This window comes from Diospyros lotus, chromosome 12, assembly GCF_014633365.1.
Source record: "Diospyros lotus cultivar Yz01 chromosome 12, ASM1463336v1, whole genome shotgun sequence".
NCBI lineage: Eukaryota > Viridiplantae > Streptophyta > Magnoliopsida > Ericales > Ebenaceae > Diospyros > Diospyros lotus.
In genome coordinates, this window is record NC_068349.1 from 516,236 (window position 1) to 801,162 (window position 284,927).

The 284,927-nt window shown below is 35.9% G+C and overlaps 25 protein-coding genes, 3 long non-coding RNA genes and 1 other non-coding gene across 53 annotated transcripts in view; 14 read left to right on the plus strand and 15 right to left on the minus strand.

Moving 5' to 3' along the window:
* The first annotated feature begins 5,767 nt into the window (after positions 1-5,767).
* On the plus strand, positions 5,768-9,340 carry LOC127787357 (uncharacterized). Of its 2 annotated transcripts, none has more exons than XM_052315355.1 (3): positions 5,768-6,127; positions 6,236-6,810; positions 8,574-9,340. In XM_052315355.1, the coding sequence occupies exons 2-3, from the start codon at positions 6,525-6,527 to the stop codon at positions 8,942-8,944; spliced, it is 657 nt and encodes a 218-aa protein (XP_052171315.1). In that variant the 5' UTR covers positions 5,768-6,127; positions 6,236-6,524; the 3' UTR covers positions 8,945-9,340. The 2 variants fall into 2 exon arrangements, with proteins under 2 accessions (XP_052171315.1, XP_052171316.1); XM_052315356.1 differs by having other exon boundaries at positions 5,768-5,938.
* A 30-nt stretch (positions 9,341-9,370) lies between these two features.
* LOC127787356 (putative pentatricopeptide repeat-containing protein At3g25060, mitochondrial) lies at positions 9,371-12,186 on the minus strand. Its single transcript, XM_052315354.1, has one exon. The coding sequence runs from the start codon at positions 12,020-12,022 to the stop codon at positions 10,181-10,183; it is 1,842 nt and encodes a 613-aa protein (XP_052171314.1). The 5' UTR covers positions 12,023-12,186; the 3' UTR covers positions 9,371-10,180.
* A 1,167-nt stretch (positions 12,187-13,353) lies between these two features.
* LOC127814008 (probable methionine--tRNA ligase) lies at positions 13,354-19,832 on the plus strand. The gene is made up of 14 exons (XM_052355215.1): positions 13,354-13,600; positions 13,940-14,084; positions 14,560-14,713; positions 14,863-15,018; positions 15,149-15,379; positions 15,512-15,655; positions 15,738-15,828; positions 15,952-16,058; positions 16,141-16,255; positions 17,759-17,877; positions 18,004-18,069; positions 18,600-18,728; positions 18,852-18,995; positions 19,572-19,832. Exons 1-14 carry the CDS (start codon positions 13,465-13,467, stop codon positions 19,644-19,646), a joined length of 1,812 nt encoding a protein of 603 aa, XP_052211175.1. The 5' UTR covers positions 13,354-13,464; the 3' UTR covers positions 19,647-19,832.
* A 754-nt stretch (positions 19,833-20,586) lies between these two features.
* On the plus strand, positions 20,587-20,659 carry TRNAK-UUU (transfer RNA lysine (anticodon UUU)). The gene has a single exon. It is a non-coding gene; the product is annotated as a tRNA-Lys (tRNA).
* Positions 20,660-21,808: 1,149 nt separating this feature from the next.
* On the minus strand, positions 21,809-28,598 carry LOC127787425 (uncharacterized). The gene is made up of 6 exons (XM_052315469.1): positions 28,253-28,598; positions 27,442-27,503; positions 27,002-27,285; positions 24,387-24,458; positions 24,213-24,275; positions 21,809-22,242 (listed from the first exon to the last, which is right to left on the minus strand). The coding sequence occupies exons 1-6, from the start codon at positions 28,357-28,359 to the stop codon at positions 22,198-22,200; spliced, it is 633 nt and encodes a 210-aa protein (XP_052171429.1). The 5' UTR covers positions 28,360-28,598; the 3' UTR covers positions 21,809-22,197.
* Positions 28,599-29,753: 1,155 nt separating this feature from the next.
* On the plus strand, positions 29,754-31,140 carry LOC127786748 (acyltransferase GLAUCE-like). Its single transcript, XM_052314391.1, has 2 exons — positions 29,754-30,182; positions 30,253-31,140. Exons 1-2 carry the CDS (start codon positions 29,754-29,756, stop codon positions 31,138-31,140), a joined length of 1,317 nt encoding a protein of 438 aa, XP_052170351.1.
* LOC127813874 (uncharacterized) lies at positions 31,068-59,382 on the minus strand. Of its 3 annotated transcripts, XM_052354972.1 has the most exons (12): positions 59,049-59,382; positions 58,167-58,262; positions 56,633-56,709; positions 46,284-46,367; positions 42,945-43,024; positions 42,681-42,741; positions 41,848-41,915; positions 34,410-34,491; positions 33,962-34,045; positions 33,769-33,864; positions 33,204-33,323; positions 31,068-32,233 (listed from the first exon to the last, which is right to left on the minus strand). In XM_052354972.1, exons 1-12 carry the CDS (start codon positions 59,218-59,220, stop codon positions 32,051-32,053), a joined length of 1,203 nt encoding a protein of 400 aa, XP_052210932.1. In that variant the 5' UTR covers positions 59,221-59,382; the 3' UTR covers positions 31,068-32,050. The 3 variants fall into 3 exon arrangements, with proteins under 3 accessions (XP_052210932.1, XP_052210933.1, XP_052210934.1); XM_052354973.1 differs by lacking the exon at positions 46,284-46,367; XM_052354974.1 differs by lacking the exons at positions 34,410-34,491; positions 41,848-41,915.
* Positions 59,383-62,058: 2,676 nt separating this feature from the next.
* LOC127786721 (uncharacterized) lies at positions 62,059-71,425 on the plus strand. The gene is made up of 3 exons (XM_052314339.1): positions 62,059-62,491; positions 70,769-70,885; positions 71,046-71,425. Exons 1-3 carry the CDS (start codon positions 62,191-62,193, stop codon positions 71,180-71,182), a joined length of 555 nt encoding a protein of 184 aa, XP_052170299.1. The 5' UTR covers positions 62,059-62,190; the 3' UTR covers positions 71,183-71,425.
* Positions 71,426-71,571: 146 nt separating this feature from the next.
* LOC127786720 (GPI transamidase component GPI16) lies at positions 71,572-77,036 on the minus strand. Of its 3 annotated transcripts, none has more exons than XM_052314337.1 (6): positions 76,693-76,841; positions 76,144-76,274; positions 74,232-75,491; positions 72,907-73,056; positions 72,641-72,821; positions 71,572-71,877 (listed from the first exon to the last, which is right to left on the minus strand). In XM_052314337.1, exons 3-6 carry the CDS (start codon positions 75,465-75,467, stop codon positions 71,699-71,701), a joined length of 1,746 nt encoding a protein of 581 aa, XP_052170297.1. In that variant the 5' UTR covers positions 75,468-75,491; positions 76,144-76,274; positions 76,693-76,841; the 3' UTR covers positions 71,572-71,698. The 3 variants fall into 3 exon arrangements, with proteins under 3 accessions (XP_052170297.1, XP_052170298.1, XP_052170296.1); XM_052314338.1 differs by having other exon boundaries at positions 76,144-76,284; positions 76,693-76,822; XM_052314336.1 differs by lacking the exon at positions 76,144-76,274 and having other exon boundaries at positions 76,693-77,036.
* An 864-nt stretch (positions 77,037-77,900) lies between these two features.
* Positions 77,901-79,639, minus strand: LOC127787227 (xyloglucan endotransglucosylase/hydrolase protein 2-like). Its single transcript, XM_052315166.1, has 4 exons — positions 79,379-79,639; positions 78,930-79,030; positions 78,510-78,703; positions 77,901-78,397 (listed from the first exon to the last, which is right to left on the minus strand). Exons 1-4 carry the CDS (start codon positions 79,587-79,589, stop codon positions 78,019-78,021), a joined length of 885 nt encoding a protein of 294 aa, XP_052171126.1. The 5' UTR covers positions 79,590-79,639; the 3' UTR covers positions 77,901-78,018.
* Positions 79,640-91,964: 12,325 nt separating this feature from the next.
* Positions 91,965-93,961, plus strand: LOC127813863 (small ubiquitin-related modifier 1-like). Its single transcript, XM_052354959.1, has 3 exons — positions 91,965-92,135; positions 93,068-93,217; positions 93,661-93,961. The coding sequence occupies exons 1-3, from the start codon at positions 92,037-92,039 to the stop codon at positions 93,724-93,726; spliced, it is 315 nt and encodes a 104-aa protein (XP_052210919.1). The 5' UTR covers positions 91,965-92,036; the 3' UTR covers positions 93,727-93,961.
* Positions 93,962-101,514: 7,553 nt separating this feature from the next.
* Positions 101,515-104,583, plus strand: LOC127813885 (protein XRI1). Of its 2 annotated transcripts, XM_052354992.1 has the most exons (10): positions 101,515-101,709; positions 101,854-101,888; positions 102,263-102,318; positions 102,411-102,527; positions 102,613-102,752; positions 103,223-103,286; positions 103,367-103,469; positions 103,554-103,594; positions 103,706-103,792; positions 104,049-104,583. In XM_052354992.1, the coding sequence occupies exons 2-10, from the start codon at positions 101,869-101,871 to the stop codon at positions 104,324-104,326; spliced, it is 906 nt and encodes a 301-aa protein (XP_052210952.1). In that variant the 5' UTR covers positions 101,515-101,709; positions 101,854-101,868; the 3' UTR covers positions 104,327-104,583. The 2 variants fall into 2 exon arrangements, with proteins under 2 accessions (XP_052210952.1, XP_052210953.1); XM_052354993.1 differs by lacking the exon at positions 101,854-101,888.
* Positions 104,584-108,199: 3,616 nt separating this feature from the next.
* Positions 108,200-111,328, plus strand: LOC127813858 (uncharacterized). The gene is made up of 3 exons (XR_008026236.1): positions 108,200-108,378; positions 109,768-109,951; positions 111,099-111,328. It is a non-coding gene; the product is annotated as an uncharacterized LOC127813858 (long non-coding RNA).
* Positions 111,329-112,895: 1,567 nt separating this feature from the next.
* On the minus strand, positions 112,896-114,702 carry LOC127787332 (uncharacterized). Its single transcript, XM_052315311.1, has 2 exons — positions 114,406-114,702; positions 112,896-114,083 (listed from the first exon to the last, which is right to left on the minus strand). Exon 2 carries the CDS (start codon positions 114,068-114,070, stop codon positions 113,207-113,209), a length of 864 nt encoding a protein of 287 aa, XP_052171271.1. The 5' UTR covers positions 114,071-114,083; positions 114,406-114,702; the 3' UTR covers positions 112,896-113,206.
* A 5,202-nt stretch (positions 114,703-119,904) lies between these two features.
* Positions 119,905-120,760, plus strand: LOC127787334 (uncharacterized). The gene is made up of 3 exons (XR_008020143.1): positions 119,905-120,061; positions 120,511-120,621; positions 120,723-120,760. It is a non-coding gene; the product is annotated as an uncharacterized LOC127787334 (long non-coding RNA).
* Positions 120,761-120,830: 70 nt separating this feature from the next.
* LOC127787333 (pentatricopeptide repeat-containing protein At5g48730, chloroplastic) lies at positions 120,831-126,086 on the plus strand. The gene is made up of 3 exons (XM_052315312.1): positions 120,831-122,300; positions 123,763-124,169; positions 125,046-126,086. Exons 1-3 carry the CDS (start codon positions 121,920-121,922, stop codon positions 125,797-125,799), a joined length of 1,542 nt encoding a protein of 513 aa, XP_052171272.1. The 5' UTR covers positions 120,831-121,919; the 3' UTR covers positions 125,800-126,086.
* A 2,004-nt stretch (positions 126,087-128,090) lies between these two features.
* On the plus strand, positions 128,091-147,725 carry LOC127787335 (chromatin modification-related protein EAF1 B-like). 4 transcript variants are annotated; one of them, XM_052315313.1, is made up of 23 exons: positions 128,091-128,391; positions 131,440-131,641; positions 131,780-131,834; positions 131,939-132,036; positions 132,135-133,677; positions 133,796-133,915; positions 134,071-134,226; positions 135,419-135,601; positions 135,802-135,882; positions 138,364-138,421; positions 138,550-139,058; positions 139,176-139,232; positions 141,132-141,189; positions 141,283-141,476; positions 141,587-141,640; positions 141,737-141,817; positions 142,011-142,148; positions 142,304-142,420; positions 143,446-143,546; positions 143,724-143,939; positions 144,028-144,409; positions 145,449-147,113; positions 147,552-147,725. In XM_052315313.1, the coding sequence occupies exons 2-22, from the start codon at positions 131,553-131,555 to the stop codon at positions 147,018-147,020; spliced, it is 5,862 nt and encodes a 1,953-aa protein (XP_052171273.1). In that variant the 5' UTR covers positions 128,091-128,391; positions 131,440-131,552; the 3' UTR covers positions 147,021-147,113; positions 147,552-147,725. The 4 variants fall into 4 exon arrangements, with proteins under 4 accessions (XP_052171273.1, XP_052171275.1, XP_052171277.1 ...); XM_052315315.1 differs by having other exon boundaries at positions 144,037-144,409; XM_052315317.1 differs by having other exon boundaries at positions 141,364-141,476.
* Positions 147,726-156,177: 8,452 nt separating this feature from the next.
* Positions 156,178-163,478, minus strand: LOC127786694 (uncharacterized). Of its 3 annotated transcripts, none has more exons than XR_008020042.1 (3): positions 163,327-163,478; positions 162,815-162,938; positions 156,178-156,531 (listed from the first exon to the last, which is right to left on the minus strand). It is a non-coding gene; the product is annotated as an uncharacterized LOC127786694 (long non-coding RNA). The 3 variants fall into 3 exon arrangements; XR_008020043.1 differs by lacking the exon at positions 156,178-156,531 and adding an exon at positions 160,377-160,996; XR_008020044.1 differs by lacking the exon at positions 156,178-156,531 and adding an exon at positions 161,877-162,698.
* Positions 163,479-176,335: 12,857 nt separating this feature from the next.
* On the plus strand, positions 176,336-176,978 carry LOC127814073 (uncharacterized). Its single transcript, XM_052355306.1, has 2 exons — positions 176,336-176,560; positions 176,646-176,978. The coding sequence occupies exons 1-2, from the start codon at positions 176,452-176,454 to the stop codon at positions 176,876-176,878; spliced, it is 342 nt and encodes a 113-aa protein (XP_052211266.1). The 5' UTR covers positions 176,336-176,451; the 3' UTR covers positions 176,879-176,978.
* Positions 176,979-183,735: 6,757 nt separating this feature from the next.
* Positions 183,736-193,969, minus strand: LOC127786914 (trihelix transcription factor ENAP1). 5 transcript variants are annotated; one of them, XR_008020077.1, is made up of 6 exons: positions 192,245-193,969; positions 185,144-185,220; positions 184,861-185,037; positions 184,630-184,748; positions 184,248-184,546; positions 183,736-184,081 (listed from the first exon to the last, which is right to left on the minus strand). XR_008020077.1 is itself a non-coding variant. In XM_052314678.1 (2 exons), the coding sequence occupies exon 1, from the start codon at positions 193,216-193,218 to the stop codon at positions 192,247-192,249; it is 972 nt and encodes a 323-aa protein (XP_052170638.1). In that variant the 5' UTR covers positions 193,219-193,969; the 3' UTR covers positions 190,346-190,688; positions 192,245-192,246. The 5 variants fall into 5 exon arrangements, 2 of the variants coding, with proteins under 2 accessions (XP_052170638.1, XP_052170640.1); XR_008020078.1 differs by lacking the exon at positions 192,245-193,969 and adding an exon at positions 185,321-187,966; XR_008020076.1 differs by lacking the exons at positions 183,736-184,081; positions 192,245-193,969 and adding an exon at positions 185,321-187,966 and having other exon boundaries at positions 184,092-184,546.
* Positions 193,970-194,209: 240 nt separating this feature from the next.
* On the minus strand, positions 194,210-203,411 carry LOC127786913 (phosphatidylinositol/phosphatidylcholine transfer protein SFH9). Of its 6 annotated transcripts, none has more exons than XM_052314676.1 (16): positions 202,991-203,411; positions 202,648-202,780; positions 202,254-202,554; positions 201,288-201,387; positions 199,209-199,475; positions 199,037-199,114; positions 198,739-198,840; positions 198,605-198,654; positions 198,405-198,504; positions 198,187-198,273; positions 198,006-198,098; positions 196,930-197,011; positions 195,486-195,847; positions 195,308-195,382; positions 194,488-194,660; positions 194,210-194,386 (listed from the first exon to the last, which is right to left on the minus strand). In XM_052314676.1, the coding sequence occupies exons 2-15, from the start codon at positions 202,652-202,654 to the stop codon at positions 194,607-194,609; spliced, it is 1,758 nt and encodes a 585-aa protein (XP_052170636.1). In that variant the 5' UTR covers positions 202,655-202,780; positions 202,991-203,411; the 3' UTR covers positions 194,210-194,386; positions 194,488-194,606. The 6 variants fall into 6 exon arrangements, with proteins under 6 accessions (XP_052170636.1, XP_052170634.1, XP_052170632.1 ...); XM_052314674.1 differs by having other exon boundaries at positions 195,486-195,850; positions 202,648-202,769; positions 202,991-203,407; XM_052314672.1 differs by having other exon boundaries at positions 195,486-195,850; positions 202,991-203,407.
* A 3,554-nt stretch (positions 203,412-206,965) lies between these two features.
* Positions 206,966-221,234, minus strand: LOC127813879 (probable LRR receptor-like serine/threonine-protein kinase At5g48740). The gene is made up of 16 exons (XM_052354979.1): positions 220,710-221,234; positions 219,804-220,344; positions 219,272-219,723; positions 219,071-219,188; positions 218,912-218,980; positions 218,745-218,813; positions 218,590-218,658; positions 218,361-218,432; positions 218,137-218,205; positions 217,799-218,040; positions 217,510-217,718; positions 216,811-216,937; positions 216,609-216,677; positions 215,829-216,018; positions 215,609-215,741; positions 206,966-207,366 (listed from the first exon to the last, which is right to left on the minus strand). Exons 1-16 carry the CDS (start codon positions 220,786-220,788, stop codon positions 207,148-207,150), a joined length of 2,727 nt encoding a protein of 908 aa, XP_052210939.1. The 5' UTR covers positions 220,789-221,234; the 3' UTR covers positions 206,966-207,147.
* A 1,664-nt stretch (positions 221,235-222,898) lies between these two features.
* On the minus strand, positions 222,899-227,160 carry LOC127786779 (60S ribosomal protein L13a-4). Its single transcript, XM_052314431.1, has 4 exons — positions 226,809-227,160; positions 226,595-226,711; positions 226,269-226,356; positions 222,899-223,295 (listed from the first exon to the last, which is right to left on the minus strand). Exons 1-4 carry the CDS (start codon positions 227,078-227,080, stop codon positions 223,152-223,154), a joined length of 621 nt encoding a protein of 206 aa, XP_052170391.1. The 5' UTR covers positions 227,081-227,160; the 3' UTR covers positions 222,899-223,151.
* A 1,085-nt stretch (positions 227,161-228,245) lies between these two features.
* LOC127786781 (cytochrome b5) lies at positions 228,246-230,753 on the plus strand. Of its 2 annotated transcripts, XM_052314435.1 has the most exons (4): positions 228,246-228,526; positions 228,804-229,358; positions 229,934-230,000; positions 230,215-230,753. In XM_052314435.1, the coding sequence occupies exons 2-4, from the start codon at positions 229,341-229,343 to the stop codon at positions 230,463-230,465; spliced, it is 336 nt and encodes a 111-aa protein (XP_052170395.1). In that variant the 5' UTR covers positions 228,246-228,526; positions 228,804-229,340; the 3' UTR covers positions 230,466-230,753. The 2 variants fall into 2 exon arrangements, with proteins under 2 accessions (XP_052170395.1, XP_052170394.1); XM_052314434.1 differs by lacking the exon at positions 228,804-229,358.
* A 495-nt stretch (positions 230,754-231,248) lies between these two features.
* On the minus strand, positions 231,249-234,409 carry LOC127786780 (BTB/POZ domain-containing protein At5g48800). The gene is made up of 4 exons (XM_052314432.1): positions 234,006-234,409; positions 233,495-233,561; positions 232,221-233,396; positions 231,249-232,129 (listed from the first exon to the last, which is right to left on the minus strand). The coding sequence occupies exons 1-4, from the start codon at positions 234,182-234,184 to the stop codon at positions 231,611-231,613; spliced, it is 1,941 nt and encodes a 646-aa protein (XP_052170392.1). The 5' UTR covers positions 234,185-234,409; the 3' UTR covers positions 231,249-231,610.
* A 9,310-nt stretch (positions 234,410-243,719) lies between these two features.
* Positions 243,720-246,736, plus strand: LOC127787267 (uncharacterized). Of its 2 annotated transcripts, none has more exons than XM_052315230.1 (5): positions 243,720-244,141; positions 244,220-244,332; positions 245,341-245,438; positions 246,228-246,402; positions 246,498-246,736. In XM_052315230.1, the coding sequence occupies exons 1-4, from the start codon at positions 243,949-243,951 to the stop codon at positions 246,373-246,375; spliced, it is 552 nt and encodes a 183-aa protein (XP_052171190.1). In that variant the 5' UTR covers positions 243,720-243,948; the 3' UTR covers positions 246,376-246,402; positions 246,498-246,736. The 2 variants fall into 2 exon arrangements, with proteins under 2 accessions (XP_052171190.1, XP_052171189.1); XM_052315229.1 differs by having other exon boundaries at positions 246,228-246,378.
* A 3,835-nt stretch (positions 246,737-250,571) lies between these two features.
* On the minus strand, positions 250,572-252,881 carry LOC127787266 (cyclin-dependent kinase inhibitor 5-like). Its single transcript, XM_052315228.1, has 3 exons — positions 252,323-252,881; positions 251,078-251,284; positions 250,572-250,943 (listed from the first exon to the last, which is right to left on the minus strand). The coding sequence occupies exons 1-3, from the start codon at positions 252,733-252,735 to the stop codon at positions 250,874-250,876; spliced, it is 690 nt and encodes a 229-aa protein (XP_052171188.1). The 5' UTR covers positions 252,736-252,881; the 3' UTR covers positions 250,572-250,873.
* Positions 252,882-255,814: 2,933 nt separating this feature from the next.
* On the minus strand, positions 255,815-267,876 carry LOC127786725 (E3 ubiquitin-protein ligase PRT1). Its single transcript, XM_052314344.1, has 7 exons — positions 267,656-267,876; positions 266,641-266,669; positions 266,376-266,555; positions 265,909-266,268; positions 265,602-265,802; positions 264,399-264,493; positions 255,815-256,597 (listed from the first exon to the last, which is right to left on the minus strand). Exons 1-7 carry the CDS (start codon positions 267,718-267,720, stop codon positions 256,217-256,219), a joined length of 1,311 nt encoding a protein of 436 aa, XP_052170304.1. The 5' UTR covers positions 267,721-267,876; the 3' UTR covers positions 255,815-256,216.
* Positions 267,877-280,459: 12,583 nt separating this feature from the next.
* LOC127787058 (transcriptional corepressor LEUNIG_HOMOLOG-like) overlaps positions 280,460-284,927 on the minus strand; it is an 8,999-nt gene continuing 4,531 nt past the window's right edge. For all 3 annotated transcript variants that reach the window (XM_052314906.1, XM_052314908.1, XM_052314909.1), the window contains exons 11-19: positions 284,041-284,112; positions 283,656-283,877; positions 283,369-283,510; positions 283,178-283,284; positions 282,853-283,002; positions 282,531-282,686; positions 282,327-282,446; positions 282,033-282,230; positions 280,460-281,615 (exon numbers count right to left, since the gene is read on the minus strand). In XM_052314906.1, the coding sequence (XP_052170866.1) occupies positions 281,472-281,615; positions 282,033-282,230; positions 282,327-282,446; positions 282,531-282,686; positions 282,853-283,002; positions 283,178-283,284; positions 283,369-283,510; positions 283,656-283,877; positions 284,041-284,112 (1,311 nt within the window). In that variant the 3' untranslated portion in view covers positions 280,460-281,471. The remainder of the gene's footprint in view (positions 281,616-282,032; positions 282,231-282,326; positions 282,447-282,530; positions 282,687-282,852; positions 283,003-283,177; positions 283,285-283,368; positions 283,511-283,655; positions 283,878-284,040; positions 284,113-284,927) is intronic.

A 284,927-nucleotide genomic window follows, 5' to 3' on the forward strand; every position in this document is an offset into this window, starting at 1 on the left:
ATTATTTATATTTATCAACTTTATCTTTTATATATAAACAATATAACTTGTATTGAAGAGGGAGTGAAAGCCGCCTTTTGTTGGTTTGGTAGCTTTGAATTGTTGGTTTCTCGCGTCGACAGCTAATGACTTGTCTCCCTTAGTTTCCTTTTAATTATATTTCTAATACTTTAGTAACAAAAATAAAAATAAGGTTTGAAATACTTTTAGTGTTTAAAAATAAAATAAAAAATATTATGTCCGCACGTTACCAGCACCATGAAATGTACCTTATTTTTAATGTTAATCATTATTATAATTACTTAAATATAATAATAAATTTATTGAATTAAATGGTTGTTATTAAGCCACTTAGGCCCAGTTTGATAGCCACTTTTTTCTTGAAAAAACACATTTTTTTCACTCAATTTTTCATTTGTGTAGTGTTTGACTGCCAAGTTTTTTTAGGAAACTCATTTTCTCATTTCTTGTCACGTGATGACTTTTTTCTTCAAATCATGGAAACCAAATTCATGGGGGGCAGTTCTGATTTTTCAGACAATTGAAGCAGCAATCCATTGTGTTGCTCCCGTCTTCATTCTTTTCAACTTCCTTGGAAGCAAATCTAGAAAGAGAGATGGACAAAAAATGAACGAAAAGGTGAGCGAGAGAGAGAGAAGGCAAGTGGGTGAGAGACAACGGGTGGGTGAACGGGGAGGTAGCGAGAAAGAGTGCGTATATATATATGTGTGTGTGTATCTGTGTGCAAATAAAAAGAAAAACAAACTAACGAGAAAGAGAGAGGTAGCGAGAGAAAGGGCGAGCGGGGAGGCAGCTTTTCGTTTTCATATATGTATGTATGTGTGTATATATATGTGTATGTGTGTATATATATACGTATATATGATGTGTATATGAGTATATATGTGTATGAATATATGTGTCTCTGTGTATGTCTCATTCAGTGTTCTTTAATACATTTTCACTATTAAATTTCATGGAAAATATGTCATTTTCTAAAGAAAATAATGCTTATCAAACGCAAAATATCAGAAAAATGATCAAATTCTATAAAAAAAATATTACCAATCAAACACCAAAAGATGAAAAATAATATCATTTTTCAGATATAAATTATACCAATTAAACAGTTTAAACTTTTAATTTTCAAAAATTAATTTTTTCTGAAATGCAATTCCCTAAAATTCATTTTCTTTCCACCCAAATTTCACCCTTAGAATATGCAATAAAGAAAATAATCAGAATGTCTAGAAAAATTTATAGGCAAATACTCTGATACTTAATTTAAACACTAAAAATAATGAAAACTTAGAATGTCATATTAAAACTAATATTAGAGATGTACATTTTTTGAAATAAATGATTGCTTATTTATAGAGAAAATCCCTTATAATTATAATTTTTATAGATAATATCTATCTTGATATTTTGAAATCCTCAATTCTTATGAATAACATTTATTCTAATATTCTAATACCTTATTAGAATTAGAAATATTTATGAATAATATTTATAATTTTTGTATGACTATAGGAGGGATTTTTAGATATCAAAATTATTCAATTTGTCCATTGTATGAGACCCTCTCGATTAGAGAAAATAATTTAAAGTCACATATTGTAAATATAAATCACAGCTTTTTATTTATTGAAAATTAATATTAATTAATTATAGTATTCTAAATAAATTTTTAGATATAAATATTTTATCTCTAATATATTATAGATATTGTGACTAGTAGGCGTGAATAATATTTTAATTAAAATAAAATAATCAAACTGAATTGATTAAAATTGTTGGTTTGGTTTGATTCAAATTATAAGTTAATTTGGTTTGATTTTTAAATTTGATAATTTCGATTCACTTCAGTATTTATATTAAAAAAATTAAAATAATCAAACTGATCAAAATATAAAAAATAATATCATTTTTTACCAATAGTTTGACAAAACATAAGAAGGAAAAAAGTTGTTCAAGTTCAACCATCTAAGTTTTTTTTTTTTCAATTGATTTGGTTTTTTTGATTTTTTTAAATTTATTCTATTTAATCAATTTAATTCAATTTTTAACACAATTTTAATTTAAATAATTTAATTAATTCAACACTCGAACCAATTGAAGGATCACCTTATCCTTTGAGAACAAAAACAAAGGGCAATTGTGCAAGCTGGGCCGAAGCTTTGGAGCCTAGGTCGGTCGGCTTAGGCTGGTTCCTTAAACTTCTATTAAAGTTTATAAATAGAGATTTTTAATTATTTTATAATTTTTGTTTTATTAATATTTTTATATTGTTTTTAATTAAAGTAAAAATATAAACCAACGAGGAAACTAAAATTTAAAACACTCTTAAATAAATAAATATATGTTACCAAAAAAATTAAAATACATTTATTAATACCTTTTGAAAACTTATGTTTGAAAATGATGAGAGAAATAAAAGTAGCCGCAAGTGTGAAATAAAAGGACAATGACTGATTGGTGGGTAGCCTATTTCCAGCGCCACGTCGGATTGAGAGAACCACAAAAAACCCGAGATCCGAATGTGTGCGGGTCAGCGGGTGAGAAAATATTTATCATTTCCACGCACCGTCTATATCTATATTATCTATTATCAGGTGTAGTGTCGGTCGAGTAAGATTAAATTATATTAAAATAAAATTAAAAAATATTTTAAATTTTTTATCAGATTATTTGTTAAATTTTTTAGAATGCATGAAGGGATACATGAGTCATTTTTTTTTTATTTGTAAGATCTAAGTCAAGGTTTAATAGCCAACTTTTTCTAAGAAAAAGTAATTTTTTACCAAATTTTCAACTTGTCTATTGTTTGATAACTAATTTTTTTTTCTTAAGGAACTCATTTTCCCATTAATGGTCAAGGGACTTTCCTTCAAATCATGGAAACCAAATTTCTTGGGGGAGAGGGGAGGAGATGGAATTTTATTGAGAATTGAAAGGAGTAACTTATCGAGCGAGAGAGCTAGCAAGCAAGAGAATGATGGGAGAGCCGACGGTTGGTGAGGGCGAGCGACAATCAAGGGTGAAGGGCCAAGGGGGCGATTGGCAAGGCAGCGAGAACGAGGCCTAGGTTGAGTTGGCGTCGACGAGCGACAAAGCCAGGCAAAGGCAAAAGCGATTGAACGAGAGGCAAACGACGAATCAAGGTCTGAATGAGGTCAGAAAAGGAGAAGGGCATGGGGGTGGGCGAGTGGCAGCGAGTGAAGCAAGAGAGGGAGAAGGGTAGAGAGTGGGCGGCGGTTAGGGGATGAAAGAGAAGGGCAGGTGAGTGAGGGAGGGTTTGCAAACTATTTATATTTTGTATTTTTAATAATTAATAAATATAAATGTATAAAAAGGAAAAATTAAAAATTACGTATAAATTATTTCTTTGGAAAACAAAAAAAAATTAATTTTGTAGTTTTATTTCTTTGAGAAAATAATTTAATTAATTTAAAATACGTTATTATTTTAATTTTTCTGTACAAGATTTAATATTTTTCAATACATTTTCACCATTGAATTTCATGAAAATTGTGTTATTTTCCATGAAAAAAATGTCTATCAAACACGAAATGCTAGGAAAATAACCAAATTTTATGAAAAATATTACCAATCAAACACCAAAAGATGAAAAATAACATTATTTTTCAGATAAAAAATTATACTAATTAAACAGTTTAAAATTTCAATTTCCAGGAATTCATTTTTCTTGCAATTCAATTCTCTAGAATTTATTTTATTTTCACTCAAATTCTACCCTTGCAATTAAATGCACCCTAAGTTAAATTTGTTTAGAGGAAAAGAGATAAATTTATGTGAACAATTACAGATAAAAAATCACATGATTTTTTTTCCAAATAAATGTAATAAATACAATGAAAAACATATTTATTTAAAATGCTTTACATATTCCACTTTTTCTAACACATATATTGGTTAACAAATATTACCTTATTATATAAATAAAAAATATAAAAAAATATGTAATTTTCTATAATTTAAAAATATATCTAAAAATTATGTAAATTATAAAAAATAATAAAATTTTAAATTTGCTATAATTTTAGAATAAATTTTTATTTTTTTTACAATTAACTAATTGAATTTATAAGTTTTTTTATAATTATAAAATACCATTAAACTTTATGAACTTTTTTTTATTGTTAAGTATTGTTATCTAAATATAACAATGAACTTTTAAGTACGGATGACTATTTTGTTGAAATGGTAAGTGATCCATTTTCACGAGTCACCTAATAATAAGTGGCTTCCTAGCGAAAGACTTGGGGTAAATCACACAAAATGTCACAAAATTTTGGCGTTCTTTTCAATTTGGTCACTAAATTTTAACTCTTTGCAAAATAATAACAAAACTTTAAAATATTTTGTAATATGGTCACTAAAATAATATTTAGATAATTTTCTCACCAAAATTGCTAATGTAGCAATGGCCACATCATCGTCACGTCAGCAATTTTGGCTAGGAACCATCAAAAAATCACTTTAGTGACCACATTGCAAAATATTTTAAAGTTTTGTTATCATTTTACAAAAAATTGAAATTTAGTGATCAAATTGAAAAGAACGCCAAAATTTTGTGATCTTTAGTGTGATTTACCCGAAAGACTTGTAAGTGAAAAGAATAGTTAGGGGCATGGGTGGCCCGCAGATTGAAGTCTCTCGTGTGTGAGGCCACTCACGAGTCTTGTGTGTAGGTCTCTTGTTGAATTGTGGGTTTTTTTCTTTGGGATTAGGCTTATCCTTATATATGAGTCCACTTTTTTTAATACAATATTAAGAAACAAAATCAAACATGACACAATAATAACATAGCTTGCCTTTTAACTTCTGTTTGTTTTTTCTTACATTATGTTTGTGTTTTTCAAAGATAAAAATTAAAATTTTCTAATGATCCTTTTATAATTATAACAAACATATAAGTCGAGTAAAAATTTTGGTAAAATTAAGTTTTTCTTTCGATTGTGTTTGTGTTTTATAAGGTAAAAATTAATTTTTTATAACTAGATTATTGGACCGTACCGGCCTAATTTGGCCCTTGGCTCACAGCCCACTCTTAGCCCCTAGCTCATGGCCAAATCTCGGCCCACAACCCAACATGCGACTCGATCCTAGCCTTGCAACAACATCATTACAACCGCACGTTGCATATTTCCATGCCCACTCAAAATCATATCCCGATTAATAGTAAATCTCATCCATATTAATGTCAATTTTATCGGCACCATGTCGCTGTTAGGGAGCTCTAGCACCAGATGTCCAGTCTCATCATCTTGTAAACACATGACGCATGCATGTAGAAAGGCCTTCCATCATTCTATATAAACCAACTCTCCTAAGAACCAATACATGTTCTTCTTTAGTTTACTAATACTCTGCCCATTTATTCTCTTATTTATTGGAGTATCAGAGTGTTTGCAGATGTCAGTCACCCCCAACGACTTGACCAATGTAATCCTCTTCTTGTCGTTGCGAGCCTACGTCGGACCATTCCTTTGGGTCTGAAGGAATAGTTATGTAATTGTAATTAATTTATAAATTTGTTAAGAGAATTATAAAATTATAATAAATTTAAAGATTAAATCAATAAATTATAAAAATAAAAAATTTATTCTAATTATAAATTTACCCTTCAAAATTCATATAATTTGTAATTATCCATCGTACAACACCGCAACGTAAATTTAGTTTAACCACCGAATGTCTTCCCGGCGAATAGCATTAACGTACTTCCTTTTAACACTGTTAAAGACAGGCAACGAAACAGAGCCTCCTCTCCTCTCTCTCTCCGCATAAAACTCAATCATGTAATTTAACCCAGGCTGGATCCAAACCCATTTCCGATTTGCAACAAGATTTACTAGTCCCCCGTTGCTTAATCCCGAGGGGAAAATCAGTCTCTGTTGCTTAATCCTGAGGGGTACGCCTTCTACCTTCTTTTCTTTCCGCTGTTTTTGCTTTTAGTTGCCAGTAGCTGTAATACAGTGGCGAGCATTTCTTTCCTTTTTCTCGCCGAAAAGCGACAAAGCTCACCTCCAAATCCATCCATTAGTCCCCAAAACCCTCACGCTTAATGGCAACAGCTAATTTTGTAGATCTGTGGGCTCAGGTTAAAAAAAACCTAGGTTCAAGTAGCGAGCTTTTTCGAAGTTTCTCTTCCTCTTTTAACTAGTTCAGATCCATTGTTGCCAAATTTTCAAGATCTTAGTTCTTGCAGGAGGTGGGTTCTTCAAGATTTCAGTGTTGGTTTTAGCAACGGTGAACTACTTGTTGGAAGAAAAATCCAGGTTTCTTGAGGTGCGCCTTGATTTTCGGCCAGGAATATTGGTACCCTTGTACACTGGAATAGGATAAATGGGTTTCTGCATAAAAGCTTCAATCTTTCACTAAATCTTAAGTTTCTGAGACGAATCGGGTCTGGGTGTGGGTTTTCTCTTTCTGGGATGAGTTTAAATTTCTATTTAGATTAAGATTAGGGATTCGTGGGACTTTGGTGATCGAAGAAGATGATTCCATTGTTGTTCTTGGTTCTGTTCGCCGAGGGTGTGGTGGCACTGCTTCTAATGGTGAAGATTGGGCCACTAAGGGAGCTGGTGATGAAGGGTTTGGATCAGGTCAAGGCGGGGAAGGGTCCAGCCACTGTTAAAACAATTGCTGGTACTATGTCTGTGATCCTCTTATCAAACTTCTTTAGTATTGTCAAGATTCAGAACAAGGGTGCTAAACTTGGTACCATGACACCCATGGATCAAGTTCTGTGGAGGACCCATTTGCTGGAGGCTTCTCTCATGGGTATAGACTCTAGTCCTTTTGGTTTCCAGCATATTCTTCTGATTGCTTGTTCTTTCTTGATGTTTATGAGTGTTTACACTCGTGTTTTGTGTTCTCCCGTTGGTGATGCTGCAACTGTTTTCCTAAGTAAATCAATTCATAGCCGCCGCGTAATGGGGTTTCAAACTTTCTGTAGGAGACAACTTTTTTGTTTCACTATTAGTAATTTTGTATGCTTTCTTAATTGCTTAATCAGTGGAAAGAGGCCATCATAAGAATCGACGAAACCGATGCATTTTGTTTGTGGATGATTTTTCTTGCTCTAAAAAACTCAAATAAATATGGTTCACTCGAGCCCGATGTGTATTTTGAACTTAGAAGGTTTATGCCTGTACGAAATTAGACTTTCTAGTTTCAGGAGTCTCAGTTGTGGTCTTTGTAATTATAATTTGTTTAAATTCTATATTCTCTTTGCAAGTTTTGTATTTACACCTTAAAATGTACTGGATTATTGGCGTAATATTTTTGAAGTTCCCTTTCACCTTCCTAGCCCATCCAGGGTTAAACGGTTGCTTCTTAGGAGGGATGGGGATATCAAAAGGGTTGCCTAAAGTCTGACTGCCATGACTTTTGAGGCTACCAAGTTAACTTTTGAGCCAGCAAGTTCCAGTTGCCATTTGTAACCCCTAGATGGCCTTTTTTTTTCATTTGTCTCCAGTCTGGCTGTAGTGGCTCCCCTTGAGGCATGTGATGACTTATATGTAAGTGCATATATATACATATATATTGTATAAGCATTGAACACTTAAATATGCAAGCTATAGTTTGCACATTGGTGAACACATTTGTACAGTTTAGAGATAAGAGTGTTGTTGGTGAGCACGTTGGACTCTATTTAATGTGGCCGCTTAGGTTGGAAAAGAGCTGCATTTGTGGCTGCCTTATCACCCCCCCTCCCCCGGGCTGCCACCTTTCTGCGTATCCATCTCCTTGTCCTTTTCCAGATGACCTTGGTTCCCACCCAATACTCAAAACATTTCTTACCTTCAAACTTGCCTATATACATTACACTTTCAAGGTATGCTCTCTTTGTACAAAAATGAGTTGGGTGGATGGATTTCTATTTTGGCATGTGAGTTTGATCCTTGACTCAAATATGTTTTTCAATCTCCAAGGGAACACTTGGTAATGAGTGAATTATTTTCAACTTCGATCTAATTTTATTGAATTAGGAGCTGATGAGGAAATCACTTTGAACTGCTGTCTGGACCGACTTCAATGACTGCAAAGTTTTAGAATTTATTTTATGTTCCTTAGTTTTTGGACATTGGAGAAGAAACTAATAGATGCACCTGTGAGGTGGGTGGATAGAATAACAAAGTTTGTAGTAAAAGAGGTAGAGAAAAAAAGTGTCCTGATGTACGGGGCTCTCCGTTTTGTAAGGGTCGGGGGTGGGCTGTATTTGTATGTAGCCCTCCTAATAAACCTGGGAAGTTAATAACTTCTCCATTTGTGAAGTTAATAATTGTGAGAAGTTGGCACCCTGTTTTCTGTTGATGCAATTGGGGCTGCATTTGAATTGCATCTTGTGATCCATAGTTTATTGACCTCACCAACCCATGAATAGCTCAACTGTTTGCTGATGACAATCCTTAGGTTTAAACAAAACGTAAGTCATGCTCTCAGTAACTTAGAGGCAGATTGGGGATGAAATGAATAATGTTCTTATTTTTGTCCCCTTAGCTCAGTCCTGTTTTCCTGATGGCCTGAACTTGATCTTGCAGGGTTCTGTCTATTTCTTGGGTTCTTAATTGATCGTATGCACCATTATCTTCAGAGATATACAGGCTTAAAAAGTAAGATTGGCTCTTCAAAAGAGGAATTTGAAAGGCTCGAGAAAGAAAAGCTGCAGCTTAAGGAAAAGGAAGAGAGAGCTACGAAGGAAATAAAGCTCCTGCAGGAAGAAATCTCAAATTTAAAAGAGAAACTGAACAAACATAAGCTGGAGTCTGAAGGGAAGGACAAACAGATCGAAACAGCTGAAGCTCATGTTGCTGCTCTCCAGAAGCAATCAGCTGATCTGCTTCTTGAATATGACCGACTCTTAGAGGACAATCAAAATCTTCAGAGCCAAGCTGCAGGGTATCGCACTTAAAAAAAATCCTTTTGCAGAATCCAAGAATTCAAGTTTTGTTGAATCAGTTCAAAGAACTCAAATTTTGCAGAGCTGGTTCTGGTTGAGGTTGCACTGATCTTACCCTTCCATAGTTGCAACACCTCATGGTTCGACTCTGCTAACAGAAGGAAGAAATCTGAAATTGGGGAGGACTGGCCACAGTTGAAAATTTTGTAATCTTGTCAAATCTTTGATGTTTTGCTTGTAGTTCAGCTTTAGATTGATTGTCTTCTGGACCTGATTTTCAATTTTCATTTTGGTTTCTCACCTTACATAATTTGATTGAGTTTGAGGATGAAATTCGGACATTTTTTTTTCTTTTTATTTGGTAGAAGCCCTGATCAGAGCCAATTATGTTTTGAACTTTTTCAAAGAGCCGAATTTGGCCTCTTTTTTTTTTTTTTTTCCCCTTTTTTGTTGCAGAATCAAATTAGCAGATGCCACTACGGTAACTCTATGATATAATAGGATATTGCTTTAGCATCCAAACAAATCTGTAGCAGCAGCAGCAGTAACGGTAAATCAGAGGACTCATATATGGCATTGTATGTAGTATGCTATGGATAGGTTCTAGAATTTATGAAACTGATCAGGCCTAATGAAATATTAGAGAGTTTAATCTTGACCAGAAAGGCAGATATGCAAACCCATTTAAACTTGTAATACAAGGAGAATAACTTCCACAACAATTTTCATTCAAAAAATTGATACTTCGTGTGAAAAGTTATAATTTTATATCAGTACTCACACCAATTAATATACTGCTAAGAATTCATGGAAATTATTACGGTTTAGTGAGCTCAAAACAAGAAACTTTTGAAGAATGAATAAAGAAACTAACTAGAGAATTAAAGCCTCTGTACAGCAACAAAGTGAAAAAGCTCACCTCTCCTTGGTTCTGATAAGCTGGAGAAAGTCCCCGGCGTATAAAACGAACCAAAACATCTCATTCTCAATGTTGGTTGAAATGCTTCAAGGTAACATGCCAAACTACCCTAAGCTCGTTTCCAAGGCCTGAAAAATCATTCATGTTTAACTGCTTCATTTGCTTCATCATGCAATACTTGTTGCTTTTGATTACACTCGCATGCTTGCCTCAAAACAATACATCCACTATTCCAGAAATGAATTAAGTTGCTTCATTGCAATCCTCACATATGATAAAAACTCTTTCTGATCAATAATATGGTTGGTGTTCTAGAGCCCAAACCCCAGTCAGCCCCTCATTGCGTTTGCAAACATTCTCACTTTCTCTTCCTTTTCAATATCCTGCAGCATAGATTCAGTATTTGGGACATAACCTACGTCCCTCATCTCTTGTTCCAGCTTCTCCATAATTCCCACAATCTGTTCGTATTGATGATGGCTCTTATCTTCCTTTACAAAAGCATGGAACTTTCCATTCACTTCCACAGCGCTATAACCGGGAACTTTCTTCATCCCTGTTTGTTTCATGACTTTCCTCACACCGGCTACTCCATCCCACCTACTTGCTGCTGCGAAGAAATTTGAAACTAAAGCAAAAATTCCTGGTTCATCTGGGTTTAACCCAAGAACCTTCTTTGCTGCTGTTTCACCAATTGCCAACTTACGATGATTTAGGCAACCGGATAGGAGAGCAACCCAAACTGCAATCCCTGGTTCATTTACCATGGAACCTGTCAGATCATGGGCTTCTTCCACCCGTCCTGCACGGGCCAAAAGATCAACCATACAAGCAAAATGCTTCTCACTTGGTTGGACCTGAAATTCTCTAATCATGAGATCAAACCAGTACTGACCTTCTTCCACAAGGCCTGAATGACTTAAAGCTGAGAGGAGAGAAGCAAAAGTTGCATGGTCTGGTTTTAAGTTTGTCTCCATCATCTGAAGGAGGAGTGAGAGAGCTTCTCTGCCATGTCCATGAATTCCATAGCTAGCGATCATTGTGTTCCAAGAGATCAAGTCCCTATAACTCATCTTATCAAATAAGGCTCGTGCACAAGAAAGGGATCCACATTTTGAGTACATGTCAATCACTGCAGTGCCTGAAATCTGGTCAAAATCTAGTCTTCTCACAATATATCCATGTATTGACCTGCCCAATTTTAAATATCCAACTTGAGAGCATGCAAGAAGTGCACCTACTAATGAAGCCGAATCTGGTTTGAATCCAACACTCTGCATCTCTATCAACAATTCAAGTGCATTTCCAGCAAAACCATTTTGAGCACAGCCAGAAATCATAGCACTCCAAGAAATGACATTTCTGAGATCCATTTTCTTAAATACACGAGAAGCGAGGCACAAATCTCCAGTCTTAGCATACATATCCACGAGGCTGGTTTGAACTACCACATCCATGGGGAGGTCTCTTCTAATCAGATGCCCGTGAACAGAAAGACCCAGGTTTCTGTCCCTGAGATTTGCACAAGCCTGAATCAATCCTAGCATTACAATCCCATCGCCTTCCATTCCTTCCTTCTGCATGCTCCTGTAAATAGAGATTGCTTCACACGCATGACCACTCTGAGCAAACCCTTTTATCATTGTTGTCCACGAAACAAGATCCCTTCTTGGCATCTTGTTGAAGACACCCATTGCTTCATCCATCTTCCCACACTTGGCATACAAATTCAAAAGAGAAGACTGAACAAATACATCATACTCATATCCACATTCAACTGCCCATCTTCGAATTTCTTCCCCCCTTTCCAAATCCAACAAGCTTGCACATGCCTTGAGCACGACTGTAAAAGTCGAGCTGTCAGGCCTAACTCCTTCCAAATTCATCTGATGGTAAAGATCTATGACTTCAAACGGATAATCATTCCGTGAATACGCAATGATCATAGCATTCCAAGCATCGACGCCTTTCTGGGGCAATTTATCGAATACTTTACGGGCAAATTCTATGCCACCGGTACGAGCATACCCTGCTACTAACTGAGCATTAAGAGACTTGGGACTGAATATCCCAGATACTATTAGCAAAGCATGTAATCTATCCACTGATGCTCTGTCTTTGCATGCCAATAGGATGGTTTTGAGGCCCCTTGGCCATACGAATAGCTGCATCTATCTATCTCTCGCTATAAATATACAGCTGAACCCTCAATGTCTGTTATCCCGTTCTTGACCGTTACCATTTGCAGTTACAAACTTGGAGGGAAACATCTGAGGTGTCGAAATTGCAGCCAGCCGCCAATGGAAGCACGCCACGGCACAGGAGTTCTTCTCATCATGTCAGATTGGGGCACCCAAAAATAAAATTAGAATTTTTATAGAGGATGATACGATTACTAAAATTTATGTCATTTATTAAAAATAATTTATTTTTAAAAATTAATTATTTAAATAATAATAAAATGTATTTTGTTGTTAGATAAAGTACATTTAATATATCTTATTTCTAATAATTTTACTGATTGATAATAAATATATCGTATTTTTAATATATCGATGATAATTTTATTGATAAAGTATATTTATTATATTGTATTTTATATCATATATTATTATATATATTGTATTTTAATTTTTTTAATTAAGAATATATAAATTAAAAAAAAAAAGACTGTACATAGGCAATATTGAGGCATACCCCAAATACAATACAAGGAAACACAGAAAAACTAATTCACAACGAGACACATAAACAAAGCTTCTATAAAATAGAGGCTAACATTCTAATACCTAAATAACTTTATCGAAGACATTTTAAAGGGAGATATCAAATATGAACTAAACCCAACCCTTAAAGAGACGAAGGAAATTGGAGAGTAAAGAAACGACTCTAAACTACATTCTGAATTAAATGCTTAGATTTCGTATATTCCTGTCTATAAAGACGTTTATTATTACATTTAAATCATAAGAAATAAATTAATGTTGAGAGCACTAGGCGATAAGCTACTTGTCAGAGACCCTTGCCTTTCCGCCTTCCCCAAACCCACAATGCCCCATGATTTCAAGCTATAGGTTGAGTCGATTTGTTTTTCAAATTCGAATATTTCAGTTATTTTAATTTGGTTCGATTTTTATATTAAAAAAATTGAAATAATCTAAATATAAAAGATGATGTCGTTTTTTTGATTGATTCAATTTTTTTAATTTTTAATTTATTCAATTTAAATAATTTATTTAATCGATTCAATTTAATTTTTAAAATAAATTCAAATTATTCGATTTTGAAAATTTTTATCGGTTAGAATATAGAGTACATTCAAAAGCTATTCCGAGTCCATCAAATAGGGAAGGTGAATAGGCACTGTTAGTGCCTTTCTTTCTTCCCGCTGGTGGGAGCACATTAGGTACCTTTTTCCACTTGCTGCTGCTTTTGCTTAGTAGCCAAGCAGGAAGATGCCCGCCCCATCATCACACAATGCTACTTATATGCTATATATTATTCTATGTTTGGTCGAATAGGTACCGTTACTGCAACATTTGCCTTCAACGTACGCGCGATCTAACTCTGCAATTCTCTCTCTCTCTCTGTGCTTGCCGGAAAATTAACCTATATGGCCGACGAAGAGGCTGGAGTAGACGGCAGTCGGCGAGTTCCCAACCTACCGGTTCCGGGGAAGAGAAACGTACTCATCACCAGCGCTTTACCTTACGTGAACAACGTCCCTCATCTCGGAAACATCATTGGCTGTAAACTATAAACCCTCGCTCTCTCCATGCCCTCTCTCTATTCGCATATTCACGGTTTTTCTTTTGGCTCCTATGTCCTTGACTGTTTTCCTGCCAAGAAGCAAACGAAAAGAATTCCAAAGGCTAAGTAAAAGTTTAATGAAAGAAAATTCGAACACTTACATGATGCGTCACTTCTGCGATCTGACATCTTGTTTCTATTTACATTTTGTTTCTCTACCTATTCAATTTCTTTTCCTTTCATGTCAAATTGTTTACTTTTCCCCTTATAATTCTTTCCTATGTTTTGTATGCTTGTCACAGTTTCTTTTGTTTCTTTTACTTCGAGGTGGTTTTCAGGTGTTCTAAGTGCTGATGCATTCACTCGCTATTGTCGTCTGCGTGGCTACAATGTTTTGTACATATGTGGGACTGATGAGTATGGGACAGCAACAGAGACAAAGGCCAGGGAGGAGAACTGCACTCCTCAGGAGATATGTGACAAGCAAGTTCTTCATCTACGCTTAATATACATATTTTTATCCAAGACAATTTTTGTTGTTTGTTGAGCATGGTAATGATTACAAGGACCTTTTGGCAAATGACAATTTAGAGATAATGAAGAAGAATGTTCAGATGGTAACACCTACTGTTGTGATGAGGAGAAAGCCTGACTTCATAAGTTTAGGAATGTCATCCAGTTGTCTAATTGAATGTTATTAGTTCAGGTGTAATTTGTTGCTAATTGTCACCAACTTATTAGTTGTGCTACCTGCTGCTTATCAGAGCACTAGATGATGATTGGAGGAAAATGTATTTTGTGTTGCTTAGCCAATATTTCTTCTTGTTTGTCTTTTATAGCCACCTTTGTGAACCAAGCATCCTCATTCCTCATGTAACTTATGCTCACGATTGAGAACTTGACTAATATTGTGTAAACGTATTTATGCTCCATCTGAGTACCTGATATGCTTCTGTAGATACCATGAAATACATAAAGGCGTCTATAAATGGTTCAACATCTGTTTTGATGAATTTGGACGAACATCAACACCCCAGCAAACTGAGATTTGCCAAGCAATTTTCAAGAAGTTGCTAGACAATAACTGGCTTTCTGAAAACACAGTGCAACAGGTAAATATTCATATTGCGCTTAGACGTTTCGTGCGTATTATGGTGGTAAAATATCCCTCAACCATTTTTTCGTCTTTTAAGTATTTTCAGTGCAAATTGCCTTCTAATTTCTAACTGTTCATTGAACTTGAACATTGTGAACAACACAGCTTTACTGCAATGTTTGCGAGCGTTTCTTAGCTGATCGGCTTGTGGAGGGAACCTGCCCATCACTAGGCTGTAATTATGACTATGCACGCGGAGACCAGTGTGAAAAATGCGGGAAGTTGTTGAATCCAACAGAATTAAAAGATCCTAGATGCAAGGTCCATCTCTTCCTTGAAGAAAGTTGATTCATTAAAATTTATAGCTAATTTTTCCCTGCTGCAAATAGAAATATAAAGAATTCAGTTTCTTCTGTGCATCGGTTAAGTTTATACTTGCATTTTTGTTCAGGTATGTCAGTCAATTCCACAAGTTCGTGACACAGGGCACTTGTTCCTAGAGCTCCCATTGCTGAAAGATAAATTGGAAGAATACATCAATAAAATGTCTGCTGAAGGATCTTGGAGCCAGAATGCCATTCAAACAACATATGCTTGGCTTAAAGAAGGATTGAAGCCCCGTTGTATTACCAGAGATCTTAAATGGGGGGTTCCTGTTCCACATGAAAAATTTAAGGATAAGGTAAAATTTATGCCTTATAGTTTATACTGTTCATGCTTTTTGCTTGCTAATATCAAATTGTTTACAGTTATTAACTGTTCTATAAGTTCTTATATGCATACAGGTTGATCGTTTTCTTTCCAATATGTTCAGGTTTTCTATGTTTGGTTTGATGCGCCCATTGGATATATATCTATTACTTCATGCTACACACCTGAGTGGGAGAAGTGGTGGAAGAACCCTGAAAATGTGGATCTATATCAGTTCATGGGGAAGGATAACATTCCATTCCATACTGTAATATTTCTTTATCTCCTGCGCAATTTATGCCCATTAGGAATGTGACGTCTTATCTCCTATGCTGTGTCTTTATCGCCAGGTAATGTTTCCTTCTACACTTCTTGGCACGGGAGAAAATTGGACACTGATGAAGAGCATTAGTGTGACAGAGTATTTGAATTATGAAAAAGGTACTTATTCAGAATTTGATGTAGATTAGTATCACCATCCATTCTGGAAGCCTGTCAAAAGGAAAATGCTCAGGACTCCATTTTCGCGGTAATGTTGTTTTGGTTCTGAAACTGTCAATACAGGAAAGTTCTCCAAGAGTAAAGGAGTGGGAGTTTTTGGCAATGATGCAAAAGATACAAACATTCCAGCTGATGTGTGGAGATATTACTTGCTAACCAACAGGCCTGAGGTGAACCTGTAACCAGTATTCTTAGATGGTCAGCACACCCACTCTCTGTACTTGCCAGTTCTGATGAATTTACCTATATCAGGTATCAGACACATTGTTTACTTGGGTAGACTTGCAAGCAAAACTGAATACTGAGTTGCTGAATAATTTGGGCAATTTTATTAATCGGGTCCTCAGTTTCATTGCCAAACCTCCAGGTCAGTTGGCCTGCCTGTAGCTAGGTTCCTGATGACAGAAGTAGATGGCAAGTTTTAATTTTTTTCTCTGGGATTGGGTTAACGTGCCTGGGGATTTCCTATGGCAGAGAAAATGATTTTTTTTTCCTGTGATATTTCAGTTTTAAAACTCTATCAATGTCACTGCTAGATTTCTGAAATTGTGGTGTATTTTATCTTATTATATTATGTGTGTACAAGCTGTATATGGTATATTGCTGTATCAAATCTCTGGATTCCTTGACAAAAAATATTAACTGCAATAACATTCTGGTTTAAGCATATAAAACCTGTTGTGCTGACTAATAGTTTGAGTTCCAAAATGAAAATGTGTGCTTCTTTGATGTGCATCGTGCCGCCACGGGCGGATGCAGAGGGGGCATGGGACTGGATTGTGTCTGGACTTTTATATATTTATATATATATATATTACTGTTTAGTATATATATATATATATTTTACTGTTTAGTTGGGGTTGGCACTGGCTGTCCCCCCTACATCCGCCCCTGCGTGCCGCTGCATATAATGATTTAAATGCTCTATTCTACCTGGTTAGTTCTGCGTGGAATATTTGAGCATCTGACTTGTGGATTATGAAACTGTTATAGATGGCTTGAACATGCGTCTCTGTTATAAAAGAAAGTATATCCACCCATGAAGGGTTGTGTTCAGAGTATAAATAACAGTGTAAATGATGAAACTAAGTTTTTAAACGAATCAGCAGTCATCAGTCGAATGCTGACAGTTTACGTTAAGAAATTGGTATGAATTGTTCTGTTTGGGGGGGGGTGTTGGGAAGAAAGGAGAAGAAAGGGAGGCCACCCTGCCAAGAACCTTAAAAGGGAGTGGGAAATACCATTTTTTACCCCTAGCCCCAGTGCACCTGGCCAGCCTCGTACCCTGCTATAGAACCTTGTTGGCAGCGTCATTGGTCCTCCCCCTTAGACCTGTGGGCCATATGGCATGGGTCCCCAAGTATCAAATGCACTTGTTTTATGTGAACTCCTGGAAAACTCTGCTAGAGCTGTGGAACTTTCAACTCTATCAGAATGAAAACGTACCTTGCCTAGCTCCCTGAGGCGCTTTCAAAACTTTATGAACCTTGTGTGTCTTTCCAACCATTTCATTTATTACCCTTCCCATTCTCAAAAGTTTAACCGTTCCCCTCTGAATTATTCTCTCCTCGCACAAATCCTTCAATCCGAAAAGGGTATTAGAGATCTCTACAAGTTGCTACTTATGGTGACCATGAACTTTAGGCAAAATCAAACTGTTGATTCATGCAAAAATTTTATAGTTTCCCATGTCTGCTTCAATACCAAGTTGTCACTTTTTCCAGCGCTTATCCTTTAAGCATGATTGGTGGTGTTGTATCTCTACTTTTGGTTTCTGTAATCATGTCAATAAATGTTGATAAATACCTTACAACCTACCACTACTGATTAAGTTACATTCTTCAACCTTCTATCGAATTCCTTTCTGCAGGACTAGGTTATGGATCTATCATTCCTGACACCCCAGGTTCAGAATCACATTTGCTGACAAATATATTGGCTGCTAAAATCAGTGAATTTGTGCAGCAATATGTAGATGCCATGGAGAAGGTTCTACTTAACCCCAGCTAACATATTTCTTTTAGTGACAGTTATATCCTGACAATCTAATATATTAAGTTCCTCGTATATATTAGTTATAAAAGAGACGCGATATTTGCTTCTGATACAACACAGGTTAAACTGAAGCAAGGACTGAAAATTGCAATGAGCATTTCTAGCGAGGGGAATGCATATTTACAGGTAAGGCTGCAAGAGTTTCTCCACTCCACGAGTTTTTAGATGCACGCTTAGAGTGCGTCGTTTTGGCATTTCCGAAATATTTATTGTATTGTTGAGAAATACAAAAAAAAAGAAAATATTTCAGAACTGTCTAGTAATATTAAGAAAATATCAAAAATGCATTTCTGACTTAAAAACGTGTTTTCATCCAAAAAAAATTAGAGACAGAAAAAATTCTCCTATATTATATAATATAAAAATATAAGGAAATTTTTTATTTCATATATTATAATATATAATATATAATTTTTATATATTGTATATTAATTTTTGTATTAAAATTATATTTACGAAATGTCTATTTTTTTTACTTACACCTTTCCTCATGTGTCCGTTTTCTATTTTTCTAAACAATGTCGTTTTCTTGTCGCCATTTTATTTCATATTCGTTTTTTATTTTTATTTTCATACAACTTAAATTGTTACAATCTCTTAAGACTGTCAAAGCTGTTCTGGCAATTTTATGTTATTTAAATCTTACTTATGAGCAGGAGAGCAAATTCTGGGTACTCTACAAGCAAGATAGAGCTTCATGCTCTGTCGTGATAAGAACTTCAGCCGGGCTGGTTTACCTACTCGCATGCTTGTTGGAGCCTTTCATGCCATCATTGTATCTTGAGGTATGCATGCATCAGGCTTGCACTCTCTCTCTCTCTCCCTCCCTTTAGGTGAAGAAACACTTAAAATTCAAGGTTTGGTGTTAATAGTTTTAACACAGTGATGCTTCTTGTGAGTGAATTAAGGTACTAAAGCAGCTTAATCTCCCCCCTGAAACTCAACCTTTGCTGTTTGATGAAAAGGGAGACTGTGAGAAGGCAACAAAGCCTTGGGAGTTCTTACCTGCCGGTCACAGAATCGGCACTCCTTCCCCATTATTTAAAGAACTGGTATGTCTAATTGGGCAGTCATTTTCTCTCTTGTTTATGAACTGATGATTCATCTTCTAAACCTCTCGTATTCATTCCCTTGTTGATATTTGTTTGACTAATCTCGTATTTTTGACTCCTATAGTTTCACCCTTTTTTTTTTTTTTTTTTTCATGTGATCACTCAAATTTTTTATTCTTTCAATTATGTCACTAAACTTGATTTTTGAGATCATTTAATCTCTATAATTTGATCCTTTTTTTTGTGTGTGTCAATTTATATTTTTTGTTATTTTGATTACACGTTTCAATTTGTATTTTCAAATCAATTTAACTCTTATATTTTTATATAAAAAATAAAATAATAAAATATACATTACACTCTATTTACATCAAAGTAAAAGAGTTAAATTAAATCGAAAATAAATATCTACAAATATAATTAAAATAACGAAAATTTTAAATTATCACAAAAAAATATAAAAGTATAAAAATGATCGTACGAAAAAAATGTGAAAGTATTAAAATAATAAAAATTCAAGTAATTATATTAAAAAAATATAAACAAAAATATAAATTTGGCTAATTTATTATGCAGAGAGACGAGGATGTCAACTTCTTGAGAGAAAAGTTCTCTGGTAGTCAAGCTGATAGGGAGGCATCATCAGGATGACTCATGAGGTTGCAGCAGGAGATTCCAGAATTAGGTTTTTCCTGTATATCTATCTCCTATGAGTGTATTGTCGAGACACTGTAAGATGACAAACATACAAACTGATGGATCTGTTCTACTTTGTAACTATTAGATTACTATTTGAGAGAATAAATGAATGTAGTGTAAGTGGTCATTTAATTTTAATTTTAGTTTGTAATTAAAATATTATTAAACTTTAATTTAGTATATAATTTTATAATTACTATTAATTTTCTTTAAAAAAGGTTAAGAGATTTTTTTATACTTTAGTATAAAATTTAGTCATTTTTTTATACTTTAATTTAGTATATAATTTCTTTTATTTGATCATTTACGTTATTAGTCACGTTAATATCTCGTTAGTCTCTTTTAATTATAATTGATGGTAATTATAGAATTATATACTAAATTAAAATTTAGTGATATTTTTATTATAAATTAAAATTCAGTAATTTTTATTTTGCCTTAGTATAAAATTTAATAACTCTTTATACTTTAAGGAGTATATATCAATGAATGGCTGAAGGCTAGATATGTATAGTTTTCAAGCTATAAGGTTGAATATATATAGTAGATACTTCTAATTAACTATGTCTTCAATGTTATAATTTTTTTAATTCAAACTTGAGAGAGAAAATATTTTATTGACACGATTTCATAATATTATAACATGATATTTATTTATATAATAATATAGATAAATAGAATAAAATAAATTCACAAAAATAAAAAACAATTTCTATCTACCATTTATTGAGTGTTACACGCTATAGTTAAAATAAATAAATTAAATGAAGTATAAAGATTCACATTTTCATATTCCTATTTGGGTGGCGACACTTAGGCATGGCTGGAAACGGAGGTACAAAGCTGGAAAAAGAAGAGACTTTATTTCGATCGAGCAAATGCACTTTCGTGAGCCGTCTTAGCTCAGCTGGTAGAGCGCATGGCTTTTAACCATGTGGTCGTGGGTTCGATTCCCACAGACGGCGATTTTGTGATGCTTTTTGTTTTGATGCCAATGCTTTAAATTACTTTGTATTCTAATCTTTGTAGGATGGACGGAAATTCCTTGTCAATGTCGTTTCAGCATTTCCTATACTGAAATGTCGATAAAGACAAAAAAAAAAATTAGGTCATTTTTGTAATTTTAGAAAGATTTTGGGATTATTTTATAATATTAAAAAAATATGATAAATGATTTTTCATCCATAAAGAGGTTTGAGGTAAAAGTTTTTAAGTCATTTTTATAATTTTAAAAATAATTTAGGATCATTTTGTAATATTAAAAAATATATTTTTATTCACAAAGAGATTAGAAATAAAAAAATTTCGTTTTTAATTAAGTCATGTTTGATTTTTTTTTAAATTTATTTTTTATTTTTAATTAGTAAATTATAATTTATGAATGATAAAATTTATATTCATGTTTGTTTGAATGTGTTATGAAATTTATATTTATTTTAAAATAAAAAAATTTATAATTTTTTATATTAAAATTTATATTTATAAAAAAACTCCTATATTTTTTTTATTTATGTGTTTTCCTAATATTTTTGTTTCTTACTTTTTTTAAAAATATCGTTTTCCATTATCGTTTCGTATCATATTTGTTTTCGTTTCCATACAACTTAAGTAATATTAGGAATATCAAAAAAATTGATTAAAATTCTTCTAAAAAACTTAAAAATTGCTTTTTGAAATTAAAAAATTTATTAAGTTTCCTAAGCTGCGGCAAAGGGGCTACAACTACAAGGGCCTTTTGTGGCCTTGAGCTTGGGCCCTTTTGTGTGGGCTTTGTTCTTTAGCCTTTGCAGGCAGCCCACAATGCCGGTTGCACTTAACATCTCATCGCCACATCAGGACAGCTTTAAACAAAAAAGAATTTAATACCATCTCTTCATCACCATATCAGAGAGACTTACAGTGGGGTCGGCGTTTTCTCAGATTATCCATTAATAAGTTGTACTCACATGTTTTATCTTTTTCGATTAAAATTCAATTCAGCTGTTTTTATCTTTTGTCGTGTACCATAATTTTAATTTAGTGTTATAAAATGGGACAAAACAAATATAAGATAGCGCACACGTTTGAAATACTGCAAAGTCATGAATGAATTCAATTATATCTTTTTGGAGAACTATACAATCACTTATGTCTATTCAAGTCTCATGTCTATTAAAGTGACGAATTTATTTATATTTAAGCTGAATCCAAACGGATCGTAAATTTTAGAAAAAATGGAATAGTTCAGGCCGAAGATCATCTATGTACTAACGACCTCTCGAGTTTCTCATATTATAAAATACATATATATATATATATAATATCAAAAGCATCAGTAAAGTTTCTGATTCTCTCCCAAATCGGAGCCTCTTTTCTAATTAGGAACTAATGAGCCAATTGAAGCCACATTCCCCAGTACAAGATCTGAGAATTAATCCGGTAAAACAGTTTACATAGAGGAGTTCTAGTTCTACCAGTTAGACAAGATCTTCCTTCGGGGCACAGGGAGTCCCTCTCCCAGATGCTAGACTTTGGATTCCAAGGCCAAACGTATCTTCTTTCTTGGACCCTGGAAGAACCCAAATTAACAGTTACTAAGATGTGAGTGCGTTCAACATAGACAATACATTTCCAACACAATCCTATTATCAGACTTCAGTTATTGAACAAGAGACAGATCCAATTCCAATAGTTGTTGATTGGTAAGCTATATTAATTATGAGAGACAAAAAAGCAGGATTGTATAGTATCTAAACATTTTCAGGATCTGCATTAAGCCTTCTTTTTTTTGGGACCTAGTAATGGATGAATCCACTAAACATATCCAGACGCGCCTTGGCATATGTTATTTGCAGATAACATTGTTTTGATAGACGAGGCGAATAAGGCACAAATGCTAAGCAAAAGATATGGAAGAATACTATAAAATCTAGAGGATTTAAGCTAACCAAAGTAAAAAATGAATAAGATTTCCATTAAAGTTAAAAGGAAAATTTTATAAGAAAGGTATAAAACTAGCTCTATTGCAAAATATTGAGCATAATTTAGATGGAGGTGTTAAGATGCCAGGCCATAAAAGAAAAGATAGAACTGAAAAACGAGAATATTTGCCAAGGAAAAAAGAAAAGAAACAAGACAAGATCATTTATAATAAGGTTAGAGTAACTCTTATTGAAGATAAGAAACTCAAGAAACGATTAAGATGATTTTGGTAATCTTAAAAGAGCCAATAGAGGCTCCTGTGAATTCTTAAATGTAATATATAAAGACATATTTAATTAATAGATTATAAAAAATGTAATTTGCAATGTTTAATTTTTTTTCCTTGTACTAGAGTTGTACATAAATATAAATCTAAAGAAAGGCAATAAGGAAAAGTCATGGTAACTTTTATGGTCTTCAAACTCAAATATAAATCTAAATCTATTTTGTGTTAATTGAGTATAATTTTGTTGTTTCTGCATTTCTGCTGAATATCCAGGAAACCACTTCAGAAAGGAAGCACAAAGCTGTACTAGGGTTTCTGAGTGTCAAAGTAGAATTGCCTTTATCATAGCCTACTTGAAATAAACCAATTGGCTACCACTTCACGATATAATTCACTTCAATTGTTCAAGAAATTTGGGAGGTATATTGTGTCCTGTGCAAAATACCACGTGTCGTAGAGGTAGGAAAAATCAACCCTATCCCCACATGCAGCAACTCCCAGTCTACTTACTACCAGTATAAATGTACAAAAACATAATGGAATGAAGCAAATTGAGCAATAACAAATAAGAGAGTTACTATCAGGATGATGTGATTGTTGAAACAACTAAGGCTTCTGCTAGCAGAGGTCGTATTCTCTAGGGGATAAAATTTCTTGTATAAGGCATACATCTGTAAGGGGTTCAAAAAAGCACTAACCCAATCCCCACTAAACATTATACCTGACGTAGGACACAAAAGTAGATATTAGGAATTAATATTTGGTTATTTTATTTCTTTTGTTTCCTAATTCCTTTTGATACCTTTAGTTCGTAGGTTTTATTAGAATCCTACTTTGATTGGGATTGGGGAATCCTGGGTAGAGTAGAAATATAGTTACTATTTGCCTACTTATTTAGTTCTTTAGGATGTAATTGAAGCAGAGCCTTGATTATTGAGATTGATTTGAGCTTACTGATTGAGTTTCGTATTCTTTTTCGTGGTTCTGCATCACTTCCCTTTTGGCTTTAAAGGGATTCTACAATCGCATATAATATTGGACAAACTTCCCTTTTTTCCAAATATTTTTTACCTTATGAATAATGATAAAAACTCAAAATCAGAAGTCTGCATTTATAAGCCATCACATTTTTCTACTCTTTTTTTTGACAATTTCTCTCACATTTTTTAATGCAAAAAATCTTAATTATTTTTGCAATCACAATCGAACTGATAAAAGTGTATGAGAAAAGAAGGAAAGTTCAACACTAATCACCAAAAGCAATAAAACTGACAAAGATATGACAATAGAAATTAAATCTTTGCATAGTACGGTGAGTTGGTGAAGTTTACCATGGGTATTCCTAAACCCTTCAGATCCTCGTCAGTCATGTGCATGAGTGCTGTCATATCAACCTGCACCAACAGCATGGCATGCCAAGTGATAAAAGGAAAGCTGATGATAATACTAGAAACAAGAACCAGTAAATAGAGCTAAATTAAACAGGACATATGATGTAAGCTTACTTCCTCCACTTGGAGTGTAATAGAGTACTTTTCCAACCCCAAGGACTTCAGGAAACCATCAACAGATTCAGCCTGAGCCAGAGATGTATCGATTAGAAGGTCGGCCAACACTTGTTGAAGTCCAAAATTGAATTAACTTCACTTTGTTGAAATAACACCCCAAATTAAAGTTATCAATTTGTAAAGTACAAAGGCTCAACTTCATTAGGAATATGTCCCAACTCAACCCCCAAGTGCCAAGACAAAGGGATTCTTCAGTGCAGGAGTCTCCCTGCTGGGGAAAGGGCTTTTCCGGTCATATTTATACGAAGTCTTCTCTTTGCTTTTCCGCAAAGAAGCTATTTTCCAGCTCAAACCTCTAATAATTCACTTATGAACGAGAAACCTAACAAGAGCTATAGTGACTTACTCTCATCCTTACCTAATTCCATGACAAAAACACCCCAAAAAGGAAAAAAAGCACTTCAATGCCAACAACAGTTTCATGACAAGAAAGGTTCACCCCAACAGCAAACCACCACCCCCCCCCCCCCCCCCAAAAAAAAAAAAAAGAGTACATGGCACCAGTACGAAAATTGATAATGAATTAGCTAACTCAAACATGAAATAAGCTTCAATTGAAAAAAAACAAAATGACCCAAAATATATGATCAAAATACCATGGACAATCGCATATCATAGATAGACTTCTGAGTATTTTTGTTTACAGAGCCTGAAGATGGATATCTTTCATCCTTTTACACCAGATAATGACTATTGAAATACCTCTTCAAATATATTGGGGTAAGATGAGTCAATTTTTATCTCAATTGCTCCCGAGGTGAACTAATGACATAACAACTTCAACGCATACATAGATTCTTGAGGTTCTACCAAAAAGAAAGGGCCATCTCTGTTGAGCCAAATTGTTCCAATCAACCTATTGTGTATTTTGATATTTAGCAAAACATAATTTTAGTAAAACTATTTTTGGTATATTTAAAACCCCTAGTGGATTTTTGATATGTCTTAAGTTTTATAGTATTTTGTGTATCAAAATGAACCGAAAAATGCTATTTGTTCTAAGTGGAATATTAGCGCATTATAAGGGAACATATAAGAAAATGTTTTCTTTTTAGAAAACTATTTCCCAGTATTTTAATAGCTAATACTCATTATTGTGAAAATGATTTTTAATGAACTTTTCAAAAAATAGAAGGTATGTATTTTGATGGTGGTAAAATCGCCAAATCCCGAGTTTGTTCTAAAACTAAAAATCTACTTTCTTATTGATTTTGATTTTTTAGATATTTTTATTGAATCCAAATGGGGGTACTTTCTTATTTACATTTATGAATTAAAGTAAATGAATATATTTTACCTTCCATTTACTTAAACTAAAGAAATATAAATATCTTATAATGAATTCATGCTATGTATTGTATCATCAAAGCTAAATCTTATTTTTCTGAAATCTAGACTGAAAAGTCGACTCTCAGTGAGGGACAATCGACTGTAAGTCAAATGGTAGTCAACATAGCCGAGCATGTTTTATGCAGAGTTGAGGTAGCCGAGAGTGGGTTTTGGTCAGTTGACTGTAGGCCAATGAGAGTCAACTGTCTGTGAGAAGTCGACTGTGGGTTGAGCGAGGGTTGACTGTTGGTAGCAAAAGTCGACTATGGGTGTTGTGTAGTCGACTGCTAGACTCCAACGGTCAAATTTTTGAAGCCGTTGCAGGTCGTTTGGAATCTCTCCTATATATATCTTGAAGAGATTTTTGGAGAAGACTAAAGCTCTACCATTTCCTATCTTCCTAAAGCACACCCAATCTCTCAAGCAACTCAAGAATAGCAATCCAAGGCTCAAGCTTAAAGTTTAATCCATTGGAGCCCAAGGCAAAGGAGAAGACATTCTCTCCATTTGTGGTAGCTTGCATTATTTCTATTTTGCCTTGTATATCATTGTGTTTATTTCCATATTAGTCCAAGGTTGTTTGGACATAGGATTTATTTGTATTGGATTGTGGTGTGGCATCCTAGAGCCTATTGTAATCTAGGTGTTGTTGTTGTTGTATAGTTGTATTAGTTTCCGGGGTGAGCTAAGGGGAAAACCTCGGGGTGTACAAGTTTACTAGATGATTTTGTGTGGAAACCTAGTGTTGTGATTTTAGTGGAACCTCAAATGTCAGGTTGACCTTGAGAGAGTGGAGTAAGTGTTAGAGACACCAAATCACTATATTTCTTGTGTTGATTATTGTGGTTGTTTGTGTATTTGTATTGTTATCACTCTCAAACAACTTATATAGTTATAACAAGTGTATTTTGTATAAGAAAATCTTGAGAGTTTTTAAAAGGAAAGAATTTGGTTTAATAAGTTTTAATCACTCAATTCACCCCTCTTGAGTGGCCATTGTGTGTCAAGGAACCAACAATCCCCCTGCAAACAAATTTTATGTCTATATTGACTAGTTTTAGTGATGACAACAATATTCTTTACAACATAACTTGTCTTTTTGTGCAGATTTTAAATCCAGACTTATCAAAATTACATATATGAAAATAAATTGAACGTTAAGCTTCAAAAAAGTTATAAAAAGTAAGGGGAAATAAGAATAAAGTTAAGGATGGAATTCGTACCTTTTGAGAAGTCTTTTTCTTAGGGACTGAGTTAGCAACTTTTTTGATCTCTTGCTCAGGGGCTTCAACAAGAACAGTTTTCCTAACAGGCTTACTGCCCTCAAGTATTGGCTTCAGTTTTGGCTTTGGTGGATCAGTATTTTCTGGCTGCAAGTACATCATACCTGAGAGCTTTTCACGCAGATCCCTTACACCTGAAACAGATTCATTTCTACCTTGAAATACTTGCTGGGCACTCTTCTTCTGGAGCTTCAACCGAAGATCTTTAACCCCAATTCTCCGATCTTTGAGAGCAGTTAACATACAAACAAAACCACATAAGAGTGACATTTCAAAGTAACACATTGTATATAAACACCCACACCCACACATTTTAAATTCTTCATGCAACTAAAGGAGCATTGCCTAGTTGGATTCAATCCTATTGTAGAAAATCATACCTGAGACATGAGGTTCATCATCCCTGTAAAGATCATGTTCCCACTTATCATCTTGTCGCTGTCTGCAATATCAATTGCATCAATCAAATCAAAGGTTTTATTCCAATTGGAAAAGTACAAAGTTGAACACCTCAATAAATAAGAATATGCTCCACCTTATGAACTGCTTGAAGAAATTATATTGCCAAAATAAGGAAGCATCTAAGGTATTTATCAGTGCTTAATAGACCAAACTATCAAATAGGAAAAATTAATCCCACTAGGTGGGGTCTAGTGAGATCGACTACATAAATTTTAGTTTTTTTAATAATTTCTATCCATCCATGGTCATTTTTCACAAGGCATTACATCTAAATTGCAAATATATATATACACACATGTTTTCTTTCTTGGCTTGCATCGTTCATATAGAACTAAAATAATTGTTTTGATGTTCACAAATTTAAATAGCCATGAAGTGTACCACTACAATTGGTAAAGAAATTCAGGTATTGTTGAGTTATGGAAAGCATTGAAACTGATTTGCCAATATTATGAGAATTCGTTCATCAATTGTGAACTGGTCAACACAGCTTATGAGCTCGTGAGTTTTCCAAAGCTTCAATCTCGCTCACTATTGCTACAGAAACATGACCCAGCCAGCACTTCCAAACAAAATCTAAAAGTTTCATAGAGTTAAAAAAAAAAAAAAAACAAGGTGAAATGAAACAAGAATGATATAAAGTAAGCAACTGCACTGAATAGCACTAAGTTCACATAAACACGCGCAGTGAAGAAAGCAAGAGAGAGAAACCGTAGACAGAAACCGAACCTCTTGCCGGTAACCTGCCTATGGCGAACGGGACCTTTTTCGGTGTCGCCATAGAGGCGCTCCCTTATGGAAACCCGGGACGCAGCCTCGACGCGATCGGCGTACATTGTATGGTTGATTCCACAACGGAATTGGAACGGAATCCCTAACCCTAATAACAACAATACTACACAGAAGCAAATTATCAATAGAAAGAAAGGCAATAACTATCGTGAGTCTTGAAGATTTTCCGGTGACGGATCGAAGGAAGGGCAAGAGACCGTCCGCAACATACCAAATTCATTCGCGATCGGATCACTAAAAGAAAACCCGAATCCCAAACCCACCCAACTTTTAAGTCCCCTGGAGAAGATGCATGCCCACGAGCCTTATTAGTAAAGTACCCAGATGGAAACCCCGATATATTACCCGACCCGTTGTAGTCATTTGGGTCCCCCCACTTGTTCCTTGGTTAATTAGCTCATTTCTTTCTCACCTAAAAAGCATTTTTGCTGATCAAGCCAAAAATAGAGGATTTTATTGGGTTTTTTAAATTGAATAAATTACAATTTTTGGTATTTAAAAATTTCATTAAAAATAATTAAATATCTTAATAGAAACACTATTGTTATTTTTGTTCTTGTACGAAAATATTTTTCTTATTTCTCAATTTTTTTTAATCTTTTTATGATTAAAAGGTTATAAATTTGAAACGTAAAAATAATTTTTTTATGAATAAAAATAAGCGAAAAGTTACCTACAAATTTAAAGTGATATATATTTATTGGGTAATGCTAACAAATAATTTTTAATATTCAAATATTTTTATTAATTAAATTATTTAAAATACGATATATTTATCATTAATTAATAAAATAAAATACATTTAATATATATTTATTAATACAATATGTTGCGCAAAAACAATTCTGAAGAACCATTTTCGAAACGTTTCTAGTTCTCTTTTCGGACCCTATTTATGTATATTTTTTAAAAAAAATATTCGTTTTCACGTTTCCATATCGTATCAGAAACGTTTCCTATTTCCGTTTTCATGCAACATAGAATACAATAATTAATATTTTTCATATATATTACTTAGCTCACTTACAAATAAATGGCTTGTAAATGCTTTGTTTTTCAACGTATAAATGAATTTTTTCATTAAAACTCTTAGAAAATTTTAGTCAGTTTTTTCTTTATTATCTTTCAAACATACTATTTCAACACTCAATTTTGACATTTGAAATGGCATTTTGTATTAATGTATTATATATTTACGTTAACATAACACACAATATAATATATCAATTGATCAGTGTGAATCCAAATGTCATAAATAACATTAGTTTCATTTATAACTTAGAAACTGAACTCTCATTTAACAAACTGAAAAGAAGAGCATAATAATACAAAAGAGCATCAAGAGAGTCGCCCATTAACCATACCAACACGTTGGAGACATTACTTCCCATCGAGGTTGAGGGTCAATTCAATCTTCGCCCAGCAGCCAGCTGAAACAATGGAGAAGACAAAGTTAGTCGAGAAAATTGTCATTTTCCCAGAAAAATCCACAAACAGCAGGCGCATTTTCTTGTCAAACATAGACCTTGGCCTGGTGGCGTACCAAGAATCAGTTTCTTTCTTCGATCCTCCACGAATGACCTTCTCAGAAGCCTGTAAAAAGCTGTACAGAGCACTTGAAATGCTGTTTGTGCATTATGATTTCTTTGCGGGGCGTCTGGTGCCATCGTTGGAAGACAGTCGGCGTCTGGAAATAGACTGCAATGGTGCCGGTGTTGTGGTTGTTGCAGCAAAGACAGAGACCAAGTTGAGCCAGCTGGGAGAGCTTGTGAAACCAAAGCCAGAGTTAAAGCAGTTCATTGCATTCTTGCATGAAGAGAATGAAGAAGAAATGGAGATAAAAGACCTACCTCTGTTGTTCATCCAGGTGCTTTTCTCTGTTCTTTTTTTCAACCTTTCCCAAGCAAAGAAACTAATGGCTTTGTGGGTGATGGCAGCTGACTCAGCTGGGATGTGGGAGCTTGGCATTCGCTTCGCGATACAATCATTGTGTCCTAGATGGAGTAGCAGTACGCGAATTCCAGGCTAACATGGCTGCTCTAACTAGGAATGAAGGAATGATAGTCATGCCAAATCCAGATCGGACGATTTTTAAAGCAAGAAACCCTCCTATAATCAGTCATCCTCACCACGAGTACTCGAAACCAACACAGACAGATCACTTGTATGCTGTGCGCATCAGGGCCAATCCAACATTTGAGCAATCTTCACTTCATGGTCAGACTCACATCATCCATTTATCTCCACGTTGCATCGTAAACATGAAAAAGGCTGCACTGGGGGATGGGAAACTGAGGGACTGCACTACATTCCAAGTCGTGGCAGCAAGGATATGGAAGGCAAGGAGCATTGCGGCAGAGATGCAGGATGACAAAGTTTCAACAATGCTGTTTCCAGTGGATGCAAGGAGAAAGATAGTGCCACAAGCACCGATTGGATTTTCTGGAAATGCACTAATTCCTGGGTTTGCAAGAGCAACTGCAAGAGAGCTAAAGCAGGTGGAGGACCATGTTCTTGTAAAGAAAGTGCAGGAAGGGGTGGACAGATTAGATGATAAGTATATAAGATCGAGTATAGATTGGTTGGAGGTGAATAAAGGGGTACCTTGTAAGGAAGACAGCTTCTCACTCGTGGCATGGTGGAGATTAGGCTTGGATGAAGATGAATTTGTTTGGGGCAAATTCAAGTGCACTACGCCTGTTGTCATCAAGCCTGGTTTGGTATATATCTTGCCGGGGCCAAAGGATGAGGGTGGCCTTAACATCTGTCTGGAACTTCCTCACGATCAAATTAAGACATGTCAAAGAATAATGATGGAAAATTAAAACAAGCTTCAATGCAATTTTTCACATAGGCTTTGCTTTTTCCCAGCATGGAGTGTAGTAGGTAATAAAGCAGATATAAAATGTCTTGCAGCAACTCAAGATATTTGAGCACCTATCAGATCCTCTTCAAAACAACTCCAGGTGTAAGCGGTACCTGATGTATGCCATTCTGTTGAATTGAATATCAATGATGGCACAAATCCAAGCATAGTTGTAGTAGATTCAACTCCATTTACAGCAACCCAGGTGACACCACAATTTGACAAATACATCTGGAAACATCAAAACAAAATGTATTATGATTTGAGAATTTCACCACCAAGGCATCTTGAAAGTGAATCGTATCCCATGAACATGATATTTATTTAGTGTGATGTATGGAATAGATGACAAAGGTGGGGGTATTTCCTTTTCCTGTAAATTCCAGGGATGTTGCCTCAGCGTTAAGAAGAGCTTTAAACTGACCCACAAGTCTACCCTCCCCCCCCAACCCAAAAAAAGAAATAATAATAATAATAATACATTTACCTGGATAAAGAAACATTACATAATCAAGAGGACACAGTGTCTAGTTCATTGCAACAAGCTGTATAAAAGATCGAAGATAGATAAGTGGTCACACATCCTGCCATTTCCTAAAGGTGAAATTCAACAGTAAGCATTGACACGTAGATGACACAAAAAAGTATTTTAATAAATTGAAACAAGGTTAAAACAACCAAGTGGAAAAGAAAAAAATAGATGAGATATTCTAGATTGCCAGGCCCTTTGCATGTATAAACTTTAAACATAGCAAAGATTCCCATCAACACATAAAAGAACAATAAATTTTTCAGTAGGTACAGCTTCCCAATTTGTACATTTCATATGTCATTAACCCAGGACATATCACATATGTTTTACATTCTCTTCACCTAGAAAGAAGTCCAAAGAATGGATTAGTTATTGCAGAGTTCAACAAGGTCCCAGCTATCTTCAACGCTTCCATGTCAACCTTGTCTTTGGGAAGAAACAAAAACTTGCCTCCTTCAGCTATCTCAAAGCCACAAAGTTCAAGAAATTGGATGCCTTCCTTCATGTTCCCCACTCTGTCCTGCCATTTAGAGAGCACCACCATTGTTATAAAAACTACAAAAGAGTTAATGACATCTACATGTCTAGCAGCAACTTGTCAATCAAATTAATGCTGATATTTAAAGTTTCTTGCAAAAAAAAAAAAAAAAAAACTAGTACAAAGGTTCTCCAGAACTGGAGGCAAGGATGATCATTAAGTGGTTCAGAGAGGTTCCAACCAAGGACAGATAACAAGATTCAAGCCACAGCACTTTTCATACGAGGCCATGATGTGGCCAGTCACAAGCACAATGTTCCATCACAGAAGCCATGCAAAATCCAGAACATAACTAAACTCAATCAGAGAAAACTCGAGAGTCGAGACTAGAGAGTTGCATTATCTTATTGATCCTCAGTACCCAGATGGCAGATTCATTATCTTTTTTTTCCCCCTCGAATATACCAGTTAGCAGATACTTTAACTCATTAAATTTTGGTCTGAATTTGGTAAGTTGCGAATGCATGACATGGATATTCTAGCTGTCATAATTAGCTAAGGGACATGTTGAGGCATGTCACAGAAACTGCAAAATCTGCTTGTTCAGTACAAAAAATATTTTCCACCTTTTCATCTCCAATTTTCCACATCAACTCCAACTTTCCTTTTCTAAAGGAAATTTGAAAAACATGTTTAATTAAATATAAAGAACTATTTTTTTTTTATATTGAACTAAATAAGGTACAAAAACAACATATTAAGATTTAATCTCAGTATGCGGGGAAAACTACATGAATTCTAGTTCGCTAGAGCCATTTCTACTGACTGGTAATGATCCAATTCCTGGCCATTCTTGTCTCCTGGACAGTTGACTGTTTGAATGGGTAAGAATGATCTCAACAAGCTTCTTGCCTCCATTTTTTCCCATCAGCATTCTTTCTTTCTTGGGGTCTATGTAGCATTTCTACTTTCCTGTATGCTTATCAACCTGATGATTGAAGTTGGATATTACCTGGAAAGCTGGATTGCTGAAGGGTATCTTCCTGAACTTTTCTTCATCAGGATTCTTTGCAACATTTCTGACGTAAATTAGAAGAGTTTGGAAAGCTCTCCTCACTTTGATTTCATCAGCCTAGATGCACAAAAATTTAACATGAGGTCCAGCTGGTTTTCTAATGTGAGTAAAGATCAAATGTCTCTGTTCTCTAGTACTGGATTTTGCTATTTGACAAAAGCAATGTAAAAGAAATCTTTCATAAAGGAAATACATTCATGAGCAGGACAGACAATAAAAAATAATGAGGTATTAATGACAACAAAAAAATCAAAAAGCTATAAAGTTTGACAAAAGCAACTCTGCCCTCAGGTACAATCATTACATATATGTATATATAAAAAACAATTGTAACAGCAAGAGTCTCCAACTATTTCTCTTATTTTGTACTTTTTTATACAAAAAGTTGAATAGAAGGCACCATTAATCATTCAAGTAGTGTATAGGAAGTTTCACATGAAAAAGCGAGATAGTTTGAAAGTAATGTCGCCCTACTATGTCATCAAAGCACAGCATCATTTACCATGTTGTTGCGCTTCAGAAATTTTAAACAGTCTCTCATGAGGTCAGCCTTTGTCGCAGATACAGGCAATATAGCAGACTTAGAAGGCTGTGATCCCTACAATAAGCAAGGAGGAAAAGATTTAAAACTAATCACAGCCTAATAGAATGCTGCAATATCTGAATCCAAATATATAGTTCCCAAGGATCCAGACATTTTTTTCATGCATCAAGACTGATGCTTCTTCAATAGGTGGAAGAACTTCTGCAGGCACTCCAAGCCCCTGCCTTCTTTCTGCCTGTGAAAATTAGCAAGTTTTCGAGTGTCATCTAAGGTTACCAAGAAAAAATTACACTGGACAAACAAATACCAAGTCAATCAAAAACTAACAGAACTGTACTGAATTGATGTGGATGACAACGATAGTACTACTTTTAAAAAATCAAAAAAGTTGAGTTAAATGCTTCCCAGTCCTTTAGTGATCTTGGATGGAATAAACAATTTCAGGCGAGAGCTGTGACTGACTTTTAACTTGAGGATGCAGAAGAAATCTGTACTTTAAAATCTCACATGGTATTTTCAGTTTTGTAACCTACAATATTTGCAACAATGCTAGTCTGGATATCAAGATTGAATATAAAGGTGAAAAGAGTTGGCGAAACCTTATCTTGCCATAGCTTCTGCCGAATTATATCCCTTTCTCTTTTCTTTTGCTCTCTCTCTTCTTTCCACAAGGCTAAAAAGCTAGATTAAAAAAAGCATGTGAAATATTCAGGATCGAACATATCACAACATGGCATGATATATATGATCAGACATTAGAACTAAAATGATATCTTCACACACAATAACTTAATCAACCTACAACATCTTATATACAAAATAACCCACTAATCCTCCCATTATTCAAACTAAAAGATAGAAAAAACAAACCCAAAAATTATGGACACGTGATCCCACAATTTGTGGGATCCCATAAATTGTGGATCATTTGTCCCCATTACCTACACTCCCCCTCAAGTTGGAGAATAGATGTTAGTCATTCCCAGTTTGAAAATATAGATATCGAAACTTGATTTCTGAAGTACTTTGGTTAGAACATCAGCTTCCTAAGACTTGGTAGAAATATAAGACAAGGCGATAGTCTCATTCTTAATCTCTTTCTTGATGAAGTCTCTATTAATCCTCATATATTTCATCTAATCATGTTGAACTGGAATATGAACTGCACTGATAGCTGATTTGCTATCACTAAACAACTTCATAGGACCTGTTACTGGCATGTTTAAGTCAGGCATCAACCTCTGTATCCAAATGAGTTCACATGTTCTTGAGTTATGACTCTATACTCTACTTCGGCACTGCTTCGAGCAACCACAGACTGTTTTTTGCTTCTCCATATCATTAGATTACCCCAAACTTTTGTGCAATACTCTGTTGTTGACTTGCTATCATTAACAACTCTTGCCCAGTCTGCATCTGAAAAACCAACAATATCCCTGACTCCAGCCTTTTAAACAATAATCATTTGCCAGGACTTCCCTTTAAATACCTCAGGATCTGGTTTGCTACCTCCATGTGCCTTTTTGTGGGAGCATGCATAAACTGGCTTACCACGCTCACACTAAAGGCAATATCTAGTCTTGTGAGTGATAGGTAGATGAGTTTTCCTACCAAATGCTAATAGCTCTCTTTATTCACTGGAGGATCACTATCTGACACCTTATGCTTCCAGTTACGTTCCAAGGGTGTACTAAAAGGTTTACACCCCAATTTTCTTGTCTCTTTAAGTAAGTCAAGTGTGTACTTTCTTTGTGAAATGAAGATCCCTTTGTGACTTCTTACAACCTCCATTCAAGAAAGTATCTAAGTTCCCCAAGATCTTTTACCATGAATTCAATTTGAAGTCTCTTTTTGAGATTTTCAATCTCCATTTCATCATCACCCGTGATCACCATATCATCTACATACACAATGAGTATTGCTTGTTGTCCTAATTTATTCTTCTTCACAAACAAGGTGTGATCAGCTTGCCCTTGGTTGTATCTAAGATCCTTCATAACAGTGTCGAACCGTGTAAACCAAGTCCGAGGTGATTCTCTCATATATACCTCCTCCTTTAATGTGCCATTGAGAAAAGCATTCTCGATGTCTAGCTGGTGTAATTTCCAATCTAAATTAGTAGCAATAGACAATAGAACTCTGATTGAGTTAAGCTTGGCGACTGGTGCAAAGGTTTCTTCATAATCAATTCCATAAGTTTGAGTAGAACCTTATGCTACTAGTCTTGCCTTATATCGTTCTATAGTTCCATCTGGTTTATACTTCACTAAGAAGATCCATTTACTGCCAACTGTTTTCTTCCCTTCTAGTAACTTCATCATCTCCCAAGTCTCATTATCTTCAACGTCTACAAGCTCTTGTAGCACAACTTTCTTCCAATTTGCAACAAAGGTTTTGAAATTTCTTGATAACTTAGGATATGCAACATAATCCAATATAGGATACTTGGAATTTCTCATACAAGACCTCACCCCCTTCCTTATGGCAATCGGAAGATCAATGTTATTGGTAGGTTCTTCTTCCTCACAACATGGCTTATTTTTCTCATCCTCTTCTTAATTATCCATCGTGATGGGATCTGCCATCGGTTCATACTCTTTGAGTTTACATTGGAGTTTGTGGCCTCCTAAAGTAAACCAGAATTGCTTTTGGGTCAATAGTGTTAGATTCTCCCCCTTGACCTATATCATCACTGTTTTTTGACACATAATCTGATTGGGAATGAAAGGATGAGGAGATCGAAGGAAAGGACTTGAAGAAATTGGGTTCCCAATGTTTGTCTCCTTGAGAATTAACCTCCCCCCTGGAGAGAAACTTGGGGGTAGAAGGTTTGATCTTCGACAAAGGCAACATCACATGAGATCATGAACCGTTTCGTAAAATAATGATAGCACTTATAGCCCTTTTGTGTGGTGGAGTAACCAAAAAAAACACATTTGAGAGCTTTAGGATCAAACTTGCCCCGGTTGGGTTGAACATTATGGACAAATACCACACACCCAAACACACGAGATTCAAGAGAATTATGAACCCGAGAGGAAGGAAAGACAGATAATAATGTATTGAGGGGCGTTCGGTATTGAAGGACTTTGGAGGAAACACGATTGATAAGAAATATTGATGTAAGAATGGCTTCACCCCAAAAGGAGTGCGGAACATGACTAGCAAACATGATGGATCGAGCAATTTCTAGTAGGTGACGATTTTTCCTCTCAGCAACCCCATTTGTTGAGGAGTAAATGCACATGAACTTTGATCCCATATTCTTAGAGATATTCATACAATTCATGGGATAAATACTCTCTACCATTATCCGTTCAAAGAATATGGATAGATGACTAGAAAACATTTGTGACAAGCTTGTGGAATTGTTTAAAAAAAGTAGTCACTTTGGATTTTTCTCTCATCAAATAAACCCAACATACCTGGGTGTGGTCATCAATAAAGGTAATAAACCATCATTCTTCGATTAAATTTAACACTCGTAATGGTCCCCACACATCACTATGAATTAAATGGAATGGAGTAGAAGGTTTGTATGTGTGAGATGGATAAAATGCACAGGTTTGTTTAGCAAGAGTACAATGATCACACTGGACTAATTAAGGATCTTTATTAACGAACAAATGAAGGTACGAACGCTTTAGATAAGAGAAGCTGGGGTGACCTAATCTATGATGCCATAACAAAACATTGGAATTAGAGAACCAACACCTGACAAGTAATAGAGACCATTTCGCTCCTCAACATTCCCAATCGCCCTTTCCTATGACAAATCCTAAAATTTTCAGCAATAAGGGAAAAACATTACTGAACAGTTCAAATCTTTGGTTAATTTACTCACTGAAAGTAAATTGCACTGCAAATTTGAAACATGAAGAACTGAATTCAATTTCAACCGATTGAGTTCCATATCTCATCTCCCTGTTGCTGTGCACATTGACCCATCTACTACAATAATACCAACATTTTCCTTACATGGTTGATAGTTACTAAATCCTGTAGTGAAGCTTGTTATATAGTCAAAAGCACATATGTCCACTATCCAAATATCATGTGAGTCTTTACATGACAATAAGGAAATAATACATTTATGTGATGTAAGTGTTGCAGAGCTAGTAGAAGTTAATGGGACAGTTTTGGAGGCTTTTGTAACTAATGAGAAAGTCATTAGTTTTCAAAGAATTTTCATTTGCTCTGCTGTGAATGGTTGAGAGGCAGCACCAGTTGTTATCTCAACCACATAAGCATTTTTTCTCCTCTAGCTTCGTGACTTCCAATCTGGGGGCTTGCCACGAATATCCCAACACATGTCTATGGTATGGTTAGGCTTCTTATAATGCTCACACCACGTCTACTTGTCCTTTCCAAGAGTTCCTTTTGGATTGTATCTTTCATTTCGTTTTGCTGTTAAAACAGATCCCTGGGCTGTTATTTCAGTGGATAAGCTCTGTACTAGAGAGGACATTATTTTTCTCCTTGTTTCTTCTTGCCGAACTTCAGCAAACACCTCTTTTGGGTTAGGTAAAGGCTTTGTGCCAAGTATATTTCCTCGAACGTCATCAAATTCTTGATTCAGCCCTTGTAAAAAATCAAATATTCGATATTTTTCTACTATCTTATTGTATAGGACTCCATCATCAATACACTTCTATTCAATATTGTGAAACAGATCGATTTGCTACCACAGTTCTGAGAGCGTATTAAAATACTTGGTGATAGATAATATACCTTGTTGAGTGTTTCGAATCTTAGAGCAAACCTAAAAAATTTGTGATATATCCTTAAAGTCTGAGTACATTTCTTGTACTGTATCCCACACTTCTTTTGTTGTTTGGTAGAACAAGTACATACGCCCAATCCTTTGCTCCATCGAGTTTATCAACCATGCCATCACAATTGAGTTTTTTGCTTCCTATACACAATAGGTGATAGAATCTGATGGAGGTGATGTCGTTGCTCCTATTAAATATCCCATCTTTCCTCTTCCCTTTATCACAAGTAATACTGATTGATATTACGAGAAAATAATTATGAGAGAAAAACCTAAGAGATTAGCCTCTCTTAGCTTGTTATTTATAATAGGCATAACGGGCCTTAAACACATATGGGCTTATCCTAATTACAAAATAAAACACAAACATATAATAATTATAATTATACTAATAATTCTAACACTCCCCTGTCAAGACCCAAGTAGTAATTAAAGGACAATATAGTAATAGTATTATAATAATAGTTAGGAGATACTTTAGAAGGACATGGGGTGCATGTGCTAGGCGCTATTGAGCTTGTAATGCCTATATAAGGCTACTGCTATTGGTTTGTTGGGGTATGCTGAAAAATTATGGAATTGAAATTCTAATTTCTTCTCTCTAACATTCTTCCTCTCTCGTTTTTCTTCCTCTCTCTTCTATTCTTCTATCTCTCCCTCATTTCTCTCTACATCCTTCCCCATTTCTGTCCAAATATCCCTCTAAACTTTTTGTCCCTAATCCTAAGCCTCTTGGATCCCTCCGAATGCCAATTTTAGCACGTCATGAACCCTAGGTTCATGACATCCCCCTCAAGTTGGAGCATAGATATCATATGCAACAAACTTGTTACAAATATATTCCACTCGAGGACCCTTTAGAAACTTGGTGAAGACATTTTCAAGTTGATCATTGGAGTTAACAAATTCTGTAACAATAACACCTTCAACCAACTTTTCTCTAATAAAGTGACAGTCGATTTCAATATGCTTAGTTCGCTCATGGAACACTGGATTGGAAGCAATGTGTAAGGCAGCCTGATTATCACAAATAAGCTTCATAAGGGACACTCCACAAAACTTGAGTTCCTATAAGAGTTGTTTAAGCCAGATGAGCTCACAAGTTGCATTAGCCATAGCCCGATACACTACCTCTGCACTAGATCTAGCTACTACATTATGTTTCTTACTTTTCCAAGAAACCAGATTTCCTCCCACAAGAACACAATATCTAAAGGTTGACCGACAATCAAAAGGAGATCCTGTCCAATCTGCATCTGCATAACAACAAATATCTGTGTGTTCCTTATCCTCATAGAGTAACCCTTTACCCGGCGCTTTTTGATATATCTCAGAATCCGAATAACAACATCCTAGTGAGAATCACATGGAGAACTAAGGAACTAACTAACTACACTCACAACAAAAGCAATGTTGGGACGAGTGACTGTGAGATAGTTCAACTTGCCTACCAGGGTCTGAATAAAGCTCCCCCTGTCCCGGCACGAGTCAAACATTCGGATCCATTAGGGTACCACCTCCTGACTGAGCAACTTCAATACCCAAGAAATACCGAAGCCGGCCTAGGTCTTTGGTCTAAAAGTGCTGATGTAGATGTTCCTTCAGCTTATGTATTCCAACCTGATCAACTAAGAAAGAAGAATGGCAATAGAAAACCAAATGATTAGCTTCACTTCAAGTGAGACCAAAGACTTGAACCACAGTGCTGAACTAGCTAAACCACCCCCGTGGAGATTGTTTCAGACCATAGAGAGACTTCTTGAGTTTGTAGACTACATTAGACTCTCCCAGAGCAACAAAACCAGGTGGTTGCTCCATATAGACCTCTTCCTGCAAATCACCATGAAGAAAGACATTTTTAAAATCGAGCTGATAAAGTGGCAGAACAATGGGTTTCTAGTATTGGGTAGTGACGGTGACGGCTAGAGTTTGACGGTCGCTAGAAAAAGATACACAGCGACAACTAGGGTTTTTCTCACCAGTGGCTCTAATACTATGTGAGAAAATAATTATAAGAGAAAAACCTAAGAAATTAGCCTCTTTTAGCTTGTTATTTATAATAGGCATAACAAACCTTAAACACCTATAGGCTTATCCTAATTACAAAATAAAACACAAACATATAATAATTCAATTATACTAATAATTCTAACAGATACTACTCTCTAAAATTGCTCTCATTCAATTTATGAGAGGTGATTTGTATTGAGGGATTTTCAGAATGACCAAAGACTAAGGATAATTGAGGATTGGAGACAGTTGGGATATTGGTCGATTCCGCTATGGATGAAGTGGAAGTGGTCATTTTATCAATAATGGTGGTTATTGGAATTCACATCGGCGACGATGGTCAGCTGGTCTAAAATCAGTGGGTTATTGCAAACCAGATATGAGACTATTGAGGTTTAGATCTGAGGTCTACGGTCTGATAAACTACCACAAACAAATGAAGAAGAGGATTGAGATGGAAGGAGTAGTGAGCAGTGGCAGAAGCTCGCTAGAGCAACAACAACGATTGTTGGTGACAAGCGACGGGCGGCAACCGGCGGTGGTGGTGGCGGCCGACAGTGACAAAACCTTTGGGATCTAGATGGGCTGAGAGAGACGAGTCCAATGGTAGTGACAATGTCGCGATTGGAGAACCAAAGAGGGAGATCAGAGCAAAAACAGTCTTAGCGAACAGATCTGAAGGGCAGCGTGTGGCAGCTGCAACGGTGGTTGGGCTCTAGGGGATGGCCAATCAAAGGTCGGTGACGATGATGGACAGAGTAGCCGTGGAAGCCCAATCGATGGTGGTGATGTCCAATGGTCACAAAAGTTGCAGACAAAGGCGGCGAGGTCAACGATGGTGACATTGGGCCAGGCGATGATAGCGACGGAGGGCAAAGTTGACAAACGTCGGGATGACGACGACGGATGCCAAAACTTCTCTGTTCTTGGCGTTTTGATAGCAGCGGCCGACTTGTCTACTAGAAGAATGGTAGATCGGCGGCGACTGCGGATGGCTCTAATACCATATGATCAGACAATAGAACTACTATGATATCTTCACAGACAATAACTTAATAAACCTCAACCTACAACATCTTACATACAAAATAATCCACTAATCCTCCCATTATTCAAACTAAAAGATAGAAAAAAAAAAAAAACCCTAGAAATTATGGACACATGATCCCTCAATTTGTGGGATCCCATAAATTGTGGATCCTTTGTCCCCATTACCTACAATATAGACTATGAACCGCAGGTCAAAGACATACCGCTTTCTTTCATTTTCTTCCTGAACTCTCCTTGCCTCAAGCAGTTCTTTACCTGCTCTTCTCCTCTCCTGTAAATGCAAAACTACTAAATCACAGATCTAAATGCCCATATGTTTATAGTTCTTAGTGCAAAATACCCATGCAGACGACAGAGAAGGGAAGCAGCAGCAGGAAAGAAGAAGATGAAGGAGAAAAATGAGGAGAATTTGGTTCCCAATCTGAGAGATATAGGATGCAAAAATTTCTGTAATTTATGCCAAAAATGGAAAAAACTAAAGCCAAACTGTAAAATATGGCCAATTGCAGAATTGAAATAGAGTCAATAGACAATTGGTAGAAAAAATTGGTGAAATCTTAAAATAATTCTAGATTGAAAACCATAGGGTAAAATCAAAGTTCCCAAAACATTTTAACACTTTGTCCATCATGATCCCACCACCTAATGTATGAAATTAACAGAAGACCAAGAGATTGTTATAGAATAGATTTATTGAACATATTCAAGTAATAGGATGAGAAAAATAATACATAAGATGGTACACTACTATGACTCAAAGAAATTGAAATATGTCACCATTTCATATCAGCATTATTCATCAAAGAAAATATATTTTTTTCCAAGAATAACAGTCAAAGTGGGAACTTGTATTATGTGTCTACTATAACTGTGTATTTAACATTCAGGATCTGGAAAATAAACCTTGAACTGTAGCTAAAATATTCCTCAAAAGATTCAATTAGCAAGGAAAAATTCAAAATCTGAACCAGAAAATAAAAATAAATTGAAGAGTTCATATTGACAAAAAAGAAAAAAATAAGACTACTTCAAGTACCTTCTCTCTCTCTCTTTCCAGTTTCTTCTCTTCCTTTTCTTTCTTATTGTGCCTTTGGTCCCTGCAACAAAGCAGAAGCCAAAATAGTAACAATGACAGGGAACCAACTAAAAGCAGTATTATGAACCAGAGAAAGGAATTTAACAAACCTTACCTGAGTATTGGTTTTTAAAGGGGAAAATCAAACAGAAACTCAAACTTGTTCAAGGCAATTGTTATAAAGCAGAGGCAAAAAAGACTTCAATACGAAGGAAAGAAATATACCTTAATTCCTCTGCTTTTAACTTCACTTCTTCTGTTATTTGAGACGGATCAGAGGTCTGAATATCAATGTCCACAGGAACCTGGATACGTTTGCCCAAAAACAAAAGCACAAAGAAAAATAAACACAAAGAAGGAAAAGCAGAACACAGTACCCAAATTCATACAAGTTGTTGGAAGAGACTCCTTGTTCAAGAAGGAGAAGACCCAAGATAATGCAGATTTTATTCAAGATAATATTTTTATTTAATTTAAATTTGTGTTGTAGTAAATTAGGAGAATATCTAGGAGATTTTGGAGGAATTTTCAGTATATAATTTTAACACTAGCCAATGGAAGATTAAAGGAGAAAAGTTGAGTTCTCCTACAGTATTTGTTCATAGTGTCAGAGTCACGGTTTGTGGATTTTTTTTTTCATTCGTGTCTTCAACTCCTTGAAGGAGTCTTGAGTCGGAAGAATGGCAAGAAAGGTCTCGTCTAGTGAGACCTCTTCTGCAACCTCTCCGATCAACCATCATGGATCCATTATTCCAGTAGCAATGGATAGCCAATCCCTCCAGATCACACAACACAAGTTAAATGGGGCTAACTATAGGGAATGGTCACAATCTGTGCTCTTAATTGTTAGAAGGAAAGGTAAAGAAGGCTACCTAACCGGTATCACGCCTAAACCGAATTCAGATGCAGCAACATATGGCATATGGGAAGCTGAGAATGTCGCAGTTATGGCTTGGTTAGTGAACTTAATGGCGCCAAAGATAGGAAGGACCCGTCTTCTACAAGACGGCTTGTGAGATTTGGCAAGCAGTCCAAGAAGTCTACTCTGATTTGGAGAATACAGCTCAATCATTCCAACTTAAATCACTCATACGAACAACCAAGCAAGGTATAAACTTAGTCACTGAGTATTTTAATACCTTAACCGAGTTATGGCAAGAAAGTTATTTATTTCATGAGATTAAATGGGAGTGTGCTGCTGATAGTACAAAATATGAGAAGATGGTAGAGAAGGGGAGAGTGTTTGACTTCCTACATGGTCTAAACTCGGATCTAGATGAGGTTAGAGGCAGATTGTTGGGAACAAAACCTTTCCCAACAATGAGAGAAGCATTTGCAGAGGTTAGAAGGGAAGAGAGCCAAAAGAAGGTGATGTTCTCGAGCTTAGGGCAGTCTAACAATGAGGTATATTCTTTAGTCTCAGCCCTAAGTAGTTTCCGAGGAAAGCCATATGCTGCAACTAAAGGAGAGAACCCCACAGAAAAACAATGGTGTGAATACTGCAATCGGCCATACCATACTAAGGATACATGTTGGAAAATCCATGGAAAGCCGGCTGGATGGAAACCAAGAAGTCAAAGAAAAGAAGCACAATTAGCCTATACGATGAAAGCTGAAAAAGGGAGTGCAGCAAATTTCAGTCTAACTGCTGCTCAGATGGAGGCTCTACAAAGCTTGCTAAACCAAACCAAGGTGACTCAAATTGAAATCCCGGAGAATCCTAATCCAACAGTGTCTTTGACAGGAAAAGGTACTAAAATATACTCTCTATTGTCTAAAAAATGCCCTACAAAATGCCCTACAAAATGCTGGATCATAGATACAGGTGCTTCTGATCATATGACAGGTGATCTAAAATTGTTTTCTGAGTATGAAACCTGTGATAAACTGATTAATGTTATTATGGATGATGGTACCATATCCTGTGTAAAGGGAAAAGGAACAGTAAATCTTGGAGAATTATCCCTTAAATCAGTACTTTATGTGCCAAATCTCCAATGCAACTTACTGTCAGTTAGTAAGTTAACTCAAGATAAAGATTGTATGGTGGCGTTTTTCAAAAATTGTTATATTTTTCAGGACCTAACCTCGAGGAGGAAGATTGGCAGTGCTGAGATGAGAGAGGGACTTTATCAAACATCAAGAGCAAATTATTCTTCTGTTTTTAGGTCATTTATTTCATCTTCCTTGTCTATTGTTTCTAATTCAGACTTATTGTTATGGCATCAATGTTTGGGACATCCAAGTTTGGATTATCTTAGATGTTTGTATCATTCGTTTTCTGGCAATAAGATTCAAGATTTCATTTGTGAACATTGCATTCTTGCAAAACAAACCAGAACCTCTCATCCTAATCATGCTTACAATCCTTCAAAACCTTTTCATCTTGTTCATAGTGATATTTGGGGACCATCTAGAACCTCAAATTTCACTATCACTCGATGGTTTATCACTTTTATCGATAATCATCCACGGATATGTTGGTTTTCTTAATGAAAGACAAATCAGAAACTTGTCTTGTATTCCAAAATTTTCATCTCATGATAAAAAATGTCTTTCAAACTCAAATTCATATATTGAGAACAGACAATGGAAGAGAATATTTCTCTAATGATTTCAACAAATACCTAAGCGAGCATGGTATCATTCACCAAATCTCATGCCCATATACCCCTCAACAAAATGGGATAGCCGAGAGAAAGAATCGTCATCTTCTTGAGACAGCAAGAGCCCTTATGTTTACCCGTTCGGTTCCAAATTCCTATTGGGGAGAAGCAATATTAACAGCTGCATATCTCATTAATAGGCTTCCCTCAAAGACTCCAAAGTTTAGGACTCCCTTAGATGTACTTCTTGAAACTTTTCCTCATCATAATAGAATCCTAAACTCCTTTACTCCTCAAGTGTTTGGTTGCATTGTTCTTGTTCACAACAATGTGCCAACACTGTCCAAGTTGGATCCTAAGTCTACCAAGTGTGTATTTGTGGGGTACTCACCTAATCAAAAAGGATATATGTAACTCCCCGTTTTCCGAACACGCTATAACTTAGAACAATTCTGGGATAATAATTTTTTTTTTTTTTCAATACTACTAAAACTAAACCATATCATTGCTCTTATCCATTCCAAAATTTCCATACATTTATCTCGAAAGAGAATCAACACAAACATTAAATGCGAAAGCTAAAATCAAACCTAACATCTTAACATTAATCATAAATCAATTCTTACATTCTCATTAACCACAAATAAGGTTATACATCATCACTAACTATAAATGAGACTATACATCATCATTCCTCAAAACATTCAGAATTCAAAGTAGCAGAACTTAAATACATGGGCTATATAACATACATTCAACTCATCATGCACTTTGTTAAGTGTCATTTCATGTCTCATTCATCCTCGTTTCTGCTACAATCTCCATCTAGAACGTTTGAATATTCCAGGGACAAAGCCCAAATTAAATGATGAATCATCTAAGGAAACAAAACATTTAATGCTCATGTATGTATGCAATGCATATAACATCATAACTCTCATGTTTGAATTGATTGCACCTTAAGATTACCCGCCATTTTTACAGTCTCCCTACCAGACCGGGGTGTATGAGTGCATCCTTGGCAAAGCAACGGCGGCAGTACCTAATCCCAAACCCATGCAACGTATGACCGTAAATCTCATCATGCTCATGTGCATATTTCATAAATCAAAACATGTAAATGCAATCTACATGACATACTCACATCAAGGCATGACAACATGGCAAAATCATTTACATAAAATCGGATTTTGGGTCAAACCACTTACAAACCAATCATTTTCATAAAACTAAATCCAATTAGAAAGTACCACTTACCTTGCAAAAAGACAATTTTGCCCCTAGCGTAATTTTGCCTCAAAATTCGCGTTGGACTTCTAATCGTACTCAATTATGAACCTTGACATACCCTGGGCATCATAATTACTTAAAAAAATCAGATTTCTAATTTTCCTAATTTCTCCCATTTCCTCCTATTATTTCCTCAAGATTATGAAATAAATACTTTCTCATAAAATTTTCTCAATTTCTCTTCATAATAATTCCTAAAACAATATTCCTAAGCCCCAGAACTTTCCTCATAATTTTCAAAATCCATGTTCTATTTATTTCTCATTTTCTCTTTGATTTTCAAGCATCTATTACCTCAAAAATCCATAATAAATACCAATCATGCATTTCTCTTCCAATTTCATCATCAACAATTCTAAAATATCATTCTTATATTTCTAGAATTTTTGAAGAAATTTTCGAAGATAACTCACCTTCCCACGGAGCAATTCAGTATTCTTCTATACTGCGACGAAGCCTCGATTTGTGTATCCAACGACATCTTCTGCCACAAATTTTCACACGAATTACTAAACCCAACCTATAGGATTTTTCTAGGAATTTTTGGTATTTTTCTCTATATTTTTTTTTTCCTATTTTCTTTCTTTCTCTTTTTCAAATCTCTCTCTCACTCTCAAATCTTTTTTCTTACAACCTTTCTCTTTCTAATTTAAGTCCTCAAACCTTTCAAATTCCCTCTATTTATAGAAGGTTGAATTAAGCTTAGCATAATTGTAGTGACCCACTATCTTTAATTATTTTGTCACCTTTCTTAGTTATTTTCCACTAAATCTCTCCCATAATCTTTAATTATTTGTCCACACCCTTCTTTGTCTCCCACATTTCTCTATTATTTCACCTATTATCTTTGATTATTTGTCCACACCCTACTTTGTCTCCCACATTTCTCTATTATTTCAACTCTTATCTTTAATTATTTTTTCACATTTCTTAATTATTTTCCACTAAATCTCTCCCATAATCTTTAATTACTTGTCCACACCCTACTTTGTCTCCCACATTTCTCAATTATTTCACCAATTATCTTTGATTATTTGTCCACACCCTACTTTGTCTCCCACATTTCTCAATTATTTCACCCATTATCTTTAATTATTTTGTCACCTTTCTTAATTATTTTCCACTAAATCTTACCCATAATCTTTAATTATTTGTCCACACCCTACATTGTCTCCCAAATTTCTCAATTATTTCACCCACTGTCTTTAATTATTTTGTCACCTTAATTATTTTCCACTAAATCTTCTTTTGAATAGATTATTCTTTCATTTAGTTCGTTAATTTTAAGTCCACTTTCTTAGCCTACTAATTCTAAGCCCATTTACTTAGTCTTTCCTTTTTTTCAACTTAGCCCACTAATTCTAAGCCCATTTACTTAGCCTTTCCTTTTTCAACTTAACCCACTAACTCTAAGCCCATTAGTTTTCTCAATTATAATCTCTAATGGATGTCAAAAAATATTTTAAATACCAAAAAATTAATTATTATTATTCTCAAAATACTAGGATATTACAATATAAATGCTACAACCCTAGTACCCGAAAATTTATTGTTTATTGTGATGTTTCATTCCTTGATAATAAGTCATTCTTCCATGACAATTCCCAGCAGAATTTCACTGAAACAACACTTCATTGGGACCCATTGATACCTATTCCAGATTTGTCTCCTACTGTCCTTACACCTATTCGTGACAAAGAATCCTCTCAAACCATATCTGAACCTTGTCCAGCCCCTATTCCTTCACCTCAAACCTGTCAAGGGGGAGAAAATAAAGAAACCAAAAATCAGGAGAATGATCAGCCCTAAAGTAAACCACCTCTAAAGGTTTACTCAACAAAGAATTCTTGATTCTCAGCCTACTAACCTATCTGAACCTTGGAAAAGTCCTGAAATTACCGAGAGGAATACTAAAGGTATTAACAGTGAGCAAGAGACAAACAGGGAGCAGAAATCAGATCTTGGTATTCCTAATGCTTTGAGGAAAGGACCAGATCTTGTACTGAGCATCCTATCACCAATTTCCTAGGTACTCCAAATTGTCCCCACAATTCAGGGCCTTTACTATCAGCATTGATAATGTGAGTATTCCTAAGGATATTTATCATGCTTTACAAGAGGAAAAATGGAGGAAAGCTGTAATAGAGGAAATGCATGCTCTAGAAAAGAATGGCACATGGGAGATAGTGAAATTACCCAATGGAAAGAACATCGTTGGGAGCAAATGGGTCTTTATTGTTAAAATATAAATCAGATAGAAAAATTGAAAGATACAAGGCTAGGCTTGTAGCTCAAGGCTTTACTCAAACTCAAGGACTTGACTATGAGGAAACTTTTGCACTGGTGGCCAAACCTAATTCCATTCGGGTGATACTATCATTGGCAGTCAACTTGGATTGAAAACTTCACCAATTAGACATTAAAAATGCCTTCTTGAATGGTGAGTTAGAAGAAGAAATTTATATGAGGATTCCCTCAGGTTTTGAAAGAGAAGATACAAGAGGGAAAGTTTGCAAGCTAAAGAAATCACTATATGGCCTCAAGCAATCACCAAGGGCATGGTTCAAGAGATTCAATGAAACTTTACAGCAATTTGGATATAGACAAGGACAAGCTGACCACACATTATTTATAAAGACAAATTATGAGGGAAAAAATGTCATTCTTATAGTCTATGTGGATAATATAATTATCACAGGAGACAACCATCAAGAGATTGAACTATTGAAGCATCAACTAAGAGAGGCATTTGAAGTTAAGGACTTGGGAGACTTAAAATATTTATTGGGATTGGAAGTAGCAAGAAGCAGTGAGGGTATTTTCATCTCACAAAGAAAATGCACTCTTGATCTTTTGAGGGAAACTGGTAAACTCGGGTGCAAGCCGGCTAGCACTCCTTTAAAACCAAATTGGAAGAATAAAGATGGAAAGAATGAAGAGGAGCAAGTTGGTATGGGCAGATTTCAACGTCTAGTGGGAAAATTGATCTACTTATCTCATACAATGCCAGATATTGTCTATGCGGTATGTATAATCAACCAATTCATGCATTTGTTATGGACCCCGCCTATATAATAATTGTAACAGAATAACTAACTCTCATGCCACACATGTTGGCAAGTGGCGCGGAGGCAAGTTGCGCTTAGTGGGAGACTTCAACTTGCCGTGGGAATCAGTACAAATAGAAACTGATCCTACCAAAGAGCTCATGAATGAATTGAATCTCGATTTTTCCTCTTAATTTTCCCTCTCTTTCTCTCGTTCTATACTTCTCTCTCTCCCTACGGTCGAACTTCTATCATAACTCCAAAATTCCTTGCGAAATTCTTGAGAAAACTCTTGCCAGATCCGTTAGATCTGACAATTTGGTATCAGAGCCCATCCGGGCCAGTTCCGATTAAGGTGAATTTGGAAAGATGGCAGAGGGTACCAGGATGAAGAACATGGAGATGCAGCTGCAGCAGTTTGGCTCCACGGTGTCGAACCTAACGGCGAGGGTGGATCAGCTGGAGCTTGGATCCAATCACAACCATGAAGCGATCATATCCATTGACCGCAAACTAGATGGAGCAGTCAATCAAATCCGTGAAGAGTGGGAGCGCAGATCAGGGAGCAATTACAGGGGTTTATGGTGATGTTCACCCGACAGCACCAGGTAAGTCTCTCGCATGATTTTCCTCCTCGAGACAGAGAAGAACCGATTCTTCCCAACCATGGGACGAATCGAAAGAGGCCGGGAACATCCGAGATGGAGGAGGATCAACTAGAAATAGGAGAAACTATAGTCGGACGAAGACAAGGAGTAGTTAGGGTCCAAGGTCATCCGGGAATACCCATGCCTAAATTGGATATTCCCATGTTTGACGGAAACACCCCTAGATGGTGGGTGAGGAGGTGTGAAAGAGCCTTTGAATGGTACGACGTGCCGGAGCCGCAGCAGGTGACTTTAGCTGTAGCCTATCTCAACGATGCAGGGGATATTGGTATCAAGGATGGGCCAAGGTGAAGAAGGAGTGCCATTGGGCAGAGTTCGCGAAGGAATTATGTGAGAGGTTTGGAGAAAGGGGAATGACTGATGTAGTAGAAGAGTTCAATAAGATTCGACAAGGAGGATCGGTGGCGGAGTATCAAAGGAGGTTTGAAGAGTTAAAAGCACTGATGCTCAACCACAATCCGTATCTCAAAGAAAGATATTTTGTCTCAAGCTTTATAAGTGGATTGAGCGAGGAATTGAGACCTATGGTGAAGGTCTTGCAACCAAAGACCCTTAAACATGCCACCGATAGTGCCAGGTTGCATGAGTTGACAGTGGAAGCGATTATGAGAAAACAAAGGTTGCTGAATAGGAGAGGAACTCACAATGTGTTGACTCCCGTGGGAAGGAATCAGGGAAGAGATAATTTCAGGGGCATGCAAGAGATGAAGGGCTTGCCATCGATGGGTCCTAAAGTACAAGGGGATAGACTAATGGAACAAAGCAGACAGGCTAACCTCTGCTTCAAATGTGGAGATAGGTATTTTCCGGGGCATCAGTGCAAGAAACAGTTGTTGTTGCTAGAAGGCGAAGAGGATAGTCTTGAAGAAGAGGATGTAACGGAAACACAGGAAGAAGGAGAGGAAGATAATGGAGAAATTTCATTGCATGCATTGCGGGGATTGGCTAACAACAAAATCATTAAGGTGGAAGGAAGAGTGGGGGAATACAAGTTGATGATTCTCATAGATAGTGGGAGCACCCACAGTTTCCTAAATGAGGAAACTGCAAAAAAATTGAAATGCCCTCTCATTAGTACACAACCTCTCACAGTGACGGTAGCAAATGGAAGTAAGGTGGTGAGTAAATCTGCATGTGCTGGATTTTGTTGGGCCATGCAAGGAGAAAGTTTTGAAACTGATCTTAGATTACTCAAATTGGGGGGCTGTGATGTGGTCCTAGGAGTAGATTGGATGAAGCATGTGAGCCCCATATGCTTTGATTTTAATAGGATGGAGGTGACATTCGAGAAGGAGGGAAAAAGAATGACTATAGTGGGGAGCAAGGAAGTGGGAATGTGTAAAATGATTACAGGAAAACGGCTGCAGAGGATACTGAAGCAAAAAATGAGCAGTGTGACCCAACTCTTTTCCATTCAAGCACTTGAAGAGGAAGAGGAGGAACCAGTAAACGTAGGAGAACTCAGGCTGGTGGTCAGCAGTCCAACCCAACAGGCATGGGAGGTAAACCAACTTGACTTACTTGATTTACTTTTGGTTGAATATGAGGATCTTTTTAAAGAGCCTAAGACCTTACCTCCACCTCGAACCCACGACCACTCCATCATCCTGAAACCTCAAACAGAACCCTGCAACACCCGAGCCTATTGTTATCCCCCACCACATAAAACAAAAATAGAGAAAATAGTTAAAGAAATGTTGCACCATTCTCTCATTCAACCCAGCCATAGCCTGTTTGCATCCCCGGTTCTATTAGTTAAAAAAAAGGATGGAACGTGACGTTTTTGTGTAGATTACCGACAATTGAATGCCTTAACTGTCAAAGATAAATTTCCCATTCCCCTCATTGAAGATCTCCTAGATGAATTAAAGAGTGCCACCATTTTTTCTAAATTAGATTTGAGGGCAGGCTACCACCAGATTAGAATGAACCCTCAAGACATTCATAAGACAGCTTTTCGAACCCACCAAGGCCATTACGAATTCTTGGTAATGCTTTTTGGTCTCTCAAAAATGCTCCAGCCACTTTCCAATCCTTAATGAACCAGATCTTCGAACCGCACCTAAGAAATTTTATTCTCGTATTCTTTGACGACATACTCGTGTATAGCCATTCTTTTGACCAACACCTTACACACCTCAAGGCTACTTTTGAGATCCTTCGATTCAACCAATTGTATCTTAAGAAGTCAAAGTGTTCATTTGCACAAGGACAAGTTGAATACCTGGGCTATATCATATCAGGAAAAGGGGTTAGCACTAATCCGCAAAAAGTGGCAGCTATGCAGGCATGGCCCAGACCAACCACTCTCAAAGCATTAAGAGGCTTCCTAGGCCTGACTGGGTATTACAAGCGGTTTGTGAAGGGATATGGAATGATAAGTCGACCCCTAACGCAGTTGCTTAAAAAGGAAGGGTTTAGATGGGGGCCTGAAGCGAAAGCAGCTTTCAAACAGTTAAAACAAGCCATGAGCGAGGCACCAGTATTGGGATTACCAGATTTCAGCAAGACCTTTGTGGTCGAGACCGATGCATGTGATAACGGTATAGGTGCGGTACTGATACAGGAAGGCAAACCCATAGCATTTCTCAGCCAAGCACTAGCTCAAAGACACGTGAGCTTGAGTATTTACAAGAAGGAATTTGTGCCAGTCTTAATGGCAGTGGAGAAGTGGAGGCATTATCTAGAGGGTAGTCAATTTGTGATCAAGACTGACCACCAGAGTTTAAAGTACCTGCTGCAACAGAAACTCCACACACAGCTACAAAAGAAGGGTATGGCAAAAATGATGGGACTTGATTACATTATACAATATAAGAAGGGCAAAAATAATGTGGTGGCAGATGCTCTTTCAAGATGTTAGGAGCGAGGAGAGGTACCAGCCATCACAACGATAGTATCAGGAGGTGGCCAACAATTATGATGCAGACGACCGCATCAAAAGGATCCTCGAGCAATTGATCTTGGATCCTAACAGTAGAACAGGATACAAGCAACATAATGGAGTGCTCCGATATAAGGGGAGGATAGTAGTGGGAGACTGTCGCCAAGTGAAGGACAAGATCCTTCAAGCTTTACATGGGTCTCCTTTGGGAGGACATTCAAGAATTCAGAATACTTACCACAAGGTAAAACAACTATTCTTTTGGCCTAAATTGAAAGACACCGTAACTCAGTTTGTAATGACTTGTGACACTTGCAAACGGTGCAAGTATGAAACCGTGGCCACACCAGGGTTACTGCAACCTTTAAGCATTTCGGAGCAAGCTTGGGAGAGTGTTTCTATGGATTTTATTGAAGGTCTTCCCAGATCAGAGAGTAAAGATTGTATATTGGTGGTGGTTGATCGACTTACAAAATTCACACACTTTATTGGTATATCGCACCCTTACACCACTCAGGAAGTTGCACGAGTGTTCCTTGAGCAAGTCATCAAGCTACATAGGGTTCCTCGCACCATAATATCTGATCGGGACAAAGTCTTTACCAGTCTCTTTTGGCAAAAGTTGATGAAATCAATGGGAATCCAATTGAACATGTCATCTGCCTATCATCCTCAAACGGATGGGCAAACCGAGAGGGTCAATCAGTGTCTGGAAAATTACCTACGATGTTTGTGTTTTCAACAACCTAAGAGATGGTATAAGTGGTTAGCTCTAGCCCAGTGATGGTACAACTCAAGTCACCACAGTTCCATCAAAATGTCACCATTTGAAGCTCTCTTTGGGTACAAACCTCCCCTACTTCCAACCCCACCTGAGCTAACTAATGTTGCAGCAGTGGATGACTACTTTCAGCAAAGACAAGAGTTACTGCAACAACTACGGCGTGACCTAGCTATGGCACAAAATAGAATGAAAAAGCAAGCTGACAAAGACAGAAGCGAAAGGGAATTTTCAATAAATGACAAGGTGTATTTGAAGCTCAGAAGCCCTCATATAAAGGCCATCACCAACGAACCCGTAACCAAGTTCAGCCCAAGGTACTACGACCCTTTTCCCATTTTAGCAAAGGTCGGCAAGGTAGCCTATAAACTACAACTACCAGACAGTTCCCATATCCACCCAGTATTTCACGTGTCCTTACTCAAGAAATACATGGGGGGCCAACCAGTGAGCCTTGAGCTGCCAACGAGAACCAAGAACCTACAACTGAGCCAGAAGCTATCCTCGACAGGAGAGTCATCTACCGGCAAGGGGCACCCTTAATTCAAGTACTGGTCAAGTGGCATCATCTGCCCATGGCTGACAACACGTGGGAGTACCTTCCAGACTTACTCCAGCAATTTCCTAGGGTAGCAAGTTTACTTTGTATTTCTTGAGGACAAGAAATTCCTCAAGGGGTGGGTATTGTCATGGACCTTGCCTATATAATAATTGTAACAGAATAACTAACTCTCATGCCACGCATGTTGGCAAGTGGCGCGGAGGCAAGTTGCGCTTGGCGGGAGACTTCAACTTGCCGTGGGAATCAGTACAAATAGAAACTGATCCCACCAAAGAGCTCATGAATGAATTGAATCTCGATTTTCCCTCTTAATTTTCCCTCTCTTTCTCTCGTTCTATACTTCTCTCTCTCCCTACGATCGAACTTCTATCATAACTCCAGAATTCCTTGCGGAATTCTTGAGAAAACTCTTGCCAGATCCGTTAGATCTGACAACATTCTCCAACCAAAAGACACCTAGAAGTTGCTTATCATATTCTAAGATATCTTAAAGGCACATCTGGGAAAGGATTGTTGTTTAAGAAAAGTAGTGAAAGAGGAATAAAGAGCTATTCAGATGCAAATTAGGCAGGATATGTTGAAGACAGCAAGTCCATATCAGGGTATTGCACAAAATTATAGGGAAACCTAGTCACATGGAGAAGCAAAAAGCCACATGTTGTTTTGCATAGCAATGCCGAGGCCGAGTATCGAGCCATTGCACAGTGCATTTGTAAGATAATTTGGTTAGAAAGATTGATGAAGGATATGGACATGTCGATCACAGCACCAAAAATACTTTATAGCGATAGTAAATCAACTATAAGTATAGTGAATAATCCAGTACAGCATGACCGGATGAAACATGTGAGAATTGACAGGCATTTTGTCAAGGAATAAATAGAAGCAGGAGATATAAGACTAACTTATGTTCCTACCAAAGATCAAGAGGCAGATATCTTAACCGAGGCAATGCAGAAACGAGGATTTGAAGTAATAAGAGACAAGCTGGGAATGATAGACATCTATTCACCAACTTGAGGGGGAGTGTTGGAAGAGACTCCTTCTTCAAGAAGGAGAAGACCCGAGATAATGCAGATTTTATTCAAGATAATATTCTTATTTAATTTAAGTTTGTGTTGTACATTAGATAAAGATTATCATTGCTGTAAATTAGGAGAATATCTAGGAGATTTTGTAGGAATTTTCTGTATATAATTTTAACACTAGCTAATGGAAGATTAAGGGAGAAAAGTTTAGTTCTCCTACGGTATTTGTTCACAAGTTTTATCTATAGAAGCCTATGACTCCAGCTACTTGTGTATTAAAACAGAGCCTGTAAAAAGAAGGTTGCAACAAAAAACAAATATCAACAGCCTAATACATTTTTTTCTCCAATAGATAAACCTGCTGATACAGAAATTAAGAACCATGTGTGCTAATCCCTATAATGGAAGAGGTTCAGCATTCTCCTCTATGGATGAGATCAGAAACAAGGACTTAAGAAGCTAAGTCATATCTACTGTCCATGTGTTGAGGAAGTTGATAACAATCACACTATGGAAATTTGTCCGAAAGAAATAGAGGTATAGTTCCTAAAAGGACAACACCCTGAATAACATGTGTAACAATCAGCCTTCTAAATGATCATTCTGCCTCTAACATGTCTTACATAAAGGAGATCTCAACTTTTGAAATTCTAGAATTCAGCAAGCTGGTGAGCATTCAACTTTGATCACGTAAATCCTATTTCTAAGTCAGTATTATATCATTCAATAAACTCCAGATTCTAGTAAGTTAAACCCAAGATCACATTCCACGGCAAGTAGTCTTACTTTATAGTGCCTCTTCTAATATAGTTGCCAGGTTACAAGGGGTAGGCCAAAACCATGTGTCACCATTTCTAAATGCAAATAATAAAGCCATCTTCCTGTCAGTAGATCTATTTCAAGCTTCAAACAATGTGGCACCAAATTTGAAGCCAAGATTTTCTAGGAGAAAATTAGAACCACAGCCAAAACAAGGATACAATTAAGTACACCTGAAATTATGCATGAACAGAAAGAAGGAACCCCATTGAGATGAAGTCATCTTACCAAGGGCATCTGATTTATGTCCGGATCATTCTCATGGTCAACAAGCCAATTTATAGCATCGATAATGCTGGAATTGCCTGGAAAAGGAAGGGAAATTTTATGTTAACCCCATGAAATGGACATGAGTTTGCACAAGTTTGAACGTTAATCCTTTATAAGAATTGACAAATTTAAAAGCATGTCTCAGAAACTGCAATGTGCAAAACTTATGTCCCAGAATATAAAAATTGTGCATGAAATGTGCATCCAAAAAGACAGTCTGAGCATTATGATTCATGCATTCTCTCATAAGGCAATAATACTTAAGCTATCATCTTAAAGATAGTAAATGGAAGTATATTTCTTCATTTATATAAGAAGCAAAAGAAAAGCATTTGTAAGAATGAGTATAACACATGAAAATTATCCAAAACCTAATGAAGAAGTTTTTTCAATAAGCGTTTCAGTGGTTTGGAGCTTCAGCAATCAGTTTGTGTGCCATAACACTACTTTTTAAATTTAAAAATACAATTAATCATATTCAAATTCATTAGCTAGTTTTATATGCCAAGTTTAGAAGCATGTAGACAGTTACAACAAGCAGGCATATGGGGACACATACAAAATAATAGAAGCAGTCTTTTCCTTTGGTTTGGGCCTAGGGGTAAAGGGATACATCGGCCTCTGCTGTCACCAAGTATTGAACCTCCTTCAAGGAGAGCCCACTCACAAAATCTCCAGGTGTTTAGCTTTGTCACAAAATCTCCAGGTGCTTAGCTTTGCCTGGTGATAAAGGGATACATTAGCCTCCTTTATCACTAGGTTTTGAATCTCCTAGGAAGCGAGCCCGCACATAGAGTTTCTAAGTATTTACTAATACACATACTTTGTAGATTATTACATATGCCCAATGAATTTACTCAGTGTACATCAAATAATAGTGGCTATGTATTTACACCATCTTAACCAAGAAAAAAATCTCTTCAAGTTTCAAATGACAAAAACTACCAAACATACACATTTATAAGAACAAGTATAAACTAGGGTTCCTCAATTTGTAGAAATTTAAAGACAACCTTCAGGTCCTCAATATCTACCTCTAAACAAACTTAGAAATCTACCCTACCCATCTCTCAACAATGACTACCTAACTCTCTCCCATTTTAGTCCCCAAAAAGATTTAACAAATTTTTAACATATAATTTTACAACACAACATATGTTGAGCCAGTAACTATAATACACAAAAGACGAGCAACTTATGAGCAGGTCTCCCTGTTAAATAAACTTCTATTTTCATTAGATTGATGTGTTACCTCATACTTCACCTGACCAGTTTCATTGAGAGTGAAAAGGATCTAATTTTACTACAATAATCTCCAGGTTATGTATCCTATACAGTTTTCTGGTAGGTAACTTGATGAGAATCAAAATTTAGTGTCTTCATACCAAGGATGAAACTTATGCCATTGGGATGTCCCCTAAGGAGCATTCTGAACCCTACTCGATATGAGCATGTATCCACACAATTATTGTTTATTTGTTAATCGACAGACCGGAAAAATGAAGTGCCCTTGTTGCTTGAGCCAGCGGAAATCCCATTTCTTGAAGTTCACCAAGCAATCTCATGTTTACTTCTGGAACAGCCATTTCTGACATTAAAGATATCACTGATTAATTTAAAAGATCTTAAAAATTGAAGGAAGGACATAAAACATATCACAAACAAACAAAAGGAAAGAAATAAATAAAGAATAAGTTAAGGAAACAAAGTGACGGTATTCAATATCAAGCTCACGTAATATACCTGAGTTGCGACAAGGTAAAAGAACCTACAAGTTTTGTTTCCATCGAGTATAAAACTTACACACAAAAGATATTGGTCATCTCAACCAAGAGTTTGCAAATATTTACACACAAAAATACCACAATCATACCATTATACTGTTCTATATATAAATGCTCTGAGGATACCAATTTCACCAGGAAAAACCCTTTTCTAAATATACATGTATATATGTGCATATCTTTTTCACTAAAAGATAGAAGAAAGTTGATTAGGCAATCTTAATTTTGAACATAATAGAGGCTGTATGGCCCTGGTAGATAAAATGAAGGACGTATCATTCATGAGAACTCGCTCAATTATTCTTTGGACAAGGCATAATTAGCTAAGACAAACATCATCTTCGACATAATCTTATGTATCAGGAAAAGCGAGCATGCGACAAGATTGAGTAGCTGACTTGCAAACCCAAATGTGTATAGCAAATCCACGTGTATGCGACAAGTTTGAGCATCAATTCAGTTGCAAACAATCGAGAGTTTGTGAAATATTAAAAAGAAAAACTTCGATTACACAATTGTATTCCCAAACAATGATAAATTGAGGAGCGAAAACATCTAAACAAATATGGAAGAACTATAAAAAAACATACCTCCTCGGATGCGAGACGCTTGCGAAAAGAATTGAAGATTATTAGGGAAACTGCGCAGAGAAGTAAGGATTAAATACTTTTGAGGAAGTTCTTCCACAGCCTTCTGACAGGGCCTGGTGGAAACTACAAACTTCGACTTCAAGTACGCCATTGAAGATTCTTGGATGCTCATTCTTTGCAGAATCCAAAAGAAACCCTGGGTGGCACCTTCTCACGCTTCAGGACTCTCTCTCTCTCTCTCTCTCTCTCTCGTGGGAACGGGCGTGTTCTGTTACTTATTGTGACCTGGGGAGGAAGCATGGAATTTTCGGGCGGGAATCGTACTTGCTAGAGGGACCGATCGCGCGATTGTGGGACGGGTCGTGAGCCCGATAGTACTGTATAAATGGAGCGGAGCGGGTAGTGACCCGTGATGCAATCCGACCCACGTATCCAGGGTTGAGTTTTATTTTTCGCCATCCTTTCATTTACTTTACTAGCAGCAACCATCTCTCGTTAGAAACACTTTATAGGTACTGTTTTCTCGTTTTTGAAATATTTTAAAAAAGTTATTTATTCCCATTTTAGATTCTATTTATATCTATTTTTTTAAAAAAATGTTCGTTTCCACGTTTTCGTTTCTTATCGGAAACGTTTCCCGTTTCCGTTTTCGTGTAATATAGATCTCTCGTTGGTGAGCATCGATCATCTCAGCAGTTCAAATTGAATAGATTAAAATATTATCAAATATCAAACCAAATCAACCTAATAAATGCCTAAATTGAATAAATTAAAAAACTAAAATAATACCAAAAATTTCGAATCAATCCAAAAAATAAGGCTTAAACGAAATTACCCAAAAAGCAGGCCAAACAAGCAAACGTTAGTAACCTAAATCAAAGCAAAAAAACATAAAAATGAAGGGCCGGCTTTGATCGCCAGCAAATAGAAAGAGGAAGGGATGAGAATTCAGGATCAATTAAATACATAAAATTATGATTGTAGAGAAATAGTTGAATGAAAATACGAAAGAGTCAAAAACTTAAGATTGGTCGAAGATGAAAGACTCAAATTATAAAGAAAGACCAAAATTGTAAGGCCAGTTCTCTTTGGCATTTTCGGGTCATTTTTTATTTTTAATTTTTTAAAACACTGAAAATGTGTTCTTTTTGTTATTTTTAAAAACGAGTTTTAAAAAATAACTAAAATTTTTACAAAGGAAACCCAAAATAACAAATTTGTTGTTTTGGGTGTTTACAGTGAAAACTCACTTAAAACATAAAACAATCCCAAAACACGGAACCTTCCCCCCCCACCCCCCAAACCCATTATCGCACTCGCAAGGCAACTCTCTCTCTCTTTCTCTCTCTCTCTCTCATTCATCTTCCACAATTGTCGCCGACTGCTCCTCGCCCGCCACCACTGTTGCCGACTCCTCCTCGCGCCGCCACCACTATCGTCGACTCCTCCTTGCCCGCCATCACTATTGTTGACTCCTTCTCGCCTGCCACCATTATTGTCGACTCCTCCTCACCCGCCACTGACTGCCATGGCCGACTGGTTGAGGATGAAAATGGGGTAATCAACGATGATGAGAAAGTCGGCCACCACGATGATGGGTGAGAAAGGAGATGATGCGATCGACGATGATGATGAGGAGAAACAGGGGCAGCCGGCGGTAAAAGGAAGAGGCGGCGGCGGAAGATGGGCTACACATAACCCTAGATGAAAGAAGAAAGAAGATGGGTTGTACTTCTTTGGTTCTTTTTTCTATTATTTATTTTTTTAATTTTATTTTATTTAAATATTAAATTGAATATGTGATATGTTTTGTTTGTATTCATTTTTTTAATGATATTTTTAAGATTGTTAATTTTTTTATTTAATTTTTATTTTATAATTTAAAATATTTGAATTAAATTTATAATTTATTAATAAATATTTATAATTTATTTTAAATTAAATTCATTAAATAAAATATCATAATAATAAAAAAGAAACCGTTTTTAAAATTTAAAAGTAAACGCGTTTTCTAGTTTTTTGTTTTGAAAAATAATTTTTCAAAATGATAAAAAGAACGCATTTTTAAAAATCTCAAAATAGACACTAAAAACATAAAACTCAAAATGAATTCAAAACTCAAAATACAAAACTAAAATACAAAGAGAACACCACCTAAGGTATAATGGTCAATAACTCAAGACCAGTTGGAGATAAAAAAAAAAAAAAAACTTAAATTACAAAAGAAAAGCCAAATATGAAGGCAAAATAATAAGAAACTTGAAATCAGTTTGACATGAGATTGAAATTGTAGATGAACGGCCAAATATGGGAATGCAAAAGGGCAAAAGCTCAAGGAAAAAACAAATTTTTTTTTTATTTTTCAGTTCTTATGTTCTGCTGAATTATTAATTAAAAATGACGTCATTTGACATTTCAATCGATTGAGTTATTTCAATTATTTTCAATACAAATACTTAATAGAAAGTAAAATAACTAAAATTGTTCAAATTGAAAAAATCGAATCAATATTCAAGTTGAACCTAACCAAAGTGACAATTTCAATAAACTCGATTTGGTTATTTCAATTAAACTAAAATACTACATATTCTTATGAATGCACATATTATAAAAATAAAATTAGTAGTCAATCCCTAAGGGTGCTTCCAAAGTCCCCAAATCTTGGAGTTTGGGAACGTTTAAACACAATCAAACCCTGAAAGCATATGTCAAAAACGTCAATGAGAGAAAGAGAGAGAGGAGGAAAGTAAATACAATGATGGGTGAGAGGTGGAAACTCATGATAGCTGCATTCGTTGTGGTTGTTGGAAGGAGCTTAAACCGTTGGTGATGATGAGTGATAATGGTTGGATGCGATAATGGTTGACAATGATCGGCGATGCAAGTAAATAAGAGTATTTTTAAAAAATAATTATAAAGAGCAAAGATCGGTGCAAATGGGATTTCCTTCACATCTATGTTCGCTTGATTTTGCCCGGCTGCCCGGTTTACCCGCAAAACCCGCCCAACTTTGGAGAACAGTAGGGGAAAGTGGAAAGTTCCAGAGAGCCGTTGGAAGCTTGAAGATAAAAACAGAACGGAGTCAACAGACCGTCGCTGGTCGAAGCGACAAACAGATCGGTAGAGAGAGAGAGAGAGAGAGATGTCAGGAGAGAGGAAGAGAATCGTGAAGCTGTTTTGCCCGTCTCTGTCGAAGGTGGCGGCGTTCGTGGCTTTGGACGATCAGATGCTGGACCTCGGTTCCATGGCGCGGGCGTTTGGATTGGAGCCCTCGACCTTGAAGCTCAACGGCCACTTCATTAGCAGAGGAGTCGATTTCATTGCCTCCTCCGTCACCTGGAAGTCGCTCCTCTCCTTCTTCTCCTCTCGTGGCCTGTCCACCGGCGCCTCCGACGCCGACGCCCTCGTCGTCGACGGCAAGCTCTGTAAACTCGGCACCAAGCGTGAGCGCCTTTTTCCTCACCTTCACGAATTTATTTTCTTCTCATGCTTTGGTTATTGAAAAAATGTGCCAAGAAGAAAGTGTGACTGGAGATGAATTGCTTTTACTATCTCCATTTTATCAGTAGTTGTTTAGTTCAAATCAGATTCTAGGATTTAAGATAGTTATGTGGTGATAACTTGAAGCTCTCAAACCTCAGAGATTAAAACGATGAACCGTGTGAGTGATGCTTTCTTTCTTTTAACTTGTTTGACATCTCAGCAACTGTTGGGAAGAAACAGCATAACACCACAAATACAAAATCCTTAAAAAATTTGCCTATGTTCACGGAGAGATACCAAATTTTCACCGTGCAATAACAAAATACAATAGAAAAAATTTTAGTCTCTCTTGAGTTAATCCCAACTCAAGAACCCACAATTTCTTGTATAATCCACTCACATAAACTGGAAGATCATTCTCTCACACTTTTAAAATCCTTAGAAACAAGAAATATCTTAAGCCCATGAGGTGTTTCTTAAAGCCCTTGTATGTTTTACCAACCAAAATACCAGACAGTCAAATTTTTCCCGCACTTTTGAAAACCTCCAAAAGACTATTTATAGACCTCCAACACTTGCTACCACTCCACCTGACTTGGCCACCACTTAATTAAAGTCAATCCAACGAATCTCACCTTAACTTGAATTGTCAAAATAGTATTGGGTAGTTCCCCAGCTACACAAACTCAAATTCATGGTCTTACTCTTAATTCCAAACACAGCCAATGCAACATGTGTTAATTCAAATGGAGTCAATAGCAGTATTGGACACTGGAGATATTTTTCCATCTCATTTCTGGAAGGATTTATCCTTTCACATCTGTCTGCACACTGGAAATTACTTGCATTGCCCTTCATTGGCTCCATAGCAAACAAGTTGGCTAGCAGCTTTATCAACCAGTTGCCTCCACATCTGCACACTGTGATGTAACTTCCACTTCAGATGTAACTTGTTGGTCAAACTTTTAGTCAAGTTATTTTTCCAACTAATCTCAAATTTATGAGGTAGAATCTTCATTAATAAGGTTATCCATAATTTTATCTGAAATGCAAAGAAATGTCATGCTTATGCACCTTTCCTTCTGCTCATTCCAATCTTCCTCGCTCATTTTTCTGGTTTCCTCTTCCATCCCTTTAATGCTTTGGGCAAACCTTGGTGGATAACGCCTTTCACCCTTCTTTGTCGAAGTGAAACTACTCTTTCTGTCAAACTTCTCAATTGTGAAGTGTGAACTGCCTGACATGCTTGTTGAATTTTAATCTAATCTCATTCTGATGTCAGTTGTCGGGAAAGAAAACAACACAAATACAAAATCCAGAAAAAATAAGTGCACACAAGATTTATGTGGTTCTGCACTTGCCTGTGTCCATAGAGAGATACCAATTTTCACCATGCAAGAACAAAATACAGTATAACAAATTGTAATTTTCTTGACTTAATCCCGACCCACAAAATCATGATTTCTTGTATATACCCTGTGATAAGTGTCTTTTATACACTTATATTGGCCTATAAACTGGAAGACTATTCTCTCACCCCTCTAGAATCCCTAGAGAACAAGAAATACCAGAATCCCACAAATTGTTTCCCAAAGCTTTTGAATGTTTTTCACACCTATAATACCCAACACTCAAATTTTTTCCTCAATTCTTGTGAACCTCTAGAAGACTATATTTATAAACCTTTTAAGACTTTGTCACTGCTCCAAGTTACTTGGTCACTACTCAATTCAAGTCAATCCAACACAAACTGATCCTTTTGTGCTATATCATCTTCAATTAATGAGATATAAGATGTGGTGATGGATTTTCCCATCCTTCAGTTTCTGATCATTACTCTATAGAGATATATAAGACAATATAGGATAACAAGGTCGCTTATGCAACACATGCATTTGAATCACTACTAGAAAGCAGCTCCTGAAATCTGGCTCCCTAGTTCAACTTGATTGGTTCCCTTCATCTTGGCCTTTTTCTTCTAACAGTTTAAGTCTGCTGCCATCATGTTTGAACCATTCTGTTGAGAATAGACAACAAGACCTTAGGGTATTCACCGAATATGATTCAATCGCAGATTAAAGATAGCATCAACAGAAGGCTCGATATCAAAACATACACAAACTGAAATGAAGAATAGAAATGAAAAACAGTAAAGGGAGACGAGGATTTTTATCGTGATTCACCTAAAAAAAAGGCTACGTCCACGTTGAGCTCTGGTGAGAAGAGCTCACTGCACTAAGTAAAGAATCAGATATTACACCCTCATAATCCCTCTGTACAAACAATGGTTTGAGAAACAAAAATGCCCAATAATCACAAAATACAGATTAAAGGCAAACCTATCGAACCATATAATCAAAAGAATCTATACAGGGCATTTACATAGAATGAAGAAAAAAACCCACCAGAAACCCTAGCCCGAAGCTAGCGAGAAAACCGTTTTAGATGTTACCCTCTTCTTTCCTCTTTTCTTTATTTTGATTTCGTCTCATTCGTCTGACCGTTCACATCCCGAGGCGCGAGATTAAAAGCGATGATGGATGGATGGGATCACGCCTCATAAAGCATGGATGAAGGGCTGAGATCAAATCGTGCAAGCACGATGATTATTCCAACAGAAATGGCAGATGGGCAGGGCATCCAAACGGGCGAGAAGGCAATCGGGTGAAGAACAATCAGGCGCTATCAAGGAGCTGCGGATGGTTGCCACGTGTTTCCATCCAGCAGCTGCCAAATGGCAACTTGCGGTTGCAGCACGTGGCCTTCCAATTTGCTAATTCTAACGACACTTTTTGGTGCTTCACAACCAACAATCTTCACCTTGAAGCAACAAACCATAGGTGAATTTAGATTCTCTCAAGTGCAGCATGTTACAATTCTCACCTTCATAGCTCTGACTGAGTTGATCAATCAATACCCACATGCAACAGGTCCAAGCAATGCTTGAACTTTGTTGCAGTTAGCACCTTTGTGCCCATGTCTACTGGGTTGTTTTCTGTAGGCACTTTTAGTATAATAACAGTGCCATTAGCCACCAAATCTCTAACATAATGATACCTGACATCCACGTGCTTTGTGCATTCATGGTAGACTGGATTTTTCGTCAAATGAATAGCACTTTGACTGTCTGAATATACCACCACCTTGCTCTGAAGCAGGTGGATTTCCTGAAGAATACCTTGAAGCCAAACAGCCTTTTTGATAGCATCAGTCACTGCTACATACTCAACCTCAATGGAAGACAGCGCAACCAGAGACTGTAGCTGTGATTTCCAACTAATGCAATTTCCACCCAAGGTGAAAAATAGAGCAGTAGTGGACTTCTGAGTGTCTCTTTCACCTGCAAAGTCAGAATCTACATACCCAACAAGATCAAGAGTATCATATCTTTTCTTGTAGCTTAGACCAACATTTATAGAGCCATTTATATATCTTAATAAATATTTCAGAGCATCCCAATGTGGTTTACCAGGATTTGATATAAATCTACTAAGGGAAGAAATAACATAAGCTAGATCAGGCTTGGTACTAATCAGGACATACATAATAGTTCCAATTGCATTAGCATATGGAACATTTTCCATTTTAATAATTTCTGAGTTGGACATTGGGCTTTGAGATTTGGTTAAGACAAAATGTCTAGCTAATGGAACACTCACTGGCTTGCAGTTATGCATGCCAAACCTTTTTACAGCTTTCATTAAATAGTCATTTTGATGAACTTTTAAGTTGAAAATTTGTATTGAGCATTTGTTTTAATTCATTTATCTTAGACTTAGACTTGCTAATTAACAAGATATCATCCACATATAATAATAGGTAAACAGGGACATTAGAGAGAATAAAGTAGAAACAGTTATCATATTGACTCCTACTAAACCCAATCCCTAGGACAAACTTATCAAACTTTTTATACCATTGTCTTGGGGATTGTTTTAAACCATACATAGATTTTTTCAGTAAACAAACATGTTCAGGCTTATCTGAATCAATATATCTAGAAGGTTGAACCATGTAATTTTTTTCTTCTAAATCTCCATGCAATAATGTTGTTTTGACATCTAACTGTTCTAATTCAAGATCTAATTGAACAACAACAGCTAGCATCATGCGAATGGTTTTGAATTTAACTATAGGGGAGAAAATTTCAGTATAGTCTATGCCCTCCCTCTGAGTAAACCCCTTTGCCACTAATCTTGCTTTATACCTAATTGGGTCAGTGGGAGACATTCCTTCTTTTAATTTGTACAACTATTTACATTGGATCAGTTTCTGTTTTTGTGGTTTAGGGACCAATTTCCAAGTACCATTAACTTTAAGAGAGGACATTTCCTCATCCATGGCCTGTTGCCACTTTACACACTCCTTGGAGCTGACAGCCTCCTCATAAGTGGATGGTTCACTACTCCTTAATTCTAACCTTGCTACTAGTGCACAATACACTAGGTCTGAATAGACATACCTTGCAGGGGATCTAGAAACCCTCTTGCTCCTATCACGAGCTAGCTGATAGTCACTCAGATCTTGGGGTGAGCTATGATGCTCCACCTCAATCTCAAGTTAATCTTCTTGTTCCTCTTGATCATCATCATGATCAGAGATTTGATTTTCATTAGAGACTGGAACACCTTCTAGGTCAGGCTCTATTGGAGCAGCTGGAAGATTGTTATTGCCTGCAGCTTGCTCCACCTCAATTTGAGACCCTCCTAGGATAACAAAATCATCTGGTCTTCTAGGAATGTTGGTTTCTTCTGTGTTTATAATTTTACAAGGGAAAATGACTTCATTAAATATGACATCTCTACTGAAAATGATTTTTATCCCACCAGGTTGTCTTTCCCATAGTCTAAAGCCTTTGGTCCCTTCTTGATAACCAACAAACGCACACTTAATGGACCTAGGTTATAATTTACCCTTTGACTCGTGAGCATAAGCTTCACAACTAAACACTATGGTAACTAAGATTTAATTTCCTATCGGTCCATTTTTTTTCAGGGCATTTAATGTTTAGGGCAGTTGAAGGACTTCTGTTTACTAAGTAGGCAACAATTGACAAAGCCTCTCCCCAAAAGGACTTAGGCATATTATAGGTGAATAGGAGGCACTTTACCTTTTCAAGAAAGGTTCGATTCATTCTTTTTCCAGGCCATTGTCAGTTCTTAAGACTTTAATCTTCCTATCTATTTGGTTTTCAACTATGTTCTTCCAAACTTTAAACTTCTCTAGAGTTTGATATTTAGATTTTAATAGAAAAACCCAAACCTTCCTAATGAAGTCATCTACTATAGATAGAAAGTACATGTTACCACTGTGGGTAGGGACCTGAGAAGGCCCCCACAAGTCTGCATGAACATATTCTAGGCATACCTTTACCAGGTGAGTTCCTTTATGGAAACTCAGCCTGTGTTGCTTGCCTAAAACACATGGCTCACAAAAATCGAGGGACCCAATAGGCACTGATCCAAGATAACTTTGGTTAGACAATGCCTTAAGACCTTTCAGTCTCATATGGCCAAGTCTCAAGTGCTATAATTCTATCTTATCAGTTTTGGCTATGCATGCAGAATGTATATTAACAGAGGGAAAATAACAACCATCCAAAACATATAATCCATTTTTCTTAGCACCAGTTAGGATTAGATCATCTCCTTTAAACACATGCATAGATCAATTTTCTGCTTTATAAGAAATCCCTAGCTCATCTAAAGTGCCAAGAGATATCAGATTTCTTTTCAAACCAGGAACATATCTTACATCAGTTAAAGTTCTAGTTTTATTGTCATGCAATATAAGAGATATGTTACCTATGCCCTTAACACTACAGGATTGGTTGTTACCCATGTACACAGTTCCAGATTCTTTGTTGTTAAAATTTTGAAACCAATCAATGTTAGAACACATATGGAAAGAACAACCTGAATCCATAATTCATTCATTATCAACAGAGAAATTTGAAACAGAAAGTACTTCAGCTAAGCAGTTTGAGTTATTAGCATTAGCATTTATATTTCCCCTTTGCTTTTGTTTTCTGATAAAGTCATAGCAATATTTTTTAATGTGCCCCTCTTTCCCACAGTGATAGCATTTCCATTTTTGCTTACTCTTTTTGTTTTTCTTTTTACCCTTTTGCCCTGACCCACCAGATTGATCAGTGTTACTGTAAAGTGTTTTTTCTCATTCTTACTCTTTATAAACAAATTATTTCCAGATTTCTTAGATGTACCTAATTCTAGTTCCCTAGCCTTAATGCCCGAAATTACAAGATCCAGACTAGGTACAATGTCAGTATATCTCAATGCATGTTTAACAATATCATAGTCATCAGGTAATGAATTTAACAGAATCATAGCTTCACTAGTGTCACCCAATGCTTGATCAGTACCTCTAAGTAATAATGCAAGCCTAGTAAATTCGTCTATGTTCTCATCCATTGACTTAGATGTATTCATTTTAAAATTAAACAGCATGCCTTTCAAGTAAACTAAATTAGGTGCAGTCATAAAAGAAAACAAAGATTCTAATTTATTCCAAAGGTCTAGAGGAGTGGACCATCTACCTTCCAGATTACACTGTCACCCAAATGGAGAAAGATCAGGTTGAAGGCTTCCTCTCTGATCTCCTCGGTTCTCGCAAGTTGGTTTGCGGACCATTTGCGATCATCTTCCTCAAGTGCTATCAGCACTTTATGATGAGAGAGTAACACTCTCATCTTCTTTTTTCAGCTTTCGAAATCTCCTTTGCCATCAAATATACCGATTTCAAATCAGGTATAAGTCATCTTCGCCTTGCACGAAGGTAACATAGGGGGCTCTAGACACTGATGAGCACCAACATAGCAAACACCAGTTGACAAGGACTCAGAAAAACCCTAGACCACCCACAAATAGATGATAACCCCAGATATGAAAAAGAACCGATTGAACTTACAAAACCCTAAGAGCCGATATGAACACGGCTCTAATATCACTGTTGAGAATAGACAACAAGACCTTAGGGTATTCACCGAATATGATTCAATCGTAGATTAAAGATAGCATCAACAGAAGGCTCGATATCAAAACATACACAAACTGAAACGAAGAATAGAAACGAAAAACAGTAAAGGGAGATGAGGATTTTTACTGTGGTTCACCTAAAAAAAAAAGCTACGTCCACATTGAGCTATGGTGAGAAGAGCTCACTGCACTAAGTAAAGAATCAGAGATTATACCCTCACAACCCCTCTATACAAACAATGGTTCGAGAAATAAAAATGCCCAATAATCACAAAATACAGATTAAAGGCAAACCTATCGAACCATATAATCAAGACAATCTATACAGGGCATTTACAGAGAATGAAGAAAAAGACCCACTAGAAACCCTAGCCCGAAGCCAGCAAGAAAATCCTTCTGGATGCTACCCTCTTCTTTCCTCTTTTCTTTCTTTTGATTTTGTCTCATTCGTCTGACCGTTCACATCTCGAGGCGCGAGATTAAAAGCGATGATAGATGGCTGGGATCACGCCTCATAAAGCATGGATGAAGGGCTGAGATCAAATCATGCAAGCACGATGATTATTCCAACAGAAATGGCAGACGGGCTGGGCATCCAAACGGGCGAGAAGGCAATCGGGTGAAGAACAATCAGGCGCTATCAAGGAGCTGCGGATGGTTGCCACATGTTGCCATCCAGCAGCTGCCAAATGGCAGCCTGCGGTTGCAGCACGTGGCCTTCCAATTTGCTAATTCCAACGACACCTTTTGGTGCTTCACAACCAACACATTCTTTATCAGAAATAGGTTCAATTATCAACGTCATCACTCCCAGCACTGGTATATCACTTATTTGAACACAATGATTTTGATATTCCTGCATGACCTTTTTGTTCTCTACTTTCTGCTCCTCTATTCTGCTTATTTCCAGGATTTATTGCAACATTACTATGTTGCGCAACACATTTGGGTTTCCAATGGTCTAGAAGTGTGCTATTCACCATACAAGCAACAACAACAATAACAATCACAAGCCTAAATTTATCATACAAAATTCAGTTACATCCGTTAACGTATAGATACATATGTTTACATCACCATAATTGTTCTGTAGCCCTGTGAAATTTACTTTATAAGTTATGGAACATAATGACACTGATGTTTTTTTAACAACTGCAAGCTCTGCTTTCCCAGGATCTACTGACAGGATAACAAGCTTACAAATGCGAATGCTACAACTGATTTTATGGTTTTCTTTTTTAGGGTTTATTGATTATAATAGGAATATCATCAAATGCGATGATATTGGTCTGAAGAGAAAGCAATGCATGGATGATGGCAGTCCCCTAAAGAGGATGAGAATCAATGGAATTAACTCAGGTTCCCAGCGCGTGCATTTTGGATTTTTTATAGTTTAAAGGCCCATCTTTCCCTGTGCTGATATCCCATGGTTATGTTGTTTTGATGTTCAGAAAATACTTTTATATCTCTTAATATCAATATTTAATCTTAACTGATGCATTTTCTTGTTCTTCTCCAGGATCAAAAGCAGCAGAGAATGGTCTTTCCAGTACCGTTTCAAAAATCCAATTGCGTTGCAGTTCTTTTGGTGAGAGTTCAAAACGAATGAGAGAAGATGAGATAGTTACTGCTGCTCCTAGCAAAAGGATAAGGTGATGAGGAAGATGATACTGATTTCCTTGTCTTTTTCACTGTGGATTTACAAACAAAATCAGCCCTGTAGATTGCCTGAGGGATGACCACGGAGCTCTTGTAAGATGGGAACGTAAGAATAGTGTACAGATGTTTTCCTGTTCTTGTAATGATATATCAGTTTCCTGTAAACGATCAAATGGGCTTATTTGTTGAAGAATATAGTTATCTCCATATGAAGCTACCAAATCAGACCTTGATTTAGTATATTTCCATACTTTTGACGACATTTGTTCATATTTAGCTATGCCCAAATCAGACCCTGTGGCTATTAATGCATACTGCACAAGAACTGTAACCTGAGCGGAATCTTAAAGTAAAATTTTCTCAAGCAAGAACATGATACATGATAGTTAAGAAGATAATAGAATCTTTTGACTATCTTATACCATATTTGTAACTCAGAAATGATACAAGAAATAACTGGGCACAAGCCGGAACATATTGTACAAGAGGGTTCATTCCTGGCTTGCTCGTGAACTATCCAAAATAAAACTGCCAAATAGCAGCTAAGCAAGCCACCAAAATTACTTTAATTAACAGCTTGGAGTTAATTACAGACGATGAAGATGACGATTGTGGCTGTTCCAATGGTCTTCCTCTCAATTTGGCATATAACTTGGAGAGCAGCAAGGGAGACCGACCCTTTGTATTGGCAGCTGCAAGCAAAACAATTGAGAGCAAACATGAATGGTTGAATATAAGATGAATCCATTAATGTTGCAACAAAGTACAGAAACACTTGGAAGTAAGCTAGAGTAGGCCATAAATGTTGATGCTTTCATTGGGGTAACAAGAATCCATTGCCAACACCAAGGTACTGAACTGAAGCAGCATGGTAACCAAATCCAGAAAGAGGCTAGCATTATTAATCTAGTCGTCCATACAAGAACAGTAGGGCTGACATTGAAGTTTTCAGATTAATCAATGTAAGTCAAAAGCCAGGGGCTAGCCATTCCCATTTGCACAATCCGCAAAAGGGAGTGTATTTGTTCAGGTGAAGAAGAGCCAAAGACAGTTTATTCCTATGCTCCATAAACCCTTCTCGCGGGATAGTAGTGGACTGACAAATAACAACTATGAAACTGCCAACTGAATGTGGATGACCTGAAGACAATGATGTTTTCGGTTTTAGGGATTACTCAACCCAAACTAAGCTGGTGGAACTGAACATATGGCTATAATTTTTTTTCTTTTTTTTCTTTTTAAGAGTTAAAAAGAAGAGAATTGAACTGTTAACAGTTAAGTCCTAGCAAACATGGTGTGGGTGTTATTTACAGCAGTAGAATCAGATTGGCTTTTCATCATGTTATAGATGATGTCTGCTATTCAGAATGTTACCATTAGCCAAAAGCATGTTTGCATATGCTTTAACAACTGTAAAAACTTTTAACGGGCCAGTACGAATCATATTTAAATTACCTTTGCTTTTCAAAACTCTCTCTTCCTCACTCAAGCGTCTCCGTATTACATTCAGCAGCGATCCAAAATATAAAGCAAATACGGTGCATGTAATGGTGATGACATTGTAAGGCATACTAAAATCAGGAGTTGTCAAGGGCACGAGCAATACTTCTGTGTAAGACAAGACAGGACTTCTCTCCTGCAAATAAATCCAGATGGTGATTTTAAGCATAGCAATGTAACAGAATACAACCTTAAAATCAATACATCAAAGCAATTAATACCTTCAATTTAGACAACATAGGTGATTTGCCTAAAGAGGCATCTTCAAGAAAATTCATACTTGCTTGGAAGTCAGGAAAGCTTACAACAGCAGACGGGATGTCAAATCCCTGGTTAGCATCTGGAGGATATTCATCTATGTGCAAAAAACCCTGTGCAGACATATAAAGTGGCAAATAAATATCGCAAGCAAATTTATTAAGACCAGACATGTTTTTAGACTACCATAGCAGGCTAGTTTTAATGGTATGTCCCAGCCAAGTGCCAAGAATTCATGCATAATATTCAGGTATATCCAATTAACAAATTAGAAGAAAATAAGCTACATTACAATTATCATAAAACAGAGAAAGTTAAAGCATGTTGGATCAATTGTTCAAAGAGAAGGGGGAAGTATGGAGGATGTTATTCATAGAGTCAAGGTAGGATGGATAAAATGGAGTAGTGTCAGCATTTTATGTAATTGTGAAATTCTTTTAAAGATGAAAGAAAATTTTATTGAACCACTATAAGACCATCTTTGTAGCATACCTTAGAATATTGGCAATTGTGCTAACATACTGAAAAATATGAGCATAGCTGAGAAGAATGTTACGGTGAATGTGCAGCAGTCATACAAGAAAAGACAAAATAAGAAATCATATATATTAAGGTTGGCGTAGCACCTATTAAAGATAAGATGAAAGAGTAGCGATTAAGATGAATTCAACATGCAGGAGGAAAACCAAGAGAAGCACATCTAAGGCAAGCTGGTAAAATGGAGGAAATTTGTAGCAAAAAAGGAGAGGAAGACTAAAGAGACCTCGGGGCAAAGTCCTTAGACATGGCATAGCTTATAATGACCTTACAAAGATATGACCATAGATAAAAATGGTAGGAGATCTAAAATTCAAGTTGCCAATCCCACCTAGTGGGTTTAGGCATGTGGTGGTGGTTGTTTTCTTTCACTCTTTAACATTCAGATATAATAATATAGCTCCCAGGCACATAATATATGGTCTGTACTGTCCTTGTTTATTTTTGTACATCAAATAAAGGAATTGAAGTTGATCGGCAATTCTAATGTGTATGTCATTCATGTCTATCCAAGTACAAAGTCATCTCAAGCATTAGTCATAAACTATCACAACATTCACAAAAAACGGGGGGGGGGGGGGGGGGGGGGGGGGGGAAGGACCCAGTGCATGAGGCTCCCGCATTTCAGGTTCTGTGAAATGCAGGCTGTACAAAATAACACTAATCAAGAAGATTGACATGATTTACCACTTTAAAATTTCCAACATAAGTAGAAAAAAACTACTACAAATCATTTAAATTTAGAGCGTACCTTATCAAAATCCAGGGTTAATGCAGCTGACTTTGTACCACATGGTAATTTGAGGACCATTTCCATTACTCCAGGTGACACCTTGTCTTCAGAAGGTGAAACCCGCATCTTCTCTATTACATCAGCTACAGATTGAGGTTTCTCATCAAAATACACTCGTAATGTATGATAATATACCTTAACATACCAAGGCACAATTTGGAAAACATTAACCTGCAAGTTACAACTGCCACCATTCATGCCAGAAGACTGGAAACCCTCAATCCATTTGGTAGGCTTTAACAAGATAGCAATAGCACCTCTTTCATTCCCACTTCCCATTAAGAACCTACTAGCGTGTAATGGCGCCTGAGGACATGACCAAACTACTGGTAACTTCCACCTAAAGCCCAAATCAAATGGCATAGAATTATTGTAGTTCTCCATTGAAAACTGGTATAGAATAGATGGGCCCTCTCTATGCAAGCTATTCAACTCTTTAATCACCCTGTCTGGAGAAACAGATAATTCAAAGCCTGGATTATTCCATGAACCTTCAAAGCCATGCTTATCAGCATCATATCTCTCATTGTCGTTTTGTAGATTTTTCAGCTTAGAGAGCAAAGCCCCTTCAAGCTGAAGGTGCACATTACTAGACTTGGCCAGCACACATTTTCCACTGACTTTCATTCCAAAAAGTGAGCTAAAATACCAACTTGGTTGTAACATTGAGCTACTAGAATATGTAATGCTATTTCCTGGACTGCTAGGTTGAAGAACAATTGAAAGTGTTTGTCGAAGCACTATCCCCATGTTCGAACCTGTTGAATCAAATTCAGAAGAGGTCAAATGCAGACGCTGAGAATGATAAAATCCTCTATATATTGATGGCCTATCCATTAATGTTGACAGCCCAGCTTTGTCACGACAAGGAAGCAACTTCAACCAGGGAGTCAGGTTCTCAGTGCAAACAGCCTCACGGGGCAAAGTGCCATACCTCAACTTGCCTGAAAATGGGCGAAACCCCCAATCAGGAGCAGAATACGCAGTAGAAGACTCTAGGAAGTTGATTGATGCACAAAAGAGGCCAGAGAGGGTGTGGGAAAGATTTTTCCATGAAGCATCAACCTGGTTTTGGGGAACATCAAAGACAGCCCACAACTCAACTCCAGGTGGCTTAGCATTGTTGCTTGATATGGGGTCGTAGCCACCCCAGCGTTCATAATTCCAGCGGCCTTGTGTAAAAGACAATTCCATTTCACGAATTTGAAATTTTTGTACCTGTTTAAGAAGCACCGAACCATTAGTTATCCAATGGAACTCTGGTGACCGGAAAACAAGAAACCTACCTGAAGTTAGAGCAGGGTAAAACATAAATAGAGAAACAAAAGGGAAACTGCTCAAAAGCAAAGTAAAATAAGATTAAATCCATATTGTAAGCCCAGTGTTTATGTAAAGATATCTGAACCAATTAGCATGCTTCAATTATTAAAATATTTATGCAGTCAAAGAAAATTACTACCATAGATCCAACTTCAAGAATTTTACCAACATGAATTTATATCATGGTCAATAAAATCATAAATACAATAAAAGGCTAGAAAAGCTGATTACACGCAACAAGAAAGGTACAACAGATAGGTAATTAGCATGATAATCTGTGAGTGCATAAATAAGAAAAGTACTACTTGACATAATGGACAATGGACATGCACATGGACTTGTGAAACTGGTTTCTATTGCACGCAAAGACGGGAAGTTATCGGAATCAACAGAGTAATTAATGCTGAAACTTTGAACTTTTGGATCCTACTCATAATTCAAAGTCCAAGTTCATCAAAGTGAAAAGGAGAAAATGCAAAATATATGGTGGACTATGAACAGAAGATGCCCACGTTAAAGATGACCACAAGGCACAAGGGAATACACTCACTCCATAACACTTCTGCAATCCGAGAAGCTGAAAACCGTCATATCAATTATATCAGTTCCCAGGCCAGAGAAGTAGATAATAGTTGAGAAAAGTTCACCAAACTTGAGATGCTGAAAGAATTCTTTTTTCCCCTGTGAGATGCTGGAAATAGTTTAGTAAAACAAAGCTAGATCTGTACACAACTGCGAGAAAACTCTGGCATTTGCCTGTTCATCAATTTCCTTAATACATTTTTCTTCTCCAAGATTCCAAAATTTCCAAGCTTAACTATCCTAAAACTACCCTAAAATTATACCACTCTTGCTTCAGCAAAAAGATGCCACAACACATGTTTTAATACACAACAATCGACTCCACCCAGTTGAAAACCACCGAAATCAAGGGCACCCAGATCGCCTAATTCCCAAACCCATATCAGAAAAACTTAAATTTAAACAAATAAGAAAGCTGAAAAGCAATTCAAACACATTCAAATAGCGATTACATCTACTGGCTTTTTTCATTATGTGCGCAAGCATCGACTGTGCCGCAAAGGCTATTATACATTACCAGCTGATAAATGGCTTTTGGGAAGAGATGGTGGTGTCGGCCATAGCTTTCAGTGGGGGGAACTCTGGTTTGGAAATGGAAGTGAGCCAGAACCTTGCGATCGGGCAATGGTTTCAACAACAATTCCTCCGAGAACTCTTCGTCTTCAGATTGATCTGGTTCTGGTTCTTCGTCTTCTTCTTCTTCTTTTTTAACCGATTCGGAAGCAAAGCAGAGTAGGAGCAGGAACAAGAGAAAGATTAGCCACCGTAGAAGAGCCATAGATTGGGACCCTTTTCACTTCGAAGCTCTCAAAAACCTCAGTGGCTGCAGCGTAGAAGAGTTCTTCCTGGTAGAGCAACGGAGACGAGCCACCATCGTTGAAGGCCCAGGGCTGGCCCATTGCGGCCCGTCAGTATCGCACCGTGCCCACGACCCGACCCAGTTTCTGTACTATCCATTAACCCGATTCCTTCTTTTCTTTTTACATTCATATTTATGGGCTCAAATTTGGGTGTTTGGTATAGATTCAATTCTTGACGGGTAGCTTTGATATTAACGATTTACTTTTTAATCTTTTAGATAAAATTCTAAACAAAATAATTATTGGCGTACTGATTAAGGTATTTTAAAAAATTATTATTATTTATTTATCATGAATTCAAATGTATAAGATTGAAAAATCGAATCTAACTCCATATGACTATCGATAATCTTCATATATTTATGGGATTTTGAGTACAAGTCACCTGACAATCCGTCTGATTTGCGGTGTGAGAGTTGTAATGGGACAATCCTGATCAAAGATTGCGTGTTGAACGGGGATCTCTTTTGTTTTCTACGTTTAAAAAAAAATTCAAATCTTGTTAATGTATTTAATAAAAAAAATTCCTAAATAATATTTTAACTTAGATATTTGAAATGAAATGTTTTGGGAGCAATTTTAAATTTTATTTGTTTTGTGATTTTTAGTATTTATCTTTAAATTTGATTAAGTATGTATTTATTCTTGAACTTAAGTAACTGTTTTTTATATTTCTCAAATCGTCCAAACTGTTATATTATAATTTAATAATTTAAAACATATAATAATTAATTATGATTTAAATAATAACAAAACTATCGTTAAGAATTTAATTTAAAAAACACTTCTCAAACCATACAAATGAACAATTACACCACCCTAATTATATATAGCAAGAGACATGAAAATGAGAATTAATCCCATGGACATGCATGGCGACATCCGTTGATGATGAGACCACTTTTATTATTCCAATAATATTATCATATATATCCATCACATTAATGTATGTATGTATGTATGTGATTAATTAAGCTAATTAATTAGGCGACGAGGCACTCAGGAGGAGGATTAGGATACCTACGAGTATCCTTACAATAGTCATAGTTCATGTATTTCCTTTTGACGACGTCGTATGCTTTCTGTTGGGACTCGTCCAGTTGCCAGTACTTGACGTCGTTCCACCAGAAGCTAGAAGAGTGGCAATTAGCGGCCGCGCCGACGCAGCCATGGACGTCGAAACCTCGGTAATGTGCTTTGAATGGCGCAAAAGACCAATTTGTCTTCGTCTGGCCGCCGTCCGTTGCCCAGCTGTCGCCGTTCCACAAGCTCGCCTCTATCTGCATCGGCTGTGATGGGTACTTCACTCCTATTTCTGTATTGTTCTTGAACACTCTAATCGGTGTGTCGTCCACGTAGAATCTGAAACCCCAATTTCTCATCAACAAAGTTAATGATTTTGCGATCGATATAACGACTAAATAGCATAAACGGTCAATAAACTTTTACACTAGCTAGAGAGATTCATGCATACACGATGTGGTGTTGGTTCCAGAGGAGCTTGTAAGAATGGAAATCGGCGGTGGGATCAAACCAGAGAAGGATCCTCTGCTCTCGGTTGCCTTGGCCATTGGAGAACACGTTTGTCTGCAACGCGATGGGCTTTCCTTCTCTGTTGCCCAAGAACTCCAGGTCCACCTCATCGTGCTTTCCTTCGTGCGACGTCAGCTGCATGCATGCAAAGTCAATATCCATATTCATCAGTCGTCCATGCATGTTTAAACTTAATCTCAAACCATACACATATATATCGAGCACTTAGCAAAGATACAAGTATCATAAGAATATAAGATTTAGGGTTTACGACGTATTCTTATATCGCAAAGATATAAGATTTACGTGATTCGATCATCGTGTATAATTTATATTTATGAAGAAAAATATCGAGTTTTACGTAAAAAGTTGTAACAACTCCGGCTGAATCATTTCCCAGTAACTTTATTCTCATCTCGAAGAACCCAGATCCATATCTCTGTTTCGATCCAAATCCAGACCCTGCATTTATATATGTATTTATCAGTTCAATCATTCATATCACGACCCATGCATATATATATATATAATTCATGCATGTTATTGTGTATTAATGTGTTATATATATGTAAGAGAAAATATAATACACTTAATATCATAAATAAATGTTTAAATAATATTTTTGCTTTTTAAATGCAGAATCAAAGTATAATTGAAATAATAAAAAATTCATCATAATAAAAAAAAATGAAAGTAGAACGGCCAAAAATATGGGTTTGCATCTATAGCTTAATATGTGGCATTCCAACGACGGTATATATTATATGATGAAGATAAGAACAAATTAAGAAGATATATAATTGTACGAACCGGAGGATTTGTCCATGGAGAGCTGAATTTCTCTGCCCTGGTTCAGAGACAAGACGTGATCGTTCCCCCATTCAACATAGTAGTTCTCGTCGAAGCCAGCTGTATCGGTGCTAGGAACGGCTCTTCCGGCCGCCGCCACGAGGAAGAGAAATACGGCTGCAAAGAAACTGATGCATTGACGACGCATTCCCATATGCTTATACACCATCATCGTCTTGCTTATATATAGTACTGTTGTGTCGATGACCCGCCCGGTGCTCTGATCACTTGCGAAGAGCAGAAGGCCCTTGACAATATATATATATATATATATATAGATGGCTGCGTCTGTCATTAATTTCCCCACACGCCTTGAATTCTCTGGTCTCCATAACGAACCCAATCATGTGGCTTCTTCCCATCAACTTTCCTCCCTTGGTAATAATATATTTGTTAAAATAAGTAAGATTAAAGGATAAGATTTGAATTATTTTTAGTTAAGATAAGTAAGTTTAAAGGATAAGATTTGAATTATTTTTAGTTAAAATAAGTAAGATAAAAAGATAAGATTTGAATTATTTTTGGACAAAAAAATTAAAATAAGGTTAAGAAGTATTTAAAGATTTTTATCAAATTACTTATTAAATTATTTTTAAATATACTGTAAAATACAAATGTTATTATTTTTTTTTTACTTGTAAGGATCAAAATATGTTTATTTTGAAAGGAGAGATGAACATATTTGGAAAAGTTAATATAAGAAGTCACGTGATTTCTTTTTTAACGATCAACAAATAAGTTTAATAAACATATTAAAAATAATAAAAATTTAAAATATTTTTTTATATTTTATATTTTTTAATATATATTTTAGTTAACAAAGAGTGCCTTAATTAACAAGCAAAAGTTTCTCATCACCACTAAATGCAATCATGAGTATATGGCAGTATATTTACATTAATTAGATACACAATATAATATTTTAATATAAAAAGTGTCACGCCAAGTGTTACTTTTAAATGGGAAATTAATATCTTTATTCATAAAATATTTTAATTTTATCTTGATAAAATTTTATCTTATTCATTTTAAGAAACACTATCTAAACAAATACTTAAAGATGACTAATAAACCCATGTTCTCTTATCTATTTTCGGGCAATTTTTAGTTTTCAAAATAGAGAAAATATGTTTACTTTCTATTTTTCAAACATAGAAAAAAATTCAAAATAATAAAATGTCATTTTAACAATTTTTATTATAAACATGTTTAGAATTTCTAAAACGTAAAAAACGTTACAAACAAAAAGAATACATTTTCAGTAATATCAAAATAGATACTCAAAATATAAAACTGAAAATGAGTTCAAAACTGAAAACTGAAATACGAAAAAAAAATCCCTTAAAATCTTGTGACTTAAAAATATTACTGAAAATTTGGTTTGTTTTTCACAAAACCCCACTGTTAAGTCAACATCCTATTCAGACTCTCATTCACTTTTAATTATTTTCAAATATTTTTTATAAGTAGATATTTTAATGGATAAATAAATAGGTACTATTTACCCATTTAAGGTTAAAATAATTATGAAAAATTCTTATTTTGAATTATAGAGACATAACTAAAATAAATCCTAATTTTTAATTCAAAATTGAAATAAATATGAAAAATCCGTACTTGAATGATAATAGACATAAGAATATTTAGTTAATGAATAGGTAAATGGGTAAATAGATAAAGCATTGCTATCTTATCTATGGCTTTAACATTGACTACTAACAAAATAGCACATGGGACGAGAAAAAATCACAGAAATGTTAGTGCTATTTTTAAATCACAAAAGAGTCTGAATGTAATTTATTATTTAAAAAAAAATGGAGGACTAAACATTAAAAAATTTGAAAATTTATTTATTTTTTTAATTTCTTTATTTTTTTAGAACGTAAGAAGCTCGAGGGATTCTCAGATAACCTTTGGTCTGGACCGTCCCATGATTTATCTTAACCCGATCTAGGTATATAAACATATTAGCCGTGAGTTAAAACCTTGAACATGTCCTCTATGATAAATATATATGTGATTGAATAATCTCGCACAGAGGTACAATCTAATCCTACTATCTCACGGTATCCTAAGCTTCCAAATGTGTGTAGTGGATTGTCTGTACTATCTCTAGGGATTTGTATGTTATTACTTTAAAAGAAAAAATGCATGATTATTTATTTTTTTCAAAACTTTGAGCAAATTAAAATTGACTCACAAAATAAAATAAGGAAAGAATCTCTTTTCTTTTTTACAATTTCTTATTCACCAAATAGTCGATTAGAAATAAAACAAAAAAAGAATAAGGAAGGCTGAAATGTCTATGAAGATCTAAATTCGTCCAACGAGATATTTGGGGAACCTCAAACACAAAAGTCACCAAAAATGAATGAAAGTTATTAGATAATAAGTTAAAGGGTTAATAGCCTAATTTGTCCTTAACTTTGCGTTATTTTTTAATTTTATCTCATTTTAAAAATTATTTTAATTTGATATTTGTAATTTAAGATTGATATCAATTTTATTCTCGATCAATTTCGCGTGTAGCTCAGCTAACATGACAGCTGAAGTGGTGTGCTAATGCGTCCAATAATTGACACATTAGTAAAAAAACGTCGTTTTGCTTTGTTATTGCTGCAAATCATAAGGCAAAATAAAATACAAATTGAAACAATTTTTAAAATTAGATAAAATTAAAAAATGAGCTAGAATTAATGATAAATCATATTATTATCCATTAATTTAATTGTTGATGTGTCAATTATTGGACAAATTAACACGTCACCTCAGGTATGCTATATGTTAGTTCAATTTAAGATAAAATTGATATCAATCTTGAACTAAATTGAAATAATTTTTAAAATAAAATAAAATATAGAAATGACATAAAGACGATGATAAATCGGACTATTACCTCTATGTTAAATTTTTATATTTTAAAATGAAAGTGAAAAACCAAAACAACGAAAATGGAAATTTTGGAAAACGCCCAGTTATTGCCACGTAGTTGCGGTACGGGCCTGCGCTTGTTTTCAACACTTGCCCATAAACATCGTATGCAACGACGTCAAGTAGTGGTCCGGCCCGTTATGGGATAGACGTCATTCATTTTGGGCTTGGGCTGTCCAATACGTCTTCTGAACAAAAAAAACAACTTGTCTGGGCCCATCGGATACCTGTAACGGTGGGACCCTTTGGGGGTAATATTTAGGCTACGTTTGGCACGGCGAGACGGAGGGGAGGGAAAGGGAACGAGTAGACGAAATGGAATAGAATAAAATGGCCGCTTTATTCTATTATTATCGTGTATTCGTGTTTGGTAGAGACAGAAAGGAAAATGACGATTTTATTCCATCATTATTATTTCGGTATATTTTTATTTTAATATATATTGTAATGGTACAAATTGACCATTTGAAAGGAGTGCTTTTTATGTTGTAAAAATTAAAAAGTATGAAAATCGTCTTTTACTTTCAAATGATTACGTAATCATTCACAACATGTAAAAAGATTTATTATTAGTATTTTTTTGGTTAAAAATACCCAATAAAAAGTTATTTAATTACAATTTGCGGAGAGTGATGTCTAGGGGTGTGCACGGTACGGTTTAGGTGGTTCAGGAGGAATTTAATACGCCAAACTACATGTGCGATTTGGCATTAAACCAGACTGCGCGATCCAGTTTGGTGTGCACAAATCGCACTAGACCGCACCGCATTTGCGGTACAGTCTGGTGCAATTTTCGCGGTTTGGTACCTCTTTATTATTTCATTTGGTGCTTCCTTTACTAATTTATAAATTTTTAATTAAAACATAAAAATCAATGCATAAAATCATAGTTTTAAAATTTTTATAGTATCTTTGAGTTTAAAACTAAAATATGTTACAATCTAATAAAAAATGCAAATTTAAAAGTTTAAAATCTACAACATAACCACATGTTCATAATATAAAAATAATACAAAAATTCATAATATATTCATGGTCAAGAAAACATATATTTTTAATTTATTTTAAAAAATTTAAATTATTAGATATTTTTAATTTTTTTTATTAATATACTACTTGGCCGGTTTGGTTTTAATCGAACCAAAAAAACCACAAATCACAAATCGTATAGTTTGAGAATTTCTCAAATTGTGCCAAACCGTACCCCCAAAAAATTACGCAGTTTGGTGCGGACAATTTCCACAGTTTGATGATTTTTTTACACACCCCTAATGGTGTCAGTGTAGTAAAAGAGAAAGAGAAGAGGGTGGATCATGGTGAATGAGGAGTAGGTTTGGGCGGATTTCAGCGGTATCTAGGTTAGAAGATAAAAGAGAAGCTATGGGACGGCTTCAACATGGTGGGTTCAACCACATATATGAGAAAAAGATAGAAAATTGTAAAAAATATATTTTCTAGTGAGTTTCCGCTAACGAATATAAGAGGGTAGGTTGTAGTGGTGCCAATGAAGAACATGATGTAGATTTGGGCAAAGTTTGGTCAAATTTAGTTTGGATGACACAAATAATCACAATGGTCAACAATAGAGTAGGGGTGATTTGTAACGCTTCGTTTTCCCACAACGTGCATTATCTCGAGATTTTGGGAATATATATTTTTTTTTCTTCAACATCACAACATAAACCTCTCGACATACATACCCTCATCATAGACATTTCCCGACAATCCCGATCATACCTTCTCAGCATATCAAATTTAAAAATTAATAGACTAAGATAGGTATTATCAATCACATCAGCGGAAGCAAGATCGAAACCTCAATGATATATATATCCGACAAATTTCTCTTACAATAACCAAATCGATGTTTCACATGAAAATATCAAAATGTTACATTATCCTTGAACATCGTAATCATAGACAAAAACCTACGAAAATTGAACATAACAGCTACATCTCGACGACATTCTTTCCCTTGGCGCCACTGCTTTTACCTGGAACGTTTGAATATTCCAGAGACATAGTCCAAATTAGATGCTGAATCATCTAAGTGAGAGTTCAAAAACATTTTCATACAGGAATGCAAAATCATATGCATAAAACCGATAAATCCTGACATGCACCAGCCTAAGAGAATCCCACACAGCATTTAACCCTAACGGGGAAAATGCAATCTCTCTAAAGGCGACACGACCACACCGACCCATTGGCAAACCAATCCTGCTTAAGATGGACGACCTCGACATATGAACCCGGGAATCACCCCATTGTCATCGTTAGGCTTTACGCTCCAACTCAAAAGCACTCCAAAACCCAACGCAACCCTAGCCCCAAGAGTGTCACACCAGCACTATCCTCGGAATCGACGTCCCTCGGCATTAATGCTATTGCTCAAAGGAACCTGGGGTGGTGTCCACTCGCAGCCCCGCCACTTGAGCCAACAACCGGGGTGGGGTCCACTCTCAGCCCCGTCACTTGGGTCCCGTAGGGTGAAGTCTGTCTCAGCTCCGTCCCAAGTGGGTCACCTAGCATTAATCCTAAGTACGCATCCCGAGTGCTGTCACTCTGGCTACGTCACAAGTTACCAACCCACGTCCCATATGGACGACACAAAACAAGCCAATGTCGAAAATCATAACATGCATCACTTAAAATCATAACATGCGTCGCTTAAAATCAACATTTAATGCACGTGTCAATAATCATTTGGACAATCCATCACAAAAACCCAAGCCATAGGCATGAACACTTACAGTAAACCATTCACATGTTACTTGAAATCTTTTCGGGTAGAACCACTCACAATTCAAAATAAAGTTGGGGGCGAACACTCACTTTGTAATTCAACTTTCTTGAAGTGCGTGGGTTGCCTCGATCTGCGTGCCTGCCTTGGTTTGCGTGCCTTCTTCGAACTTCGCACGAGTCACTTCGTCTCAACCCTCAAGGCACCCTAATCATCACATTTATCCAACAACTATAATTTTCCTTAATTTTCTCATATTTTCCCTATTTTTCTCCCATTTTCTTCTCTAATAATCCAAAATAAATATCTAAACGACTATTTTCTCAAATATTTTTACATAATAATTTATAATTTAATTTTCTTAAAATAAATAAAAAAAATTCGAAATTACTTGAAGTCTCACGCGCCCTCACGCGCGGGCGCGTGGCTGACTGGTTTGAACTGGCGCGTGGCAGTCACGCGCGGGTCGTCTTCTATCTTGAGCCGGTCGCCGGCGGTTGCTCCGATCGCCTCGAAACCGGTACCCCCGGAAGCCCTTGAGAAGTCGATCCTATCCCCACCAAAATCAGGCCGAAAGGCCACCGGAAAGTGGCCCAAATGGCCGGTTGCAGGTCCGGCTGGGCGGACCGCCTCAAACCCTCGGCCGAACTCGAAACCCCCTCAAACCTATTCCAAAACGCCTCAAATCGATCCCAAAATGATCATTGTCTCCCAAAGACCAAAAGCCCTCTATCAAAGCTCCAAAAATCGTTCGAAAACGAGCTCGATTTGGTGCCTCATTCTCGGCCGAAACCCTTGGCTATTTATAGCCAAAATCCGCCCCCACGTGGCCGATCTCCGGCCAAGGCTTCTTCCCCACGCTTCCTAGACCACCATAGGCCACTCCCTGACGACCCTAGGCTTCCCAAATCGCTGGAAAATCAGGCCAAAATCTCGGCCAAATCTGCCATGTACGTGCGAAATTTCTAAAAATTACAGTTAAGCCCCTATGAAATTTTGTTTTGCATTTTGGTCCTTATCCTCAAGCCCCTGATCTTTCTAACACTCTCACTAAGACCCTCAATATTATTACTTCTCATTTCTCCATTGAAACTTTCAAAAATTTACCATTTTGATCTCCTTCGGGCATTTTTAGAAAATTACACTTAGGCCCGATTGATTTATTTGACCTCAAATCCACTCGATTCAGCCTGAAATCACTTAAGGGTTGTTCTATACATCGAATACTAGTTCTTGATACCCTCCGTTGACTTTTTGGATATCGTTTATAACAATTCGGTAATACGACCTAATTGGCAGCTGTATTTTTGCTGTACCGAAAACTGTTCTCGATCTCATTTCTTTTATCACTAAAAATCATAATTTTAATTGTTCGTCAATACTATACCATTTTCCTTGGCTATCTAGGGTCCGAGGTACTCCCTCTGATTGATTCGGTCGTCCAAAGCTGTGTTAGTGTGTCCTATAACTTTATTTTTTTCCAAAATTTCAATTATGCCCTTTATCAAATATCATTTTTATCCTCAAAATTATTCTCGGGTGTTACATGATTAATGGTAATTCTCAACCAAATTTAGTTCAAATGAGGCAAAAACTCGGTTTGATTGGTGGTTAAAGATAAGGAAATGGTGGTTCATGAGTGGAAGATAGTGAAACATGTTGAAAAATTAGATCAATGATGATACTAGCAATAAGCAATAACACACAATAGTGACAAGGGCGACGATGAATGAGAAATATTTTCACACAAATTAACTTGATGAAAAGTGAAAAATGATTGAATCTTGATTTATACACGTGACATTTTGTAATTAAAAGAAAAATATTAGAGAATGATTGTCATTATACTATTCATTTCATGGAATGGTAGAGCTTTTAATCTTTTTTATTTAAAACTTTTACATCATTTTGAGAAAATGAGTCATATCATTATTTCGTGCTAATCAAACGAATAAATGAGTGATTTTATCTCACTTTCTCTCTATTTCACCATACCAAACGTAGTATTGAGGTTTAGAATTTAGGGTACATCTATATATTCATATTAATTAATATTTTTATAAAGGATAATTATAAAAAAATACTAAATCTTGTATGTTTGTTATAATTTGATTTTAATAATTTACTTATTAAACTTATCAACCAATTATAATCATAGTGCGGTTAACAATTATCAAGTCTTTGTGTAAAATGATGACTTGACACTAAAAATAATTCAAAACCAAATTCACCCATTTAAGGTAATGAAAATGTTATTTAGCAATTCAATCGTAATGTTTGTTTGTTACACTCATATATCAATAAATCATATTTGAGTTTTGCTAACAAGTTTACTCGTTAAGGTGTATTTAATGTAATTTGTTTTTAACATTGGGCAAATAGCAACAAAATTTTTATTTTTTTTTGCAAATTTATGATTTTATCCAATCATTTTCATTTTAACAATTATATTCTAATTAGCTCAATTAGGTACAATTTTATTGAAACCTAAAATTGATTTAAAAGTTATATATTAATATTGATGTTAGACGTCATTTAATAATAATATTTATGAGACTTGCATGTTTACATAAATTAAAAAAAAGATTGTGAGCGATGTAGTTGAGTATGGTGATGCAATCACGAAGTTTTTTTTTATTATTTATTTATGTATGTATGTAAATCTCATAAATATTATTATTAAATAACATTTAATATGTCATGTCAGTATTGATATATACATTCTAAATCAATTTCTTGTAATAGATAAAATTGTATTAAATCAAATTAATTGTGATATAATTGTTAAAATTAAAACAATGAAATAAAATTACAAATTCACTAAAATGTTTGGATCTTTTTTGCTATTTGCCCTTTAACATTCACATACTTCTAATCGCAGATAAAATATTTAAAATACGATATATTTATTATCAATCGTTCGATAGCACATGCTCTTACATAGTTTGTTAAGGTGTTTAATAATTTAAATTTTTTAGAGCATAAGGGGTTGTTCTTTTCATACTTCAATTTTAATTTTAGTTTTCAATTCATTTTTAGTTTTGCATTTTGAGATTATTGAAATGCATTCTTTTTATTTGTAGCATTTTTCGTATTTTAAAAATTTTGAGCGTGTTTGTGATGAAAATAATTAAAATGACTCATTGTTATTTTAATTTTTTTTACACTTATCTTTAAAAAATATAAAAGTAAATACATTTTTATTATCTTAAAAAATTAAAAATAGTGTAAAAACAACAAAGAGAATAAAGCTGCGTTCTCTTTACTTTTTAATTTTCAGTTTTAAGTTTTGAATTCATTTTCAGTTTTTTGTTTTAGTAGTTTGTTTTTAAAAAATTGAAAACGCGTTCTCTTTGTCATTTTGAAAAATTATTCCTCAAAATAGAAAATTAAAAAACGTGTTCTCTTTAAAATTTTTAAAATAAGTTTTTAATTATATTTTATTCAATAAATTTGATTATTCAATAAATTAAAAATATTTAATGTTAATATATTATTAAAAAAATATATACATTTTAAAGTTAATAAATTTTATAATATTTGTTTCTATTACAATAATAAAATATAAATAAATAAATAAATAAATGTGTTTTGATTTTTAAATTTATTTTGATTAAAAACACTCAAAATTACTTTTTGTTGTTTTGAGTTTTTTTATATATATTTTTTTATTCTTAAAAATATATTTTTAAAAATCGCGTTTACATTATTTTAAAAAATAAAAAATTAAAAATAACTTAAAAATAGTAAAAAAAAAAACGCAACCTAATATTTCAAATCGTCTTATTAAAAACTGAAAACAGTGTAAGACGTTTTTATACATTAATATCATTTAAAATAATATTTTCAAATATATCATTTAAACACCAGTTTATTAATCACACTTTCAACGGCACTCATTTAACGTGAGGATAAGGAAGAATCTCATTCCCCCCTTCCCTTAGTGGACTCCATCTCACGATCTAATCAAAATCTGGATTCAATTGAAAATCCAAAACCGCTGAGAAGGCGACTCTACGGCCTGCGCCCACCGTACGTACCCATTTGTAGCCATTCGATTCCCTCCCGGCCACTTCCAGCCGTCCATCTGTTTCCCCCACCACTGAACTCCCTTCGCAAAAAGTCAAAATCAACGATTCTCCTTTTCTTTTTTCCTTTATTTCACCGGAATCCAAATTCTCATCAAATATAGTTTTTTTCCTTTTCGGATACAGAAATCACGTTTATCAACCCACCATCACACGAACGTATCACACTCGCGTCGTGCCGACAGAATATAGACTCGCTGTAGTCGACAGCCACGTCATTGGTTTGTCAATACAAAACGATAAATTGCACATAAAGTCCTCTTATTTGGCTCATTTACAATCAATTTTCCTAAAATGGTCAGCGACAATGTTAACTAAACTTGTTATGTCATAGAGAAAAATTTATTAAAAGACTAAAAAAATTTCAAAGCAAAGTGTAAATCTCTCTATACGCAAGTGATCTCACATAAAATGCAAATTAAATAATTTTAATAGTTATTTTTTTATAAAATAAATATCATCCACAAGAAATATACATTATTCAAAATAATTTTAATTCTGATAAAATTAAGAAAAATCAATATAGACGTGATCTGAAATAATCATAATTAGCAAGATTATAGCAAATTAAGATAAATTTTATTTATAAAAATGTTAATTTTGAAATACATCGGATAACTCCATGTCCTTTTGTAAGAAGATGTTTGGCTTATCGATTTGTTAGGTTATAAGCTATTTCAATAGCTTATAAGTTACGTAACTTATTCTTTTGATATATCTCGCAATATTTAACAATTTAAATGCTGTTTAACTTTTAAACTAATTTAATAGCATTAACTTTTAAACTAATTTAATAGCGTTTGAAAAAAAGTTTCCATAGCTTTTTCTAAATAAGTTCATATGAACTTATTAATGCTTAGTTTGGCTAAGCTTTTTTTTTTTTTTTTTTTATAAGTTTTTAAGCTAGATAGTGTTTAAGCTGTTTATAGCATTTAAGTTGAGTAACGTTTAACATGATAATATGTTTGGATAAATATGCCTTTAAGCTATAAGTTAATAGTTATGTATTTAATTTGAAATAGTTAATAAACTATTACAACTTGATAAAAAAGACAAAAATATACATGTTATTGAATAATATAAAATTTTATCATTAAATATTGATAAATTATATATATGATATAACAACAATATATATTATTATATATATATTTATTACTGTTATATATACATATAATACTTATATATATGTATAACAAGTCGACCATGGCAACAAAGAGGGGAAGTAGGGACTGAATAAATGAAGGCAATGGACGGTCGACGACGTGATGGAGGCGATAGACAGCCAGCAACGCAATGGGAGCAGCGGCCAGCGATGTAATGGGAGCAGCTACCAGCAATGTGATGAAAGTAACGACCGATGTTGTTGATACATGTGGGGACGACGATAGGGAAGAGATTGTCGGATAGTAGAGGTGACGATGATAGCCAATGATGAGGGCAATGACGATGGCTGATAGTGGTGGCTAGAAAGGCTGGGGCTGTAGGAGGTAGAGAAATAGGGATTGAAGAAGACAAAGAATGACGACATGGCTGAAAATTAGCAAAATATATGAGGGTAATATAGTAAAACACTTGGTCAACACAACTTATTTTGTAGTAGAGTTTTGTAAAAACTACTTCCTACCAGCTTTTGCAAAACATTGATGTAAGAGCGTTTAAGCTATAAGTTAAGTAGCTTAAAAGTTATCTGCCAACTTATAAGCAGTCAAACTGCCCAGCCAAATTGGCCTTGAGTGGACCAAGCAAATGACGAATTTACCCTCAAATATTTAAAATATTTACACTCTATCCCTTATCATATCTCTGCATTATTTATCTTCAAACTTATTCCCAACTTCTCCATTATTGTCGGCATCTCTATCTCCTCCATGGTTGCCACTGACAGACATTTCTATCCCCATCCCCTCATCGCCCTATCACCTTTAAACCCATCTCATGTCGTCGTCGTCTTCATCACTGCCTTCTCTATGTCCATCATCATTGTTCGTCTTTTCTATTAGCTTATTCGTAGTTTGCAACTCGTGTCTCCATTATCGGTGTCCCCATCCCCCATCGTTGTGTGTGTTATCTTTAACGACCACTTTTATATATAACATATATATTGTATTAATATATATATTTTTTATAATTTATCAACATCTAATGGTAAAATTGTATCAGTTGGACATTAATTTATATTTATTTTTTAAAAATAGTATTTTAATGCATTTTACTTGTATTATTTAGTAATATCTATATTTTAGTCATTTTTCCAAATTTTGATAAATTATAAACTCTTCAAACCAAGCACATAATTATATAGTTGATAACTTAAAGCACGTTTATCCAAATACATTATCAATTTAAATATTAATTAGATTTTCATCTTTACACAACTTAAAAGTTAAACATATTAAAAGTTGATAAAAAAAAAAAAGTAAGCCAAACACCCGTAAATAAATAAATAGTCATTTAAAAAAAATCGATAACGTTTTTAATCAAATAAATTTATTATTATATTTTGACAATAATAAAATTAAATTACATAAAAATTAAAAATAATTTTAAATTAAATTAATATAATTAAAATCATTTTTTATGAGGTGTCATTTTAGATTAAATTTATATGCAGTCAATTTATCCGTTATTTTTTTTTTTGTTTGAGGACTTTTTAAATTGACAAAAAATTACAAAAGTTTTAAAAATAATTTTAAATTATAAAAAATCCGTGAACAAATGAAATCGCGAGTACGAAAGACGGAGCGTGCGAGGAGCGTCTATCTATATAAGGAGGGGTTTTGTTGAATTGCTGTAGTACGAATCTGTTCTGTGCGTTTCTTGATTGCCGGGGGTAAAAGCCCTAGAAGCCTTGGAAATGTCTGCGACAGGCGGCGGCGGCAGCGGCGGCGGCCAGGAGGAGGACAAGAAGCCGAACGAGCAATCGGCGCACATTAACCTGAAGGTGAAAGGCCAGGTATTATCTTTGATATCACAGATTCTTTGTTATACGAATATATGTATTTGATGATGATGATGCGTGATTGTACGCCGTTGGTTTGATCGTCTGTGTTTGTTGTTGAGGCGAGTGAGTGGAACCCTAGGTCGAGCTTCGATCATCTATTTGATTTCTAAGAAAGAGTAAATGAAAATTTCACCGATTTGTTGCGATTGTTATGTGAAGCAATCGGTAGCGGAGGCATTTTAGCTTTCCCTATACTCATCATCCCTAAATGGAACCGATCCTTTTCTGTTCCTAATTTTGGTTGTGGTTTCGCTGCGACCAACTTGTGCCCAATGATTTGTTTTGTTAAAAATTCTTACAATCGTCTATATTCTTTAGACTGGGTATTATATGATAACTATTGGAACCGGTAATTAGCTAAGGATCTTTGATTTGACCATTGTTTATCCGAACGAAATGATTTAATCCTAATTGAGGTTCAAGCTTCGGAATGTATTAAATGATTTGAATAGAACTTCAAATCAAAACACCACCAATTTAATTGATTTTACATCTATCTAATTAAGCTGCCAATGCATTTGCCGAAGCCTGGTGCCTGAGAAATTTTGTATAAACTAGAAGCAGATGTGGGCTATTTGGGTGTTGCATTTTATCCACATAGTGGGATTTGTTCTCTGCTCTTTTCTGGGTTCTGTGGAATATATTTAGCTGTTGCATTGGGCTGTATAATGTAATCCCTTCCCTGCAGTTTTATGGGTTATTTGCTATAAACTGAATTTATTGTGCCATGGCTTTAATTTTGAAGTCTAAGCTTTAGTCAGATTATTCAGCTAGCACTTTTTGTCTGTATCCAAAGAAATTTTGCGACTGCAGATGCATCTATAAGCTCATTTTATTGCTCCTGGGGCTCCATTTGATTAATTAGTGACTGTTCCATTTTTTAGGATGGGAATGAAGTGTTCTTTAGGATCAAGCGGAGCACCCAGCTGCGGAAGCTTATGACTGCTTACTGTGACAGACAATCTGTGGATTTCAACTCCATTGCCTTCTTGTTCGATGGGCGTCGTCTCCGAGGAGAGCAAACACCTGACGAGGTATGAATGTGATTTAATCTGGTTAAATGAAAAAAAGTGGTCATGATATATTTTGGCTCTGTGCGCAGCCCTTTGTGTCCCTTTGCTTCCTGGCTGATTCTTGGGTGCTAAGGTCTGACAAGCAGGGACAATCAGTTCATGTTTCATCTAATTGAACTCTAAAACGAGGACAAAGATATTTAGTTCTCCCAACTAGTCTTAAAGAGTGAAACTTTCCTTCAATCTCTCCTTTCTTACGAAGGGAATTTCAACCCGCAAGTGGGATTATTTAAGAGGATTAAAAATCATAGTCCTTGCAATATTGAGCTTGAGTGTAGCTGTTTGAATGTATATTCTGCTGTGTCATTCAAGCAGCCTTTTGATTTCCTATTTTTGGTCAGCCAAACTTGTATCTGACTAGCTTTTATGGTTGTGTGGTGCCTTTCTTATCTTGGTTGGAATAGCTGGAGATGGAAGATGGGGATGAAATTGACGCAATGCTGCATCAGACTGGAGGTGGGCGTTTCTAGATGCTAAATGGTCTATGCATTTGTGCAAGGGACAAGGAGGGCAGGAGCGCGCTTTCTGTTTTTTGAAACTTTCTAGTCTTTGGATATACCATGTAAAGAAAAATGGATCTGAATTAAACTGAAAAATGAACCTGTACCCCCCCCCCCCCCCCCCCCCCCCGGGTTAGTTTTTGTCTTTGCTATGGTGTCTGAGGTGGTGATGCTTAATTAATGCTATTTGAATGTTTGGAATCTATATGAAGTCCCTTTTGCCAAGTTTATGATGGTCTGCGTTAGTGTTGGAAAAGGCGCTGGGCGGAGCCTAGAAAAATTGTTATTTTCAGCACATAAATTTATATTATTTTGTAATATTTATTATTTCCTTATATTATTTTGTGCTTTTATCTATAGTAAATCTCATAAATTAAATTATTATTAATATAATAATAATTTAATCCATAAAATATCTTTCTTTGACTTTTTTTTCCCACAAATTTCTTTCAAATTTCTAGTTGTTGTTCATCCAAAATATGCTTTTTGACCACTGTTTTGGTGTTTGGTCTCTCCCCCCACCCCCTTCTTAAATTTCTCCCATTTCTCAGACGAGTTTCATATTACTACTCTTTCTTTCCTGCTTCCCTATCCTAGACGATGAGTTCCAGCCTACTACTCTCCTTTTGCTTCCCTCTCCTAGATGAGTTCCATCCTCGTCTTCCCTAAATTTTTTCAATAGATCTATTCTTTTCTGTTATTTCTGTTCAATGACTACTACTACAAACAAGAGGCAAAGAGCCCGCCTCCTCCTCTTCCGCTTCTCGGATCAACGACAATTATGGCGTGTTCTTGAGCTTTAGAGGCGAGAACACTTTGTCTATCGTGCGTGACCCAGGTAGATAGGCGACTCCATGTCGCGCTTGACCCAGGCGACTAAGCGTTGCCTGGGTTGCCTAGGCGCCGATTGAGCCTAATTAATCGACCTGAGGCCTGGGGTGTGTCGGTTAGGACTTAATTGCAGTGGTTGTCTTGGCCGCATTTTAAAATATTGGTCTCCATTATGTTGATTGACTCTTTCCCTTTTTTTTTTGGGGGGGGGGGGGGGGGGGGGGGAATAAGTGACAATAGGTCTTTGCTAAGATTGACCCAATTGATTTATATTCTTGACAAGTTTGGGCATATAGGTGAGATATAATTGTGGTTATAAAGGTGAATTGGGTGTTCAATATTCCTTCAGTTATGGGAAATTATTTCCCTCAGTTATAAAGGTGAATTGGGTGACCTTGACGCAATGTCTTGTAGGCTATTTGTTGATTGCATTTTAGCACTTGATTTTTTGGGGTAATTATTTCAATTTTTATATGTTTGATTCGAGTCATTCCCTATCCTTATGGGTAATGAGATTAAAATGCAAGCAGTGAAAATTTACCCCTTGACTTTTGGGCTACTCAGTTGGAAATTGTCCTAAGCTTTTGAAAAATTAAATATTTTGCAGAAAATAAATAATCAAGAAATTTAACAAATTAGATTTTCTAAAATTAAATTGAACTTAAAACACTCTTAAAATGTGTTTTTTAATTTTTTTTTCTTACTAGTTTAGAACATGTGATTTTTGGCTTCACAACTAAACAACTCCCAAGAAATGTAAATGGTTATATGTATTCTTCATTGCTTCTACTGGATCATTGAGTGGAATGATCCATCAATCGTTGGAACAGCGGTTAGGATGAAGAGATGATAACCTGAGCTAATCACGCAGCCTCACACAAACACATTTTCCCCCTAAATTAAATCAAATTTTCACCAATCGGTTAGCCTGGTCGGTCATGCCACACCCATATGCACTGTTTGTTCCTACCGCCATTCTTGGGGCGCTCTGTAAGCCCACAAGTACATGTTTTTGGGCCACGTATGAGAGCAATGCATGGAATTTCAATTCCTAGCTGCTGCCAAGTCCCACACCAAGTCAGGGACGGAAGTGGAGCTTCTCCTTGTTTCTTCAGCTGCAACGTAACAGTATTTGTTAATTAAGATATAAATTTTAAAAAAATAATATTTAAAAAGTATTATAAATAAAAATATTTTTTATTATATTTATTTAATTTATCTGTTAACTCATTGAAAAAAAAAATCATATGACTTTTTATTTAAAATTTTATAAATAAATTTATTTAGAGAGGAAGAGATAAATTTATCTAGAATTTTACAGATAATAAAAAATGACTTATATGTCTCCCTTTTCATAAGGATGCAATTTTCAGTGCATCTCTGATAGAGATAGAGGTGTTCAAAAAAATCGGTACACCGTGAAAATTAGCCAGATCGAACCAAACTGGTCAATTTTTTATTTTTGCAATCGAAAACGGTTTGGATGCTCTACAAATTGTGCGGTTCGCGGTTTGTACAGTTAGCGGTTTGATTTTAAACTGAATCGCCCAATAAAATATATAAAATAAATTATAAATAAATTATTATTATTATTATTATAAAAGCCACCTCCAAACAAGTTAATTTGATTGCATAATTTATAATTTATTGCTAAACAGGTTAATTGCATAATTAATTGCTAAACAAGTTATTTTTTGCTTTCAATGTTGAAATGTTGTATATTGAATTACACTATTTTGTCTTTATTTTTTGCTCCTATTTATTTACCTTTGATTGTCTTTATTTACTATTTTTAAGTAGCATTTTTAGTAGTTTTAAGGCTCACTTGTATCAAATTTTTAAATTGCGATAAATCGCACCAAACCAGACTACAAATGCGGTGCGGTCTGGTTTGGTCAGAAAATCGCACCAACGGTTTGACCTGTTGAAAATGGTTCAGACCGACCAAACCGTACCGTGTACACCCCTAGATAGAGATTTCAGAATGCTTTTTATCATTATCTTCATTATTTTATATTTTTGCTCGAAAAATATTTTAATTTTATTTTAATATAATTTTACTCATTTTAACAAATATTATTTTAAAAGAAACAGAGTATAGTGGGAACAGTAAACACAACTAACGATCATGCATGAAATTTTAATTGATAAGATTAAAAAAAAATGTAAAGGACCATGTGTGAGACAAGCCCTGATATCCAAGCTGCAGGAGCCACACAATAAAACAAGGTCCCTAAATACTGTGGGGTTGGGAGAGAATAACATGGATCTGAAGAGGAAGAGAATAAATAACATGGTTTGGTTTAGCAACCTAAAGGAAAGCTCCAATAATTAGTGTAGGGAAAAATAAATGATCAATGGTATACGAAAATCATAAAACAAATACAATAGAAATATACTTGTTTCTTGCGACAGAAATGAAACAATTTTTTGAGTTAAATCATTAGTAGGGATGGATTTAAACGTGAGCTGTCTAGGACAATTCACAATAAAAATTAAAATTTTAAAGTAAAAATTCAGCCCAAATCTATTTCAATCCACCTCCAACTTAGCTCAACCCACTCTAAAATGCTGGATCCGTCCCTGATCATTAGTTCGAAAACAAAGTATAGAAATTGAAGTTATTTTTAATCCACGACCTACAAATCTCACTTAGCATATAATAATTTTTAGAGTTTGCTTTCTTTTTACACATTCCTCTTTTTTCACTTGTATATCTTTAATATATATATTAGTATACTTGGAGTACCCGTATTGATCCATTTGCCACTTCCTCCACAATTGGAGGTGGCGGCTTCAATTGTACCTAGGAGTTATCTTTGTTCAACTGCAGGGTAGTAGATCTGGGTTGGATCTGCAGCCGTTTATGATAGATCGTCCAGGGTCCATGACCCGATTTAATTTAATTTGATATTGCCCTTATTTAGTTTAAACTGTTTACCATTTTTAATTTGAACTAGTGGATCACCCATGCGATGTATGGATATCGTAAAAAAAAAAAAAATATTAAAGTGAAAGTTATATAATTTAGTAGTTATAATAAATGAAAATTACAGTAAAAAAGTAAAAAATAAATAAAATAATCGTGTTACAATCATGAAAATATAACAAAAAGATTATAAATTTTAAAAGATTTTTTTATATGCATTCAAGAGTAGATGAACAATTAAAAACACATAACTCTATCCCGAAACCATATAAAAAATAAACCTAAATTAAGATGTAATAAATAAGCAATGTGTAAAAAATACAAAAATTACACAATAACAGGAAAAAAAAATAAACGATAACCAACATCTTTATTCTGAAATATGCATTTAAGGGTAGACATTTTTTTTTTTAGATTTTTACGTGTATTTTTCTCATATGTGCATATCACACGAACTCTCAGGGCTTAATTTTTCTTAGTTGCATTTACATCACTCACTTGACAGAATAGTGGTGCTATGTTACACAAAAAAACCAAACTGGGTAAAAAATACAGTTGAAATTTACTAAATAAAAGTAAAAAAGAAAAGAAAATTTGAGAAGAATAATCGAGAAAGGAGAAGAAAGGAAATGGAATGGTTGAACGAGAATGGAGAGGAAGAAATGAGAGAGATATTTACTTTTTTTTTATTAATTTATCTTCCTTCAAATTCTTCTATTTCTCTCAATTTATCAAATCACATGCCATCATTAAAGGTATGTTTGATTTCATTACCTAAAATTTAATTCTAGGTAATATTGTCTATAAAATAAAAACCACATCACACCTTTAGAAAATGAATTCAATGGAAATAAGCTTTAAATGCTCGTACCATGCATATTTTTCCATAGAAAAATTAAGAGTGTTTAATTATTTTCTATAGAAAATATGTAATAATTACATATTTTTCATGATAAATATGTGCAATCAAACACACTAAGTTTCTCTTTTTTCCCTTGCTTTGCTACATAATTTGAATCTTACTCAACATAACTTTCAAAAACACAAATTTAATTTGCATTTAATTTTTCCAAGTCCAACATATAACACATCTTTAGAGTAAACTAATGGGAAAAATAAGAATTAAATAAATGACAATAATCAATTAAGTTGAAAAATAAAATTATGATATTTAAAATTATAAAAAATAAATTTAAATTAATTAAATTGTATGTAAAATAAATATAATTTAAATAATCAATTAATTATATAAATAATAATAATCAAATTTTCAAAATTGATTATCCATACGTGATTTTACATATTTCTCCTAACAATTAATTACCACATTTAAGACATGTTAAATTTTTAAGGAAGTAAAAAAATAAAAAGTTAAAAAATAAAATTATAACATTTAAGTTATATATAAAATTATAATATTTAAAATTATAAGAAAATTAATTTAAATTAATTAAACTATATATAAAATAAAGACAATTTAAATAATCAATTAATTATATAAATGATAATAATCAAAATTTTAAAATTGATTATCCATGATTTTACATATTTTTCCTGACAATCAATTACCACATTTAAGACATGTCAAATTTTTAAGAAAGTAACAAAAAAAAAAAGGTTAAAAAATAAATTTATAATATTTAAATTATATATAAAATTATAACATTTAAAAATATAAAAAAAATACATTAATTAAATTATATATAAAATAAGAATAATTTAAATAATTATATAAATAATAATAATCAAATTTTCAAAATTAATTATCCATACATGACTTTACATATTTCTTTTGACAATCAATTACTATATTTAAGATAGATTAAATTTTTAAGAAAGCAAAAAAAAAAAAAAAGTTAAAAAATAAAATTATAACATTTAAGTTATATATAAAATTATAACATTTAAAAATATAAAAAAATAAATTTAAATTAATTAAACTATATAAAATAAAGATAATTTAAATAATTAATTAATTATATAAATGATAATAATCAAATTTTCAAAATTAATTATACATACATGACTTTACATATTTCTTCTGACAATCAATTACCACATTTAAGACATGTCACATTTTTAAGAAAGCAACAAACAAAAATAAAGTTAAAAAATAAAATTATAATATTTAAGTTATATATAAAATTATAATATTTAAAATTATAAGAAAATTAATTTAAATTAATTAAACTATATATAAAATAAAGATAATTTAAATAATCAATTAATTATATAAATAATAATAATCAAATTTTCAAAAATAATCAATTAATTACATATTTCTCCTGACAATCAATTACCATATTTAAGACATGTCATATTTTTTAGAAAGCAACAAACGAAAATAAAGTTAAAAAATAAAATTATAACATTTAAATTATATATAAAATTATAAAATTTAAATTATAAAAAAATAAATTTAAAATAATTAAACTATATATAAAATAAAAATAATTTAAATAATTAATTAATTATATAAATAAGAATAATCAAAATTTTAAAATTGATTATCCATACATGATTTTACATATTCCTCTTAAGAATCAATTATCACATTTAAGGCAAGTTACATTTTTAAAAAAACAACAAAAAAAATAAAGTTAAAAAATAAAATTATAACATTTAAGTTATATATAAAATTATAACATTTAAAATTATAAAAAGATAAATTTAAATTAATTAAACTATATATAAATAAAAAAATAAAAAATTTACTTCACAGTCGGTATTCGATAATATTATCTAATATCTCAATATTTCTCTCGATTTAAAAAAGTATTCTTTTTTTGTAATTTATTTTAATTAAAATTTTATGCTAATATTTAAAAATTAATAATATGGATAAATTAATAATATTTATCTTGACTCTTCATATACCTTACACATTCTCCAAACATTATTTAACTATGAAAAAAATCATTTACATGTTCCAACAACTACATATTTTTCACAAATATAGACTTAATTAATGACTTATAAAAATTCTATTTCGGGGAAGTAAAAAATATTAAAAAAAATAATAAAATATCAAAATAGTAACTGCAAATGGACAGGAAAAAATTTGACGACTGTTTTGTTGTAATAAATATATAGATTCCATTGGACCCGGCCAATGAAATACTTCAATTCTGAACGCGGACATGGGTCAGTGGCGACCTCGGGCGGCCCATTAGCCGAAAAATCAAAGCCCAATAAGTAACCGTTCAGAGTCACGTGAGCGGCACGTTCTGAGTTTCAGGCCAGCAAAGCTGGTAAAGGCTCGCGAAACAGGGGGAAGTGCGCCCCCACCCGTCAAAGCGTGATGGTCGTGTCAGGAAGACAGTACTGTTATTATATTAATAAATTAAAATAAATAAATTAGTAATTAATAAGAAAAAGAACCAGGAAATTAAGGTTAAATTTATATATTTTTTATGTATTTATATATATATTTTTTGTATTTATTCAAATTTTGTATTATTTCGATTATATCAATAAATTTAATTTTTTAGTTAATTTATTTTGTTTACTTTAAACTTTTTTTTGTGATAATTCAAATTTTTTGTTATTTCAATTATATTATTAAATCTGTATTTTTGAATTAATTTAATTATTATATTTTTATATATAAAAAAATAAAATAAAATGATAAAAAATATGTCACACCTTATTTAAGTCAAAATATAGAGATTAAATATATTAAAAAATACAAGTTTAGAACGCGAAACAAATAAAAAATACTATTAGTATATTATGACTTACATCTTAAATTATACATTATAATTAAAATATTTCTTACGTAAAGAGATGAGGTGTATTATTAAAATATTTCTCATTTAAGGCTAGAGTGGTGAGATAATGAGATATGAAAAATATTTTTATTATTTATAATGTATTATATAGTTTAAGGTGCGGCGGAAGAATGCGTCCGAGACAAATATAGGTTTGCAGAAAGAATAAGGAAAAAGGTAAAAAATAATAATCCCATCCCACGAGTAACGGAAGGACCAGTCAGCGAGGCCTGCAATGGTTGTTGCGATATTTCTCTATCCATACGAAGGGAGTAATAAATAAGCCCAATGGGAGAAGAGAAGAGAAGAGAAAAGAAAAGAAAATAAAACAAAAAGGGTAGAGAAGAAGAAGAAGGAGGAGAAGAGTGAGAGTCGGCGCTTTCCTCTCCATTTTGGACACATCTGAAGCACCGCTCTGGAACTGTATCACTTGCTTACTTTCTTTCTTTCTTTCTTTCTTTTGTGTATATATTTATTTCTCATTCGATCGTTCTATTGTAACGGTTACTTTTGTTCGGCGGCGATACTGTCTCTTCCGCCGCGTCTTTCTTCGTGTTTGGGTCACAGACGGATAATACCCAAATGAATTTCGACAATGACAAGTATGTGATGGCTTCATCGCTCTTGTTTCTCGCGGTTTGATTTATGGGAATTAGTTCTGAGAATGTAGACGTTCTGTTGTTCTGGCTGATTATCTTTTTGTGCAATTGTGAATTTATTCCAATTAAAATGCTGGATTTCTGGGTTATCTTATTTGAAGGGGAAATTAAGTCTGAGGGCTGTAGATTGTGGGTTTGTTTCCGAGCCCTCGTCTATTTTATTCAAAGTCCTTTTGTAGGGCAGGGTTTTTCTACATTTCTTTGAATTATTGCTTTTGAATGTCTATTCAGATGTTTCATATGTGTTGCACTTGTCTAGCCTGAAATTTCAGATATCATTGTTATCTAATGTTTTACCATGTATAAATTGGGAACAGTGAAATGTGGGACTGGCATGGAGAGGATTATTCTCTCCAAAAGGATACCAATCTTGGTGAGGCTGGATTTGCTTTGTGATTCACCAGTAAGTCATTATTATATCTGTAAATTGTTGAAATGATTAACATTTTTTAATGGCATGAATAGGCGCATCCGAGTGCCTCTGGGATGGAGTAAACAACAATGAAGAGCTGCCTCACATGTTGGATGAAGCAACACCAGTTAGGGCCTGTGGCGATTTAGCTTACCATGTTGCTGCTGATGGTATTTTTCATTTTACTCAATATTGTCTCTAGCTTTTAATGCCTGCGCACTACACGGTTTCTGATTTGAGAAAATAAATTTGCAGAGAATATGAAGAAGGGTTTACAAGATTGCAGGGAGACGAATTCACAAGTAAAGAGACGAAGAATGCTGCAGTTTGATAATGAGGTTTTAGATGCCCCATTTTGCAATGAGGAGATGCCATCTGTGTTCTTAAAATCGAAGGTTGGTGCAGGTTGCTGCTAGCTACACATCTGATGTTGTTAGTGTTATTTGGTGGGCAAATGCTACATGGCGGGTGCCCTCTGGTTGTGCAAAGAAGTTAATGGTCAAATTACATGCTCTATTGTATGTTGACACACACAAATTTATCTGGAAAACAATTATATTATCCCCATATCAAGTATGCATATTTGCAACTCATATGTGGTTGATAAAGCCTGCTATCAAAATTTCATTAAGGTTACTACTCTATCAATCAGCATGCAACTCAAGAACTAGTGGGCTTGACTACATTAATTTGTTTAATCTCCTTCTATATTATTTGTTCTAGCATGTTTCATGAAGGCAGTTTCAAATACATGCATTTGTGATCTGCATTTTTCAGTTTTAATTTGTGTGATTGAATCAAGTTGTAGAAAACCATTTTGAAGCACAGCATGAATAAGAGCTTCTCCATTTGTTTCTATGATCAGGAGAAGGAGGATTCACTTGAAGAGGCCTTATCTAATATGTCGCAGTGGGTCTCTGGGTTTGCAGGTGTGTTCTGTAGCAGTCTTTTTGCATGAACAGGTTCTTAATTTTCATACATTTGTTTTATGGTATAATTTGCATGCCAGAGGATACTTCTGGACCTGGTTATGAGGGCCTGGATCAGTCATCTGAGGAGTGGCTAGCTGATTGCTTTAATGATGTCGAGATGCAATGCTGTACTGATGATATGTACATCTATTTCCCCTCACCTTTTCAATTCAATCTTCATGTTTGGTTTCTTATAATTTGATTAGTTTATTGTTTGGAAGACAGGAATGTTTCTGGGGCATCTGATGTTCAAATTGATATTTCAGGTACATGCACATGTAATTTCCATGAAATACATATGAAATGATTATCATTATTTTTCCTTGCTTCTTTTTATTCAGGTTTATAGTTCCTTACTTGTTAATTTTATTGTTTAGAGTTCTACACCACCACCCCACCTGAATATGAAGTCACCGCAGCTCAAAAGCGATCTGCTCAGCCTTGTCAAAATGTTGTTTTTAGAGGTTTGTATCTCTTCTGTCTTTTTTGTTTTTTATGTTTTATGTTTTTTCCTTTTCTTATCACATGTTTGTGTTGCTTAAGTTCAAGTAAAAAATTGCCACAACATGGGGCCTTACCTCGTAAATGTGGCAATTTCTTATTTTAGGATTCTGATGCGCCAAAAATACACATTTTATTTTCCTAGTGCCAAGAAAAATGCCCCATGAAAACAGTATTTTAGCTGTATTCTTTGCAATAATCTTTCTCTCTGATATTTAGGTAGAAAGTCATACATGCAAACTCCAAGAAAGCTGGCTTCATCCGTTGCCTATCCATTTGCCTTCATTAAACCTTGTGGTGCTCATGGGGATGTAACCCTGAAGGACATAAACCAGCGGATAAGAACGCCACCTTCATCAAAACTGAAGCAAAGTACTGAAGATCCTTCTGCTCCTTATCCAACGTCAGCTTTTTCTGGGAAGCCCGTTGTTGGCAAAACTAAAATTCGCACTGAGGGTGGGAAGGGAAGCATCACAATCATGAGAACCAGAGGCTGAATAGACGAGTGTTCCTCAATTTTCCCTTTTTGTGGCTCATCCATTATGGTCCAAGATCAAATTTGTTATGTGTATTTCTCAGCAGCACCTAACATAGAAGTTGATACTTCAATTTTATGGCTCTTGATCATAAATCAGGTGAAGTGTTAATTGTTTTCAAGTGGTTTTGTAGGTTTCAGATGGCTTTTGTGTTATAGCTGGTTGTACTGATACAAGAGTCAAATGAGGATTTTGACCCTCACAGGTCATACCTTTTCCTTGTTTTCTTTTTCTTCTTTTATTCCCCCTCTCTGGAAACTCTTGGTTATTGCTATCGCCTAGTTCATTTTAACATGCAGAGCCTGTGTCTGCTTGAGAGATTGCTGTTGTTGCCATTATGCATGCACATACTTATTTTCATTGATTTTATTTTTGTGACAACATCAATTTGGTGCTAAATTTTCTGAACATATGACTTGATTCATAGCTTACCAATCCACAGCATTTTGTTCTTTGATCTTTAACAATTAATAGACGTAATGATATGGCAGGTACACATTTATTGTGGTGCCATGAACCTTCAAGTCAAATGGCTATTAATGGGTTAAATTCTCTGCCATATTGAAACCTGGTATCTATGTGATTGTTATATAAATTAAAACTCAAAATGTAATTGCTCCCATTCTTGTATTTCGTGCTGATCATACTCATAAAACTCTCATCTCTATTTCTTTCTTGGCCTTTTATAAACCTCCCTAACTGATAATTGTGGACCTGTAGAACCAAAACTATGGTTCCTGTCATATTATTTCTTTCAAATGAGCTAGGCACAAATAGATTTTAATCTTGTTAATGGGCAACTAAATCTCACTTGTTCTTGTCATATTATTTCAATCATTTATGACATGACTGCTTCTTTAATGTGAGACCACCAGAGGGCTAATGCACATGTATCTCTTTTGTTATCTAGTTGGTTTAAACCATTTCCCCTAATTTGTTTTGAATTTGGTGTGCAATTATGTACTAATATTAGTTCATCTGTTCGAGTGTTTTCAACTATGGTGATTATTATCGGGATGATACGCACTTCTTTACTGATTTTTTTTTTTCCACTCAATGATTGAGACAGCATATTCATATGAGGCACTGGAGTGGGATTGTCTATGTAGTAACTCATTTATCATCTAACTTATTGATTGTCTATGTGATATAATCTAGTTTGAATTCAGGTCCCTTTTCCCGGATCTGCCATTCTTATCAATTGTTTGGCACCTTGCGTTTGTTTAGGACCATTTCAGATATGAAAACTGGAGTGTGAAAGGGTTGAGAGGCTGGACTTTTGGTGACATGAACTGTGTTTTCTTTGATAATTGTTTGGTTCCTTTATTTATATGTAGAATGAGCATGCTGGTGTTTTTAGATGAGGCATTTGTTGTATATGTATATATACATATATGCTTCTGTGTTTATGCTGTTCCAATCATACCCACAATAATTTGAAGTGTTGTTAGTTACTTCCTGTTGGATGATTTGTTAATATGTTATCCTCTTTTAGATTGCTATGCTGTTCATCTTTTACAGGTTCTTTGCTAGGGAAGGGTCATGTACAACAGGAAGGATGATGTATGTCCTTGGTGTTGTATTAAACATGGCCAAATTCATATTTTTGTCCCTGTATTTTTACAATTTTTTTGTGTAGTCACTTAAACTTTTTGTTGTTTTTATTACCCCATTGAATTTGCATGTTCAAGTGAATTTAATTTCTATACTTTTGACTTTTTTTTCTTATGCCAACCTGAATTTTTTTTTATTATTTCGATTATATCCCTATACTTGTATTTTTAAGATAATTTAATTATTGTAATTTGACGTGAGATGAGTCAATTTAATCTTTGTCTTTTTACATCTCAAAATAAATAATTTAAATTGAATCGAAAAAAATAATAAAAAATTTAAATTGTCACACGAAAAAATATTAAAGTATATGGATTAAATTGATTTTAAAATATAAATATAGGAGTATAATTGATTTGAATAGTTATACTAAAAAGAAAATGCAAGAATAAAAATATTGATTTGGCTTATAAAACATCCTTCACGATGTACAAGATACTTGCTATCCTAAGATGCCACAACATTTCCCTGCTGTTCATCGTTTACAGTTCTTTTTTCTTCCTAGGGAATGGAATCAAGCCCGAGCGGAGGCAGGCTTGCTTGTCCAAAGCAGCTTTGATAGAAAGAAAAAGTAAAAGATTGTCCGGTGCAAACAAAAGCCTTTGCTAAGCTCCCATCCCATGCTTCCACCTTTTGTGCCTGGATTTTGGGTTCAGAACCTAAGGCTGTTGGCTGGTGAATGGAGGAGCATTGGAAGTAACAAACATTAGGAGGCACTGGGACACAACATAGGGGCTGTGATAATGATTCCATTCCAATTCTGGAAGATGCCAACCGTCTGTTTTGAGAAAAAGTGAGGGTAGAGGGGGGCACTTACCCATAGGGGCTGTGTTTCTTGGTTGCTTTCAAGGTTTGGGACTTGAAAGAACAAGAATCCAATGGGTGATCAATCACATGCTTAATAGCAAGGAAAATGATATGATGCATTACTAATGTTAAAGAGAGTTGGGACTAACTTAGTCCGTTTGTGGTTCAAAAAGATATATTTTACTAATGTTAAAGAGAATCGAATTGGATTGGATTTGTTAATTTTCTCTCTAAGTAAGCATTCATTGAAAAAAAATTATAAAGGGTCTTATTGCTTTTGTTAGGGTATATTCGGAGTATCACAAAAAAAAACTAAATAAAAATACAAAAAATTATCACTAAACTATTTGATATATTCCTCCAAATATTGAGAAAATATGAAATGTATTAGAAGAAGCCTACAAATGATTGCTCTTTAGGCATTATAAGATTTTTGACGTGAATGTCAGCATTTTTATGATGCTAACATCCGATTATTCACTTAAATGATATTTAAATAAGGCAACAATCACTGTCGACGTATCATCTAATAATCTATTTTATTTGTAATTATTTGATTTTTAGTAGTATTAAAATTTTAAGACTATTATAGTATTGTTTTATGAATTTTCTTATTTTTTATCATTAATGTCTAATTATTATGAATTTACTTGCATAATAAAAATAAATTTCGTTCAACTCAGTTGTTTGATTATTGACTCCTAATCTTCTCATACTTTTAGCTAGAATCAAAGATTGATATTTACATAATATTTTGTATCAGAATGCTATATCCTATGATGCATAGAAATGCATTCGGGGTGTTGTTTCGGCGTTTTAAAAATGTTTTATGTAGCAAAATGTTGAGAAATACTAAAAAAATACTTTTTTAGCCATTTATGTAATTTTAAAAACTTTTTGAAACCGTTTCATAATATTAAAACAATATTAAAAATACTTTCCGTTTGCTAAAATGTTAAAAGATAAAAAAAATTTGTTTCTAACCCAAATACATTATGAAATTTATGTTTATTTTTAAATTAAATAATTATTTTTTTTATAATTTTTTATATTAAAGATCTTATTTACAAAAATATCTTATATTTTTTTATTTTTACTTTTTCTCCAGGTGTTCATTTTTTATTTTTTTAAAAAATATTGTTTCCTCGTTCTCATCTCGTATTGTATTTGTTTTTCGTTTTTATTTTCGTTCAACTTATATATCCACATATAAATTTGATAAATAATCTTTACAATTTAATAAAATTCATAATAGTTTTACTCAAAATTAATAATAATTTTATCTGAAATATAAAATTATTTGTAATAATTATTATTAATTTTAAATAAAATTATTATAAATTTGGTGTCTAACAGCTCAATTATTCCCGCCTTCTCCTGTTCTTTGAATCATTCTCTCTCTCGGGAGACGGTTGGAAAACTCTAGAGATATTGTGCTATTCTTATGCATTTGCCATCCCCTTTTATATTCTTGTTCAATTCAGCCGCCGTTCGGCGCAAGGTTCCGACGACTCTGGACGGCAGTCTCGAGCGACTGATTGCTGCGTTCGAGAGTCCGCTGAATGATTCGAAACGGAGAAGATCTATAGCAGGTCATTTTCCTCTCATGTGCTTGAATTTTATTTAATTATCGCCTCGCCGCTGATCCCTCTCCCTCTCTATCTTTAATCGATCTTGCTGCTTTTTTTTTTTTCCTGATTCTTGTGTGATCTATCTCTCCTCATTATGCGGAGTGAGATAATGGTCGAGGAATTAGATTCCTAGTTGGGCTAAGGAGTGTGCAAACCCATTGCATGATAGTGTTCGATTGTACTGTGACTTGTTGATCCTCCAATTTTTCTTGATTTAGGGGGAAATTGACGAAGAAAGTTTGAATATATGCGTGTATGAATAGTACATATATGATTGCAATTATCTGTAATGTTTATCTATTAGTTAGTTGTATACTTGCAAATGAATGTGCATTAAATTTGTGCTTGTTTATGCAGTTCAGGTTTTGTATTACTTTATTAGTGGTTTAGAGGTTAGTGTTGTTGGTGGCTATTGAGTAATTCTGACTAGCAAGTCTAGTTCAAGTTGTTGAGGTTTGAATTAGCAGGGCATCTTAGTTTGGGCACAATGAAGTTAAATCCTAGAAATGTGTCCTGTATGTGTTCCTTTTCTTGTGGGAATTCAAAGGATCCCTGTATATTCATGAAGCTACCCGACATTCTATAGTTTACTGACTTATATTTCTTTCAAGGCCTTGAAAACTTCACTTTCCTTAAATAATTCATCATGTTGCTCAAACTGGCACCTACAATTTCGACTTCTTCTTCCTTAGTTTCCCCATTTTGTCTGCATAATAAACTGTTTGCTAAGGTTTATTGTTTTATAGATATGTTTTTGATTCACACGGATGTCAGTGGTGGTAATATCAGTAAATAGGCACCTACCGGTTGGTTTGGTCCTTGGATGAGTCCAGATATCTGAAGTAAAGAAGAAGGCCCATGGATGGTTTGGCTTTGGCAATCCTGAGACGATTTGCTATTGACAATCAAGTAGATTTTAGATTACCTACTTCTGTTACCTTTATCATGGTTCACTGGTAGGTTTCGTTGACACTTGATGGTCGTAGACACTAGCAGGGTATTATCTAAAATCTACTATCTTATTTAACAGGAAATGACAGAGAAAACTTGCGGCTTAATTTGAAGGAAAAAATGTAACTGATAACATGGCTTCTTTCACTGATAGCCTTTTTCTTGTTGTCAATCTTTAGTCGAGTTTCCACGCTGTTATTCTTCGCAACTGAACAAATTAACACATTACATGCTTCAAAACTTTCAACTATCTGTACTTGGGTGAAGATAATATTGTTTGTACTTGAAAGCTATATAATGTGAAAAATATAGATCGTGAGTAGAAATGGGAAATGGACTTAGAACTAAGGCTGAGAATATTAGCTGTGTTTCTTACTACGTTTCCGCACTATCCTGTAGGAACCAGATGGCTAATCCTATGTATCAAAGCTATCAACTAATTCAGAGGGCCGTTCTCTACTGATCTTCTCTCCAGTAGAGGTCATAATCTAAGGTGCCCTAGCTCATAGACTGAGTCTTGATGCTATGGTCTGATGATCATTGAAATAATTCCAGGAAACCCTTTGAAGCGCTTTGATTAAATGTAAGTTCTGTTTTCTTTGAAGAAGAGTTGTGATTTATGAGTATTGTTAATGACATGCTTACTTATCGATATTGTCTTGCTTATCCCTCATCCCTCAGAGGAGCTAAAGAACTTAACTGAACTAGAAAACAAAAAATACAATAAAAATGATAGTTTTAGTTACAGCCTTTAATTATAAGATAAAAATGGATAGTGGTATGGTTATCGACAGTTCTATTTTTTTATTTTTGATACAAAAACCCGTATTTTTTTCCCCTTCGGCCAAAAAATGCACGGAGTAGATATGGTTTTTTTATTTAGACATTGCTGTGTTTTATAATTACAAATGAGCTCTGAACATAACATCATGACATATTGAATGTTTCCAGCAACTGTCTTGAATTCGTGCATATGGTAGGTAAAATGATTTTGATTAAGCTAAAGAACATGTAATGATTCTGACATGTCATTCTCATATTTAATTTTCTAGTTGGGGATTTTAGATTGGAGGGTTTGTAGTTATGATCTGCTTTTAGGCTCTAATGATTCAAGAGTAGTAGGCAGTTGCCCATCAATTGAAATTGATAACAAAATATTTTCAACTCAGAGAAGCTTATCCACATTAGTCCAACTGTCCAAGTGGCCAACTCTTTCTCTCCTTTATAAATTGAAGCATATGTTATATTATTACTCCTAATTAGTTTTGGGTTCCATTATACGCGTATGGTGTGTATCTATTAAAAGTGAGTTGAAATTTTGGACCTTTGGAGCACATAATCAGGCTTTTAAACATAAAAAACAAATTTATAGAATAGTAATGAATTAGATGAAAACGGTTTTCGTCTAATTTCATTAAAAATTCTTTTTTTTTTTTTCGTTTCTCTAATTTGAAGGATAATAGATGAAATGAAAGTGAGGGAAAACTTCTAACATTGAATATATATCAATCTCTTTTATATATTTTTTATGAGAGTATATTTATTATTCATTATTTTATTTCATCTATTTTTATGAGAAAATACTTTTTTATTATTTTCCATTCTTTCATCTCCCATATGAGAAGAAAAGATTTTACATTTCATAGGAATTTAATCTTATTTTTCATTCTATTCATGTTCATCCTATTCCCTTTCCTTCCATCTCTTAAATCTCTCCCAAACATATGCAGCCTTAGGAAATTGATACGGTTTCCAAAATGGAGCGCCGAATTGATTGGTCAAATTTATTTTATGGGTAACCTTCGGAAGCAACCCCAGGAATGGGAGGAACTCAAACATAAACGAAGACGTAGCACGAATAATGTTCTTTGTAGCCAAAGACATTTGAAGAAAGTCCAATGAGGTCGGAACGATGGGTCATCCGTCCCTGAACATAACCATGTTAGACGTCGAAGTTTAACCCGCCTTTAATGGGTATGATTAGAGAATCTTCTACTCTGTCTGCCTAACGCAGCTCTTCTCGCTGGCAGCTGTAGACCACTCGATGTTGACATAGCTGTGGTGGCTGTGGTCGTGGGGCGACTATTTTATTTTCTTTAGCCAGAAAACAAGTAAATACAGGAAAAAAAAGAAAAACAAAGACAGAAGACAGCAGCTCAGACCACGTCCTGTCAGCTATATCCTTTTTGTCTCTATGGTTGGGGTAATCTGTATCAGGGTTATGCATTCTGCTCATTTTTCGTTCTCTGTAGTTTCTCCTTAATCTTTTTAGCCTTTTATGCATTTTCTTTTTGTGCAAATTTATGAATTATGCCACATGGGAAATCTAGCAGGATCAGTCAATTAGGTTGAAATGTCATTATAAACTAGATCTTAGTGGTGGATTGGTTGCTACAGTTGTCATTTATATACCATTAGATTATATATCATACCATAAAGTTGACATTCCAGGCCACCTAGGATGGAATAGGTCGCAAATATTTGAGATTATCTTCTCCGGGGGTGTTTATTAACAAAGATAAAGATAAAAAATATAGAAGTATTCAGGATATTTAATGTTTTTATTAAATTTATTTGATCATTTTTAAAAAAATTCTTACGTGATCTCTTATCTCCCTCTTTTAAGATAAATTTATTTGACCTCTCCCTTAAATAAATTTATTTGACATTTTATAGATAAAACTCAATTACATATATACTTCTTGTAGGATAATTAATGTCATTTAATACATTTTTAAAATTTAAATTTATTAAAAAAATTATTTATTTAAATCTTATAATTAATATTATTTAATACATTTTTAAATTATCATATATTTTGATAATTTTTAAAATTTAAATGACATTATTCGTTTAACTGATTTTTAAAATTTAAATTTTTCTCTCTATATATATTTTATTAATTAATACAATTCTTTTCATCAATTTTTAAATTATTTTATTCAATTTTATCTTTTATTATCTATTATGAAAATATGTTTTGGCCATTTTTAATTATCTAGGTGGAATTATTGTAATTCCAACAATAATTATTTTTACTTTTCAACTTTTTTTAAATTTATTTTTAAACATGGATTTAGAAAATAAAACATTATTTTTATTTTTTTAACAATTTATATTAATCATAAAATACTATCTTAATCATAAATTTGTTGTTGATATTAACAAATAATTTTGAATTAATTTAATAATATGGATATTTTAGTAAAAAAAAAATTATCTTGATACTTATCACATGGATTAACAAACACATAGAAAGAAAAAATACAATTATCAATGAATTTTAAAAAATTTAACAAATAATCTGATAAAAATTTTATAATAATATCTAATTTTATTTTGATCATTTTATATCTTAATTCAAAAAATATTTAAAATTTATCTCGATGAATTTTAACAAACACTTCTAGGGCAATAATTATTAGTTACTCTATCTCTCTCTCTCTCACTTAGGCAGTTGAGTGATAACCTTAAGTCATGCCAAAAATTGCTCGATCCTTAAAATTCAAATTCATGGCTTCCACATACAAGAAATCGAAGAAAATCGCCTCAAAAACAGGACAACAAATCCTTAATGTTACATGCACATGTGACTTAAAAGACAGACCTGCTTCAATATGCTAAAATTGTTGACTGCATTGCAGATGGGTCAATAGGTGGACCAAACGCCAAACCCATCAACAATTGCTAGCCTCCTTAATTCATGTCGATCGTCAAACAACCACACTACATATTTACCGAAACAAAATAAATAAATAAACTATTTCCCAATAAAAAAAAATGACAGAAAATGATTCCCCACTCTCCAAGCTGATGCTAAGAGCTCGGGTTTAACCAATCAGAAGATATCAAGAACTTCCAAGATGAAGCCATTGCAGAGAGGGCAATTCCCCCTTTGAACCCAAAGCTCCCTAGAACACAATCTGCAAAATGTGTGGCCACAAGGTATGAAAGCTGCCCCTTTGTGCCTCACCATGCACACGCAGCAATTGTTGTACGCTCCTCTACCTGCAATCTCTGCCTCTTCTTCCTCCTCCTCTTCATCTTCCTCATCGTTCATCATGAAACCAGACCCGTCCAAGCTCAATTGCCCATCTGATTCCGCCAATAACGCCATCAATGAAGTCCTCACCGGCAGCTCCTCCGCCGTCTCTCCCGCCCCGTCTTCTGTCTCTTCATCCGCAGGTTCACCTACATTATTGTCTCTCGTATTGAGCGATGTCGAGCCTTCGGCTCCGTGGCCGGAACGGCTCACCGTTCTGCTGCTCGTCAAATGATTCAATTCGGGGCGATTCTCTCCGGAAGTAGACGGATGAATTGAATGGGAAGAAGGGTCTTCAGAGTTGAGAGCGCCCGTCGGGAATAGAGTCAAATTTGGCCGCGAAATCGTTCTGTTTGTGTTTGGGATGGGCACATCGGAGGCCGGCGTGCGAACGGTGGAGATCCAGGCATGGCCGGCGCGGCAGAGACGGAGTTTGTCTCTGAAAACTCTCCAGCTCTTCTTGTTCTCTTTCGCGCCGGACGGGTCGTCTCGGATGATGTCGAGCAGAGTCCGAGCCGGCAATAGCCGCTTCTCGGAGTTACTGTCGTCGTCGTCGTCCTGCTTGAGTCGTAGAAGATCGCGGAGGTGACCGGAATCCACTCTTCCTTCGGCGAGCAATAGCCTTCTTTGACCACCATTGCCAACAGCCCCACTCTCCATTCAAGACAAGTCACTGGTAAAATAAATAAAACAGAAAAAAAACTCCAACTTCAGGAAATCCATCCTAAATAGAAAAGAGGCCTAGAAAAAACAACGCGAAATTTTCTCGGGACTTGCAGGATTGGAAAGTTCGTTCCTAGGAAACATGATCAAAATCAAAATATTAACGACAAATACTTTCTTTCTTTCTCGGGAAAATCTATATTGCCATAAGCGAATAAGAACGGCCGAGGGCTGAGTACTTCAGATACTGAGGTGCAGATGGAGATGAAAATTTCTGGGAAAATAGGAAGACGAATAGCCTAGGATTCCATAGAGTGAAGAACATCGGATACCTTTCGCTTGCCGTCGTTTACTGTCGTCGGAGAAGAGGACCCAGATCTGATATCTTCACAGCTTTTTGATTGGAGCCAGTGCTATCTGAACTGAAGATAAAAGTTGGCATCAGCAACTCGAGGGACGAGAGAGAAAGAGAAAGCGAGTCAAAAAGGAAACAAAGTTAAGAAGATCAGACGGCAAGTCGATATCTTGTTTTGTCTCCCTCTTTCTTTCTTTCTACTTTCTTAAACATTCCATCTATTTCTTCTCTGTACAGAGTGTGGAGGGGAAACAGAACACGGAGAGGGAGAGGGGGCGGGGGGAGTAATTGGAGGTAGGTCCTGTTCTCTTAGTGCCAAATGACCGAATTGCCCACCCCCGAGCTTGCTGATATCACTCTCCCAACTGCCTCTCCCAGGGGTTAACCTGTCCGGCTTGATGTTACCGGTGGTGTCGGATAAAACTGACATGTTCCATGCATGCAATTCATTTATTTTACCCCAGTTGCCACGGACCACCACAGCAATTTATTACAAATTCTTCAGTTATTCACTCATTTAATTCCTTCGTGAAACTTACTCGTGTAATCTAACAAGATTAAAGTTGGTCATTGTTAGATTAGCATTAACTTCAAATTGGACAGCCCATTAAATTTTGAGCTGAGTTGAGAAATGGGTCTTTAGGCATTTGTTCGGATGTAATTTTATAAGCAATTAATCTTAATTTTTCATGATTTTTTTGTTGTTGTTGTATGACATATATCTATTTATCTATTTATATATATATATTATCTTTGTCCTGGACAAAATGTCAAAGAATAATTAAATGTGGAGAAGGATTTAATTTTTGTTTCGAAAAACAATTAGAGAAGACTCAAGAAGAGTTGCTTAAGAATGGTGAAAAGCTACAGAGTAACCCCTATAAATGACCTTTAAATGACACTTAGGCTGTTACTTGTTAATAACTCAACTCAAATCATTCCTAATACTCTCCTTTCTATGTCTTATTCTAAAGGTAATCTTCCTTTATCAAAGAGCAAACAACAAACGATGGTTAAATGACCTGTCTTGCTGAAGCTTTAGAATCCTAAGCTTCATCTAAAGTCAATACAAATTTATTCATAATCCAAACACAGCATAGAAATTTGCTTGCTTCATCATATTTCAAAATATTTTGTGTCTTTATGTGTGATGACCTTGTGCCCTTTTTGATCATTACTCCAGTCCAAGCCTAGCACATGGGACGACTAATGGGACCCTGTAAGAAAAGAACCCATCATGAATTTGGTTTAATAAACAAAGAAGAAAAGACAAACAATCATCAATTGTGTTTAAACAGATGGGCATTATCAGAACAATAATAATACATTAAGTTTTTATCTTCTTGTTGCAAAGGAATTGGCATTGAGTAATCATTTATCAGTTTTTTATAGGTATGAAACTTTTATTTTTAGAGTAGACTTTAACTATTAAATCAATATTCAATATTAAAAAAAAAAATGAGTAAGATAGAATATCGAGTAAGGTAAGATTCAAAAAACGAGAAATTTAGGAGTTTTATTGTCCAATTTGAGATAGCCCAAGCGCAATTTCTGCTTGAACATTTGCTTGGGATGTGATCTTATGGTTTGAGAGTGATGCTAAGTCTATATCACGTAGTGATTATGAGGAAGCGACAATGATTCAAATAGTACTCTCTAAATGTCTTGCATATAAAATTTTTGAAATTAATTCACTTGTCACCTTAAAATTAGGTTAGTAGTTGATTTAATAGTATCCATTACTTACTATATAAAATGGTTTACTTGATATGTTTATCCATTTGTTGGTTCTGTTGTTGAGAAAAGTTGTTGGCCACACCCTAATGGTTCACCAATAGCTCATGTAATAAACCAGGAACAAGTACTTTTCCAACAGAGCATCAAACATATTTATGGATAGCTAACCTAATCACACCAGCAAAATGAAGCTAAATTCGTTTTAATATTAAGTTGGTTGGTGCTTAGATGTAAGGGTTTGGATTGGATGCATGTGCTTCAGCCGGTCTCTGTTTGGACGGCAGGCAGAAGCTTATGATTGGCAGCACAAAATGACACGAAATAACACTTTTCCTTCTTCTTCCTCCTTTCCTCTTTTTTTTTAATGCTTTACGTAAAAGGCCTCGAATCATGTATTTTTGGTCGGGTCTTTTTGTGGTACTCCACTCAGGTCAAGCCTGCTGGATTGCAATGCCTAAATTAATATGCTTTCTTTTAAAACAAGGGCATATATATATTTTTGGTTAAATAAACTTGTTATTTGAACACTTTAACTACGTTCACATAAAATGAACAAATAAAAGTTCTATCTTAGTCTGATTGAAGATAATATTTCTCTTTTACTCGTTCATAGAATTTTGAAAAATTTAAACATCTTAGAGATAGAAAGAAAGGTAAGAATTTATCAACCAAATTGCACTTCTCATGTATGGAGAGTCCCATGATGAAAAGGGATAGAGAAAAGTTTGAACCCAATTCATATTGCAAGTGATGAATATGAGAACAATTTAAATTTTTGAAAATTTATATATTTGTGCATTGATAAAATTATTCACTTTTTTTTTAAAGCTCAATCACTCTCATAGAAGAATTGCCAAGAGAAATTATAAACCAAAATAAAAAAGCCTATTTTACTTATTAGAATTATCGTCTTACACGATTTTTTATGTTCATATTTTTAATTATGTTAAAAAAATAAATTATAAATTAAGTTTTTGACCCTTACAATATAAGGCGAGAATCAAACTCATAACTTACTAAATTGACACTGATACATTATTTATCTAACCACTCGATCTATGTGTGGGACAAGTTATTTTATTTAAAAAAATGTTACTTTACACCATTGTGTACACCTTTAAGTTACATGATCGTATAAAAATGTCTAAAATATTCTTGAACCTCAATGTAAAGCGCATTTAAAGTATAAGATATTTTTATATTATTATATAATTTAAAGTATACACGTAATATAACAATAGCATAATTGTTCTACTTATTATATGTTTACATTGATGCAACATTAAATGTGACGCGCTAAAAAGAAAACACTGTGCCAACCAAGAACGAAAGAGATATGGCTGGCGTGCTGTCTACGGCTTCAATCCCTTCCCCCATCTATACTCTGGCATATCCTTGTCAGCCACTGATGATGGGGCATCGATAAGTGCAAAGTTTCAATGTCTCTTTTGTTTTTTCTTCTTTCTTAGACTTTGTTGGACGCTGTAGGGTAGGGTGACCCTTCCGTCCATTCAATTATTATTGAATTAACTCAAATATTAAAACTGAATAAATTAAAATTATATAAAAAATTAAACCTAAAAGACCGAGTAAATATAAAAAAAAATAAATTGACTGAAGAAAACTAAAAAAATTGAGAAATCTAACAAAATTGAAAAGTTGTGAGGAAAAATTTTAATTATTTGAATATGATTTCCCAATTACTCGAGTAAAGTTTTTAAGTTACTCAAGTAAATAGTATAATTACGTAATTAATTCTAAATATTACTTGATTAATAAAAATAATTATTTATTTATTTTTTAAAATAAAAAAATATTAAAAAAATTATATTTATTATTCAATTATCCATGAGATTATACACGAGTAATTCAATCATTACTCGACTAATAAGTAATATTAATTGATTAATCTTCAAAACAGAGTTATTGTTTAATTGACGAACAATATTAGTCAATTAATTTATAAAATTATGCGAGTAATTATTATATTACATTCATTTTACATTTAACATTAGTATAGTAATCGAGTTATTAGTTGAGTAATCAATTATTTTGGTTTTATTCAATACGAAAATAGAATCAAATTGAAACAACTAAAATTACCAAATTTGAAAATCGAATCAAACTGACCTTTAACTTGAACCGAATCGAATAGACAATTTCAATAAGTTTGGTTTAGTTATTTTGGTTAAATCTAAAATTTGCCCATTTCTATTTTTTTGATAGTAAAAAAAAAAAATAGTAATAGAGTTGAATAAGATAAGAATAATTTTAAAAAAAATGTAATGAAAATATTTTTTTTAATTATTTGACAGAGTATAAATGAGATGAAAATTAAAGTTCATTGGTTCGTCTTAGTTTGGAAGTAATGACAATATTAAACGTTGAATGGCATTAATAACCTTTTAATGGAAAATTAGTGATACTATCTAAAGTACTTTTAATTTTTTAAAAACTATTAAGATCATGTTATCAAGTACAAAATATAAATTATATTACTAGTATTTGAATTTTACACTCGGTAATAAATTAGTTATTTTATTTTAATTTCTGTTATAATTTAATTAATTTTTTAACAAATTTTGTTAAATGTGATATCATTATTATCACTTAATATTAAAATTAACATAAATCTTACATATTTATGTTAATATATGTCAGGTCAGTTTTTATTAACAAAATTTAATGAAAAATAAAAAATGTATTGAATTATAATAAAAATTAAATTTTGGTGATTATTATAATTATAAAATTTAAAGTATAATAATTAATTTGTTATAAAATATTAAATTTAAAGACTAACAATATAATTCATTCATATAGAGAAAAGTAAGAGTGAGCATTTGGTTGGTTAGTCACTTCAGTTATCTAACCAACTAAATTGATCAATCTTAATAGATCGAGTTTGTATAAAAAATTAAACTAAATCAACTAAATAGATGTTTAAATTAAAAAAAAAATTGAAATGACCAAAAAAAAAAAAAAAAGAGCGAGAAATTGAATAGCTGAATTGGAGCACCTTATTTTCTTCTTCTATTATGTCAAACTGTTCATCAAAAACGACATCGTTTTGATATTTTGATCGATTTAATTATTTTAATTTTTTTATATATAGAGAATGAATCAAACCAAAATTGTCAAATCTAAAAATTGAACCAAACTGATTTATAGCTTGAATCGATAATTTTAACTTATTTAATTTAATTATTTTAATTTAACTAAAATATTACTCACTCCAACAGAAAAGAGTGAAACTGTAGGCTAACAGTTACAAATGAAATTTGGAGATGGATTCCAAATACAAATGAAAATGAATATGGATCGCATGTGAATTTAAATTAGATTGAATTGAATGCAATTTAGATTTGGATGATCCAAAGGCCTAATCATATGTGGTCCTCTACAAGGGTTCCTCCCAATTTAGGCTCGACAGGCTAGCTTTGTTTGCCCAACATTTAATGATTTTGAGGTCCAACATTTATGCGGGCCGGGCGGGGCCTATCCGTGGAGTGCAGCGCTCAATGGAGATCAGAGAGCCCAAAATGATGGAAAATGGGCGTTGCGAACAGTCCTCTGTGTGAATTTGCGCACAGCTCGCTACTCTGCTTACGCCACGGCGACTGACATCTGAACCACACGATTCCCCGTCCGAAAATCATCGTAGATCCAGCGGCAGGTATGCCAGTAGCACGTTCATATAACTTGTCTTCATGGGCAGCGTATAATAATTCATCTATTTAATTTTGCTCCCGCGGCTTCTCGAGCCTTCTTGACGCGAAGTCGGGCTCTCTCTCTCTCTCTCTCTCTCTCTCATCTGTCCGTTCCTTCTTCTAACTCTCTGCAATTGGGGCGACAATTTCAGCTGTGTTTCTCTCTCTAGTTCTGCCTTCGATCAGGTACGATTCCTTTCCTTATCTGTTGCTAGAACTCAATCTGTCTACATGTAAAGACTTTGTGGATTGCGATTTTTTGTCGCTCATTGCCGAGTCCTTAATTTGGTTCTCTTGGGAAAAAAATTCAGGGATTTGTTTTCAGTTTGGCTGTTCGAGAATCGAGAATGACTCATATCCTTCTGATATGTTTCTCTTCTCTGATTTTGGATCAACCCTCTGTTCTTCGCTATTTTCATGGATTTTATTAGCTTTGTCGGGGATTTCCCGTGCAAAGCTGTAAAATGGTTGTTGTGCGTTTGGTTGCCAAGAAAATTGAAGGCATGAATATAGTTGTGCGTTTTGCCTTGTTTTTCCTGGCAACCAAACAGATTAGTTGCAGTTATTTGTTGAACGATTAGGGTTTTTGCGAGTGTGTTTGGACATTTATTTGCGTTTGTGGACATTAACTTAAGCGAACGCGGTAACCAAAGGGAGCGAGATCGAGAAAGGGCTCAAGCAAGAGCCGGCCACAAGGCCAGGCAGCCCAAGGAGGACGGATTAACGCCCGAACAAAGAAGAGAGAGGTTCCATCTCTAATTCACTATTCCCCCCTTTTCTCTCTAGAATTTGCTTCTCTCAACCTCGATTATAGCTCTGATTTTGGTGGCTGAATTGTGACGAGCAGGGATGCGAAGGCTCTTCAAGAGAAGTTAGCAAAAAAAGCAGCCCAAGCGGCCGGCGGAGGGAACAACAACGGTGATACAGGTAACAAGAACAAGAAGAAGTGACGGACCATCGGATTTGTGGGTGGGTGAAAATTGTTCGTTGCTGTGTCTGATCAGATCTGGTTTTTGGGTGTTCTATGTCATTCTGAGCACGTCTTGAACAAGTCAAGACTAGCTTGGCTTGTGAATGCTTGGTTTAGGCCTGATTTGACATGCGTACTGTGTTAAGATCAGAGTTGGAACTTGGGGGGAGAGAGAGAGAGAGATGTTTGATGACTGCACTGTCAAAGGCTGTGCTCGGTGATCATCTTTCTCAGTTCATATCTAGATGTTCCATTTACCTTCCAATTCTGCCTCAAATTTTTTCCCCATTTGTCGATAATTATTGAGAATTGAGATAAAAATTAAGATCTCAAAATCAAACCATTTGGGTATTTTGGTGTAGGTGACTGGCGGTGGTTTAAAGCTGGCATGGGAGTTAGATTTGATTTTATAATTTAACAAATTAATGTATAAAATTAACTGTTTATCTTTTAATTAAAAATTAAAAAATTTCTCTACAACTATTAGTTTAATACCATATTTCGTGTTAAATACGATTTTCGCTGCTACCCTAATTAAATTTAATTAAGAATTTCTGGAACTCAAATCTCCATCAAATAACTTTTAATTCCACGCAGGATCAAAACCAGATGACTCTCCGCGAATTCAAAATATTTTGACGAAGCCACTTGCTGCTGTGTTGAGACTTTGAGAACTCTTTTGTCTTATTCACTGTCTGTTCGCCTCTGCCGCTATAAAGTTTACTGATCCCACCTAACCGAAAGCAAGATATTTTTTTACTATTAAAAAAAAGAAAAAATAAAATCGCATCATCTTCTGCTCCTTGAAATGTGGATAGTCGTGGGCCCAATTTGAACCGGCCCATTACGAAGCCCACCTCAAACCGGACGCCCATTTATTTCATTTCAGATCCGAAAGCACTGTCAAATGAAAGCCCAGGCCCAGGAGACAAGACCCTTCCGTCGTGGAGGCCATTCATTGGTTTCTTCCGGACATTCACTGACCAAGCTGTCGTTTCATCATCACTTTCGCTACCGATATTCTGTGGAATCAAACGCATTTCCTGCTTCGGAGGTTCTCAGGTTCGCCCAAGGATGGCAATAGCGTCCCTCTCCGGTCCCAACCATCTTCCGCATCCTCGGCCGGTTAACCGCCGGCCGGAAGCTAATCCGGTCAACGTGCGGACGCGCCTACCGAAGCCTGAACTGCCGGATGAGCGAACAGACGCAGAGATGACGGCGAGCAGAATTGACATGGCAAAGCTGAAGGAGAGAGACGCGAGGGAGAGGAAAGAGGAAGTGAACCGGAAAATAGCATCACAGAAGGCTATTTCCATCATACTGAGACGCGAGGCCACCAAGGCTGTGATTGAGAATAAGAGAGGGCCAAACAACTCAAAGAAGCTCTTGCCGAGGACCGTCCTCGAAGCCCTCCACGAGCGCATTACCGCCCTCCGTTGGGAATCTGCTCTCAAGGTTCGTCTTTATTTTTCTTTTTATTTCGATTATTGTGCTATTGATGTCTCTGTTTATGCACCAATTTCGTTTTTCTTCTCTGGATATTAGGCATGGTTTACTGCTCCATGATTCATTTAGTTACGTCTTTATTTGGACTGGAAAGAAATTGACAATTACAGGCCAAATGAAGTTGAAGTTGGTACTCTGTTTGTCTGATACTCACTTCGAATTTGAGTTGTGTCCATGAATTTATACCTGTTTTTCAGTTACGATTCTCTTCTTCTCTTCTTTTTTATTTTAGATTGTTATGAGCCATGCTTTTCCATTACTTGGGAATCCAAATCATGTTGAAACATCATAATTTTTTTTAGAGAATAACACTTATATCGCGGTGTTGAAAATTGTCTTTGCTTCAGAAAATGATTTCTTGGCAGTTTGCGTGGGAAAAGTAAATATTTATGGTTAATTTGAAAATATATAAATTATGACTAATCAACTTATTGAATTGGAATTAGTGTGTGAGTTGAGGCCATTGGTACTCCGGTTGATGCTTCTTGCTTCTTGGTGAACTGAGGATTGCTTTTTTACATATTGGGGTAGTGGGGTGGTGAGCATTGTTGAATGTTGTGGTGGCGGCAGACTCTCAACACTCAATCATTGATCATTTCAAACACCAATACTGATCGGTGGTGCCAAATAAATGCTTCCATGTGTAATACTCTTGTTGCCAACAGGATGATTGATATAATGGTTGCAAGTTGAGAAAGCTACAGGGGGGGAGAGAGAGAGAGAGAGAGAGAGAGAGAGATTTGGCCAACTGGAATGGGAGCAAGAGAGGATCTCCTAAGTAACAGGGGACGTGCAGCTAGTGAGATTCTTTTCCATTTTTGCAATTAAAAATTTATATTCAACAAGTGTGAATCGGGTAGTCCTCCCCCCCCCCCACCCCAAAAAAAAAAAAAAAATCACCATCAAAACTGATGGATCCTTAGTTTTGTCATATTTTAGCATCAAGATTTTATATTTATGTATTAATTTTATTGTGATTCTATTGTAATTTCGGTGAATGTGTCATCTTATTGAAAAGATATCATAAGTAATAAGATTGAAGTGTCGCCTATTGAAGTTAAGATGAATGAGTCATGATTAAGATAGTCTAGACAATAAGAAGAAAACTGATAGAAGCACTTGTGAAATGAAATAATGAAATGTTGGAAACTTGTTGCAAAAGAGGGAGAGGAAGACAAAACAAAACTTGTTGGGAAATCTTTTGACATGACATAGGATATAATGACCTTGTAGAGGATATGGCTTTAGATAGAGATGGTTGGAGGTCTAGAATTTATATAGCCAACCCCACCTAGTGGGATTAAGACTTGTGGTTATTGTTATTGTTCTATTGAGAGATGCTTTACAGTTTTTATCTGTTGAGAAATTCAGCTAGGATGTTTATCATCATGGCCTTACGTTTTTCTTTCAGGTCTTTGATTTACTGCGTGAACAACTTTGGTACAGGCCTAACTCTGGTATATACATCAAGTTGATCGTCATGCTTGGAAAATGCAAGCAATCGGAAAAAGCCCATTCTTTATTTCAAGCTATGGTTGATGAAGGCTGTGTTGTAAATTGTGAATCCTACACTGCTCTTTTATCTGCCTACAGTAGGAGTGGCCTTTTTGACAGAGCGTTTTCCATTCTTGAGCACATGAAGAACATCCCTGATTGTAAGCCTGACATACAAACATACTCTATCTTTATTAAATCATGCCTGCAGGTTTTTGCCTTTGACAAAGCAGAGAGTTTGCTTTCTGATATGGCATCGGAGGGAATCAAGCCCAACACAGTTACATACAATACCCTTATTGATGCCTACGGGAAAGCAAGAAAGTAAGCATCACTTGTCCTCTTCTTTAAAAGTTTCCTATTGCACGTGAATATGGGAATAATTTGAAAATGACAAAATATTCAAGTTTTTTATTGTTTGGTCATTCAGTTTGGAAAAGCAAGAGAGACAATGCTGTGTCCCCTTTGTGGTTGGTGTTATTTCACAAATATAGTGTTTGTTAATCAAGATATGGGTTGAAAAAAAGTGAAATATGAAAAGTATTTTGAATAAAAGTGTTTTCTATTATGTTTGTTAAATTTATCTGGTAATTCATAAAAAATAAGTCACGTGACTTTTGGATTTTTAGATAAATTTATCTCTCTTTTCTTTAGATAAATTTATCTTGGATCTTACAGATAAAAAAAAAAATGACTCATATGTCCCCTCAATATATTCCAAAAAATATAACAAAGAGTATGATAAAAATTTTAAAATGCTTCTCATCCTTATTTTTGACGATTTCATGTCTTAGTCTAGAAAATATTTTAATCTTATCTTACTCATTTTAACAAACGTTACCTAAATGAGCATCGACAACCATTAATCTACCCTTGCCATAATGGCTACCCTGGCTCACAGCCACCCACCATTGCTACCACTGACAAACCTCATTGGTTATGTTATTACTTTCCTTCTTCTACCACCATTAAATGAACTCTCTTTTTTCTTTTTCTTTTTTTCTTTGCGTCGTTTGTGTTGCCCACATATCATGATGACAAGATTCATAGTAAGACTATTTCTTTTAAAATATCAAATTTTGGAAGTCAAACCAATTTGTGCAAATATAAGAATTAGGTTGCTCCATTCTCATGTTTTTGGCAGCCAGATGGATCTTGTTGCAACTCTGACTAATTTATTGTTTCCAATTTTCCATCAAGGTTCGCCAAGATGGAATCAATACTTGTGGAAATGCTCCGGGAGGGACACTGTGAGCCTGATGTTTGGACCATGAACTCCACGCTCAGAGCATTTGGCAGCAGTGGCCAGATAGAAACAATGGAGAAATGTTACGAGAAGTTTCAGCGTGCTGGAATCCAACCCAGCATCAAGACTTTCAATATACTCTTAGACTCCTATGGGAAAACTGGAAATTATGAGAAAATGAGTGCAGTCATGGCATACATGCAAAAATACCACTTCTCCTGGACCCTGGTAACGTACAACATAGTCATAGATGCATTTGGAAGGGCAGGAGACATAAAACAGATGGAGTTTTTGTTCAGGTTGATGCAGTCAGAGAGGATAAAACCAAACTGTGTTACCCTTTGTTCACTTGTAAGGGCTTATGGGCAAGCCAGGAAAGCAGAAAAAATTGGTGGCCTTCTGCGTTTTATCGAGAATTCAGATGTGACACTAGATGTAGTATTTTTCAACTGCCTTGTCGACGCATATGGGACAATGGGATGCTTTGTAGAGATGAAAGGAGTCGTAGAGATGATGCAGAAGAAAGGATGCACGCCAGATCGAATCACGTACAGAACCATGTTGAAGGCCTACTCACTTGGTGGAATGACTACACATGCAAAGGAGCTCCAGAATTCGCTTGCCTCCATGGACAAGAACTTGCTGGAGGGGGAGAATCACATAAATAAATTACAAGTTTCCAGGTTGCAGAGCCCCCTGCAGTCTTAATGCATAGTGAGTGTCTTCGGTTCTTGTTTCCTGTCCATTCTGTCTTTGTAACTGAATTGTGAGAGCAAGTGTTTCTCTTCTAATAGTTGTACCTTCATTGTTTCTTTTCATTTGCTACCACCTAAGGGCTCAACCCCGCCGCGCCCCCCCCGGGGGGGGGGGGGGGGGGTTGTTATTTGCTGCGTTGTACATATTTAGAAGTGCGAATGAGCTGAGTCGTTCGGGTTTGATTTGATGTTCAACTCGATAAAATCTTGTTAGAGTAAATGATACGAGATTTAGCCTAACTTTAAAGCTTGATTTGTAAACGAGCTGAGGTTGAACTCAGTAAAATTCGACTCATTAGCTCCCAAGTTGGTTCGAATAGAAGCTCATGAGTTATCTCGAATAAAAGTTCACGAGCTAACTCATTTATAGGCTCGTGAGCTAGTTCGAGTAAAGGTTTGCAAGTTGGTTCATAAATATTCTTATTTATAAATACATTAATAAAATTATTTATAATTTTATAAAAATATATTTAACGTCAAATTATCAAATTTTACTTTATTATAATAATATTATAATAAGAATGTGTTAAAAATATTTGTTGTGAGTTAAAAAATAATCAATCAATGTATGAGTTTAATAGAATGATTATCATTTTAATCAAGTAAGAAAATGTTTATTTGAGTAAAAACTAATAAATACTATATTTTTCTTTTTTTAATAAAGTTAAATTTAACATTTAAGTGGTTAATCGATTATATATTTGTTTTACTCGAATATATGATGAAATAACATTAATTGAATAATTAAATAGTTAATTGACTGAGTAATACATTAGTTAAATAACTTTGTTTTGCTGTAATTTTGTATTTTGAAAAAAATTAGACAAGTAATTTGATTATCTTATTGTATGATAAATAATAATATTATTACTTAATTAATTATCATGTCGATGTTATATTTGTTAGTTGTCAATTTAGGTTCATTTAAATATATTTGTTGATTATCAGATTGATATTTATTTTTATTGTACATCAATTTATTATTTTTTTAAAATAAAATTTCAATAAATTGTAAGTCAATTTGATTGACGAGCTAAGCTTGAGGTCGAACTATGCTAATCGAGCTCAAGCTTGAGCCAAGCTTTTAGGCTCGACTCGAACTTGAGCTCAACCTTGAGCTTATGATAAAATTTATTGAGTTAAGTCAAGTTAAACCAGGGAACTCGACTCATTTGCACCGTGTTATCAAATGCATTGACTTAGTTTAATTCTTAGGCTAAATTTATATTTTTGTTCTTATACTTTCACCCTTTTTTTTTTTAATATAATCACTCAAATTTTTCGTTATTTCGATTATAGTTCTGAACTTGTATTTTTTAATCAATTTAATTCATTTTATTTTAATTTTTTTTATGTGATAACTCGAATTTTTCGTTGTTTCGATTATACTTCTAAATTTATATTTTTAAATTAATTTAATTATTGTATTTTGACATAAAAATAGTGTGACGTATAATTTGTCATTTTACTTTTTTCTAATAAAAAATTTAGTTTGCCACCAAAAAAAAAATTCATGAAATTAAATTAATTAAAAAATAAAGCTTATGGGTATAATTGAAAGAATGAAAACACAAAAAAAATACATACAAGGACAAGGATACAAATATGGGGTTTGACTTTAATTTGTATGTCTTATTGTTTCTATTATTAGTTGTGTAAAGTAAATATTTATTGGGTGGTTTTTGACAATAATAGTTTACTTTTAAAATTTTAAAAACAAAATTTCAAATAAAATGAGATTTGATGCAGCGATAAAGTTATTTAATAAATAAAAGTTACAACAATCCATCCATCCAAACAAATAAAGATTATAACCCTACTTACATTAAACAATATAGATAAACATGGTTATAAAATTCAACTAATTAGCACACTTTGCACTCAAATAATAATACTTGTGGGTATATGGAACATTTATTTTATTACAAGGAAAATATAAATTATCATAAATTATATATTTAATTAGAGATTAATCATAAAAAATTTAATGAATTAGAAGAACCGTAAACTATTATATTTAGTTATAATTTTATCATAAATCTGAATGCATGAACATGGGAAAAAAATACTTTAAAATAAATATTTTAATAAAAAAATTGATGAGAAATGTTATAGACAAAGGCGTCTATGAACTAAGGAGAAAAGTAGGCCCAAGCGGCCCAGGACCTGGCCCAAACGGCCCAGCCCACTACTCGAAGTGGGCGCAGAGTTTACAGAGAGAGCGAGAGCGAGAGAGGGAAAAAAAACCCCTTGAGAGAGAGAGAGAGAGGGAGAGAGAGCGGACGAGCACGAAGACGAACCAGAATTGAAATACATACAATTGTATATCGATACCTGTGCATTCGAGAGAGAGAGAGAGAGGGAAGGAAAGGGTTTGAGAAGAGACTCAATGCTCCTGTGGTTGAAATTTTCCAGAGCTTATTTGTGTGGTCGGAATTGAGGTTCGTTGCATCAAAACCAAAAACCCTAGAAGAGAGAGGAAGTTGGAAGGAGGGCGCTGGTTTAGCCCTAGCTGAAAATTTTCCGAGTTTTGGTTGCAATTCAGGTGATTTTTGATCTTTATTGCTACAAACCCTAGAAATTTGGACTGAATGTGCTTTGTCGTGCAAACCCTAGGGTCTGGGCTGTTGTTCGAAAGGGATGATCTTTGAATCAGTGAATGCTAAATTATGGTTAATTTAATTGTGTTTTTGCATGCCGAGCCTTGTTTTTGCACGTGGCTAAGTGAATTGGCGCTTGATGAACGTGGGAACTTGCTGTGCTCTTGCAGGTGGATTAAGTAGGGATGTGTTTTATTCCATGCTTAGTCATTTTGAATTTTACTTAATAATTGAAGGTGCCCACTAAAGATTTTGAAGGATATGAGTGGTGCTGATAGACAGGATTTGGAGTAAACAGAGTACATGAGTCCGGAATGCACAGTGTGACAATCTCTTGTTGTAATTATTATGCTTAGTGCTGGGAGGCGTTTTCTATGCTGTTTTCCATATATGTATGGGAGATATTTACTTAATTTCCTTTGACTTCATTTTTCTGTTGTCAGCCGATTGAGAATGCATTTAAGTTTAGTTGGCTCGATGATTACTCTGCGACGGTTATACAAGATGGACAATTGTAAATAGTTTGAACATTGTATGGAAAATTACTCTGCAACGGTTGCATCTATGAGTTTGAAATAGTTCACCAATGTCATATTTGTTATGTTACATTGTAGTTTTTCCAGTTCTATGAAGCCTTCTTGCTTGCTTGGGTTGTGGCTGAAATCCCTTCTCTGTGCATGGGAACTTTCTTGTGGTTACAAAAGCTGATGCTATCTTTTGATAATTGTTATAATCATGCGCCACTTTGTTGTGATGTTAATATTTTTTCTTTTTTACTACATTTAGGATGCCTGAGTGATCACATACATATTTAGTTGTATTTCCCTTAAAACAACAACACTTCAAGTCTTAATCCCACTAGGCGGGGTTGACTATATATATTATAATTGTTAATCATTTCTATCTATGATCATATCTCTGTAAGGGCCTTGTAACTCGTATCATATCTAAGAGTTTTGCACCAAGTTTTTCTTGATCTTCCTCTACCTCTTCTGTTAAGGACTTGTTCCATTATGTTCACTTTCCTCATGGGAGCCTCTATCAGTTTTATTCTCACATGATTAAACCCTCTTAAGCATCTTATTTTCAATAGGAGCCGCTTTGATCTCATTATGAATAATCTTATTTCTAATTTTATCCTTTTCTTGTATGGCCACATTTCTAGCGTAACCCCTTTTATCTTTGTTACACCCATATTTTGCACACCTAATGCATTTGGCACAAATTTTGTGCTTCTGGGATAATATAGGTTCCAATTTAACCGTTTTGGTTATAAAGGAGCTTTCTTTTGCACTTGCTCAAGTGCTTTTCTGTTATGACCACATTTCCCTGTCAACATGAGTTAATTTGCAATGATAGCATTCCCACTTATTGGACATGATGCATGGATGCAGACTATAATTGTGAGTATGATAAGACATGCATTTCATCAGCTCATGTATAAAATTCTAAATAAAGATGTAACCAGCACAATGAGGATGCCACAGTGTTATAAATGCTGATATACTTGTTTATCGATATGTATCATAAATAAATATGCCTAAATGGATGTATACAATCTCCAATAGAATTAGTTTAACTGCTGTTTCATTATATGTAAAGTATACTCTAAACATCTATTTCTTGTATTTTTTTAATTCAAATTTGACACTTAAATGTAAACATATATTTCAGAAGTACGCGTGGAAAAACTTTTCTTACCTAAAAATGTGGATGTCTTTATCCAGGAAGCTTTTGTTTATCTCACAAGTTAAGTTCATTTTTTTGGCCTTGAAGAATTTTAGGATGTGTTGGGCACATGTCCATGAGTTATGGAGATTTTGGTGTCTGATGTGGACTTGACATCTTTGCTTTACTCTAGTTATTTCTTATGGGACTGTCTTTGATTCTTAGCTTATTGATCCCCTAGTTACTTATTTTGATTAAAGTACTTGAAATGGTCTTTCATCTAGAAATAACGTTCTTACTTATCTTGATGATTCTTGATATAGAAAACAAGAGTTCTTCTTGGACGAGCATGCTGGGAAAGAGATCATTTGTGTCTCATGTACTGCTTTTGTTGCTCACCATTAGTGATCTTCTCATCTTGGAAATGTTTTCCCGTGCACATTTGTTAGTTGCAACAGCATTGTTGCATTAAAATAATATAATACCGATGATAACTTTCTTTAATAATATGACACTGCTGCATTAAATAATCTTTGTTTCTTCACTTTTATTTTCATTTTCAGTTAGCTTTGGCTGTGGGGAATATTTCGTCGTTCCCATTTTTTTTTTTGTTGTTGTGCTTAATAAGGTTTCCTACATATGGTTATTAGGTAAAGATGGTTGGTCCCTTGCGAGACTTGACCCCCAGTTTAGATGACCATTGCCAAATGCCTTTCAGCTGTGAACTATTTGGATGCTTTTATCATTAAACTTATCATTGCCTCATTGATGCTGGTTAGTGCATTGCAGACAAATGGTATTAGTAGGATAAGGTCCAAAGGGTTGCTAGCCCTCACTGCCCTCTTGAAATTCTCACTGTTCATATTCTGAGGTAGTTTGTCTTTTTAATTATTTTTCTACCAAGATTTCCTGTGTGCAGCCTGTTTGAAGAAATGATAGCTTGTCATATTTATGGATGCCATATTCTAAAGTAGTTTTGACTTTTTTTATTATGTTGTCATGTGCATGTGCATCTTGACCATGGCATTCTCATGTTTTCCCTGAGGAAAGTTATGCAAACAGGATAGACCTGCAAAATGAATGTAGACCATCTCCAAAGCAATGATAATATAGTGATTTTTTCAGTCTTGTTTCTTGCTAGTTGGGTCTGAAGGAGTTGCCCTGATGCTGTCAGCCTAATCTGTCTAGTTATTTTTTCTTTCGAAATCTTATTTCCACTTTCCTAATTGTTGGAGGACATAGACAGATTTTGTCTTAACATTAACATCTTGTTTGTAATTTTTTCTTCTTGCGCTCATTATGATTGTTCATCATTCTGCTTCTAGGAACTTGATGGTAGTCATGAATTAATAAGAGGAGAATTCTTGTGTAAATCAAGGTTGGAAAGCATGGGTGCAGCTTACAATCTACCCTTCTAGTCCATGCTGAGGCTGATTCCATGGGAGGAGTTGTTGAAAATGGAGTTGGAATCAATACCAAAACTTCTCCACGACTCGCAGCAATTGAGAAGGCTCAAGCAGAACTGAGGTAATAGCATGCCTCTCTGCTTTATTTCCTGGCTGCCGAGGGTAAACAGTATGAAAACAGTACTGAAATTAGTAATTTTATTGGTTTAGTTCATGTTGTCAATATAAATAAACAAATTATTGTGATGGTTGACAACAGGCAGGAGTATGATGTCCGTGCAGAAAGGAGAAGAGAGTTAGAGTTTTTGGAGAAAGTATGGCAATTTTAGCCCTTCTATGTTTTATGATTTCTTTTTTGGGGATGGATCTGGGACCAGTCAATACATTTTCAGGTAATAAAATACTTCTTTTTCAACAGGGTGGCAATCCCTTGGACTTCAAATTTGGTAGTGCAGCATCTATTAGTGTCCAATCTACTTCACTGACAGATCAGCCTCCTGAGCAGATTGTGACAAGGTTTCCTCGTTTACTTCAATTGCAATATTTGGTCACTAACAATCAGTTTTATATTCTTTACTTTTCTAGTCACCTAATGTACTATTTTACTACCACAGTGAAGCTAAAGGTAGTTTTGCATTGACTGCTTCGCCACGTGGAGGAGATTCTGTTGAAAGCAGTGGCAGGCCAGGTGCTCCTACAGTTTCTGAACCCAATTGTGCTGATAATCTGTTGTTATTAGATGGTGAAAGTGAATTTGTTGAAGCTGAAAGAAATTCTGTGCAACCCAGCCGGGCAAACATTGTTCTTTCAAAACAATCTTCTCAGTTGGATAAGAGTCAAAATGCAAAAGGGTCAGGGGACTCAGCTGCTTTTGGCCTTCCAAATCGAGCATATAAACGAAGAAACAGGTCACGACCTAATCGTGATGGTGCTAGATCAGGTTCAGCAGATGTAGTTCCATCTCGGGGTGGTTATGGCTCTTCCTTGCCTTCACGCCATGTCCTGAAAGTTGTGAAGAGGTCGGTACTTGATATGCAAAAAGACCAGAATGTTTCTTCAAATTGCAACTCAATGCCTACAAGTCCAAGCAGTAATGTAGCTGTTAAAGTTGTACCTTCTGATGGTCAGGTAGATAGGGTGTTAGATAATGTACAAGCCACTGAACCCACTAGTGGACTGGCAAAACTTTGTCAGCCAGAGCCTCTACCTGATTTTAATGCATCCAAAAGCTTTCAGGATAACCAACATCAATCTGCTCAAATTGATGCTCAGGAAAAATCTGCTGTAGGATGTGAGGGGGCTGATTCTGTTTATGGAAGAGATGATGTAGCTTCAGTTCGTTTGCCTCTTTCTATTCCTATAGAAGGAGCTGAAAATCAAACTAGTTGTGGTCAACTGAATGGGTTTAGCACTTCCAGGGGTGATAAAAAAATCACACCAAATGAAGTTCAAAATAGCAGTGCTGCATTTAGCACAAAGGGTTTAGAGTCAGAATCCTCATGCACCCAAACCAGCTTTAGCTTAGATGGAAATAATGATAGTCATCCACCTAATAATGTAAGAAATGTTGATTCTGATGGAAATGATAAGGAACAAACCTTGGAGGCTGTAGGAACACCAAATATAGAAGGGGATGAAATGATAAAAGAAAAGAATGAGAAGAAGGCTGATGGCCATTATCCTTCCACAAATGCTGAACCCTCAACTTCCATTCATCAAAGCCACCAAAGCAATAGTTGTATTTCTAGAACTGGGGAAGAATTACGTGGAAGTGGATCTGGCTCACTAAATGAGGTGAAGTCGCTTACCAAAATTAAGGGGATGGAAGGTGATGGTATTAATGCATCAGATATGGAAAGAAACCCTGGACATTTATTGGTTGATAATTTGAACCCTAAAAATGGAAGTGATTGTGCTGGTAGACTTAGGAGCCCTATGGAATCCTCTGCCCACTATAATTTGAATCCTCAAGAGGAGAATTCTTGTGCTAGGCTGCAGGATTCCATGGGTCCCTCTATGCCTGTGCTTGGGGAGACTACATTGTCTGTTAGGGGTTCCGCTGATGCTCCTGAGCAACAAACTTGTTTTGAGACTGACTCGAGCTTGGCAAACAGAGAACGTGAAGATTCTATCTTAGAAGAGGCTCAGATCATAGAGGTCATTTTCTTGTCTCAATCAACTTGTTTTCTGCCTTTTTAATTGTTTAAAAGTAAAGGACCCTTGTGGTTACGTTCATCATTAGGTCCATGGCCTGACATTATATAGCAATAAACAGGCGAAGCGCAAAAGGATTGCTGAGCTGTCTGTTGTTACCTTGCCCTCAGATGATCATAGAAAATTTCACTGGGACTTTGTCCTGGAAGAAATGGCATGGTTGGCAAATGATTTTGTCCAGGTTTGAATTTTCAGGATTTCAAAAATATCTATTTCTGTATGGTATCTGTGTAGCACATTGATTGCTGATATATTTGACCATATTGATTGCAAGTTTCTTTTTTGTCTTTGAAACTTTCCTGTAAGTGCTTATTACTACCTTCACTTTACTAATAGGAGCGGCTCTGGAAGATTACTGCTGCTGCTGAAGTATGCCATCAAATTGCTTCTACTTCTCAGTTCAGATTTGAAGAACAAAATTTATGCAGGAAGCAGAAAAAAGTGGCTCACACCTTAGCAAAAGCTATTATGGAGTTCTGGCATTCAGCAGAGGTACATCAAAATAGTAGTATCTTGCTATTTCTTCTTACAACTGAAAGTATCAGGGTTTTCCCCCTTAAGGTGGTTCTTTATATATAGATGTTTATTAAAAAAAAGAAAAAAGCAAAAAGAAAAATAGGAGGATTTAGTTTGATCCAGGAAGGTTGGGAATGAATTTGGTCACATGATGATTGAAAAATCTATATGGTGTTTACCTATTGCTTTGCCAATATTTTTTAGTTTGGTTGGTATGATACCAGGAACATGTTGCTGCTTGGGTTTGTGTTCAACCCTATTCAATCCCATTCAGTTATTAGATGGAGGAAGTGGTGCTATTTCTTTTACTTTTCTTCTTCATCTCGTACAGTGTGGTTGAATGTTTCATAGGTACCAGGTCCTTGTCTATCTTAGTCTTTGATTTACAGCATGAATTTTTCTAAGCAACATCTGTACATCCTTGTTTGATCATTAAATAGGAAACTAAATATTGAGGTGATACTACACCAAAAGGACAGAGATATAACCGGATCTATATGTGAGAATATTTTTCTATTTTCTGGTTATAAGATATTTGGATATTGGATGTCACACGTACTTCTTTTGATAGAGTCACATTTGGTAAAATCTACTGAGGGTTTTGAACTGGCTGGTTCAATTGAGCACGGAAATAATGTGCTCCTTTAGCATAACTGTTCCCATATCATTGATCATTGTTGTCATTTGTTAATGTTAAGAGTTACTAGTTTTGCCAATATTCTACTTATGATAGAAAGAAAATTTGGCTGACCTTCCAGTACGCTATGACGGTTGATGAAGCTTTTATAAGATGTTTTCACATGGTGGTACTTGTTCTAATACTAGTCTATGAGAACAAAAGCATCTGGAAAGATGTCCTGAGAGATGTTTCACTATGGCTCATTTTATCTTAGCATGCTGATCAATTAAAGTTATGCTTTAAATTTGATATGGTGGTTGTTTAACTCATCAATATGCATGTTCTTGGTAAGTTGCTTTTTGTGGCTAATTTATCCTTTTTGATAGGATGAACTGTTTATTGTTTTCTTGTATCATGACTTATAATTTCTTTTTTTTCTCTTCTTCCTCTCTTTTCCTTTTCCTGGGAGGGAGAAATTGGGTAGAAAGTGGGAAGAACTCAAAGTTGTTTTCATACTCAACATGCTTGTATGGTGATGTTGTTGTCCAGGAACTGAGCAAAGTAGGGCTGCAATGTCCTGGAAGGAATTTTTCATATGCTGTTCAGGGATATGCAGTAAGGTTTTTGAAGTATAATTCCTCTCTCATGCCACTTAGCCTAAGCCTAGTTGAAGCACTGGCAACACCTGACAGGATATCTGATTTTGGCATTCAAGAAGTGTCACGGGATGAAGTATGGACTTACACTTCGTACTTTTTGGTTAATCAGATACTTCACTCCTGTAACACCCCACACCCCCCCCCCCCCTGCCCGCGGGGGGAAAAAATAAATAAATAAAGAACTGATCAACTGTTTCAGGATATCAGAATTTCGAACCTTTGTTTTAGTATCTTTTCCTACTAAATTTGGACATTAAGTTTTGTCCTTTGCAGGAAATCCTTTTCTATACGGTGCCTCCTGGTGCAATGGAAAAATATAGAAAATCAATGGAATCTCATTTAGTGCATGTTGAGGTAAGCATATTGACGTGTGTTGTTATGTGGAATAGATGGAATCAAACCATTTCAGCTTTTTGGTTCTATATTGTCAATGAGATTCCTTGTTCTTTATAAGTAATAATGGTATTATATGGAAATGGCTGAAGAGGGGGAATGCACAAACACTTAGAAGAACCAAACATAATGATCTAAAAATGAAAATAAATCATATTAAAACTACATAAATAGGTATCTCAATTTAATTTCTCAATTATTACGATTTTTTCTTTAAGGAAATTTTATATGGGTCTTTGTGTGTAGTTTCCCTGAGAAAATTTAATGTGACCTAGAAGTAAAACAAGCTCAGGCTAAGTGTTAATTGTCTGTCAGTAACAGGATATTTTAACTCTCTTTTGATATATGGGGAGAAAGGTGGAATTTCTTCTTTGCATATCTTATGATTAAAGTAAATCTTGACACATTATTCAGTTCTCCGTGGAATTTGAATCCCAAAATAATCTATGAGATATTAGGGTTAAACATATTGTTTCTTATAAAGCATTAGTTTAGCATGTGCCAAAAGCTAAATTTAGAGGGGTTATTGAAAAATACTTACCTTTTCTGATCATGGTGTTGAACATGCTAATTGTTCTTTGCAAGATGAGGTAAACTAAAGAGTGAGCTGGTTGGTCAAATTTTTAGGTGGTTTATTTACTTATTTATTTTTGTTTCTCGGGTAGTGCTTGTCTAGAATAGAGTTTGGGGGGTGTGCTTGGATGGACACACCTTGTTTTGTATGGTATTTCTGGCACTAGCTGAATAATGGTGCTATTAGGTCATAGAGAAATAAATCAGTAATGTTGAGGGAACCATTCTTATTTTCCTTTTTTTTTTTTTGTGGTTTAAGGGAGGATACTCCCTTTTTATTAGGCTCCTATTTTCTCAATTTGTGTTCCTCTTTTGTGTAGCATTCACCCCCTCTAGGTGTCTTTTTTTTCCATGTTCTTTGATATTGTTCCTTTTTTGGGGCTAAAAAATGTACTCGAACTTACGCAGGACTCCTTAGTACTAGTCTTGTCAGGTGGACCTAGCTTCTTTAGTTTTGCTAAAGTCTGGCTCACTTACAAGGTGATCCTGAGATAATTTGATTATAAAACTTATTCTGACAAAATTTTTGGCTCTTGGTCAGTCTTTTATGCCATAAGAACAGAAAGATTAGATAATATTTTTCGTTTTTGCAAATGGAATTTGAGGCTTGGAATTGGCGACTTCCCTTCTCTTTTCTTTCTTTCTGTTGGGATTAGGAGCTCTTAGGATCACTCAATTCATATGCCAATATGATTCACACCCTCTCCCAAAATCAATCCAATACACAGAAATGAAAAACTGAATTGAAAACAGTTTTAAAAAAATGAAAGAAACAACCAAACAAACCAATCAAGAAGATGCGCAAATTTATCCTGGTTCAGACTTCGTAAAGGGCCCTACATCCAGCCTTCAAGATCCGATAGAAATCCACTAAAGAAGTGATGAAACCAGTACACAAGAGTCCCTTTCTCTCTCACGCACACACGAGTACAATCAATCTTGGAGATTACAAAGTCTATCTTTCTTCTAGCTTTCCTCTCGCACACTGCACTTGCACATTTAGAATGAATGATCTCTATCAAACGGCTGCCTTATGTCTTCTATTTATAGACATTATGAGCGGATATTACAAGGGAAATAAAAGACTACACATTTTCTATTATACCCCTCATACATAAGTACATAACTATACTTAGAATAATCTGCCGCTTGATACTATGGACTTCACTGGTTTCTTCTAGGGCTTACACTCTATGCAAACAACAACACTTTCTTTTTTTTTTCCCCCCTTTTTTGGTGGGAGATTTTAAGTATCTCATTTTACTAGTCGTAATATAGTTAAAATTGCCTATATGTGGAAGCTTTGGGTGTATGAACACATACTTCAAGTTGCAAAAAGAATTCCTCATCTAATATTGAATAGGCAAGTTGGACAAGTAAGATTGTGGAGTATACTGCAAAATTAGATTCCATAACCTTATTAGTTATGGTGATGATGGAGGAATTAGTGAACTCTTTTTTTGTGTGGTTTAACTTAGAATTCCAGCTCATCAATTGAAGTGAATCATGTTAATAAAATCTGTACTTTAACCTATTATTCACATTTTATATATTTATTTATTTTGCTAAATAAACTTCCTCCATATTTTAGGAGTCTATTGACAATTGATATGATTTCATATTGTGATGTATATAATCAATATTCTCTTTTTGACCTAATAATTATTTGGGAATATTTTCTCACTAACATGAGAAAATGATTTCAATACCATTCTTCATAGTTCATACAGCCTCTTCTTTGTCAGCTATTGGTGGGAAAAGTCTACTGTGGGTTGATTGTCTTGTCATTAACTCTTGATTATAATTCTTGTTCCCTTTGTTGCCTTATCTTCATCTGATACCCTTCCTTGTGTCCTCTTCTTCTTTCAGAAAACTGGCAGTAGCATCCAACAGGAAGGAGACACTTCGATGTATGATGTTGTAACAGGTATTGTTGAGACTTTTATGGTAACACTCTTTTTTCTTTTTGTTTGATTCTGCGTGACCAATAATTTTGTTTCCATATCTTAAGTATGGATTAAGGTGTATAATTGTTGTTGTTATTGTTTATTCCAGATTATGGATCTCAAGAACATGTGCTCGAAGAGGATGAAGGTGAAACAAGCACGTATAATTTTTGTGGAGGGTATGAGGGTAGCAAGCCATCAAAATCTGCCCAGAAAAAGAAAAATTTACCAAAATCTTCTGCTGTGAGATCAATCAATCTAGGAGCTCTATGCATGGAAGATAAAGTTGGGATTCGACAATCTATATCAATGGGAAAACGGCCTGCCAACAGTCTCACTGTTGGTCTGATTCCAACAAAGCGCATACGGACTCCTTCCAGGCAGAGGGCTTTGGTGCCGTTCAATTCTGGCACTTCTGGGGGTTTTCTCAGTCCAATTAAGACCGATGCTTCCAGTGATGATACCAATTCTTTTCAGGATGATCAGAGTACTCTGCGTGGCGGTTGCCAGATTCCAAATAGTTTGGAAGTTGAATCTCTGGGTAACTTTGAAAAGCAAATACCATTTGATTCTGCAGAAGTATCAAAACCTAAGAAAAAGAAGAAGGCAAAGCATCTGGTATTGGTCTATATTTCCAATATATGCTTGGACTTCATTATCCTTTGAAGTTTATACTCTTTTTTTTTTTTTTCATTTTGTTTAATTCTTGTTACTGTTTATTCTATGTTGTTGCAGGAGGCTTCCACTTATGAACAGAGATGGCAGCTCGATAACAACTTTCAAACTGAGCTGGTATGTTTTGTTTTCTTTGGAAAAAATAGTTGGTTCGATATGAAAGCATTTTGTAAGCATCTTGTGTTGTTTCGATATGAGCTTGATAAGAACTTGTGTTCTAAGCATCTGAGAGCATCTTTTTCAGTAAATTGATGACGACCGTGGCCCCAGAAAATTATGTAAAAGGGTTCCTAGTTGGCATCTTACCACAATTCAGATAGAACCCCTGCAGGTTATAAGATGTGTAGCCCATAAGTTCAGTGTACAGTTTGCTGATGATGTTTGGCCCATGCTGCTTAAGGGGCAAAAAGATCAGGCAAATTACAAATTTCCAAATATGAATAAACTTATGTTTTTTCTGTTTTATTTTCAAAATTTTGGAAAGACAACACAAAACTTGAGTTGGTTTGACACATTTTTTTAGAAAGGGAAAATTGCATGTTGTACCCTTGAGGTTTAAGATAATTGCAAGAACTACCCCTAAGTTTGAGAAAATATAGCGAGTATCCTGAGGTTTAATGCTAGGTTGCAATTTGCCCCTTGCCACTAGTTAACCCCAGTTGAATATTAGGAAATGAGCAAAATACCCTAGTTAACATTAAAACCTCTTTCTCTCTTTTCTTAAACTCTCATTTCTCTCTCCTCTCTCCTCCATCCTCCCTTACTTCCCTGTCTCTCTCTTTTGTCCTCCCTCATTTCCCTTTCTCTCCCTCACGGATGCTCCCTTTACTGCCGACCACCACCATCTCTCATTTCACTGTTGTCTGCCCCTTTAGTGGCATTGACTAGGTTCTGATCTCCTTTCTTGACCAAACCTCACCATCTCTCCCTTCACTACCGCCGACCTCCCTTCACTGCTAGTTGCCACCATCTCCACCTTCTCTCTCTCTCTCACTCTCTTGCAAGCATCTGGGTTTGTTGCATCCAAAGACTTATATGGGTTCAACAAACCCAGAAGAATCTAGGTTCTACCCTCCATTTTGGGTTCTTCGAACCCATGCGCATTTGGGTTCGACGAACCCAATGAATCTGGTTTCGAACCCTTCATCTAGGTTCATTGCACCCAAAAATTCATATGGATTCAACAAATCCAAAAGAATCTAGGTGTCGAACCTAGATGAATTTGGATTTCTAACCCTTCATCTGGGTTTGTCAATGTCAAACCAAATATTCATATGGGTTCGACAAACCCAAATGAATTTGGGTGTTGAACCCTTCACCTGGGTTTGTTGAACCCAGATTGGTTACAATAGTGGTCGGCGGCAACTGGGGACAATTGGTTGTCATTTTCTTTTATTTTTCTAAAATTAGATGAGAGAGGAGAGAGAGACAGAAAGAAGAGTTAAATGGTCATTTTATGCCTTTATTTAACAAGGGAGGTTATTGCTATTTTTGAAATGTCAGGAGTGGTTCTTTCAATTAAGCCAAACCTCATGGCTGGTTAATGGTTATTGCAACTTTCCCATTTAAAAATTACTTTCATGCCTTTTTTGAGGCCGACGGTGTAGCTGTTGGCTTTGTGAGCTGTTAGTTTGTTCATTTGTTTTCCAATGGACCAAAAGAATTTTTTTCCGTTCATGCATAATGAGAACACGCGCACGCACAAAAAAGGTTATTTTACTTGTTATTGAAACAAGTAAAATGTGTGGGTGAATAATAATTGAAGCCGTTTGCACTTCAAAGTCTTTTGTAAAAGAACAGATGTTTTCTTTTTGCAAGAAACAGAAAACAATACATGTCTTAAACTTATAATTATTTTTGCAATCTTTGCAGACGCTCTTATGTTGCTGTAGTTGGTTTGTGTCTAATTACTTAATTCATTCATTTTATCAGCTAAAAAGGGTTATCCATTACTTGTATTCCCTAGAATTGCCATTATTAGCCCATTAACTTCCCTAGATGTCCTTCAAAATGCAGAGGGATCATCCAAAAAATAGATTGGACACTTGTCAGCTCGAGTCGAACGGAAGCAATGGTAAGTTTCTTTTTCCATCTGATATCTGTTTTGACTGTTGGTTGACATGTGTTACCTTTCATGTCTCCTCTCCTTTCTCCATGTTACTTGAAGGTCTATTTGGCCAACACATAATGAAGAAGCCAAAGTTGAGGCAATCAGTAGATAGTTCATTTGACAATCTTACTCCAACAGCTGGATCAATTCCTTCTCCCGTGGCTTCCCAGATGAGTAATATGTCCAACCCTAATAAATTCATTAAAATCCTTGGTGGCCGGGATCGGGGAAGAAAAGTCAAGTCACCGAAGGTACTGGATATAAATTAATTGAAAATGTGTTTTATCCTTTTCGCATTGCTGGTGCTCTAGCTTTATTTGAATACAATGTCTGAATTTTAAGCATTTCATCTTTCTTGCAGATGCCTACTGGACAACCTGGGTTAGGAAGTTTATGGTCAGTCTTCGAAGATCAGGTTCAGTTTCTTTCTCATACCTGAAATAGAATTTTTGGTGCTGTTGATAACATCAATATGATTGTGGGCTGAAACTTGTTGGCTGTTGACAATTAGGCCCTTGTTGTCCTTGTGCATGATCTGGGTCCGCATTGGGAACTTGTTAGTGATGCTATCAACAGTACTTTTCAGTTAAAGGTAAGTCAACATGAATTTCCTTGTATCAGTAATCCTAATTTCTGGTGGTTTCTAGACCAGCTTTCCATGATTTCTTAAAATTTCTAGGCAGTTTCAATTCCTAATGCATTATTGTACATATGTTATCTTCTTTTGTTTGGATAAATGTCTAAACTTGTTTTGCCTAATATTTATCTTGTTGCAATATATGCAGTGTATATTTCGTAAACCCACTGAATGCAAGGAGCGCCATAAAATTTTAATGGATGGGACTCCTGGTGATGGTGCTGACAGTGCTGAAAATTCAGGGTCTTGTCAAACTTACCCATCTACCTTACCAGGAATTCCTAAGGCAAATTCTTTTTCTCTTTTGAACAAACAAAAACTCTCTTTATTCTGTCAAGGTCAAAATTGATATTGAATATCTTGATTTTGCAAGATACATTGTTCCTGCCACCACTAGGTTTATGAATATTTTGTGGTTTGTTGGTGATGCATATGATACAGGGCAGTGCCAGACAGCTGTTTCAACGTTTGCAGGGGCCAATTGAAGAAGATATGATCAAATCACATTTTGAGAAAATTATAATGATTTCGCAGAAGCAGCATTGTCGTAGGAGACAGGTACGTCTGCATTCTAGGAGTTGTATTTATAGATATGAGGATCCAATTATGATTTTGTTCCAATAGCATATATCAGAACAACTTCTCTGGTCTATTCTGTTTGCCATTTAATTAATCTATGCCACCTAAACTAGTGTCTGACAGCATTTTCTGTGTTGAAGAAACAGTGAGCGTCTCTCTTTCAGCATTGTTCTAGTAATGTTTTCATCCATTCCATTATATTGCATTTCTGGAACTTTTCTCGAAGCTTCTTGTAATAACATATGTCCATTTTTGTTTCATTTGCTCAAACCTAGAGCTTAAATTACCTGCATTTTGTGCAAAATTTGGGGGCCTTTCAGTTGTGAAAAACAACCTCAATTTTCCAGAAAATTACTCCACAGAAAATTTATTTAAATACAAAAAATTTCTAAACAGAAAATGGAGATTGGGAAAACATAGATCTCCAAGATTGAACTGAACTTGAAAATCTTCTAAAATAAATTTTCAAAATTTTCCAGACTAATTTAGAGATTTGAGAAATGCAGTTCTCCACAAAATTTTCCCCAAATATCTCCATCTTCTTCTCGAACACAAGCTACACAAGAAAAACCCCTCTCTCTCTCTCTCTCTCTCTCTCATGCGCGCGCGTGCATGCTTTGATTTTTTTTAGATTGAAAATTAGTTTTATTTACTTCTAACATTTGAATGCCTTTTCAATTTTTCTATGGAAAATGAAAACTAGAGATTTTATAGAAATATTGGAGATAAAAAATTGAAAACATTTTCTACAACTGAACGAGCCCTTGCACTCTGCAGACAATGAGTTCAGATATTGTTATATTGAAGTTCCAAAATTGTTGCATGTTGTGTTACTTAGGTATATGTAGGAGAAAAAGCAAAAATATTTCTTAGGGGACTAATGGTTCGGGATGCAGATACCTACCACCTTTTAAGCTTGTTATTCATATCAATTCTCAGGTTTTGATTTCTTTCATGACGATGATATTCACTTTTTTTATTTTATTTTATTTTTTCTTTTCAAGAATGATAACCAGGACTCAAAACCAATCCAGCCACACAATTCCCATGTGCATGCTTTATCTCAAGTTTGCCCAAATAATCTGAATGGTGGCCATCCACTCACGTAAGTTCTGGTGCTTCTTTGCTTTATGGCATTTTTCTTTATTTTTGAATAGTAACCTCCACTCCAATAAGTAGTTATTTGATTTAATATCTTTCATGTCAAAATGCCATGATAAATTTTTATTGCTTGAGAAATTGCAATGCTGAATGTTTTTGTCTTTCAAATGTTTCAATAAAGGCCTCTTGACCTCTGTGATACAACTGCACCAAGCCCCGATGTTCTTTCACATGGATGCCAAACCCCCCATGCCAGTGGTTTAGGAATATCAAACCAGGGCACAGTTGCATCTGTTCTTCCCGCTTCCACTGCAAATTCCTCATTACAAGGACCTTCAAACATGGGTATTGGCAATAACTTTTTGGCTCCATCTGCTCCACATAATTCCTCTGTTAGGTATGTGACTTTTTGTGCGTATTACCTGTTTGTCCAGGCATGAAATTCTCATTTTGTCTTAAACTATCTTATTTTGTGCTACTCTTAGGGATGGTAGATATGGTGCTTCTAGGTCAGCATCTTTACCTACTGATGAGCAGCAGAGGGTGCAGCAATATAATCAGATGCTATCTGGTAGAAACATTCAGGCACCTTGCCTACCTCTTTCTGGGGCTTCTCCAGGAAGTGAGCGTGGTGTTCGTATGAGGCCAAGTGGGAATGGCATGGGCATTATGTCTGGAATGAATAGAAGTATGCCTATGGCAAGGCCTGGGTGTCAAGGAATTGCCCCATCACCTATGCTGAACTCTGGGAGTGTCCTTTCCTCCAGTATGGGAACAGTGCTGAGCCCTGTTAGTACACACTCTGTAGCTGGTGGTGGTCAAGGGAACTCAGTGTTGAGACCTCGGGATTCTTTAAATATGATGAGGGTATGTTGGTTACCATTTTCTTCTTCTGGACTAACATGTCTTTTATGAACATCTTATTTGTCACCAAGTTCTTTGTTTGGCTTCAAATTTAGATGTCAGATTGGCACTCTGCACTCCTTGGCTTCATAAATCTGTTCATTGTGGAGACAATTATTTTTGCATTAATATTTGTTGCTCTTTGAAGTTTCATGTTAGCAAGGAGTTGTCAGTCATCCCAACAAGAATATTTTGATATTAAAGACTTGGAATACCTTAAATTCCTCTAGCAATAAATAAGAAGTGTCTTTTTGTGACTTGCTTAAGAAATTTCTTTAAATTTGCTCAAGTGACAGTTATATTAGGAATGGGAAATGTCTTTCTTTAGTTTTATATGGACTTTTGCCTTTTGAAATCAAGCACAGTCAGCTTTGATTTAGCGTTCTAGTTTCTTTGACAACAAACATGTGTGTGAACAATTAGGCCTGCACCAATCATTAAGAATGTGATAACTTGAAGTTATATGCTAATTTTTATGTGATGTCAACAAAGTTGAGGTGTCACATCAATTAAAGCCTTTTATATGGTGAGGCTGAGGCATGTAGCATAAATTATGCAATGTCTTCATGCGTAATACTGACAGCTTGTTGCAAGAATGAATGTTCCCCTCTCGTCTGATCCATTATGTAATCAACTTGTAACTCAAATTGACATTGTAAATCATAGATTTGGATCCTTAACCCTCCAGTCCCAAGTTTAGTAGGTAGGAGATTCTGATAGTATCTGCAGGTTTAAATTATTAAGTGTCCAAGCATATAAAAATTGCCTGAAAATTGCTTTATCAACTGAACACTTAAATTGGTTTCAGCATTGATTCTTTATTTATTTCTTTAATTGACTAAGTAAATTATTTTTACAGAACTAGCCATCTATAGCCCTCATCTGCTATGAATTTTTTGTTTTCCATAACCTCCTCACCTTTGTAAATTTGGAATTTTTAAGCAATTTTACTATTATGAAAAGTTTCACCGTCTTTAATAACATTTTTTATTTGATGTTATAGCCTGGCCAGAACCCAGAGCATCAAAGGCAGATTGTGGTGCCGGAGCATCATATGCAGGTAACCCAGGGGAACAACCAAGGAGTTTCTGCTTACGGAGGGTTAAGTTCTGCGTTCTCCAATCAGACTTCTTCTCCCCCTGTTCAGACATATCCGCAACATCAAATGGTCCCAAAACAGTCTCATGTGCTGAATAATCATCACCATCCACATCCACATCCACATCCACATCCACATCTTCAAGGACCAAATCATGCCTCTAGCCCCCAGCAGCAGCAGGCGTATGCATTTCGCTTTGCAAAGGAGAGGCAGTTACAGCAGAGATTACTGCAGCAGCAGCAGCAGCAATTTGCTTCATCCAGTGTTCCCATGGCACATGTACAATCACAGCCCCAACTCCCCACATCATCTTCTCTGCAAAGTAGTTCTCAGGTTCAACCCCAAACTTCTGGACCAGCGTTAGTGCCTGTGACACAATCATCTTCATCTATTCCCATGTCACAGCATCAGGAGACGCTTCACATGCCTCCTCAAGTGCTGAACAGGAACAGCCAAACAGGTGGTAATGGATTAATTAATCAGATTGGGAAACAACGGCAACGGCAGCCACAGCAGGCATTTCAGCAAACTGGCAGGCACCATCTTCAGCAACGGCAACAGCCACAGACTCAACAACCAGCTAAACTTGTTAGAGGAGTAGGAAGAGGGAACATGCTAATGCATCAGAACCTGACGATGGATCCCTCTCTTCTGAATGGCCTTTCCACAGCTTCAGGTGGCCAATCTGCAGAAAAAGCTGATCAGGTAATGCATTTGATGCAAAGCCAGGGTGTACATCCTGGGCCAGGACTAAACCCTATCCAAGCATCGAAACCTTTAATGCCTCCCCATTCTTCAAATCAGCCGTCTCACTCCCAGCAAAATATGTATTCTGGCCAAGCAATCACTTCATCAAAGCATGTTCAGCAGATGCCTTCTCATTCAGATGTACCAGCAGGTTCTGGTCATACAATACCAGGTTCCCAACCTGTTCCACCTTCAGTTATGGGTTCTTCAAACCTCCAGCAACTACAGGCACAGCAAAAGTCAGTGAATCAAACTCTACCGACTGTTCAAAGAGTGGTCCAGCAAAATCGTCTACTGAATTCTGACCCTCCAAGCAAGTCACAAGCAAATCAAGCTCAAGCTGATCCACAGGCTGTGAGCAGCTCATTTCAGATGGGTACAACAATGGCCATACCTCAGTCCTCTGGTAGTACAATTACTGTAAGACCAGCAGTTTCGTCCTCAGGCACTCCGTGGAAAGCGCCAGAACAAATGTATGATTCGGGTATGTTAAATCCAGCAGTGCAGTTGGCTCCTACCGGGAGTCCAGCTTCGGCAAATTCAGCTGGGAGTGAACCCATTCCTACAGTCAGCCAAGGGCTAGGGCAGGGGCAGTCATCAGGTAGTTTGGCTCCTGGTGGTGCACAGTGGCAGCAGCTGCAGCAATCACAACAACAGCTGCCGCCACAGCGTTTGCAGGCAGGGAACAGCAGTTTGTACATCATACCTGCCAACTCCAAACTGGAATGAATAGTTTTTCAATGGACTGGCAAATTGCGATTCCTGAGAGCAGCTGACTCCACCTGGATTGGGTTCGCATGCTCTTGTAATAGCACTGTACAGGTAAAGGTTCTGTAACCTGGCATGCCAAGGTTTGGTTTCCTTTCATAGGCTAGCCATGTGGACAATTTTGCTGTTGATCCCGAGTTATCGGTAGATTCTCTTCATCCTTTTTTTCTTCTTCATATAATCATTTCTTTGAAGACAATCTAAATTTCAGTTTTACTAAGAAGGAAAATGAAAGGGTTCCTGTACATGCAAAAGTTCTGGATAATCGAATGGGCTTATCTTCTCTCTTCATCTGCACTATTGCTTAATTGAAGCTTTCTTCACCTCTTACATCTGTTTTCCTATGCCATTACATAAACCCTTGGCTTCTTTATTACATAACTGATTTTTTTCAAGCCCCTTTTACTTAAAAAAAATGGCATTTTAGCTGGGACTTTGCATTTTTGTGCACTGCAATAAAAAAAATACTAATTTAGAATAGTGCTCTTGCAGATGAAGGCAATCACCTATCATGGAAATGTAAAATGAAAAAGCGGTGATGATCATTGCAGGTTTTCTTGAGATACCAGAGGAATAGTGGCAGGATAAACTTTTCTTTTTGTTTGGTAATGTACATTGTTGTTACCCTAGAAACTCTTGAGAGATAGATATAGAGGTGCTTGTACATGAGTCTGACCTCTCCTTTTGCATTGCCTTTTTTGTTTCTGATTCATTAGAGTTTCTTCATCCCCCTGCTCAGGATGGAGGGGCTTATTTCATTGTGCCCCCTTCCGTAGACTAGGTCATGTATTATATCCCCTTTTGGATTGAAAAGGGATGGAAGAGAGAGGTGGTTTTTTTTTTTTGGGGGGGGGTGGGGGGGGGGGGGGGGGGGGGTTGTAGGGCACGCGCGTCATTTATTATGTCCAGACCAGACCCTTGGGGGAAGTTTTTGTGAATATTAGTTTTCTGGTGTATGTCCTAAATTTTAAACCCCTTGATCAATGTAGGACAGTTGCCACTTATATCTTCTGTAGCTGACAAGTAATTTCTTGTGATCTGTTGGCTAGTCCTTGGCCTGTGCCCCCTGATATATATATATATATATAAATAATATATAGGACCATGATCCCTGGTCTGACTTGGACAATCTGGGTCCAATAGGGATGAATTTCCCATTCTGACTTGGACCATAGATCGTTATCCAGATATATATATATATATATATATATAGGACCATGATCCCTGGTCTGACTTGGACAATCTGGGTCCAATAGGGATGAATTTCCCATTCTGACTTGGACCATAGATCGTTATCCACATATATATATATATATATAATATATGGCATCACATCTTTAGCAATAGCAGGGAGCAGGTCAGTTCATTTTTAAGATGGTTAGGGGTGATCGTCAACATCTTGAGGCATGATGCTTCCTGCATTATATAGGTAAAATGAGATGCCCCTGTTGTCGGGTCTGTTTGATGGCGTTCAGTTTGCTCTCATACAGAACAATTACCACTTCTTGGCTCTAGCAAATGAAAGAAATAATTAATCCAGTATCGTTGAAGTACATAGGCTATAATATTTAACCATAAAAAAAGATCAAAATAAGCCCCAGTTAACCATAAGGGCATAGAGTTTAGAAACACAAGAGTAAACAATTAAGAAGAAAAAGTCAAGTGATTGATTTTTTTATTTGTATGGTTTAGTATATAAAAAATTATTTTTATATAAAATTTTATTTTAATTTTTTTAATATAATTTTAGAATGTAAAGTAATAACACTACTATTAGTTGAAGCTATCATAGGTCGTGTGACAAACAAAGGCTAACATTCAACCCTATTTGGCTGCATGGCATTTTCTATATTGGAGACTGAACTAAAAATAAACTTCTTAATAAATAAAGGAAGTCAAAAGAAGAGAGATTAGATGATCTCTCAGCTCTCCTAAACCTAAGGATTTGTTAATTTCTCATCAATATTTTGATTCAGAAAGATAGGTTTCTCTATTCTTGTACATTCATTTATGTTTGTGCTAAGAGATTTGTTCCGAAAGACTTGTCTGTGCTCTGAAGTTAGCTTGATTCTAAATAGGACTCAACTTTTTTAATTCAGATACTGAAATACATATTAATTGTGTGGGAATACAAGATTTTAAATTATGGAAAGTAATTCGTTCAATGCTGGAGAGAGAGAGAGACCTAGCTTTGTAACTATCGAGCCGATACTCAAATGGGCCCCCAAGGGATTTGGGCCGAAGATGTTGGAACTGGCCCATTAAGGACCCAGTATTGCTTCGTCTTGCTTGCCCATTAAGACCCGATATTTGGGCCGTATCGCCATCTGTAACAGAACGCCGACTTACTTTCTTGATGAGAATGAAACGAAAAATTCGAAACCTAGTTTACGTGTCGACCTTTCTCCTCTCGGAATCGAGGGCAAATCATGCGTCAGGGAAGGCCCGGCGGTCTGAACCGGCAAGGCACCGGCGGAAACCGGAAGAATGAAGGCGACAAGAAGGAGAAGAAAATTGAACCGGCGGCTCTGCCGGCTCGAGTTGGCTGGAAGCGGCGGCGATAGCTTCCAATGGTGACGCCATTGGCGAAGTGCAAACTGAGACTGTTGAAACTGGAGCGTATCAAGGACTACCTCCTCATGGAAGAAGAGTTAGTGGTCGATCAGGAGCGATACAAGCCCTAAGAGGAGAATACTGGGGAGAATTGTTCCGAGGTCGACGATCTGCGAGGCTCGTAGACGAGTGTCGGCAATCTTGAGGAGCTGATCCATGAGAATCACGCCATTGTATCGTCTTCTGTGGTCCGGAGTGGATTTTCTCGTTCGTCGACAAGGATCAGCTGGAGCGTGGTTGCGCGATTTTGATTCACAATAAGGTTCAATTCTTCTTGTTTGGTTTGTTACTTTGTCCGTAGTGAGGAAATTAAAGTCTCTTGAACAATTAAGCTAGGGTTAGGGCCTTAAGCCTATCATAAGAAAATACCATTTCAAAAACAAGCCCTAGCTTAATTGTTTAAAATCGTAATTTTCTCACCACAGGAAAAATCAAAAACCAAATGGCATTTCCTTTTCAGTAGTTCGGATATGCTAAATCTTTCTGAAATTAACGCAGATTGCGGTCTGTTCGGGCGATTTGCTTATCAGTATGTGAATTTTTCTTCTCGTCCTTTTTCTGTTTTTTTGTTTTCTCCTTTCATATGGTTAGGTAAGAATTTATAGTTTGATTAGTAGGTGCCACATGGAGAAATTCAACTATCAGTAGGCATTCTGTGGGAATGCTTAAAAAACGCCCTACATTTTGGGATTAGTTATACAAGATTGATTCTACTTTGGCATCTATTGCTTTTTTCAAAACATAGGAGGCTTCATTAGTTTCTTCCCTCTGTTTTGTTACTTTTACGGGACTATCATGGGTAACTACAAAGAAAGCACACTCATTCCAGCACCAGCTAGTGCATGTTGTTGCTTTATTTCCATGCATCTTTAGTTTCCCTCGTCAACTTAAAGATATCATACGAAGTCTCATGTATTTATTGATGCAACCTTATGGTTATGGTTCAACAGAAAGTTTACTTGTGTCCAAAGTTCTGGATATAACTCATTGTGTTGTGCTTTATATAACACCACTCCATTCTGCTGTGCTGTAGATTTTTGTGTTACATGGTATTCTTCCTTAACACAGTTGAAATTAGATTTAGGGTGCATTTGATTGCAAGGGTGGAATTTGGGTAGAAAGAAAATGAATTTTAGGGAATTAAATTACCAAGAATTAAATTATAGAGAAAATATCAATTGAAAGCATTTGATTAGTTTAATTTTCTACCTAGAAATTACCTAAAAATAAATCAAATATACTGTACAAAATATTCAAAAAACCAAATATATATACACAAATATTCAAAAAACCAAATATACTATACAAAATATTCAAAAAATCAAATATATATATACACAAATATACATACACACACACACCCAGCTTTGTGTGTGTATGTATATACACAAATATACATACATACATAAGAGAAGAGTCGAGAAGAGGGAAGAGGCGATGATGGGAGCATCGTCTTCAACCGAGCAAGTTCCAGCGGAGCAGCGCGAGGCCGAGAGCCTGGCGACGTCGAACAGAGCACTTCTGATGCTTCAGAATGCTTTCACCGTCCTCGCCCTCTCTCTCTCTCAATCCATCGCTGCCATCACTGGTCGTGGCTGCCATCACTGGTCGTGGCTGCCATGCCCGACCGCCGACCGCGCTTCCCCTCCTCCTCGTGACCGACGGCCACACTTCCCCTCCTCATCGCGATCGCTGGCCACGCTTCCCCTCCTCCTCGCGACTGTCGACCGCGCTTCCCCTCTTCTTCTTCTTCGTGCTTTCGCTCCGCCGCTGCTATTTCTTCTTCTTCTCCTTCTCCAAATGCTTGGAATTTCTTTTCCACCCCCCTCCCCTCCCCCAAGAATTGGTTTTCCAGCAAAAGTTAGAATTGGGCATCACGTGAGCAAAAGTAGAAATTTGAATTACTTAGAAAATATGGTCTATCAAACACCACCAAAATGGGAATTTACATGGAAAATGGCTATTTTCCATAGAAAATATGCCCAATCAAACAGGCCCTTATTGTTTTAACTGATTTGTTGTTCATCCTTGATTTGCCAAGAATGCAACATTATTGTAAAACCAAGCTCTCTTTTTTCCTTTTCTATAACAACATATCAAGCCTTTATCCCACTTTGTGGGGTCTGCTACATAAATTTTAGATTTCCGTTCATTTCTATCCATTGACTTATCTTCTATAAGGCCGATTAGGAAGGGCTACTGACTGGTGGTATGCGAAGTGGAAGCATCGAGGAGTTACTGGGACTACAGAAAATAATTTGGTCAGATTAGATGATGAGAAATATCATTTTTGGCTGTGTTTTGTCAAAGAGTGAATCAGCAGCGGGAGTGAGCAAAGAACTATACTACCAATGCGCCCTATCTTCTTTTTTGCCTACTGGTGGCTGACCAAATATGTCTTTTTTCTATCTTCAGGAATCGGCCCCAATGCTCAAAAGAAAATCTAGAACTGCAACTGTTAGCTGACATGAAGAAGCTCCACCGATGTCAAGAAGGGAGTGAATTGAGACTCTCTCTCTTCCATCAACGTCAAGCATGGGTCAGAGCTGCAGAGCTTATATCCAAGGAGGAAGAGAGGCTGAAAGAGAGAAGCATATTGTAAAATGGATGAAGAAAGTTTAATGCGAGCAAACACAATCCAGGTAAGTGTCCCTCCTCTCTCAAGCAGTAGTGAGCATACACCACTCTTTGATATCTCTTTCTATTGGATTTTGATTTAGTATGCATGAATGACAACTGAACCTCTGGATTCTCTTTTGAGCTCACTGTTGTCCTTTGGTCTGTTCCGAAGATCACGTGTAAAAAAATTTTGTTTGGGTAAACTTTATGATTAAATAATTTTCTTACCAAGCTTTAACTTCAGTTCTAAAATTCTCATCACAATATTCAAATATAATAATGTGAAATAAATAATTGAAGGGATAATACATCCACCTTTGAGGTTAGGTGAAATAAAACACGGTGACCCTGTGTTTTCAAATATTATTGCAACTTCCCTTAAATTTTGAAAGTATGTCACACTTTGCCCATCATTAGTTAATCACGGTTAATTTTTCCAAAATACTGAAAATACCTTTACTCTCTCTCCCATTTCTTTCTCTCCTCTCTTCCGGCCATGGAAAGCACCCACACTCTCCTCTTTCTCTCTTGGGTTAGCTGGGCAAGCCCAGCGATGTTGGAACCATTGCTGGGCATCCCCAGTAATGGTGGAAGGATTCGCCTCACAAACCATTTTGATTTTGTTGAAAGCTGGAGATATAAAATTGAAAAACATTTTTCACAAAATACATGTTTTTCTTGGTCCTCTGCCTCTTTTACTCGACTCGCCTCACAAACCATCTTGATTTAGATTGGTTGTGCATTACTTTTTTTGGATTCTGCATGGATTATGCAAGGCTTTATATTGGGTCATTGGCAAGACCAACATTTGAGCTTGTAAAAACTGTTGTAGCTAAAAGGTAACTGTCTTAATTGTAGATTGACATTGATATGTGATCCGCTTTACCACTTTTGGCTTAGAACTTGGGAAGTTTTCATATGCATAGATGTCTGTAAGATTTCCCAGGGTGGATATCCATACTATTTCCATGAGTATTGCACAAGTTGACATGCATGATGTATCAGTGATGGTAACCCATCTGTTTCCTTGACCAACTGTTGAAACATCTCACTCTTTTTACTGCATGTTGCATCAGTAAGATTTCTCAGGCCTTTTGCCTTCCTCTAGTAAATCTGGCCACCTAGAGATTTTTGCTGACATTAGGGTGTGTTTGATAGCATTTAGTTAGAAAAGAAAGCATTTTCCAACTTGCATGTAAAACAAAAACCATCTTCCCTCTAGATGGATTTTTTCATGAAAAAGAGACAAAAACATGCTTAATTGATTATATCATAGAATTTAATTTCATGGAAAATATAGTGTGTGAAACACCAAAGATGGAATTCAATTATTTGGATGTGACATTTTCTATGTATTTTTTTCATGCTATTAAACACAATCTTATGGTATGTTTGATAGCATTTAGTTGGAAAGGAAAGCATTTTCCAACTTACATAGAAAACAAAAATCATCTATCTCTCCATAGATGGAATTTTTTATGGAAAAGAGGCAAAAATATGCTTTAATGATTGTACCATGGAATTCAATTTTATGGAAAATACAGTGTGTCAAACACCAAAGATGAAATTTAATTCTTTGGATGTGACTTTTTTTATATATTTTCTATGCTATCAAACACACATATTTTGATTCCAATGTTCCCCAAGCATTTTTTTTTTACATGTTAGTTTGACGGTCTGCCATATTAATTGTGTTTAGCTTTTTCATCACATGGGTTGGAGTCTCATTAATAATAGTAAAGTTACTCTTTGTGACTAGAAAATCATTGGGAGTCTAAGTAGAAATATTATCACCCCTGCAGCAATTTGTACATTTATGCTTAAGCAAGAATAAGTTTTTGAATTTTATGCTTGTGGTGTGCATTTATGCTTCCATTTGGCGGACCCGGCACCTGGCTTTGACATCTCTAGGGTCTGTGTATGCATGCGCGCGAGAGGGAGAGATTTGTCAAGTGGAAGATGATAGTGTTTTTAACGGCAACTATTCTGCAGGAACTCGTTAATAGAAGTTGTGTTAATATTCACTGACAAGGCATCACTTACAATTGCCAATAACTTTTCAGAATCTTCACAACAGGATCTCTTGATAAGAAGATATATTGATTGTAAGGTGCTGGATTGCTAGACAAACAGTGTCCTGCTTTGTGAGAAATCCGTGGTTAGACTTTTCTTTTCTTTTCTTTTTTTTGTATACTTACGTGATTATCTTGTAGACTTAGTTTACCTAAAAAGTTGAAGGCTAGGCCAGTAAAAAATAACACCTTATCACCATAGTCCGTAAAATTTATTAATTGTATAAAATTGATTATATATATAAATTTATTACTACTTGTAAAAATTATTTTAAAAATTATTACTACTTTTAGAAACTCAAAGGATTAATTAAATAAATACTTTTTAATACTTTTGCAAACTCACGTCTTTAGGTATTTGAGGTGCTGAATTTTGACTGCATATGCGGCCTATTGAGAGAAATGTCGGCCAATATAAGCCCAGACGGATCAGTAATTGGGCTGGATGTATACCCAACAGTTAAAAATTTGGGACAGTACGAGGCCTATCGATATACAGTTTGGTCTGATTGTAGTCCCAAGAATAATAAGTTTTGACAGGAAACCAGCCGATACTAATGTAATGTCAGACCGTAATAAGCGGACCAAACTGAAACCCAAGATTTTTCAAATTTGGGACACAGGCCCCTATTGCTGGAAGTAGGGTTAAACGGGAAGATTATTGGAATTTAGTATGAATGCAGGCACATAATATGAAATTTGGGTTGAACCTGCGCCTATACGAATGAAAGTTATGCCGAACTGAAGCCCAATATTTGTTAATGTTGGGCCGTGCAGGACTAGATTATGAAGTTTTGTCAAAACTGAAGCCCAAGTTTTTTAAATTTGGTCCGCATTAAGGCAGGTTAAACTGAAGCCCAAGATTTGGTATTGGGCCAAATGTAGGCCCAGAATATGACGTTTGGGCCCAGTTGAAGCCCAAGTTTTTTGTTATTGGGCCCAATTTTGGCCCTCAATATGAAATTTAGGCCCATACTTAAGCCCAAGATTTTTGGTATTGGGCTGAAGTTTGGCCCAGAATATGATATTTGGGCCTGACGGAAGCCCATAATTTTTGTTATCGGGCCCAATTTTAGTCCACAATATGAAATATAGGTCCATGCTGAAGCCCAAGATTATTGTTATTGGGCCGAACGTAGGCCCACATCATTAATTTCGGGCCAAAACTGAAGCCCCACATTTTGTGATTTGGTTTAATGTAGTAATAGAGTATGAAATTTAAAGCCCAATATTTTGTTATTGGGTTGAATGTAGGCCCATAATGACATTTGGCCCCAACTGAGGCCCAAGATTTTTTATATTATCTAAAGGTACGCCCAGAATATGAAATCTGGCACAATTAAAACCCAACTCACGAGCCCATAATGGGAGCGAAACTTGGACAAATAAAAATTGGGCCTAATGAAGCCCACTTAACTATTTGGTCTATTTTTTGGCCTACTTGAATTTGGTTTCGGCAAAATTGTAGACCAATAATCATTGCAATTTCAGGCGTACGATTTTTGGCTTAAATCTACTGTAAAATTATTGAAATTAAGCATAATATGAACTCATTAGTAAGGGATATCATTTTTGAAATCTAGGCTTTATTTAAGGCCGAAGTCATGAAACCCCCTAGTAAATTTTAGGCTTTATCTAGGATCTTCCACGAAGTAGGACAAAAGTAGTTTGGGCCACTTTGATAAATGTCCGAAAAGATGAAACAAAAAATTTGGCAAAAGCAAGAAAGATAAGACATAAAAATTTGGCCTCTGTTCACACCATTAGAAAGAAAACATTCTTTACCGTAAGTTTATCTTGGTTTCTTTCATGACTTTAAGCAATTGAGGCCTAGCTTTTCTTTTATGATAGATAGCATTTTATATAAAGCGATAAATCAAATGAAAGTACAAATTTGGAGCAAAGAAGAAACCCATGCCACCACACCTTCGAAAATTTTTTCCTGCAGGGTTAGTTGTTCATCCACCTGATCACCATTCATTGCTGCTCTAAACATGTATAATATATATATAATAACACAAGACCCACCACATCTGCACACTCAGAGAGAGCGCGACCAGATATTTCATCCCCTCGCCATTGTTGTTGCGGCCCAGACATCATTAACGACATATCATAGGATGCTCTTTCTCAAACATTATTCTGGCGCACGCATCCGTGTTTTTGCGCTGGCATGGTGCAACAGTTACTTGAAGCTTTGTAAATATATAATACATAAATCACCGAGCAAAGAGAAAAAATAAATAAATCTGACGTTGGGACCAGGTAAGGGGCATTTAGAACCAAGAGCAAGGGGAATTAATTCTATTGAGAAATAATTCTAGTCCAGCCATGTGACAATATTAGCTACCTCGCTGTGACTACTAGTGTTGCGTCGGTGTTCTATTCTTCTTAGGCCACAAACTGAGCAGGCAAAGAGCCTTTCTATGATGTGCCTTATATCAGTTATCAACCTCTGGCGCACAGAGAATTTGGAAAACTGAACTATATAGACGCTAGACAGTCACTAAAACTAGACGATTTAACAGAATGTGGAAACAATGGACCCTTTGGTGGGAAGGGATCTAGCTAAATAAATAATTGTTGTTTGCGGGGCATAAACCAGAAAAGTTGAAAACCTAATGTCTTAGCATCCTACTTTTATTACTAAGTTTATGCTGTGGCATTGGTACTTTAAGGTTATTGCAGTTTCTAACCCGACTAGTTGCTTGAAATCTTGACTGGTTAAAGGAACAGGCAGCATATGAAGTGCTGCTGTAGGGACTATTGAACCCAAATGAGCAGCTCTGGCCGGTTCACTCTTCATCTAGACCATCTGCTGCATCTTATTTGGGTTCAATAATCCACGTGGCAATACTTCATCATATTGTGTAGGTTCCTTTAACCTGTACAGATTCCAAACAACTAGTCAGTTTGGAAACTGCAACAAACTTGCCTGGGACCAGGAGAGCAACCAGTCCCAAATATGAAACTTTACTAGTCCTTATCAGTGGTATCTTGCTCATCTGCAAAAATTAATTTCAATCTATTTTGCCTCACAATTAATACATGAGCAGAGGGTTCTCAGGGTGAATAAACTATGCTATACAATCAAAATATTAGGCATATTGAAAGAAATGCCACCCGTTCACTAGACTTAAAGGGATGCAAGAATCCTGTAGCATGAAGAGAGAAACTACCGTATCTAGGACAAGTGCAATTTCATAAGCTTGGTTTGGGCAGGGAACTTGTTCGCCATACAATGTTAAGACTTGCAATGTTACTCAAAAAGCAGATCTGTGAGAGATGTCGCACTTTTCAGCAGAGATGAACCCTGCACTAACTTCTTGAATCCTAAGCATTCAGTCAACAGAAGTCTGGTTCATTGTTCCTATTTATGTAGGGTCGTGAAGGATGAAAGTTGTTAAAAATGAAACAATCATTTGAGCCAGCGTCCTTTTGCCAATATTGTATTCAAAGAATGTCTTGATATTTTAGAAGAATCTGGAGCCATGACTACTACTGCCACTAAAGAAATGTTTTGCACCTGCCTTCTTCAAGATATGAGAGAGGAAAAGGTAGGGTATTGAACCATGATAATTTGAAATAATGTGTGTTTTTTTATAATTTTATTTTTCTGTCATACTATTTATATTATTCAAAATTTACATATATACTTAAATATACTAATTTTATGAATAATGCTATTCATCTAGACTGGAGATCTATATCCAGTTTAGGTGGCACATTTTCATTGGACAATGAAAATGTGCATAAAATGTGCATAATAAATATTGACACTTGCACATTTTCAGTGCCCAATGAAAATGTGTCATCTAGACTGAAGATAAATTCATCTCCAGTCTAGATGAATAGCATTACTCTAATTTTATATGTTCTACTAGTTTAAAATATATATTAAAACATAATAATTTAAACAAGTTTTACATTTAGAGCTCATAAAAAGGCTAAATGAGCCGAGTCTAAGCCTAACAAAATTCTTAACGAGCGGAACTCAAGCCTCAAATCTCAGCTTGAGCCTAGCAAAAGCTGACGCAGCGTGTAGCGCAGGTGTGAAGAAAACACACCAAAATAAACCCTTGAAAGAATAAACTTCAATGGCCAAATCTCGGCTTTCAAGAAGACGCAAAAACAAGACTGTTTTGCTAAGAAACCCAAATAGGTTGCTAAAATTTGATTGAGAAAAACTTGATTACAAACTCTAGATCCTAGACATATTTATAATATTTGGTTAATCCAAATCCATCTAATATTTGTAAACAAAATCTAACTAAAATCCTAATAAAAATAAAATCCTAATCCAACATGAAGTAGAATCTTAAATCAAGTAGAAACATGAAGTAGAATCCTAAAACATATGAAATATTAAAATATTGTTACGTCGCTATTATTCCAGTGATATTGTTCCGGTATGGTCGGGTCGGCCTTGAGTCGGGTCTTGATTGGTGACCACATCATTCACCTCCACTCGAGTAGGACAAATCCATGTTCGGCAAATACAAAGAGAGATTAGCACATTGAATGTTTAGAAATACCCATATGATTAGGTAAATCCACAATATAAGCATTATCATTGGTCTCCTTTGTAATCTTGTAAGGATCATACTTTGGCTTGAGCTTGTTCTGTTGTTCTGCTGGAATCCGTTCATTCTTCAAGAATATCATGACTTCATCTCCAATCTCAAATACCTTGTGCTTCCTATGCTTGTCAGCTATCGCCTTGTATTTCTTGTTTGTGCAACCTTTGCTTGACATCTTCCTAAACCGCTTGAACTTTTTTGCTAAGGAAACATGAGCAAAGACATTCCTCCCCTTCTTAGCCATATCTGCGTTGGCATGGGTCCAATCATCACCATGTTTGTTGCCCTCTGCCTCCATTGTATTATTACTGTTAGATTGAGGACGTTGAACATTCCATCTTGAACGCTTCTCTAATCTGGTAGACCTTATCACATCTCCTTATCTTCTCATCAGTTTTCTTGATTTTAATTCCTCAACATTTTTCGAATTCATCCGTAGATTTTTCTTGCCTAGAAAAGTATTATTTTGCAACTGTTTCAAATAGAGGCTTATTCCATGACTTTCAGTAGTCTCTACATCACTTAAAATATTGATGCTTGAATCCTCCTTTGGTGACACTCGATCAGCTATAGCAGTAGCTACTACAGTATTCTTAGTTTTAGAATCTAATTTCAGATTAATACTGAAAGCAGTTGCACTACCCGAGTTAACTAGCATGGGAGATCCAACACCCCTTTCCACATAGAGACCCCTGTGATTATCTTGCTTTTGCAATCGCAAAAGTGAATATGTTCCTATTGCCTTTGATTCAACCATGCCAGAGCTTGAATAAACTGTAGAAGGATTTGCTACCATGGGCTCCATCTCCTTTACAGTCACACATCGATCAAAAGAAATACCATCATCCTTGGATAGCGAAGCAATGCCTGATCCCTCGGGACTAGAAAATACCCCAGTATGAGTCAACAACCTTGGAGTTTTTGTCATGTTAGCAGCATAAACTAGACTTGAGTTTGCAAACGTGGAGATTACTGGGACAACATAATGTTTGAGATCAAGCTACAAACTCACCGAAAATCCATTCTTTAGTTTATACTCATCGTTTCCCCAATGGTTGTGTTGTTGCGCATTCCTCCTAACCCCTTTACCACTAGGGTTGGCTATCATACGACCAAGATCATCCTCACCGTCGCTATTATCCATCATTGGTCTTCTAGGATTAATGACTGGTCTTCCCAGTTTAACATAGCCGGCTTGATTCATGCCATTAGTCCGGTTTCAATTATCCTTAACTCGTTGTAAAACGCCCAATTGGTTGCGGATTCGCTCCAATTGCTGCTCCATTGTTCGAGTTATTTCCCGTTATTCTTCGATTGCTCTCCAAATCGCAGGCAACCCCCGATCACCGTCACGAGGCTGGTTGCTAACGTTACCTTCAAGATTGGCCATCTGATTGGTTGATGAACTGCTCTAATACCACCTGACGCAGTGTGTAGCGCGAGTGTGAATAAAACATACCAAAATAAACCTTTGAAAGAATAAACTTCAATGGCCGAAACTTGACTTTCAAGAAGACGCAAAAACAAGATTGTTTTGCTAAGAAACTCAAATAAGTTGCTGAAATTTGATTGAGAAAAACTTGATTACAAACTCTAGATCCTAGGCATATTTATAATATTTGGCTAATCCAAATCCATCTAATATTTATAAACAAAATCCAACTAAAATCCTAATAAAAATAAAATCCTAAACCAACATGAAGTAAAATCATAAATCAAGTAAAAACATGAAATAGAATCCTAAATCAAGTAGAATTCTAAAACATATGAAGTATTAAAATATTGTTCTGTCGCTACTATTCCAATGATATTGTTCTGGTGTGGTTGGATCGGCCTTGGCTCGGGTCTTGATTGGTGACCGTATCAAAAGCTTAGCTCGTTTACAGACTCAAGGACAATATTCCTTCCACACATGCTCACAGGTCACAAGTATCACCTAAATAAAACAAGAACAACGTGCCAACCTTGTTCCAGCGTACAAGTACTCTTGGCTTCCTGCAAAGCCCTCATTTCTCATTTATCCTATCTCAATGCCTTTGCAAGAGATGCAATGCTAGTCGTGCACAAGAGAAGAACCACATTAAGGACTACCATACCAATACATTGGTTAACTGACAGACCATCGCTGAAAGTATATATAGGAAGTTTGACAACCCACATCAAGAATGACATTCAAGTTGAGCCAGCCAAACCTGAATGAATCAGACCTTTGAACTCCAAAGAAATATATATATATATATATATATATAAAGATCCCCAAGAAACTTGATGATCAATGGGTTGATGTGGTCCTTTTGGTGATTTTAATGCAGGGATTATAGCATGCATGGCAATGTGTAAAGATCACATGTTTCAGCAAATGTCTATCATATATCAATCTTCTGTACAACACACATTAATCTGCCAGGTCTACTGCCTACCCACATCCAATAACACAATAAGGGATAAGCAACTGAACATAGTAACAAACAGCAAGAAGGTAATATAACCCACCTTAAAAGGCCAATGTCTTGGTACAGCCTTAAATAGTGAAATAAGGTGCGCAAAGCAGAGCCCAACCTGAATGATTTATTTTTCTACAGTATATGTAAGTTTACTGAGCTAAAGTTGAGTTCTCAGAATTTCACTCCTAAAACATATTTTGGCATTTTTTGCAACATGGTTATATAAATTGTGGAAATTTCATTGGTTTATTGGCAATACAAAATTTCACTGAGAATTTAGCAATGACATCAAATTCTTGGAATAAAAAAACTACAGAAAAGGCATTAAATGAATTACTATAAATTACTCACAAAAAAATTATATAAGAATACCAAGAAAAAACAAGTATATTTCTTTTAAAAATTTATTCTCATTGAAAAAAAAAGCTATTAATAATGTTTACTATTATTAATAGTAAAAATTATATCTAACTGCAAAATTTAGGGGGGGGGGGGGGGGGGGGGGGGACTGAACAACTTTCAAAGTCCTCTAAAAAAGTTAGCCCATCATCCTAAAAAGATGGTTCAAATTTCTACTTTCTTTGTCTTAAAATTGTGTAAAATTTATCAAGTGGAAGGATATTTAATTTTTTACTTTTCAATTCTATCCTTAATTAACTAAGTACTTATAAATTTGAACGTTCTAAGCTGATTAATAATTAATTTAGTCTGTTTTTAGATATATAAGCTTTAATTGTATTAACTACAGGTAAATCTAATAAAATAGTAAAAGAGTTAATTACATGAGTAATGTTTTTCAAATTGATAATTTAATTAGGATTGATAATCTATATTAATAGCGAAACGTCACATTATCCCATGATCCCGTGGGAGTAATAATACTCATACAACATCACTTCGACTGTTAACATAGGTGAACAGTGAACCCAGTGTGTGGGGTTCCACACCCTAAAACCCAATCAACATACACCAAATTATAAGGAAACTCGTTACATACACCAAATTATAAGGAAACTCGTTACACACCATTCAACCAAGTGGTCTGTGTGAGGACTAAACTTGTTGGTTAAACTAGAAAATCCTGACCATCGTCAAATGGTGCTGGCATCTAAGGTGTGTTATTGGATGCTAGATTTGTAAATAATTTGATTTTGAGGCTTAAATCATAATTTAAAAAAATAATATTATTGATAAAAGAAATCTCTTTGCAAAGCGGTCATCAAGTGGAGAAGGTATTTTGTGTCTAGTAGACACCACATCATTGTTCCCCAAGCCAATCACATGCCGCCATGGTATTTACAAGTGAACACGCTGCAACATGCAATGTATTACCTCGGAAGCACATAAGAGTTTTTCCATCAAGTGCAACATGTGTGCAGCAAAAAGAAATGAAGAGAGCGTGCTCGGGCAAAAGGAAGCAAGCAAACCTGTGCATAATAGATAAGGAGAGCGTGCACAATGAAGGCTGCAGAAGTTAAATGGATGAAGAAGTTGGAATAGAATAATGTTCGTCGACATCAAACTCGGTCACGCAGTGATTCATTGTGATCCCTAAAAGTCGAAGCACGGAAGCGCCATGAAAACTGTGTTATCTCTATTGCGACAACAGAACGAGAATGAAAACCCTAGTTTAAGGCTCCAAAGTTGCAGCAGAAGAATAGAATGACAATGAAAACCCTAGTTTAAGACTCAAAACTTGAAGCAGAATAATCGAATGGCAACCAAAACCCTAGTTTGTCCCAAAACTCGCAGCAGAACAATTGAATAACAATGAAAACCCCACTTTAAGTCGCAGAACTTGCAGCAAAACAATCAAACGACAATGAAAACCCTAGTTTAAGGCTCAAAACTTAGAATTAGAAATTCAGGAACCTAAACGATCCAGTAAACAAATCCTCCGTTGAAAGCGTAAATTAAGAACGATGAACAATTTACTTACATTGAATCATATCTTGAACTCGGCACTATCGCCTTATTTGTCGCTCAGGATCCCCAGCTTTCTCTCCAAATTCTCTAAATCTCCTGTGAAATCCGTCTCTCGACTCTCGAGTCTCTCCGAAAGTACTCCCCACATCTCAAATAAAAAAAACATAAAGTAATATACGTATGTGATTAAATAGTAATGGAGATAAAATTAAAAATAAATAAATCAGTATTATCGTGGCTAAATATTATTTTATCATGTCCTACCACACCCTTGGAGTGCGATTTTCTTCACCCTCAAAAACAAGGGTGATGGTCACCCTTGTTATTTTTAGACTTAAGGATGACGGAGGGCAGGGCAGGGAAATATTACCGCTCAAAATTTTACCCCCCCAGGCAGCCAAATATTACCGCCCCCCTTCCCTCCATCTGGGTCTCTCTCTCTCACTCACTCTCCCGCTCCCCAGCAATAGCACCGGCGTCCTCACCAGCATCACCACCGACGTCGGACCTCCGGCGTCCCCCCAGCAGCGGCGTCTCTCTATTCTCGCCCTTCTTCAGGTAAATGTTACTTTAGTTTTTTGTTTGGAAATGCTCCGACGTCTCCCTGTTCTCTTTTAACGATTTGCTTTCGTGCATCTTTGATTTTTTGACGTTGTTTCACTCGTTTTCGTGCATCTCCGAAGTCCTATTAAATATTTAAGTTTACAGTTAAGAACATTGATTCAATTAGCTTACCAGTAGAATATTATTGAATATTTAGTTTTCATGTTCATTGGAGCAATTTCTCGGAGATGGAAGCCACTGTCTTATATGTATAGCTCAAACTACTACTTATACTTTTGTCTACTAAACTTGAACCATTATTTTCTGTTTGAAAAATTTTGTGGTTATTATGATTTTTTACTCTTTCTTGAAATATGATATATGTACCCTTAAAATTTTCAATTAATATATATTTAATAGGGAATGTAATGTTACAATTAAGACTCTAACCGTATAAAACTAATGTTACAATTAATGTTGATTAGTTGTTTTGCTTTTGTGTTTTTGTTTCTTTTGTAATCAGAGATGGTCTTTTTCAAAACTAATTAGAACTAATAGAACTATAATGAGAGAATAGATGGTGAGATAACAGGATCAGCAACTTTACATTTTCATACTTTCCACATTGTGAGATTCTTGATATGTTGTTAGTTACATGTTCATACTTGATAGGAGAGTTTCACCAAAGCAATCCAAACTTTTCTTGAACTACAGCAATGCAGAATTCACCATAATTTTATCTACCCTCACTTGAAAACAGGCAATCTGCATTATTCTTCACAAATGGGTAAAAGAGCATGTCAATAAGAGCTACTCCAACCTTGTTATAAATGAATGACCTTATTTTTAGTTTTATCTTTTCTTGTATTGCTACACCCCTATCGTAACATCTTCTTCTCTATTACGTTTATATTTTGCACATATGGATGCTTTACTGCTCAAAATGATGTTCCATATAACATAGCTGGCCTTGTAGGCATCTTATAAAATTTTCCTTTTAGAGGGTTTCTTTATTAAAAATTTTTGACAGCAATGATAATAACGCATAACTGATGGCTAAGATTGCCGATGAGAGTTTACTTTATTAGGGTACCCTACCATCACACATATTAAGTAGATGAAAACCTAGCAAAATTTTATTGCAAGTCAATCTAGTAATGCAATGATCTTCACTCAACCCTATTGACTTATGAAAGGATATTATAGATCATAGATTTATTTTACAAACAAACAGTAAAAAGAAATGCATGGGTAAAAATGCAGACACCTACCCAAAACTTGGAAATTATGCACAATTGGTTGTTACCTATGAACTGCATAGCACTGTTAACTAAAATAAAAGTGCAACTTACTTCTAAGGATGCAGTTCATATGAAGAACACATGTGCATCATCTGTCATTATTCTATTTTTGTAATTAGGATTCACTTGCACTTTGGTATGGAACTATTCTATTTTTTTATTAATTTGTCAGTAAAATTAGAACTTACTTCTAAGGAAATAAATTTAGACCAACTTTTATCTAATAAATCCACAAGATTAGCTTATTCACTTGTGAGTTAACTATATATGATTCGTCAACTATACATATTAACTGCTTTTAAGACCTAAAATTGATGTATTTATTTATTTATTTTTTTGTGTTCTGCAGAACATAAAGATGGAGTATGTAGTTGATGTTAAAGACAGGGTACGTGGCAAAATAAGCAACCGATGTAGGATACAAATAATTCATGATGTGTATTACAGTTTAGATGCCGAACACAAAGACCTTTTTACAAAATCATGCTTTGGACACTTATTAAATGTTGCAAACACGAAAATAGCTCTGCAAATGGTTCACCAGTTGATTCTTAGGTCGGTCAAGACCTCCAAACAGAATGAAGTATGGTTCAAATTTGGGAACCAGCTTGCAAGATTTGGGCTCGAAGAGTTCACTTTAGTTACAGGCCTTAAAGCTGGAGAATTGGAATTTGAGGATGAGAGCTTAGGCCTACAATGCCATCTTTTGCAGAATCACTTCAAGAAGAATAAAGGAAAAATAACGAGAAAACAATTGTTGAGTGCGTTCCAAGAATGTAGTGATCAGCCCGACAAGTTCAAGCTGGGCCTTCTTTTAATTTTGGCATTTGTTTTGTTGGCCACGGAAGAGAATACAAATTTGAACTTGTGGTGGTTTTATTTGGTTGATGATCTAAATCGATTCAACAACTACGCCTGGGGAAAGAGATCGTATAAATATACAATTGCGATATTCAAAAGTGATTTGGGGAAAAAGTTGAAGCAATGTGGAAAAAATGATCGATATCCATACAACTTTCATGGATTTCCATTTGCAATCATGGTAATGGTTTTCAAAATTCTTTTCTTGTATAATGTTTTCCTTGTATAACTTGTAAACTGTAAGAAATTCTTTTCTTGTATAACTTGTAAACTGTAAGAAATGTTTTCCTTTCTACAGATTTGGGCATTGGAAGCAATTCCCGGTCTTGGGGAGGAGTTTGCTCACAAACTAGAAGGTGATAGAATTCCAAGAATGTTGGGGTGGGAATTTGAGCAGCCTATGCAAGAGGGAGAAAAAGTTAACAGGTTTTTGGAATATGAAATTACAATGAGGAAGGTCAAGGTAAATCGCACATTAGTTCCTACATTGAAAGAAGCTGACGAAGAATTTTGGCAGGGAATGACCCCTCTTGATGATGTAGAAGATTCCAGAGTGGATAACAGCTTGAATGAAGATGGAGGAAAAGAGTCTAATGAAGATGCACCATCTATTTCCATGCATCATCAGCCATGCGATCGACCATCCTCTTCTCATAATAATAATGTAACTCAGGTTGATAGACAAGAAATGAAAGAACTTGAGAGGAGGCTACTGACTGCACTCTCACCCTGCAATTAAAACACAATAAAAACAAATCATAATAAAACTTTTATATTTTTTTTATTTTAGTGAGAGGTTTATACTCGCCAGTGTACGAGTGCAGTTGTAGTCCAAATTTATATTTATATTTTCTGGATGAATCCAGGTCGTCCACTGAGAGATTTATTTATGGCAAAAGAAAAAGAATGTCACACACACGCACACGCATTTAGACAAATTGACAACAAGATTTTTTATGGTTTTGTTTTTAGACAACAGATACTAGAAAATAAAGTAAGGCAAAAATTGAAATAAACATTAAACGTAAAAATATGAATTTGGATAGTGCTTGAGTTAAGACAATTTCAGTACCAACCCGTTGATTCCCAAATTTTAGCATATAAGATTAGCAACATTAATTTAATTTCAGATATGAGGGTTTGTTATTAAATGCAATTAGAGATGATGATAGTTCTAGGTTAAGCAATCCCCATACATGATATGCGGGATTCTAATTTAAGCAACTACCATAAATTCAATTACAATTAATATACAAAACAACTAAATTAATCATCCGGGTTTGGGTATGATAGCGTTTCCAGTTCTAGTAACTCTCATACATGGCATGAAAGCTCTAAGTTAGGCTTACGCTCCAATCCAAACCTAGTGATTTTTTAATAATTAATACACACTCATACTGAAATTTAAATTAATGTTACTTATTTAAAGCGCAGCTTTCTTTGGGAATCATTGGCATTGGACACTGTCCTTGCCTTAACCCAAGATTAGATTTAACTACTCATTTTTATTTGAAAGTTAATTGACAGAAATTTAAATGACGTAATTTAAATAACAGAATTTAAATGACAAGAAATTTAAAAGCATAAACTAACCGGCCATTTAGGCGGTGAATAATTAAATAACAAGAATTAAAATGACAAGAAATTTAAAAGCATAAACTAACCGACCATTTAGGCGGTGAATAATTAAATGACAAGAATTAAAATTGCAAAAATTTAAAGGCACAAATTAACCGGTCATTTAGGCGGTGAATAATAAAGTAATAATAAATGACATAAGAATTTAAAAGAAGAAAGAAAAAAGTAAGATTATAAGAGAAAGTACTAAAGAAAATGAGAAAGAACAAGAACAATTCTCAAAGAGAGAATTATAAGGAAACAACTAAACTTTTATTCAAGAATAATAATCACACTTACAAATGCAATCAAGTGAGCTATTTATAGGCCACAAGATGCAATACAAACCACACAATTTCAATTATTCAATTAGACATAATTATATCTAATGGGCACTCACACACTTAAAGTTAAATGGATTTTAGCTATAATACACACCTAATATTAAATGGATTTTAGCTAAAATACATACCTAATAAAGCATTCATAAAGTTAAATGAATTTTAGCTATAATATCCACCTAATAGTTAAATGGATTTTAGCTAAAAAACACACCTAATAAAGCTCTCACATAAAAAATAAAAATAGATTTCTATAAATTGATTTTTAATCTTCATTAGGATTAAAAATAATCCTTGGGCCTTCTCCAAATAATATCTTCCATGGGTTGCTCAAATTGGGCCTTAATTCTTCATGGGCTTGAATTCTTCATGGACTTTAATTTTTCATGGGTTTGATTTCTTCATGAATTTGAATTCTTCATGGACTTGATTTCTCCATGGGTTTGATTTCTTCATGGACTTGAATTCTTCATGGACTTTAAGTCTTCATGGGCTTGAATTCTTCATGCCTAAAAAAAAATAAAAATAATTTAATGTTATTAATAAATTATATATTATATATATGTATTACACATGGCACATATATATATTAGATTATATTATATATATATTACATGCATGCATATAATGATATATATGTATTATATATAATTTTATATATTATTATTATTTACTTTAGAACTTCATTTCATTCATCTTTCAATTTAAATTTACATATAACCATAAAATATATATTAATATCTAATTTAAACCATATTTAAGATCGAAAGAAGGGTATAATTATAACAAAATTTTTACAAAATTAACCACTAATCATACCCCCCAACTTAAACATTGCTAGTCCCTTAGCAATTAGATTATACACCTGCCAAACTTTATTCACAATAACTGTATGAATGTAAAAATTTCAAATTCGAAACCGAAATGCATAAAATTAAATAAATAATTTAGCATTCTAAATCAGATTTTTGGTTAAAGGTCATACAATCTCAGGAATAGAAATTAGGATAACCAACACACAGACTTACTCCCTCAAAGTTTTGACTTCAAATCTCACTATGGATTTTCTCTCCAATAAAAAGGATTCCTCAGGTGTACACACAAGGGGGTGCACCGTTATAAGAGTAAATGCAGAACAAGTTCAAAACTCGGTGTCATCCCAAATACAAGGAACGTATTTTCATGAAAGAACAAGGAAATTGACATAGCTTCATGATTGGAATAATGCTCTAGATGAGTAACTTCTGAATTTAAACATGATTCCCTACTCCAAACTTGAATTCTGAGATCACATGATTTATAGCATCAACAGGGACCAGACTGGGTTGTAATGGGGCTATAAGGTTAATACGGGTTGTCAAAGAAAATGTAGAGTGTGCAAAGGGTGTGTCGGGATTTTTTTTTTTTTTAGCATTCATTTTGAAACAGTTATGCTGAATAGCTAAGAGAATTTGCCTCTTTTTTTTCACTTTTTTTTTCTTCTTTTTTTTTTCTCTTTTTTTTTCTTTTTCTTTTTAAATATGAAAATAGATAAACAGACTAATTCCCAAAATCACACCAAGTTGGATAAAATTCATATGGTTATGGGTTAAACGAGGGTAACGAAAGAAGTTGTACTACAAATGGCTCAAATGGGCTAACAAGAGGTTGATTTAAAGAAAAAAAATAGGCTCAAAATGAAAGAAATTGATCCCCCTATCATGCTTCTCAGTCATCTAATTCATAGTTTGAAACCAGTCAAATTCATCCGCTATCATACTAGACATTCAAAGCGAATTGATATTTTGAAGCCATTGAAAAGATAAGATAAACAAGAGAGCATATTTAGAGTAAGTGTTATTTCACTCAGAATTAACGGTTATTAGGCTCAAACACTTGCTTGGGTAATAGTCTTCACTTCTGTTGAGGGATCATTCAATGTACTAATCAGCTAATTACTGTTACCTTTGACTTTATGACCGATAACCAATTTCTAAATTTTGAATCCCTGATGAATGTAAATTACTTATTCTCATGCATAAACGTTTTCAAATGAGAAATCAATGCATTCATGTTTCGTATTGCAAACTTAACCGGCTATCAGTGCATAACTTTAAAGCTTTAGGAATAGCATTATTTAAAACACATAATAATTTTTTTTTTTTTATAAGAGCAGATAAAGATAATCAATTCCCACAAGACTACAAACTAGTAATTACAAACTCACAGTTAAATATAAACCAGATGATTCATGACTAGACCTTACACCCCCCAACTTGAATTGCAGTAATAAATCAGGGTTGTTAGGAATACCTGTAACTCCACAAGTCCATAGATTTGCTGTGAACTGCTAAAACTTAAACAACAAATGAACACACCATATATATATATTTATATTTTCACACCAAAATAAAAATTTCATGCAAGTCATAAGATAAGCAAAATGCGTCTCAAGAGTACAAAAAGTACTCCTTACTCAGCCATCTTATCAAAGACTTTGCTAACAACATTCCACAGTTTTGTTTTGTTTTTTTTTTTTTTTTTTTTTAAAGAACACAATCAAGAAAAATTCTGCGAGTTGTACAATAACTAGATGCGTCTCAAGAGTACAAAAAGTACTCCTTACTCAGCCATCTTAATAAAGAGCATTTCTCACAGTGATAAATCTAAATTAATCGGACCCCTTTGGCGCTTGTTACTAATTGCCTTAGACCAGTCTATCCGAGGCTCATGAGGATCGTACTGTGGAACATAAGCATGTAATTTCTCTAGCAGCTTATCAATGGTGGATGCAGAAATGAGAATCTTTCTTGCTGAACGAGAAATGAACTGTTGGTCCACAGCCTGATCAAGAAAAGAGAGTAACCCATCGAAAAAATGGTTAACATTTAAAAGTCCAATGGGTTTGGTATGGAGATTACTCTTGGCCTAGGAGATTATACAAAAGATTTCTTCAAGTGTTCCAAAACCTCCTGGTAAAGCAATGAAGGCATCTGACTGATAAATCTTACAAGCCATGCGCTCAGACATAGAAGTCGTTTCTATAAGTTGACCGCGTGTAATCCCGGAAATATGTGGTTCAGCTAAAGGGATTGGCATTATACCTACCACAGATGAATTTCCAAGATGTACAGCTTGTGAAACATAACCATTCAATCCACGACTTCCCCCTCCATATACCAAATTAATTTTTTTCTCTCCTAATTTTTTACCAAGTTCGTTCGCTGCAAGTGCGTAACAAATATCACTCCCAAGTTGAGAGCCACAAAGTACGCATATGGTATTGATTCGACGAACTAACTGGCCTTCCATGTTTGTTCCTTTTGTATGTCCTGAAAAGAAGTTTGGCGATCAAAAGTAGCTATACAACAATTCAACAAGAAATAAATACAAACAAAAATCATGCGTATGTATAAGTAGTTGTGATTGTGGCTCACATCTTCCTCTGATTTTACGTCCAGAAACGGCTTAAACACTTTCTATGAAGCGGGGATAAGCTTCCCATCCAATTTTCTTATAGATTGGCAAACAGGGTCGTTTTTAGTCAGATTCCCAAGACTATAGCGTTGGTGGTCACTTCTGAACTGGGTCCATAAAGCAAGAAGTTCTCTTTGCACTATTCCACACGGATGCGTCTCAAGAGTCAATCGGATATCATCCAGAGACTCCTTATTCAGTCCATCCTTTATGAAACTAATTTTATCTTCTCGATTTATGGACGTAAACCCCACAGATTTGCATCGTGTGTTACAGGTCCATCGAGCACATTTGTAACAACCATTCACTCTTTTCGCTCTTCTTTTCTTCGCAAAACTACTATTCCCTAAGCCTGGAAAATGCTTAAAACTAGGTGAAGTTTCACCAGCTAATCGAACTTTTGCTTCAATCAGCCAACGAATATCTTCAGGGATGTTATTAAGCATCAACAACCTAAGTCTTTCACACCTAGCAACATAAATTTTTTTCAAATCATTCTGCGGGAGAGATGGATAGTACTTGTGAATTTTTGAGAGATAAAGATCCATTTTTTTTTTTTTTAAAAAAAAATTATACTAAGAAGAAAGTAAAGAACTATAAACTTTACAAAAGGGATGAGAGTACCTGATCGGAGAATAACACAAAGGAGAGAAGATTGAGCTCAAGAGGGGTGACTTGCCTCATACAGATATGGAGTCTCTTATAGAGCAATGGGCATCACTATTCTACACTCGACTCGAGGCATGCCATAATTGCACCGTCAGATTTGACGTCGTTTAGCGTCTCATTTTTCAACATTTGGCAGTGTGCCTTTTTTTTTTCAACGCTCGGCGCCTCTGTTTTCAACATTTGGCAGTGTGCCTTCTTTCTTTATAGGGCAGTGTGATTGCACTGCCCAAGAAAAGATGGCTACCACCAGCGTCAATTCTGTCTCTCTCAATTCAATTTTTTTTGTTTAATTAATTTTGTTTTTTTTTTTTTTTTGTAGACACCTTACCCCCCAACTTAAATTGCGTATTGTCCTCAATTGGCAATAAAAGGATAGAAAATAGGCATACCTGGCGGTCTTCAATACATAAACTCGTATGGAGAAATTTTATTTAGACTGCACATAGAGAAATACTAGTTAAGTAATGAAGAAAATGAACAACTTATATGTATATATATATATATATATAAAATTATTTTATTATATTTTTATTTATTTTTTTTTTAGAATTTTTTTTTTCTTTTCTTCCAATTAAGGATCAAATGAGTGGTTGCCCACCTAATCGTATAATATCTCCCATTCACTACACCACTTTTAAAGTTATTTTCAAAATTATATAAATTGATTTTTCTCATGAATGCACATATATATTTTGAAAATATATCGTCCGGAGGTGTTGGTTTTATTATATCCGCGTATGGCACATTAATTTGCACAAACATCTCACACGTGTTTGGTTTAATTTGATCCTCAATAATATCGACTAACCTAAAAGATAGAAATTGAGGGGTAAATGTGGATAAACTTATGATTTTTTCACATTTTGGCTCTCGAATTTTATCCTCTTCTTCCACCCAGGTTTCTTCTTTTCTTACATCATTTTGGTCTTTTTCTTCCTCCAAGGCTTCATTGACATCTACCTCATTGTGATCAACCACTCTCTCTTCTTGCACCAAAGGGTGTACTGTCCTAGGGGCATCAAGTTTCTCAATTATTTCTCCATTCCTTAAGACAGTCACTCCTATGTCCTGCTCCTGATTTTCACTTTTGCTGATGGGTTTTATTAATGGGATTTGGAGTGAGTTGGGATGGACAGGCTCTGACATGCTCAAAGTCTGTGTTAGCTGTGTCAATTGGTTCCTAATGTCCTCTGTAACTCTAATGGTATGTTCTTGACATTTGGACATTTGTGTAAAAATTTCCATTTGGCCTTGCATAAATAGATTGAAGGTATCTTCTAATGAACTCCCATGAGGGGGTTGATATGCATCGAATGTAGACCCTTCATTAGTTTGAAATGATTGAGGCTGGGAAAGGAAGTGCTCATGTGGTTGGGCTACAAAATCATTTTCCCATGAGAAATTTGGATGAAAGTGTGAATTAAGGTGATATGCATCAAAGTCCGAATGGTAGTTTTCCTCATGGTTCTGGTAATACATTCTCTCATAGTTGTGTGTGTGTGTGTGTGTGTAACTGGATTGACCATACAATACCTCCTTAAAAGCAGGTATTATAGGGCAGTCATCCGTTAAATGAGCTAAAGTCTCACACACAGCACACCAAACCTCAATTTCATGGTAAGTGGGTAACAAATGGGTAGTGTCTGATTGCAAATCAAAAGTGGTTTGCCTAAGAGGGTATAGATAATCCTTAAGAGGTCTAGACAAATCAGATTCAAAATGATAATTTTCATCATGATAAGTATCTTGTGCAGACAGATTGTAGTAATTTTGAGACATGAGTGTAAAGTTGACAATCCAATTGCAGGTAAAGACTCAGAATGATATGAAAATACTGTTTCAAAATTCTACCTGATCTCAGTCTCATATACAATGCACAAACAAAAATAAAGTAAAAGAGAAATAGAGTTACCGATTTTATCAAGAGATGCTTATTCTTTTTTTTTTATTTTTTTTATTTTTTTCTTTTTGTTTTTGCCTTAATCTCCCCGGCAACGGCGCCAAAATTTGACTGCACTCTCACCCTGCAATTAAAACACAATAAAAACAAATCATAATAAAACTTTTATATTTTTTTTATTTTAGTGAGAGGTTTATACTCGCCAGTGTACGAGTGCAGTTGTAGTCCAAATTTATATTTATATTTTCTGGATGAATCCAGGTCGTCCACTGAGAGATTTATTTATGGCAAAAGAAAAAGAATGTCACACACACGCACACGCATTTGGACAAATTGACAACAAGATTTTTTATGGTTTTGTTTTTAGACAACAGATACTAGAAAATAAAGTAAGGCAAAAATTGAAATAAACATTAAACGTAAAAATATGAATTTGGATAGTGCTTGAGTTAAGACAATTTCAGTACCAACCCGTTGATTCCCAAATTTTAGCATATAAGATTAGCAACATTAATTTAATTTCAGATATGAGGGTTTGTTATTAAATGCAATTAGAGATGATGATAGTTCTAGGTTAAGCAATCCCCATACATGATATGCGGGATTCTAATTTAAGCAACTACCATAAATTCAATTACAATTAATATACAAAACAACTAAATTAATCATCCGGGTTTGGGTATGATAGCGTTTCCAGTTCTAGTAACTCTCATACATGGCATGAAAGCTCTAAGTTAGGCTTACGCTCCAATCCAAACCTAGTGATTTTTTAATAATTAATACACACTCATACTGAAATTTAAATTAATGTTACTTATTTAAAGCGCAGCTTTCTTTGGGAATCATTGGCATTGGACACTGTCCTTGCCTTAACCCAAGATTAGATTTAACTACTCATTTTTATTTGAAAGTTAATTGACAGAAATTTAAATGACGTAATTTAAATAACAGAATTTAAATGACAAGAAATTTAAAAGCATAAACTAACCGGCCATTTAGGCGGTGAATAATTAAATAACAAGAATTAAAATGACAAGAAATTTAAAAGCATAAACTAACCGACCATTTAGGCGGTGAATAATTAAATGACAAGAATTAAAATTGCAGAAATTTAAAGGCACAAATTAACCGGCCATTTAGGCGGTGAATAATAAAGTAATAATAAATGACATAAGAATTTAAAAGAAGAAAGAAAAAAGTAAGATTATAAGAGAAAGTACTAAAGAAAATGAGAAAGAACAAGAACAATTCTCAAAGAGAGAATTATAAGGAAACAACTAAACTTTTATTCAAAAATAATAATCACACTTACAAATGCAATCAAGTGAGCTATTTATAGGCCACAAGATGCAATACAAACCACACAATTTCAATTATTCAATTAGACATAATTATATCTAATGGGCACTCACACACTTAAAGTTAAATGGATTTTAGCTATAATACACACCTAATATTAAATGGATTTTAGCTAAAATACATACCTAATAAAGCATTCATAAAGTTAAATGAATTTTAGCTATAATATCCACCTAATAGTTAAATGGATTTTAGCTAAAAAACACACCTAATAAAGCTCTCACATAAAAAATAAAAATAGATTTCTATAAATTGATTTTTAATCTTCATTAGGATTAAAAATAATCCTTGGGCCTTCTCCAAATAATATCTTCCATGGGTTGCTCAAATTGGGCCTTAATTCTTCATGGGCTTGAATTCTTCATGGACTTTAATTTTTCATGGGTTTGATTTCTTCATGGATTTGAATTCTTCATGGACTTGATTTCTCCATGGGTTTGATTTCTTCATGGACTTGAATTCTTCATGGACTTTAAGTCTTCATGGGCTTGAATTCTTCATGCCTAAAAAAAAATAAAAATAATTTAATGTTATTAATAAATTATATATTATATATATGTATTACACATGGCACATATATATATTAGATTATATAATATATATATTACATGCATGCATATAATGATATATATGTATTATATATAATTTTATATATTATTATTATTTACTTTAGAACTTCATTTCATTCATCTTTCAATTTAAATTTACATATAACCATAAAATATATATTAATATCTAATTTAAACCATATTTAAGATCGAAAGAAGGGTATAATTATAACAAAATTTTTACAAAATTAACCACTAATCAGGTACTACGTGTGATAACAGATCGATTTGATCAGTTAATAGGCTGATGTGATCGGATGGAGACCAAAATTGATAGGTTACTCCAGTTAGTTGAAAAAGATGGGTTTCAGTCAGAAAGAGGCAATGTCCGTGAAGATTACAAGGGCCAAGAGGAAGAACGTGTGTTTGAGGGTTGGTTTATTTTTTCCTTTTGCAAAGTCTTGAAAATAATTAAATTTTGATTGATCTCATTTCGCAGGCAAGCTCTCAAACCCTTCAACTGCCATAATTATTTACTAACGAATGCCTCGTATGTTGATCACAGATTTTGAGCACAATTTGGATAAGCAAGATCCTGTTGACTTTGTGACGCCAAATCAACCAGAGCAGCCTGCAGAAAGCTGCACTAAATGTATGTAATTTGTAAATTGAATACGAAAGCAACTATTGATGTATGAAATGATTGTCGACTGAATATTGTTTTACCCAATTTATAGGTGAAGTGGGAGAATGTTGTGCTATTTTTGTTGAGGATGATATGGATGATAAATCACCTAAAGGAAGAGGGCATAGGAGAAAGAGGAGAGCACGTGCATTGTGTTCCCCATTCACCAATCCCTTAAAGAGAAGGAAGTTGTTGAATGTGAAGGTGTTTGAACCGTTTCGAGAAGTGGATCCTGCAAAAGTCAGTGATCTCACAAAGTGGTTGGAAAAAGCTTCACCAAGGTAATGTATTCTCTTCTTAACCTTCTCCTAGTGCTCTTCGGTCTTCACTGAAGTTTTGATTTTTCTATCGTCTCTATTATACAGTGACGATATGCCATTAGCAATCTGTGACGTTCGGAGAAATTTTTTTGATGATTTGCTTAATGAGAACGGGTGGCTTATTGATGACGTAAGCAGAATTTTGTAAGTTTTATATGTTAATATTTGATTTCAAATTATTAATTGTGCTTTTATGTACAGCATGTGGATTCGGCATTATTTCATATAAGAGAGCGAGCAGTGAAGTATGAAAAACTCTTTCGACAAGATTGTGCCATTATGGACTTTGGATTTTGGCAATTTGTGAAGAAGGCCTACCATGAAATGGGGAATCCTGGCAGGAAAAATTTGGAGTATGAATTTGGCAAAGAGTTGGTTAATTATGTCAAAGGGGTAATTCCTAGTCTAGGAAAACCTTTGAGTATTTGTCGTTATCTTTATCTTCCATATTGTATCCCGAGATCACATTGGTTTGCAATCGAGGTCGACCTGCAAGAGCGACAAATCAACATCTTGGATAGCTTACCGAGTAGTGTACATGATGCCTAGCTTAGCAATTACATGAAGCCCATACGGATGGTCATACCATGGCTTATGAAACTACACGTAAATGAGAACTACAACACATCAATGCTAAAGTATAAAAGGGTCAGACCACTTCCTGAACAAAACAATGGGTAAGTATTTTTAGCGAAACATTGGTTTGTGTGCGTTGATTGTTTGACTAAAAATATCTCTCAATTGCTTTGCAGATCTGATTGTGGGCTTTTTACAGTGAAGTTCATCGAATTTTCATTAGCAGGACTAGATCTGAGTCTTGTTCAGGCTGAACATATGATGATATGGAGGGTAAAAATGGCAGCTGAAATTTTTGCATGGCATTTTGACCCTTAGCTCAGATAGTATGGTTGAATTTCTTTTGTAAAATTGCTTCTATCATTGCTAATGTAAAATTTGTCACATTGCTAGCCTTTTTTTGCCATAACTTAGCTGTTTTATGGGCAATTTTGTGGACATATTTTTGGCACTTTGTTACATATTTATTTTGTAAAAAGCGAGAAGTAATCTATATATATGACAATAATGGCACATAAGTCATTCTTGACGCTATCCTCGACGTGGAAAATGCATGTTTATGTATGGTACATAAGCTATATACATCATTTATTTTGTCTTATAAGTTATTTTGTAACTCATGTTTATGCATGGTTAAATGATAATGAATGCAATATCATTTGTGAAATGCATTATCTCAAGGAAGATATGACCATAACAGCAGATAAGCCGTTTTAGTTTGTAATAACGCCGTATGTGTCATTATGCATCAAAACACTATTGGATCGGTTTTACACTGGAAAAATCAGTACATTTATTCTAATTAAGAAAAATTTAGATGTTTTCAGGTGATGGAATCGAGTTGAAGGCTAGATATGACAATAACGGTACATAAGTCGTTTTAGTTTCACCATAACGCCGCTTATGTCGTAAGAGGCCGAAATGAGTGTTGTCGAGATCATGATCACAACTAAGCATCCAAACTCCATTAAAGATGTTATTATAACCAAATTAATAATTTTTGGGGCAACGAATAAGCGGAGACAAGGAAGATATGACCATAACAGCAGATAAGCCGTTTTAGTTTGTAATAACGCTGTATATGTCATTATGCATCAAAACACTATTGGATCGGTTCTACACTGGAAAAATCAGTACATTTATTCCAATTAAGAAAAATTTAGATATTTTCAGGTGATGGAATCGAGTTGAAGGCTAGATATGACAATAACGGTACATAAGTCGTTTTAGTTTCACCATAACGCCGCTTATGTCGTAAGAGGCCGAAATGAGTGTTGTCGAGATCATGATCACAACTAAGCATCCAAAATCCATTAAAGATGTTATTATAACCAAATTAATAATTTTTGGGGCAACGAATAATCGGAGACAAGGAAGATATGACCATAACAGCAGATAAGCCGTTTTAGTTTGTAATAACGTCGTATGTGTCATTATGCATCAAAACACTATCAGATCGGTTCTACACTGGAAAAATCAGTACATTTATTCCAATTAAGAAAAATTTAGATGTTTTCAGGTGATGGAATCGAGTTGAAGGCTAGATATGACAATAACGGTACATAAGTCGTTTTAGTTTCACCATAACGCCGCTTATGTCGTAAGAGGCCGAAATGAGTGTTGTCGAGATCATGATCACAACTAAGCATCCAAAATCCATTAAAGATGTTATTATAACCAAATTAATAATTTTTGGGGCAACGAATAATCGAAGACAAGGAAGATATGACCATAACAGCAGATAAGCCGTTTTAGTTTGTAATAACGCCGTATGTGTCATTATGCATCAAAACACTATCGGATCGACCAACGAAAAATCGGAGCCCCTTCATAAATAAAATTTTGAATTCTTTAGAAGTTAATTATGATTACTTATGTCATGACTGATGGTCTCTAAGTTTGTATACTCTTCCAAAAATCATTTTTTTAAATGTTATATGTATTTAAATGGTTCCACGGCCAATTATCATAATTTGTCGTCAAAATAAGATAATTTGTCGACAAAGTGTTCATTGTCTGAGATTTTATATGATAAAACCATCTCTATGTGTCGACAAAACTTATAAGTTAGTCGACTAAATGTCATCTATCGGTCGACCAAGCATGTGTTTTCTTTTCTGTTGGTCGACAAATATTTTAGCATCGGTCGACCAAGTCTATATTTTGTCTTGTGTTGGTCGACAGAATCCTAGCATCGGTCGACCAAACGTGCGTTTTTTATTCTGTTGGTCGACAAAGACAGCATCGGTCGACCAAGTTTATATTTTGTATTCTGTTGGTCGACAGAATACTAGCATCGGTCGACCAAGTCTATATTTTGTATTCTGTTGGTCGACAAAGATCCTAGCATCGGTCGACCAAACGTGCGTTTTTTATTCTGTTGGTTGACAAAGACAGCATCGGTCGACTAAGTTTATATTTTGTATTCTGTTGGTCGACAGAATACTAGCATCGGTCGACCAAGTCTATATTTTGTATTCTGTTGGTCGACAAAGAGCCTAGCACCGGTCGATCAAGTCTAAATTTTGTATTCTATTGGTCGACAGAATCATAGCATCGGTCGACCATGTGTGCGTTTTTAATGCTGTTGGTCGACAAAGCACTCGATATCGGTCGACCAAATGGGTCGATCTATTTAAGGGTTAGGAGACCATTCGCATTCGAAACCCTAGTTTTTCTTTTAAATCCGGCCGATTTTTCCTCTATCTGGCTCCCTTGATCGAACTCTGCCTGCCCTTGTGTGATTTCTCTCCATTCTTGACCATTTCTCCCTTCATCCTTCATCTCATCGGTGTTCCTTCGTACGTTTGTCTCCGACAATCTGACGACACGTGCATCTATTTCATTTGTCATGGCCAGAACAAAGAATCCGGACAAGGACAAACGGAAAGGCAAGGAAACTGCATCCTCGAGCCATCCACCGCCTCCATTTATGCCTCAAATCCGTCCTTTCATCTCAGCAAGTCAACAAGAAAGGTATTCAATTAATTTTGAATCCAGGGAAATTATGGCAGGACGATATTTGGATATAGGGTTTTTGCAATCAACTGGTTTTCCATATATTGAAACCCTTAAGGAATTTGGTTGGTGGAATTTTTTGATTATCCATAGAAGTATCTATGAGGATCTAGTTAGGGCTTTTTATTCAAATGCCAGCAATTCGTATCATAAACGTCAATCACATGACAAATTCAAGACAAATATAGGGGATACGAAATTTGAAATTACTACTCTTGTGATCCATAACAAGTTTGGAATTCCTTTGGATGGTGAAGATTATGCTTCTTGGACCCAAGATTATGTCAAGGCTAGTTAAGAAGTCACTGGAGATGACACCCTCACTAATAGAATCACTGACACAAACCTGATGGATTTGAACACTAGGCTCTTACATCTTATTTGTTGCCAGATGATATATCCTAGAAATGACAGTTTTTCATTTGTCACTAGAATGGATTTATGGCTGTTACAATGCATTAAGGCAAAGAGAAGGCCAAATTTGTGTCTGTTAATGATCCACTTGATGATAGAATCATTTTCGGGAAAAAATAGAACTTTGCCCTATGGTATGGCTATTAGTGAATTGTTGGATAAAGATGTAGGCAATCTGGACAATGAGAGAAAAACCTACTTATCTCCATTTCAACACATCACCGGAAACACAGCTATTAGAATTGGATATCACAGGGTGAAAGAGGACTGGGTAAGATATGAGAAGGCAGAGAATAATGAGAAAAAGAAGAGAAAAACATCTAAAGGACCATCAGTGGATTCTCAATATGAGACAGTCATTCAGGGGCTAGCAGATCTCAAATTGGATATTGCAAGAGTGGACCATAACTTCACAGAATTCAGGGACGAAATCAGAGCTGATTTGCAGAGCTTGCATCAGCAGCAGCAAGAGATGTCATCCCAGTTGGGCAGTTTAGTGCAAATGATGCACAGGCAGTTTCCTCATCCTACTTCATCCGCATCTCTGCCGTTTGCTTCTCCTCATCCATCAGATCCATCCTCTCCTTCTTCCATTTCCCCTGATTCTTAGATATTGCTTTTGTCAGACATTTAGCTCTCGAGTATTCCTCTTTGGTACTTCAGCTTAATGTGTAATCTTAGAAATATTTTATTTGTATGCATGTCTTCTGACTTTACATCATGCATAGTGCCTGTTTCTATTTCATGCAATGAAGCATCTCTTGTTACCTTTATCCAGCCTTATCGTAAGGGGGAGTCTTTTCATTCATAGTTCTTGTTTTTTTTTTTTTTATATCAAAGGTAAATGTATAAAGATCAAAAGAACACTGGGCATACTCAGGAAAACAATCAGTGACCCATAGAGAGGGCCTCAAACTGAATCAAAACATGAGGATACAAAGTAAAAGTGACCCTGTATACTTGTGTTTTGATCCTACGGATGACAGAATCAATACAAGGCATATTGTCTTCAAAAATCTTCCTATTCCTTGTGTTGCAAAGGTAGTAAACAGTGCAGGCAAGAGCAATCCTCTTGACCTTGGCTTGCCACGACGATCCTCCAGCTTCTTTCTTTAACCATTTTAAAGCACTTGGAATAGTGCTCATGAGCCTCGATAGTCCCAGCCATTCACGGATGCTGCCCCAAACTGATTTGCTGAAAGGGCATTGAAAGAATAGGTGACTGTTGGTCTCCACATCAGTCTCACATAGTGCACAATTTCTGTCAATATCAAGATAAAGCAGCCTGTCCCTCGTAAGAAGCTTTGCTTTGGCAGCCAGCCAAAGGGTGAAAGCATGCTTAGGCACCACACTCGGGTGCCATACATCAGATGCCCAGACCCTCAAAGGGCCTTTGTCACGAAAGAAATTATAAGCTGCCGAGATGAAGAAGCGACCATTGTTGACCCAGCTTGTAGCAGAATTTTGTCCCTTATCCAGCGTAGCTTCTTAAGAAGAGGGGAGTCATCACTTCTTCATATTTCTTGTTGATCATGACAAAAAGGGGGAGACACATTTAATTATGTGAAAAATGTAAATTGATTTTTTTTGTGTTTTTTCATGACACATTTTTTGTTCTTGTTGATCATGACAAAAATGTAAAAGGGGGAAACACATTTAAGCTATATACATCTATAATCAATTTCATGAAGTTGTGAAAAACGAAATGAAGTTGACTTGGTCGACCAACAAGTTGAAAAGATCTCAAGTGTTTCTTAACAAGTGTGGTTTTCTAAGCATTATGATTATTTTCTGAAGAGGTTGACTTGGTCGACCAACATCAAGCCTTGGTCGACTAACAGTGTGTTTGTTTTTGTCTTGGTCGATTGATTATAAGCATTGGTCGACTAACAGTATATATGTTGCGGTATTGGTCGACTAACCTTAAATCTTGGTCGACTAACCTTAACCCTTGGTCGACTAACTCTTTGAGTCTGTCGACAGATGGGTTCCCTTGGTCGACTAACTGCTTTCCTTGTTATGGTCTTTGTCGACTAAGTGACATGTTCTCTTTATGACTTGGTCGACCAACATGTTTTATTTGTCGACCAATCTGAATAGGCAGGAAGCCCTTCAAAATTAAGATGGTTACGAGCAATCCAAATCTGATAAATGGTGCTGCCCAACACAATGCATTTAAGCCTGCTATGCCATATGTATTGTATTTTTTTATTTTTTGATCAACAGGTAAATATATAGATCAAAATGTACAATGTACACCGGGCATACTCGGGAAACAAAGCAATTGCCTCAAACTGAACTAAAACATGAGGGTACAAGGTAAACATGGCCTTGTATTGTATGTTTTTATTCACTGCGTCTTGCGGGCCATTGGCTTTTGCGTTGGGTCTTGTCATTGTATCAATACACCTAGGTATGCCCAGTGATATCTTGTACACTTTTTGATCCATACACATTGACCTTTGATAAAAAAAAAAAAATTACACCATATGTCAAATTACTAATAATAAAGCAAAAAAGAAAGTTAACTCAATGTACACAAAATATTATATGAGATTTCAATTAACACGCTCAATGTTAACTTCCTTTTTTGGGCTATTGGCTTTGAAGGATCAACATCAGTTCCACTACAAATATTCTTACCCAAGTATTGGGAAGACAGATAACCAACTGTATCAGATTCTTGTTTTCTCCTTTTGGAGTTTGCAATTCCCCTGTTCTGTTCCATTAGAGGAAATAGAACACCAAAGTCACATTACAGATTAAAAAACACAGTGAATGCAGCATATTTTGTTTCTAAACAAAAGGTAGAAATGATCATCAATCTTATGCTTACTATATACATGGATAGTCCCCCGAAAAAAGAAACTACACTGGAGTAAAAGGAGTCCTCGCACCCCCATTTTTGGGTGAGTGGGGGCATACATTAATTAAACAAATAACTGATTACACATATCTTAGTATCTTTTACAACCTCAAAAGAAAAAACTGAAAAACCTAAACTGTCCAAGAAAATTCACCATCAAGCTTCAAGGGCTTCTGCTTGTTCAGCATCAGGGTTTGGTTTACTTGACGCATTCGCCAATTGAGTACTCATTTTCGTTGCTTGTCTCAAAAATCTTCTGCTAGGAGCCACTCAAATTGGTCTTCCCATACATAACTGTTATAAAACAGGTGCTCAAGAATAAAGTTTTGCACAGCAGACAAAGTCTAATATGCTTTGAACCGACAAATAAATAAATAAAAGAAGATAAGCAGCACAATATAGGGAAATGACATCTTATAGAACAAATTAGGCAAGCACGAGTAACTTCTCCAAAACATACCTTTCCTTCAAAAGCAGTGAGAGTAGCTTCAGCCTCCTTGGAAATGGAGAATACAAATCCATACCCAACAGACCTTGGATTTTCATGAAATATAATTTTCGCAAAAACAACATTGGCATTATCAGAATTGAAAAACTCCTTAAGATCCTCATCCGTGATTTCGTATGAAAAATTTGCAACAAACAAGTTGCGGATAGGCACGGACTTACGCTGCATGGCAGAAGAAGGTTTCTTTTTCCGTGGCCTCGCCCAATTAAGCTTAGGATGCGTTGTTTAGTTCACACTAGCAACTTCAAAATCTGAACAAAACCAAAGCTAAAGAAAGATTTTCCCAAGAATTTTTGAGTTTTCAAACAAACTAACCTTACACTTAGTAACTTACACTTAGTGAACCACTGCTTTTTACAATGTCGATTACTTCATAATATTTGATGTTGACGAACTCACAACTTGTTGGCTTGTAGTTATTGTCGGAGATGCAAACATTTGTAATGAAGAAGCCTATATATGTATATATATCATGGGTTATGTTAACAAGTCTATTAGAAAAGTGTTCTCAATATAAAGACCTACAAGTTAAAATAGGTTATTAATACATCTAGAATTGATGTACCTCCTGTGACATTAAGAAATCATTTGAGAGGAATTCCCTTTGTTGAGACGTTGTAGCATTCCACGGTTGAAACATGCCTTGAAGTGGTAAGCTTGCATGTGGATGTGTGTCTCTTAGATGCATCCATTGCCAACTATTATTGTTACAATATCCTTGTTGCGCCATTCCAAACACTCCCTACATAAATATAAGAGAAAAATATTGATCATTCACAAAAAATAGCGTAATTAAAAGGAGAATTAACAAGAAACATTTCCTTTATAAAAATAAGATCGTTGTTTACCGCCTCTACAACATGATTAGAGTTTAAGGCTCCTCCAGTCATGACATGGCCTGCATCCCTATTACCTGTCATGCCATCTTCAAAAGACATCGTGTTATTTTTCTTTATCACAAACATAAATGAGTGTAAATGAATATATTAATGCAAGTATACAAGTAGGTTTGGTTAGCAACAGACCCATTACTTTTGGTGAATTATTCCTTCGTGATTTGCTTTCCAATGGACCTTTAATTCTTTTGCTAGATTGGCCTTTCAAGCGTCTTTTTGTTGGCTCTCTTAATTGTGCCTCCTGTTGCATGTTTGATACCGATTTATGATGTGTGTCGATTCGAATACTCTTGTTCACATCTTCATCGGAGGCTATAAAGGTGTCAATCTTTGCTTCTACTTCTACCAATAGTGATTTGCTTAATGAAAAAACATCAATACACCTTGAACCCTTGGACACAATTCTTTGTGAAATATGTGATAACTCACTATAATGAGCTGTTAGCATTGGATCGTTGTCATTTGGAATTATCTCTCCCATGGGATCACAAATAACTTCATATGTAGCTGCCCGTGTCCATCTTTTCAAATAGTATTCCGGAGGTAAACTCTTGAACTCTAAGTGGCGGAACAACTTCAATGCATGCGAACAAAGGATTCCATCGAACTCAAATTTTTTACATGTGCATGACACTGTTTGTTCCAAGTGGTTGTATGTAAGTGTGCAAATCCTTTTTCGACCTTCAAATCTCTTTAGCTCTATAGGTACGAATAGTTCCATCATCATTCTCCAATTCCAATGACAAATCAATGGTTTGCTTAATACATTCTTGAAACCAGTAAAATATTTTTTTTGTATATTTTTTTGCTGCTTCACGCTCTACAGACCAATTACAAATAAAATTAGGTGTTGTTTGTTGTGTTAAATGTTCAGCCTCCCTTTCTTTTTCACGGCGATTATCCATGGCCCTAGAGTATAGACTTACAAACTCCCGAAGAACAATTCTACCATGATTAAAATAATCCTTCAAAAACTTATTGATACTTTCACTTCTCTGTGAAGTAGTCATGCCAGCACAAAAGTGAGCATGACTATACACTTGAGCCCATTTCTTTCTCAACTTATATGTTCTTTGCAACCACTCATTACCTCTTAGCCCATTATCTTCAAGCAATTTGTCCCAACTTTGTTCAAATTCTTCAACTGTTTCTGGATTGTAAATACAAGCTTTGAATTGTGGTGCAAATGTTTTATATCCATTATTACTCAAATTCTTTGCAGCATTTTGACATAAATGCCACAAGCACAATCCATGGTGGGCTTCAGGCAATACCGTATCAACAACACTTGATATAGCTGCAGACTGATCTGTAAATATGCTTTTCGGTTTTTTTCCTCCCATAGCCTCAAAGAAAGTAGTAAACAACCACATTACTGCATCAATTGTTTCACCATCTAGTAGACCGCACCCAAAAAGTGATGTTTGCCCATGATGGTTGATGCCAACAATTGGTGCACATAACATATCATAATTGTTTATTCGAAATGTTGTATCGAAACATATCGCATCACCAAATATCCCATAATTTCGTCTCGATTTTGCATCACAAAAAAATACACCGCATATCTCACCATCTTCATGGGTTCGAAAAGAGTAAAAAAAATGTTTGTCTTCCCCTTTCTTTTGTTTGAAGTATTCAAGGAAACATTTGGCATCACCCATCTTGAAAAATTTAGCCCGTGTTCTTTGCAATAAATTGTTACAATCAGCTTTTGTGAAATTCAGGTTTTGGGCTCCACCAGCTTCTTCACACATGTAGGAGAAAATTTGTCCTTGTTTTATTCCAGAGGAACGCATTTTCTTCATAAGTTCAGCTTGTGAAAAATCGATTTTCCTTTGAGACCTCAAATAATGGGAATGCTGAAGTGGGACAAGATCATGAGTATGCTCCGATTTGAACTCAATTAGTCTATACTTATCGTCGGGAACCAGTTTAATCACAAATTTTGCCTTACAGTCAAATCGCCGAATATCTTTTTTTTTTCCAGGTGTCTTGATTTTTTTGGAAGTGCCCTCACATAAACAAACTAGTGCTTGCCGTTGGATTTTATTTTTGTCAGATCTATTCTTGTTTGTTCTTAATATCCTAACACTGAAGCCAACTCGCCTTGCATATGTATTATAGAAATCATATGCTTCTTTTGTTGTGTCAAATGTCATTCCAATTTTTGGATCTACCTCGCAATTTATATCCTCTTCAAACTGATCATTTGAAACCCCATATCCTTCATCAACTATAGGAGATTTCTCATCATCACTAAAATTCAAGTCTTCAATACTCATTCCCTCACAAGAACTAGTGATATTTGCATCCATCACTAAAATCCAAGTCTTTAACTATGACAAACTAGGCTGTATGTTTTAAACAAATGAAAGAAAATAAAATAGTCAGATAAACTACATTTGTGACTTTTTAGCACTTGATACTTAAAAGAATAGCACTTCCATAATCACAAACAATCATACAATGTTGCCAGTGCTAGTGAAAGAAGATTGATAACAGTCAACAAATGTTTGCAAAGAGAATAAGTTATGAATTTGATATTCAGATGAAACATACTAAGGCGATGTTCGGAAGCAGAAAGAGAGAGAGGGTAGATAACATAAGCCCATACAATGGTAATCGAATGATAAATAGAAATTAAGAGGATATAGTTTAGGTTTTGGGCAAGTTCCACATTCTTTCTTATTTCTTATAATCTTTAAAAGTTTAATTAAGTACTCTGCAACATACATTCAAGTCAGCATCTTGTTACCCATTACTTCATTATACATCTGAAAATTTTAAGGGTACATATATCATATTTCAAGAAAGAGTAAAAAAATCATAATAACCACAAAATTTTTCAAACAGAAAATAATGGTTCAAGTTTAGCGGACAAAAGTATAAGTAGTAGTTTGAGCTATACATATAAGACAGTGGCTTCCATCTCCGAGAAATTGCTCCAATGAACATGAAAACTAAATATTCAGTAATATTCTACTGGTAAGCCAATTGAATCAATGTTCTTAACTGTAAACTTAAATATTTAATAGGACTTCGGAGATGCACGAAAACGAGTGAAACAACGTCAAAAAATCAAAGATGCACGAAAGCAAATCGTTAAAAGAGAACAGGGAGACGTCGGAGCATTTCCAAACAAAAAACTAAAGTAACATTTACCTGAAGAAGGGCGAGAACAGAGAGACGCCGCTGCTGGGGGGACGCCGGAGGTCCGACGTCGGTGGTGATGCTGGTGAGGACGCCGGTGCTATTGCTGGGGAGCGGGAGAGTGAGTGAGAGAGAGAGACCCAGATGGAGGGAAGGGGGGGCGGTAATATTTGGCTGTCTGGGGGGGTAAAATTTTGGGCGGTAATATTTCCCTGCCCTACCCTCCGTCATCCTTAAGTCTAAAAATAACGAGGGTGACCATCACCCCCGTTTTTGAGGGTGAACAAAATCGCACTCACACCCTTGCACTTAGGATTAGGTTTCTAAACTTGACCCTCTCTTCATTGTTTATTTTACTTAAATTTATTATACATCTCTTAAATTTTAAATATTTAGCTTAAACTATCCTTTAAACTTTATATTTTATCGAATTAATAAACATCCCAATTGAAAGAAATGATGTTAATTAAATTAAATTAAATAGAGATTAAAAATAATTTTAAAATATTTTTAATATAAAAAAAATTATTCAATCTAAAAATAAATATAAATTTTATAATGAATTAAAAATTTTGAATTTCCATCTCTACCCTGGTTAATTTCTGGGTCTTAACTTCTTCATGCACATAAACGCCTTTTTAATATTATGAAATGACTTTAAAATATTTTTGAAATTATAGAAACAGTTTAAAAATATTCTTTTTAATGTTTATTGATATTTCCATACAAAAAACGTTTTAAAAACATTAAAACAGCACTCCCAAAGCATTTTCCTGCATCATAACTGCTATCTCGTTCACTCCCGTGACTCCACCAAGTCTATAACGTTTTCCTACCATTAGTCATTCCGGAAATGAAACGAATACGAAGTGCCATGCTTAACACCCTATGCTAGCAGCGCATGTGCCCATAACAATGTTAATATCTGTCACTGTGTGGAGATGAGAGGTAGCCTCCATGAGAACTACTTGCATTGCACGGTTCGATCGAGCAGCAGGTGAAAGAAATGAAGGCTAACGATAAAATTATGCTCATGGATCACAACCCAAATTCCATGACACAATGATAAAAAGAATCAAAAGAACCTTAGCCAGTTAGCCATCTACTACTAATTAGAGCACGTCAAGCAAGGTCGTGCAAGGCAGAGACAAAACAAGAGGAAGCAACAAGCAAGCAGGTCATATGTAGAGTGGCTGCAGTCAGCTCTCATCCGGCAAGCAAGTTTCAGTTAAGCAATCTTAACCATCTAGGCAATGCGACGCAAAAACAAAAAAATGTCTTTCACAGATTACCAATACAAGCAGCAGGTTATGTAATCTCAGCCCGTGCCAGTAACCTCCATTATCACACGAGTTGGTCACATAAGCCGACTCAGGAGTGCCAAGCAAGTTTCAGACAGCAGTCTTAGCAATCTACTAGAACATGCAAACACAAGCATGTTCCATATGGACCTCAATGTGACCATGAAATCTCATCCCACGCTACAACAAAAAATTTCTTCTACACGTGCATCTCCTTGACTACAAACTAATATCAATGCAAGTCATCTGTAGTGTAGAGACTTCAAATATGTGTATATATAGTATTGTAATTATATTATATACTAGAAGCATGAAGGACCAATAACTGAAAAAGAAAAATAAGAGACGACAACAAAACAACAGAAAACCATCACAAATCATCCACTACCGCAAATATATGGTAAATCAAGAAGAAAACGAACAGAGGCTGCTGTTTCAGGCTCAAACTTTGAAACCCACAAGCTTCTTATGCATGTTTTCTTAAGTTGACCTAATTTTTATTATACACCAAGATAAAATTAATTTTACCTAATTAGCTTCTCCAATTTTTGAGCTTAACTCTTGGACAAAGTTATTAGCAGTCTTGGTTACTGGTACCAAATTAATAAAAGAAACAGAACTACCAGAACCCTTCTCTCTCTCTCTTCCCCCCCCCCCCCCCCCCCCCCCCCTCTCTTATCGTATTGATGTATATTTGTCAATATTCAAAACTTCAGTAGCCAATTATCGGAGAAAGTAAAACTACCAGAAGCCTGCCGCAGTATCCTAAGGGGTAAGGGATTAACAGTATCCCAGCATTCCGTGAAAGGTCTTCTGTACATGAATGGATATCGGAAGCTGTCCTTATTCTCCTATTATGCATATGCGTACAAATATTTTCTTCACCCATCGCCTTACCGAAAACAAAATCTGGCTGGACGAAATGGCATTGAGAGGGTATCAAACTGCATCAAGGATATCCACCATGCTTCAGGCTTCAGCATAAGCCGTTTTTTTTTGGGTCTGCCTTTGAATCTTGAGAGGTGGGTTCCTCTTCTAATGTCCTAAAAATAAAATTAGAGTACCTAACAGTCACCATTTTATGCCCCATTAAAACAATAAATTGGTTGTCCAGCAAATAGGAATCACAAAAAACCCTTATAGTCCTTCCCATATAAAAATCATAGCCCAATAGCTTAACTTTAAACACAAAGCCATTTAAGATGTATACGTAAATATTACATCTGATAGTTTGTGGAGTAATTGGTTACAGAAGGTTTCCAATCCCACAGATGGTTTATAAAACAGATTCTAATTCCCCTTTGTAGCCCTTAGTTTATCCATAATTCTTTATCTCCTATTAGTTGATTCTTGCAGCTCTGCAATAGTATTTTGTGTTTTACTTGAATAGTCAGGTCATAATAACATGGAAGCTTAACTTCAAGTTGAAGAATCGCAACAAAAAAAGCAAAAGGGAAAGGTCATTGTCACAAGAGGAGAAAATCATAAGGAACCTCAATTCTGGTCCAACAGAAATTAGAACAAAATATATATCCAACAAGATACACATCTTTAACTTTCATTAACTCTGAAATGGAAGCAGACAAGTGGTTTAGTTTTCAGGTAGACCAGCTCATAAAAAAGCTTACTCCTCCAAGAATCAGGCTGGATGTTCAAGAATATTGAATTATGGTTCTCATGAAAAAGTACCCTCCAAACTTCCATTATTAAATTCTTCAAAGAAGGATTTCTAGCTAACATAGAGACAGAATCCTCAACAACCAAGCAAGAAAAAGCTAACACCATCAAATCCAAATAGCAGCAAACGAACTTCCCAGAACTTCCAGCAGACCCAGCTTATGCTTCCTTCAAATTCTAGATGACCGAGACAAACAATTTGGAATTTTGTGTAATATTAGAGCTTTTGAGGGTTCAGACAGTCAAATTATGTCTTAGGCACCATTCTCCTTTTTCATTTTAGAGATTTAAGAAAGATAGTCCATTCTTATTGTGTGTGTACATTTCTAGGTGACATCTCACCGTATTTCGTTAGTAGCCTTGCCGGTTTTCTTTTTGCTAATTTGTGCAAGGTTCAATCCTTTTTGTTTTTTTTTGTTTCGTTTTATTCTGTTTTTTGGATAACCTACAATTCTATACACAAAGAGTTCAAGTATATTGATCAAAATCAGGTCCAGACAGGAAACTGAGATGTAACAAATAGACTTTGATGATTGTATTCTCTCATATTGAGCAGCAAGTTTCCCACTGCAACCCAAGAGGATGACAAATCAAAGAGAAACATAGAATGATCCAATAAGAAAAATGTAAATCAGAAGCATGTAAGAATGTCCTGAACCACCTAATGAGGATCACACAGCTGATCAATCAATTGATAAAAGAAAAATGCATCAGGGAAATCAAGCCAAAGAATGACTTCCGCTTAAATCAATGGGGAAACTATCAAGTCTAAGATTTCAAAATGAGTTACAGTACAACTGTACAAACATATAGAAAAGAAAACAAAATTGACAAATATGAATCAAAATCTTCCATGCTGCGTTTATTTGATTAATTAACCACTGCTCTAAACAATTAGAAAATGAGTTAATGGAAAAAGAACCTTCAAATGTCTTGAGACATCTTTATCTTCTTATGAGAGGCAAAGGCCCGGGCAATGGAATCAACAATCTTCCGCTGCGAGTCAAGAATCATCTCCATCCGCTTACTCTCCATCTCCAATCGGCACCTCTCCGTTTCCCTCATCATCTCTATCTTCTTGTTCTCTATTTTGACAAACCTCTCCGCAAATGCTTTTATCTCCGCTGCCAATTGGGAAACCGTCTCCCTTTCTCCTCCCCCTATTTCTTCATCATCTCCCTCCTCCTCCTCCTCCTCCTCATCGTTCTCACCTTCAGTCTCGTACCTCTCCTTTCGTTTCCCGAGCACGGGGTTCTGCAAAGACCTAGAAATGGCATCACTTCGATGCCTCAATTTCCGATCCTTCGTGGGCTTATTTGTAGTCAAATGCCCGCGGATAATGCGATTAATGCTCTTCGACTTGTTTCTTCCGCTTGCAATTGCATCATCATACGGAGCTTCGTCGTCGTAGTCGTCATCGTCGACGTCTTCATTGTTATTGCCAATGTCGTCGTCGTCGTCTTGATTGCGGCACGGGACCACGGACATGGGGCGGGCCGAGATGGGGAGAGGGCCGCGTTCGAGGCGGTCCATGTGGTCGAAGTAGTCCCAGGAGGCGCGAGAGTTGGGCTTGAGCTTCTCGGCGCGGTATCGTTTCCGGAGCTTCTCGATCTTGTGGCGGCACTGGGTGGCGGTCTTGGAGGGGTCGTCGAGGCCGCAGCGGGCGGCGACGGTGACGGCGACTTCTTCCCACTGGCTGGACTTGAGCTGGCCTCTCTTGAGGGAGTACCATTTTTCCTGGTACGCTAGGATGAGATTGATGGTCTCCTGGGGCGTCCAGGGCAAGGGCTGGCTTCTCTTGATAAGCTTGGGCGAATGGGATGGGGAGGGCGAAGAGGGGGAGGAGTGGTCGGGGTTTTGCTCCGGCGGCGGTGGGGAGGAGGAGGGGGTGGCCATTGATTGCTACAGGCGACGGGCTGAGAGAGAGAGAGAGAGAGACAGAGAGAGAGTTGGGGGGGTTGGGTTTAGTGGAGGCGGTGGAGTGGCGGGTTGGAGCTAGCGAGGATTGGTATTGGTTGGAGTTGGAGTGGTTGGAAAAGTAAATGCTAAAGTGCGCCAGGCGGCAGGCAGGGATGGTATTGGTGCGTGGCGTGGGTCGTGCGAGCGAAGGCCACGAAATTTATGGAGCAGCCCGAACCGAAGGTATTGGGGCCGGGTGGGTAACCCCTCCAATTTGGGCTTGCCCAGTCACCAGTCATAAGCAGACAGCAGGCTCTTGTTTCCGGGTCATCATCTTTCATCAACATGTAAAACCTGTGAACACATGCGATGGTTGAAGAAGCCTAGGCGGTTGACCCTCCTGGTCCTATATCTCTAATCATACGCGTGGCGTGGGTTATCTAATCAGCGAGGTCGCGGCTCATTCAACTCAATTGTTTGAGAATATAATCCACCCCATCATCAACGTTATAACATATAATAATAAAATTATGATACTATATAAACACAATAAAATAATACTAGAATTGCATTATTAGTGTCTTAAGCGTTGTGAGTGACTGGGCTGCAAGCGTTGAGCCCTAACCCAGCCAAAATAAAATGGGAAGAAGAAGTTGGGTTGCATGGACTCAAAGACTACCCTACATATAGGCTGTCCTCGTTGCATCACAGTAGTCTCATTTGACAATTCCAACGAAATAATGAACATTTGGCTTACAACAAGTGATCTGAGGAGTTGGGGTGAAATCCCTCTTCTACACCTCCTTAATTACTTTCTAATTGTTAAATAGTAAGATAGATTACATTCTAATTTTGAATAAACAATCGTTGTACAATAAGAATGCTAAATAGACTCCAATTAATTTTAATTTTCTTTGTTGCTGAATTAGAAACCATTAGCTTCAGTTTTCTAGTCATTGAGATTCATATGAGAGCAGATACAGTCGAATGAGATAAAATGTGCATTATGAACGATGTACCAAAACGATGAAATCCATAGTCTCTATTATGTACAGAACGATAGAAAAAGTTTCAAGTAAGCAAAATCTCAGTTGCTGTTGTAAAAACTTTACGAGAGAAAGGAGTCCAGAATCTTGCCTGGCTGCCACCATCTCCAACTGCGAACCTGAAAAACTATCACTGCTGTAAGATGCCATTTAGAGAGAGAGAGATTTATCAACTGCATGAAAAGAAAAAATAAGGAAATAAGTTAGCAAATGAGCCAACCTGCTGAGTTCACTCTTTAAAAGTACCCACAAGCTGTAGCGAACTTTGATCTCAAATTGTTTTCAGAGCAAGTAGGAGCATTGTCAAACAACTTCAGCAAAATTTGCATCCAGATCCAGTCATCTTCTATGGGAAAGAGACTTCCAACTTCTAGGGCAACAAGACTTTGGTTCCTGTTATCAGCAAGCAATTGAATGGCAGCGGGTTCACATTTCAAAAATAAAAATTCTTACATTAACATTGAAACTAATAAAGCACAGAAGTCGGATAGTTTAGGCCCAAATGTTGAAAAATGGCTCAAGTACAACAGAATTTCTGAAATTCCATCAAAATTGGTAGTAGTGGTAAATCAAATCAGATAGCAGTCTTTTAGTCCTCGGTTCAGTAAGGTGAAAGCTACTATCTACTGAGAACGCTCCATCAGTAAATCAATAACATAAATAAAAACCGAATTCCTGCCCACAGAGCTCCACCATTAAAAGCGCGAAAGTGAAGCCGTGTTGAATAGAACTTTGGTTGCAGTTTAACGGAACTAATACAAGCTTTAGTTATTTGGCAATAACAGAATTCCTACAAATATAGCATTAATAATTGTTTTCATACTCTCAGATCCTCCTCCCTCTCTCTCTATATATATATATATTCAAATTATAAAGATGGCATGTGTGCCAAACCTCTTGTTTATGTAACAATAGTAGCTCCTGAATTTGAAAAATCCAGGCTCCACTTCAACTTGTAATAGAAGCAAAATAATTAAAAACATAAGCGGCTATTTTTTTTTTTTTTCCTCTCACTTCCTCCTAGGACAACAGGAACTTACATTCATACTGTCCTCCCTTAGAGTCTCTAGAGATTCCTCAAGCTCCACTTGCTTTGATGCAGTCGCAAGTAGTGCCTACAACAAGCGAAGCAAAAAATGATCTTCCACTAATTAACAGCCATAGAACACAGAACCATACAATCACCATATGTACAAACAGAAAAAGATGCCATCTCACTTTCTTTGTCTTTTGTAAGTCATACTCTATAGATTTGATACGATCCAATGATTCAGCAAGCATGTCCTCTTTCTCTGGAGGAATTCTTGTAGGCTTATTGATCAGCTCAGTTATTGTTGCTTCTAGATGTTGCAACCTCTCCCAGCATGGATGGAGTAAGTGCTCTTCCTTAGACCGGGAAACACATTGCTCATGAGATCTTGGATGTGCCAATTCAGGTTTGTGCCGCTTATCCAGATCATTCCCCAAGACAGGGATAAAAAGATGTATACATTTTAATAATCTGAATAAGAAGTTGGTCACCAAACTTAATATGAATTTAATCAGCGGCCTTCTTTTTGCAATGTTACTTGCTAAATCATCTGCTGCAAGGGTCAAAATAATGAACGTGTAAATGCTTAGCATTAAATGCAGTAAGCTAATTGATTATGGAAGGCTAACCAATTTTTACAGAATAGTTGGGAATGAATTAACTGTTTTTGGAAACAGAACAACCCAATGGTAACTCAGACAACAATCTGATGCAATTAAGGAAAGATTTAATTGTTGTAAAATATTCTAAATGAAGATTTAGGGATTAAAAGAAATTATAAGCTTCTCTATGCCACAATAGTTTAAATTTTGAATGCCAAACAAATTCCAGAGCTTACTCCTTTTCTTTTTCTTTTTTCTGATTAGTACTGCCTTGCTCTTTTAAATTATATTTGACAACATCATATAAGCAACAAAACCATAACCCAACTTCTTGATTTTATATGCTATGCCATTAACCTTAATCTGAGTGCTTAGCTTTCAATGACACTGACACATTCTTGACCTCAATTTTTACCCGCAACCATTTTGTCCACCATAGATATCTAATGGAGAATCACTATGCACTTAATAAAAATAGTAATGAAGATAAAAGCTTTCAATAAACAAGAAATAAATGCCTCTGACAGAGAAGATGTATTCTTATTTCTGGCATACCCAACATGATCTGCAAGTCCCAACCCCCCCCCCCCCCCCCCCCCCCCCACACACACACACACCAAAACACACACACACCAAAACACACACGCACACAAAACACACCTTCTCTGTTTAGGAGAAAACTTTATGCCACATTTGGAAGGAAGATTTACAGAAAGAAAGGAAAATGAATGTTCTTGTATAAACTAAAAAAATTGTATATATAAGTTAAAGTGATTTTCTTTTCCTTTTCCTCTTCATAGAAAATACTTGTTCCAAACGTACCCTTAGTTTCTGATAGAGTAAAAAATATTAGAAAGAAATAACAATTGCACTCACAATTTTTTCAGTTCCCACTCTCCTATAAGCTAGTTTAGTGGGGGGGGGGGGGGGGGCATGGAGAGAACTACTTATATCTAGATGCATGCAGATCATTCAAATACAAGCAGTTATTATTATTTTTTCCTTGATAAAAACACGAGTGAATACTTACTGATTGAACTGAAAGCTTCAACTCTAGCCCCACCACCAATTGGTTCAGTCAGGCTGTAGATAGATGAAAGGACCACCCTTTGCTATAATAATAAAGACAAGTCAGGAAGATAGAAAAATGTATTAATGCTTATGATATCAGTTTACTTGAGAAAATTGAAGAATCATATGGAACCCACAAAAGCATGCAGTAGATAATTAATGATGAAAGGGTGAGCACAAAGTAGAAATTCTACAGATGATGAAGTTGAAATAATATGACCATTCTCATTCTGATAATAAGGCAGAGGATGCTAGATGCCGGATTGCATATAGCTTTGACGAGATTGCATATGGCTTTGACCATTACAGACCCCAACCAACAGTGATTATGGACTTTTGGTCCTTTTAAGCCATAACCAACTGGTTAAAAAGCACAGAAGCACAGTACATCATCAAATACCTTCACCATTTATAAGGTCCTCCAAATTTATCCTAAGAGTACTAAATAAGAACTGCAGAAAAATCACATAACAGAAAAAGTTTAGCTCAGAAAAAAGTAGACATGAGAGAGAGAGAGAGAGAGAGAATTATGTTGAAATTGTAACTTTACACGTTAGAACAAAACCAAAAAACTTCGACTAAAGGTCATATCGCGTAAAATTTTCCCAATTACAGAACTTTTGACAAATAGTGATCCTGAACTGCCACAAAAGGGCTTATGAACATATCCCCCGTAGCCTCTCCTTTTGTGATCTGTAGGTTTTATCTCTACTTTCTAATAGAAATTGCCATATTTGAATAATGACAAAGACCATGTTGGGGATTAGTTCTTGGGAGAGACCAGATAACTTCGTCCAATATAATCTCTATATTTCTTTGGGTAATCCACCTTCTTTTCTAATAAATGATATCCAAATAGTAAAGGAAATTAACATTTTTTCCCATCTAAGTAGCTAAAGCTCTAACAGCTAAGTTGTAGTCCATGAAATAATAATTCTAGGTCATAGTAACAGGGAAACAGTTAATACCATCTCAACACACATAATCAGACTGAATCCATTTTAGAGGGATCAAAAATGAAATCAAATTACATACTCTATCTCGAGATGGTATTGGTTGCATGGCATCAGAGGTACACAATGCTGCATGTAATCCTGAGTCAGCAGGAACTATTTCGCTACTTTGAACCTGTAGGAAGCAAACTGTTAGATAACAGAAAACATGTGAGCATAAGTTCATTGAAACTTAGCATGCCTAGTTAAATTAAATATATCACCTTAGAAAATGACTTTATTTCTAAATCATCCCCGTCAGAAAAACTACTACTGTTTCTCAAGTACATGGATTCTCCAATGCATAATAACTGAGAAAACAGTCAGATGGGTCCGTAAGTGCTCAAGCATCTGAACTTAGGAAGACTTTATTGCAATGTGAAATTTAGTGCGTGATTCACTTCTATGACATGATAGTACTGCTAAATGACAAAGACATTACCTTCATCAGGTCTGGGTCATTCCAAGGTCCCTTCTCAGATCTAAGACACCCACCTTTATTTGGACACGTGCAGGTTCCACCAAGAAAATCTGGCAATTGGCTTTTCAAAAAGAAATGTGCAAGAGTATAAATAAAATCTCAGAAAAACCAATACCCGGCCATATAAAGAACAGATTCCAACAGCAAAAGAGAAACCTAACCTAGAGTCTATAACTTCCAACAGCCTATTCTGGAACTTGCTGCCCAAGACCTGAAGAATCAGCAAATATTCATTTATAACACTGTGTGGCCTCAAAAGTATAAAAGGTGACTAAAGTGTATGAATCTGTAGTACATGTATCTTTGCTGTTGTCCTTGGGTCAAGAAAGCCTTTTGCTGTGTTCCACAGCAATTTAAATCCATTACCAGCATTAACAATGTACATCTGATGCAACGTCTGCAGAGAAGAAACTCATATCAGAAAAAGGATCAGTAAACAACAACAACAACAACATATCTAGCCTTTATCCCACTATGTGGGGAAACCAACAAGTACAATATGGAAACACAACAGAAAAAGGATCAGTAAACATTGAAGAAAAATAATTAAAAAAAAACATCTCCAATTTAGTGTACTGTGGTATTTTAGGCACCTCAGGATAGTTGTCACCGTCTATTTTCTGCATGCGCATAACTAAATCATGTGCAACCTTGCCAAAATTCATCCAACTCTGCACTATCAAGAAACTAATAAGCATGAAAAATTTACAAAATGAAAATACTATTCACATCTGATACAGGAATCTTAGTAGCCTCAGAACTAACCACCCCTTGCACATCAAGTATTGTTGTTGTAGAATCTATATGCCTTTTGGCTGCAATTGAACAAGCTGGAAACTTCTCAGCAAAAGCCTTCTCAAACCCTTGCACATGATATCTTAAAAACCTCTCCACTGTTGTGACTCTCATGAGTTTACTAGGTTCAACTTTGCCAAGCCTTTCAATATATACAGGGCGCCCTTCTTTGTCCACACCATGGTAACCATGAGGATAATAACGTTGAACATCTTCATATTCACCGTATACAAAATCCTGCTAACAGATCAGTGTGATGTTGCATCTGTTAGATCACCGAAAAGTACACTTAAAAAAACAAGTATAAAGTGTTAGATGTTTTTTTGTTAATTAGCAAGATCTCATCAAACTGGTCTAGAAATTGAAGCCTGGAAAAGATCATTCAGAATGCTCTGAAAATCAAAACCTCACAATGATCCACCAAAAAAGTTCAAAAAATCAAAACCAAATGAATATCCTCTAAAATGAACTCAAATTCAAACTTTCTGTCTTCCTTTACTCTGTAGTTGTTTGTTCATTTATTGGATCTTTTCTTTTACATAATAAGCAAAAGGAATAAAAGTAAGTGAATATAGTTTATGTATGCATGACTATCTAACTCCTATATATTTATGTTCAGAGAGAGAGAGAGAGAGAGAGAGAGACAATAAAGCGTAGATTAAGTCTGCAGCAGTAATAGTAATAACTGGACGGCTCTTATTTTGGAAGTTATGGGACTCAAGTAGGATAGATGAGGACCATTAAGTGGTTGTTTATAAGGAAAAATCTTAAAAACAGATCTATGGTACTTTTGTCCCACTTAGAACCCCTTCTCTTACCAGTAAAAGTATACTAAAGATTGTTCCCCAGATGAAAAAAGGGTAACTCAAACCTGAGACAAAAGGAACAAACAAATGCCTCCAAACTTTATGACTAACTAGAAAAGGAATTGGATTTCACCCACAGATAATTCTTAGATGGCAATTGTAGTTTGATTCTAGTAACATGGAGCTGAGCTGCAAGCCTGCAACTGACCTACATCGGTGCTCATCTGTGTAAGAGGAATCGCTTGGTGGTAGGATTCAAATAGGAACAGTCAATAAGAGAGGAACTGCATGCAAAAACATGATTTGTTCAGTACTCAGAACAGTCAACAAGAGATGAACCGCATAAAGAACTTGTTGTAACTCTTCCTCTTGTTTAGGAAATGTATTTCCTCCAACATACAAAATCAATTTCCGAAAGCACTCAGAACAGACTTACATCAACAAATAGAGGTATCAACAGAAAGTTGACAAAATTTTTAAGGAGAAAATACAGCACCAACAAAAATTGCAAGCCTCCACTGGGAGGAGAAAATTAAGTAACAACTAAGCAATTCTCATTATATTAAATCTTCAGATGATGCAAAGTTTCTTACTGACACCATGCAATTTCAATAAAGAAGTACAAAGCAAAAAGTGCCGAGCACTCTGAGTGATGCAAAACTAAATAAACAACAAATGAATGGCAAGTCAACTAGAAACGACCTTCAAACCATATTCAAAGAAATAAAAACATGACACATGGTAAGTTACAAGATGCAGCACAAAAAATGAAGTAAATTAGACAGAGGGCATCCCCAGTGCATGAGGGTTCCAACTTTGCAAGGGTCAAAGAGGGTAGTTTTTATATGCATCCTTGCCCTAGCTTTGCTAAAAGACTACTTCCAGTTTCACAAATCTAACCCATGACCTTTCAATCACAAAAGAGCAACCTCACTCTTGCTACCAAGTAAATTAGAAACACAGCTGAATTTGGAACATGTACATATGAAATTGGGGTAATATGCAAGAGATCCCATGCTTCACTTGGACTTATGCTTTATGGATTTAGGAAAGCAAATTGCAGGATGGAAGTATATAAAATAGGATAGATAACAAATCCCAGTCCCCTCACTTGCCCCTGCCAGGTGCTCATCCAGATTAAAATGTGGTGTGTGGCATTGAAAAGAAATTACAGTTAAGTGCAAATGGAAAAATTCTAAATTACATTTACTTATCAGGAAAATGGAATAATTGAAGTTATTACCTGAATGATAGTGTCTACCCCATGCTCCTTCCTCCAATTGAGCATTTCAGCCCACATATGGACTGTCTTATCAAGGTCAAACTTCCTTGCCTTCAAAAATCTGAAGACAAAAATAAGAAGGTGGCATGTTTTCTTTGATAACAGAGAAAAAAATATAATAGGAAAGAAATACCCATAGAGGAAGATAAAGAAGAACGAATTTCAAAATGCAAAAACTTGAAAAGCTTTTTGAATAATTAAGCTCACAAACAATGTCCATGTAATTGTTTTCCATTTTTTAACACCATAATCTTAATGATTCGTCACCTATTTTTCGCAATCTTCTATCATATTTTGGGTTGGGCCTATTAAATTTGAATTCAAGACAATTTAAACAATTCTCCTCCTTAGCTAGAATTCCTTAAACATATTGAAAAACGAAATTTTCACCTTCCAATATGTCCTGAATAGGGCATTGCTCAAATGTCATTACTAGTACCTAATGAGATTTGGACGATCTAACTAAATTGGATCAAACGTGCCTGCTAAACACTTAAACGCCCACCACAATCTGAAAACCAGACATGGGACTCTATTTATACAGAAATAAAATAGATTGAAAAGTTTAACCTTTTGGGATTAGATACGTAAATCTTATCTCTATTGTACTTCAGGTTGGGTCATCTAAATTTGAATTCAGTAAATTTTCAACCAGATCTATGCTACCTAAATACTACTGACTGCAACTATGTGCATCAATCCCCTAGTGTAAAACCAGAAAAATAAACAAAATAAATTGAAAAAAAAAAAAAAACAGTCCTCAACCAGTTTACATGATTTACATGCTGGAAATGTGAAGTTTGGACTAAAGTAATAGTGATTTGCAATAAAGCTTGTGAAATTTCCGTATCGTGATTAATGTTATGAGAAGAATTGTGCATTTTTCATTATGTGATTGCTGTCATCAAAGTGATTTAATTTACGAACCTCAGCATGGTGTGGTAGTCATCGTGGTGAGCTGGAAGCAGATCTTTCGCCATCAAAACCTGGCGAAACGAATTAACAGCCTCCTCTTCCTTTTCATCTCGAACATCTTCAATCGAAATAGAGGCGAATCGGCAAGGACCAATGCGCTTACTGTGTCTCCTTAGAGTGTGTGTCAATCTGGACGAAGCATTCATCGCCTTCTTCTTCAGTGATCTGCTCCGAGTTCTTCTCTTCTCCTCCTCATGAGCCTCGACATCAGATCTCTTTGCCTTCCCATCTTCCTCAATAAATACGGTCTCTACTGAAACCAAACAGTAGTAAAGGAGGTGAAGACAAACAGAACGGTTCAGACTCATTAATTTAATCCACGACCATTGAATCACTCTAACCTTACCTGGCATTGTATTTCCTAATTCCTACAAAAACAATTCGATCCTCCAATATCTCTGCAATTAACAAGACCGCCGAACTTGCGAATGCTCGAAACGTATGTGGATTGCACCTGTTAATACAGATCTGCAGCAAAACTAGACGCCATTGAAACAGTCAAATTCAATCAGGATTCCCACGAAATTCAGTAAATCACCAATAACTAAGTTGCTACAACTTCCACATTCACTCTCGCGGCGCAACACCACAAAGATCAAGAGACCACGATCGAGAATCGTAAGATAATCGATATTTCAAGTTTTCAACAAAATCAACAAACAGTCGAAAACAAATAGAAATTCAAACACCTCACAATCCACATTGGCACAAGGACAGCGGCGAAGAACCAAAAAATCTCTCTCTAAATATACAGCGTCCGTGAAAGGCGGCTGAAGACTGATGTAGGTTTAATTGCACCTTCTCTCCCTCTCTAGAAAATGTATAGGTATCAGAGGATCAGGCGGGGTATATTTTCTGGTAACCAAGAGGTTGTCGCGCTCAATACTTCAATTAAGGAAGAGAGAGAGAGAGTTAGCGTGGAACGGCCGCTTTAGGCTGAAGCAATATGTTCCGTTCCGTCCAAGTTGCGTTTTACGCCGGCTGTTTGGCCTGCGTTTGTTTTTAATATTTCTCCGGCCTATCGGCGTCACTAGGCCGTAACCGTCCGTTAACGTACGGGAAACCGGCGTTAGTTTCTTGGTTGACCATGTGGCAGAATTTTAGCTAACTATCCAGTCGCCTCGTGCCACGCGGAATCTGATTCTGCTTTCAGTGCTTCTTAGCCAGCTCCCTACGCCGCCAGCGTACGAAGCGAGATTTACGGTGAAAGAAAGCATAAAAAGCAAATAAAATAAAAACAGTATTTGATAAATGGATAATAATAAGTATTATTTATTTTCTAAGTAATTATAAATTATTTTTAGATAATTTATTACTAAAACTTATCAAATACCCATTTATCTAATATAAGAACCTAGGTAACCACCTTAAAGATTGCTGTCTAATCAACATTATATAAGTTTAACATTTTTTTTAGGTAGTCAATATGAAATTCGCCATGATCACTCATTTATTGCTAATCACTAGGTTCGCCCTCCTCCAAACATGTGCACACCTTGCACATGCTAGCCCCACCATTCAATACGAAGAGATCGGCTCTAGTATCAATTGTCATGACTTAAGCACTACCTCAAAGATTGTTGCCTAACTAGCATATATACATTCAACATCCCTCTCTTGCCCCAACCAATGTGAGACTCGCTAAGCTTACTCACCGACTGCTAAGGCTACGGCGACAGTGTGTGCTTCTGGTTAGTGGGGTCATATGTTGATTTGGCAGCAACTTTTTGAAGGTGATTGTTTAGATTGTTATAATTAGTATTAGAGCTGATCTCCTAGTATCGAATGGTAAGGCCAGCACGTGCGGGGATGCACATGTCCAAATAGGGGGCAAACTCGATGATTAGTAGTCGATGAGTAACCTTAGTGAATCCATACCAACTAGCCAAGAGTGAAATGCTGAGCTTATATATACTGGCTAAGCAATAACTTTTAAATGTAGTTGACTAGGATATTATATCTAATAATAAAATGCGCATATATATATATATATTGTAATGTTGGAAACTCGAGAAATTTCTCGATCACAAATAGTATTTCCCTTTGATCTATTTCATCCTTTTATAAAATCTATTATCCACCTACTCCACAACTATAGATGAACGAATAATTTAGTCATTAGCCAAAACTTGAAAACTTATCCCATTAAATAGACGCAAAAAATTATGTAATCTTACATGAAAACAAATTCGAACCCACGATCTTATTAGATCCCAAACTTTCAAGTGTATGCAATGCATTGTCTGCATTATTTCGAATGGCTAAAGCGCTTTTATTGTCTTTTGTCCATTTTCCTAACTATGGTTAGTATTACTTTTCGTATATCTATCTATCTATCTATATATATTTAACGGGTAATATTAACCATCACTTAAAGCAACAACAAATGTATTTTATTTTAAATAACTTATATTTATTGTATATTATTTTTAACATCTAAATAATGTCATTAATTGATAATAAATTAATTCTGTTTGGAATTATTTAATCAATTAAAAGATTTGTTAGATGTTAAAAATAAGATATAATAAATATATTTTATTTAAAAACAAAATATATTTATTACTATTTATCCATTATTTAAGAATAAAAATTATCATTTAAGAGTTTTGTTAATGAGACTTTCAGAACACTCACTAAAGTATATTTAACTTATTTTTTTAATATTAAAAATAAATATATATTAAATAAAATTTTAATTAGTAAAACCTTATATTTTAACATAATAAGTGAGAAAATGATAAGGGTGAGCCTTAACCAAATTGATCAAAATGTTAAAATCGAATTGAACTGATTGAATAAATTAAAAATTAAATAAATATAAAAAATTTGAACCGATCAAAAAAATAAAAAAAACAAACTAAAAAATTTGATAGAAAAACACGGAAGAAATAAAAAATTTCATTCATTTCGATTATTTTAATTTTTTAAATATAAAAATTAAATTGAATTGAACAAAAATAATTGAAAATTGTGAAATTTAATAATAGAACTGAATTAATTTTTAAATAAAATTAAAAAAATAATAATTTCAATCGATTTAATTTAATTTAATTATTTTCATTAAATTAAACTTTTAAAGGATGAATTCATTGAGGGGTGATTAGCTTAATTACTGTTTAACGCGGCTTTAGGAAACTAACTAATACTTGGGATTATCGCCCGAAAACTAACTATTACTTAGAAACATGACAACGAGACTTTGAGGGCTGAAAAAATCTCAATTATTATCATTTCGGCTACGGGCATTGAATGTTTGGTAATCATCACGTCGGCGGGCCCACGTTAATGCACCACCGTGGGCCCGCCGCTGATATTATTTCTATAATGAAAATATTTGCAAATGGTATCAGCAGTGACCATGATTTTTAATAATAATATATTAATATAAATTTTATTAAAATATTATAATTAAATGTTTTATAATTTTAACAGTACCAAAAGAAAGACAGAAAATAAATACAATATGAATACGGAAGGGAAATAAAAAAATAATATTTTTTAAGAGAATAGAAAGTAAAAATGTGAGAGAAAATTATAAATATAAAAATATAGAGATTTTTTTTATAAATATAATTTTTAATATAAAAATTATAAAAAAATACTTATTTAATTAAATAAAAATAAAAATTTCATTATTCATTCAATTAAATATAAATATAAGTTATTTTTATTTTTAATATAGTAACTGGGAGAGTAAAGACAATTATTTTTGTCTCCAAGGTGATGATGTAATAGAAACATGTTTACAAATGAAAAATATGTTTTTAACATTATAAAATAATTTAAAAATTATAAAAATAATTTAAAAATATTTTTTTAATATTTCTTAATATTTTATGATAAAAATTATTTAAAAACCCAAAAAACACTATCTAAGTTGAACATAAACAAGAAACGACATTTTTCAAAAAAATAAGAAATGATATTATATAAAAATGCATAAATAAAAAAAATTGTAAATAAAATTTTTATTATAAAAATTAATTATTTAATCTAAAAATAAACATAAATACAAATTATATCATTTAAATAAACTATCTCTAAACTATGAACGAAAATTTAAAAATACCATTTTCATATTTTTTTTAATATTATAAAATAATCTCAAAATATTTCTTAAATTACAAAAATAACCTAAAAATATTTTTTTACTATTTCTCGTTTGGATACGGCAAACGTTTCAATCTAAAACAACGTCCCGACACGTTTCCATCCATTATAAAACACCGTTTGCACCACGAGTCTCAACTAAACCCGTAGCAAGCGCGTGGGGAAGTATCCTCGTATTTTTGGGCATGTGCCGTACAGTTGGTTGGTCACTGCCCCCAATGTGTGGTGATTGAATCCGTGTTACGAATAATAATAATAATTATTATTATTCCTTTCCATTAGCGGAATTAAGTTTTCTAGAACAGCCTAAAGAACATGACTTTGTTCACGCATGGGTTAAAATATTATATTAAAATATAAAATTAAGTTTTCGAGAACAGCCTGGAGAACAGAACTTTGTCCACCCCATGTGTTAGAATATTATATATTAAAATGAATTTATTGAGTTATTTAGATCCTTTACGTATTAGTATTTGATTGGCTAATATTTAATAAGCTAATAGACAAAGACTGAGCAAACGTTTTCAAAAATCAATGTCGTAGTCCATAACTTTGAGGAGCAAGAGAAGAATAGTCTATGATTTGAACTCATTGATCTGCAAATTCAAAATAAGCTTAATTTTAGCATTACACCAAATCTCATTTTTATTTAATTGACATGCTCCATGGCAGAACTTGGGACAAAGACTTAGCAAAGGAGATGTGTTGGTAGTGAGGGGATTTCAATTAATTATTAATTCACATGTCCAGTAGAAGCAAGATAAGAAAGCTGAATGGTGTAGGCTTCCTTCAGCTCTTGGAGCACCACGGCAATGGTGGGCCTTTGAGATGCATCTCTCTCCACAGACCTGGAAGCAATAAACGCAGCCTTCCTCATGCTCTCCACCTCGAATGTTCCCTTCAAGCTTTCGTCCACAATCTCAAAGGCACCAGCCTGCAAGTATGGCTTGGCCTGCATTTGGCAGCATGAAATTAACACAGCCCCGAATACTTCATCACAAAATCATCAAATGAGCCACACAAAGAAGAATCCAAGCGTTGAAATGTCAGTCACGTGTGTGCGCGTGTGTACAAAGAAGAATCCAAGCACTGAAATGCCATTCACATGTGTTTGTGTGCGCACACATATTTTGAGGGCTAAATAGCATAAATGACTACTAAATTTTACACTAAGATTATTGATTTTTAAACTTCAATTTGTACTCAAAAGATCACTGAACTTCGATTTAGTATATAATTTCATAACTATCGTCAATTGTCATTTAAAAAGACTAACGAAATGATGAGATTTTTATATTTTAGTACAAAATTCAACAATTTTTTTTGTAGTTTAGTGCAAAGTTTAATGACCATTTGTACCTTTGTGCAAAATTCAGTGATCATTTGTGCTGTTTAACAGTCTACATTGTTAGCCACATTAACATCTCGTTGGTTTCATTTAATGTTATTGTTGTAAAAAATACAACAATTAAATTTTATAATATGGACCTGCTAAAAATACCATGATTGTTGAATGTGAGTGCCTCAAGGATGTGAATGCCTTTAGGATGAGAGTGACGCAAGAGGGGTGCCGCAAGGGTTTGCCGCTAGGGTGGTTGTCGCAAGGATTTTTCACAAGGGTGAGAGTGCCACAAGGATGTTTTGTCTCCCTGTTGATACTCACAAAAAAGGGTTAAAAAGCTCACAGGAATCCTCTCCCTCGATGACCTTCTGACGCTTAAGTCAATACACCTTAGAAATAATAGAAATGCTCTTAGTGTTTAGAGTTTACCAATCTTTTCGGATCCCCTTCTGAGTCCTTTAGCGGGGTATTTATAGGGAGCAAATCCCAAGGGTATAAGGTGTTGACACGTGTTAGTCATTTAGCGGCGAGAATGAGGTCTTGTTGCGAGGTCCAGCCTCTCCGCGAGGCTCAGCCTTGCTACAAGTGTAATACCCCGAGAGCCCAGAGAAGTTAGGATATATCAAAGATAGTGTAAGAAAGGAAACAACACCAGCTGGATACCTTTTGGGCTGAATGTTGGCAAAGAACTCTCAAGTTAAGCGTGCTTAATCTGGGGTAATCCAGGGATGGGTGACCCCCCTGAAAAGTTCGCGTAGACCCATTAGGGTAAGTTGTTCCGATTCTTCCTATCGCTCGATGCGGGATGTTACAAGTGGTATCAGAGCCGACCCTTGGTGAAGGCGGTCCGATGAGGGGGTGGGGAGTGGCGCCGGGGCTCGAGGGCCTGTACAAGGAGCGGCTTCTGGTAGGCTTCTAAGGATGGCAGCCCCCAAGGGGAGAAGGTCTGGGACCAGTTGTAAGGTCGCATGACGAGGACGTCATGTGCTCAAGGGGGGGAAAATGTAATACCCGAGAGCCCAGAGAAGTTAGGATATATCGAAGATAGTGTAAGAAAGGAAACAACACCAGCTGGATACCTTTTGGGCTGAATGTTGGCAAAGAACTCCCAAGTTAAGCGTGCTTAATCTGGGGTAATCTAGGGATGAGTGACCCCCCTGGGAAGTTCGCGTAGGCCCATTAGGGTAAGTTGTTCCGGTTCTTCCTATCGCTCAAACGGAATGTTACAGCAAGCATTTGCCCATGTCGAGAGAGATGTTCTTAGCCTTAGGATATCTTTGTTGAAAGCCTTACTATGCCGTGAGAAGGAATCTACCACAAGGCTTCATCCATGCCGAGGCATTGCGACCTTACCCTTGCTGCGAGGCTTGTCTTTGCCATAAGCCTTGGCTTTGCCACGAGACCCATCATTCCTTTTCCACAAGACCTACCATGTCTCGAGTACGCCTTTGCCGCAAGCCTTATTGGTGTCGAGATGATTCGTCTTAAGGCACATTGCCGCAAGATCGCCACGAGGCCTTGTTATGTCAAGATAAGTCGTCTTAAGGCATACTGTCACAAGCCCTATTGGTGCCGAGATGATTTTCTTGCCTCAAGGCCATTCCATGTTGGATTTATGCCTTTACCGTAAGGCGCACACACTGCCTTAAGGCTCATTGCCGCGAGGTCCCTTTGTCACGAGGCCTTGTTACATTGAGATGATTTGTCCTAAGGCACATTGTCGCAAGGTCTTGTTCAGAAATTATTTTGCTTTAAAAAATTCCATTTTTCTGTAGGTTATACAATAATTTCCTCCTCCACTCTTCTTTTTTGCCTTAAGGTGAAATGGAAGAGTGGGAAAATTTCCTAAACCATTGCTAATCACTTAAGATGGGAATGTCCTTGCCGCGTTGTCGGGCTACTAGGTAGAACAAAGGGCTAACCTTGTTGAAGGAGCGATTTGTGCGAATCGCTTTGTTGGGCCGTTAGGCGGGATAACAAGTCAATCATTTTTTAGGGAGCGATTGTGTGAACTGCGTTGTCGGGCTAATAGGCGGGACAACGAGTCAATCGTATTGATGAAAGGATTGTGTGAACCGCGTTATCGGGTCGATAGGCGGGACAACGGGCCAATCGTATTGACAAAGGGATTGTGTGAATTGCGTTGTCGGGGCCATTAAGCGAGACAATGGGCCAATCGTTTTTTAAGGAGCAATGATGCGAATCGTGATGTCGGGCCAATAGGCGGGATAATGGGCCAATCATATTAACGAAGAGATTGTGCAAAATGCGTTGCCAAGTCGTTAAGCAGGACAACATGCCAATCGTTCTTGAGGGAGCGATTGTGCGAATTGCGTTGTCGGGCCAATTATATTAATGAAAGGATTGTGTGAACTATGTCGTCAGGCCATTAGGCGAGACAACGGGCCAATCGTATTGATGAAGGAATTGTGCAAACCGCGTTGCCAGGCTGATAGGTGGGACAATGAGTTAATCGTGTTGAAGAAGTGATTGTTCCTAGGCCCTTAGAAATACAATAAAGAATGCATAGAAAATAGTGATGTATTGCATTAGAGAGTATAAGCATCTTCTTTTTTTACATAGCTTGGTTACATATGCCTAGGTCCATAATCCCATCGGGGGTTTAGATTACTATGTAAATTTAAAGCATGCTACTCAAAATGAAAGAAATATTACAATTTTTAAAATCTGCCAATCAATTCTGTACGATTGGCTTGGCAATGGCGGAAGTCTCTTCACTATTCTTTCCCTTTATGGACGACAAATAGCAAGTACGTGCCTGTCGCTGGTTTCCTCGAACTTTCCCTATGCCTAAAAGAGTAGGAAACTTCATCAATAGATAACGAAAGGAGACTACGATCTTTACGTCATTGAGTAGGGGGTGACCTAAGATTGCATTGTATGCAGACGAGGTGGTCTTAACTACCATGAAGTTGGCTTGTTATGTTATACGTTCTGAGGTTTGGAGCCAATTGTGATTGGCAATTGAATCAATACCACTACTGGGATTGTCTTTCCAGTGAAACTATATAAGGGTAAGGAAACTCGTTTGAGTTGGTTATGGGAAATACTCATATGCTCGAAACAATTCCAATAGATTCAACTGACCAAACTGCCACCGTCTACTAGGATTCTCCCGATGTGATGCTTAGTGATAACCACTAAAATTACCATCGGATCATCATGTGAGAGAATTACATCCCCCTGGTCATCAGGTGTGAAGGTAATGGGATCTTCATTTTCCTTAATCTCCCCCTCATAGTTGACTTGGTAGGCTAGGCAGACATAGGCCTTCCGAGAAGAAGAGTCGTCTCCAGCTAAAGTTTCGCCACTTGAGATTATGTGTATGGCCTATTGTGTCGGTTCATTATCCAGGGGATTCTACACATGGTCTCTCATTCTCTCTTACTACCCATGGCTATGTCTTTCTTGTCCTTCAAGCCTCTCTCCCATTCTCTGCGACTCACTATCATCCTTTCGCACATACCTTTGCAAGTGCCCTTCTTGAATGAGCATCTCATTTTTATCTTTTAACTTGCAGCATAGATTGGTGGCATGGTCGTGAGCTCGATGATATTGGCAATATTCATTTTGTTTCCTTCTTATTGGCCAATCAACTCTTTTTTGGGAGCCTGATGAGTCTCATCCCTTTTATGGTCGCTAATATGGCTGATCTTGGTTGGAAGAGTCAGGCGTAGTGATTGAATTGGGGCGTGGCTACATCTGGTCTTCTGACCTTCTCCTGTCATTGTTTAGGGTCCTCTTCAACGTCTCGTTCTTTTCTCTCTTGCTCTCTATCCTCATTTATCCTCATAGTTTGCATGACCTCTACATGGAGTATGTATTTATTTTCCCTGATGAAAAGATCTGCCAATGAGTTTGGTGGGTCTAGTGATAGTGACTCCTGCAAGGAAGTTAGACGTGTTCCTTGTAACATTGTTGATATCACCATTTCCATTAGCAAGTCACGAATTTCCAATGTGGCGTTGCGGAATCTGTCCACAAATTGGCAATGAGTCTCTTTGTCCCCTATCGGATACTAAGGAGATGCGTCACATTTTTGCTTTTCTAACTGTTAATTACGAAGGGTTTGATGAATTTTGTTTGCAACTGCTCAAATGAGGAGATGGATGCTTACTGTTGAACCAAGTCTAGGTGTGTCCTGGCAAGGTCAATGAAAATGCCTGACACATAATCTCATCCTCCCCCTCCCCCACCCTACTGTTGAACCAAGTCTAGGTGTGTCCTGGCAAGGTCAATGAAAATGCCCGACACATAATCTCATCATCCCCTTCCCTCCCCCCCCCCACAGAGCATCATTAGAGATTTGTAGTTCTGGATGTGGTCATGAGGATCATCCTCGTTGACTTAGAGGGGAACCTGAGGCATTTTAAATTTCCTCGATAATGATTTCCCCAATATGTTTTTGGTAAAGAGAGACTTTCTTCTTGAGTGCTCATTCGTGACTGGGACCAGCTTCTTCTGCTCTAGCACTTCTTCTACCACCCTTTTCATAATGTCCCATATATTTGTTACGGTGTGATTGTCAACTTATGTATTCCTTGGGGTGGAACCCCTGGTGGGACTTTGCTTACCTCTTTGATAACTCTATTCTCGTGCTCGTCTTGCTGGCAGAGGCTTTGATTGATTTCCTTGGTGTGGAGAGGATCAAGACTGAGTGTCGGGTGTAGCTTCTTTATAGGAATTGAGTTCGTGACCTCTTGGTTGGGTCGTCCTTGGTGGGGCAATTTCTGGCACAAATGTCGCTAGTGTTGCAAGTAACGTTACATGTGGATTCATACTTTGGAGGATCCCTACCATGTCTCATAATGCCCGCATTCCCTCTGTATGCTGTTGTTGTAGAGCTTCATAACCTTCCCAAGGAACTGTGGAAGAAGCTTGTTGTGAAGTGTCTGGTTGTTCGAGATGATTATGCTAATTAATTTCAAACGGATGATGGAAGCCTAGGGGCGACAGTTGGTCCTTCACCCGTTGTTGAGGATCTATGGGAGCTAGCTGTGTACTCCCTTTTTTGATAAGGGCCTTGTGGAGACAAACGTGCTCCTATTGGACGCTAACTATCTTGTGGGGGTGGGTGAAACCACCTTGAGAGTGAGTCTAATGATTACTTCTAGTGTTTTCCATTAGTAGCAATTCACAATTTGGCTTTTTGTTCATTTTCCCACATACGTCGCTAAATTGTTGTAAAAAATATAACAATTAAATTTTATAATGTAGGGCTTGCTAAAAATACCATGATTGCTGAATGCGAGTGCTATAATGGCGAGACTACCTCGAGGATGTGAAATGTGAATGCCTTTAGGATGAGAGTGTCATAAGGGGGGGGGTGCCACAAGGAGGCTATTGCAAGGGTGGTCACCACAAGGAGACTGTCGCAAGGGTGGTCGCCACAAGGGGTTGTTGCACAGGTGGTTTCCATAAGTGTTTGTCGCAAGGGGTTTGCCGCAAGGATTTTTTGTAAGGGCAGTTGTCGCAAGGGTTTGTGTTTCCCCGCAAAGAAGCTGCCGCAAGGGTGAGAAGGGTTAGAAGGCTCATAGGAATCCTCTCTCGTGATGACTCTTCGATGCTTAAGTTAGTACCCCTTAGAAATAGTAGAAATGCTCTTAATGTTTAGAGTTTACCAATCTTCTTGGATCCCCTTCTGAGTCATTTAGCGAGGTATTTATAGGGAACGAATCCCGAGGGTATAAGGTGTTAACACGTGTTAGTCATCCAACGATGAGAATAAGGTCTTGTCGCGAGGCCCAGCCTTGCCGCAAGCCTCGGCCTTGTTGTGAGTGTGCTTGGCTTTGCCGCAAGCATTTGCTTGTGACGAGAAAAATGTTCTTAGCCTTGGGATATCTTTTCTGCGAGCCTTACTATGCCATGAGAAGGAATCTATTGCAAGGCTTCATCCATGTCGAGGCATTGCGACCTTGCCCTTGTCGCGAGGCTTAGCCTTGCCACAAGGCTTGGCTTTGCCACGAGACCCATCATTCCTTTGACATAAGACCCACCATGTCTCAAGTATGCCTTTGCCACAAGCCCTATTGGTGCCAAGATTATTCGTCTTAAGGCATATTGTCATAAGGTTCCTTTGTCACGAGGCCTTGTTATGCCGAGATGATTCATTTTAAGGCATACTGTCACAAGCCCTATTGGTGCCGAGATGATTTCCTTGTCACAAGGCATTACCTCAAGGCCATTCCATGTTGGATTTATGCCTTTACCGCAATGCGCACACACTGCCTTAAGGCTCACTACCGTGAGGCCCCTTTGTCACAAGGCCTTGTTATGCTGAGATGATTTATCTTAAGGCACATTGCCGCAAAGTCTTGTTCAGGAATTATTTTACTTCAAAAAATTCCATCTTTCCTTAGGTGGTACAACAAATATCAATTGACTTTAGTTATGACATTTTACACTAAATTGAAGTTCAATGACCTTTTAGTTACAAATTTAAGTTTAATGACATTTTTGTACCTTAATGCAAAGTTAAGTGACCATTTATGCTATTTAACCTACTTTGAGAGAAAAAACTAGATTATTAAATAATTAAAAATTTCCCACTTGACAATATAATTGATCCCTATATAACAATAATGACCAAATAAAGTAGAATGAAACTAAATAATCACACATAAGAACACAAAGATTTAACATGAAAAATCTTCAATGTAAAGGAAACAACTACAGGACAAGCTCCGACTAAATCCACTATCAAGAATCACCAGGTATATAAAGTCATGCCGGTCTCAAAATAATTAAATAATAACTATTTGTAACTCCACAATAGATATAAAAGAAATTCAAGGTAGATTAGAACAATTTCATCTAATTAGGCAAAAAAATTAATGATATAATAGAAATCAGAATAGAGATCTCCAATTTATGAATCCACCACATAGATCCTTATTTGCAATACTTAGAACAATTCTCCAAAATCTTAATTCAATGAGACAAAAATCAACCGTCTGATTATAACCATGAAGTTACCAAACTAACTTCCAAACAAACAAAACATACAACCAAAACTCAAGGATTGAAGTTTTATTGACTTCTCTCTCATATATATATATATATATATATAGTCATCTTAAGGAAGTCAAAATATATATATGTATGGTCTCTAAATTCAAATTCACTTTCAATTAATTCTTCAATTCCAATTTAAATTGGAAGCAACTAAACTGTAATTCCAAATTAATTCAAAGTTTTACAATCTTCTTCACCAATAAGAATTTTAGATAAGTCTCCATATTTATTTTAAATTATAATGTATAAAATTGTAATTTATCTCTAATTATTTGTTTTTTATTTTTGTTAGAAATGCCTTCGTGAACCTAAAAAATAATTATGAATTTATCAAAATAATATGTGAGTCATCTCCCTAATAGCTCATATAAGAAGGAAACCCAGTAATAATGTATAACATCAGATCAGTTAAACTAAGCAAACAAAGCTAAATGTGGGAGAAAAAAGTCAGAACTGTGGCATAGTGTCCACCTTTGAAGCATAAATGTAAGAAAATAAAGCAACATTGTTGCATACTTATGATTTCAATCCAACTGGTGAGTGTCCAGTTATTCAAGCCACAACTTAATGAGGAATCACAATTAACTTGTTGTAATCTTTACTTATTGAAGGAGCTAAAAGCAAACATTTGTCCATCAAAATCCCATAAACTTCATTTCAGACTATACTCCAAATAATGCCATTTGCCCTTTTGTGTTCTTTTACTTGCAAAAGAGAATGCATATATGGGCACGTGGCTAAACACTGAAGCATATATATAACTTGTACACAAGGGAATTATCAAACTACTGATTAGGAGGCATAATTTGGAGTTTACCCATAAAACCAAATTGAAGGAATCTGGAGTTCCAGAGTGACTTAACGGTTCTCGGCCACAAATGAGCTCCAGCAGAACAACTCCAAAGCTATAGACATCACTTTTCTCAGTCAGCTGTTGGGTGGAATAATATCTGCACATAATAGAAGTAAGAGGGTGAGAATGAGGATCAGAATCATCGAAAAGGTTAAAGGTGTAGAAGGAGAATTTGAAGACTTACTCCGGATCAAGATAGCCAGCAGTGCCCTTGACAACAGTGGTCACATGAGATGCATCTGCCTGGGTTACTTGCTTAGAGAGGCCAAAGTCACAGACCTTGGCATTCATCTCCATGTCCAAAAGAATATTGCTGGATTTCACATCGCGGTGTATGATTCTTGGATCGCTTCCATTGTGTAAGTAGTCCAACCCTTCCAAAGAAATCAGATTTGAGTTTTTTAACTTTAAAAAGGAAGTTAAGACCAATGGTACCCTTGTCCAATACACCAATAGTAGATGAGCAACAATGAACCAATAGTAGGGCAAGATGAATCTTCTAGTCTTAATTGGTTAAATAGCATAAATTGTTATTGAACTTTGCACTAAAATACAAAAAGATCATTAAAATTCAATTTATAGTCAAAAGGTCACTGAACTTCAATTTTGTATACAATTCCATAACTATTATTAATTGCCGTTAAAAGAAACTAACGAAATGTTGATATTTTTGTATTTTAGTGCAAAATTCAGTGATTTTTTTGTACTTTTATGCAAAGTCCAATGACCGTTTGTGCTGTTTAGCCGTTCACATTGTTAACCACGCCAACATCTTGTTAGCCTTTTTTAATGACAATTAACAATAGTTATAGAATTATATACTAAATTAAAATTTAATGACTTTTTAATTATAAATTGAAATTTAGTATTTTTTTATACCTCAATGCAAAATCTAATAATCATTTATGGTATTTCCCATCTTTCCCCTCAGATGTTCAACCTTTGGTTAGAAGTTTGAGCATACCTTTTGCAGCATCAACAGCAATTTTCAATCGCCGAACCCAGCTTAGTGTAAATCTCTTACTGTTTGTTCCTGAAGAAAGAAATTAATTTGTTCTGATCTTCAAGAAACTTATAATCAATAAAGAGGAGAATTTTCAAAAAAAAGAAAAAAAAAATGTATTAGAATAAGTGGTAAAAAGAATAGTATTTCATGCATGACATACCATACAAGTTACCAGCCAAGGATCCTCCAGGTAAATATTCGTAAACTAGTATTTGTTGCTTTGGTTCATAACAAAACCCTTCTAATGAAACAAGATTTTGGTGACGAATTTGTGACAAAAGAGACACCTACAAGTAATCCATAAAAACAAGTTAACATAATTTTACACTTCATCCGGTTCCCAAAACATTAATGCACGAGTTTACTAATGATCCTGTTCATGAGAACTTGTCAGAAAATTAACAGCTACATGAGTTAGACTTCACTTTTGAAATTTCTCTTCTCAAACAAAATGATATAAATTCCTATAACTATGAATATGGAAGCAACAGACTAAGCAAGCAAGCTACAAATTATATTCAGATTACTTGGGATAAGAGTCATAAGACTAACTAAGCTAAAAAAATCAAGTGATGCATTACTAGATTTGATCGATATTCAATAGTAACAAATTAGAATGAGGATCTCCATAAGTTTCAAAGGTCATTTTATCTAATAATAACAGCAATATGTAAAAACAGAAGGAAAGGAAAGCCAAAATTCTTTTGTACGTACAAAAATACACAGATAAGAGCAGAGCGCTTTCATTTTCCTTTTCTTTGAAAATTATTAGCTCCAAACGTAGCCTAAGGAGATCTTTAAGGTTGGAAAATCCTTGTAACTGATTGAATAACATGTGAAAGGATGTTAGATGGTGAACCTCATTGATGAAAGAATCAGCTCCAAGTTGGGTTTTATCAAACCGCACTTTGACAGCTACTATTTTGCCATCTGGAAGCTTTCCAAGGTAAACAGACCCAAAACTACCACGGCCTATCACCTCCTTAAAGTTGCTTGTAGCTGCTTTGATTTCTTTGTAGGAAAAGAGTTTTGCAGCAACATTCCAGTTTCGCAAATTGGTTTGTGGTCCTAGACATATTTGTATTAAAAAGCTTCATAAGAGTAAGGTGATGATCTGAGACGGTGAAAAAGATATGAAGTATCCATACTTGCTGTATATGAGGCTTCAATTTTCTTTCTCCTTGCGTACAAGAACACTGAAAGAGAAACAATGACAGTGATGAGTAAAGCTCCCCCAACTGCACCTAGTATTATTGCCAAGTGATTATGGATGTTGTGTTTCTTCTTGTTGGTAAATATTGTCACTTCTGGTTCTGGTGTCTCAATTGAACGGTTGCTTGAAACACCATTGCATGTCAATGAGAAGGACAGGCATAAATTTCCAGATGTCCTGCGGAGAATTAATGCTGTCACATGCTAACATCTAAAGCAATGCCATACAAATAGAAACTTTGGCGAGAATATTATCATTTACTGAATGACATACCGAACTTCCAAACTTTCTTTGTTCAGAGATTGGGGCAGTGGGCCTTGCAGTTTATTGTGTTCTAGATTCCTGAGATTGTGGAAGAAAGAAAAACATATGTGAATGAATGGTTGCTGTTAAGCTCAAAACTAGATGATGCAGTATGAATTTCTCAGACAAGTTGCCAAGAGGAGGAAAGAATAATTGGCATTGTATTATAACATGACCAGATTGTGCTCACTTACAAGAGGTGAAGTTCCGGTAACTCCCCCAGGCTTTCAGGAACTATTCCCTTTAAATTATTATTCTGCAAATCCCTGTACACAGAAAGCATTATTAGCGTTACCCTGGTCCACATATATAACAAAGAGAAGAAGTCAATCTTCAGTATTGCACGTGTCTTGGACAATGTAAAAGACAAACAATACTGAGTTTCCCTTGGGACATGAGAGAATTGAAACTTAAAAAACTCACAAGATTTGAAGTTTAACCAAGTCCTCCAAATTGGAACCAAAGGATGTCAGCTGATTGAAACTCAGGTTCCTGCCATGTTTAATTATGCAATTTTTTAAACAATGCTTGTAGGAAACAAAGTTCTGTAAGAACTCGAGTAAGTGCAGAGCCATTACAGTCTTTCAAGATGTTGCAAGCTACCCAAATTTTGTATCTCCCCTGCAAGAGATGTATTATGCAAATCCCTGAAGAGTGTAGAAGAAAAATTCAATCTAAGGATCACAGGATATAAAGCATGGAAGAAACCTACTAACATCAAAGTAATATTCTATTAACAACTCACAGTGTTTTAAGGTCCAATAGATCACCAAATGTAGGGTTGATTGACCTCAAAGGGATATCAGAAAGCTCCCTTGGACAAGGTGGAAAAGTCAATATCAGTGACACTTAAATCAGGAAAGAAAAAAATATACAAAAAATTGTCTTCACTATACTGCCATACAATGAAGTAACAACATTTTCTTCACATCCAATATGATCCCATGGCATCGGAGAGCATGGATCATCTTGCCACCCTAGATTTAATCCGGCAGATTGCTGAATAACCTGAAGGGCTGACTCTGCAAGGGATGCTAACTGTGATTAAAGAGAAAAATGGAATTGAAGAACACATAGCATGTAGAAGCAAAATGGTAAATGGGACCTGTAGTTGAAGAAGATTCTGGGGGAATGTCAACAATCTCATAAACTTCAAGTGCATTCATTTGAGGGTTGAATTTGATACTCTTCAGCGTTATATTTAAGCTCTTGGTTTCTTTCATCGTGATAAACAGAGCACTCACTTCCGAATTCTTCACAGTATAGTTTGGTTGAATGACATCCCCATTAACTATAACATCAAATGAGGGGGAAACAGGAAGAATACCAGCAAAATAGAGGATAATGTAGTAGTCTCCTAGGGCATCAAGGGGCAAATTATAGGTCAGGACCTCCTTCCGTGCCAGAACTCTTGCAGTTTGAAGAACAGCAGCTGGAGGGATCTCCATAAGACTTGATGAATTAAAGAAACTTTCCATTTTGAACCCAGTTGAGACGTGAAAGGGAGAATAGTCCAGATCAGCATCCCATATGCGATCATACTGATCCGAGGGGAACCTGTTTTTACATATTCTCATCATAACATCTTAGATAAATTTGAACATTTATAATAATTGATGGCAGGCAAAAGTTCTTACTGTAGTGACCCATTGTTGTAGCCACAATTCATTCGATAACTCTTCCTAAGAAACTTGTTGGGGAAATCTTCTAAACCAGTTCTGTAAGCTCCTTCAGGAAGGGGCCGGACTTCAAGTTTAGAAATAACAGGAAAACCAGCATTTGGAATTGATTGCAGACATACAGGGAGAACATCTTGGCTAACTGGCCATATGAACTCTTCAGTCCATGGATCAGTATCAGTAAGGTTTATAGTAGCACTAATAGCCGTCCCAAGAGAAACAGAGAATGCTGGTGGTTTTGAGAGTCTATCATAGTTCTTGTACACAAATTGGGCTCGAACAAGAACAGAAGAGGGCAAATCCTTTACTGGTAGCCTGTAACACTTTCGACCTGGGGAATCAGGGAAGAAACGAACAGGGGCTTGAGAAGATAACGTGTCCTCGACAAACTCAACAGTGGTAACATTGCCTGTGGTGACATAGCTACCGTCTGAAACCCAGGTTATGTTAGAAGAGTCTACCAAAGTTGACGTTCCACCACAAGACAAACTCAAGAAACCTGTTCCAATTGCCATCATGTAATGAAAATTTATTCCCAAAAATCGGAAACCAAATGATAGGCATATTGCTAACAGAAAACAATTTGGAAAATAATTTAATCGATCATATTTTCAAATATTTACATATAATAATCTGATAAAGGAACAATTGAACACAAGCTCATATGATAGGGGAATTGGTGATGCCAAAAGGAAGTTGAACCCATAAAAGAATCAATGAATCAGAGGCAAGAACATACAAAATTAGAGGGGTTGTAGTTCAAATTAGTTCTCATTTTCAACAAACAAATGTAGACAATTCCAAAAGGGGCCAGAAGTGCAACAAACTCTTTGAAGGGAAATAAGGAAACAGACAACGGCGTACCATCTGGATCGCTGAAGATCACTTTGCTAGAGGCGCAGAATAGCATGAAACGGAACCACAGTCCCAAGAACAAAGCCATGAAGTCGGTAATAAGTCAAGCAAAGCAAGCGTCTCGAAAGGAGCAATAAATTTTCATCCAACGAAACACAACAGTGAGAAGCTAGGTGTTGATTGAACTACACGGATAAAGAACAGGAGAAGAAGAAGAGAGATGAAATCGGAGATTGTAAAGGGTTGAAATTCTTGACATTGCTTGGAGCTGTAAAAGAGCGATGCAAGTGAGGAAACGAGAATCATGATGAAGGGTTAGTGCGCTATGATGGAAGAAGATGATAATGATGATTTCTTCCGTTGGATGACAGACAGTGATGGAAAAAGCAGCGAGTAATGGAAGAAGAAGAAGAACTGAAGAAGAAGAAGAATAGAATGGCCGAGGTACTGATTGCGTTCAAAACCGCCAAAAACCTCCACTATCTCCCCCCTCCACGCTCTCTCTCTCTCTCTCTGTTTCAATAACTGGAACGTAGCCGCTTGACGATGCCATGTTCTACTTCTATATCAGTAACACAATATATCCGCATTTGGTACTGTTGGTTAGATATGAAGTGAAGTTAGACATGAAATTATTTTGGATATTTGTTTTTTTAATCTGTTGGTTAAATTTATTTGACATTTTTTTTAAATAAAATTATGTGACTTTTTATTTAATTTTTTATAGATAAATTTATCTAACCCTCTTTCTAAATAAATTTATTTAATATTTTACAAATAAACTTAAATTACCTATATATCCCTTATAAGGTAATTAATATTATTTAATATATTTTTAAAATATAATTTTCTATCTCTTTATATATATTTTATTATTTAACACAAATTTCTTTTATTGATTTTTTAAATTATTTTATTTAATTTTATATTTTATTATTGGTTATAAAAATATGTTTTAATATTTTTTAATTATTTAAGTAAAATTATTATAATTCCACTAATAATTATTTCTACTTTCTGAGTTTTTTTAAAATTTATTTTTAAACATAAATTTAGAAAATAAAATATTATTTTTATTTTTTTACAATTCATATTAATCATAAAATACTATTTTAATTATAAATTTATTATTAAGGTTGACATACAATTTTGAATAAATTTAATAATAGGAATATTTTGATAAAAAAATCTTTATCTCTCTATGTTTATCACATGCATTTAACAATATATAAAAAAAAAAGTATAATTTTTAATAAATTTTAAAAAAATTAACAAAAAGTATGATAGAAATCTTAAAATACTTTCTAATCTTATTTTGACAATTTTATATCTTAATTTATAATATATTCTAATTTTTTCTTACTCATTTTAACAAACAATATCTTAAAAGATAAAATTCATCTGATGAATCATAACAAACCATTATATATATACAATTTTCAGTTGAATATTGTTGTTACACCATTGTTTTTATTGCTTAATTGGTTAATAATGATGAATAGGTAGGATGCTTGTTAGACCAGCCTCCAAGAAATGATTCAAATCACTTCTCTTTATACCTTTGCTTTTAAATTCATTCTCCCCAGTTACTTATTGCTTTCAATTGCCAATAATAATCAACACCATCCACAATGGGAACACTTGGAAGAAAATCATGCCAAGCATCCATGATTATGCTTACCCACATGGATCTAAATATTTTTGTCACAATTTTAACAAAGTTTCCAAACTATATACTGAACAGTTCATCTGGCTCCCTAAGCTTGGTAAAAATAAAGAGTAAAAAAGCATTCAACATTTAATTATTTAAAATAAAGTGAAATTTTTTAAATAAAAATATGCAACAGTTACCCACGGGATAAAAGCTAAATATGTTGTTATTATTGTTGTATATGCGACTGAATATTTGTTGGGCATAGGTTTCAACATAAGAGATCATATAAGCATGAAAAAGAAATTCACTATCCGAAAGGAGAAATCAAACTAGCTTTTTTTAAGCAATAATGAAGCAAATAGAACAGTGTGAGTATGTAGATCAAATAAGCTTCAATCTGACTTCTTCCTATGGCAGGTAATATTTAAAAACCATTTGATGTTTCAAGGGCCATAACAAGGGCTAGAGTCCTATAGCTAAATAGAAAAGAAATGTGAACTCCAAGAAAATACGGACACTATAGCATTGCACCAAACCACAAAAATCTTTAAAAGGTTACCTCATATTAAATGAAACATGCAAACCCCATCGTCATAAATAAAAATGGCCTGGTAAAAATTGTAGGAATTCAAGCTCCTCCATAATCATCAAAATTAAAAGGAATTCAACACCCTGTAATCCTCAACAAAACTCTTTCCAAGTCTTCACAACTTAAAAAAATCCAAAGAAACCTAGACAGGAGAAAAAAAAGTTTAAATAGGAAACAGGCTTCTCAAAAGACACCCAACCAAACCAAATTAGTACTTGACAGGAGCAAGTATATCTAATTGAGATCCAAGCTTCTCCTCGGCAGTCTTCTCAGCCTTGATCCTCAGCTTAGTAAGCTGCTTCTTTCTCTCATATGCCACTTGAGCTCTGTCCTTCCTCTTCTTCTCTAGCTCCTGCAAAACAAAGCAAGTGAAAACAACATCCATCAAAGATTGCCTCGTATATTGAGCTATTAGATATGGTAAGATAGAGCTAGTCAAGAGAGATTGCATAATACAAACGGCAACATCTGGATACAAATGCAATAACCTAGGAAGCAACAAAAACCACTTTGAAGAACATCAACCATGTACCAACCACCTACTTGTTTTCTCTCAGTCAGACCATCTACTGAACAAAACATCAAGTCCATACATTGAAACACAATTAACAAACCCAAACAGATAGATCTAGTTGACACAATCAGACGCATTCTTTTTTTTTTTTTTTTTTGCCTACTGTGCAAATAAACCACTCAAGTGACCTCCCTCCCATAGTCAGTCATATACTCTGCTAGTTGTGAGTTTTTACTCAGTATGTATTGCATGTCTGCAACTAGAAAGGGCCTATATAAGAAAGGATTGATGGCTTGACTAAATGAGTTCCATCAGAAAAGAAATAGCCATAAGCACAGGGGGGTTTAACATGATTATCATTCACTAGGGGGTGATCGGACACATAGTTGTTAAAGGCGCACCTAGGCGCAAGGCGCCAGTTTGGCGCCTCACCTGGGCAGAGGTGAGGTCATTTTAGCGAGGGCCTCGCCTTGCACGGTGAGGCGCCGAGGCGTGCCTCATGAAACTTAGTTTTAATTAAAACTTGGGCAGCCCAATTCCTCCCCTCTTCTCGTTTCCAACATGTATACATTACAACATATTTATATTTCTTTAGTTTAAGTAAATGTCCACATTTTCTTTTATTTATATTTTACCTTCCATTTACTTTAATACATAAATGTAAATAAGAAAGTACGCATCATTTGGATTCAATAAAAATATCTAAAAAATCAAAATCTATAACAATAAGAAAATAGAATTTTGATTTTAGTACAAACTCGGGATTTATCGATTTTACCACCATCAAAATACATACCTACTATTTCTTAAAAAATTCATTAAAAATTATTTTAACAACAATGAATATTAGCTATCAAAATACCGGGAGATAATTTTTCAAAATGAAAACAATTTTTTTATATGTCCCCTTATAATACGCTAATCTTCCAGACTTAGAAAAATTGCATTTTTCAAAATGAAAACATTTTTTTGATTGTAAACTTGTAGTGTTTATATGTTTGTTTAGAACTTTGCATTATGATTGGTACTTGTTTGAATTTGAGACTTTAAGTTTAAACTTTGATGACGTTTTTTGTTTAGAATTTGCATGATGAATGAATCAACTTTGATGTTGTTAGTTTAGAATTTGAAGATAATAAATCATTAATGATATGCATGTGTTATTATTGATAATTTGATAGTTTTTTATGATTTTACAAGAATTTGAGTTTTTTTTCTAAAAGGTGCGCCTCGCCTCGTGCGTCTCAGGCTCCAAGACCTTTTGCGTCTCGATGCGCCTCACGCCTTTCAAAACTATGACCAGACATCAGAGATTGTGTCCCCCAAGAAATGAGATGGGTTGGAAAGAAGGCTAAAATGTTGACATAATCTGAATATAATCTTTGGAAATCAGGGAATAAGATCAATTGAGGCACTTGTGAAGAGAGTGAATAGAATAGAACAAGTATCTAACAAAAGAGGTAGAGAAAGACCAAGATAAGAGACACTAAGATATGCTCATAAGGGCCATATAGAAAATAAGACCATAAATAGAAATAATTTGCAAGTTTAGAGTTCATGTAACTGACTCCAGTGGTGGAATAAAGGCTTGATATGCTACTGTTATTGTAGTTATATTTCTTGGAAAGGAAGAAAGAGAGTTCTACGGCATGTTGATGTGAAAAATACTTTCAAGCACAAGAAATGGCAATGCTTTACAGGAAAATAAATGGTAACTAAAAGGAAAGAAATATTGTCTGCTTTGGTTGGGTTCCAGTTAGTGCTTGGTATGTGTTAGATCTCAACAAGGGTTAATAGGTTGAGCTTATTAGAATTAGGAATGATAACTACTGCACATAAGGAGTTGCGATAACAAGGGACATCCAAGGCTCAGCAAGTGTAATAATATATGTGCACATGCATGTATGTTCATATTGCTATACTTGCTGCAAGCATACGAGTTATTTTCATAAAAGTGAGCAGCAAAACTTATATAATAAAAACAATTGGAAGTGGACATTAACCATTTCCTTTTATTAAAAATTATATGTGCCCAATTATTAATAATGATCATGGTCGATCAATTCATTATCAACCCCATATTTTTCTCTATTTAATTATTATGACAAACTAAACAGATTGAATGAGTGAAACATTTTCAGTAACAATCTGGAATTGGTGATTATTTGTTGGGCAAACCATCATAAGGCACTTTTGAACTGGCTTGTTCAAACAACCATAGTTTTACAGCACTCCATCTCGTAAGGCCACAACCACAAAATGCAGCAACGCAAGTCAAAGCCCATATACCATAACATTTCCAAACTAAACTTAAGGAAACATACAGGGTAAATCCACATAATAAGGCAAACGCATTAGGTTAACAAAAAACTAAAAAAGGCTATCTACTGTGGACTCTCAATAAAACATAAGATGGGATATTATTTAATTTTGAGTTGCTGAAATCAAACAGAATAATAACCTGAAGATGGTCAAGGTATGAATTCACAATCAAAAAAACAGTTGAGCTGCTTAGCAGCTAGATGCATACATCACTAATAAATGTTGCATAAGTAACAACATTGAGATAAGAAAATATCAATCAGATGTTAGGAATAAAAAAAAACATAGGGAACATGATTCCGGTTCAATAAAAACTATAAAATAAAATGTGTTATAAGTTAACACAAGGCAAGTCTTCCCCTAAATGACAGTATAGGGATACACCAAATGTGACTAATCAATAATGACACAGTTGAATATAGACAACAAATGCAGTTCCAGTGGCAAGTGCAGAAATATCTGATACAAAATAAATAACTTAAATCTTACCCTAATGGTGTCGTAATGGTTCCATCCAACCTCTGATGAGAGCTTTCCCAACAAACAGTACTTGTGTCCAGCTTGAAGCCTCAATACCCTAATTCCACGACCAAAATCCAAATTGTTAAATCCAATCAACACTAAAGAATCAATAGTTTCAAACCAACATAAACTTATCACGTGATTGAATCAAAACATGGAAGAATTGTTGCGCTTCGCAAACGTTTCTTTCAATTTCTTGAAAACTGGTCGCCAGAACACCCCCACCCCCCCCCCCCAAAAAAAAAAAACAATAATAGGAGATCAAAAATCAAACCCTCAATCGGAAGACTCACTTGAGAGCATCAGGAATGACCATCCTCTTCATCTTGTCGTAGGGCGAAGGAATACCCTCGTACGCCTTCAATCTGGCCAGCGCCGCCGCTCCACGCTTGGTCTTGTGTGGAATCATTCTACAAAACCACAAAAATTACATATTATTTATACTATCACACTGCATCAATCTCAATAGCGTGCACAGATGGTGTGGAGAGAGAGAGAGGTACTGACCCACGGATGGTGCGCCAGAGGATCTTTGAGGGAGCGCGGAAGTGGATAGGACCGTGAGAGGGCTTGGTGTTCATGCGCTTGCGGAGGAAGCGGAGATACTTCATTTTCTGGCGTACGAGCCCGCCGGAGAGACAGATCTCTTCGCACCGGACAACCACCACTCTCTGGCCATTGAGAAGCTCTTTGGCCAAGATCGACGCCAGCCGACCAAGCATGTGGTGGCGAGCGTCCACCACCACCCGCCGCGCGCAGATTCCCGATCCCGACACCATTCTCTCCCACTCTTTCGCAAGTCTCTCTCGCACTTCGACTGGAGTCGGAACGGAAAGGCGATAATACCTCTTATGCTAGGCATATGAGAGCTAGGGTTTCTCTGGTTTAGCAGAGCGAGACATGGGCCTTATTAGGGCCTTGCTTGGTTACCAGCAGCCTCTTAATACTAGTTGGGCCGGCCTTCTCCCAGCCCAAAATGATGGTTACGTAGCCATGTGGGCTGGGCTTTCATAATAGTTATGCGTGGTTTATCGAACCTTTTTGTTACCCTCATAGTTATATAATATTTTAATCCTCCAAGATAGCATGGATGATTCACCACGCAAATTTAAAAATTTAGAATATCACTAGATTGTGAATTGTTTTTACACGAGAAGGGAAATATTAGAAAGCCTGATGAGCTTATCAACGACTTTACCTAAAAGGGGTAAAAAATCGATTTTGCCCCATGCTTGTTTTGTCCATCCCCCTCCCATGGATTCCCCCTACTTTGGTGTGTCTCCCCTGCCATGATCGCCATCTCGCTGCTGTTGCCTCGCCTCGCTGCAGTCGTCTCGCCTTGCTGACAATCGCTCCCTTCCTATGGTTGTCCCTCCGTTGTCTTCGTCTTTCCGTGGCGCTTCACTGCCATGTCATCGTCGCCTCGTCTCTAGCACCGTCTCTTCTTGCCTTGTCTCGCGTCGCTGGAAGATGCAGTGACACGAGGAGAGGCAGCAACGAGGAGCTGCCAAGACGAAAGCATGGCCATGGGATGGGAGCGAGCAGAGAGCAAGGGCAAGGGCAGGGGGCGATGCTTTGCAAATTTGTAAAGTTTGAGGAGACAATTTTATCTTTTAACCCTTTTTTTTAAGATTCTCAATAAATCTCTTGGGTCTTCTAGTAAGTCTCACACGAGAATGCATAGTCAATTATATCTATTCAAATGGTCAAATCTTCCAAATTCAACTTGGGACGAATTTATTTATTTATTCAAAACTTTAAAATAGAATCACAAGTTTTAAAGAAAATGACGGTTGACTATAATTGACGACTCCTTTTTTAAGTTACAAATAAAATATTAAAATATTCAAAAAAAATTATAATATAATATTTATTTATATTTATTAATTTTATAAAAATTGAAATATTATTTTTATTTAACCCGCCGTTAGATCATACGATTCGTACACCTCTAACCTGAGAACTACAGTTCTCATCTCCTCAAGATTACTGCTCCCAACCATCATCTCTTGCCCTCTTCTGTCTCTCCGCTTCACAGCCAGTCTCTCCACCTGATCAGGAGAGGCCAATTCGCATAAGGCGGCCACTCAGATCAGATCTACAAGCCCTCTTCTCTCTCATCATCATCTTCCCCGATAATGGGTGCCGATGGCAAGGTCTATACTCTGGCCGAGGTCTCCGCTCACGACAACGCCAAGGACTGTTGGCTCGTCATCGGTGGCAAGGTATAACTAGTACTTTTACCAGTAATCTCTCTCTCACTACATTTTCATGTTTGCGCCTGATCTAGGAATCTGATTTTTCTTTTCCTTGCTCCGATCAAGATTTTGTGTGTCTCGTTGGTACAATTATATTGTGCTATACTGGGACTCACACAGATTGAGGATTTGAGTTCTGAATGTTGCTCTCTGGATCTGATTGTTTTGCATTCAGAAATGCGACTTCAGTTCTTGATTTGATCTAGAAATCTGATTCTATCTCTTGTTTGTCTATGCATTGCAGGGTTTGGCTGATTATTAAGGAATTTCTCTTTTCTTGTTTTAGTTTCCTGTACACTTTGACGTAGATTGGCACGTAAAAGAGCTCAGTTCCCTCAATCCATTGCTCTTGCTTTTCATTTGTGGTTTAAGGCTTCTTAGTATGCTCAGACAATGTAATGCTGCATCAAGAATCCGTACAGGATACCTAGGTTTAGATGCAAGATTCCCCTTTTACTAGTTCCCGGTACTTACTATGAAACCTGATGTGCTTAGAAACAGGATTCTTCTTTGATGATACCATATTAAGATTTATTGCATGTAATTCTGATGTCTATATGCAAACTGTTCTATATACTGGTTTAAACATTGGCATATTCAACTGGGAGTTCCTAGGTTCCTGGTGCGAGGTTGCTTCAATAAGGCAGCAGAGGGCATAACTATGTGGGGTATTAAGGATCTAGAGGATTTAGAGAGTTATTTTCAATAACACGTGCTTCTTTCTTTCAGCTAACGTTTTCTCCTTCCCTATTTATCTATTGGATTAACATTCTAGTGGAGAATGAAACACGAATCCAAGGTAAGATAGACATTCAATTTAAATTCTAAGATTTCTTTTGAAATTTTAATGTTCATTTTCACCTTAAAATTTTAAGGATGATTGAGTAGATTCAGCATTCAATGACAAGGTCAAGTCTATTTGATCTAAAATTTAGGGCCTTTCTCAAGCACGTCTTATAACTAGTTGGTCATCAAGCATTGACAGTCTACTTGCACATGATTGAGCAAAGAAGATGTATTTAAATGACTGACCACAGCTAAATGTGGAGATGTGGGAACTTCTCTGAACTAATTCAATGCATAGTGTTCTTAGTACCAGACATCTATTTTTTTCAGCATTTATAATTGTTCTCCTTGGTCAGGGATATAAACATGGCCAGAGTGCACCTTCTCCACATTTTTTTTTATATCCTCCTTACGTATGATAGATAACAATGCCGTTAGCATTTGAGAAAGCAACTTTAACAGTATGGGAAACAGGAATTCAGCTCTTATTGCTTTACCTCTTGTATATTGTCTAAAATTTAGCATTCCATTGTGACATTGTTTGCGTACTCCTCAAGTTTGATCCTTTGCCTTTATGTGTTCTATCAGGTATATGACGTGACGAAGTTTTTGGACGACCATCCTGGTGGTGATGAGGTTTTGTTGTCTGCAACAGGTAATGTGGAAATTTGTGATCCTTGGGATGTAAAGCGAAAATTATCTTGATTTTATCATAGTTGATCTTGAGTTTGAAGTACATTTAACTCCTAGATGGGGAATATTAGGCTGGATATCAAACCCATGGCTAATACTGTTCTTACTAGAGTATGAATCAAAGCCATTCTTGTTGTACAAATGATATCGACGTCCCTAGAGCCACGCTCTTGCAGGGAAGGATGCAACAGATGATTTTGAGGATGTGGGTCACAGTAGCAGTGCAAGGGCAATGCTGGATGAATATTATGTGGGGGACATTGATTTGTCAACCATTCCGACAAAGACCAATTACACTCCTCCCAAGCAGCCTCACTACAACCAGGACAAGACCTCAGAATTCATAGTAAAGCTACTGCAGTTCTTAGTTCCCCTTCTCATCTTGGCCGTGGCTGTGGGTATCCGTCTCTATACCAAATCAGATTAAGTTGAGCGTGGAAGGAACTGAAAAGCCCGTCCATAATAAGTTTATATTAGCTATCAAAGGTTTCCTCATTCTTGGTTCCATAGAGAAACTGGTAAAATAGTTCAGATTGCAGGTAATGTTACTGGCATTTAGCATCTGTCTTATCTTATGCTTTGCTTTCCCATTTGTGCTCTGCTATCAGTGTAACAACCTTGGATCTTTTTTGTTCTGTGCGAAGCAGTCTGGTGAAGCTTGTGCTTCATCATTAGCGACCCTTTTGAGGGTGAATGAATTGGTCAAAATTCTTCAGATTTTGTTTCTTGATTCCATAGACTTGAATCGGATTCTTGTCTCTATTCATTCTTCCCTCATTTTCCTTTCTACAGATGATTTTGAGGATGGGATGAGAAATATAATCCCATTTTTCTGCTTGGCTCCCTTTAATTTTGAATGTATGTATAGATCACTACAACGGCAAATATTGTCTTTTAACTATTCATAACAAGCTCATATGATCATACCAAGCACGAGCCTTCATGATAACTGTAAAGTTATTTTTTTATAATTAAAAATTATGAGTTTTGAGTTATAAAAGTATTTTTTAATAAAAAGGAAAAAAAAACTGAGTACAAATATGGAAATAATTAGAATTTTTGTTAATATTTTGAACGATCTCTCCATGGCACTTTGTAATGGCAATTATTCCAGATAGATATGGGTCCCCACGAATCATGCAGCTCACTCGGTTGTTAACATTAATGCAGTTTGGACCTCCAAATCAGTCAGTTTCTTGTCGACAAACTTGTTGCTGAATCAATTTCGTTAAATCCTGAATTTGAATCTCAAATTTGTTTAATGGGTTGAAGCCCCAGTACGACACGTGTCAACAGCAAGTTCGTTCACTTTCACATGCATAAACATCAGTGAATTACAGCACGTCTGTATTCAGTAAAGCCATGAGTTGCAATTTGAAGGAGAAACAAAAGTCGCTCCTATTAAAGCACTACACCATTACCATATACAGGGTGGAAGAAAGCTGCTAAAAAGAAACCAAATATGGTGGAAGAATATAGAATTATCACCAAGAACACTCCCTGTAAGTACCCAACGAACAGAGGTAGTCAGGAAGATCAAAATGATGTAAATTACCCAATATGACTGATTCTTCATCTTCTTTCAATCATCTTCGAATCTGTTCTTTGTGAATGCTTTGAGGGTGAGGTTGATTCCCTAGAAGAACTATGACCAAAGAAGTTGAGCTTGCTAATCTTCCTTGAGAAAGAGCTGATGAACTTGTGAGAACTCGACTTCTCCATATCCCTCTTCATACAGACATGTTCTTTCTCTAGATCATTTAGCCTCATCCTTAACCGGGCAAGCTCGAGCTTCAGCTCTCGGTTTTCGCGCCTCAGAGAAGCGTAGTTGTCGCGGGGAGACATCGAAGCACTGAGTGCCCCGCTGCTGATCCGCCACGACTGGTGCATTGGCTTGCGGTCCTCGTCAGGGTAAGAGCAAGTCAACGCATTCCGGAGCCTCAACTGCTCGAAGTAAAGAACCTGGACCATTGATTGGAGAGGAAGGCGCTCGTTTTGCGCAGCATGCGCACCAGCTTCCTGGGAGAGCTTCTGAAAGTCGAGCAGCTTGCAGAGCCTTTTCTTGTCTGCATCTGATAAACCGTAATGAGCCTGCCATATATACGCAACCCAAGATGAATCCGCGAGGCAAGATATAGAAGCAATGATCAGAACAAGATAGAGAAGCAAAAGATTTACATACTTTGAGGTAAATATCGATTGCTCGATACAACCCGTCATGAACTGTGCGCGCGTGCGCTGGCAAGGCGTCTGCGATTGCTATGAGCCTGTTGAGCTTGAGGTTCGCATCGGGTGCAATTTCAGCAAGGTAATTGTCCACTAATTTCGAGACTTTGTACAATGCAGATTGGGAGGGTGAATGGGGACTGTCAGATTCAAAGAGCGAGCCATCTTCCATATCATCTTCTTCACTGTCATCTTGCTGAGAGAAATTAATCAAGATTCTGTGGACCGTGTCAACATCAAACAAAGTGTCACCGGCATGGCGGAAGGAGGGGATCAAGAGATCATCAAGAGTGGCCATATCCAACTGGGATCCAATCCGCCTTTCGAGATCAAGCCTAGAAGCAACTGTGCAGTCGAGCAACACGGCGCTTCGCAAGAGCCCGAACAGGAAACTGATGGGAATAGCAAGCTTCTCAAGGGGCAGCAGGCCGACAATCGTCTCGACTACAAGTCTTTCATGCCCATTTGAGCCAGCAAGCACATCGGCTTTTGGTTGGCCAGATGGATTCCCTAAGCTGGACTTTCTGGTCAGCTCTTTCTCGGCATAGTTCATGAGTGATGCCCCTATGCTCTCAGCCCGAACTCCACGACACTTCATGGCCTTTATCACTCTTTGATACAGATCAATCCGGAGAACAGAAAGATCTTCTACCCACCAGTCACCCTCGGGTTTGGCCTGGCGACTCATGTGAAGCCTCCCCGAGCTGCTATACTCTAGACGCGAAAAGCTTGAAGCGATTTGCTCTACGCAAGCTTTGGAAGCAATTGAATCAATGCATCGGCTAACTATTTTCAGCTCATCAGCAAGAGGAAGTAGGTCTTCACATTGCTGCAACACCTCGACGCACATTTCAAGGTTCTTGCAAACAATACTGTCGAGATATTCTTCAGCCCGGGAACTGAGATTATTCTTGGAAAACTCCTCGGTCATCTCAAGGTAATCGGACACACAGCACAGTTGAGCAACATTTGCAGCAGTGATTTCAAAGTTGACACCATAGCAGAATTTGGCAGCTAGCTCAAAGGACTCGGCGCCTCCTTGCAGGCTGGGAAGCTCGATCCTCGAAGTATCTGAGTCTCTGCGCTCTGCAATCAACTTCCTGATTCGCCCACTCCGGGAGACGAGGGGGAACTGGATGTAAAATTCATGATGTTTAAGCCACGGATGTACAAGATGTATGTATTATGTGGGAAGAACAAATTTCTTGATTTAGAAATGGTGAAACTTACTTTGTGCAAGGCAAATGCTCCACCGCTCACTACTATTGTGATGTCACTGGGAACATCCCGAAATATCCTGCAATATATCAACACCCGTTTAACATAAGAAAAAAAGCACTGAATCTGTCATCAATGGAAGAGAATTCAATATCTGGCAGGGCCTGGCTCTTGTTATGGTGTCCAATATACAATTGAAACTCAAAAGTGAAAATTTTCCTCTAGTAGATGAAGATCAGAAAGAGTGAGAAAAACATTTTTCATTTGTTTTATTTTCTTATAGTTCTTGAGAGGAGAGGGACACCCAGATGATCAGTTAAAGAACATGGTTCCTTTAAGTAAAACAACCAACAATTGAATCAATCAAAGAACATCCACAGAGACAGAGCAGACTGACTTTGCAATATATATTTAAGCAAAACAACCAACAAAAGAAAGAGAAGAAGAAGAAGGAGAAGAAGAAGAAGAGAATATATATATCTAAGATGAGAACACAAATGCATAGGAGGTGTGAAGAACAAACCATTCGTCGCATCGCTGCTGCGAACACTTTGCCAGTGGCAACTGCCTGTCCATTGAGAAAGTAGAAAGGCAAATGAAAACTCTAGAGAGAATGGTGGGATTGAGAGGAGAGGAGGGAAAACGAGCAAGGAGACAGCAACCCAGTTGGAGATGTTGCTGCTGGTAGAATTCTTTGGCCATTATTGTCAAACAGGTAGAGCTCAAAGCATGGATTGGAATTGTCCAAAGCAATGGGCCTCGTTTGGTGGGTCATGCCTTTACTTTTTCTTTCAATCCAAATCAAATAAACACACACACATATGCGTATAGATGCGTACATTTCTAGATCTGTTTGCATTTTAAATCTTCGATTTCCAAACCCACTTCCCCAATCCACACTTTTTTGCTAAATCTAAGGATTTCAAGGTGATAAAGTGGCGCAAAGAAGGGAATGGATTGTAAAAAGTTCTCTGACAGTCTCACTGGGAGGGAACAGAGGAGGAAGAAAGGTGGTTAATAGTTTTTGACGTATTTTACACTTTGTCCCCATAAAGTATTCATATTGTCACATCTACCCCATTATTTTATCCTTCTTTCAAATTCTGAATCAAACTCAGATACTGCAGTGGCTCTCACTTTGGCTTGGAAGTCAAATGACCAAGATATGCAAAAGACTTCAAGGAACACTAACTTAGCTGGCAAACCAACTTTAGGCGCTGTTTGGCCGCTTTCATGCAGCAGCAAACTAAAAGTATGGGCAAATTTAAGGCAAATATATAAAATGTTATTTTATTACTTTTCTTTTTGTTTCATGTATACTTAGAAAACAATCAATCCAATTATGGCTAAATTTATATTTTTATTGAATTAATTCAATTTTTATACTTTAATATTTTTTTATAGTAATTAAATTTTTTTATTATTTTAAGTATACATTTGAATCTATATTTTCGAATCAATTTAACGCTTATATTTTGATATAAATAAACTATAATATATATTTTGTCATCTCATTATATCTTTTTTTACACATGTAAGTACAAGAGTTAAACTGACTCAAAAATATAAGCTTGGGGTTACAATCGAAACAACGAAAAATTGATATTGCTACATGAAAAAAATGTCAAAATACAAAAGATGATGCATATTAATAGGCATCGCACGAGACGCCTAACGAGCGACCGGTGGCCAACGAGATTCCGCCACATGTCCCACAATGCGTACCCTAACAAACCTGCCCTACCTAGGGCAACGGGCCACTCCATGCCTATAGACAGCGCCTCACGTCCTAGATTTTCGGAGCTCACGAAACCCCTGCACAATCAGGGAATTAAATTAACTAAAAAATTATATTCAATGATGTAATCAAAATAACAAAAAAATTTAAATAATCGCACGAAAAAATGAAAGTATAGAACAAAAATTTGCATTTGAATATTCGATTTAATGTTCTTTCTTGCGTATTATATGGATCAAGATGACTAATTACGACATTATAATAAACATGTTTCTCTATTGACATGATAGTCTTCGTTAACACGTAATTTCATTTCACATCACTATAGTTGGGGTGATTTTTTCAAGGTCGGTGGGGGTGGGGAAATTGAAGTGATTAGAAATTTGTCATATTTGAGATGTAAAGATTGGCTACTCTTTTGAGAGACAAACAATGAAAGTGGGGGGATAATAGCAATTTGGAGATTTAGACAGGGGGGAAGGTAAAAAGCCCTTTTTAGATTGACTTTGCACGTGACATAGAAGGAGCAAACCGTGGGGGATGGATGGATCAGAATGATGGATGGATCAAGCAAGCACAATGCACAATCAAAGTTTTAAGGGCAGGGCAGTACTGGCGGTGCCCACCTTGGGCTAATTTTATTTATATGATTGCCCACCCCACCCACCACCTTTGGTGGACCATTCTGGATCATCTTTGATGGGCCCATTGTGTCTCTCTTATTTTAAAGTTTTATATTTATAAAAAAAATCCCATTAAATGAACTTTAGGTCATATATCTTTGTTAAGTCGAACCAGTATTAGGGGGGGGTGTGATTATCAACTTTTGAAACTATTCAAATCACAACTTAGTAGTTTGACGGGTTTAAGTAAAGAAACATAGTTAATGAAGTTTAAGAATTAATGCACACTTAACAAAATTAAAGTGATCTCATGAAATATCAAAAATCTAAAAAACTTGATTTTAAATTAAAAAATAATCATATGTCAATTCATCCAAACTACTACAACCACCAAGAATTTATTGGTAATAAGCATTTTTTGAGATTTAATTAAAGGATATCGATAGTCGATTTTATATGTCTATTTACCGAATTATGAAATTAAAATCAACCATCATGCTTAATTTTTTCAATAGTCCAAACCATCACCAATCGCTTAGATGAAAAATTTACAATTTGGCCATTTGAGCCGTTTGATTTTTTTCTACACACCCCCAACAATTATCTAAAGTTGATGGAGTTTATTTCTCTTTAATTATCGTGATATGTACTTAGTTTTAATAGTATCATATAATAATTCTCTTTTTCTCTTGTTAAAAGGTCAAAAGACTTATTTTTCGTCATCGATTGTCTTGAAAGTAATAATTCAATGAATTTATTTTCCAAACACATTTTCATTTTTCTTGCTAATCACATTAAAAAAATTCCCTAATAAAGTGTAATGAGTTGTGTCGAGCCCTTGGTATTCTTTTTTTTTAGTGAAAATGTATTACTAAAAATTTACCTAAAATATCATAAAATAATCTAATTGTTGTGTTTTACCATTTTTTTTTTTTTTTTTTGATTTGGACATGATTATCTTCCCACTACCCAAAGGAGCACCTTTCATCTAAATGCCAACAAAGATATATTTTCTTTCATTTGTACGCAGTCAAAGTCTTAAAGACATGAATGAATGAGTGAGTGAGTGACACAATTCATCATTTCATGACTTAGTTGATGCATAAATGGTGGGTAGAAGTATGGCCCATCGTTGCAATTGTAAAAATGTTAAATATTTCAAGGGTATGGTGCCCTTAATCCTTGTGGCTAAGCATCTTGTCTTATGTTGTTGTGTGGTTGTTGAGTCTCAAAATTTTGAGGTAATTTAATATTTTGGGTATGTGTTATGGTAGAGATTTATTAATAAGATTTTAATGGAGTACGAAATAGATTAATATAGTAAAAGTATGATATAATGTTTATAGCTAATAGCACGTGAAACGTGTGATAATGTGATTTTTAAATATTTATATATCATTTAGTTAAATTAATTAAATTACATGATTATAATTTTTTTAATTTAATTATTTATGTGAGATCTAGATTAATTGATATTTATATATCTCTTAAGTCATCTTCGATCTTAGTCTATTATCAAAGCCATACTCAATCTCTATCCCATTATACTAAACCACCCTCGATTTGAGTATTTTTACTTGAGCCTAATTCATCTCAAGTAAAAGGACCTTTTACAAGACTTAAGTGTAATTTAATTATGTTTAAGATTGAATTACCTAATTCCATTAAAATTCTTTTCTAAAATTAAGGAAAAAATTGGGGGTCACGGATTATTTTATATAATCTAATGATTTATCTTAATTTCAATCTAATATCCTTAAAATTGTTTAGGATAACTATCCCCAAAGACTCTATCTAACAAGGAGACTTAATTCTAAGTCAAATTATTTGAAGTATAGGAAGATATTTTCTTCAAGATAAACATTTTCAACTGCAATCTTAAACTCTTTTGTTTTCTTTATTACTTTATGTCTTAATTTATGCATCCTAGTGAAATTTTCTATATTCTAATACATTCTATGTTGGTTAGGTATCTCAACTCTAATACTCTTATTGTTTCAATCTAACTATTATACCTTTTGTTTGTTTCAACTTAGCTATTATTATACCTTCATGACATCACAACATATCTTTTTTTTTTTTTTTTTTGTGATGGGGGAAACTTAAGAGGTCTTCGATTACAAATGACATTTTAATTCTAATTGTCATACTATTTCTAAAATTCACGATCTGTCTTGACCAAATCTAACTATACAAACAAATTCATTTAGAGTTGAAAGTCAAGACTTAGCCCTTAGGATAGACGTAAACAATTACATAATCTTATATAAAAATAAAATTGAATCTACAACGTCATAGTATCCTAAGCTCTCAAATATTTGTGATAAACCATATGTATTACTAGTAAAGGTTGATATCACAACATTTGTGATTTAAGAATTGAGTGGTTTCCCATCAAATCAAAGAATTTTTAAATATGTCATATTTTATCAACTAATTACCATTTCATTTAGGAAAGTAATACTTAAACACTCAACTTTAATATTTAAAAGAATACTTGTCCATTGATATATTATATATCAATATATAAATATTATCCTAAATTTCAAAATTAAATATCTAAATAACATTTTCGTTTTGTCTACATTCATCTATCCACCACATGCCTTTAACATATCAAAATGAACCTCATAATATAATTTTTGGTATGTTGCTAAGCTTAATTAATGAGCTGAATAGCTTAATTTATGAGCTGACATGTTCCATGTGGGCTTTTCAGACATAGTTATGAGGCCCAGAATAAGTTTTTAATGACCCAATATCCAGCTTTAAGCCCAGCCCAACTTTGAATTTGATCTTGCCGGCCCATTCTAATCTACAAATCTAAAACTTCTATAATTATAAATTATCTTATCAAATTATAAACGAAAATAAAAAATAATAAATAAATATGATGATGGTTTTTTGGGACCGACCACCACGTGCCACCTCTACGAATGGACCTCGGGAATCGGACCCCGGACTTGGCAATGTCGGACCTCGGTGATAAGACCTGCAAGACAATGGAGTGGCGGGGCTAGGGTCCCCCGGGGTGGACTCCGACGCTCAAATTAGTAGAATAAATGTAAGTAGTAGTAAATGAGAGAGCTGTAGAGCTTGTCTATACCTGGCAAGAGTCCTTGTCTTTTATAGGCGAAACCGTTTTGGGGTACCCGAGATGAGCGGGCACGACCCCCGAGAATCCCGGTCAAGCTGGAACGGGTCTTGCGGTTCGGCCCGGATTTCCCGGGCTCCGCTCCGGAGTGTTGACTTGCCACGTGTCGGTCTCTCAGGTGGTCCGCGTGGCAGGTGAGACTATCAGAGCGTAAGGGCATTCTAGTAATTTCAGTTGATGCCACATCACTTGCCCCCCACTCCTTGGGCCGAGCTGAAAACCATGCTGGGTCGAGGAGTAGATTTTTTATCTTTTCTTCTCTTTGGTTTTTTTGCTTATTTTTTTTTTTTTTTTTTTTAAAAAATTGGGTTTTCCCTCGGCCAGGCGCCCCTGCCTGGCCGAGGTCGACCTGGCCAGGCCGCCTCGGCCATGGCCGAGGTCGGCCTGGTCTGGCCCGACCTCGGCCGCGGCCGAGGTCGGCCGCTCTCGGCCTCGCCAAGGCGAGGCCGAGCTGGCCGAGCTCGGCCATGGCCGACATGGCCGAGCCAGGCCGAGCTCTGGCTCGGCCATGCTCGGCCTCGCCAGATCTCGGCGAGGCCGAGCCCCTCGGCCACGGCCGAGCGCGTGGCTCGGCCTGGCCGAGGTCGGCCATGGCCGCCCCCCTCCTGCTCTCCTTCTGCAGATTTTTTCTCTTTTTTCCTTTTTTTTTTTTTTTTTTAATATATATATACATATACATATATAATATATATATATGTTAGGGGTGTCCTTGAGACTTTTCCCCTTTTTTTTTTTATTATTATTTCTTATTTTACTATATATATATATATATATATATTTATCCTCTTGGGTTATCCATGGCCGACCCTTGGGCTTTTCCTTTGTTAATGATAACAAAATAATCTTTAAAACGAGGTTCAACTTGACTAACCCGTTTCCTTGGCTCTTCTTTTTCGCAGGCGTGACTCGAGATTTCCCAAGCTAAACCGCGCCTATTGAGCTTCTTTTAGCTTGTGCTCGGTTGTGGTTTTCCTTCCCTGACCTTCTACATTTCTTTAATTCGAGAACGGTCCAGGGTTCTTGATCCTTGGATTGTCGCCACTCCCACGCGAATGAGGGTGTTGAGTTTCTTCCGGCAACTAGTCCATCTTCGTCTTGGGGACAGCCTAGGGCTCTTGACCCTTGAATATTAGCCACTCTCTCGCAGAGAAGGGTGTTAGGCTAGAGTTCTTCCGTGGCCATTAGTCCACCTTTGGGGACGGCCTAGGGCTCGTGACCCTTGGATTTTAGCCACTCCCTCACGGAGGAGGGTGTTAGGCTAGAGTTCTTCCGTGGCCATTAGTCCACCTTTGGGGACGGCCTAGGGCTCGTGACCCTTGGATTTTAGCCACTCCCTCATGGAAGAGGGCGTTAGGCTAGAGTTCTTCCGTGGCCATTAGTCCACCTTTGGGGACGGCCTAGGGCTCGTGACCCTTGAATTTTAGCCACTCCCTCACGGAGGAGGGTGTTAGGCTAGAGTTCTTCCGTGGCCATTAGTCCACCTTTGGGGACAGCCTAGGGCTCGTGACCCTTGGATTTTAGCCACTCCCTCACGGAGGAGGGTGTTAGGCTAGAGTTCTTCCGTGGCCATTAGTCCACCTTTGGGGACAGCCTAGGGCTCGTGACCCTTGGATTTTGCGAAGTGTTGGCCTTTGTGAGATTGCTGTTAGACGGAGAGAATCCGAAGTCTTGCCATTAGTCGTAAAAAAGAGTACAAAGAGGTTCGAGGAATTCCCCTCATTGAAAAAACTTCCTTATGTTTTGGATATTCCAGGTATGCTTCAAGGACTTGCTTCCCATGTCTTTTAGTTGACATGCCCCCGGACTTAAGGATTCTATCCCCTGGTACGGTCCTTCCCAATTCGGAGTTAGTTTATTCGCGTCTCGAGGATGACTCAAGTCGAACCGTCACAATACCAAATCTCATGGCATGAAACTCTTAGCGTGGACTCATCGGTTATAGTACATAGTAATGTAGCCTTTCGAATTTACGATAGGTCTTGGAGCTCATCCACCCCCAGTGCGTCGTTTTCCTTCTCTCCGGGACGGTGTCTGACTTCGCTCTCGGAAGCGATCCCGAGTGGGAGACCTCCTATTATCTGACTTGGACTCAACTCTACCCGAACTCATGCCTTCTTGGTCAACGAAATCTTGGAGGTAACCCTGTTTGATAAGCTCCTGAATTTCTTCTTTTAACTGGATGCAGTCCTCTGTAACATGACCATGGTCGCGATGAAAACGACAATATTTCCTTTTACTTCGAGTGTTGGGTGGAGACCTCAACGGTGGAGGACGCCGTAGATAATCCTTATCCTCTAATGCCAGTAAAATCTCTGCTCGACTGGCGTTGAGAGGAGTGTAACTCACCGGGCTTCCCCATGCACCCCCAAAACCCAGGCGATCTGGAGCTCGGGAGGGGCGGTAGTCTGTCTTCTGTTCCACCATCAGCTTTTTCTTCTCCTTCTCTCTTTCCTTCTTATCAGGTTGTTCAGCCCGCTTTACCTTCATCACTTCTTCAGCGTTGATGTACTTATTAGCCCGGGCTAAGGCCTCTGTGAAAGTACGAGGTGGAGTCTTGGCTAAGGACTGAGCAAATGGCCCGGCTCTCAAGCCATTCTGAAGAGCCACCATTGCGATTCGTTGGTCAAACTCATCGATACTTAATGCTTCTTCGTTGAACCTAGCCACGAAATCTCTTAGGGATTCACCCTGGTTCTGCTTGATGTTCACCAGAGCCATGGAAGACTTTCGGTGGCGCTTCAAGGGAGCGTAGTGGGCTAAGAAACAGGTCTTCAACTCTTCCCAGCGGTTGATGGAACGATGGGGAAGGCAGGAGTACCAGGTCCGGGCGTGTCCTCCCAAAGTAGCCGAAAATGCCCGACACCACATAGCATCCGACCCCGATTGCACCAGCATGTGAGAGGAGAAAAGCTCGACGTGGTCATAGGGATCTGTACTTCCGTCATAGAGCTTGATGGAGGGGATACGAAACCTTTCCGGTGGAACCTCCGCCATGATGCCCTTACTCAAGGGTTGGTTAGAGCCGAGGTGGAGCAACTCTTCCTTTCCCTTCTTGAGTTCCTGGACTTGCTTCTCTAGGAAACGCAATCGCCTCTCCTGCGAAGTCCCTCTTTCTCGCGAGGGGGCAGAAGTGGATCCTGCCGCCTCAGAGGAGTGGATTTCTTGGCCCGTCTGGCGGGATTGACGAGGCTCTCGAGCATGAGGAGGTGACTGATGCTCCGCTCGCTGAGAGGGCACCTGCGAACGATGTTGTTCAGCCTGGTGTAGATAACCAGTCAGCAACTCAGTTAGCTGTTGGACCTGGTTTTCCAACCTGGTGAATCGGTCCTCCGGCATTGGATTGGCTGGAGGTGGTGAATTTTCCCCTTGCTGCGGGGCCTCTAGATTGGCTCTGACCTGGCTACGTGTCACGTCTCTTCGGGGAGCCATGTAATTAGTTATAGCTAGGAGTGAAAGTTGTTTGACACTCGTGGAAAGACCGAGGTCCGAGGTGAGGAGTTGAAGTCCGAAGCGTGAGGTAGGGAATGAAGAGGCTAGCGAGTTTGGACGTCGGCCCCACGGTGGGCGCCAAATGATGATGGTTTTTTGGGACCGACCACCACGTGCCACCTCTACGAATGGACCTCGGGAATCGGACCCCGGACTTGGCAATGTCGGACCTCGGTGATAAGACCTGCAAGACAATGGAGTGGCGGGGCTAGGGTCCCCCGGGGTGGACTCCGACGCTCAAATTAGTAGAATAAATGTAAGTAGTAGTAAATGAGAGAGCTGTAGAGCTTGTCTATACCTGGCAAGAGTCCTTGTCTTTTATAGGCGAAACCGTTTTGGGGTACCCGAGATGAGCGGGCACGACCCCCGAGAATCCCGGTCAAGCTGGAACGGGTCTTGCGGTTCGGCCCGGATTTCCCGGGCTCCGCTCCGGAGTGTTGACTTGCCACGTGTCGGTCTCTCAGGTGGTCCGCGTGGCAGGTGAGACTATCAGAGCGTAAGGGCATTCTAGTAATTTCAGTTGATGCCACATCAAAATATGATACGAAAAGATAAACAGAAATTTTGAAAATAATAAAAAATAAAATATAAAGATATTTTTATAAATAAAAATTTTAATATAAAAATTATTTAATCAAATATAAACATAAATTCATTCGTTAATTCAAATAAATATAAATATAACTTATTTTTGTCTCATGGTCAGTTGGATAAAAGAGAATTGCTTCCATCTGGTGGAATATTTTTAACATTTATTGTAAAATGGCCTAAAATGTATTTAAAATTATGAAAATAATTCAAAGACCCTTTTTTAAATATTTTTTAGCATTTCAAAGTAAAACATGTTTTGAAAATCTTAAAACGATGCGGTTTCAATGTTTCCATGCACTAATAATTTAAATTATAATAGGCAGATAATTAATATTTTTATTTTAAATTTATGAATTAAAAATAATAAATTAATTATTAAATTTTAATTTTTATCATCACACAGTGACTAGAGTTTTGTTTTTCATTACAATTAAATTACTCTTTTGATGTTTTTATTTAATTCTATTTAATTAATGTATATCGCATTAATAGTTGTTAATACAACTTAATAAAAAATTAAAATAATGAACTGAATTATAATAAAAATTAAAATTTAATAATTAAGATAAGATTAAAATTAAATAAAAGTGATTATAAATTTAAATTTGGGGGAAAAATTAATTATCGGGTGATTGACCCACAACGATCAGTTCACGGTTTCATCATCTCTGAACAAACCCTAGTAAAATTGTTTCGTTACCCCAAACTGACACAGGTGAAATTGTGGCAATTTGACATCAAATTGCAATCGGAGCAAATCCGAGTTGAATTGGGTTTACTTCCAGTTCCACCATTCGCACGATGTCCAGCTGAAGTGAAAATTTTCGCAGATAAAGACGGCGATATGTGAAGAGGAAAGAGATTTGAAGCCATGGATTTGTACTCGCGGTTTCGACGCAGTCTTTCAAGACCCAAGAAGACGACGACTAGGCCGTCCGACGGTGACGCCCAACGCCAGGAACAAGAAGAAGAAGAAGAAGAAACAATGTTTGGAATCACGGAGCCGTTAATCGATTTCATTAAGACATTCGCTATCGACACCTTCAAAAACTTTCCCGTTCCTGGTCTCTTCAATTATTCAAGATTTCCTTCATATTTTATGTGTTTGTTACTCGTGCTTATGCACATATGATTGGGTGCAGATGAAGAGAGAGGTGATTGTGGCGAAGAGACTGGGGCCAGTGCTGGGAATGTTCGGAAGGATCTGTCTGAATGGCAAGAACGGCATGCTACTCTTGTGCTATCCAAATCAAAGGTTGTCTTTAATTTTCCTTTTTGGGGGTTAATCTTGAATGTGTTTTTTGGTTGTGAATTGTGGGTTTTGTGCAAATAATGTTTGATTGGCAATGAAATTTAAAACTAAGTTTAGTTGGGGGAAAGAATGTTTTGAGCTGCGCAAATTAATTTGGGAGAAGAATCATGAAGCCGTGTTGTTGCATGGCCTGTTAGTATTAGTAAGCTCTGTTAGATTTTCTATGTTTATGGCTAAGCATTAAAAAGATGTGATCGTTCCCACTGAAAATCTAGTGACTGTTAGTGGCAGGTGGTGCTAAATAGATGTGTTTCAGCATTGCTGAAGCCCATTTAAAAGTTTTCCAGATGGATATGTATTGCAAGCACAACAATATAGTTAACATAGGCAAACTTGATTTCATTAATTGATGATTGAAGTTTTAGCATTATAGGTATTGTTGATGATAATAGCCAGTTTTCTCAGTAAGAATTACTAGGCAATTTGCACAATAGTCTGTGGATGTGGTTTCAGAAAGAGAACTACATGTATTTACTAACATTACTAGAAATGTCACCAATGCAGCTATGCTCTGTCATTGAATAAAGAAAAGAGGTACCAGTGATCAAACCTTCTTCCATTTCTTTCCTTAGGAGTAGTGATTTAGGACCTACCAGCAATGTTGAGAGAGTAAAAGAATTCACTGCCAATAAAAAGTAAATAGCTTTAACTTAAACATCTGTAATCTTCAGGAAGAACTTAACTAATTGAAGGAAAGAGAGTTCCTCTCGTTTTTAATTAACCCTCCCTCTCCCTCCTCCTCTCACTGTGTATGTATTTATTTGCACATATATATGATTTTATATTCTTTAGGCCTCTTTGACTATCTTACTGTGTCGTGGTTCAATCATTAGCTTCAAAGAGTTTAATTTCCACTTTTCCAGTTCATTTGCCTTTTTTTTTTTTTCTTTTATTAGTTTGTTCCTTCTAATAGAAGTGATAGATCTAATATGATTTTATTCTTCATTTCAGGAAATGTCACAACTTAGGTTTAAGCTGTGCCCTCGTCATCTCAAGGAATGGATGTTCTGGAGAATATACTTTACACTTGTCAAAAATTATATTGCTGAGTAAGTTTAAATGATTTTCAATTGTTTCTGGTTCAAAAAGATACATGTTTTAACTTTTTCCATGGGCCTTGCACTAGCATCTTCCCTCTATCCAGCATTTAGTTCTTTAAAGAGGAGAAAAGATGATCCTATTCGTGGGAGTATTTAAGCATCTTTTATTTGTTAAAAGTAATTTTAGTGATTGGGTTTGTTGGTATTTCTATAACTAGAAGGTCATAAGTTTGAGTTATGAAAATAACCTCCTTCCAAAGCAAGGCTTAGGTTGCCTACAGAAATGACCCCCTCTCAATTTCTTGCACTAGACCACCTTGCCTAGACTATGAATTTAAGCACACCTTTCCTGGACTGTGCAGTGGGCGTTATTGTACTTGATTAATAAGACGAAAGTCTTAAGTAGGTGCCTGTATTTGAACAATGATTCATCATGGCTGGCCCATTAAGACATAAATGTGGCAAGGATTTCTTGTAGATATTCTTGAAATTAATGTAGTAACTGATGAGTGGATGGCTCATCACCCAATCTCTTGATTTCCCTCCCTTTCTTTCCAAATAGAGCAGTTTGATTGAACTATCTCAATCCTAGGGTAGATATCTCTAATAGAGTACTTGAGAGATACATCGCACATGCTTGGTGTTTCCCTTATCCCCCGATAACCTTTTCAGGCTAAAAATTGATGCAAAATGGTTGCAATTTGTAGACCCCCCCCCCCCCCCCCCCCCCCCATCTTACCTTTTAAGAATTATAAACTCTTTCTTGCTTTGCATCTCTGCGACTTTTTTTATTATCAGATATGAGTTGCGCGCCATACAGTTGGCAAAACTTAGACAGATGACGGCTGAGAATGAGAAGTGTCCTGATACGAGTGGGTATGAAGTGGAAATGTCAGAGACAAAGCAGAAGCCAAATTTGCAGTGCCCTCTTCAAAACACAACTTAAGAAGTGAGTGAGAATGAATGAGCACAGGTCTTTTACTCTCTAGTTCTCCCATGGTCGGCTAATCACTTTTTGTGCATTTTCTGTTTTGTGCTGGTACTGATGTGGTGTTGTGCTGTGTTTAGTTCTATTTAGGAGTTCTGTTTCTCGCTTACCAACATTCGCCTTAAAGATGGAGAGGGCAGCTTGCAACTTGGCTTCTGGGGTGAATGTTTGGGGACCTACTATTGACACCCTAAATGTTCATATTTGACCTTTCAATCCCTGTGAGGTGCTAAAATTACGATTCTAGCTGCTTCAGGTACTGTATGCAAACCAGATTTTGATAATTTGATACAATTGATGCGTTACAGTATAATTTTCAGGCGTGAGAAGTCATAAACAACAGTAATGATGGCTTCCTTAGACTTGGATAGCTAAAGCCATTTTAGTGATGAAATGAAAGTACATGGAACTTGCTTAAATAGTTTTAAGCTTCTTGTATCCACTGGATGGGGTCCTTGGAGATCTATTTTACTTGGTTGTTGAAGCTGAAAATTTGGTTTGGATTCTAAATCCTTTCCTTTTGTTGGGGATGGAAATGGAATGGGTCTTTGAGGCACTCTTGAGGTCACCTCATGGATGGTGAGACATAAAATGAACCCAAGCCATGCTGCTTGCCTTTTGGGTTTCTTTTTATTTTTGGGTAAATAAAGCATATGTTTATTTACAAAGAAGCATGCCTTTCTATTCAAAATTAAATTCCAAAAAACGTATATTTTGGATTTTGATGACTTGTAAATCTAAGAGCTATTTGGTTTTGTGAATTTTAAAAATAGTAATAGTAATAGATTTTCGCAACATTATATTAATTTGTTACAAAGATGTTTTTGATGTCATAACTTTGCGTATCAGAAAACATTTAGGGCTTTGTTTAGCTTTAAAAAATATTTGTTTTCTTATACTTATTAAATGGTTGAATCCTTAGCAAGGAAATAACAAATTTAATTTTTCTTTTTCAGCTTTATATTATAAATTAAAAAACATTAAAAATATATTTTAAATTGAACTACTATTAATTTTTAAAAATATAAAATGTTAAAATATATTTAATTATAAAATTGGAAAATATTTTCCACTACTAATTGGCCTATTATCATTCGTTCCTTTTCTATTACTTTCAGAAAGCTTAAAAATCCATTAATTTTTTAGATTCAAATAATTATTTTTATTATTTAAAAATTAATAATACATTTTCAAATTTTTATTTTTTGCCAAACGAAATCTTAAACTTTTCTCAAAAAAACTAAGATTAATTTTGTGCAAAATAAATAATGAAATGATAATTCAGACCAAAGACCCAAAATTAAAGAATGTACAGTTAATTTAGTAATGGAGAGTGTTGTAGGTAACTTTTGAAAACAATTGAAAAAATTTTAAAGTTTAAAAAATATTCAAATCAAATTGTCAAAATTAGAGATCATACGGTCAATTTATTTGATTTGCCTTTGTCATTTATTTAGATCTTAAATGAAAAATATATACCACTTGCATGATAAAAGATGGTCAAAGTGTTAATGGAAGTAGAGAGAGAAAAGTGTTAATATAAAGAGAGGCATATAATACTATCATAAATATATCTAATGTAGATCTTAAATTTGAAAAAAAAAAAGAGAAGGATATGAGTGAACATTGATACGATTGATGTAAGCAAGGAGTAAAAAGTCTAAAAGTAGCTCTAATGGAGCACCAATTGCAACGCAAATTGCAAATTGACGCTAAAAGTCTCTCTAATGAATACACCAAAATGGTGTTGGACACAATTTTCAATAATCAAATTTGGTGTTGAGTGAATAGTGTAATACTAAATTTGATATACTATTCATCAATACCAAATTTTCTTTTTCATTTTATTTTCAATTTTACCCCTCTTTGTATAACTTTAAAATAACTTATTCCTTCTGTATCTTTTATCACTTTTATTATATTTGTATATTTTAATTAATAATTAAAAATATAAATTAGATTATCATAAAATATTTCATTAAAATCTATAAAATGAGTATAATATTGAATAAATTTTAAAATAGTTTCTTTGATTTAAAATATTACTTAAAAAATGAGATGAATAAATAATTAGGTGGATAAATAATTAATTTGATAAAAGTTATGCAAAAATAATTAATTAAAAATTTAGTAAAGAAATTAATTAGAATAACATATTTTGAAAAAAATTTAAAAAAATTATGACTATCATTTTTAATTTTTTTTATAAAATATGACTAATTATTTTTAATTATATTATACTATTAATATTTATTAAATACTTATTTATAGAATATTCTTTAAATTTTTTTTTTTAACTAATTTGGTGTAGACAAACTAAAATGATGTTAAAATATTTGGTGTAATCTACCGTTGAACACCAAATTGGCGTCCAACATTGGAGATGCTCTAATGCACATGCACGTGAATAACCTAACGAGTGCTTACCGCGTGACGGTGCGCAGGGAGATTTGACTGCCTGGCCGCCGGCCTGCAAAAGCAGGTGAGAATCTCAAATCAGCTCTCATTAGCATGCAGAATAGTCGCTATTGGCTCCAGAATTGACATTCAGTACAGAGAAGGCGGCCAGTTTTTGACAATCTATGTTACATACATACATTGGACATAGTCATAAATTACCCGTCATTTAAAAGCAGACCCTGAAATACCTAAATTTACACGCGACTACCATCTCAACCACATGTTCTTCATCCTTCAGTGATTGACGACAAAACAGGTGTACGTCGACGACTATGATGAAAAAGGTGCATAGGCGATCAATTGAGAAAGGCGGAAGGCAAAGGCATCACCAATGGTAGACCTTCTACCACCGGTGACACCTTCGTTTTCCTTGACTAACAGCGTCTTCAGTCGTAGCCGTCCACCTGCATCTGTCTCATCACTAGCCATGAAGGAAGAAGTTGTGAAAAATATGATCACATAAGAGGTAATTTGTACATTTCAGCGCACTAGCATTCTAGCTAAAGTGTACAATTGATTCTAAAATATATAATGTAAGAGTATAATTAGAATAATAAAAAAAATAAATAATTATAAAAAAAACATGAAAGTATATAAGTAAAAATATATATTTAGTTCATGCATATACATTTATACGTATGCGCAACACAACCGTGCGGGCAGATGCTCCCCACAGAGAGAGAGAGAGAGAGAGAGAGAGAGAGAGAGAGGGGGGGGGGGGGGGGGGGGGGGGGGAGCGTACAACTCTTTGCCATTTTCCAAAATCTCGTCCCATCGCTGTCTTATTAGAACAAAAGCTGCAAAAGCACCATGTCATTTTCTATCTCATTTTAATTTTGCAGAATCAAACAAATGAAAGTAATTGCTTCCCTGAAAATAATGTGGAAACGCAAAGGCACATAGCATATTCTGTGTGGGAGACCAGTACAATCCCCCACCCCCTCAAGCCATGTGAAGACACAACACAAGGTTTCCCCAAGACCATGCAAATCTCATTTTCTTGTTGAGAGAGCAACGGCTCTTTGGTTTCTACCCCTACCCACCAAACAATATGCCCGAGGAAAAGCACATACAAGCTGATCCCATTTCCACTGGACCCTAACTGCATTGCCAACTGACAAAACATGGATATTTCACAACAATCCAATGCTACACACCACAACATCAGCTCACACAGCCTACCCCCCTTGTCCAACAACCAATCAAGTCATTAAATAATTTCCATAAATCTCAATGCCACTTTTGAAAAAAAAAAAAGAAAAAAAGAATGTCACTAACAAATTGCACCACAAGTTGACTACATTTACAGCAGGGGGCTAGTACAACAACCAATATATTTTCTTTGTAACTATTGGAGCAAGGGGTACAATAGCCTTGACAATTTGCTAGTAGAAACAGTTTATAAGGGAGAAAGACAAAGTTATGGTTCCACAGAGTTGGCATCACCACAAGAAAGCAACAGTCTAAAGCTTCAGACCAAAACTTTGCAGCAAACAATCTTAAGCTAGATTATACACACCTAGAAAAGTCACCATCAAGGCTTCAATAGAAAGCACGGGCCACGTATTTCATAGCACCAGAGGAGAAAATAACTTGCCGGAAACAAAATAGAGAGAGAGACAAAAAAAAGTAAATGCGGGGGAGTACAAGTTTTTACCATCAGGGAGCCCCACCAGTGCAAATACAGCAGAACATACAAATAGTAAAAGAAGACAAGAAAGCATTTGATAATTTGATGAGTTCCTACCAGATTACATTGGTGAAGCATTAAGAGCCTAAAAAACCAAACCCATATTTGTATTTTCTTTTCCTTCCTAATTATCTACCCCCTGGTTAGTGTGTAATTCATAAGCTCTGTTATCCTACAGATCATTAGATTACACGTCTTTCACAGCTCAGGTTTCTTTTTACATTTGAATAAGATGGGCGGTGGAAATGAACCATTGCTACTAATCCAGCTGATTAGAACTCCAAGAACCTCAAAACAAAGTCCTGATTACTGATTTACTCTCACCCATTTGTATCGTCCTGGAAGTGGCGAATCATGACGGATATCGAAGTTATACCTGGAAGAAATCCCGCATATGAGTTGAGGCAAACGTAGCAAATTAAGGGTATGATAATTCAATGGCCTCCATATTTAATAGACAGCAATACTAACGAAAAATAACCAACTACCAAGGAAATAGAAACACCATACTTCTCAGTAAAAAGCCTTTGCTGCTGTTGTTGCTGTTCTGCATAAGCGAAGAACTCCTCTATCTCTTGTGTCGTAGGTACGTTTCCTTGCATGGGATTTTGAGTTCTTCTATTTGCTGCAGTTGAAATCGTTTGCCTTGAAGTAGAGCCAGGGGCAGAGGCGTCTGACTCCCTTATCAAACTACAAGGTGTGCTTTCCCTGGTGCTCCTGTTTCAAGATGTAACATTAACCAAATTTTTGTCACATGTCAAATTGAACAATTCAAGATGCCCAAACAGGGAAGGAAAACTAGAAACTTAAAATAAGTTTGTTCAGCTGTTTCTGATGTTAGAACATTTTTCAAGGAAGAATAAAGAAGCAAGACATTTTCGAATATGTTTTCCACTTTTCCTCCCCCATTTGAGTAAAAGTTCAATGCCCATCGTGTAACTTAACTTGAAAGGGCAGAAGAAGTTAAGGTAGCGAACAAATTTCAGAAATTTAAGACGAGATAAAAACAAGTAGAAGCTAAAATGATAAAGGCAAGGAGAGCAGAAGCAGACTAAAGATGAAAACAAGAGAGATAGAGATATAAAAAATAACTTCAGTAAATCACAAAGAGGAGGAATAAAACAAAAGTGACTTTTGCAATCTGAAGCTGCAAAAATAAACCCACAAAATAAAAAAGAAAAAAACTAATCAAAACATTAGAACTAACTTGGCAAATGGGGGGGGGGGGGGGGGGGGGATAGTTTTCTGGAAGAAGCACCCGACGTGACTGGGTCAGAAGAATGTAAAATGGTTCTATCCATGAAGTTCTAGACCCAACATAATTACTTTTCTTTCACTCTACAACGAACAATAAAAAAGAAGAAAGGAACAGGTGGGGGAGAAGGGGAGTTGAGAAAGAGAGAAGTGGCGCCCACATGACCAGTAAGAAAAAGGGTAATCAATAGAACCTTTCTCCAGGTTTGAACATGAAAAGGTTCTCCTTAACTTAAAGATTTCTTTAGCAAAGGTGCACAACAGACATAAAAATTCAACCGATAAAACCAATATTTGTAATAGATAAATCAAATCAAAAAGAAGAAAATGCATGCGAAAGAAGGCGAAGAAGCAAATATTTTTCAACAAAACTGGCTACTTTTTCCTGAAAATATCCTTTCCCTTACACACTTGTTCTGAACAACCGAAGAAAGAACACAGGTGCACCGATATGGAATCGACAATAAAAAAAGAGGAGACATTTCAGGGAAGGAATTAAACCTTTCTCTGCCTTCAAACTCCAGATAGTTCTCCCCAAAAGAAGGCTCAACATCATCAATGCCTTGAGTCCCATTGCCTTCTCCTCCCCTCTCTATAAGTTCACGGATATCCCCTTTCACATTAATCGAGACCGACCGGGAGCAAGCGTTTGCACTCCGTCGTAGAGAGTTAGGGTTTTGCGCGCAACAATCCCTAGCTTGTCTCCTCTGGTCCAGCGGAGCCTTCGGAAGCCTCCGACTCCTAAGCTGAAGGTAAGACGAATCGGAGCTTGCCTGCGGCGGTGCGGCGGCGGATTGAAGGCGCTGCAGAGCAAGTGTCTTGGCTCTCGTCCGAACTCCGATAGAAGACTGCGAAATCACCTCCATCAGCGCCACGTCGCCTGCAATCTTAGCCTTTCTCAAGTACTTGCCCATGTTCCTCTCCTGGAAAACTCTGCCTTCACTCAAGCCTACTGAAACTAACCTTCGAATCCATGGAGAGAGAGAGAGAGAGGACTGGTGCGGGGACAGAGAGATTAGGGTTGGGGAAAAGGGAACATTTTAACAACAGTGACAGCTTTGAGCTTTCCATTTTCTCTTCTTCCCATTTTACAATTCATTTCCGGATATTTTAAAATAATAATTAAAATTATAATAAATGTATTTTATTTTTTAGAAAAAGTATATTTATTGTATTATTACATTTTTAATTTTAGTTAATTAATTAAATATCTTAAAATATAATATATTTATTATTAATTAATAAAATAAGATAATATAAAAATTAAAATAAAATTTAATAAATACACCTTATCTAAAAATAAAATACACTTAATATAATAAATAATATTTTCATTTATTTATTTATTTAAGTCGTATTATTACTCTCCTTTTTAAGTGGGCTCTTATTAAGGTCATTTTTATTTTTGTATAATTAATTAAAACCAAAAAAAAAAAATTTAAACCCTACTGGACATCACACACACAGTCATTAACCATCAACTCAACTATTTAATTATTCTGATATAATATTTTAGTAAAATTATAATAAAACCACAATTATTATAGTTTGGGCAATTCACATAATTTAAATGGATAAGTCTCCACTCCAACAAGCAATTTTTGGCCAGAGTATCTGTCTCTTTTTATAAATCATAGCCTCTCACATCTATCATAGATTAGACAAATCAAAACTTCCCATCGGATGGTCCTCAAGAGAAATTTATTTTTTTACTTTATAAAACGAAGGCCTCAGCTACAGACGACCCCACCCGTACATCAATCATCATAGGATTAAGGAATCTTTTCTCTGCCCCCAAAGTTTCCCGCCAAAGCACCGACCCTTTCATAGGAAACCCTTCTTTAAGCCAATAAATAAATACCCTTTTTATAAACACAATAAATATGCTGGCCGCCCCTCTAGCCCAGTACTATAGCCTCCTCTGCCGCCATGAATATTTTGGGCCGGACCGGGCCCGGTCGGGTGTAATGGACTTCTAAATATCTCATTCTTTTATTTGCGAAGTTTATAAACAAATATATTTCTATTGTTTTATTTCTTAGGTTATTTATATAATTACCAAAGACAATAATAATAATAATTCAATCCGTGCCTAATATTAATAAAATTTAAAAAAATGATTTCTCTACAAATATATCCAAATAAAAAATGCCACAAATATTATTTAAAATATTTAATTATAACATACATATTAATGCATAAATATTACTTAAATTATTATAATTAAATGTTTATATAAGAGTAGTACATGGTAAAGGAGAAACGCCGAGAGAGGATGAAGTCCGTACAAGGATGAGGGGCAATTCATTACAGAGGCAGTGATTTGAGTAGCAGAGCCGTAAGCTGAGATACATTTATGTCACTGCGGAGCCCGTTGCCCATTAAAATCATAAGCACTACCTACAGGTAATTTGCCCCCATGGACACGGGTGGTCCATGATAAGCTAAAATTTATAATATTAGATGCTAGCTTTGATTTATTGTCCTTAGACAAAATCTGTCTCATTTCTTAAAATTGAGGGTACAGAAGGCGAAAAATAGCATAAAAATGATAATCTTAAGAAAAATTTTATTCGCAACCATAAAATTACTCTTCACAATGGCTTCCCACCAAAATTCACTAATATTTTCTAAACTTTCTATTTTACCCTCAATAACCTCGTAGCCACACCCATCTATCTCTCTCTCACACCCATCTCCCTTCTCGAAGATACACACATATATACATGAACACAAACACACATATATATATATAGATCACGGCCATGGTCGACGGCAATTGCCATGGTCATGGCCATCTTTCGTGGCTGACAACGACCGCGATATTGCCATCATCGTCGGGAGAACCCCTGAGCCTCTATTCCTCGGCGACGATGGCGGCATCGCAGTCGCGAAAGATGGCGACGACCATGGTCTGCAGTAGCTGCCATAGCCGCGGTCTATATATATATATAGGCGTGTGTGAGTGAATGTATATAAATACAGAGAAGTGTTTGTGTGTGTATTCATGTATATATTCAAGGAGAGAGAGAGATGAGTGTGACTGTAAGGTTATTGAGGGTAAAATAGAAAGTTTAGAAAATATTAATGAATTTTGAAAGGAAACGACTGTGGAGAACAATTTTATGACTGCAAATAAAATTTCTCTTTATGCAAAAGAAATTACAAAAAAAAAATACATAATTTAAGCAACCAATTTGAATATAGCTACCCGTTTAAAAGAAAGAATTCAAAATCATTCAAACATTTTATCCAACTTATTTGTCCTTATAAAGGGACTAAAACAATTGGGCGACACATTATATTTTTTTTTAACTGAAAAATTCATAACACAAAAAAAAAAAAAAAAAATGTAAACATGCATGGCTAGAACATACTCCAAAAAGAAACAAAAGCACACAAAAAAAAAAAAAATTAAATATAGATCAAAGACGTAGGAACTCAAGAGGTAGAAGCCCCAATAAAGCTACAGGTTATTTAAGATAATTTGGGAAAAAATGTTATAAGCGGACAAAGACAATCCCTGAAGAGACCACTCTCACAAGACTACTATCATATGTGGTGATATTGGGATTTTTAACACCTGTATCTTGTAATCTACATTTCGAAAACTTCTTAGTATCATAAATTTAGGTGGCTATCCTATCAGGCCCAAAAAAGTAGCAAAATACCTTCATGGGTTAGCCTAATTAGTATTGTTGGACGGTCGAGTTCAAGTTGTGAAAACCTCTTCGATTAGCAAAACCATGGCCGCTTAAAAAGGTGAGCCTCCCTTGGCTTTCACAAAATGAAGAGTCTCGTCTACTAGAGACAGCCAACAGCTTTTTTCCCTAAGTTGAATCTTGCTCACGAGGAACCACCTTAGGCTTAATATTGGAGAGGTACAATGTGCAACAACGTAAATAGATAGCACACAGAAAAGATGGGTGTTCTACTGCTATGATGAACAGAGAGTGAGCTGATGATGGGAAGTGTTACTAGACACTAGTTGCGTTACTCAACCAAACCCCTCACAGAATGAGGAGGTTTTTATTGCGCCAAGGAGAATGTTTCTCTCATGAAATAGCAACAGAAGGTAACTTTCAAAGCTATTCGAGAATTTATAGGAAACACTATGGCCATACATCCTGAGTATGATTACAGATATACACACGAAGCATACTTACAAGTCACAAGCAGTTGCAGCTGAATGTCGCTGTGAGAAGAAACCAGTTTCTGATATCCAAACATGGGAAAATTAACTCTGGGTCCAGGCTCATTCATACTGCTATCGGCGAAGAATGCATGGAAAGTGCCTTACGACCCTGCAACAGGAGACTGCAGGACTATGAGCATTGATCGAAAATGGCCCTCCTCCTGACCTTTTTCTCTTTCATTCAGTCCAGCAACAGATGGTCAATGTTGAGTATCATGCAGTGGCTGTGTGTCATCATCATCTTTATGCTCCACAGCATCATTGGAAACTCGAGGAGCCAGTAAAACAATTTCACCATTCTCAGTATCGTGGTTTTCTTGATCTTCTGGATTTTCGGAAGTATCATCAGAGAGAATTGCAGGGGTAGATCCACCTCCTTCTAGTTGTCCCCTCAGCAGTCCCAACAATATATTGCGTATAGCACTTGACTTCACAATCTCAAACCTGTGGTCTGGCGTATGCCGTTGATTAAACCGACCTGGACGCTTTGACTTAGTATTGTAACAATCTCCACAAAGGTCAAAGCCTACTGCTTCCTTGCAATCCTTGCATTTGTACCTATCCCCAATTATCGGATACATCTGCAAGATAATTCCAGCATTACCGCAATCCAGAAAAAAACAAAGAATGTAATGACTAGGTATGCATGGCATCATGAAATTCCAACCATTTACATTGCCAAGTATTTGTCAGAAAAGTAGGAACACATGCCTCAGTACTTTAAACAAAGCCCTATGTGAAAATTTACATATCAAAGCAAAAAAATTTATCAGACGAGAGAAAGTTTAAGGCATCTCAACCAAGTTTAAAATTGGCATTTGCTACCATTCTCGAATTTAAGTATCCATTGTGTTACATAACCATTTATTAAGAGATTACAAGGCACTTGAGCATCAACAATCATTATTTTTGTACTCTCTCATGAAGCTTTGTCTTAAAATTGTAAGCAAGTTAAAACACGGATGATAGGACAGGTTGTTCAAGTAAAGGGCTAACCTTCTATGGCATTTCCAGAAATTGAGGAAATTAAACCTACGCATGGGCATTAGCTGACATGTATCACCAAGTGGGACTAAGGCTTGATATGATTGCGTCCAGAAGACTAACATATCAAGTCAAGCCACTTTGTGACAGAGATATGATTGCGTCCAGAAAGTGCTTGATGCACTGATAATGATTATGCAAACAAAATCAGAGTTCTATAGGAGTAGCAATATGTTGGATGACATACTCCTTAACCCAAAATTATATAAACTTTATTTAAAAAGAATGGCCTAGGTTAGATTACCTGTCCTAAACAAAACGATTACCAGAAAAGTAAGGAATAGTACAGAAACCTTGTTTTAGGATGTGTTTAGTTTTTTTTTTTTTTTTTTTTTTTGGGGGGGGGGGGGGGGGGAGAAGATTTGGAGCCCTAAAAAGTTGCAATAACGAGGAGGTTCTGAGCCACAGCTACTGGTTTAGAATTTTATGCATTATAGAAGAACTAGCTCATATAATAAATGAATATAGAGATGATGAAAAAAGTGGGAAGAGCTTTAAGCTATTAGTCTATCTATAGTAGTTAGATAACCCACGTGTTGTGCACATTAAAAGTGACGCAACGTGTAGCGCGTATATAAAGAAAACACACAAAAAAACCCTAGAAATAATAAGTTTCAAGTACTCTTGAGATAACAAACTTCAACAACTAAAGCTGGACTCTCAGTTAGGCGTAAGTACCCTTGTACTTCTTATTCACCTTGTGCAACTTTTGCTTGACACCTTTTTGAACCGCTTGAACTTGCTTGCCTAAGTCACTAGCTGCAACACTGAAACCTGGTGCCTTTGACAACTTTACAAAATTCAATGCATGATTAGAAACTTTCATGTATACAATGGAAAATGGTGATCTTCATGTTGAGCCAGTGTTATCAAAGGCTCAAGGCACACTAAGGCGCAAACGAATGTTGGAGCCTGAGGCGTAAGGCGCAAGGCCAGGCGCGCGCCTAATGTAACTAGGCACATGCTTACTAAAAAAAAAAGAAAAATATATATCTTAGTTGAAAAATAAAGTATAGAATAAGACCTAACTCCTAATAACATATTTACAAGTATGTTATCAAGGAAATTAAAAAATTCAACATATACTAATAAAAAGAACAATACAAAATGCCAAAAGATGTAATCTAAAAATCTTTAAGTCAACTTAAATTAAATCTTAAAAAAAATTATAGGTCTTAAATCTTAATCAAGATTAACTAATTATGCATTTTAAATTATCTAAAAATCATCATCATCATCAAAATCAAACATTTCTATATTTTCATCATTAAAAGCATCATCTCTAATATCTTTTTCCATATCATCTACTCTTCCTGTTGGATGATTTCTATGGTTTAGAAGTGTGATGATAGTTTCTTACATTTTTTTGGTAGGTAATATACTAACTTGAATTTGTATCTTTCTTTGTATAATGAAAACTTAGCCTCTGTGGTGTCTATAAATATTGATCACGCCAATAGAATGTTGATCATTAGATATTGAGTATAATTTGAGTTTTTATTACTAAAATTATATAATCTTAAAGAAAATGGAGACTTGAACAATTTTAACAAAACATTGTTGAAATAAATGAAACACAATCAAAGAAGATGGGAAACTAAGGAAAAGCCACTATTTAACTTGAGCTTATGAAAATATAATTTTCTTTTTCCCTTTTTGTCCACTTCTTGCATTTGGAGATCATAGATGATATATAGAAGCCTAAGAAAGATGGTTGCAAGTATGGGGGTGCTGTTTTGGTGAATTAATGTTACATTTTGTTATTGCATGCCTTGAATTTGTTCAATTCTCCTTATCTATCTTCATCTAGTTCAAATTCAATTAGAGCATCTGAAGTAGTAGCATTTTTATTTATTATCAAATTTGTAGTTGAACCAATAAATTTAAACCCTAAACAATAAAAAATTAAATAAAGTAAAAAATGGTCAAATAAAAACCATGAAAAAACAATTAAAAAGCCCAAGGCGCGCCTTAGCCTAACATACCTTGGGCTGAGGCGCATCTTGTAGGTCTGTGCCCGCCTGGAATGCTTTCAGGCGCCCAAGGTGCGCCTTGAGCCTAGGCGCACCTTTAACAACGCTGTGTTGAGCTATGCACGACGTTTTTGTGGGAAAATTCCGCTTGAGCTATGACTAGGTCTCATTGTCTTGGCTTGTCATTGCAAACACTGCGAATCAAATTTTCTAAGATAAGATTCACCACTTCTGTCTGTCCATCAGTCTGGGGATGTGCGGTGCTGTTAAAATTCAAAGATGAATCAAACATCCTCCACAAGGTAATCCAAAAATGACTCAAAAACCTTGTATCATGATCCGAAGTAATAGTTTTAGGGACTCCATGTAGTTTAACGACCTCCCTGAAAAACACTTTGGTTGTAACTACTGCATCTTCCGTCTTCTTGCATGGAAGAAAGTGCGTCATCATGGAAAACCTGTCAACCACTACAAAAACAGAATCCATATCTTGTTGGGTTCGCGGTAGAGCCAACACAAAGTCCATAGACAAATCTTCCCAAATAGCATTGGGAACAGGCAATGGCATGTAGAGACCAGTATTAGAAGATTGCCCCTTAGCTGTTTGACATACATAACACCTGGCCGCAATAATAGAAACATCTCTCCTTGCTCTTAACCAATAATAGCTTCAATAGTCTTGTTCCTGCCAAGATGCCCTACTAAGCCACCACCATACAAATCCCGAATAATTTTCTCACGAAGGGATGTGCAAGGGATGCATAGCTGATTTCCCTTCATGAGAAACCCATTATGCACATAGAAATCTCCTAACAGTTATTGAGATATGCATTGTTCCCACACGTGCTTGAAATCGTCTATCGCATATAATTCTTTCAAGCACTTAAACCCAACAATCTCAACACTAAGGGTCTTGATCAAATCTACATGCCTACTCAAAGTGTCTGCCACTTGATTATGCTGTCATGACTCATGCACAATTTTATATGAAAATTTATCAACAAAAGCATACCATCTAGCATGCATATCACTCATCAGTTGCCTTTGGCTACTCAAGTACTTAAGAGCTTGGTGATCTACGTAAAGAACAAACTCTTTGACAATCAACTAATGTTCCCATATTTTTAAGTAGGGGTGGCAAAATGGGTTGGTGGGTCATAATCATGTCGTGTCGAGACACACGTATAACACGATTATGATAAACACGAACACGACACAATTAACTAATCGTGTCAAAACCCTCAACCCTAACACGGACATGTTTATTAAACGGGTTATACGACATGACACGCATAATCCGTTTAACAAACAAGTTAAACAGATCAATCACACACGACACAACACAACACGTTAACACGAATAAAACACGTTTAACCTGTTAAAATAGAAATATCCTCAACAATCAACACATAATAAAAGTCATCTAACATGCAAAATAAAATACAGTTATCCAAGAAGAAAATAAAATATAATCATCCCAACAAAAAAATAAAATAAAATCATCCAACAATAAAATAAAATGTTCTAAATAAACATGTTCAGGTCAACTCGTTAACCCGTTTAATTAAACGGATCATTACGTGCCTAAACGGGTTAGACGGGTTAACCCACCTAAGACACGAAAATAACTGTGTCATAAGCGAGTTGAGCCGTTTATGACCCGGACCCGATTAGCCCCAACCCTAACCCGCTTAACTCCGTGTCGTGTCAAAAATTGTCAACCCTAATTTTAAGAGCCCTCACTACTGCATAAAACTCCTTAACATAAGTAGACCACTTTCTTCTGACTTCACACAACTTCTCACTGAAAAATGCAATTAATCTCTTCTCTTGGGACAATACAACACCTATACCCAATCCACTTGCATCACACTCAACCTCAAACAATTTGTCAAATCTTGGCAAAGCTAAGACATGAGTGGTACATAACTTCTCTTTTATAAAGGCAAAACTCTTGTTATTCACCCCAGTGGAACTTCCCTTTCTTTAAACACTTAGTAATTGGAGCCACAATACTACTAAAGTATTTGATACATCGCCTATTAAAAGTTGCTAACCCATGGAAACTCCTCATATTCGTGACATTTTTAGGGGTTGACCACTCTCTAATAGCTCGCATTTTTTCTTCATCTACCTTTATGCCCTCTCACTCATAAAAGTACACTTCTTCAAATTAGCATAAGGTTTGTTTTCCCTCAACACCTCTCGAATATGCCCTACATGCTCATCAATAGACTTACCGTATATCAAAATATCATCAAAATACACCACAACGAATTTACCAATAAAATAACATAGCACATGATTCATTAGTCTCATGAAAGTGCTCGGTGTATTGGTTAGTCGAAAGGGCATGACTAACCACTCAAACAACCCATCTCTCGTCTTGAAAGTTGTCTTCCACTCATCTCCAAGTCGAATTTTGATTTGTTGATAACCACTTCTGAGATCAATTTTGGTAAAAACCACAACCCCATCAAGTTAATCAAGCATGTCATCAAGCCTAGAAATTGGAAACTTGTACCCAATAGCAATCTTGTTGATGGCTCTGTTGTCAATACACATCCTCCAACTCCTTTCTTTAGTATCAATAATGTTGGCACTGCACATGGACTTATGCTAGTCTGAATGTGCCCTTTTTTCAACAATTCCTCTACCTACTCACGCAAAATCTCATTCTCCCTAAGACTCATCCTGTAGTGTGGTAGATTAGGCAAGCTAGCATCAGGAATCAAGTCAATGTGGTGTTGAATATCCCTCATAGAGGTAGCTCATTAGGCAACTCTTCAGGAACCACATCGTGAAATTCCTCCAACAATCCTTGCACCTCTACTAGAATTTGATTCACCTTCAGTGGCTCACTCACGCTCTCCCCCTCAACAACCAACCAGTGAACCTCTTAGGTATCCCTACACTCCCTCACAAACTCAGTGTGCTTATGTGTAATGGTAAGAAAATTTCGCCCCTCCACTTTAGAAGCTTTGGTTTGGTTCTTTTCCACTATGGGTAACAAAGTATAATGCACACCCCCTTTCTCAAGCCGATATGTGTTCTTTCTACCTGAGTGCTTAGCATCCACATAATTGCCAAGGCCTCCCAAATAAAATATGACAAGCATCCATATCAACAATATTACAATAAACTTCGTCAGAGTACTTACCATTAGAGAAAGGCACCCTGCAGCGTTCATCCACATGTATGCCACCAACTTCTTTGATCCATTCAATCATGTAAGGGCTTGAATGTTTTTCAAGAGTTAACTATATCTTTGTCACCACGTCTCTTCCTATGATGTTCTCTTGACTTCCACTATCAATAATCAACTCAAAGATTTTTCCTTTCATCGTATACCTCATGCAAAAAAGCTTATGACGTTGAGTAGTATCTTCATTCTTTTGAAATAGCATTAACTTCCTCACTACACAGGTATACTTGCCATGTCCATACTCTTTTTTATCATCATCCCCATTAGGCCCGCAATATACTTCCACTTTAGCAACATCTTCCTCATCCCTTTCTACAATGTTAATTGTTTTCCTCCTTGGGCAATCACTAGATTGATGCCTAACCTCATTGCACTTGAAACACTTTAAAAGAATAGGCTTTGCATAAGGATTAGGGGATTTGGGAAAATTAGAAGTAGTACCTTGAATATTTCCCCCCATTGTAGCCTTATTAGGATTAACTGTATGAGGTGGATTGGAGGGTTGCGCTCCCTGAAACAACTTGTCTCTATCAAAAGCTGCTTGTTTATTTTCATTCCTACTATACCGGCGATAATTGTCATTACGGGCTCTCTCACTCAACATTAAGTCAATCTTTTAAAGCTAAGTTCCTTGCTTGTTGCACACTCAGAACCATCTGAACCCTAATTTTATCACGAATAGCAGTCTTCAATCCATTCAAATAACGAGCTGCTTGTTGATTGTCACTTTCTGATAATTGGTTTCTCTCCGCCAATCTCAAAAACTTGGAGGTATATTCACTTACACTCCTCATTCCCTGTGCACATCTTTGATAAGCTTCAAACATGTATTGTTTATAGTTAGGGGTAAAAACCTATCTCTTAACAACTGCTTTATTCGTCTCCATGTCTGAATTGGCTATCGACTTTCCTTGAATCTCGTCTCTCTCAATCTCTCCCACCAAACAAATGCACCACCATTCAATCTGTAAGCCACTAACTTTACTTGTCATTCATCTAGGATCTCCATATATTCGAAAAATCGGTCAACCTCAGTGATCTAATCCAATAACCCCTCAATATCAAGGTCTCTACTAAAAGTAGGAATATCAAGATTTAGTTTATACTCATCATTGCCCCAATGGTTGTGCTGATACGCATTCCTCCTAACCCCTCTACCACTAGGGTTAACTATTGCTCGACCAAGATCATCCTCTTTATCGATATCTTCAATCACTCGTCTTCTAGGATTAACAAGAACATGATTAATGAATGGTCTTCCCGCTTCGGCTTGATTCACTCCATTATTCAGGCTCCTATCATCATCAACTCATAGTAAGGCGCCCAATTGGTTGTTGATTTGCTCCAATTGCTGCTAGATGGTACGAGTTACTTCCCGACTTCTCGTTGTACTTCGATTGCTTTCCAAACCGTGGACAACCCATGATCACTATCACAAGACTGGTTGTTACCGTTACCTTCAAGATTGGTCATCTGATTGGTTGGTTAATTGCTTTGATACTACCTGACGCAATGTGTAGCGGGTGTGTAAAAAAAACACACAAAGAAACCCTTGAAACAATAAGTTTCAAGTATCTTGAGAGAACAAACTTCAACGACCAAAACTGAACTCTCAACTAGGCGCAAGAACCGAAGCTACTTGCTAGAAAAAACCGAACTGGTTTGCTGGAATTTATTGAATAATAAAACTAATTACAACCCCAACCTTTTAGGTATATTTATAGAATTTGGTTAATCCATCTAATACTTGTAAATAAAATCCAACTAGAATCCTAATAGAAATAAAACCTTAACAAACATGAAATAAAATTAACATCCTAAAACATATGAAGTATTAAAATATTGTTTCGCTACTATTTCGTTTTGGTCCGGTCGACCTTGGGTCGAGTCTTGATTGGTGACCGCATCAAAGAGTCATCTTGTCTCTTCTTTTACAGTATTTTATCCCTCTAAAATGATGTTCCCATGTACCATCTTTGCTCCTCTCTCTATCAATCAAAAGTTGCAAAGTAAAAATAGCAAAAATATTAATAAAGCAACTCATGACAGTAGGCTGCTGCTAATAAGATCATGCTCCAACAACCCCCCCCCCCCCCCCCCCCCCCCCTCCCCCAAACCCAAAAATAAAAAAGACAGAAAAATGGTAGAACAGGAATTTACCCCACAATAATCACAACCAGCTCCAATATGAACCTTTGAGCCATGATCGCCCAACCAATGTAAAAAACCTTTTTCTTTACAAGCTTTTTTAGAACCTGATGGCAGAAATTGAGAATGGATAACGTTAAGGGTAAAAGCAAATATACATATAAAGAAAAGAGGAAATCGTGTGCATTAAAAAATTGGCACAACACACTTCGTTGTCTTCTTTTTGTATCAAGATTTAGCACAGCAAAAGAAGCCATATTATAAAGTCCTCCAGCGTGGTATGCGATGTGCAATTCAATGCCGTATTATAATGTCCAATTGTCACAATGCCGGGTTGAAAGCTGAAACTTATTGGCTTCAACCAATACTTTAATGTCATTAGTTGATTAAATATGTTCAGTATCATCTCATGATTTCAATATTTGATGTAGTAATATACTGATATATTGTTTGAGTGTCATTCAGTTTAGAAGATTTTTCGAAAAGCAAGGTGAATAAAATTAATTAAGAGGGGCCAGGAAACAAATGGAGACAACCATCCTCCGAGGGTTCTTGGGGGTACTTACAGGATTTAGGCTTTTGAAAGGCACATCTTACCATATGCTCAAAGAAAATTCAGAAGGCAAATCTGTCTATCTATCAGGATGTAAAGAACCCAAAAAATCAGCAGGAGACAAACAGAGGTGGCCATGCCTCTAAGACAAGAAATCTAATTAACCAACAAGTACCTTTCAAAGAAATTACATTTTAGAGAAATTATATAAGGCGACAAAACCAATTGTATTAGTCACCGAATCTAGATAACTGAAAAAGGACAGAAACCCATCCAATAAGAATCGTTTTAGCAGAAAATTTTAGTGCCAAAACATATGCCTACTTGATGTTCTTCAAGAGTATTTTTTGTTTTTTTTTTTTTTTTTTTTTCATTTTTCCCCCTTAGGTTATTTCCAGACAAGTATTTGTTAATGTGGAAGAGCATTCTCCTTTCTATATAAAAAGGAATTTTACTTCTTAAGTTATAGGTGCACTACCATAAAATGCGACCTCAAGATCTAGAATTGGTAAGCTGGCAGTTTGACCAAATTCAGATAAGGTATATCCAAAAGCAAAATAGCTAGGAGAATTCTAAGTGGATGATATAAATGAAAATGGAAACAAGTAGTTATAAAGTGAAATTACTGCAGCAGGACAAAGACATCAACAGTTGAGACTAACATGTAGACAGAGTATCACATGGGAACGGTATTTGCCTGAGCTGAACTGTGGCTTTCCTTGCTGCATGTTCCATTGGAAACTTTTCCTCTAGTAAATGATCAAGTTGCAGAACAACTTTTAGAAAACCACTTGGATCCATGTTTTGACAAACATGACATCTAATTGTCTCGTCTGATGGGATGATGCAAGCTTCACAAAATACTGTAACTCACAGACAAAGCAGTATATACATGTTAAATAAAATACTGAACAAATTTTTGAGCACCACAAGGAACTTCAAAAAGCTCAATGTGCATCCAAAACTTACCATGTCCACAATTAAGAACCACAGGCCTAAAAAGCAGTTGCTTGCAAGCAGGACACAGTACATCATCAACAGAAACTTGATTCCAAGTCCCATTGCAATTTCTCTGTGGCATTCTCTTTTCTTTAAGTTCAATTGTACATGATCCATTATCTTGAACAACTGGGGCACGTTCTGACTGCCCCATATTTGCATAAGGATCACCGTTCCTATTAATAGAAGGATGTGCAGACAAATTGTCCCAAGTACTTTTGGTGAATGATTGTGCCTGATTGTCCAGATGATCCAATTCTTTGTTAGCAAGTGGTGCACCAAGAAGATCATCCAACTCTGGTGAGAAGAAGCCAATCTCCTTTTCCTCTTCTGAACATGCAAAAGGAAAAAATATTTGAAATCATATATTTGTAACTTTTATCCAATCAAGATAAGTGGCACAAGATGAAAAATAAAAATTGAACTACAAGCTTCACCCAGGATTTGATTTTCCCTTCTCTTGTACGCAACTGGATACATCTTCAATAGCAAGAAGTGAAGCATCTCACAAATAGTGGGAAAATGATGATATGGATGCCGACAAATTGGACAATGAGACTCGTGTAGACCACTCATGGATCTATTGACACACCAGAAGCAGCATACATGTCCACAAGCTGTAATGAAATAAAAGAGGGGGAATAATTAGTCAACAGCAGTAATATCTACATACATATTCACGTCTCTGTTGAAACAGCTTACCCAGAGCAACTGGTTTATAGAGAAGATCCCTGCAATAAAAACAAAGGTCCGCCTTGAGAAGGTTATTCACCAACAAATGAAACATAATTTAAGCTTGTGGGCAATTAAGCAACTACCGAGTAACAGAGACAACTACTAACATTTTTTAAAATGACTAATGTATATTTAAATAACCAAGAAACTAAATTCATTTTTTTACAGCTAGTTAGTAAACCACAATATATCGTAATTAAAGTCATAACATTTTGTACCCTATAAATTTAAAGATGTATTTATTTCACATACAAAGGGTACAATTATCATTGTGTTTTTATAACTTTACCATTATCTTCGTTTTCATTCTCTATACAAACAAATTGAGATTAAATTATACTCTTTTATATTCCTCCCTTGTTAATGTAGGAGAGATTAACAAGCTCTACATTCCTTCTCTTTCCTTCAATTTTTTTTTTTCATACTTCTCTTCCAATACCCCACCCCTCTCCGGAACAAATCAAAGGCTTCCCGCGGGCATATAACCATCCTTTGCTGGTTTTCCATGGTCTTCTTTAATACCCTGCGATCTGAAACCTCCATTGCCAGTCCAGAATAACAATTTACCAGTCACAGCAAAGGGGAAATCCCTAGGACTAGCTAGCCCCATACACCTACACTACAGCACATCAAAAGAACAATTGCCCATAACATAAGGCCAGTTTCTAAAACATTAGGCAAAATATAAGCAACTAAGCGAGGCAGTATAACGTCCAACACAATTAAGAATCATAATTAAGCGGGCCATTTGCTTTCGCGTGCGGAACTTGATCCTCCGCAACTCCAAAAATTCCGGCTTCCTGAGATTCAGAAAAGCCGTACGACGAGTTCGAATAATCAAAGCCCTGAGCCAGGAATCTATCAACTGGAAACGGAGGAGTTAAAATCAACTAATCAAATCATTCAACACATGTCAGAACTACATCCACGGACATATGATAAACAAAAATATCAAGTTTCTCGAAGGGGGGAAAGAAATTACAGGCAGATGCAACAAAGGAAGTCATCGTAAATTTGCTCCGCATCAATGCCGTCTGGTTGTTCCATCTACCCGCAAGGTCTTCCTGAATCGGCTTTGATTTGGGCAGTAGTGAGGGGAGGGAAGGGAAGAGCGATCGGTTCAACTTCAACCCCAGAGAGAAAGGGAATTTTATTTCTATTGGTTTGGTGGCGTTGCTTGGAGACGGAAAATTTTGAGGGGCCGCGAGATCGAGAGGTGCCAATTGATGGCCGATTTTGACAGGTAGGATGCACGTGCAATGCAGGCGCACAGCCCAGATTTTATTTGTATGGCTTAATTATTATCTTAAAAATAATAATTATTAATTAATAATAAGCATATCATATTTTAAATTATTTAGTAAATTAATAAAACCATTTAAATGTTAAAAATAACATATAAAAATACAAAATAAAATTTATTTATTTTTATTTAACCTTACCCATTTCCTTATATATATACACAATCCATAAATATATATTATTTTTAGATAAAATATATTTATTACATTTTATTTTTAAAATTTAAATAATCTTATTGATTGATTAAATGATTCAAACCACTATCTATTTTTCATCAGGTAATATAATTATTTAGATGTTAAAATAAGATGAATTTATTGCTGCTTAAACTATTTTTGTTAGCATTAACCATAAATTATTTATTGTTTATATGATCCAACTATATTTATATTTATATATAAAGTATAATTATTTTATTCTAAATAATAGGTAACGTTATTTAATTTATTAAAAGCAATAGTTAAGGTGTAACAGACATTCATTGATATCTTATTTCTTAACTATAAATCACTCACATTAATTGATGGTAAATGTATCATATTTGATAATATTTCATCAATTAAAAGATGTATTTTATAATTAAAAATAATATATATAATAAATATACTTTACTTACCAAGAAAATATATTTATTGTACCTAATGATTATTATAAAATTAATAATTAACATTATCCATAATTAATTACCTTTACAAGAATATTATTTGAAAACTCAAAATCTATTTGAGCCATTCCCTTTTCCATTTCTTTCACTTGGAAAAGCAGCACATGGACCTGACTCAACATGTGATTAGATATCTACAAAATGTGCCTCCACAGGCGTCGTATGGATGGTTTATAGGGTAAAAAATTATACCCGATAATGCAGATTTGAGTCATGACAGTCGCAGTATAAAAATTTTATCCTCTTGTGAGTACTATGCATTGTGCCTTTTATTTTGGGGACTGCTGTGTACCGTGATTAATCCTTCCTATGTGCATGGAGCAGTGTACGAGGCGCTTAAAGTGAGGAATTTTACCTTTTACACCCAAAATATCTACAAAATGCTCTAGGTAATAAGATTTTTTATCCAAAAAATAATAAACTCACCGTCAAAGCATTTGGAGAACATGTCAACCATCCGAAAGTCAGCCATAGTATTCATCACATTTTTAACAAGTGTGCCTCTCACTTGGCGAAAGAAGCAACAGACATTTCCTTCTTTACCCTTCTATTGGAGTTGAATATTGTGTCATGGCAAAGATAACTGAAAAGTTAGATGATTTTCTCATCGTATTTTAGTTTTAATTTTATTTTTTAAATATTTATTTTAAAATTTTTAAAAACGCTCTATTTTTATCATTCTAAAAAATTATTTTTTAAAATAAAAAATTAAAAAACACATTTGTTTTGCAATTTTTATTTTATAATATAAATTTGATTTTAAGTAAATTGTAAATAATTATTAATAAATTATAAATTTAAAAAATGAAATGAAAAATCAAATTTAGTATTCAAATGCAAAAGGAAGTAAAATAAAAAATTACGAGTCAGAATAAATTTAGTATTAAAATAAAAAATTAATAAAAAAAATTATATTAATTCAATATTCAAATATGTAACGATAACAAAAGGACGAAAACACACAAGATGAGGAGCCATAAGGAAGATGAGGATTGATCAAAAGGAGGCTATGATTTGAACAGCAACAGGGGCTGGGTTATCGGTCAATGGCGGTGAGTGATGGCTGGGTTGTCAGGTGACGACAGTGGGTGGTGACTGAGATTGTCGGGTAACGACAGTGGGCGATGGTTGGTTGTTCGACAATCAAACAGAAGAGGGGCGATGTTGGATGCAATGTAAGGAGAGCGACGGGGGATGGTCAACAGGCCTTGCGCAGTCGACAACGATGGTTGCAGTGGCAGTGGCGGATACAGTCAACAGCAATGATGGTGTTGTGTTTCTATGTTAGTGAGATTTGGGCGTTTTGGAGAGAGAAGAGGAGAAAGATGAGAGATACGAGTTTGCAAGGTTGTTTTAGGTGTTTAAGGTATGGGACGAGTCTGAATTAAGAGTTTTAGGAAATGAGAAACAACGTAGATGGAGTCTGGAAGAGGAGTTCGGTCAATGTCTCAGTGCCTAAGAAGGAAAAAGGAGTTGTTTTTCTCATTTTCCATTTTACACCGTGTTTTGGGAAAAAACGGTCAAAATAATTTTTTATTGTTTTTTATAATATTTTTTATTTTCAAAAATATATTTTTAAAAATAATAAAAAAAAAACATGTTTAGAGTATTTTAAAAAACTGAAAACAAAAAATAGCTCAAAAATGACAAAAAAAACATGCCCTTAGTTTGGCTAATCTCCATTCTCAAAAACATGTTCACCAATGTGCCTAAACCCATTCATCTATTCTAAAATAATAAGTCTATTATGTCCTTAGGACATAGGTTAAATGACAGGTAAATAATTCGCTAAGATTAGTACCAGTATGTCATCAATTCAATACTTAACTTAGGCAATGACCAAAGGCCTGTCTACGATTTACCTCCTCTAACGAAATCAAGGGCACAAGCGATAAGAGACCGTACAAGGGCGGTAATCCCAACAATAAGTCTGCCATGCACATTGCAATCTTGCACGAGCACGATTGCCACTTTGTCCACAAAAAATACAAGGAAAAGTTAAACCACATTCAACTATGTAACTTCACAACGGCAGCTTGCAAATATCTTCACTAAAAGCCCTGGCCAAGATCTGTTCCATGTGACTCTTCATAACATCGGGCTTGGACACTATGACTATCAGCTTGAGGGAGGCCCTACAGTATCCGATTCTCAGGAGGCAAGACGACACATGTTCCAGCTTGTGGGAGGCTGTCGAGAGAATCGGAACAGCTCAATCTCATGAGTGTCCTAAAATAATGTGCAACGGCTCTCAAGATTGTGCACTACGGCTCTGCATCATTTGAGGCTCCATCACAGTGTAGCAGATCACTCTTATTCCCTTATTTCCTTCTTTATTACTTTTATGAAACAGCAACCATAGATGTATATATAGTAACGATAGATGTATATACAGGGTGGGCTTGTACATACCCATACACACATATATAACATACAACGCAAACAGACTTTCTCATTTGAGAGATTTTTACACATACCTTGCCAGGTTTTTTCAGTCTTATGCCAGAAGTAGTTCAGGAAGGGTCGATTTGATGTACTGTCACAGATTGTGTATTTAATTATTTCCACAACTTGACAGAGTTGTCATGACTTGTAGAGGCCACCATCCCCGTGACAGGTGACTGAGCTAAAGCAGCAATAATGTTGCCATGTGCTGGAACTCTCATGGTCTTATTCTCAGCCATGTTCCAGAGCTCCAAACACTGCAAGGATTAAAATCAGAGTAACTTAGTAGCCATGGTGCAAAAGTGCATATTAAGAAACAAATTTGGGGCCTTAGAAACTATCAACAAGCCACCACACTAGGTCCTAACTGAGATTCCAAGGCTGCAATTATTCTCATGTCAAGGAAGACAAACAAACCAAATAAATTTCTAAACAAACTGGGGTAACTTCTTCACCTCGAGAAGTAACTATGGAAATAGCTAAGGGGTAATATACTGACATATTCATGTGGAACTCTTAAACTTAGAATGTAGCAAGGATAACCTAATTAACATGTAATGCCAAATATTTCCATATGGAGAAAAATGGGCATGTTGAAGTCAACTAATAATGAAAATGTTAATCAGTAATAATTTGCAATCATATGAATTAATCACTAAAGCACATACCCGCAATCCACCAATCACCAAAAGAGCTGAATAACTTGGGTGAAAAACACAAAAGTGGAACGGATTCCCATTGGAGCTAAGCTCGCGAATGCAATCCTTTGAGGCCAATGACCAAATTTTCACAGAGCCCTCACTGACAGATGCTAAATAGTCTCCATTAAGATCTCAGCATAAGTAGTTGACAACTCCAGAGTGCCCCTGGACCCAGAAGTTAAGAAAAAACCATACAGATCATTACACTAAGTACAATACAGATCACAACCATCAACAGAATAACAGAAGACATATACAAACCTGGAATGTATGGATTTGCCTATCAGTTTCTACATCAAAGATGGACGCCACCTTATCTGATGCTGCTACCAGTACATGTCCACTTACTGGTTGAAATCTCACATGAGCACTGCCTCCTTGCTAAACCAAGAAAAGGATAACGAGAACTCAGAAAACCTGTTGCAACTCCAATAGCAAATAGAAGAGAAGGTAGCCAGGACAAACCTTGGAGACACGCGCACAAGTCCATCGACTTGTGTTCCAGTAGCGAATTTCATTGCTACTATCACAAAAGCAGAATAAATCATTCTTTTGGGGATGGAAATCTAAGGATATTACATGTGAACTGTGCCCCGTATAAGCATGCAAACAATAACTTGGCTGCAAAAAAAAAAATGGTGCACCAATTATTGTGTTGCTGATGGTAATAAATGCAAACTTCAAACATTGCCTATTCTATCAAACAAAAATTAAATAGAAGTAGCATGATAGAGATGTTCATATTATCAAGGTCTATCAAAACAAAAGAGGGAAGAAAGACAAATACATTAGCTGCATCCCACAATCGCACAGACTTGTCAAATGACGCTATTGCCAGCTAAGTTGAATTTGGTCTAAACCGTATATCTGTAATAAAAAATTGGTGTTCTTCTGGAGTGTTTTCAGTTTGCAGTGTATCCATGTGCCAGATGACAGCCTGAAGGATTCAACAGCAATAATTAATCCCACGACTTTCGGAACTATGCTAGTAGTCCTATTTCTTTTTGACCAGTGCATTTCTAACAATGTGCACTAAAATGGAATTATCACTAGAATTAGCCTAGTAACTATCCTTCAGATGATGTATTTTCAAATTACTGTGCCATGAATACCTTCTTATCATGTCCAGCACTAGCAAGAAACTTCCCATCTGAAGAAAAATGACAGCACGTAACTTTATTCATTGTCCTCAAACAGCCAGCTTCCCCAAAAGAAAAGCCTGAAAGGAAGAAATTGACCGTTCCTAAGCAATATTCTAAACTTAAGCCCAACATAGCACATGTCATAAAAAACAATTGATTACCCTTAGAAGATTCCATTTTATTCTCGGTAAGACCTTGTTTTAAGGTGCCATAAAGATCTCTTGCATCTCCTCCATCCATTGTCGGTCCAGAATAACAATTTACCAGTCACAGCAAAGAGGAAATCCCTAGGAACATAAGGCCAGTTTTCCTAAAACATTAGGCAAAATATAAGCAACTAAGCGAGGCAGTATAAGGTCCAACACAATTAAGAATCATAATAAAACGGCCATTGCTTTCGCGTGCGGAACTTGATCCTCCATAGCTCGAAAAATTCCGGCTACCTGAGATTAGGAAAAGCCGTACGACAAGTTCAAATAATCAAAGCCTTGAGCCAGGAATCTATCAACTGGAGACGGAGGAGTTAAAATCAACTAATCGAATCATTCAAGACATGTCAGAATTACATCCACGGACAGATAATAAACAAAACTAGCAAGTTTCTCGGAAGGGGGAAAGAAATTACACGCAGACGCAACATAGGAAATCGTCTTAAATTTGCTCCGTATAAATGCCGTCTGGTTATTCCATCTATCCGCAAGGTCTTCCTGATTCGGCTTTGATTTGTGCAGTGGCAAGGAGTGGGAAGGGAAAGGCAATCGGCTCAAACTTCAACACTAGAGAGCAGAGAGAAAGGGAATCTTACATCCATGGTTTGGAAGTGTTGCTTGAAGACGGGGGAAATTTTGAGGGCCGTGAGATCGAGAGACGCCATTTTATTGCCCATGTTGACAGGTAGGATGTACGTGCAAAGCAGACGAACGGCCCAGATTTAATTATTATTATTTTAAAAATAATAATTATTAATTAATAATAAATATATTATATTTTAAATTAATTAATAAAATAATTTAAATATTAAAAATAATATATAAAGATGTATCTTGTCGTAAAATAAAATATATTTATCGTTGTTTATCTTTGTCCATTATCTTTTTTCTTTCAAAAGCTGCATTTATAATATAATGCACCATCCATAAGTTGTTACTTATATGAAGAGAATAGCAAAAAACAAAATGTATGAAGAAAGAAAGAAAAAAAGAAGATAGTTTCATTTTGCACCAATGATAAAATATTTTCATTTTAGGCACAAATTGATAATGTAATATCAAAAGCTGCATTGGCCCAACATGCACGGCGAGAGCGTGAAAAAAATCACAAGTCATACTTTGAAATTCAATGCTTGCAACGAGAACAAGAGGGAATAGAAGAATGTGTTCAATTAAGACAACATTCTTTAACACCAATTCGTCGTGATCGCACTGGCCTGGAGTGGGAAACAACAATTGAAGATTCTCATTTGGCAAAAAAAGGAACAATGGTTACCCAACATTCTACATGTTCGTTTTCTATACCAAGCACATCTTTGGCTCCACAAAGGAATCGGTAAACTACTGTGTATAATCTTGAAATACATACTTTTACTCATATAGTTTTGTTTTATAAATTTTTATATTTCTACACAAATATTCGTAGGTTTACTTCTATAAATCGATTTCTTCAAGAAGATCTATGTACTGATGATGAATTAGAAGATATGCCTATGAGTACATCAATTGATGCTCGGGCACACAAAGATTCTTCCCGCCATTATCTTGGCAAAATGGATGTATTATGTCCTTATTATTCAGCCTTACATTGGATGGATAAAAAATTAACAAAATCATCTATGAAGCGTCCCTTATTTGGAACTTGTTGTTTAGAAGAAAAGATTAGGCTTCCTTTACTTATTACACCTCCTCCACAACTTCAAGAGTTGTATGATGGGAATAATGAGCAATCAAAATCCTTTCGAAGTTATACTCGATTGTACAATGCGGCCAATGCTTTTACGAGTCTTGGTGCTACATTGGATCCTAGAGTATTTAGTGGAAAAGGCCTTACATCATTCACAATTCATGAGGAATTGCGACATAGAACAGGATCATTACAACCACAACCAGGGCAGGATGCGAGTTATGCTCAACTATATATCTATAACCCTGATTCAGCTTTAGAAATTCGTAATCGTAGAAATCCTAACTTGAGAAGGGATGTTCTCAAAACTATTCAGGATAGTTTGTTGCAAGTCAATGTATTTGTAGATAAATTTCGCCAGGCTCATGCCATTTTACATCAATTCGACTCGGCAGGACACAATCTACCCGCTCATTTTCATTACAATTCAAGAACTGATCGACGTCGATATAACCTACCAACCGCATATGAGATTGCGATTGTAATACCAGGTGATGGAACAAAGGCAAGTGGAATGAGAGATATTATCTTGCATTTTCGAGGAAATAATGAGTTGATGCAAATTAATGAATGTCACCCAGCATACTTGCCATTACATTATGTTCTATTATTTCCATATGGTGAGCTTGGATGGGAACCTGAGTTAAAATTGTGGAATGTTCAGTATGATTGACCTTCAACTGATCGACTTACTCAAATGGATTTTATAGTTATCGTTTGTTTGAACGACCCACAGAGTATTCAACAATTTTGAGAGGTGGAAAACTATTTCAAGAGTTTTTGGTAGATGCTTGGGCTGCAACTGAGCAAAATCGATTGACATACTACAAACTTAATCAAGGAAAACTTCGGGCTGAACTTTACCAAGAGTTGTCAGATATGGATCCAGATTATGTGCAACTTGGTCAAATTGGTCAAATGTTTGTTTTGCCATCTTCATTTACTGGTAGTCCTAGACATATGTTTGAAATCTTTCAAGATTCAATGGCTATCACGCGATACAACCAACACCCAGATATTTTTCTTACCATGACTGCAAATCCCAATTGGGTAGAAATTACTTCAGCATTACTACCACATCAAAAACCTATTGATCGTCCTGATTTAATTGCCCGTGTTTTTGAGTTGAAGAGAAAATATTTGATGAAGGTGATAGAAACAAATAAAGTGTTTGGAAATAAAGTTGCGCATGTTTTTACAATTGAATTTCAAAAACGAGGCCTCTCTCATATGCATGCACTTTTATTTCTTAAGGGCCCAGACAAAATTCGGACATGTGCTCAAGTAGACAAATTGGTTTGTGCAGAATTTTCAGACCCAAAAAATGATCCTATACTTTTTGAAACTATCAAATGTTGTATGGTACATGGACCGTGTGGTGCTCGAAATCCGCAAGCACCATGTATGGAAAATGGTAGATGTACTAAGAGATATCCTTGAGTTTTCACAGAAATAACAGTTATGGATCAAGATGGATACCCTATCTATCGTCATCGCAATAATGGTCAAGTACATACTGTGAGGGGGCAAAAAGTTGATAACAAGGATGTCGTACCATACAATGCATATCTTTCTAAACTTTTCAACTGTCATATAAATGTGGAAGTTTGTGCCGGGATGAGATGTGTCAAGTATATACATAAGTACATTTATAAGGGTTATGATCGTACAACGATGTTATTAGGAATGATAAATGAGATTCAACAATATCTCGATGCAAGGTATATTGGACCTCCAGAAGCTGCTTGACGAATATTTGGTCATCCTTTGCATGCAGAGATGCCAACAGTTGTACGATTGACACTTCATTTACCTGGAATGCATCGCGTTGTTTTTAATCCAGAAGAGTCATTAGAAACGATTCAGTCTAGAGCTGATCAACAAATGTCAACTCTTACTGGCTTCTTTGCATATTGTGCTGGTAGTGAAGATGAATGTCCATTCACTTATCAAGAATTTCCACAGCATTATGTTTGGCTCAAGTCGGAAAAGAGATGGAAATCAAGAGAAATGGGATATGCAATTGGTAGAATGTACTTTGCTAGCCCTAATTGTGGTGAAAGATTTTATCTGCGTTTGTTACTAACCGTTGTCAAAGGACCAAAGTCGTTTCAGTCTTTACGTACGATCGATAATGTTGTGCATGATACATTTAAATTAGCATGTGTTGCAATGGGGCTTTTAGAAGATGATGAAGAATGGATACAATGCTTGAAAGAGGCTGTAGTTATGAAAACTGGATATCAATTGAGGAGATTGTTTAGTATTATTCTCACCCAGTGCTCTCCACTAAATCCATGTACATTATGGAATCAATTCTCAACGCATATATGTGATGACCTTGCACATAAGATTCATACATTATTTGCCATTTCTAACCCAACTGAGGCTCAAATTAAAGATTATGGTCTCTATCTTTTGAATCAAATGCTTTATGAATCAGGCAAAAGTTTAATTGACTTCCCACCCATGCCACAACCTACTGCAAATTGGAGTGCAATAGTTGATAATCGATTGATATTTGAACATCAACAACTGCAGAGTGAGGCACAACAGACAGATCCACAAATTACTATTGATTGTCTCAATAATGGACAGCGAAATGCTTATAACACAATCACTTCTTCAGTTTTTCAAAATAAAGGAACTGTTTTCTTTTTGAATGGGGGTGCTGGAACAGGGAAAACATTTCTGTACAATACGATTGCATTAAAATGTCGTAGCCTCGGGCATATCGTTGTTACTGTGGCTTCATCTGGAATTGCATCATTGTTACTGGTAGGAGGTCGCACTGCACATTCAACATTTTCCATTCCGTTGGATGTCTTGGACAATTCGAATTGTGGGCTTAGCAAACAATCATTACAAGTTGAGTTATTTAGAGAAACAAAACTCATAATTTGGGATGAAGTTCCGATGCAACATAGACATTGTGTTGAGGTGGTTGATCGTACATTGAGGGATATTTGTGATAGTGAAAAGCCATTTGGGGGTATTACTATTGTTCTTGGTGGAGACTTTCGACAAATCTTATCAGTTATACCCAAAGGAGTTCGTGAGCAAATTGTGAATGCATCATTAAGACACTCTGTTCTATGGAAGCATATACATATCTTGACTTTAGATTTGAATATGCGCTTGAATCATGAAAGCCGTGAAAATGCTAATTTTACAAACTTCTTGATGGAGGTAACACTACTTTAACCTTTGTGCCATATTATATAGATGTGTTTTATTATATAGATTATTTTAAATTAATAAATTATTATGTTTTCATTTTTAATTTTTTATTAATTTCACTTTTCTTAGATTGGGACCAATCCTCAAGAAATCGTTAACTTCCATCAACAATACACAAATGTCAAGATTTGAATGAATTACTCTCAACAGTTTACCCACGGTTAAACAAGATAGAGACATCAACCCCAACATTTTTAACTGAACGCACAATTCTATCTGCGCGTAACGATGATGTCAGTGACATCAATACTATTGCGTTGAATATCTTTTCAGGGAGATTATATACTTATCTTGCAGCAGATAAAATGTTTGAAGATAATGAAATTGATCATACTATTACAAATAGATATCCTAATGAATATTTAAATTCATTGGATCCTCCTGGGTTGCTAACTTTTAAGTTAGAGTTGAAGGTGGGTTGTCCTATAATATTGTTGAGAAATATTGCACCGAAAGATAGACTATGTAATGGTACAAGATTGATGGTTATTAGGTGCGACACTCGCATAATTGAAGCTCAAATCTTAACTGGAGAAAAGTTTGGCAATTTGGCATTCATACCAAGGATATATTTGACACCATCTTCTTCAGAAATGCCTTTCCAAATGACAAGACGTCAATTTCCAGTCCGATTGGCATATGTCTTGACCATTAATAAATCTCAAGGACAATCTGTGAAATTTGTTGGGGTTGATTTGCGCATACCAGTGTTTAGCCATGGGCAATTATATGTGGCATTGTCCAGATGTACATCATTTGATCGTATAAGTATTCTGCTCCCTAAAGATTGTTTGGATTCTACTATAAATATTGTTTATCCTGAAGTGTTGTTGTAGTGTTCAGAAGGTAATTATGTAGATTTATTTATATTAATTATATAATTTTTTTAAAAATTTTAATTTAATAATAATTTGAAATATGGACTTCTGTAGGATTGGATCGAAAAATATATGGAGCTTAAAAGGAGAAATACAACTACCTTGCTTCGATGGGGATGTAATAAGGTAATTTCAATCTCAAAGTATATATTTTGATATGTATATTTCCAACAAATGTACTAATCTATATTTTTTTTGTTTCACAAATTACCAGATTATTGTGCATGTTCCTCATTGGGGATACATACAAGTTGATACGAAGACTTTTTAGAAAGTAATGAGGAGGAAGTTCGGGCAAACACATGTTTGAAGACATGTTATTGACACATTTTTTGTAAAGCATACATTTTTTGTAAAGCTTTAACCCACTTTTTGTAAAATTTTAACCTACTCTTTTGGTGAATGATCATATAATATTATTTTTCTTATGTAATTATAATTAATTGGCAGTAGTAGCACTAATTGGTGTGCATTTTAATTTTAATTTCTATTTATAGCAATAGTAGTATTTGATATTTAATTTTTTTTATATTTGATTGGCAGCAATAGCACTAACTGGTATGTATTGTTTGATATTTAAATTTTAATTTAATTTGTTGATATTGTAGAACAATTTTTTTAATCTTAGTATTATTTAGTCTTATATTATTTACAGTAAAGGCACGGCATTCCCTAGTATATATATATATTAGGAAAAAATTTTAAGTATCAATAAATATATATTGTTATTAAATAAAGTATATTTATTATATTTTATTTTCTAAATTTAAATAATTTTATTAATTGATTAAATGATTCAAACCACTTGCGTTTATTATCCGGTAATAGAATTATTTAAATGTTAAAATAAGATGAATTTATGAAATAGAACAATTTTATTTAATTAATTTTTGTGAGTAGATTTTAATTTAAAAATATTTATTATTTAATTAAAAATAATATTATTTGATTACAAAATTTCTCTTGCTCAAATAAAAATAATATTTTAATCAATTTAGTTATTTTATTTTTTTAATACAAAAATTAAACTGAATCGGCCCTTATTTTAAATCAAATTAAGTCAATAATTTTTATTAATTCAATTCAATTATTTCTATTAAACCAAGATTTTGTTTACCCCTTACCCATAAATAATACCTTCACAAAATATGATTTGAAAACTCAATCTATTTGACCCCTTCCCTTCAATGTTAATAATTGAAACTTCTTAGCCCTACCCAAGAGTCATGACCAGCAGGAGTACTCTTTTCTTACGGATGGTACCGAAAGGGACACAGTTAATGGATTTATTTACTTATTGTCCTTTTTTTATATATTTATTTTTATCTCTATATTTATATTTTTAGAATATTGTGTTTTAAGATGTAGTCAACAATTATTTTTTTAAATTAGCATTAAATTGTATTAAAAAATTATCATAAACTTTTATATAACAATAAAAATAAAAATAAAAATAAAACAGTCCATAAAAGATGAATTCTTTAAATGAAAAAAATAATGATAAAAGTCATGATAATATGACCCTCTTCATTGGATGAAGTTTAAGAATGATATTATTTTATTTGTCTAACACATTTTTCAATAAAAATGCGATGCGCATGCATTACTCAAATGAAAAAGATAAAACCTACAAAAAAAAAAAAGCAACGAAAAGATTCCCCAATTTTGCCACAGCCCACAGGTGGTTGAAGCATAAGCATATGTCCTGCAATGCGATGCGCATGCATTACTCAAATGAAAAAGAGAAAACCTACAAAAGAAGCAACGAAAAGATTTCTCAATTTTACGGGACATATACTTATGTTTCAACCACCCGTGGGCTGTGGCATCCCCAATTTTGCAGGACATATGCTTATGTCCGGTGGGCTGTGGCATCATATCATGATCATGTTCAACAAGCTGATGATATTCGTAATATAAGAAAGATTGCAAATCTCTTTATGATATGAACAATACCACATTAATGGGAACCTTAGCCTATGAGAACTACTACTACTACTACTGAGAGGCTGCTGCAAGTTGCCATTGCCGCCGCTGGCAGAATCAAAACTGGTTTACATTGTTGAAGCCAAGCGGAAAAAACTTTGAAGCAAATGTAAAAGGACCCACACACAAACTGCATGTATATCACAATTAAGCAAGCTAACTTGCATCAAACTAGCAAGCAGAATCACGGACCATTTCCACAACTGGCTGCGGTCTGTCTCAGTCTGAGTCTCAGTCATACCAAGAAGCACCCAAAAGTGTTACAAGATGATCGTTTGGGCTGTGAACTAACCTGGAACGTTCATGGCTCAACTAATAGTATTGCATTAATATGATGATGCTTGTGATTATGCACTCTTTCCCATTTCCACCAAAACAATTCAATAATTGTGCGTCCAAACTCTCACCAGCTTTCACAAATCAAACCTCTAGAAACTGCCACAGCACAAATCACACCTTGCCAGGTTTTTTCAGAGTTTTATGTCAGCAGCAGTAGTTCAAGAAGCGTTGATCAGAAGGTGTACTGTCACAGATTGTGTATTACTTATTTCCACAACTTGACAGAGCTGTCATGACTTGCAGAGGCCACCATTCCCGTGGCAGGTGACTGAGCTAAAGCAGATATAATGTTGCCATGTGCTGGAACAGTCATGCTCTTGTTCTCAGCCATGTTCCAGAGCTCAAAAGACTGCAAGGATTAAAATCAGAGTAACTTAGTAGCCATGGTACAGAAGTGCATATTAAGAAACATATTTGGGGGCTTAGAAACTATCAACAAGCCACCACACTAGGTCCTAACTAAGATTCCAAGGCTGCAATTATTCTCATGTCAAGGAAGACAAACAAACCAAATAAATTTCTAAACAAACTGGGGTAACTTCTTCACCTTGAGAATTAACTGTGGAAATAGCTAAGAGGTAGTATACTGATATTCACTTGGAACTCTTAAACTTAGAATGTAGCAAGGATAACCTAATTAACATGTAATGCCAAATATCTCCATATGGAGAAATATGGGCATGTTGAAGGTCAACTAATAAAGAAAATGTTAATCAGTAATCAGTAATAATTTGCAATCATATGAATTAATCACTAAAGCACATACCCGCAATCCACCAATCACCAAAAGAGCTGAATAACTTGGGTGAAAAACACAAGAGTGGAACTGATTCCCAGTGGAGCTAAGCTCGTGAATGCAATCCTTTGAGGCCAATGACCAAACTTTCACAGAGTCCTCACTGACAGATGCTAAATAGTCTCCATTAAGATCCCAGCATAAGTAGTTTACAACTCCAGAGTGCCCCTGGACCCAGAAGTTAAATAAAAACCATACAGATCATTACACTAAGTACAATACAGACCACAACCATCAACAGAATAACAGAAAACATATACAAACCTGGAATGTATGGATTTGCCTATCAGTTTCTACATCAAAGATGGACACCACCTTATCTGATGCTGCTGCCAGTACATGTCCACTTACTGGTTGAAATCTCACCTGAGCACTGCCTCCTTGCTAAACCAAGAAAAGGATAACGAGAACTCAGAAAACCAATTGCAACTCCAATAGCAAATAGAAGAGAAGGTAGCAAGGACAAACCTTGGAGACACGCGCACAAGTCCATTGACTTGTGTTCCAGTAGCGAATTTCATTGCTACTATCACAAAAACAGAATAAATCATTCTTTTTGGGATGGAAATCTAAGGACATTACATGTGAAGTGTGCCTCGTATAAGCATGCAAACAATAACTTGGCTGCAAAAAAAAAAAATGGTGCACCAGTTATTGTGTTGCTGATGGTAATAAATGCAAACTTCAAACATGCCTATTCTAGCAAACAAAAATTAAATAGAAGCAGCATGATAGAGATGTTCATACTATCAAGGTCTATCAAAACAAAAGAGGGAAGAAAGACAAATACATTAGCTGCATCCCACAATCGCACAGACTTGTCAAATGATGCTGTTGCCAGCTGAGTTGAATTTGGTCTAAACCGTATATCTGTAATCAAAAATTGGTGTTCTTCTGGAGTGTTTTCAGTTTGCAGTGTATCCATGTGCCAGATGACAGCCTGAAGGATTCAACAGCAATAATTAATCCCACGACTTTCGGAACTATGCTAGTAGTCCTATTTCTTTTTGACTAGTGCATTTCTAACAATGTGCACTAGAATGGAATTATCACTAGAATTAGCCTAGTAACTATCCTTCAGATGATGTATTTTCAAATTACTGTGCCATGAATACCTTCTTATCATGTCCAGCACTAGCAAGAAACTTCCCATCTGAAGAAAAATGACAGCATGTAACTTTATTCCCTGTCCTCATACAGCCAGCTTCCCCAAAAGAAAAGCCTGAAAGGAAGAAATTGACCATTCCTAAGCAATATTCTAAACTTAAGCCCAACATAGCACATGCCATAAAAAACAATTAATTACCCTTAGAAGATTCCATTTTATGCTCAGTAAGCCCTTGTTTTAAGGTGCCATAAAGATCTCTTGCATCTCCTCCATCTGGTGACAGAAACGAATCCATATTATCATCTAGAGAGCCAACATCTCCAAAATGCTCTATGTCTTCCTGCATAAATAATCAAAAGTTTCAGGAACTATACCATTTTGCTTCATCTCACTCATAAACTCCACAATCAATTGTGAAAGATTAAGTAAGTACATATGTTATCCTTGGAACATATTTTTGTAAACTGATATTTAAGTTGGCATACCAACTGATTTGTAGATGATGCTAGACCTCCCGATCCATCTGCACCATACATCATCATGCTTTTTGGCACACTGTTGACATGCTGCACGCTACTTGCTGTTGTAATTCCATCCCCAGGGGTGTGAGTTGATGGTGGAGAGTTTGGTGATGGACCCACTGTATTCCCTGTCCCAGTACTATTGGCAGGTCCAGAAGAAGAATGCTGTTTCCTTTTACGGTTATTCTACATGAGGACAAAGAGGCAGCAAAGACATCCATCAGTTTAAACCAAAAGAGGATAAAAATATGCAGTAGCTTTTGAAATCTGTTTGCAAATAGCAAGTATTAGTGAAGGGGAAATCCACTTCTGAAACTGGACGCTATTATTAAATCTTCAAAAGGACAACCTGTTGCAGCTGCTGCTGCTGCAACTGATCCTGTTGTTGAGAAGAAGACTGCTGCATCTGTGCCATCTTCATCTGTTGAAAACTCACTAAAGACTCAGACAACCTTTGTAGAAATCAAAAAATGAAATAAAATAAAAGTAATGAAGGGCCATATGCAAGAACACTCAAAAGTTAAACAAATGTGTATAAGATACAGGAAAGACCGACATACCAAACTAGTTTACCAGATCTGTAATCACAAGAAAAGAGATTATAAATATACAAAAAAAAAAGGAGAGTACAAAGAGTGTATACTAGTATGGTAGTGCTGATTTGGAAAGTGAAAGTCAGTGAATTGGTTGGTCGGGAATCAAGTAAGATTCTGGCATCCACCAGCAGTGGAGAAGCAGAAGATTTTGTCAAATACAAACCACAGGAAAATATATGGTAGTTAAGAATATGATCCTGTAATTGGCAATTAACTCACGTGATGGAGCCTTTATATAGATATAAAATTTTATTAGTAGCAACCCTGAGAACTAATAAAATTTTATTTGATGGATAGGAAGATTTTATTAATTGAAAAAAAAATTATTATATGATTCATAGTTAAAGATATGATTCTGTATAAAAATTGTATTTACGTACTAATATTTAAATAATTTCTATCTATCTAATAAAATATAGATAGTTCTTTAAAATATGTGCAAAGAAACAATATCACTTATGCTTTTAACAAAGAAAAAAAAAAGAAATGCATTCTTAATTTAATAATTAATAATATCATTTTTTGTGTGGTCATATATGTACACATATTCTTTTATATATATATATATATATATATGAATAGATATATAGAAAGAAAATATTTGACACCATAAAACTGAAGCTATTATACAACGATTTTA

Excerpts from the sequence above, each read along its gene's own strand:
- LOC127813879 (XM_052354979.1), bottom strand. The coding sequence starts at position 220,788 with ATGGCTTTGTTCTTGGGACTGTGGTTCCGTTTCATGCTATTCTGCGCC. Across the intron at positions 220,345-220,709 it reads GATCTTCAGCGATCCAGATG|GTTTCTTGAGTTTGTCTTGT; the intron begins GTACGCCGTTGT and ends CAATTGGAACAG. Across the intron at positions 218,433-218,589 it reads TTGGTTAAACTTCAAATCTT|GGATTTGCAGAATAATAATT; the intron begins GTGAGTTTTTTA and ends TTCTGTGTACAG.
- LOC127786748 (XM_052314391.1), top strand. The coding sequence starts at position 29,754 with ATGGAGAAGACAAAGTTAGTCGAGAAAATTGTCATTTTCCCAGAAAAA. Across the intron at positions 30,183-30,252 it reads TACCTCTGTTGTTCATCCAG|CTGACTCAGCTGGGATGTGG; the intron begins GTGCTTTTCTCT and ends GGGTGATGGCAG.
- LOC127786780 (XM_052314432.1), bottom strand. The coding sequence starts at position 234,184 with ATGGCCAAAGAATTCTACCAGCAGCAACATCTCCAACTGGGTTGCTGT. Across the intron at positions 233,562-234,005 it reads CAGCAGCGATGCGACGAATG|GATATTTCGGGATGTTCCCA; the intron begins GTTTGTTCTTCA and ends GATATATTGCAG. Across the intron at positions 232,130-232,220 it reads CAATCGATATTTACCTCAAA|GCTCATTACGGTTTATCAGA; the intron begins GTATGTAAATCT and ends TATATATGGCAG.
- LOC127786914 (XM_052314678.1), bottom strand. The coding sequence starts at position 193,218 with ATGGCCACCCCCTCCTCCTCCCCACCGCCGCCGGAGCAAAACCCCGAC.
- LOC127813863 (XM_052354959.1), top strand. The coding sequence starts at position 92,037 with ATGTCTGCGACAGGCGGCGGCGGCAGCGGCGGCGGCCAGGAGGAGGAC. Across the intron at positions 92,136-93,067 it reads ACCTGAAGGTGAAAGGCCAG|GATGGGAATGAAGTGTTCTT; the intron begins GTATTATCTTTG and ends TCCATTTTTTAG. Across the intron at positions 93,218-93,660 it reads GAGAGCAAACACCTGACGAG|CTGGAGATGGAAGATGGGGA; the intron begins GTATGAATGTGA and ends TGGTTGGAATAG.
- LOC127813885 (XM_052354992.1), top strand. The coding sequence starts at position 101,869 with ATGAATTTCGACAATGACAA. Across the intron at positions 102,528-102,612 it reads TTACCATGTTGCTGCTGATG|AGAATATGAAGAAGGGTTTA; the intron begins GTATTTTTCATT and ends ATAAATTTGCAG. Across the intron at positions 103,287-103,366 it reads GTGGGTCTCTGGGTTTGCAG|AGGATACTTCTGGACCTGGT; the intron begins GTGTGTTCTGTA and ends TTTGCATGCCAG.
- LOC127786721 (XM_052314339.1), top strand. The coding sequence starts at position 62,191 with ATGTCAGGAGAGAGGAAGAGAATCGTGAAGCTGTTTTGCCCGTCTCTG. Across the intron at positions 62,492-70,768 it reads CTGTAAACTCGGCACCAAGC|GGTTTATTGATTATAATAGG; the intron begins GTGAGCGCCTTT and ends TTTCTTTTTTAG. Across the intron at positions 70,886-71,045 it reads AATCAATGGAATTAACTCAG|GATCAAAAGCAGCAGAGAAT; the intron begins GTTCCCAGCGCG and ends GTTCTTCTCCAG.
- LOC127787266 (XM_052315228.1), bottom strand. The coding sequence starts at position 252,735 with ATGGGCAAGTACTTGAGAAAGGCTAAGATTGCAGGCGACGTGGCGCTG. Across the intron at positions 251,285-252,322 it reads GAGTTTGAAGGCAGAGAAAG|GAGCACCAGGGAAAGCACAC; the intron begins GTTTAATTCCTT and ends ATCTTGAAACAG. Across the intron at positions 250,944-251,077 it reads CAAAGGCTTTTTACTGAGAA|GTATAACTTCGATATCCGTC; the intron begins GTATGGTGTTTC and ends GATTTCTTCCAG.
- LOC127814008 (XM_052355215.1), top strand. The coding sequence starts at position 13,465 with ATGGCCGACGAAGAGGCTGGAGTAGACGGCAGTCGGCGAGTTCCCAAC. Across the intron at positions 15,656-15,737 it reads ATAACATTCCATTCCATACT|GTAATGTTTCCTTCTACACT; the intron begins GTAATATTTCTT and ends CTTTATCGCCAG. Across the intron at positions 15,829-15,951 it reads GTATTTGAATTATGAAAAAG|GAAAGTTCTCCAAGAGTAAA; the intron begins GTACTTATTCAG and ends CTGTCAATACAG.
- LOC127786779 (XM_052314431.1), bottom strand. The coding sequence starts at position 227,080 with ATGGTGTCGGGATCGGGAATCTGCGCGCGGCGGGTGGTGGTGGACGCT. Across the intron at positions 226,357-226,594 it reads GTCATTCCTGATGCTCTCAA|GGTATTGAGGCTTCAAGCTG; the intron begins GTGAGTCTTCCG and ends TCGTGGAATTAG. Across the intron at positions 223,296-226,268 it reads ACCATTACGACACCATTAGG|GAGCTAGAGAAGAAGAGGAA; the intron begins GTAAGATTTAAG and ends TTTGTTTTGCAG.
- LOC127786720 (XM_052314336.1), bottom strand. The coding sequence starts at position 76,953 with ATGGCTCTTCTACGGTGGCTAATCTTTCTCTTGTTCCTGCTCCTACTC. Across the intron at positions 73,057-74,231 it reads TAACCCTGGATTTTGATAAG|GGTTTTTTGCACATAGATGA; the intron begins GTACGCTCTAAA and ends ATGTCTGCACAG. Across the intron at positions 71,878-72,640 it reads GAGAGTTTTGAAAAGCAAAG|CTGCCAATACAAAGGGTCGG; the intron begins GTAATTTAAATA and ends TTTTGCTTGCAG.
- LOC127787332 (XM_052315311.1), bottom strand. The coding sequence starts at position 114,070 with ATGGAGAGTGGGGCTGTTGGCAATGGTGGTCAAAGAAGGCTATTGCTC.
- LOC127787357 (XM_052315355.1), top strand. The coding sequence starts at position 6,525 with ATGATTCCATTGTTGTTCTTGGTTCTGTTCGCCGAGGGTGTGGTGGCA. Across the intron at positions 6,811-8,573 it reads GCTGGAGGCTTCTCTCATGG|GGTTCTGTCTATTTCTTGGG; the intron begins GTATAGACTCTA and ends TTGATCTTGCAG.
- LOC127787267 (XM_052315230.1), top strand. The coding sequence starts at position 243,949 with ATGGATTTGTACTCGCGGTTTCGACGCAGTCTTTCAAGACCCAAGAAG. Across the intron at positions 244,142-244,219 it reads CAAAAACTTTCCCGTTCCTG|ATGAAGAGAGAGGTGATTGT; the intron begins GTCTCTTCAATT and ends GATTGGGTGCAG. Across the intron at positions 244,333-245,340 it reads TTGTGCTATCCAAATCAAAG|GAAATGTCACAACTTAGGTT; the intron begins GTTGTCTTTAAT and ends TCTTCATTTCAG.
- LOC127787425 (XM_052315469.1), bottom strand. The coding sequence starts at position 28,359 with ATGTACGCCGATCGCGTCGAGGCTGCGTCCCGGGTTTCCATAAGGGAG. Across the intron at positions 27,504-28,252 it reads AGGCAGGTTACCGGCAAGAG|ACAGCGACAAGATGATAAGT; the intron begins GTTCGGTTTCTG and ends TTGATATTGCAG. Across the intron at positions 27,286-27,441 it reads TGATGAACCTCATGTCTCAG|ATCGGAGAATTGGGGTTAAA; the intron begins GTATGATTTTCT and ends CTGCTCTCAAAG.
- LOC127786725 (XM_052314344.1), bottom strand. The coding sequence starts at position 267,720 with ATGGAACAACCAGACGGCATTGATGCGGAGCAAATTTACGATGACTTC. Across the intron at positions 266,556-266,640 it reads CTATAAACCAGTTGCTCTGG|CTTGTGGACATGTATGCTGC; the intron begins GTAAGCTGTTTC and ends ATTTCATTACAG. Across the intron at positions 266,269-266,375 it reads AAGGGAAAATCAAATCCTGG|AAGAGGAAAAGGAGATTGGC; the intron begins GTGAAGCTTGTA and ends TTGCATGTTCAG.
- LOC127787356 (XM_052315354.1), bottom strand. The coding sequence starts at position 12,022 with ATGCAGCTATTCGTATGGCCAAGGGGCCTCAAAACCATCCTATTGGCA.
- LOC127813874 (XM_052354972.1), bottom strand. The coding sequence starts at position 59,220 with ATGAGCATCCAAGAATCTTCAATGGCGTACTTGAAGTCGAAGTTTGTA. Across the intron at positions 42,742-42,944 it reads TTAAAAGCAGAGGAATTAAG|GGACCAAAGGCACAATAAGA; the intron begins GTATATTTCTTT and ends GCTTTGTTGCAG. Across the intron at positions 34,046-34,409 it reads AGAAGCTATGGCAAGATAAG|GCAGAAAGAAGGCAGGGGCT; the intron begins GTTTCGCCAACT and ends TAATTTTCACAG.
- LOC127814073 (XM_052355306.1), top strand. The coding sequence starts at position 176,452 with ATGCCTCGTATGTTGATCACAGATTTTGAGCACAATTTGGATAAGCAA. Across the intron at positions 176,561-176,645 it reads TGCAGAAAGCTGCACTAAAT|GTGAAGTGGGAGAATGTTGT; the intron begins GTATGTAATTTG and ends CCCAATTTATAG.
- LOC127786913 (XM_052314674.1), bottom strand. Across the intron at positions 201,388-202,253 it reads GACTACCACACCATGCTGAG|ATTTTTGAAGGCAAGGAAGT; the intron begins GTTCGTAAATTA and ends TTTTGTCTTCAG. Across the intron at positions 194,661-195,307 it reads TAAGGGAGGACAGTATGAAT|GAACCAAAGTCTTGTTGCCC; the intron begins GTAAGTTCCTGT and ends TGCTGATAACAG.
- LOC127787333 (XM_052315312.1), top strand. The coding sequence starts at position 121,920 with ATGGCAATAGCGTCCCTCTCCGGTCCCAACCATCTTCCGCATCCTCGG. Across the intron at positions 122,301-123,762 it reads GTTGGGAATCTGCTCTCAAG|GTCTTTGATTTACTGCGTGA; the intron begins GTTCGTCTTTAT and ends TTTTTCTTTCAG. Across the intron at positions 124,170-125,045 it reads GCCTACGGGAAAGCAAGAAA|GTTCGCCAAGATGGAATCAA; the intron begins GTAAGCATCACT and ends TTTTCCATCAAG.
- LOC127787335 (XM_052315313.1), top strand. The coding sequence starts at position 131,553 with ATGGGAGGAGTTGTTGAAAATGGAGTTGGAATCAATACCAAAACTTCT. Across the intron at positions 139,059-139,175 it reads AGAAGAAGGCAAAGCATCTG|GAGGCTTCCACTTATGAACA; the intron begins GTATTGGTCTAT and ends ATGTTGTTGCAG. Across the intron at positions 141,641-141,736 it reads GGTCAGTCTTCGAAGATCAG|GCCCTTGTTGTCCTTGTGCA; the intron begins GTTCAGTTTCTT and ends GTTGACAATTAG.
- LOC127787227 (XM_052315166.1), bottom strand. The coding sequence starts at position 79,589 with ATGATGGTGTATAAGCATATGGGAATGCGTCGTCAATGCATCAGTTTC. Across the intron at positions 79,031-79,378 it reads CTCCATGGACAAATCCTCCG|GGTCTGGATTTGGATCGAAA; the intron begins GTTCGTACAATT and ends ATATAAATGCAG. Across the intron at positions 78,704-78,929 it reads GAGTTGTTACAACTTTTTAC|CTGACGTCGCACGAAGGAAA; the intron begins GTAAAACTCGAT and ends GCATGCATGCAG.
- LOC127786781 (XM_052314434.1), top strand. The coding sequence starts at position 228,440 with ATGGGTGCCGATGGCAAGGTCTATACTCTGGCCGAGGTCTCCGCTCAC. Across the intron at positions 228,527-229,933 it reads GGCTCGTCATCGGTGGCAAG|GTATATGACGTGACGAAGTT; the intron begins GTATAACTAGTA and ends GTGTTCTATCAG. Across the intron at positions 230,001-230,214 it reads GGTTTTGTTGTCTGCAACAG|GGAAGGATGCAACAGATGAT; the intron begins GTAATGTGGAAA and ends ACGCTCTTGCAG.